General features: G+C 44.0%; 1 protein-coding gene and 2 long non-coding RNA genes across 4 annotated transcripts; 2 read left to right on the forward strand and 1 right to left on the reverse strand.

The window, feature by feature from the left end:
- Positions 1-2984: 2984 nt before the first annotated feature.
- PDZRN3 (PDZ domain containing ring finger 3) lies at positions 2985-242829 on the reverse strand. Of its 2 annotated transcripts, XM_032325117.1 has the most exons (10): positions 241979-242829; positions 227442-227528; positions 221183-221290; positions 24669-24916; positions 21012-21099; positions 10504-10602; positions 9113-9175; positions 7400-7501; positions 6099-6215; positions 2985-5510 (listed from the first exon to the last, which is right to left on the reverse strand). In XM_032325117.1, the coding sequence occupies exons 1-10, from the start codon at positions 242699-242701 to the stop codon at positions 3942-3944; spliced, it is 3204 nt and encodes a 1067-aa protein (XP_032181008.1). In that variant the 5' UTR covers positions 242702-242829; the 3' UTR covers positions 2985-3941. The 2 variants fall into 2 exon arrangements, with proteins under 2 accessions (XP_032181008.1, XP_032181016.1); XM_032325125.1 differs by lacking the exons at positions 221183-221290; positions 227442-227528; positions 241979-242829 and adding an exon at positions 52251-52615.
- Positions 74585-97352, forward strand: LOC116579619. Its single transcript, XR_004281349.1, has 4 exons — positions 74585-74735; positions 89572-89800; positions 95474-95646; positions 97041-97352. It is a non-coding gene; the product is annotated as an uncharacterized LOC116579619 (long non-coding RNA).
- LOC116579604 lies at positions 186708-190065 on the forward strand. Its single transcript, XR_004281335.1, has 3 exons — positions 186708-186796; positions 187314-187555; positions 188008-190065. It is a non-coding gene; the product is annotated as an uncharacterized LOC116579604 (long non-coding RNA).
- Positions 242830-288358: the final 45529 nt, after the last annotated feature.

The following is a 288358-nucleotide window of genomic DNA, read 5'->3' on the forward strand; positions in this document are numbered from 1 at the left end:
ATGGAGGCACAGTGGTGACAGGTGATGGGTTTGGCATCACGTGGGTGCAAATTCAAAGCCCCTCTCTACACTCATCTGGGCAGATTGCATCATTGGAGTTTAAAGCACGGCTGAGGCCACCACCGCGCTGAAGCACCCCACTGATGGGGTGAGATGGCGGGGTAGCTTTGCACACGCGTGGTTGAGAGTCTCTATCAGTGCTACAGGATAGAAATAGAATATGTGGCACATGCGTAACCAAATGTTTCTAGGAGCCACATTAAAGTGAAAAAAGATAAAATTAAAAGTATTTTCTTTAACCCAACATATGTGAAATATTATCATTTCAACATGCATGAAAATGGAAATATTTTACGTCCTTTTTTGGGGGGCATCTTTTTTTTTTTTTTAAATTTTTTTATTTTTTATTTTTATTTCCAGCATAACAGTATTCATTATTTTTGCACCACACCCCGTGCTCCATGCAATCCGTGCCCTCTATAATACCCACCACCTGGTACCCCAACCTCCCACCCCCCGTCCCTTGGGGGGCATCTTTTAAATTCATTTTCTCAGAACATTTCAGTGGAGGCTAGCCATATTTTAACAGCCCACTAGGGCTAGTGGAGCTCCTGTATTGGATGGTATGGGAGCATGGAATCATCCATGAATTCTCATTCCTTTCCCTGTGAATTTTGAAAGTATTGTTTAAACTTGAGTTATCCAGCCAGTGGAGTGGCTGCTAGGGAGAAGTGGGGATCTGACCATAACCCTGAGATTTATTTAGCGAAGAGAGGAATAGCCATCAGCATGATAACTGGGGAAGTATGGGTGCTAGTGGTTGGTTGGATTTCAATTGCCATCGGCAATACAGTTCTAAGGGGGCTGATGTTTATTCCTTGATATTAAAAATGGGTCCCGATCAAACAGTGCCGTCAGAGGCAACTAAAAGCAGCTTGTAAAATAAATCCGTATGATTGTCCAGTTCATTTGGTCTCAGGTTGAGGTTTTTGTAACTTCAGGGGAGGAACACGAATGGACTTCGTGGTCACAGAAGGCCTCCAAAATGATACACAACTTACTATGTTTTTTCATGAGGAGAATCCTTGGCTTCCATCAGATTCTTCTCTGGGCCAAGGAAATCAGAGTGTTAGTAGCTGAGGCAGGACGGCGGCCTGTCGGCTACAGTGGAAGTTCTGTTTACACAGGAGCCAGGGTTTCACACCAGTGAGAGCAAAAGTTGTAAATTGTCTCTTGTCACCATGACCCAGGAAAATCCCTCCATGCACCCACTGGCTCGGAAATGCCTACACCGCGAGGCACTTGGGAGCTCAGACTCACTGAAGAAATGGCAGATTCATGTCTCCTGGCTTATGCTCACTCCAGGGCATCCACTGATGAAATGTGTTTATTTTTTGGTTGAGGGCACATGGTCACGTGCAGCTGAGTGAACTGTGGATACGATAGCTACCTCTCCCCTGCGGCCGTGGCATTAAGAGCTGTGGGCACGGGAGGTGGGCTCTGAAGTCAGATCCCCGTTTGTTTATTGAATGAGCTATGTTTGTCTGCTTGAGCCTCTTGCTGGTGGATAAAGTGACGATTTCTGGGGTGTCTTCCAGAATTTCTTTTCGGAGTTGATTTGCCAAATTAGATTTGGAAACTTCTTCTCACATTGCAAATTATGACCAAATGTATTTATATGATAAAGTGATTTAAAATATAAGTTGTAACTGTAGGATCTAGAATTGGATTTAAACGTATGCAGCTTTCCATTTCCCTGCACTTCTTCATCAAGTGGCACTGGCTGACCCCTCATGTGGAGGTGGGGGAGTGGGGAGCTCTGGTGAGAAGCTCCTCAGCTTCACTCTCATGGCACATGACTGTTGAGGCTAGAGCTCTTTGTTCCTGTGGCTACCTACGTACCTCTGACTTCTCTGAGAATACACAAGGGGAGGAAAACTATTTCCCCACAGAAACCCACATATTTCCATGTGTCTCGCAGCCATGTTTGTTCTTTGTGAAACGTGAGTGAGAAAGGGTGTGAGGCAAGAGCGCTATAGATGAGCTTCTTCTGGGAACCGAGGACCACTTCTGCTGGTGGGTGAACTTGGAGAATATTGGAAAACCATGGCCCTGTTAGTCCACCTTTTGAGAAAACTTGTCTTTGGAGGGCTGATGAGAGTAATGTAGCAGATTTAATTGTCTTTGTACTGCCTGGTCTGGAAGAGGGAATGAACAGACATCTTATACACTTCAATGTCTTACCTTCACTAAATTATTGTAAGCGTGACTAAGAGTTAGCTTCAAGATTTTAGCCCCCAAGGAGGAATTTTGGTTGGAGGAGCATAGAGGGGCGTTATCTGTGAGATGTCTAACCAGCTGGTCACTTCAATCAAATTTTTAGTCAGATCAGTGTGTAAACTAGATGTCTGGCAACATGGCAAATGAAATGGACTCCCTTCCTAATCCTATCTTTATTTTGTGTTTTCAGGAAGTCTTACAGTTGCAATTGGTATCAACTATAACCAGGGAACCATGTGTAGCAAATTCATTATTTAAGATCATCATGGTTTTGTGGCTCAGTAGTTGGGATTCTAGAAGATACCAGTTTTAAAAACCTGCTCCCTTAAGTGACCTAGGTTATTCTGTGAAAATATGAGATAGTTTGCAGAAATGGGAAGTTGGGTCTAGCCACCCAGAGTTGTTTTATCGGCAGGCAGTAATGACTGCAATAAACCAGAGGGATTTCATTGTAAATGTGACCCTGATTGATAAACTTGCTCCTTCTCATTCTTGCTTACAGGGTAACTGGGCCAGGCTTGAGGCTTTCTGCAAGACAGCAGTCAGAATGCAGGATTCAGTGGTGAGTTTGATTCCCTCTTCTTAACTGACAGACATTTGTTTTAGATCTGTCTTTAGGTTTTGGGCAGAATGAAGGTACTGGATGATTTGAAAGAGTCAAATATTCCCAAGGTAATAGATAATATAATGGGAGAAAAAAAAGAAACACTGCGAAAGGCTTTTATTTTATAAGCACCACTGCAAAAAATGAGGAATCACTTCAAAACATATCAAATAGAAAATAATAATTTATTTTAACTTCATTTTACTTAGTGTTTGTAACTAATCATGATTTCATGAGCTTGCTTGTAAAACTCTGTCCCTCCAAATCTACAAAGCAAAGGTTTACTACAATGAGCACTTAAAATTCCACAAACCACCTCCATCCACAACTTTCCTGTACATGCAAATTCTTCCATCGGGCTGCAATATTTGCAAACATGCTTTAAACTTCCATAAAGCTGCATGATATTTTGCTTTCTGGTAAAACCTTTACGCTCTTGGGAACTTTCACCAGGAGAAAAAAAAAAAAATGTTTGTTTAAATGTGTATCCCAAACTCTAAACACTGCTGGTTTGGTTATGTGTATTAAATCCTAAACCACTCAGTTTGGGAGTTTTGAGTTGAAGCCTTGACCTAAATTATATATTAATGGTCACTCATATGAAACACATTTAACAAAGTAACATTATAAAATAGGGTTCTGTTAAAAATACACACTGGCGGTTGTATTCGTGTTTTCGGCAGGAAAAAGAAAAGCGTGTTTAGCTTTTTTTATATGAATATAGTTTAAACAAATTATTCTGTGAAAGTATGCTTAATAAAAGATCTTTTTGAAATTTAAACACTTTATGTAAAAGGTAGCAAGTAAAAAAGTACAACTGCTATTTGAAAAAAGCTCTGCTTGTGACCATTGCCTTCCAAGACAGTTAAGGGTGGTTTTTCTCCGCTTAAAATAGAGCTATCGACACCCAGAGTGAGTTGCAGCGTTGGCCTGTCGTGACTATAAACAGGATGACCGTATTTATCTTATATACAAAAACTTGCCGCATTGAACGAGGCAGGAATTTCTACCCCAACGGTAGCGTTCTCTCGTATGTACACCACGCGGGAGGGGACAATTATACAGTCGTCACGGACAAGAAGGAATTGTACACTCTCGTGCCATCCGGGGACTTTGTGCCGTGGGTTAGGAGTTCTTGGATTGTCATCCAATTGTCAAAGATCTTTTTGTTCCTCTTCTTCATCATCTTTTTGTGGCTCAGTTCCAGGATGTTCATCTCCTTCCTGTCGTCGGCCGCCTGCTGCTCCTTCAGGCAGTCGAGCCGGCTCTGCATCATGAACTCGCGCCGGCGCCGCTGCTCCTTGGCCTTCACCACGTGCTGCTTGCGCTCCTCCTTGCTCCAGTAGCGGCCCAGCTTCAGCTCGCTCACCGCGTCGTCGTCGGTGGTCATGCCGCTGCGCTCCTCGCGGATCTTGAGCGCGCGCTCCCGCAGCAGGCGGTCGCGCACCGGCCGCTTGGTGATGTAGCGCGTGCCGTCGCTGCGGACCTTGACCTTCCACTCCATGCGGGCCTCGGCGGCGCCGGCCGAGTGCAGGTCCTTGCACATGCTCACCAGGCTCATCTGGCTCTGCGCGTACTCCACGGCCGACTTCTGCTGGATCAGCTGCATGTAGCTCTGGTAGTGCTGCGCGTGCGCCGGGATGTGCGCGTGTTTGTAGGGCGAGTGCGGGAAAGGTGGCAGGTAGGAGCCACCCAGCTTGGGGCTTGGGCCGGGGCTGCCGCCGTCGTCGCTGGGCCTCCGCTCCCTGCTCTCCGGGGCCTGGCTGGGCTCCAGCTCTCGGGGCGGCGGCGGGCTGTAGCTGGCGCCGCCCGCCTCCGGATCTTCCGTGATGGAGAGCAGGTTCCTGGGGCATGGCCCGTAGGCCTCCGCGCTCCCCGCGGCCCCCTCGCTGCCCGTGCAGCCGCCGCCCTCCGCCACTCTCCTCAAGGAGTTGTCGGGGGACATTTCCAAGGTGAGCGGGGTGCTGCGGCAGCTCTCGCCCGTGTTGTAGGCGCTCGAGCTGTCCTTGTCGGATTTCTCGGGGAGCTCGGTGATGTCCGACAGCTCGTGGCGGCGCACATCCACGCTGGTGTTGTAGTTGCGGAAGCCGCTGTGGTGCAGCATCCACGACTCGCGGTACTGCTCGCGGAGCTGCTGCATCTTGTGCGCCCGCACGATGCTCAGGCACTCCAGCTCGATGCTGCGCAGCTCCTCGTTCAGCAGCTCCAGCTCCTTGTCCACGCTCTCGGGGTCGCTCTTGCTGGCGTCCAGGGGGCTGCTGGCGTAGTACAGGCTGTAGGGGCTGCTGCTCTTGGCCTGGCACTTGAGCTCCAGGAGCTCCCGGAAGCGCTCACACTCGTCCACCGGGATGCCCAGGTAGTCGGCGTCGGCGCAGTCGGCCGACAGGAAGGACTCATTGCTGAAGGGCAGGTCGCCGCTGCCCAGGGTGTCCTGGCTGCACGTGAGCTTCCTCTGTCCGGCCAGCGGGGTGGACGAGGCGGTGGCGTCGTCGCCGTTGTTCTCCTGCTCCGAGCTCTCGTCGTTGCGCGTGCTCTCGTCAGTGCGTCCCACGCCGCTGTCCTTCTCGTGCTGGTTGGACAGGATGGTGGCTGTATCGGTGGTCCCCCCGTCTTCTTCGTGCTTCTTCTGGAACAAGAACAAACGTCCACGGTGAGGGAGGTGTGGACCGCAGTGGCCACGTGCCCTGCAGGCCAAGGGCTGCGGGTGGGGGCAGGCTCTGCGTCTCTAAGGCTGAGAGGCCGCGGATGCTCTCCGTACCTGGCCATCAGGCAGACCCACCCAGGCTAAACACCTGCCCTGTTCCTCCTCCTCAGTTCTCCCACCTGTAAGACGAGGGTATTAGTTACCTTAGCTCAGTGAATGATCCTAGCCACGCTGGCACCCAGTGCATGGGGAGCAGGAGGCACAGAGGGCCTTACCACTCAGCAGTGCGTTTTCAGGACCCTGACCACGGAGGTGGCACAGAAGGGGGCTAGAGCTCTAAGAAGCTCAGGCGACACCGACGGAATTGCTCTCATTTTGAAAACATGACTTCCTGCTTCCTAATGTGTGTTAACGCTGGCCCAGGTGTTTTCCAAGCAGATAGCTCGTCAGCTGGACCTCAGCATGACTACTGCGCTTTCAGAGCCCAGCGCCACTCCCTGGGTGGGGAAGGATATGGGCTTGAGCTGTGCTGGTGCGCAGGGGGAAGGCACGGGGGGGGGGGGGTGTCACCTGCTGCAGCACGCCCGCGGTGAACTGCATGGCCTGATGGTGCTGCTCCTCCAGCATGTCCATGTGCAGCTGATCCAGGAAGTCGTTGCGGTCATCGTCCATCCAGCCCTCGTCCAGCTGCACAGAGAGAGCAGCCCACACAGGCCTCAGACAGGATTCCTTTTGCTTTCATTTACTTTTTAAAAGAAAGGACATTAACTTGGGGGAAAAGACTCCTTAGGCTGTCTCTGGGAGGCCTGAAAATGCAGTGTGCCCGTGGTTTGGCCTCCTTCATGGTCAAGAGCTCTTCCACCCTAGGAAAGTCCCTGTTGGCCATGGCTGTCTTTTCTCCAGGGGATGCTCCTGCATCCACGGGGGCTACTTTCAGGGAAGCAGGCCATCTGGGAGGGGTCCCGGACAGCTAGCCCTGCCCCTGCTGGCTGGCTCACACACGGGTTTAGCAGGCCCTGAAGACAAATGATTTGCAGTGCTGGAAGCGTTCCTTTCAATGTGGTTCTGCTAACTACCTGTCCGGGGCAAAACCCCTCCCTTTGATCACACCCAAGTCTTCCTAGAGCCGACTGACTACTCAGGGGTCAGATGTGCCCTGCTACCCGTGAACTGTCTGTGGCCACTTCTGTGCTACCGTAGTAGAGTCTAGCGATGGCACCAGAGGCTATATGGCCCCCAAAGCCAGACACTGAGAAAAGGTTTTCTGAGCAATGGTGCTTTCATGTTTTAAAATAAAAGTTGTATTTTATGTTTAAGAGGTACATGGTGATGATTGAATATACATCAACATAGGTAATTCCTAGAGTCAAGCTCATTAACATAGCATTTCCTCACAGAGGAAAATTTGTGTGTGTGTGTGATGAGATCACCTGAGATTTACTCTCTCATCAAAGATTTAGCAGCAATGCACTATTATTAGCCACAGCTACTGTGCTGTACCTTCCCTCCACTCTGCAGCTGGAGATGAGGTCCACAGTGACCCTGGCTGGAACACCTGTCAGGCTTTGGGAATGCTAACATCTAGATGGTTATGACCTTGGCTCTCCCTTGTTTTCTTCTTTATGACCATTCCTACGCTAATGAGCCTGCTGGGCCTACAGTGTGATGTCAGGCTGGAGGTCAGCGCCCTCCTTAAATGGTTAAAACATAAAATAGATTTTAGGTCATATCAAGTGAGATGACTTTTTCAGGGCATACAAAGTGCCTTCATATTCAGACCCAATACTTGGGCAGTGGTCTACAGTGCTGTGGACTTGGGCTTTTGGTTGTAGCAACACAGACCCACCTTCTCATGCAGGAAGCGGACCCACCTGGAGTTCAGGCCTTGCAATCAGCAAGGAAAAGTTCTTATTTTCTTCACTGGTTAGGAGAGCCACAGCCTCTTCACGGTTCTGTACCTCTATCCCATTAATCTTAAAAAAAAAAAAAATAAAAAAAAAATAGGGTGAGGAGGCAACGGAGGGGTGGACAATAGTATAATGAGATCATAACAAAATCATTCTGTACTGTTCCAGGCCTCCGTGTGTCATGCCGTCACAGCTGGAGCAGAGAACTTCCATGGAGCTTGCAACGAATGCTCATTTTCCGAAGGAAAGGCCTTGCTCAGACTGGTCTATCAGTCAGCCATGACAGGTGTACAAGGCAACTAATGTGGAAACTATGTGAACATAAGTGGCTGAGACTCCAGAAGGCAGACTGAGAAAAATCACCATGTTGTGAAGAGGGAACATCTGAGCAATTTAATCAGACATAATACTCAGGCAGGAACATAAAGGGAATATACTAAAGCATTATTATAGGCATTTTCAGATAATAGGGGAGAAAAAGCAGCAGCAGGTCTCATGTGACCATTATGGAAGTTGAGGGCAAACAAGGAAATGGCATTATACGTGGTGGTCTATGTGCCCAGTTTGACACTTGAACTTCGTGAGGTTGGACAAAAAGTCTAGCAGGACGGACTCTCACAAATTGCTCCAGGGCACAGAGGAATGGTCTCAAGAGCCCGGAGGGGACCCTTCCATCCAACACAGGCCAGTGAACCAAGAGGCAACAGAGCGGGTGACCCTACTGGTTGGGGTGAATGAACCCAGTGACCCGTGGAGGTAGGCAGGGCCATGTCTGGAACCCAGGACTTCCGTGCTCCGTAGTAAAAGCTAAAGGAAAAGGACAGCATCCCCAAGTGGCGGGACTGCTGAAGAGTCAGAGCATTTAGGAATGAAGGGATGGGTTACTTCACCAGCAAACGGTCGTTAAGCAGCTGAGGTTGGGGTTGAAATCTGGGGAAATGCAGACGAAGCAGTGGAAAAAGGGAAGATAAATGACTCACAGTGCAGTAAGTCATGGCAGATACGAACACAGTGGAACACAAATGGGAAGACAGGAATGAGGGGAGGTAGAAGCTAAGCCTTGTGGGACACAGTGGACCAAACGATCTCCATTTCTGGGAGATTAAAGAAGACTGTAGCTGGAACAAGCAATCTCATTTGGACTCCAAAGAGCAACAGGGCTTCAGGTAAAGAAGCTATCCTCAGAAGCCCTTCTCAATGTCAAGTCATGAAATTTAAAAGGCTTCTCCATCAATTTTACTAAATTTGCCAAAGATGTTCCTATTTTAAGGACAAGACCAAACTTGATATTCATGGTCCAGAATAACTCCTCAGAGAAATAAAAAATGAGAATTATTCTGGTTCCCAAGATGCAGACTGTTGGCCTGACTTGGGCCCTGGCAGTGCTGTGCTGGGCCCTGCAGAGAGAATGGAAGGCAATGAGGTGCGTCTTCTGTAAGGTGCTGGGGCAGCTCTGTCCAATTGTCCTAGGCCTGGCCACTCCCTGGTGCGTGTCACTTTGCAGGGTCTTTGCTTCGCTCATTAATTTAACTTCTGGCCTCCCTGTACATCTGACTTGGTGATCCTTGTTCTTTAACGTCTTCTGCATTTTCAACCCTAAAGCCATTATCATCAACCATAAAATGTGCTTGTCAGGGACAGGCAGGGGATGAGGCCTCTGGTAGAAGGCTGACCTACCTGGATAATGCGGTCTCCTTCTCGGATGCGCCCATCCTTGGCCGCAATGCTGTTAGGGTCGATCTGAAACACACATGGACAGGTCAGCATGGAGTGGATACTGAAGACATGTATGAGAATAAACAGCAGCACTTCTCAAAGGCTGTCTGACATGCAGTCCTGCTTATCCATGTTTTTGTTTTGCACAGAAATAAACAAGACTTGGTGTCAAGCAAGGAGAGGCAAACATGGATTGATCCGTTTCCAAGCCCTTTCCTAGGCAGGCACTTGTATCCCTGCATGGCCTCCCTGTGACAGGGTGGTGTGCGCAGATCCTGCTGACCTAAGGGATGGAGAGGCACAGCTCACGTTCATCGCAGGAAAACCAAAGTGTGATGTAGAACAAGGTAAACCGGACCCCACGCCTATGCTGAGGACCGACCATACCTTGATTATTTTCCTAAATGGTTCCATTTTGGAAAGTAACGTTAAAAATGAAATATAATTGAGACAAGTGGGAAGAAGTATGGGAAAAATCCCCCTGAATTCAGGAATGGTGGACCATCTTAAGCTTGGTGAATAAAATAAACCCAAAGGGAGAACTATTAAGCCTAGGAAACACATCCCTTGGCTCATCCCACGGAGAGAGGTTTCATGTCCTGACAAAACTGAGTGTCTGTGCTCATGTGGATGGGAGGCTTGAGTTAAGTATCTATGTTGTCTTCTCTAAGAAGATCACAATAGGGGCGCCTGGGTGGCTCGGTGGGTTAAAGCCTCTGCCTTCGGCTCAGGTCATAATCCCAGGGTCCTGGGATCGAGCCCCGCATTGGGCTCTCTGCTCAGCAGGGAGCCTGCTTCCCCCTCTCTCTCTGCCTGCCTCTCCACCTACTTGTGGTCTCTGTCAAATACATACATAAAATCTTAAAAAAAAAAAAAAAAAAGATCACAATAGCTTTCATCTCTGTCCTTTGCAGACATATTTAACTTACATGAATGCAGTGATATACACAGTCAACGAAAAGGAAAAAATAAAGAAATACTTTAAAAAGTGTAAATGATTCCATCCACCATCCCATTCAATGGACATGAGAAGGGAAATGTGAATTTGCCATCCCCTCAGGGTTGAACACACAAAACCATGTAAAAGGCTCCATTTTATGGCCGATTTGCAGGCTTCTCAAGTGTAATTTCGCCTTATGTGCTGACTGACATTTGAACTTAACCCCCATGTAAAGATGTAACTTCATGGACTGTGTGATCAAGGGGAGAAAGACATTTGGGTCTTTCCAAAGACTTGTCAATGAGCCAGAGTGAAGACTGGTTAACATGTAACAGGAAAAAACCCAATAAAGCAAAACCTAAACACCTCCTCTGGTCTTGGGATGATACTTCTAAATGCTCAGCCTTCATACCTCACTTATGTAAATCCCAAGGTCATCTTCATCATCTGTCCGGTAGCACACGGTGAGGCCCAGCTTGTCTTGGCTGTTCATTCTGTAGAGATCTACTTCCTAGACAAAGAAAAGGCCACTGCAGTGAGTCTCCAGCAGGCAGGGAGAGCTGGGAGGGGTCAAATGCTTTAGAAATACTTTGTTTCAATGATGAACTGGGTTTCTTTGTATTTGACTGTATAGAGTGGTTAACTTACTAAACAAAAAGTGATTATGGACACAGGATCAATGCCCACGGCATATCTGACCTTTCGGTCAATATAAAGTCATTTTGAAAATAGTTATTTTATTGATCCCCCAAAAGAAAAATAACCTATATTTCACTCAGTGTCAAGACTTCTAGGGTTGGGCTTTTAAAAAGCCTTCTTTCAACGTCTGCCACAAACGAGACTATTTCCATACGCCAAACCATCCAGCCATTTCAGTACAAATGTTTCCAATGTGTTCAGTTAGATTATTTCACGTTGCGTTCCCTTAATATTCACAGTAATAGAACTTGCAAACAGATTACACATAAATTGATCCAAGAAAGGAGGGTAACGTGATAGTGTGCAATTAATGCTTTCCACAACAGCTGTGATATTTACAGTCGAGAAATTAGTTTCAGCCGCTATTACTGCAAATTAAATAAGATAAAAGCAAAGTGAGCCCAAATGCGAGACACATGAGCACAGGGAACGCCACTGTATTTGCCAATTAGTCTGTGTGGCAGAATGAAGTCAGAACTCTGAAAATTGCTGGAGACTTGGGAGGAAGTTCTGGGTTTTCTGAAAGTATCAACCAGCCAAGTTGTTCTCTCTGCCACACTGTCAACTGCCCCTGTGAGATTCTGCAGCACTAAGCTGAGGCCTGTCTGAAGGGCTGCCTGAGAGGGTCTCCAGCAGGTCTCTTGGTCTGATTTTTACGTTGCCTGCTCACCAACTGGGAGGGGGGAGGTGCTGAGAAAATGGGCCTCTGAAACCACAGTCTCTGGGGACCACTTTCTCTCTCCACAGTATTCTTGATGGGTGGTAAGGATGCAGTTGTCCTTGTGGGGAAGCTCCAGGCAGATACTTTCTGAACCCTCCCCTGTGAAAGGCAAAGTCCCAACACCATGGACACTTTCAAGGTGGAGGAACAGCAGGTGCAAATGTCCTGGGCCAAATGCCAAAGCCCAGTGTGCAAAAGAGGAGAGAGGTGGGCTGAGTACGGCCAGGCATGAGGCCAGACCAGGTCAGGAGGACCCCTCCACAGGCCAGCATGAGAAGCCCAGATCTTACTTTGCCATTGGGGGAACCCATGAAAAAGATTTAAGTGAGGGCTGCCCTGATGGGACAGACTCCTTTTGGCAGTCTTTTTGGCAGATGTATGGAGAGTAATGGGATGGTGAAGGGTTGGGGCTGTGAAGACAGGAAGACCCGGGTTCAGATCCCAAAGCTATCGTTTCTGTGCCTCTATCATGGGCCTGTGGCTGTATCTAAGGCAATGCCTCCTCACTAGGCAATGCCATTCTGCTGCCTCAGGCTGGGGGAAGACTCAGTGAGGTAAGGCACGTGGACAGCTTCAGCACAGTGCTTGGCCCAGAGTTAACAGGGAACGGTAGTAAAATAATTACTGCAGGTATGTTTACCTGCCTCAAGTCCCAGCACTTGCGTGTAGCAGAGGGGTTATATCTCACGTGCCCCTTCCCCAGTAAAGTAACTTTGTTTTCTGAACATTGATATGTTAATTAACTCACTGACTCCCTAATTATAGCTTTAGCAATATGGCAAATTTTCATTAAACGAAATCCCATTAATTCCTGATACTTCAGTTGGATGGAAACGTCTTTCCTCGTGTTTTGAGAACGGGACTGAGCAGCACAGTAAGGGAGGAAGTGGGAGTTTGAAGGTCACGTGTAACTACAAGGGCCGATCCTTTCCAAATAGTTTGGAGTAACCCATTTGCATACGTCACGTAATATTATGAGTCACACATCCTCCTCTTACATTTCAAACACAAGCCCACATCTCTGTCTCAGGTTACATTTCCTTTGGGTCTGGGTAGAAGGAAAGACTTTCTCCGTTTTGGCCCTTCTCACAGTTAGTGTGAGTCAGTGGAATTTCATGATGGTTTGTTTGGGTCCAACCGCACAACTAGAGCCAAATACTGCCACCGAGCCCTGTGCTATCATGGCAGACGCCAGATGGTTCGGGAACAGGTCCACGGGCAACCAAAGCAGAGAGAGGGAGAGAACAGGAAAGGCTGGAGGAAGGAAAATGAGAAAGACAATAAATGCTGTGATCGTCCTTTTAACAGAAGTACAAATGGTGATATGAGTTACAGCTTTTTTCTGAGCAACTGGCCACCAAGGTGAGTTTCTCAGCATAAAGGATTTCAAAGTTCCACTGGACTTTATTCTAGAACCCAGAGTGAGCTCCCAAGTGTGGTTTTAAGGAATAAGTGCAGAAACTGAGGGAAGGGTTTAGAAACTACTAGAGCATTTGGATATTGTCATAATACCCAAGAACAAGAGAAAGCAAGCTTGGCTTCCTGACGGAAGTGTGTGTTGGTTCAGGTGCTCCTGGCTCAAGTGGCAAAGTTTATACAGGACGAGCTATATAGCGTGCCACATGGTAGAACCACGTTATCAGTGACACACTGAAACTGGTTGGTGGTCCTGGTTTTTTAGTATAGACCGTCTGAAAAGCACAGCTCTCCAACACACATATAGAAGTGAGGGCTCCATCTGAAAACCTAGGAAAGTGAAAAGTCTGGAAATCGCTGTTTTGGAAAAGAGCAGCATAATGTACTAGGATTATTCAAGACAGAAAAAGGAAGGCTCTTAAGGAATGGGATAGCTGAAGGTCTGCTACATAAAAAAGGATTACATTCATTTGGCTTGGTTTCCAAAATGTAGACAGTCTGCTGTCTCAAGTGTTGGGTAAATGATTTAAAAAAAACAAAAAACAAAAAAAACCCGAGCTTGAACAGCATTTCTACTCTATTTTTTGGTCAGGATTTTGACTGACAGATAGTTGGAGAACTATGAAGCTATAAATGTGGACATCGGTTCTTGCTGCTATTGGTGGGAGACTTCCCCCCCCCCCTGTACTTTACTCTTCTGAATCTGCCAGTTCCTTTCAACAAATCTTTTATAATCAGGGAGGAAACTTTCTTAGAACAAGATGTCAGGCTGGAAAGGAATACATCCTAAATTGTTGCTTTAAAATAGTTTCACCTGAATTTCTGATACCTGAATCATGGATAATCCCTTATGCTGTCCTTGAACACATTTTTATATGCTGCTATTAACCTCATAAGTGATTAGCAAATCAATAATAGATTTCCAACACACTGCTGGAAATGACACGCAGTACATGTTGGTCAACATTTCCACATTTGTGCATGGGAGACGAGAGGTTTTCCTTACCAGATCTATTCCCAGTTAGCAATACTCTGAGAGTGCAGGGCTCCCTACCTGCAGCATGGAGATTTAGCCAACACAGCATTCAGCCTTTAAATCCCATTGCAAATCCTCCCAGGACAGACTGTCATGGCTACAGTCACATTCTCACTTTGGTCAGATTTGAGTTAAAAACTGCAAAAGCTGAATTCCATCCTTGACATGGATGAGAAGCTGGCTCTGGCATCAAACGCACGTGTGTGCATGTGTACACACACACACACACACACCATGAGAGGGCAGAGCACAGGAGGAGCCCACTCTTACACTTGCCCTGAGTATGTTAAAAGCTTTCTTTTCCACCCACAATTCCAGTTGGCTGTGAAGCAAACGTTAGGACGTGACTTTTAGAACAGATTCAAGAATGGGAATGTAATTCTAGTTGAGGGAGTAGTCCTCTGGAAATAACTTTCTATCTTAGAAGTGGTCTGGTTTTAAAAATGATGAGTGGTATAGGATAGACTTGTGCTGGGATTACATTTCTAAGTGGTAGGGAAAGGAAAGGAAAGGTTTACTCCAGGTATGTTCTTGACATTGATATTAGAAAAGGTGGCTTGGCCTAGAACGTCTCCTTGTGTTTCCTGGATCTTCTGAGGAATACTAAACACTGGAAAAGTTTAACTTAGAAGGCATATGGTACAACTCAGCTCTGGTCACTCAATTTCCAAGGGATGGTTCAACACTGGAGAAAGAGCCTACATGCTCATAGTTAGGCAAAGAGTGAACCATTAAAGGTTTTCAGAAGCTCTTGGAAAACAATACTGTAAAAACTGCTACTGTCCTAGCTGTCTATAAATCTGAGTTTTACCTTGGTTGCTCATCAAGATTATATTAAGGCAATAGTTGAATCATGAGTTTTGAAGTAAAGAAAAGCCTAAAATAGTGTGCACAGTAGGTGCCTCAGAACTGAATGAAGGAGCTTGCAATTCCAAGGCAGAAAAAAGAAAAAAAAAAAAATCCACATGAACAACCATCCTGGCTGGGCCATGAGCAAGCCAGGCAGCCTTGGAAAAGTCACTTCACTTCTCTGAAACGTCTCAGCTATTCTACAGTTTCCCAACCAGATATGGTGTATTTGGGGGCCTGAGCAGACAATTCTCCAGACTCACTGGCTGGCTTGTAAATTCTCAACATTGCATTCTGCCTCGAAGGGAAAGGCAGAGTCTTACCCAACTGAGCACATCACTGAAAGCTTAGAGGTTATCAATACATATCTGTCTGTGATGATGGAGATAAGATTTCAAAGAAGACCATTAATCAAACTGGTATGAATAATGTATTAGCATTATCTGGATTACAGCTCCCCCACCACTGGTGTCCTGTTGCTTTACTGGTCTAGATGGACTCTTGGATAAAAATGAACTGCTAAGCCTGACATTTCAGATGAAATTGAAACGATAGCCCAATTAAGAGAATTAATGGGGCCATTCCACCTGGGTGATTCAGGCTTTCTGTTTCAACGTCAGCCACTTTAATCAGAGGGGATCCCAAAGACTAATTTCAGTGGCTTATCCCACCCTAGGAAGACGGGTCACTGCAGCATACCTCTACCTTATCGGTTCAGAACTGCTGTGCCAACATCTTTAAATCATCTCCATTGTCTATGGGTCTATGTGTGGGGCGGGTTACATGCAACACAGAGCTGTCTCTAGAGAGGCTGCACTTCCCTTCGAGAACCTTCACTGGAGATAAGGTAATAAGGCATTTATTCCTCCACTCTACAAATGTTTACGGTGCATCTGCCATGTGCAGAGTATCCTAGGCATGAGGAGTGGAGCCATGAATGAGCTGGACAAGAGCCCAGCTCTCATGGAACTTCTGTTCTAGGTGGGGAGGCCAGTCAGTAAGTAGGAAATGGCACTGTTGGGGTAGGGATGTCCGAGACAGAGTGGCTGGAAAACTTCTCTGGAGGTGACCTGTGGACAAAAGATGGAGCCCGGTGGGGCCACGCTAGGATCTGGGCAAGTGCTTTGTGGGCTGAGAGCAGAGCAGGCAGAAGGTCCTGGTGTGTAGACGGTAGCACAAAGAACGGTCAAGTGCCGATTGTATTGGGACTAGGTGAGGAGGCCGACTCCATAAGGGCAGGGCTGACCAGGGAAGGCTTCCTGGAGGAGTTATTGAGCTGTGCCTTAAAGGCTGAAGACAAATGGATAGATTGGCTGGGGTGTCCTGCATCGTCTCCAGCATAATCCCAATTCCCTGGTGATCTACTTCGGTTACTTGATGAAACCAGGTTTGGAGGTCATTTTAGTCTCCCTGTTGAAGCTGTAGCTTTTCTTCTCTTTTCTCACCCCCAAATGACATCATCAGAACACAACATAGGTGAGGGTAGTTTCACAGCTTGGAAGGGAGGGGGGGCTACCGATAAACCGACTGGGAAATTAACATGCTAGATTAAGGAAAAAGCCTTCTTCAAACATCTATTTTCCTTCTTAATTGCCTCCAGGAAGATCTAGAGCAGGTGTTCAGTACCTGAAAATTTATGGGTAATTATGTGGCTGCTCAACCCTTGGGCATACTTGGGTATAATCCTTTTAGCTTTACACAGTTTCACAATAACAGGGATTTGACACTTACCTAAATACGATCATTTTGTGTGCTTTAAAAGACAGAACATCTGTTTTTCTCTGTGCATTCGCTTCTATAATATCCCAACACACTCATATATTTTTCTCCTATATAATATCCACAGAACAAGTTATTTTTCAAAAGGTATGGATGTTGATCTCGTCCAACTCGGACGACGAGTGGTGCGTTGAGACTGACCTCCTAACTCAAAACACACTGCTCTTTTTGTAATCTAACCCCAGAGTCGGGGGCGGGGGACGGAAGAGGATGGAACATAGCAGAGACAGAGTGTGCACTGCTCTATGAAACCTGGTGAGAAGCATGGATGACAGGTACGTGCCAATCTCCCTAAAAACTCAGTCTGCTTCAGCAAACTCTGTTTTTGGCACTGAGGTTCGCTTGAGCCTCTGGGAGCTGACCAGACTACCGTCCAAGGACGTGCCTCTGCCACGGGGCAAAGTATTGGAGGTACACTGTTCTCTACAGGAGAGTGCCTCCCAGGAAGGGGCCACACTGAGCTTCCGGAAGACTCCACGCCCTCACCACAGGACTCAGGATCGGCCTCTTATCCCAAACTGCCAGGTTCACTTTGTGAGGTGTGCTTACTTAACAAAAATAACCTGGTGACATCTCAGCTAAGGACAAAAGTCCAGAAGTGAAAGCAACCTTCCCACCTGGCACGCACCCATGACCATATTTTAGCTTTCTTAGACGGCGAGCTCCTGTCTAATAATCCTAAGGGCTTACGAACTGTGAGGGACATGAGCTCCTTAAAGGCAAGTAAGGTGGTGACTTCCTGATTTTGCATTTCCAGCTCCAGTGTATTCTGTGTAACAGATGATCAATGAAAACGGGCAAGTGGAAATGAAAATAATCATGGACGTAAAGTCTCATGGTCTAATCAAAGGTCTAATGTAAAAGTCATCAAAGGTCTAATGTAAAACACTCAGCAAAAAAGAAAAGAAAAGAAAACTGGGGTTTCAGGGAAAATTGCAGAGACCTTTTCGGAACAGGCACTTTTTACTATCAAATTTTACTTTGTTTGCATTGCAAAAAAAAAAATTAAATAAAACACTCAACTGATTTTCCAAATACTTGGGTTGTTTGTCTCTGCTTTTTACTCATGAAAAGAAAGAAATCTATACAGAATGGAATGCACAACCAAAGCCTTGCTGCTTTGCCGCCCCCCACCCCCAGCAAATGGAAACTTGGGACTTTTTTTTTTTTTTTAAAGATTTTATTTATTTATCAAAGGGGGGGGGAGAGAGTGAGCACAGGCAGACAGAAAGGCAGACAGAATGGCAGGCAGAGGCAGAGGGAGAAGCAGGCTCCCTGCCGAGCAAGGAGCCCGATGTGGGACTCGATCCCAGGACGCTGGGATCATGACCTGAGCCGAAGGCAGCTGTTTAACCAACTGAGCCACCCAGGCGTGAAACTTGGGACTTTTTTACCTCTAGGTGGGGCCCCTCCAACTTGAGTGTGCACTGAGGCACCGGGGAATCTTGTTAAAAATGCAGATTCTGACTCAGCAGGTCTGAGGGCCAAGACTCTGCATTTCCTGCCATCTCCCAGGGGATGCTGTGCTGGTCCTGGCATCACAATTGGAGAAGCAAGATTCTAGGGAACTGTTTTAGAGTGGCTTCTACCAAAAGCAAGGCTGTTCATGCTGAGAAGGCTACCACCTTTAGGAAGATGGACTCCGCCGTCTGGGCAAGTCTGAACACTTCTTTAACACTAGCTGATCTCCTGAGTAAGAGACGTGCGCTGGGGCGAACCGGCCCCAGGCCCCCCAGGCCTCACCGGGCACCATCAATGATGCACACCAGGATTTGGTAACACAATCTGGGGTCCACTGTATATACTGTGTAGAACCTTTTATTTATGGCAGTTGATGCTGATTTTCTGTCTGAGGCAGTCATAGTGCATTGCCTTTAAAATAAATTCACCTTAGTTACAATGAGTTGAGTTGGGTTAAAGCAGAACAGAAAGCAAACAGTGATCTTGTGGTATTAAGATACAAGAAAAAAAAATGTAGGGCAGAATAGGTCAAATGGGGCAGAAACTGTGGGAATTCTGTGACCTTCCAGAAAGCATCTACAAGCTCTTTTAGACATAAGCATTTTTCCAGGAAGAAACCCTAGGTTCCGTCAGGTTCTCTGAGGCATTAGACACTAAAATAGATCACTAGTATGGAGTCGAGCTTAACAGTGTCCACGACTTACCAAGTCTACACCATATAGCCAATCTTTGAACAACATGGGTTTTAACCATGTGGGTCCACTTACATGTGGATTGTTTTTGATAAATACAATATAATACTGAAAATGTAATTTTTCTTATTTTCTTTTCTCTGGCTTACCTGACTATAAGGATACAGTGTGTGTTAACAGACTGACTATGTCATTGGTAAGGCTTCTGGTCAACGGTAGGCTACTAGTTAAATTTTTGGACAGTCTGAAGTTAGACGTGGATTTCTGACTGCATGGGGGTGTCAGCCCTCCTAACCCCTGTGTTATTCAGAGGTCAGTCAGACTCTGAAAATCTAGCTCCTGAGATATTTTATAGCTTTTTAAAGACTTCGACTTTATCACAGTTACATTGATCATTAAAATGTAGTGTTGTCCTATAACTATTATTAAATAACCTTCTTCTTGTAAAGCCCTATTCCAGAAAACTCTAGACCCAGGAAATGCTAAGAGATAGTTGGCCAAAGAGAAGTTATTCGATCAAAAAAAAAAAAAATGCTGGGGTAATTTTGTCTGTTGTATCTGTTCCCCTTCATAGGACATTTACCATGCCCTTGAACATATCCATGACTGAGAAGTCCTCTGGAACCCAAATCTGTTCACTGTGGTTCACTCAGACATTTCTCAAACACAGCTGATGTGGAACTCCATTTGCACACACTGTGTGTTAGTTAACATGTTAAGAACTAGTGTCCTGGGGGAGGCACTGGATGCTCCATGAACTAGCCCTGAAGTCGGGGAGATAAGAAATCGTAAATAGGCAGAATCGCTGGTTTTCGGAAAGGCACAAGGCTACATTTCACACAGCATCAATTAGTGGGCGGCCAATACAAAAGTCTACAGTGGACAGTGTGCAGGAACGGCCACAATCTTGAGTCACAATGACCACCGTTCCACAGTGACCATAGGCATTTAGCAGAAAATTCAAATTTTCCAAACAGTGAGTCCATCATGGCTTTAATGCAAAGTACACCGATCCGTCTGTGTCAGGCTGTAGGGAGCAGCCAACTGATCCCTGTCCTCTCTTCTGGCACAAAACCCCTCGGTAACTGTAAAGGACAGCTCCAGGATCACCATCACCTTCCACTCACCCCCTGCCTCCGTCACTGCCCCCCAACTTACTCCACTCACAGCAACCCGTCAGCCTCACACGTGTTGGTGGGATGGCCCGGACGGCACAGCGGGCAGCCACGGTTGAGTAAAATGTTACTGGATTTTTCCTGGCTGGCCTTCCAATGGAGCTGCAGGGCCTACCCTTGACATCAGGAATCTTTCCAAAAGGTCCCCAATTATCCTAGTCTGTAAAGTACAGTTCTGAAAAAACTCTCTTATATTTTTCCAAAACACAGTGGAATACAGGAACCAATGTTTGCCCAAAAGTATAAACACATCTTGAAAGGTGACTCTGCTCTATTTTCCATCTCTCTGATTAAAAGACAAATGAGAGCTGGAACTCTGTAAACGGAGGTCCACTAGAGGAGGTGGGCCGGGGACTGTGTGAAACAGGTGACGGGGACAAGGAGTGCACTTTTCAGAGGGGCCCTGAGTAACCCACAGACTGCTGAGTCACACTGTCGGACACCTGAAACTAATGCAACACCGCATCTTAGTTATACCTGAATAAGAATAAATTTAAAAGCCCTTAGAGGCCGGTGTGACCTCAGACATCACCTAGAATCATATCCAAGTCAGATATGGCCTCAACTTAAGCAGAGTTTTGGATTACCGAATTTTTTTCAAGCTCAGTGTTAGAAACCATCAGGTAAGGCCTTTTGTGTTGGTGTGGGCAAGCTCCCACTCTAATTATCCACCTATTCTCGCCTTTGAGTCAAAGTGGCCATGACTTCAAGCGGAGAAAAGGTCGGGCGCCCCCTGCAGTTACAAGAGTGGGTGGGATTTAGAGCCTGATGAGAGGAGAGAACCTGAGTTCACAGATCCACAGAAGGACTCGCTACCCTATCTTTCAAGAGATTTTAATTTAAAGAAAACCCCTACATTTCTGCTTTGGGGTCAGACTGTTACGTTCTGTTTTAAAAGGGGAACAGAAGGGGAAAAAGAGGCAGGGAAGAAAAGCCGAATTATGCCTTTAAAGGGCATGACTCAAAGTGGTTCTTCTGAAAGAAATCTACCCACAGTGGCTCTTTCGTTAGCATCCATGAACTACGTGTGTGCTCACAGAGACCTTGTTAGTCTCAGCAACGACTCCTAAATCCAGACAAGGACGTCCTTACCTCCAACTCCAGCTCCTCCCTGTCCATTTCCTGATGGATGCCGCCCATGCAGTCACTGGGGTCACAGTACTCGTGGGCCGAGGGATGCCTGAGAACAGAAGAGACACCTTTACGGCCTGCTTGTGGCTGAAAGTCGCTGCTTTCATTCTCGCCCAACCTCGCGGGCCTGCTGTCATGCCGCCTCTATTCTCAGGGCCGGGGCGCTGTCTTGCCCAAGTCCCCCTGTTCCGACCATGCTTCCCAGCAGCACAGGACCTCCCCTGTTGAACACTTCCACTCTCCTCAGAGAAGATGCAGGAGACAGCGGGATTGCCCCTGTTGCTCCCAGTGACCATCCTCTCGCCGACGAGTCCCATGAGTCAACAGGCCTCCTGTCTCACTCAGTGTCTAGGCAGCGGACACACTCCTCTCTCCTGCTTATTGCTTCACTGTTAGATTTTGTCTTTGGGGAGAAAAGGCTGGACTTCAGGCAACACTCCAAGATATGTGCTGGCCAATGAGTCCAGTCCAAAGGGCTGGGACCGAAACTATGAGGCTGTCATCTAGGACAGTGTCTTTCCAAACTTCTGTGATTGTCCCATGACAAGGTAGGTTTGACATGAAACCTGAATACGCATGTACGTGTACATAATGAATGAACAAATGCACCTACATGCACATGTGAAAAGCACCTGTATTGGAGGTGACATGCATACACACCACTGCTCAGAGAACGGAAGCTTGAGTCTCTCTAGGACAACATATGTGAAAACCTGTTTCCAGAAGCCACGGCCTCTTTGGGACCTCCAGGATCCGAGGCAGTGGGGATGGTACAGGCTCCGCGAGCAGCTCTGAGAGGGGCCAGACATGGTGGGAAGGCTTCAGCCTGACGGTTGCCTGGGGGCTCAGAGCATCTTGTCCTCAAAGGTCAACACAGCCATCAATGGGCTTTGGTCTTCCCTCCGGGGCACTTAGTTTTGAAATACCAGATCAGACACGAATGGCCAAACAAGGGCTGGCTTTCAGTTCTGTGGACCTATCTGGTAAATATCCTGCCAGCACTTTAGGGGCTTGTAGTACTGAGGACGCTGCCGGAAGGCCTGGGCTTTCAAGCATCACGTTAACGCTTCCCTTTCTGTCCCGATGCGTGCTCTTGCCCTGCTCTGACCTTCGGGCCAGAACCGGGAAAGTCCTGACCTCTGGACTCCACTGACATTTCTCAAGTTGCCCCTGGGGGGTAAGTCATGTCATGTTAACTAGACTGAAGAGGAAATTAAGGGTTTGGCTTCTAAAGGGCCCATCACGGTGACAGTTCAACATCTGAGAGGCAGGAGTGGCTACATAGCCCTCATCAATACCGAGAGGCAGTTTTGCTCTATGAAGTCAAAGGACTGGCTGAATGATTGTGTTCATCGAATAAGGCAATTCTTTCCCAGGAGCAACGGGGGGGGGGGGGGGGGGGGGGGGCACAGAAGAGTCATGTGGCTAAGCGCTGGGCGTTGAGGTTAGACAGACCGGCCTTTCAGGCACTGCCAACTTCAGCTGAGGAGAAGGGGTGCCTGTGCACTTCCCCACCACACGGGAGGGGCTGTCGTCTGTGCACACTCCTGTGCATGCTGAGCACGGATGCCAGAGAGGGGAACCCCTCATCCCCCGTCCCCACTGTCAGCTGCAGCTGAAATTACTCTGTCAGGCCTGGGGAATTAGCCCTGGGCTCCTGTGACAGTCAGCGGGAACACCATGGGATGAAAAGCAAGCCTCCATCCGGAATCTGGAGGAACCACAGGGAATGTGGGCTCATTCCAGCTACTGAGTTACTATCTGAAACCCAACATGTAGCACCCAGACGTTCGCCCTGGGAGGGATAAGATGCCCTTGGAATGGATAAGGAAGATGTGGTCCATATACGCTATGGAGTATTATGCCTCCATCAGAAAGGATAAATACCCAACTTTTGTAGCCACATGGACGGGACTGGAAGAGATGATGCTGAGTGAAATAAGTCAAGCAGGGCAAGTCAATTATCATATGGTTTCACTTATTGGTGGAGCATAACAAATAGCATGGAGGACATGGGGAGTTAGAGAGGAGAAGGGAGTTGAGGGAAATTGGAAGGGGAGGTGAACCATGAGAGACTATGGACTCTGAAAAACAACCTGAGGGGTTTGAAGGGGCGGGGGGTGGGAGGTCGGGGGAACCAGGTGGTGGGTATTGGAGAGGGCACGGTTGGCATGGAACACTGGGTGTGGTGCAAAAATAATGAATACTGTTACGTTGAAAAAATAAAAAATTAAAAACAAACAAACAAACAAACAAAGGGTTGGAATTTTCAATCCCCTCCACCCCAAACTCTGGGTAAGGGAGAGGGGCTCGAGATTGAGTTCAAGCTCCAGGGCCAGTGATTTAATCAGTCGTGGCTAAGTAATGCCTCCGTAAGAACAACCCAAGAGGAAGGGATTGGTGAACATGGAGATTCAGGGCCAGTAGTGTGTATGGAGAGAGCACAGAAGGTCCACACCCTGTCCCTAAACCCTGCCCTACGAAACCCCTCCATCTGGTTATTCCTGAGTTACATACATCCTTTTACAATAAACCAGTAAACTAGGTACTAAAAAAAGAAAAAAAAAAAAAGATGCCCTTGGAAATAAAGCATCACGTCAATGATCAGAAGCAGGAGCAAGACAGGGAGACCCAGGAGTGACTCTCCCATCACCTAGAGAGACTCAGGTGGGGAAGTGGACATGCTGTCCTCACACAGGCAAAATCACACATTATGAGCTCTACGATAAAGCAGATACCTTCTCAGAAGTGGTCTCTCTCAGAAAATTTCTCGCTCTTCATTTTTTCCCTAGATGTTTCATCTCACTAACTCAATGAACGATTCTGCTCCCTCCTGAGTGCTTACCATATGTCATGCTGAGAACTTCCCACACATTACTTCCTCTAGCCCAACTCCCACACACTGGGTGCTATCACTACTTTTCTTATATTAAAATGGGGATAAAGTAAATTGTCCCAGCTGCCTAGCTAGTTATCAGTTCAAACATCAGTTTCATCTGACTTGAAGGCTCCGAGCTCCTCCCTCTCTCTCTCTCTCTCTCTCTCTCTTTCTCTGGCAGGAAGTAAGGTAAGAGGAGAGTCATGTGTAAAGTAATTCATTCAGGATGCCGGATCGCAGCTGTTACCTAATCGGTAAATGTGGTATTTATATGAGGCACGTGTGGGCTTATTAACACGGATCCAGGTTTGAAACGAGACCCAAGAAAGCAGAACGCACACCCTTCAGGGCTCTCTTTACACTCCCGACTCACTTTGTTGTCTGTTTAAGAGAACCATCAGCATTCCCTCTAGTTAGAACACAAAACCTTCACATTGCCATTTGCGGTGATTAAATTTTAGTCTGAAATAACTTTTACGACATTTGTAAGTAATTTCGTTTTTAGAATATAATTTGAATAACTCCGCTCCAGGGCTATAATAAAGTAATTAATATGTCAGGGCGGTTTTGAGCAGGACTCAATTGATTGCCTCTATAAACAATAAAGTTAAACATGAGCAACTTGGAGGAAAATTGTAAGACCCGCTCATGTTTTCCACCCCATGGAAGGGAAGAAAACAACGTCACTGCACTTCTTTACCGAGCTTAACGGATTAGTGCCACAGGACCATGTGACTTACTCCTCTGGCAGGAGATAAGGATCCAGCACAGGTGGTGTGGGAGAGGACATCTTGGTGAGCGCCATGATGTGCTCGAAGGTGATGTCCGTCTGGGTTCCCGTGTCTACCAGCTGCGACTCTGACGGAGGCGTGAACATTTTGGTCCGAGGCGTTCTCCTCAACACCTGTACCACAATGGGCTCCTTGGCGGTCTTGAAAGCTTCCACAGCCTGGTCATGAGTCGCTCTGGATAAGTCTTTACCGTTGACCTGCGGAAAAACATATTTAGGGCGAGAGAGGATTATAGTCAAGCAGAAGCTGGAAAGACTGTGCCCCCGGGGAAGCAAGCTAAAATGAAGAATCTAATGGTGTCAGAGAATTCCAATTCTCCCTGTTTTAGGTTTCTTTCCTAAGGAATGCCTGGTAGGAAGGGAGTGAGTTTCGAGGGATACAGATCTGGCATCAAATGATAAACCTCACATTGGGGAAGTCTTGGCTTCCTACCGGGATGTCTTTCACACGGTATCATCACCTGCTAATCTTGCCTGTGAGAGAAAAGAGCAGCCTCCGGGCTCAGAGCCTTTATCAGCCAATAATAGCTAACTAGAAATTAATTACATTGTTATGCTTTAATGGGGTCTATTATGTCAGGTGACATTAGCTTTGCTTTTATGGAAGTGATGTGAAGTTTCCTTTTTAAATAAATTGCTTTGCTTTTTTTTTCTTTTTTTCAAAGTCAATCTAATATATTAAGTAAATGATAATCTGGGCGATAGATGGACATGGCAGGTGTCAACCTGGTGCACGGACAGCTGGCATTCTGGCCGACATGTGGGGAACCAACGCTAGCTTCATACGGTCCTGTTTCCCACTGTGTACAGCCTGAGCCACCACCGCATATCCCGTGCCTTTACTTACAGCGTGTCCACAGTCTACCGCAGGACTGACCCCAAGCTACCACTTAACACTTCCCTCAACACAGTCCGGGAAGCTGGCAGAGCCAACGTTATGCTCATCTCCCTCCCCTAACAGCTGCCGATTCACCACATGAGCCCACACAGCTCGTTAGCGGTGGGTCACAACTTTGTACCATTGGCAAGAATCCTGGATTCGGCATCCAATCCGCTAACTCAACGTGGCTATCTTTAGCACAGCTTACACAAGAGGAAACAGAAGCCAGAACCTTACTTCTAGAAAAGGAAGTCATTCCAAGCAACCTCTTAGTCCGACTCATGAATTTACCTCGTCCTCCTCCCGTCCCCCACAGAGAAGGACTAGGATGTTATGTTCCGGGAGTTTGGTAACGTCTAGCGACTACACTGCAGAAACCGTCCCCGGCTCATAGTTCAGTGTTATTCCCCAGGCGGTCGGCTTGCTTGATACAAAGTGATCATACAGAAACCATACTCTGTGGGCTGTACCTCTGCAAAACTTCCTGAGCTTCTCAAGTCTCCGGAGAGCAACACTCACAAGCTCGTGTCACTTCACATAGGGGTTCCTGAGCATAAATCTCTTAGACTGATGCTCCACTGTTTCAGTAGGCATGTTTTTAGTATTTATTTACAAATGTCAAAATGAACACTGAACCTTTCCTGTCCGGCATACGCTTCCTCCCCTTAACCCCGCAGTATCTTGTACTTCAAAGCACAATAACAATTAGGTCCCAACTCTGAGGCAGAGAGCATGTCAGTTTCTCTTTGTCTGAGCAAAACACAAGTATTGATCAGGCAGCCGTTTTTCTATTTTTGCTAAGCCCCTCTACTCCGGCCCTGCAGGGACAAGAACTCTCAGGACCGCGGATCTTGTAAACAACTGCTGGGTTGAAGAATAGATGTGAGACTCCTTCCTTATAATGAAGCCCAAGTGCATCACGCCGGCGGAGATTATTAATGATCTGGAGTCGATCTACTTAAGTAATTTACTTGCAACACGAGGGACTTGGGTAGAACAAGAACTCTGGGCTAGGAAATGACTCGAGTGTGCCAGGAAGTAGGAGAACAGCTGAAAACACCGAATTCTTCCATCTTCTGCCCAAGAGGCCTGGGGACGCCAGGGTTGAACCTCACAACTGTCTTCCCCCTTCTCCTTCGAGAAGAGGACAAACAGACACAAAGGAATTCTTTCTAGTTTCCAAACCAGCAGACTACCTTGGCCCCCTCCTTGCTCAGAGCCCAGAGTGCTGGGGGCCTGGGTTGGGAGGGAAGGGGAGGGGGCGTGGTTGAACAGCAACTTGGAGATCTGTGAGATTCATGCTGCGGCAGAACTCTCTGAGCCCTATTTTCCATTACTGCCTGATGCCAAGGGTCAAATACTACAGGAATGTGCAGTGCGAGAGTCAGACCGTCCCTGGGTTAAATTAACGCCACAGATAGCACGCGTAGGAGATGTGGGCGTGGCCACTGCCAGCTAGCCCAGCTGTCTCCTGCCCTTGGTAGTCACCAGGGATGGCTTGTACCGGAGGCAGTATTACTCCCAACCATCACGTGAAGACTTTTTTTTCCCCTAAGTTTTTATGTATTTGAGAAAGAAAGAGTGCGCATGGGCAGAGGAAGGCACTGAGGGCGAAGCAGACGCTCTGCTGAGCAGGGAGCCCCACTCGACTCAGGGCTCCACCCCAGCACCTGGAGATTATGACGTGAGCAGAAGACAGATGATTAACTGACTGGGTCACCCGGGCGCCCTCAGAAATGAAGACTTTTGAAAGCGTCCTGCAAGTTCTTGTAACCTGTGGTTTCTCTATTCATACATAAATACCAGGGCTTTTGCCAAAAGGGAGTGAACACGAGATTTTCTTTCAGGATCCTTCTAGTTGCATCTAAAGAAGAACCCATCCTAGGAGTCAACTTTTTACATGTACAATCAGGTCTTCTAGACGCAACACCAGACAGTGTTAGCTACCTGGTCGACAGACAGGTCTCCTTGCCTCACCTTCCTCTCAGCTCAGGAAGATGAAATTTTTTTCCTTCTATCAGATCAGAGAGCTTTCCCTCCCGGGGAGCCTGCGGTGTGGGTTTGATTAACTTTGGCTTATTACGGTGCTCTTGTTCCCTTACTGATGGAGTTAGGCATAGGCATGCAACATACTTCTGGCTGGTAGGAGACCATGAGGAATCTGCTAGGGAGCTTTTGAAGTTTCGTTTGTTTTTAAAACAGGTAGGGATGGCCCCCTGCTGCCTCTGGGCAAATCATCTGCATGTGGTGCCTGGACCCCTGGGAATATGTTGGGATCATGTTGAGAACCAGGTTCTGGGTCCAAATTAACAACATACTGAGGGATTCGGAACAGAAAAACTGGGCAGCTGGGGTCTCTGATGGTTGCACTCAGCAAACGAACTAACCAAGCTTAGAACCTCTGAACCCCAAATTTCTTCTCATATTTATCACTGAATTCCTCATACATCGACCATTTTAACTTCAATCTTCACTGCTTGCAGCCCAAAACATCCCAGTAGGTATGACTATCACAGAGATGTACTGTAAAATTAGGCAGGAATGTTACTACCTATTACTTAGGTAGATTTTATAAATCAGTACTACAAGACGGAGCAGATATTTAAATGGTACCTAGAAAAAGAAATGCAATGGACCCACCTGAATCAGTCTAAGCTAAGAGGATTCATGGGGGCAAAGAGCCGCCCTGTGTCTCTATGCACAGAATTCCAAAACACAAGAAGGCTTTTCTGAATCCGTCCTGTTGTTGGTATTATTCGAAGGTGTTGATGCAACGACACCCATCGCATCTCTATTGCCTGGAGTGAAGAAAGAGGGCAGCAAACCCAAAAAGGGCCTGGAATGTTGGGGTGACCACGAAATGGCCTCTGGTCCCACTCCAGGAGGTCACTGCCATGCTGGGTTCCCCAGAAAGGCATTTCTGACACCTGTGCCCATGAGAACAACTTCAGAAGCCCAGTGTCATGCGTGTATGTGAATCAAACACAGTTCTGTTGAAACCTGGGCACAATCTAGGTGAGCTCCTCCTTCCTTAAGTTACAGCTCAGGGATGGAAAGCACAGGTCTGTAAGGGTAATGGAGGGCAGGGCTGGAATCCTGCCTGTGGGCTTTGAACAGCTTGACTATTCCGAGTCTCACTTACCCCGTCCACAAAATAATGTAATTACAGTGGTGTGCTATTAAGGTTATTATGAAGTTTTAACAAGATAATCTACTTAGAGTGACTAACATGCAAATAATAAGAAATTTACTAAGATACCAGGGCTAATGGAGATCCTATACCAGAACAGTCACATTTTCCCAGGAGAAAATAATCTATAAATCAAAGAAGCAAAATGCAGCCTAATTAGGTAGTCTTAAGAAACATATGTGTACCCAGGAGCTCCCTGCCCATCTCCTGTTCCTGGACTACCAACATGCACGTTAATACTGTAGAGTCCTCAAGCTGGGATTCTCCAGCGAGGGTTTGAGGGGGTGGTAAGAGATAAATTTTGCAAGACTTGACCCACACAAGCTTCTTGACAGGGTATTTTAGGGATCATTACATTCTCTTAAAGGACAAGGAGACAATGTGGGAGTTTACCATCCTAGACGATCCATTTTTGCAGCCAAATTTGTTTTGAATTACCTTGTGCACATAACACTTATTACACTGTCATCTTGGAATCACATCCCTGAGAGCCTTCGCGAGGGGTTGACGCCGGTGCGCTGTCAGCCACCCGAGAATGACAGCTTTTATTCCCGGGATTAGCATTACAGCTACATTACACGGCGCGGCCGTGATGATGGCTGCAATTACAGAGGGAGTGCGCCGCAGTGCTCATCCGGTGACGTTTGGCCGGGGCACGTTAAATATCATTAACTCGCCCAATTGAGCAGATTGCTTTTAAAACAGTTTATGCAGCTCTAAAACCAAGTAAATGGAATGTTTTGGAACCAGAAATGCTGATTGCAAACTTTATCTTTATTATAAATTAAAGGCTTAAGTTATTCACCTAAGGCTCCGGCCGGCCCCTCGGGACTTAGGTGCAATTATGGTGAAAATCCAATCAGTCTGTCTCATGGCAAACATCGCGGCCACAAACATGACATGACACTAAGGAACCCTCGAGAGGTCCTTTAGCGTAAGGTCTCTTGAGACAAGACAATTACGCCGTGGGCATGGAATGATCCCTGCGTGGCCGGGCTAACGTGCTTGCTGCTCTCTGTATGAGGCACCTGTGACGGTCTTTTCCACAGCCCTGAGAGGTGATGCAAGACTGGGGTGGGGTGGGGCGGATTTTCTACTTGGGGGCAGATCTCACGGACAGTGGGCTTTGAACCCCTCGGTCCACCTTGTAGTCATTCGATCCCTGGGAAAGTATTTGCTGGGGTTATTTAGACAGGATGCTACTCAGGAGCATTAAAAATGAGGTCCCAGCATGTGTGAGCCACTCAAGAATCGGCCAGAAGGAATGTGTCGTGGACGGCATTTTCCCAAGACACCCGGTAAAGGATGTGACCTGCTGAGGTGGCCGATTTGCTCTCAAAGACTATACATGCTGGCACACAAACTGGGCCCATAGCCCAGAGAGAAGCCAGACCACTGCTGTGTACCTAGAAATGCCATCAGTGCAAGTCTTGTCCTGCACCTTTAGTGTCGCCTTCCAAAAGACGCTCCCAGAAAGCTTGAAGGGTGCCCTCCGACCCAATGGTGAGCAGTTCAGGATACCTGAATATGTAATATTTGGAAAAGACATACCATGCTGTCTCTAAGTTAGAAAATATGCATCTATTTTTAGGAAGACATCTGGTTTCTGAGGTTCGAGGTACCGCAGTCACCTCTCTTTCCACCGCGTGTGCCAGCGACCCCAGTGGAAAGCGCTAATGCAATTTTAAATCCAGCCTACTCTCAATTATGCCGCTGGCTAAAACACAACTTTTATAGGGTTCATTTAATTAAATACAGGGGCAGGGATTTCATTCTGTAAAATATCACACCTATGTTGTCGAACTAATTAAAACTTAGATCCCACTGGAACCAACAGACAATAACAAACTACAATACTAAAAAGTAAAAGGTTTTAAGCTCTGATTTGGGTTGAAGCAAAAAACATTTTTTTTTCATTGAGGAAACTTCTTGTGTGTTTTCATTTAGTTCAAATGTATAGTCTGCTCTGGGGCTGGATAAAGGGAAGGTTAACTTATCTAACATGTAGACATTATGTTTAATAAGAAGGAAGAGGAGTCTTCATAAATAAATGGTGTTTAAATTAATGTATTTCTGTGGGAAGTACTCACTTTCCTCTGTGAGGTCATGTATAAATAGATTACCCTTCTGGAGATCTGGAGATCTCAGTTCCTATGATGTAAAAACTTAAATCTGTAGGAGCATATTTGATTTCTAGCATGGACCACACTAGAGTTTGTCCACAGTAATTTCTAAATGCATCCTGATGTTAATTCCTCAGGTTTGGTATTTCTGTAACTGGAAGATTCCTCACCACCTCTGACTTACTACATTCTGAGTCACTTGAACAACTGAACTTACAGTCTAGGTAGTTTTCCTGTTATGTCTAACTTAAGTATCTCGCATTTTAAAATCCCTTACTTTTTTTTTTTTCTAAATGGAGAATATTCCTGGTGATAGCCTCTGAATAATAAAATGGATGACAAGTCCTAAAGAGAGGTAAAAAGTCACGTATGTTCTTAGTTTTTCTAAAGGTAGTATTAGTCCTAAAATTATAAAATGCTTTCTTCTCAGGTTAAAAAAAAAAAAAAAACTACCTTAATTGACAATGTTTTGTTCATTTCTTTTTGGGAGCCTTGATGTCATCACGCCGAAGTCCCATTTTAAGTGATCACATCCAAATGTCCATTAAACTATGGCGTATCTGAACCACTCAGCAACTTATTAACATGGACATTTTTACATCATCTTAAAGGTGATAATTTAAAGAGGCAATTCAACCTGTTATAGGAAAGTCCAGTGTCGAGTACTTGGAAAGAAGGTATTTCTATCGCTAAATCTCCCTCCTTTCGAGGACTCCTAAGTTCTTTGGAACGTGTCTTCTCTAGTCCTATCTTTCATGCCTCTGCAGCAAGGAATGGCTTCAGGTGTAAAGCCAGTTAAATATGGCCAATTATATTCCGCAGCCCATCACTATTCACTCCTGGGAGACATTCTTCCAAATACCTCCAACCATCCTTGCCCTTCTGTTATTCTTTATGCTCATCTGGAAGAACCCACACCAGCCCTTATGGTCCAACCATCGGCCTGTTGTTCACTTCCACACAGGAGTTTAGTGATGTTAATTCACACAACAACATGTCACCAAGTAGAATTCACAGCACTTTCTTGATGTGCAATCACATAGTTACTTTTCTTGCCTGTATTTTCTCACCAGGCTCTGAACTCCACGAGAGCATGAATGGTGCCTTTCGCTCCCTGCACACCCAGACCTCAGCACAGCAGCTGGAAGGCAGCAGACTTGCCAGCAGGCCACCGGAGTGACCTCTTCACTTCTTTGTAGACAGTTGCATCCCCTCACTGGGCACATCTGCTACCATCTCATGGTCCTTTCTACTCTTAAACCAAAATTCAACATTTTCTGCTCTGTGGTCTTCTATGCTTAGCTAAGCTAAATACAAATCTGGTTGAGTTTCCTTTAGAATTTCCACATGTCAAATGTAAATACAATATGCCTTTTGTGTTTTTCACATACATACGCACATATTTAGTGAAAAGCATTTTCAGTATAAAATGTACACGGCACCATTCTCGGTAGGACCGACATGATGTCAGGGGTAAAGTATCCTCTGTTGTTTTGGAGAATGTAAAACGTGAGGCCCAGAAAGGTCATGGAGTGTCTGCGAAGAACCAAGGTGGCTCTACCCAAGCTTTCCTGTCCTCTGTGGGTTCTGTATTTATTGTAGGAGACAAGGTGGGACCACTTCAAGTGAAAACACGGAACCTCCCATATAGGGGAAGGAGACAAGAAAGACCAAAGTTACGGACCTCACAGAAAATCAGAACATGTGAAAATGCAAAATTTCTTCCCCCCTCCCTATCCCCCTGCCCTCCTCCCTCATATCCTGTCCCTCTCCTGGATCCCTGCTTAGGGTTGTGCAGACTAAGCTGTGAACAAGGTGTCCAGACATGGAGGGGAGCGGGTGGGCGGGCTCAGAGGAAAGGGAGCTTTTTTCTAATCCCCACTGAAGTGCTGGAAAGACTGACCATGGTCCCACTTGGAGCTGTCACCGGGTCAGGAGTAGGAGGTGTCACGGACGCACGTGACGACCTGGCCTCTGGACACTCAGAGGGGACTGCATGGTGGCTCAGCTACCCCAGCCCTACCCGAAAAGGGCTGGAAAACGGTCTCTTCCCCTAGCACCACCGTGCTGCAGCATCCGGGAGAGCAGGCATGATCTTTCCGGGCTCCGTTGCTCACCTCGCCATCTGATGGGAGCCCAGAGGAGTGGAAGTAACGTGCAGGAGTTTGGGGCACTCTGGCCATGGTCATGTCAACAGTGGTCCTGCGCTCCCTCCAGGATGGCCACTATTCTAAGCACGGCGCGTCTACATACTCAGCTGATCTCCCGTGAGGGAGATGGTGTAAAATGACCTGTATCTGACGGATGAAATCAGGAGGCCAGCGAGCATCTGTGTATCTGCAGACCTTGGATTCAAGTGGCCAGTGGCTTCTAACTTGAATCGGCAGATGCAAGTTCAGAGCTAGCCGTGCTTCTTTTTACAGGTCCGTTTTATTGCATTTAACGATCCATATTGGCTTTACCCCCTACTATCAAAGCAATACAGCCGCCGCTCAAAGGAGAAAGGCGTGGTTCTGTTTTTGCAAGCATCACACCCAAGGCCTTGTGAAAACCACTTTACTATGTCATTTCCATCTCCCTGGTGTAAACTTCATATCGGTCTCATAAACAGACCTTGTAAATTTGTTAGCTGTTTTCCTCAAAGACGAGGGCAGTGATTAGGATAAAACTCTACCCTCCAGCGTCTCATCGTCAGAGAAAAGGACATGTAGGAAGACTCCTCCATGAGAACGATCACTGTCATGCTGAAATTAAAATATGATGTAAAAAGAAGTGTTTAATGATGTTTCATGTAACCACGGGCACCAAAGTTTCAAACAGGATCCTAACGGAGACAGCATGGAGGGGCGTAAGAACAGGCAAGAGTTCTACACAGGGTCTGACCGCCTCAGTTTAAATGTAAGCTGTGTCACTTCCCTGTTATATCGTCTTGAGCAAGTCAACCTCCTGGTGACTTAGGTTTCTTATCTGTAAAATGGGTCAACAGGAGGACCTAACTCATTGGTTTGTTATTCAAATTCATTAGGCCACACATAGAAAATCATTAGAGTTTGTGCCCCCACAGAGTGCGTGCTCAATAAATATCAGGTATCTTTTATCTTCATTCATTTGAAGATTTATTGGGGGAACCCATAAGTGCCAGGCTCTATGTCCCACTGAGAAAGTGGTGACCCCAAAGTTCAGTAACAGTGGGTAAGAGTGACCACTGTCTGGGCTCTGGAGTGAGACACACATGGGTCTGAATCTCTGTTCTACCATTTACCACATGTGAGACCGGGTAAATTACTCTACCTCTGTGTGCCTCAGTGTCGCCCACTGAAAATGGAGGATATTAAAGTAGTTACCTCCTAGGGTTTCTGTAACCACTTAGCAGTGCAAAGTAAAGCTCTCAGCACAGTGCTGCTTGCCAGCCATTGTAATAATGTCCTGCAAACTTGGACCCATTCTCCCTGTGCCTCATCTGTGAATGGAGTTGTGAAGATTCAATGTGAAGAAACTCTGGCTCAGGGTCAGCACTTTTCACAGGAGATACCAGCCCCCATGTGGTCCCGGAACATTCCAGCTGCCAAATTTCAGTAAAAAACTTTAGTGCAAATAAACTGTATAGGAACATCAATAAAGGGGTGCCTGGGTGGCTCAGTTGTTAAGCGTCTGCCTTCGGCTCAGGTCATGATCCCGGCGTCCTGGGATCGAGTCCCTCATCGGGCTCCCTGCTTGGCGGGAAGCCTGCTTCTCCCTCTCCCATTCCCTCTGCTTATGTTCCCTCTCTCACTGTGTCTCTCTCTGTCAAATAAATAAATAAAATCTTAAAAAAAAAAGATCAATAAAAAAGATTTTATGTTACACTCATGTCTATGGGAAAGACACAGATGGATTTGTAGAGGGATCCTAGTGTCCATCTCAAGGATCTGGTATTCGGAACGATTTGTAGTGCATGCTGCTCTGGGCCAGGCCCTGTGCTAAATGCTTTCTATGCGTGAGTCCATCCTATCCTCTCAATAGGGTCACTGGTGAGGTCAGAGGTGTTTTCCGTGTTTACTGATGAGAAAATAAAAGCCCAAGTTGCTAAAAGCAGCATCTGAAAAATAGTGCAGATCATAACCAGTATATATGGGACTTGAACCACATCTGCCCAAGTTCAAGCGTATGTGCTAACCCTCTTACCGCAGAGCTGCGTAGCTGGAGCACTGTTGTCTGACCCCAGCCCAGAGGTAAGATGAGGTGGAAACAGGATGGGAGAGCGGAGTCAAAAAGAGTCATCATCACACGGGGGGCAAGTGAGCCTCAGAGGCGAAACTTAAAGCTCTCATGAGGAAGTCAAGTTCCTCAAAGTTCCTCACCCAAGAAAGACATTCACTGTTGGTGTCTTGGGCAAATGGTTGAGCTGGGCCACACGGACCCAAGGCGGCTAAGCCAGCTGACCTTTCCCAGAAACTCCCCTTGGTCATGGGACATGTTTACCAAGCAGAGTGAGAAAACATAAGTTCTCACTCACCCACCCCTTCCTACTTATCTGCAGAGAAGACGAAGGCAGAGGAATCTATTTTCTTTTCTCATTTCTTTTCTTATGAAGCTGTCCCTTCAAATTTTAGCATGTTTGTCCTACACATGACCTGAGGCATTTTGTGAAGCCCCAGTGATGGGACACCATTTAAAATGGTCCAGCTAGGCGGAATGCAATGTGAGTCTTGTGTTAAAACAGAAAACTCTTGAGCGGTAATAAGAAAACCAGTAGCACAGGCATATTGAAGCCCATGAATCTTACAGAAGTCAGGCCAAGAGAACAAATTTTGCAAGAAGCTCTCTGACCTTAATGACCTCTGTCTTACTTATTCCTCTTGATAAGACAATGAAATTTCCTAACTATCTTTATATAACACCAATGTCAGTAAACAATCTGATGCATGCCCGGACAAATGAAAGCTAAAGTCATGCACTTGACAGAATTTCCTGGCTCTTGTGGATCTGTGTCTCAAGTTTTTATGTCACTTCAACAGTGGTTTGGAACTTTTTTTGTTTATTTTCTGTTTTCTTCCAAGAAATAAAATTATGACATATAGGGCTTAGATAAAAACTAATTTTTTGCTTCTGCCCTGCAAGCCAGTAGTAAAATTTCCATGAAAATGACTGAGATAGAATCCTTAAAGAAAATGCTGTAAATGATTGCCTTGTGGTCTTAGCAGTTAAAGCGAAGTCCATTGAGAAGGGCCTAGTACAAGCATGAAAATGAAACTGGCACCGGATGTTGAGAGAATGGGCTAGTTTTTCTTTTGTTTTCACAGAAAATAATCATTAGTTGGTTTGTCCGCAATTATCTTCCTCAATAAATTATTATATATCATCTCAAACACTTCTAATTTACTAAATAGAATTTTTAAAAGATCCACACCAGAGAAAAACCAGAAAGTATGGCTGGGATTTGAAATACAACTGAAAGACTAAAAGGCCCCTTGATGTTAGGGATCCTACTTTTTACCTCCTAGAAACATCAGACATCATCATTCATTCAGAATATTTTCTTTGTACCATACACTATGCTCAGTCATTTTATATTCAATCACTCATTCATGTGCTTATTGATCTAATAAATACTGGAGATGACCATGTGCCTGGTATCCTGCTTGGGGTTGCCAGTGCACTAGTGAGCAAAACCAGAAATGAGAGCCACCCATTAAGTTCACAGTCTGGTGAAGGAGACAGAGCTAATGATCCTGTAACAGAGAAGGAAAGAGAACCTGGCTGGGTTTGGAAATAAGGCCAGTACTGGGATGAGGGGGAATCCTCTGAGGAAGAGTTGTCAAGCATAAATCAGCAGAATAGACAGGATTTACATGGGTAAAAAGAGAGAAGAGCATAGTCCAGACAGAAGGAGCAGCATGTGCAAAGGTCCTGTGGCTGGAAGAAACCTGGCACAACTGCATGAGAACAGGTGGAATATAGACTGTTATGTGATAGGACTGGAAGGGTAGGCAGGTACAGACCACAATGACCACTGGAGGCCACAGAAAGGACTCTGACTCTGAGACAACTAAAAAGGGGTAGGTGGAGAACTAACCAAAGAGGATACATGTTCAGGTTTGCCTCTTAGAAACATGACCCTAGCACCTGGCTGCTCTGTGAAGACTGCAGTGGCAGAGACTATGTAACAGGTGTCTGTGGTGGCCCAAGGACAACAAAGAAAGATTTAGGAAGTGGGACACTTTCAACCACCCTTTGAGTTATTTCCATTTTCATAGGAAGCTGAGACTCAAAAGGGTAAGTGACTTGCCTAAGGGTCACAGAACTACTAAATGTAGTTTGGGGAGCCTGAACTTGATTTCTCAACTCCAAAAGAGCCTGCTTTGCTAAGATAAATCACTAGGGGTGTGAATATCATGGCAAAACATATCCAAGTAGCAAATTTCAAAAACATGAAATGAATAAGGATTCAAGCAGGTCCTAGGCTTCTCAAGAATTTTCCTTGTCCTACTACAGACTTCCAGTAATGTCCTGGGTTCCAAATCATGGTTCCTTCTTGGGGCTCCCTCCCAAGTGCATGGTGAGAACATTGTGTTCCCATCCAGTGGAAGCTACCATTTTGCTGGAGCCTCTGCTTCCTATGACTGTGGAATCCTACAAGTCTATTCTTTGGCTAGAAAACCATAATGAGGTTAGATTATAGGCCTAGGAATGGTTTATTATGCCAACGGGTTAGAAAAGCCACTCAATCTTATATTTCAACAACTCTTTTTGCAAAATGGGACGCATAGTCCTCAGCTTCAGCAGGGGAAGACCCTTGCTCTGCACATGAGCTTCCCATATGGTTGGTGTTCTAAAGCTGTTGTAAACCATATCTAATTATACAATTCCCAGATTTTTAGTTTTAAACTTTATTGGATGTCAACATTTCAAAATCATATTATGATCGGCAATTTTCAGCACTTTTAGTACAAAAATTTTTCCTGATCTTCTTTTCCTTCTTAATTATCCCCAGGAGGAAAATCGCAGAATTGAAGTCTGCAGTTAGCAGGATGGCCCTTGCTACTCAAGCATCCTCAGAGTGGGCGGAGAGGCTCTGGGTTTTATTTTCCTAACTCGTAGCAACAGACTCATTTTGGAGAGGGATAGTGTATGTGTGTGTGTGTGAGTGATATAAAGTCACTGGAACAAAACAAGAACAATTCATTGCTTATCTAATTGATGTGCTTAAAGCACAAAAACTAACCTCTTGTTTTGTCCCGAACTGTAACAAAATTCTCTATTTTTAATTGCAAACTGTTGCTCGATTTGTTCAGGAAAATTTTGGTTAGAGGAAAAAATATGTCTCTCTCTTGCTGGGTTGAGATAGATTTCTAAATTTAAATACAATTTCTAAAAGACAAAACACTTCATCCTACGAGCTCGTACTTCATCTGTCCTATGTATAAGAATATTCCGTTTAGGAGTGTTGAAATGCAGTAAAGAACCTAGATAGATCTCTAGTGAATTGCCAAAAGATTCACAGTTTGCAGATACCTTCCCCTGCGACCAGAGACAACTTTGTATCAAGGGATTATATACATTCTCGTCAAGTTCTCTCGGCTGGAGTATGGAGTTACCAATTGATCACTGTGAGACATTAATGCAGAACTCTGGAAATACTGGCTTTGAAAGCAGAACCAATGTAAGTGAACAGGAATGATGGCCTCTGGAGGTGTGGAAGGAACAGAAATCGGTAAGATTTAGAACCTTTATGAATCAAAAATAAACTTAAGGTGGTACTTCTTTCTCAAAGATTTATAAATGTGATTTATAAATGGCACCAAAAGAATAATGATGACATCCTGGTATATTTATCACCTCTAAAATAGGGACTAAAGTGACTCTTCCTCTCAACTTCACAGACACTGAGGGCTTTAAAATATGACCACATTATCATAATTGATCTTCGCTTTTTTGGTGATTAAATTCTGGGCCATGAGAATGGCAGAGTAATTACAAGAATGAGCTGCACAGGACTCCCAGGATGTAGAAGGCCCATGATAAGTCTGTTGATCCTAATGGAAATAACAAATAAGAGATGCTTATGGAAAGTATGAACTTAGCCTTTCTACACACAATTCCACAATCCACCTGCTCCCGATAGTCTGCCAAATGGTGAGAGGAAGAACTGTGCCCCTACATTTTTCACCTCATAAGAACGCTCGACTGTTAAAACTTCTTGACTTCCTTTTCTTGCTCTCAGTTTTGGTTACAGGGAAGCATCACGTCCGGGGAGTGGGTCCGTCAGACATCCGCTTGACTCTCGGCTCCAGCAGGGGACACAGAGGAGATGGACCCCTTGCCTGTGGCCGCTTGGAGAACTTTGTTTAGATGACAAAATAACCTTGAGTGTGTCTCAGTGAGGTGAGCTGTGGAATACTCCAGTGAGAGGTTTGGCCAAAGCCCAACTATGAAGTCTCTCTTCTACTGTCGAGTTGTTAGTGAGTTTTAAGGAAGAAGCTAACAGGGTTGTTTTGCTGAGAGGAAGGAGGATAAAACCGTTTGCAGGGCACAGGAATTCGCATGTGGACTCCCGTCCCTATGACAGAGAAGAACCTGCAGCATTTTCCAAGATGATTTATTAGACATGGGTAGAATTTGCTAGAAACCTACCAGGAGCAAATCATCTGGGAAGGAATTAATGATCCAAACACAACACTTGATAATGCAATTAGAATATGAGGAAATGTAGGGGTTTTCCAGAGAGAGGGAAAAGTAGGGAGGCAGGGAGGGGGACAGAGAGAGAGAGAGACAGACAGACAAAGAGAGGGAGGGAGGTGGGGACTTTGGGGAGGGGAGAGAGAGAGAGAGAGAGAGAGAGACAGGGAAGGAGGGAAGGAAGGGAGCAGAGAGACAGACGCAGAGGGAGAGAGAGAGAAATACGTATACATGATTTTGATTATGTCAAAAGTAAAGCCAGAAAAAGAATCTAACCACAAATTTCTGAAAGAGTGAAGTTGTCAGAGGGGAGAAGGAGAGGGCTGGGGTGCGCTCTCTGGCTCTTTCCCTCCAGTATAGCTAGCAAGTGTGCCCAGCTGAGTGGAAATGCACTTGCGGCTACGTTTCAGCAAAGTGGTGTGTGGGTCTGAGGAAAAAGAAAAAAATCAGACCCCCGGCAGCAAAAACAGGGACCCCATCATGGAATGGCAGAGCACAGCGATGGGACACAGTGTTTTTCTTTCGATGCTGGAGTCAATGGTAAGATTTCTCCCCCGTACTTTTGTTTGGGTCAGGGATTCTTTTCCTTTAAACCTTTTCTTAGCTGAGTTAGAAACTGAGAGTCTGACGCTCTGGAAGCTTTTTTTCTGACCTCATTTCATCTTGCCTCATAGATGCGCTCACCAAAATACGCATTTTCCAGTGGCAACATCCGCTGTATGTGTCTCCAGAGGACATTTCCGGCTGTCTACTCGTTCTAGCTGCCATCCTAGGCTTTGTGCACACACTCTATCTGGGTAGCACAGGCTCCCTTTATTTTTATGAATGTCTAACCCTATATGTTTTTAAAAATCTGTTATTGAACAACATATCTTCCCTGTCTCTTTCATTAGTTTGTTTAGTTTGGAGAGGCTATGATTAACGGTAGTGAAGCCTTTCCAAAGCATTTCTTTATTTAAATATTTGGCGTAGTCCTACCCCCATCTATACAGAACTTGTTTCATACTTTCAAAGCATTTCGTCTGCTTTCGCTCAGCAAGTAAGGGTCCAGCTTGGGACAGCAGCCCGGAAGCTGAACCCTCTTGGGATGCGCGAGAGCACAGGAAACATGTGCCTGGGGAAATACCGTCCATGAAATGCTCTTCCTAGAGCTCCAGGCGTCTTTCTGCCCTCGAGCTTCTGCCGGGCTCACGCTGACTGCTGTGGGCTCAGATAGTTAGGAAGCCCAGCCCGGCTACCAGGATTGGATCCTCACCCCTGAACAGGCGGCCCCTGGGGCTTGGCACTGGCCGCCTGCAGGGCTTCTTACTGGTGTGTGTTCACCTGTGTGATAACTTGGCAGTGTCCAACCCCCTCCACCTCCAGGGGGTAAGAACGGGAGGCTCGTGACTTAGTCCATGTTGTAACCCCTGCCTCACCGCCAGTGGCTCCTCTCCTTGGCATGGTAGAGGTGTTCAAGAAGTAACACGTGGAACAAATGACAGAATCTGAGCATTTCTTCCAAACATACTGTGTATTCACCTTTGCGTTAAAATCTTGGGGAGTCTTGGCCTTTCATACTTCTTTCAAAAGCCCTGTTTGCCACTGCTCCTTTCTGAGAAGTGACTTAGCAACAGTGGTGGCCAATGAGGTCCACACAAGTTGCCCTTTCTGGAGCCACTGCTGTCCCTTGACCTACCTCTCAGAGACCTTCTAGCATAATGATGACCCCTTTTACACCCAACTCTGGAGGCCTGGCTGCCGCCGCCTCCTCTAGGAATGCTGGCTTTCTCCCTTGGTCCCCAGAGCCATAACTGGCTTGTCGGACAACACATAACAGTTAACAGCACGGCGTTGGGGGCAAGGGTGTGAGTGCTGAGAGCACGGGCTGCCTCCGTCTTTCCCTTGGCACATGGCCCGGTGAACCAAGCCAGCACTCAGTAAATGCTGGCCTTCAGACCACAAGAGGGTGACTCACCACTGGAATAACTTGCGGATGGGACTCCTCTCCTGCTTTAGTAAGACAGTAAGATGAACCTCCCTGCAGGGAAGTGTCACACCAGTACATCATATAACCCCCATAGCTGTGGAACTCTTTTTTTTTTTTTTAATTTCCCTTTGATAAAGGAGAAAACAGAGCACAGTTTCCTGGTCCACACTTTTGACAATACTTCTGTGGTAGATCCACAGTCCTTCAAGCTTACCTTATAACACAGTCATATGCTCATTAATGTAAGATTTAATTTCTGACCTCCTGCCATCCCAGAACGTGAGCCTCCCAGGACAGGGACACTTGGCTATCATGGTGCCAGATATTTAGTACAATGCTGGGGACACTGTTCAGACATGTCCTGGAGACCAACAGTCCTGCTGTAGGACCCTGGCTCTGCCCTGTGGGAGCTGTGTGATCCCAGGCACATGAATCTGCTTCTGTAACTGACCCTCAGTTGTCCCGTCTGTAAAATGGACATAACAATAGGAACTGTGCTCCAAGGGGCTGTGTTAGAATCACATGAACTCTGTGTCTAACCTGTGTCTACGGACCATGAGCACTGCAGCTCACGGTGACTTATCATTGCTATTAGCACAGAAATCCAAATCACTGGAATGTGTCTATCTTGCCTTCCCTGGACAAAGAACACAATGCTAGAATGGCTTCTTCCTTTCTCTGGACGTTACTTAACTGTGGCTGGGTGTGGCAGAGAGCTGCTTCTAAACCTTGATGGCCAACTGAGAAAAAGATGTGCTAGCTCTTCACCGTGTCTTCTCCCTGAGGCTTGGCCCCTCCCTGCACTGTAAGGGGGAACAGTACTTGCTCTCAATTCCACTCCAGGGAAGAACCACACCAGAATCTTCCACTGGTTGGGGGAGCAATTAGACAGACATGCCTGACAACTCAAACATCAATGCCTGGCAAGTTTCTAGATACCTAAGCTTATACTCCAAATTTTAGGCTTAGAAAGTTGCTAGAGCGACAACGGAAAAGGAGAAAACCCTGGGCCCCTGGAAACAGAGGCAATGCAGGCTATGGTGCCATAACGCACCATAGTGCACGGATGCATGCTGGTCAGTGCAACAAGAGGTAGTTGGTATCCAACAGGGAGAGGGTAGGAGATACAAGTCATTCACGCTGGGGCATTTCCTAACTAGATAAAAAGAAGAGAATCCCAGGTGTGAAATACCATTGTGATTCGGTGGGGGAGGGGACACAGCTCTTCCTCTCCTAATGCCAAAGGAAATACTGTGATGAAAGAGGGCAGTTTCTCCCTAGGTTTTCCAGATCCCCCAAACAGTAAACAGCTGCTTGATAAAGGAACATCAGTTCCTATTACTTAGAGTTTCCTCTTATTAGAATGCATGTCACTTCTAATGCTATGTGCCCCACCACAGACACTTTTGGGCACAGGAGGGGAATAAAGAATGGTCATGTATGGTAAAGCAGGAACTCATCTGAGCTGTGGGACACTGCTTAACACACTGGGAGGAAACTTATTTTCCCAGATGTCAGACAAATTAACTCTGTTCTCATTGGTTTAATGCTGTGAAGAGTGTCTGTCTCCATTATATGGCTTATGCATTTTTTGTTCACAAAAACAGAAAACATTTTTGCTTAAGACTTCTTTATATACAGACATGCAAACATGCCAACTCTTGAGCAATGTGTTTGTAAAGATCCAAGTTGTAACTGTGGTCCTACAGCTGTCTTCTGCTACAACAAATGGTAGAGGGAGAGAGAATTCTTGTGCACATGAAGAATGTTTTTTCTTAAGGAAAAAATAAGGCAGTATTTTAATACCTTTTAAAGATCTTGAGAGCCAACCAACGTTTTCCTCCCCATCATTACTATTTCTGATTTACTTTCCTTCAGAATTTGGGGGAGGGGAGAAGCTTTTTATAATACATGGTATTTCTTCTTGGGGCTCTTCTTAATATTTTTATTTTATTAAGTACTGACTACATTAAAAGTTTTGCAAGAGGCATATAATTATAAAGAATGCTACGCTGCATACTTGTAAGCCCATCCCCCCATTGGAGAAAAGAGCACAACCAATATATCACTTGAAAAGCTAAACATCCATGTCCATGGATAGACAGAATGCCAAGAAGACCACAAGAAGGCAGCACCACAGAAGGACCTTCTCCCAGGGGCACAAGAGTTTCTAGGTAACTATAGCACAAGAAAACAGACACCCCTAGTGTGATTTTGGGACAGGGAGACTCTTGATGGACCAGAAAAGAAAGGCCAGAAACAGCCCCAAACACAAAGGAAAACTGGCACTGCCCTTTGATGGGGAAGAGATGGGCTTTTCTCCATTGGTACAAGGAGATCTATCTTAAAACAAAATGGGCTCCCGCCTTACAGCCTTCTGTGGAAGGCAAAAGTTATATAAAGCTTTTGGAAGAAAATACAGGATAGCAGCTTTAGAGCTTCAGAGTAGAAAATGTATTTCCTCACAGAGACTGAAAGCACAACCTGTAAGAAAAGACTGATATATTTGACTATGTTCAATGAAGGGATTTGGTTCACTGGAACACATCCTAAAGAGAAGGCAAAGACAAGCCACAAACTGGGAGCAAAGGTCTGGAAGTCATACCTGATACAGGACTGGTATCCAGACAATGCTTTAAAAAATCCTATAAACCAAAGGAAAAAGGATGAAAAATCCAATAGAGAACCGGGGCGAACACCTGAACAGGCACTGTATACACACACACACACACACACACACACACACACCCACACACACACACACATTCCAATATGGTCAATATATACAACAAAAATAAAACACTCTATTTCATTAGTAATCAAGAGCACAGCAAATTTAAACCATAGTGAGAAACCTCTTTGTATTCACAGCATTGTAAAAATTAAGGAGCCAGACGATACCAAGTACTGACAGGGAAGTGAAGCATTAAGAACCCTTCTACCATGACAGTCTGGCATTAGTAAAATCGAGAAGCATTCCCCTTAAAGCCCGCCTTCCTTCCCTCCCTCTTGTTCTTTTGTCCATCTTTTTGTCCGTCAGTTTGTCCATCCATCCAACCATCCATCCAACCAACCATCCACCCATCTACCCATCCATCTGTCCATCCATCCATCCACCCACCTGTCTACCTGCCCATCCGTCCATCTGTCCATCCATCCATATGTAACCACATATCTCTCACAGCAGTGGTTCCCAGACCAGCAGCATCTAAACCAGGGGAAGGGCAGGGGACTCAGTGCTTTCATACTGCCTCCAGGAGATGCTTCATGTTCCAGTTTGCGAACCAGTGCCCTAGAGGAACTTCGTGCCTTGAAACTGGTGTAGGAATGCAAGTTACAGTTGAGAGTGCAGTCCTCTCCCACCCCCTTTTCCTACCAAATAGGAAAAAAAAAGTGAGAATACCTGTAATGCCCAGTGAGTATGGGAAAGGGAGACAAGGTGAGACAGACACTTAGTTGCAGATGGTGTTACACAAAGAGGCTTATCTGGGGGATGATCAGGCAATACTCACTAAGACTGCTAAAAGTATTTCTCCTCTGGCATAAAACATCAGAATGTACACTCAGATAGTTCCTAAGGATTGGTCAGTGGTACTGTTTCCCTGACAGAGACAGCTGGACTGCGTCCTGCAACCTGAACATGCTCCAGAAGCAGGGAGACCCAGCAGCATGGTGATGGCCACCCAGCTCACCATCAGAAGGAGCTCCCTGCTCCATGGACTCACCCACGATTCTGCAAACGAGGATTCGTTTGGCTAATGAGGTCTTTCTAAACACACATTCTCTTCGGGCAGGAGGATTCTGTGTACCATCATTCGCGTTCTTGGGAATTACTTTAAATGAATTTCCCACTGACTACAGGAAAGGGAGCATTTATACAAGAAGGAGGGTGTATGACTTAAGAAGATGCTGGAAGATTCTGGAATCCGGGGTGATTCTGAAAGTGACACTGGTTGAAGAAAATTGAACGTTAATTGGCTGTGGACACACACACACATACATGTGTGTATGTGTGTGTTTATTTACATGTGCCTATACGTCTTTCCTAGGCAAAGCTTCACTAACCTTCATTTCCCCACTTGTAAACTAGATATCATAGAACAACTTACTTGAAAAAAGCCCTGATTCGCCAGAATAAAACGACTGCTATTTTGTATTCACCAACAGATGGTTACATTTTGATCTGAATGGAAGTGTCTGAGATAGAAGCGTGTCCTGCTGCCTCTTCCTTCCAAGGAAGAATGGAGAAAATCTGCCCCAAAGCTTAGGTTAACTGGAGAGTATTACCTCTTCTGGTATTTTGGGCTGAACCTGGAACAGGGGTGTTGAAACTTGAGTGAGCATCAGACTCACCTGGAGACCTGGTTCAACACAGATTGTTGGTGCCCAGCATAGGGACTGGGGCTCAGTAGGTCTGGACTATGGCTAGAGTGTCTGCATTTCTAACGAGTTCCTATGTGACAGTGATGCTGCTGCTCCAAGACCATACTCTGAGAATGAATGACTTAGTAGAAACTTCTGGAGACTCTTCAACTGTCAGGAAAGCACCCCTTGATCCTCACTGCCTCTCAAATTGAGATCCTTATACTCCCACACTGAACATTGATGCCAATAACTTCCTTCCACTTCTGCATAATTCCAGCATATTCTGTATTGTAGACTGATGGGTATAATAAAATGGTTTTGAAAAAAAAAAAAAAGTTATCCTGCCAGGCAGGTGGCCAGTAGACTGGAAAAGGGGCCCTCTCCCCAAAGTTAACCAACAAACACACACCGCTCAATATGCCCTTGATGAAGAAATAGGAAAGCAGGGCATCTGAAGTAGAAAAATTCATGCCTGACTTTCACCAGCGCAGTACTCGCCATTAGGTAGCAGAATCCGATGACATTTCACCAATGTTATGACACCTGCCATGCTACGGAGGGTAATGTTGCTAGCAGCCCGGTTTCGTGAGCTTTAGAGAGTGAAGGCTGTGTTCCTTGTTGCATCCCACACTGGGCAGACAAGGCAGGGGGGTTCTTTTGGCTCTGGCATGCCTCTGGACCTGTGGATGGCATTCTTTTGTGCCTGCTCTCCCCCGCCCCCAGTGTAGCCATGACCTCTCCCTGCATTATTAATGAGTGCAAGAGAAGTCATTTATTAAAGCTACATTTTTTCACTGTTCCATATGTTTCTTTCTGCCTGCCACGGCAGGCACGTCACAGGAGCAGAGAGAGAGGGGCGGTCGTCTCCCCTGTGGCTGCGTACCACCTGCCTCATGGCGATATGCAGCTGAATCTATGGAAGCCATTAGAATCCCAGGATGCAGACTCATTCGTCATTGCTAAAAGCCTGCCCGGACCAAAGTGGGACCTACTTAATACATTCCTCATTCAGAAGTTAATTTGGTAAACATGTCCTGAATAGTTTACTGGTTATATGTCAGGACCTGGGGTGTCACAGAGAATAAGACAAAGTCCCCACCTTCATGGAGCTGATGTTTTCCTGGGGACTGAGAGCTGGAAACAGTGGACAAGTTAGTAAGTACATGAATTATGATAAGCGCTATGATAAGAAAGAAACTGTGCACAAAGAGGTCAACATGGGTGGGGGGCAGGGGAACTTCTCAGATCGGGGAAGATCTCTGGGGAAGAGCGATATTTGAGCCGAGTCCTCAAGGATGAGCTGGTGAGCTATGTTTCAGGTGGAGAGGAATGGCTAGTCTAAGGTGTGAAGACAGAAGCAGTCATGTGGGGTCTGGGTGCTGCAAGAAACCGGTAAGGACCAGAGTGGATGTATGATGGGCTCGTGGCAGGTGGCTTGCTGGAGGGAGAGAAAGAGGCCAGACCACACAGGCCCCTGCAAGCCCCAGTGAAGGAAATTTTATCTCCAGGGCACTGGGGAGTCAGTGAGTAGGGAGTGGGAAATTCGGTACTCAGCATGGGGTTGGTTGGGTAAACACATTGGCCAAATGAATGGAAACGCAAGGTCTTGTATCCCGTGTTCTCCGTTGGCCCCTTTTTGGATGAATCACAGGCATCTCTTCCAAAAGCTTGTTCTGGGTTCCTAACTAGTAACCATGTTTCTTTTCTTGCTCCTTGTGCCCTACTGACACATACAAAATTCAGCGTGTTCAAGTGATCCCATGCGGAGGGTACAGATGGTGACGAGGCCACCCAGGATTTCACAGTGTAACCGAGGAGGCCGAATTAACAGATTAGTACCGAAACAAGGAAAAGAATGATGAGGAGACCTGAGCTGGGGTGGTAACCAACTGACTTCGGTCCTAAGAGGAGAGCAAGAGACCACCAATACGGTCACCAAACATATTGTACCTAAAGAAGAGATCTGTAGAAAGACAGGGGAGTCAGCTCTGCTCGACCCTAAGCCTTTCCTTTTCACTGCTTCATCGACATCAGAGTGTTTGACGGCCCACCATTGACTGAAGGAAAAAACAAGCCCAAGTGATGGATAAATGCCTCCCATCAAAAAAAAAGGGACCCTTTCAGCCACAGATGGTGCCATGCCATCAAGGCAGGAAGAGATGGGCTTTCTTTTTCCACACCTGCTTTACCTCAACTAATTCAGATTACAAAGCTGCTTCTAATAATAATGTTTGGGACCTGATAGGTTCCCACACTCTCACTTACAGGAAAACTAAACCATGTGCAACACTTCCATATGGAGGTCAAGTTTATGTTCGCCCAATTAATCACCATTAGCTCTGTCCATGCTTTACCATACCACGAGCTGGCCAATGCCCCAAATCAACAACTTTAGGGGGCATAAAAGGCACAGATTCCTTCTATTTGTTGTTACCGTGAGATGCAAAAGAACATGAACCACTCTCCAATGAACCACTCTTAGAACGGCCTGGGAAGTGGGTGGCAATGCTGCGTTCCTCCTGAACACTTTTCTCTCCGTCCACCATTCTCCCCTGGCATGAGGGACCCGAGACCCTGTCTCAAGTCCTCTCATCTGTAGGAGAACAGACCCAAGTGCTCTCAGGCTGACGGGGAGGCCAAGCAGCACATGGCCCTGTTGGAGAATACGGGGCCCTCCCTGTTCGCTCCACAAACTTGAGAATGATTTTTTTTTTTTCTTTTATCTAGGTGTCCCATAGAATAACAGGCATCTCCTCGCTGGTTTTGATAAAAAGTGATTTGTGTAAGAGAAGAATTCAGACTTTGGAATCCCAGCACAGGCATCGCTGCCACCCCCATTCCTAATTCCTTTGTGTCTCGATTTATCTCCCAAATTGGGTAACAGTGTGACCCACCTCTTGGCGCTGCTCTGAGGATCTGACGGAGAAATGTGCCGTCAGCACAGGTGCAAAGTAAGTGCCCAATAATGCTGTGGTTCCCACAATGGCCATCGCTGCGATTCCTATGTTCTCCTCGCCATCTTGAGAACGTGTGTACAGGGCAAGCGAATGTACTCATTATTAAAATTTCAGTTTGAAGCCCAAGTCCCAAACAGTATTACTTCCTTATGACCCAATCAAGTGAACCAAGGTCACTATTCTACAAAGAGCATCTGGTCGACCTTAGGAGAGGCGGAGGGAATGAGTGATACCGTCTGGTGTGTTATTCCTTTTCCCTTCCCCCAGCCTCTATCTGAAAACTCTCTTCAAAGCATCCACACACGGGCCTTCCCCTTGTCCTGAAAGGACGCAGCTGGGGGCATGGCTCATGTCTGGCTGGTGACGGGGTCCCGGGCACCAAGCCAGCGGAGCCACAGACTTCTCCAGCCCTGCCAACACTGCTCCCAAACCCCATCCCTATAGCTGGGGACCAGCCTCAGCTAGGTTCTGGCCATAGCTCCAAAGCTGTCAGGCTCCCCACCCCATCACCCCCAGCTCATGAGATCTTCTGGGCAGTTAATTTGTCCAAGCAGAAGACTGCACCCCTCAATAACCTTAGAGCATCTTTCTTTCTTGCTTCTTTCTGTCTTTACGCTTCAGCAGAGCTTCTGAGGGGTCTCCCGAGATGGGCTGGTTTTCCAAAGCAGGAAGCAGCTGCTAACTTAAATGTTAGATGTCCCACAGGCACAGGTCCTGTCTTGATGCTCCCCAGGATGCTACAGTTACTAGGAAAGCCCAAAGACTGCTATACCTGGGCTGATCTGACACCTCCGGGGTGGGCAGGAGGCTCGCCCCATACCGACCCCCCCTCCCTGCCGGGAAATATTCCAGAGATCCCCAGACACCTGGAGATACTGTGTGGTGGGAATCGCTGCTATGTGTGCACTCCTCGCAGCGCCGTCTGACAGCCAGGCAACTTCCTGTGTTGCTGGTGTTTTTCTAATGTGATTAAAGGTACAATAAGGTATGTGTGCAACAAGAGGCAAAGCCATTGTTCTGCATCATTAAGCTCACAGCAGCCCCAAAAAGAAATTGTAGGCAGCTTGCCAAAGGCCCTAATGAAGAGCATCTCTTTGAATTATCTCTGGATGAGGGAAGGATAAAGTCTGAGCCCCAGAATATTTGATCCTCTTTGTGCTGCTGTTATGAGGGCTTACGGAAGCCAGACACACTGGACCTTCTGGAACTGTAATTTATGGAAACCTTAATTTCTCTGCTTTTAATAAGGCTTTGCATAATAAGAAGGGGAATGCAGTTATTAATTCCTGCAAGTGTTTTGTGAATTCCTTTATGCTACGGTTCAGGACTCCCAAAGAATAGGAGAAAGGGGATTTTACTTAGTTGGCACAAGGGTAATGGGTCCGAAAAGTAGTTTGAGTTTCCTGAAAATAAATCTGCATGGCTTCCTAAATTGCTGACAAAGTGTATTCCAGATGGAAGTCATTTATCAGCAATTTACTGCATGATGCTTTGGCCAGAAATATTTCCACATAAATTCACCTAGTAAAAACAAACAAACAGAATCCAGGCTCTTTCTTTTGGGGGTGGGGGGGGCTAATGGGGAAGAGCCTACCTAATCCAGATGAATAAAGCCGGAGTTAACACAGATCTGTAGGAGACCAGGTAGGGTGACCACATTTTGGAGGGTACCAGTGTAATTAAACACATCTATGACAATGAATACTAAGTGATATTTCTGTGCACTGATAGTTAAAAGAAAAAAGCCCAGCAAGTTATTAAGACTCTATTTTATGCACTATATTATATACACAGTAGCGCATGTCTGCCACACAACCACCTTGGTGATGGTTCTGTTGTTCTGAATGCCTCACTCACGGAGGCATGTTCTGGTTCTGAATGCCTCACTCACGAAGCAGGGGGTGCTCAGTGCTCATTGCACATGATAACCTGGCACAACATAGATGACAACATCACCACGCGACCACACAAGGGATGGAGGCCAGCCCTCCACCGCCAGTGGCACTAAATTTAGCCCAGGCTTCCAATGTGCAACCCAAGGCTGCTTTCAAAGGACAGAAGTCCGGCAAACTGCGAAGCGTGAAGTCATAGGTCAGAAGTGTATGTCAAACACCGATTTAAGATGCTTGTTTTTTTAAGAGATGTGCGCTCTCTACAGGGGCGGCTGCCAGGGGCTGGGGAGGTGGGGAATGACCAAGCCCCAAAAGGTTTGTTCTGACATTCTCTGTGCTTCAGTGGAGAAAAGACACACATGCGTGCGCACACATCTTTTCTTTACCCAGGGTCCCTCTATCCTGAGACTGTCCACAGAGGCAGCCAACGCACAGAAGCAGCCTTGCTACACTGTGTCTTTTTAATGCTATGCGCCCTCTGGTGGCTTGTGCAAAAATGGTACCCAAGTGAGGGCTAATCAAATTCTTTTTTTAAGCTGTCTGGCTCTTTAGAGACTCTATTAATATACCCCCATTCACTGTGATAAATTAAGGAACAAATACCTTTGTTTCCTTACCATAAAGACCTTTTTCTGTCATTCTAACGGAAAAAAACCTTATTAATAGGATTCTAATTTTTTTAATTGCCGAAGAAAAACTGGAAGGAGTTAGAATGATTTAAGGAGGAAACGCTTAACTGTCAAGTTAGATTACCAACGACAGTCGAAAAACCTCATAGTTCAGGATAAAACTTGAATACTTAAAAATAAAACACTCAACACAAATGTTAGGTAAGTTCTCTGGGTTATGCCTTAACTGTCCCATCTCAACCCAACTGAATTTTCACATCGCTCATGGTGTGTAGAAGTTTCGAGAAGTCATCTGCCGTGGATGACAGCACCCAAGATCAAGCCACTTGCTCTTGAAGCTCTTAAAATTTTCACAGGGTGAGGTACAGAAATGGCAAGTGTGAAGCGTAAATCAGAACCACATGTCCCAGGACAAGACGCTGCTGAAAGAATCGAGTCTGCGGTAGACGCCTGTGCTCTACTGAAAGGCGCGCCTCAGAACTATTTGTAAACAGAGACAAAACCGCACAAGCATCAATCATCATCCCCGTCTTCTCCAACTTGTTCAAAGGGTGACCACGCTCTGACCCTTCCTAAGACAGCCGCTGACACTCCAGAGAGCGGTCAGTTGTAAAGGAGCTTTGTGGCATGACTGCTGGAAACGTACTTTGTGACTGTCAGCATCTATTTAAGTATTCAAATGCTGGCACCTAAGTGTCACTGGGAGGGAAAGCACGGAGGAGACTGAACGGAGGCTGTATGGACGAGTCAGAGAAGCCGTCTCGTTCAGAACACAGACACACGCCCCCAGCCCCAATTCCTTTCCGAGAAGTTACACTCTGCCAGGTTAGTGCCGGTCCACGCCCACAGAATAAAAGGCAACGCGTTACCTGACAAACTTCATAGAGCAATTTGTACTGCTCCTCTTGCTTCTGCAGGCTGCACAGACTGCATCCCATGTTTAGAGGAACGTCCGAGGAAGGCTTCAGGACTTGCCAGCACCCAGGAACAGCAGCGTCCTGCGTGCAGGCATGAAGGGATCCTCGGAGAGCCTCAGGTGCATCGGACGGCTGCTACACTTCACATTGGCGTTGCTCTCTAAGGCTGAAAACAACTCTCTCCCCGTCCACGCTTCCCCTCCTTGCCTCGCAGCATGCACACACGCGCACACACACAGACACGCGCACGCACACGCGCACACACACACACACACACACACACACACCCCGCTCCCTCCTCTGAGGGACTCTGGCAGCTGGATTGTGGTCCAATGCACACAGTATATATACTGCTGCTCATGCATATTAATCAGCTCTCATTGACTATTCATAACAGACAATGATACAGAAGCTATAATTGCCAACTATGACAGTTGAAATTTCTCTAATTAACAAGCAAGTGCTCCAGTGGTAGGGAATAATAAAAGACACTAACAATTTTGTAAGCCATTTTCTGGCAGTTACAAATAAACAGGGCTGCATTTTTAGCAAGGTCTCTTAGGATGATCCCTAATGCATTTAAGCTAAGTAGAAATTCATTTTTAAATATATCATAAAATTTTTGATGATATAAAATGTATTTAATGCTGCAGATAATGATGGCATATAAACAAGTTTTATGGAAGGCACATGTTTTGAATGATATTCATATAATATTTAGCGCTTTACCAAGTTGCAGGAAAAATGTGCCCCATATGAATAAAATATAAAAATCTAAATTGCAAGAACTATGTGTGTGTGTGCAAAGTCACCGGGGGGTTGTAAGGAGACAGGCTCCCCTAAAGGTGAGGAAGCAGATAATCACCGCTAAAGTGTATTCACAGTTCCCCGAACAGAAAGTTATTTCTTAAAGGGCTGCCCAGCTAACTGGAAAGAAGAGAAGCAACCTGCCTAATACCATTTCTGGAGCTAGGAGATGCTCCAGATCCCTCAGAACCCGTGCTGCTCAGCTAACTGTCACCGGCTACTGCGGGTCTGGATCTGATAATTCCATGGCCACCTAGACCGTCATAGCTCTGATCTATGCTGTGTGTCAAGAAAGCGGGGAGCTGCGATGACCCAGGGCATTTAAGAATTTTTTTTCTTGCTGCCTTGCCTCTTGTCTCCCTTTATTCAGCCTCTGACCCACTAAGTCTGACGGATGGCTTTCAAAACAAAAACCTGCTGTTTTCAAATCATCATCCCACTGCCTAAACGAAATGCACAGGTACTATTGTTTCAATGCAAATCACTGAGGTATAAAATTCTCACAACTGCTTCCAAACCTGCACACCCCCCTCGATTTTATGAAGGTTGAACTGTCTCTCAGGAGGACTCCCACGTCTTGCCAAAAGGCATAACAGGGCCTGAAGAATAATGCTCCCTTTCTCTGGGAGCCCAGACACACCTGTGATGTGAGTAAACCTGTAAATAAAATCCCAGTTGGGCTGGTGGCCAGCAGATACATCTGGTCCCATTTCACAGACCCAGAAGATGAGGCATGACAACTTGTCACAGATCAACTCATAGCTCTGGCTTGCTGGAGCGGGAGGAAGGGAACCTTCATCTCAGACCCACACCTGGTGTCCCTATCAGGGCTAGAGCAGGAATGCCACCAGGGAAAAGAAACCACAGATGGGGTTGGGCAGTGGCAGTGACCTCTGACTTGCCCTGATGCTGGGAAGGGCCCTATGGATCCATGAGCAGGTTACTGGGAGCTCGGTTTCCTGATCCCTAATTAGCTCTACAACTACCTACCTACCTTGCAGATTTTGTTGCAGCCTCATGAGAAGACACAAGCTGTCAAGCCAAAGCCGGACGTCATGCTTGTTCGTTGCCCCTGTCCCCAGAGCCTTCCCCGCTCTGTAAGTCTGCTCTCTTTGATTCCAAGTGAGATCTCAGTTCTGTCCACTTCTGTTTATCATCCCTGGTGTGCTGGATGACACTAAGAGCCTCCGATGCACTTGGTGCTTCCTCTCCTTCCCACCCATGGGCTCCCCACTCTACAAGGTTGCCAGGTCCACCTTCATAAAGCAGAGGCAGGATCACTTCTTCTGTTTGCCTGAAAACCCCGCAAAGACTTCTCATCACACTTGGATTAAAATCACATTCTTTGCTTGGCCTCCAGTGACCTAGGAAATCTGGTCCTTGCCCATCAGTTTCTCTATACCATCATCTCTTGGGGCTCTGGGGCTCACCTTATTCCCACCAAGCTGTGTCCCCCCTCAGGATTCCCTCCTCCGGACTGCATCCCCTCCACCTTCCTAGCCACCCAGCAGCCCCGTCTCAGCTCAAACCAAGTCCCGTTCGAAAGGCCTTTGCTGGCCACCTTGTGTGAATCTATTTCTCTATCCTCCAAATGACTGTGTGCTATCATTCCATTAATTTCCTCAGTCTTCCTGCTCATTTATGCTTCTCTGTTACTCAAGTCTCCTTAAACAGGGATACCAGCTTCCCGAGGGCAGGAACTGTGTCTGCATTGCCCTGCGGGCCAGCCCTGTGAAGGGGCTGGGGAAACACATGTCCTCTGGTTGAATGATGTCTCCCAAACTCCTACCCCAGGGGGTGGACTGGAAGTACCACACACAGAGGACAACGGTGTGCTTGGTTTTCCTCCTCCAAAGTTGTGGGCTTTCAAATGATTTTTTTGATAAGGTTTTGCATTTCACATTAGCTTATATATGTGTTTTTCCTGCATATCCACAGATAAATGTAGAAATGGGCTCCTGCCAAAGGGATAGGGAATTTAGGCAAATCCCTTTAGTCTTTGTTGGAAAACTTCAAAATCTCATTCGCAAACCAGGGAGAGTTTTACCACATACTGCCCTGCAATGTGGAAAAGTTTCTCCAACTTTTGGCTCTCAGGTGTCCTTCACATTCTTAAAAAACTACTGAGAAAGTTGAAGAGCTGGTCTTTATTTGGGCTATACCTATCGATGTTGATCATGTTAGAAACAGAAATATGAAAATATTTATTCCTTCGTTCATTTAAAATAGCAACAACAAACCCACTATGTATTAACATAAATAACATTTTTATGAAACATTACCGTATTTTCCAAAACAAAAAGAATTTTTTGGGAAGAATGGCATTGTTTTACATTTTCACAAAGACCTCTATGTCTAGCTTAATTGAAGACAGCTGGCCTTTTGCTTCTGCATTCAATCATTTCTGTTATGCGATAGGGGGCCTTCTAGAAAACTCTACTGCACTGTACGTTCATAAAAGAACAAGAGCAATAGAAAAAAATAAGATCTTGATGTTTTTAGGAACATAGTTTGACCTCATGGACTCCCTGAAACAGTACGGTGGACCGGCCCCAGGTGCCTGCGTGATACGTGAGAATCATCACTCTAAGAAGACATGGATGGCGGTGAGCTGGGTGTCTAAGATCCCCATGCTTGGGGGTGGGGAGAAAAGTGGAGAGAATACTAATTCAAATTCAACTTATGGCTGGTCTTCCATTCTTAGGATTAATTACGCATTATTTGGGCTCAAGAATGAGAAAACACTCGTACCCATTATGCCTAAAACAAGACTTAACCAAACTGATGACCTGCCTTAAAAATACACTTTCCTTTGCAAAATCATCTAGTACACCTAGAAAAGTTTCATTTTCAAAATGTTGCTCCCACAGAGTAAGAAACACAACTGTGTCAAAGGAGGTTCACCTGTCCTGTGCTTCACACCAAGGCCGATCCGAGGGGCATGGACCATAGTGACAGGAAGTTATTTACTACAGAACTGTTTTTGAGAAAACAGCTGTCCCAGGAAAAATGAAAAACTCCAGGCCGCACAAAGACACACATTGTTTGAGGAAGATGCTGAATGTCCTTTTCGAGTTCGTAATCACATCATCAGAAAGTGCCTAATGAGCTCGTGAGAGCCCAGAACAGGCCTCTCGGGGGTTCTGGGCCGTCAGACGCCTGCCTCTTCCTGCCTTCATGGTAATGAAAAATCCAGTGCCAAGAAGGGTCACCGAGGAACACACAGAGACAGATACAAGAGGCACATATAGTAAGGGCCGGAGGTGCCCGGGGAAGAGCCTCTATCATCATTCTTTGAACTCCCTTAAGACAACATGGATGCTGCAAGAGTAGCACATGGAGACAAGAACTTATGTTTGCTTAATTGTGGAAGCATCTGTCTGATTCAGGCATACTATTCTGGCACCCAGACTGGGGCGCCCGTTTTGTCTGATACCTGTCATCTGACCTTCCTGTTGTTCCCCATGTACGAGGGGCACAGGGGCCATCAAACTATAGAAGAACATCCTGGGAAGAGTGATGACAAAAAAAGAGGCGGGTGATGGAGCCAAGTTCATGTTGAGAACTGGAGTCTCGGCGGGGACCAGCACGAGAGAGCTGTGGAGTCAGTCCCACCTCCCTTCAATCTCTGAGAGCCCCGCCCACCGACTTGGTGTTTCCTTGAGCACTTTTCAGCTTTTTTCAGGATCCTGCGGGCTCATTAACGTGTTTCTTCCTGGTTTGACTCCCACTCTCATTTCAAGTCCTTCCTACTCTACCATACAGCTAGAATCATCCCCCCCACCCCACACACATGGCGGATAAACCACCAACCTCCAGCAGAGTCCAAGTGCCCAAGCTTGTGGACCTGACCCCTCCAGCTCTGCCCGGCCTCTTCTGTCCTCTATCATTCAGCAGCGCTTCCTGCATTAGGGTCCTTCACGCCTCATGTCCATCCACACGGCAGGCCGTCGGCTTGCACTGCCCAAACTCTGCAGCCTTAGGTGTGGCCCTCAAGTCTCCCCACCTCTTCTGCCGCCTTCTTTCTGGCAAGCTTCACACTGCGTGGTCCTTCTGTGTTTCCAACACTCCCTTCCTCCCTGGAGGGGGCCCCGGAGAAGACCAGGACAAATGCAGCTTTGGAGGCCCACCCCTGCCCCCCTACCCCAGGTACTCAATCAGTCTCTCATAAATAAAGTTGGTATCTGATATTCACTGAGTGTTCTCTCACCATGAGGCAGTTTCCTGAGTTCTGAGAACACAACGGTGACCCAAATGGACACAGAGTGCAACGCTCACAAGGAGATTAAGGACGTAAACCTGCGAAAAGCACTTTTTGAGCCGGCTCTGGTCTGGATGTTTGTGTCCCCTCCCCAATTAATACACTGACTTCACACAATGTCCAGTGTGATGGGTATTAGGAGGTCGGGCCCTTGGGAAGTGCTGAGGTGATGAGAGTGGAGCCCTCTTTTCTTAGAAAAGAGACCCCACAGAGCTTCTAGTCCTTTCTGCAGTGTGATAATACAGCCCAATCTGTGACTTGGAAGCCAGCCCTCCCCCGAGCACGCTGGCACCCTAACCAGGGACCTTTAGCCCTCAAGCCTGTGAACAACACGTTTCGGCAGTTTCCCAGCCACAAAGTTGATGCCACTTTGTTGAACAACCCAAAGAAACCAAGACACTACCTTGTGCAGGACAAAAGCTGCTCCTACAGGCCTTCCCTCCACGGCATGCCAGAGATTCAACTCATAATCCGTTGAGCAAGCGGGTTAGTAACTTCTAGTGAACTGTCTCCTTTGTCAGGGTGACACTCCCAAGGTCTGTCTGAATCGCACGTAGTGAGTTCTCGAACTAATCCCTGAACAAGGAGGAAGAACTCCTGGAAAGCCAGGTGTGGATGAGAAAAGCAGCTGCCGGGATGTCAAAACACACGAGCAACACAGCGAGGGGTGCAGGTGGGGGGTTGGAGAAACGTTTCCCAGCAGCCTTGGGTGCAGGTTTGGTTCTGAAAAGCTACATAAGTTCAGAATATCTGCTGAGGACTTCCACTCTTATTTCTACACACGAAAGGATGTTTCTCCTTTTGAGGTGCTGCTGTCCTGCGGGCATATCCTCTGGGCTCCAGGTGCCCAGTGGGCACCCTGGCTGCCTGAGCCCCACAGCCCGCTGCTTCCACTGCAAGCAATCGGGAGCGGAGGCACCACTGAGCCCTGAGGTGGGCGGCGACAGCGGGTCAGCTGCCCTTCAAATGCTACACAGTCAGCTGAGCACCAGGCCCCAAGATCTACCTCACGAACCATAAAACCACTGGGCAAGGATGCGGCCAGAGCCACGGGGATCTGTCATGGCGCGGCTGGAATACAAACATTTTGGGTGAAGGCAGCCAGTGGGGAAGAGCTCCAAGGGCCCTCAACTTCCAACAGAAAATTCAAGTTTTCTGATGGGCTTGCAGCCCTGGGGTGCCCCTGTAGATGCATTTCTTCCTCAAAGGCCCCAAAGCACATTGTGTTTGGGGTGGTGCCAGTGTGTCTTATTGCTGGGAGTGTGTGCCTCAGTTTCCCCAAGTATAATTGAGGTTCCTGCAGGGTGGACTCCTGACTAAGTCATCTCTAGGACCCCTGGAATGCCTAGAATAACATCCGAATCTTCTCCACGTGCATGTGAGTTCCTCCCAGAGAAGAGGGAGCACACCCACTGGCCCTGGCTCCGAGAGCCACGTGGGGAAGGAAGACTAATGGTCAACTCAGTCCAATCCAGAAGAACAACTCACGGGCTGTAGGAAGAAAACTCACAGTTTCCTGGGATCTTGGTTTCCCCACCTTCCAGTGTGGCACCCAGCCCCTCAAACCGGGACTCTGGAGAGAGGACTCACTAAAGAGAAGGCCTTTGAAGGTTCTCAGAACGCAGCCCACGGGTGTGCAACCAGACGAAAGGCAAGTGACACACCAGGGGCCCCAAAGCCCTTCAAGCATCTTCTAGTGCAGAGAATGGCAAACTTTTACCACAAAGGGCCAGACAGTAAATAGTTTACATTTTGTCGGCCAAGAGGCCAAACTGAGAATAGTATGTAGAAACTTACAGAACCATTTTATTATTTCAATAATTTTTTCAAGATTTATTTATTTTAGTGAGGGGGGCATAGAGGGGGAGACTCTTTCAAGCAGACTCCCTGCGGAGAGTGGAGCCCCAATGCAGGGCTCAATCTCATGACCTGTGCGATCACGACCTAAGCTGAAACCAGGAGTCAGATGCTTAACCGACTGCACCACCCGGGCGCCTCTAGAACCATTTTAAAATGTAGAAAACATTCTTCCAGTGCAGGCTGTATATAAATGGGCTGTGGGCTGGATTTGGCCTGGGAACCAAAATTTGCCAACCAGACGCTGACCAAGTGAACAAAGAGTTCTTTGACACAGACAGCACGAGGAGGCAGTGCTCGCTCTTCTCCCCAAGTTACGCAGGAGGAAATGGGCGGGTGGGCAGGCAGAGCCACTGACCAGTTAACAGAGCCCATGGCCAGTTAACAGCAGAGATGAAGATGAGATCCAGATTCAGACTGTATAACCCCAAACCCACAAGCTGCTGTGTTTCCAGTTCCCTTCCACCACCTTACAGGTTTATCAGGAATACTGTATGCAGAGAGGCTCTGAATGCCAGGTCCTTGTTGGGAAGTGGCAGGCACTGCTACGGAAAAAAAATCTGTAAGCCGCACAATGTACCCGTGATGATCCTGTTCAACACACGAAATCTGTAACTCACTGGCCTGCCCAAGAGGACAAGGCATGCTTGCTGCAGCTGTGATGTGTGCCCATCTCACACTGGATAGCTTTTTCCTTTTTGATATTTACAACCACCCAGCAGCCCCATCCCAGGTTTCCCGCCTGAGTCCAGGGGATGTGCAATGTGTCCAGTCCTCCCCAAGGCACTGTGCCCGCTTACATATGACAGAGCCCTCAAAGGCTATAATCTGAATGGCATGAGGGGAGGACGGATTCTGTAGCTCTGTGACCCTGGCCAGGCTTCCAGAAGTGCTGGGGGTTATCTCAGGCCGGCCGCGAACCACGTGGGACTGTTCCAACCATGGGATGTGGGATTCCTGACAGCAGGAAAGAAGATTCCAGGCCTGGAGTCTAGGCAGGGAGAGACGGAAGAGGAGGGGACGTGACAAAGACAGATGAGTGAACACAGAAGCTGAGGAGAAGGGAAGATAGCTGGAGAGGGCGTCAGGCTAGGATTTGGGGGAATTACTATGGGGGCAAGCACATCATTCAAAGTCCCGATGGCTTAAGCCGGGCTTAACTGTGTGAAGCCTGAACTCGGATGACAGAGAAAGAAAGCAACTGACAGGACCAAACAGCCAAGATGAAGGACATTCGGCAAGAGGAAAGGGGGAGAGACCTGGAGCTCAGGCTATGGGACACATGAAAAGGCACCAACTGTGTGACAGTGGATTCAGAGAAGTGACTAAAATAGCAGGGAAAAAAAATGCACATAAAGGGACAACTGAATGTGACAAAACCTTGGGCAAAGGAAGAGACAGGACTTTGTCTCATGACATCAGAGGTCCCAGACTGCGTGCTGGACCCATGCAGACTCTTCAGAATTTTGGATCGGGGCTAAGTAAAAACACAATCAGGAACTCTCACCTAAAATGTGTATTTTGTGGACATCTGTTGATCAATCCCCCCAATCTGACACATGTGTGGCAAACAGAAGCAGAGTAAAGACTGTCCCCTTGAGATGGGGCTGCGGGTTGTGGTCCCCACCTCCCTCCCAGGTGTCCTCACGGACCGGTTTACACTGGAGGACACCATGGTGCCCAGGGCCCTATGGCGCTGGTAATATACCGAGAAAGCATGAGAGACTCCGTGGGAGACCCCCGCTGGAGCCCACAGGCTGGCCGCTCCGTAGCCTGCCTCCCTCCTCCACCAACACGGGTCCCGCGAGCTCACTCAGGAGGGGGCGTGGGAACCAGGCTGCTCCCAGCTCCCCAGCTCCGGCCAGCCGCGGTGGGAGGAAAGCAGCAGCCCAAGTCCGCGCCACGGGTGGAAAGAAAAGCCTCGCTTCAGACCTACCACATGCTGACTCACACCTTCTCATTAATTGCCCACAATGAGCCAGACACTTTTGTGTAGTGATAAACAAGGAACATAAAATCCCAGCCCTCACAGAAGAGCTGCCCTGTGTCTGACTTCCGGCTCTCCTGGGACTATGGCGGCTCTTGCCAAATTGACCGATGGCTTCCCACCGGGTCAGGCTCCAACAATCCTGTGGTCCTGGGCCTAGCTAGCTTCTCTGCAGCAACTTTCCACCGGGGGAGGGGCTATCTTTCCATTTTGACATATGGCCCCAACACTACTTACTTTGTATTTTCCTCTAAATTTACTCACTTGGTTTTATTTGAGAAAAAAAAACCAAAAAACAAAAAACAAAAAACAAAAAACTTTTATGCCTCCTGGGAAACCATGATCACCTACAATGCATAAAAATTATTATTAAAAATAATCATGAATGTAAAATGATAAAAGAGGTCCATTCCCATCCCACACAAACGACTATATGCCGCCATGTTTAACATGTTTTTGGAATGAACGTCTACTTGGCACTGAATTTCAGCCCCAACATGACCTTTCCCATGCCTGTTTTGTCAGCCTTCCCTGCACTTTCATTGAGCCTGTTGGCTCTAAGTAGGATGCCCTCTGCCCTCTTGCAAGCTTTTAAATCCCATTTATATGAAAGCCAAGTCCAACGTCACCCCTCCAAATTCAGCTCTAGACCCTAGGTGCTCCTACTGCACCTGCTGCCATCCAGTGGGTGCTGGTTTCTTGGGGGCATGCCTTTCGATCTTCCAAACCATTTAAACTGGCAAATTGTTAAGCTAAGTGTTGGGGACAGAATGGTGACTGTGACCAGCTTCTTCCTCCTTTGGGAAAAGCTACAATTTCCTAAGACAGAAATGCCACAGTGTTTTATGACCAATAAATGGCTTTGTTACAGTGATTCATCAATAAGCAAGTATTCACCGAGCATCTGAACTGTACATCCTACCCACGGAGCGGACCCAGAAAAACTGTACAACCTTGTCTTTATACCCAGAGAGCAGATCACTCCCTGTGGAAGATGGGATTGAACTATAAAGGGGGCAGCAGGAAGTCTGAGTTGCAGAGAGCAGAGGCTGAAGACAATGGGGACCACTGGTCCTGATACCCGCCCCCCCCCCACAAAAGAGTTATCACAAAGCCCTCTGGAGCCATGCTTCTGGGTCTGTTGTAATTCAGACAGCCTCTGTGGAGGAGGCAGGGTCTGAGCTGGCTGTTGCAAGATAGGAGGAACTTGGACATGGGAATAACAACGCAGAGAGAACAATGCGTGCGAAACAGCATGACGGAGAACTTGCTGGTTGCAGTTGGAGCTGGGTCCCTGGACCATGGCAGGATGTCTAGGAGGATGGTGGTCTCGAAGGCAAAGAAATGGTGGGACAGAAGCCATGTCTGAGGAGGTGATCTGAGACTGTTGTCTTTGTTGGCGTGAAGGTGGGAGAGTATAAAATGGCGAGAGGGTGACGCAGGGTACAGGCAGCAAGTAGTAAGAAAGAGCCCAGATCTGTATTCAGAACTGGGTGTCCTGATGGGCAAATCTTGTGGTCCTTTCTTTTGGCAGATGCCAGGCTGAACTACTGCCGCCAAGAGTGGGTTCGAGAAACGCAGCTTCTGTGTTTCAGTCTCGGGCAGGCTCAAGGATCCAGGTCACACCCCTGCCATAGATTGTTTTTTCCCAACGACCTGTAATTGAGCCACAGGATCCTGGACTGCTCCTGTGTGAAGGAATCTGTGATACAGGAAAAGCACGAGCTGGATGGATGACTTGGGCACTAACAGGAAGCTACTTCGCTATTTTAAAATCACTCAGAAGATGAAAAAGTAGTGACGAAGAGACGTATTTGAAGAAGAACAACATCACGGCAAAGTGGGGCTTCGTGATTCACTTACGCCACTTAGGTTGTAGGCTACCAAGTCTGACATTACTTATCAAGCTTCTATCCTGGATTTACTTTCGAAATAAAACAGCACTTCAGAGAATAAGTAAGCAAACAGTATTATGACCAATGTCTTGTTTTAAGAGAAAAATGCTCTCACAAAGGGCTATACTAATTTTTCTTAACACTTCTCTGGGAAAATATAGCAACGATCTACTTGAGAACTGGGTAAAAACTACCTGACATTGTACTTCGTCTCTGAAACTGATCTATAGGCGTCCAAAAGCTAATGAAGTTGCCTGTAATACAAACGGGGGGGGGGGGGCGGGGGGAGTAATACACTAGATCACAGGCCACACTCATCCGCTTCGGATTCCGGTCTTATGGGCAGAGCCCAAGGGCAGAGAAAATTGAAGTGATTTAAAATAGTCTCTGATAGGATATATCTGATATTAGTGGGCTTACTGAAGCGAGACAGTAATATCCAGAGATACCAAGGTGTAGAACCCGTTAATGGGCATCCAAATGTTTGGAGGCCTGGGACCTCCACATCTTTTATCGTGGGGTACCTGCCTACCGTGGGGTAGGCAGAGCTACGCTGGGTAGATCAACAAGAAGACCAGGAAATGGGTATCCTGAAACCATGATTTATTTTATGGGATGAACCCAGGAACGCTAATGGCATCTTCTTTCAGTTTCCACCTTCTGCCCCGAAGGGCGCTCCCCCATCAACCCCCTCCGAGTTCTGCCCATCTTCTTCCTGAGTCCCTCTACCAAGACCTACCTTGGGGCAAGTCATTTTGTTACAGGAAGAACAGCAAACACATGGTCATAGAGACAGAGTGTGTCCCCTCACAGCTCTGCTTGAGCACACCATGCCACCAACCCCTTCACCGGCCACACACGCTGACTTATTAACTGTATCATGGACGCCAAGGACCACTAGTTCTCTGCCACTTGGTGGCTCATAGACCAGTCAAGTTATCAAGGGGAAAAGTGCGTGATGAACCGCGTGGTCAAATATACGCACTGTCTTGTAAGGACCTTTAATCTGTTAGTATCCTTTTTTTTTTTTGGTAAAGATTTTATTTATTTATTTGACAGAGAGAGATCACAAGTAGGCAGAGAGGCAGGCAGAGAAAGAGGGGGAAGCAGGCTCCTTCTGAACAGAAAGCCCGATGCAGGGCTGGATCCCAGGACGCTGAGATCATGGTCTGAGCCGAAGGCAGAGGCTTAACCCACTGAGCCACCCAGGCACCTCAATCTGTTAGTATCTTAACTGGGAAAAAAATCCCCTTAGAATGACGGGACACAATCTAAGAACTGACAAAACAGAGTGACTTGATACTGACCAAGTACTCGCTGCACGATCCCTTCGGGCTCTCTGTAGCCGCACCCCTACAGGGACGGCAGGCACAGGCACTAACATACACGCCATCCAGCCTGCTCCTGGTGACAGGGAAGCTCCCTGCCTGGAGGAAGAAACACTGACCAGGGTGCACGGAACAATGGACAATGAGGCACCATTTCTTCTTTTAAGTACCGAATCGTAAGGCAGCAAGCCAGTCTGTCTTATCTGCTCGCTGTCTTCACTGGCGTCCTCCGTGTCTCCCACGGGCATGATGCCGGTGGAGTAGACCCCCAGTTCCTGCCTCTCCCCTCTCCTTTATTCCCACCTTCACTCCCAGCTTTCTTGTGCCCTTCTGAACCCAGGACAGGAGGGCTCCTCATTGGTTCAGACTGACACAGGCTAAGCCATCACTGCTTCTAGGAACCTCATGAAAACATATGTGTCTATGCAATCCATGCATCTGTCTCCCTGTTCATTCCCTGGCCCCAAGTTATCCGTGTTGGTGGAGAAACAAACTCCGTGCACTTCCTGGCTCTATCCCACGGCCCTTGTTTGGCTCCTCCAGTGTCTACAGGGAATGGGGGCCTCTCTCCCTCTGAACTCAGTTTTTCTAGACTCACAGAGATGGTCTTGCTACAATCCTTCCCACTGTGCTCTCCAGCCCAGCCCCAGCTGTCTGGCCTTCCTCTGGAAACCACCAGGCCTACAGAGGTTTCCTCATCCTGAAGACTCTCAAATCTGTGGGGCCCCAACCTCCTCCTCCGCCTGCTGTTCACTGCCACAGTTCTTGACAGAGGCGTCTACGAGGAGGTACCCCCTCTTCTTTCTTACCTCGACACTATGCGATTTGGTTTGCCCTTATGATCTGTCCCTCCTACAGACAAACACATCTCACCTACGGTCACAAGGACCCCTCGAATGTCACAACCAAGAGCCTTCTGTAAGTCCTTGATTCAACCTATCTAAGCAGGAGGACACCGAGGCCCATGGTCCAAGCTTTACCTCTACCAACTTGGGAGAAAAAGGAATTGCAGCCCAGAAACACAGGGGCGGCCTTGTGGCCATGGCCACCCAGCCACTTACAGGCAGAGCTGGGATATGAGCCCAGCTTCTGACCACTATGCTGATGCTCCCCCCACCCCCGCCCCGAGGAAATTTGCCACCACTGGCCCTGCTTTCCCTTTCCACTCTGACCCTGGTAATCATCTGGTCCTTCTGAACTCCTCCTGATAGCACACATTCCTACTGCCCGTGGATCCCTCCAAGGTCTCATGCAAGTGTTTCTTCTTCCTCCTGGCTTCTAAATGAATGTGGACGCATCCCAAAGTCCCAGCCTTTCCAGGAGTCAGTAAAATCTGAGCAGATCTAAATTCTCTGCTCCCCACCTCTCTTCCATGTGTACTCCTGGCAATGGAGGTGTGGCATCTCAGAAATGCCCTCTGACATCTAAAAATATCCTTTCTTTTCATCACCTGTAAATAAGCACCCACTGCGCGAGGTTTTGCAGAGTGGGGAGAAGAGTCAGGGACTGGGGCTCAGACTGCCGAATTTGGAATGCTGCTCAGCCCCCAGGACGTGGCTTGTTTCTGCCCGAGTGTCCGTGTCCTCACCGAAGCACACAGCTGTTGCGAAGACCACTGAGAAAGCTTTTCTGAATTACTCCGTACCGGGGCTGGCTCACAGCGCTCCCAGGAAATGGAAGATTTCAGTCTGTTCTTATTTAAAGTCTCATCACTAATGTCTGTCAGGGAGGACACTAAGCCTCTCTTGCTTCTCCTGAGTGGCTCAGTGTCCTTAAGGCTCAAAGACACACAGACTGAACGGCACCGCTGACTTCGGGTGTGCTCTGATAGCTGCAGGAGGAGTGGTGTGGGGAGAACAGGGGAAAGAGTTAACTCCATGAGGAGCGTCAGAAAAAGCTTCACCGTGAAGAACGAGACATGGGTCTGGACCTCGTTCTCCCTCCTGGGAATGAGGCTCCTCTAGGAACCACATGCCAACTTTCCCTTCTGAAAAGAGCAGTATCATGTCAAGAAAAATGCCAAAACATTTAGAACAGAATCACTCAGACGTTAGGGTGCACTAGAAATCCCCCATTACTGGGTAGGCGAGGTGGTGGGTTGGTTAAATGCAGATTCCTAAGCCCCGCCCACAGGGGCGACGGTTCAGCAGACCTGGGCACCCACCCATTTTCCACGCAGGAGGTCCCCGAGCGCTAGCAGGAGTACGCCGACTGTGATGTGACATCAAAGTCCCAATGGGCATCTTCCTCTTTCAAGCTAATCACCTCCACCACCACTGCCGGCTTCCAGTACCTATTAAGCAGGTTCAATTTCTCTCGACGATGCCGTGTGCGGCATGGCTGGGGTCACGAGGCTGATGATGCTCCTGGGCTTTTGAACCTCTGCTTGTGTGTTTGAGTTTTACTGAAGCCTGGTCTTTAAGAGAGAGTGAGAGAGAGCAGGAAGAAATCACAGATAATTAAAGCTTAAAATATTCTTATTTCACGGTGGGGATAACAAGTGAAACTACAAGTAATGATGTAATCCAACTTGTCAAAAAGGAAAATGAAAAGAGGAGACAGAAGGCAGGACAGAGCCTTGGGACCTGGCGTGCCATGTCATCTTCTAATTAACTAACTGATCCTTTAAACTGTCAAACTCAGAGAGGGGCTCCGTGGCCTGGCGTCTGATTAATATTCATATTTGGGCACTGGATGCTCTGATTTAGGTCCCAGTGGTTGTAGTTAAACATCAGTCTTTTAAAAAGAGAGAGAGAGAAATAAAAACCAGCCTGGCCAGCCAAAATCTCCAGGTTTTACATTCATAGGGAAATGAGGGGAGGCCACCCTGAAGTCCATAATCCACGGCGAGAACAAACCCTCCACGGATGCATATTGATTTCTGAATCATGATGAGGACTTGTATATTGAAAAAATAATTATTTTGCCTCTTCCCACTGGCAGCCACATTGTTAATCACACTCTGTGCCTCATTGTTAAATAAGTGAACGGCGTGTATAAAATTACATAGCATTTGGTAATATAATCAAGCTTTTAATTTTAAACAAAAATAATTGAATATGTAATTTAATCAAAGCAAGCTAGAATCGATCATTTAAACTATAGTAAGTGGCAACCTGGACTTTTGTTCTTATGGCACAGGCTGTGAAAGAATCCATTATTCCCTTCCACATATTGGCTTTCCCTGGCTAAAAAAATAACCTCAGTCCGGGGTATAAGAAGCACCCGTTCTAACAAATGCTTTCCGTGGAGAAGGCAGTTGGCTCGAAAACCAAAACTGGCTCCCTCATGGTGAGTCCGGTTCACACTTCCAACCAGCAACAGCCGGGCAGGACAACCCGCGGGTTGCTCTTCCAGAAGGTGGTAACATGAGGAAGCTTGGCACTGGACCCATGAGGCCTTTTCCTTCACTCTCCATTCACATTTAAAAAATTTAAAAATCTTCCAAGGAAGGAAACAATGCAACCCAGTTCCACTGTGAGCTCCAACGGCCATGGCTTTCAGAAACTGCTTCCCAAATTCTAACCTGAGCCTGGCCTCTCACGCTGTGGAGATCCATCCCACAGTCCTCCGAGCTGGATTGAGATGCCCCCTATCCCATAAATGTTCTCCCCTGCAATTCCCCTTTACCCTAGAGAACTCAGAGGACATCCTCAAGCTCTTGTTTAACTTACTACTCAGCTATTTCAAGTTAGCTTTAAAAATGGGGGACACTGCCGGCTCAGACTGGGATCATATTTCACACGCTTTCTGAAAACAAGTGGTGTGGAACAGCTAGACTCAGGCTGATGAATTCAACCACCAGATACTGAGGCCCTACCATGTAATCAGACACATTAATAAGTCGCAGTTCATTTCCGTTTGGTGGGGAGAGAGGCCATACCACTCGTACGATCAATACATTTTTAATAAAGGAACAGCCCACTTCTAATAAATAAATAGATACATTACGAATGGCTTGTAGTGCTTTCTAGATTGAGAAGAAATTCATGGCCATTTTCTTTCAGGGCACAGGTTTACATTCCAGAAGGCATTCACATACTTCTACTAAGGAGACCAGAAGAAGGAGGAAAACCACCCAGCAGCATGAAGAGGATGTGCCCTGGGTCACAACCATCTGTGAAACATCACAACTAAAATCTCCCGAGGAAAGATGGGCTGATACCATCCATCAGGAGCCTTGGTTCATCGAACCCCCAAGTCGATGGTCAACAACGTCCTTCCCCCTGATAATTATTTCTAGGATGACTTGAAACCTTTCTCATGCTCTTAAAAACAAAACAAAACAAAACACACACACAGAAAAACCAAGAAGCTGACACAATGCCAAATCCACAAACGCCCACCTCCGCTTGGAGTCTTGGCTATCGGGGACATCTAACGTCACTGCCAGGCCTGACTGAGAGCTCCACATAGGGAGGAATCCAATACCGAGGCGGGGAACGTCTTGACATCTCACTTTAGAAGTCAACATACAACTTCCGTGCGCTGCCTGCCACACGACGTCCTGTGCCGTGTTCCCTGGAGCTGCAAATCCTTTTTTGGGTGGGGAGCAGACTCCGGGGACACCGAAACTGGCTCTAGTCCACAGGCAATAAGGTAATTAATGGTGTCTTTCAGGGCAAGCGCAGTAAAAAAATAATTGCTCTCAAATTTTTACTGCTAATGAATGATTGGTACAGTCAATATTTGTGTTGTTGGGAGTGGATGTGTGTGAATGCGTGTGTGTGTGTGTGTGTGTGTGTGTGTGTGTGTGTGAGAAAGAGAGAGAGAGAGGAGGAGTAAGAGTCTTTTGGATGCAAATGCCCAAACCAGTCTATCAGCTTGGCTAACAACTTTGAACCTCCAGACCACAAATGTTGAATATGTTGACTTTAAATGTCTATGGGGAACACATGCCATGGATCAAAGAACACAGTGATTAATCCAACAGAGACTAAAATCTGTCACTTTGGTCATGGTGCAAAGACGTGCCAAACAAGATCACGAAGGAGAGTAAACACATGGGGGAGAAATACCAAAGTTAAATTGGTTTCAAAGAGGGGCTGAGCTGCCAACTACCTGTCTAAAGGCGACTGGGTTAGGTGGGCACACTTCCTTCGCCAGCACATCGGCCCACTTGCGTGAAAACAGCACCTCCCCTTGCTGAAGACAACTACCAGCCTGCTGACGCCAGGTAACTCTCACTCTCGCCTTCGTCATTTACTACCACATTAGGTCATCGGCTTTCCCTCTGCTCAATCCCACAGACACTCCGGCTTCTCATCACACACGCATGGGCCTGCGGACAGATTTAAAGAGAATTCTGCTCATGTGGTTTAGTGGGAAGTTGGTTCTCGTAAGTAACAGAAAGGCCCTGCTCGTATGAACAGTGAACACAGGGAGAAAACCGTGAGAGCCAAACACAATCAGGTCTTGGCTATAGCGAATGGAAGACACATGCTGCCACGTTTTTTGGATTTTTTTTTTTTTTATTTAAATGGGCCAGTTTGCCCAATGGTTAGAACACAGCTGAGGCTGTAGCAGCAAGCCTGATTCCCATGTGAGGAGGACAAATGGCCTCATGGCTGCAGAATGAATTCTTCATCACCACATCACCCCACAAATATGCTCACCTGGGGTCGGGGCGGGACCCCTGACGAACACAAAGGCTGAGTCAATATGGTGTGTCTGCATTGGGGTCTCAGGCAGAGGTGCGGTCGGGGGAGGGAGAGGAGATGTGAGGAGTTAGACTGGGCCACAGACACATTTCTTTTCTCTGCCTCTGATGGGGTGACGGTCATTTGTTTATCTTCTGCCAAGAAGCCACAAACTATCGGCACACAAAGTCCCGCAGACTGATGGGGGAAGATACACTTGGATGTTCCTGTTAAATCTGCTTCTGCCTTACTGCCCAGAAGAGCGGGCTCCCAGCCAGAACCCCGTGCTCCTCCAGGGAACCGAACAGGAGGCCGAGTGGCTGTGGCTGGGCCGGGCTTCCCGCACAGTCCCACTGCCGCCCCCGCACTGCTGTGACTCATGCATTACTCCTGGGAGTGCCAAGGCGCACGCGTGTCCACTCGGCTCTCTTTCTGGCCACCATATTTCACTTGGTTTCAAGTTCTGAGTGACTTCAGGGCTGCTCCCCCCACGCCCCCTGCTCCCCCCGGGCAAACCAAGCCAACGCTTCAACTAAGAGGGTACGGTTGAATAATTTTATAAGTTATTCATGAAGTAACAACTGCTGTCGACAACACAAGCTTTCCAAAGGAAATTCTTTTCAACCAGCCACATAGCTGGTGGGTTGTTTTTTCCCCCCAGTCCTCTGCAGTTGTCCTTAACTTGTTCTTCTGTATAATTTATTGGGCAGCTGTCAAACACGCATGTTCTCTTGTCTCCTATCTGACATGCACAGTGAGAAATGACACCGGAAATGGGCGACAAACACACGGACACTCTCGAGACTGAATAAATGAAAGCCAAGGAGTACAGTGATGAGAGAAAACAGTTGGGACAAAGTATGCTACGTCCCCTGCCAGCAGGCAGGCCTGTGAATGGACTCACGGTGAATTCTTGAGCGGCCGGCAGAAATGGGACTGACTTCACAGAAACACTCATTTTAATATACATAAAGTTGTTTCCTTCTTGCCTCAACTATACACACACACATACATACTTACACACATATATGCATGTATATATATGTAAATTTATGTATCATTTTATATGATCTACAATGATTTTACAAAGTCAACAACGTTGATGCTGTAATCGAATACACAGTTTGAGAAACTCCTGAATTTCCCCGAAGAGAACGCCTAATCCCTGCAACGGGCCAAATAACGCAACTCTGCAAACCTCACATGCACAGACAATTGATCTCCACGCTAACCCACGGAGCACTGTTGCTAAGCGAACACAGTCCTTCCTTTTGATCTCTTTCCATCTCCTGCATTGTGTTCAGTGCCTCTTATCCTTGTCCAACATCAACAGGTCATTTGCAGAGTGGTCAGTGCTGGCCAACAAAAATAACCATTATAAAACCTCTAGCATGTTTAAAATCAACAACCCAAGTGGCCTACACTGTTTAAAGAATAAATTCCAAATATTTTGATGGCAGAGGGTAGCCAGGGACTGTGAAAAGTACAGGTACAAATTATAGTTAAGTAATCAGATCACAGCAAGCTCTTTTAGCACAACACTCTCTATTTTTAAACCAGCTTGAAAACAAATAGAGATACAGTGTCCCTTGGGCAGGATGGTAAGCCCGGCTTTGTGCCATAGGCAGGTATGTTTCAGACGAGGTTCACACACATGGCTGAAATTACCCGTATGGACACAGATGCAAGGGTTCACAGCCAAATCTTCAAGAGTTGGAGAGTCCGAGAGCCCAGACAACCTCCGAGCAGGCAGAGGCAGTGACTCTCTCAGTCTCCTGCTGCTTCCCTCTCTCACCCCCAAAGCCCATTAATAATGACCCCCTCCCTACGCTCACCTGAGCAGGGCACTGCATTGCGACATCAACGAGCCTCCAAACAAACTCCCCCTTGAAAGAACAGAAGTGGGCTGATGTGAGTAGTCTGAGAGTTGCTGATGTCTCCCTTTGAGGATGACATGGATCCTCACTCTGGATTTGCCTCTTCTGCTTGTGCTGCTCAGGTGGTTACTGGAATTAATCTGCATTATCTGAAAACACAGTCATTAAGCTGGGTGGAGTAGTATCTATAAATGCTAAGGACCTAGTGGGCCAAGAATAATATTGACCATGACCATGAGGAAGATCTACCTTTACTGCCATGGAGAGACGGCTAGAACACGGTGCTAATTGAGAAACAGGAGGTTCTAGAACAAGCATGCAAAGTGCTGCATTATTTTACACAGAACTACATAGGTGGATGAAACAATGCGTGAATAAATGAACACATTACGTCCAGAAAATATTTATTCAAATCTCTTCTCTGTGTACTGGGTTAGCAGCTGATCTGAAGTCTCTGCATTATTATTATTATCATAAAACATTACTTAAATATTGATGTTTTGGTCTGATTGGCTTATCATCCCTAGGAAATTTGTCTTGAATTTCTACACTCTACACTTTGGGCATCAGCTGATTCCTCCTAGAGGTCCATCCAATGTTGCAACTCCTATTTCAAGATGTTTGTCTAGAAGTGCACACACATTTCTGGCAAATTGAACCCTCACCATTTCAGAGTTCCCGTCCCCAAATTTATTTTCGTAATAAACTGAAGTTCTTACGATTGGGAAAAGCAGCTGTTTTCATGTTGAAGAAACAACCACCACGAGGAATGACCAAAGACTATTCTTAGATCATAACTACTGATAATTTTAAGCATTACTGCACCAGACATTACTTAGTTTAATCCATATGATAACTCCATGAGGTAAAACACTTGCCTAGGATTGTCTTTCCAGTTTGTAGACAAGAAAGGTGAGGATGAAAAGGTGAGGGAACCTACTCGGAATCACACAGGAACTGCTGGAACCAGAGTAAGTGAAACCTCAGTTGATCCAGATCTAGAGCCTGAGTTCTTAATGCCCCCAGGTGCCATGTTAACATTAAGAAACAGCAACACTACTATCTCCACACATGTAAAGAAAGACATTGCAGACCCAGGAAACTAAGACATTGGCCTCTCCATGCCATAGAAATCTACTTTCTTACCCCCAGAACAGCTCTCACTAGCAAGACATATATCATTTCTGAGCTTCTATTTTTCTCACCTGTAAAACATATTATAATAAATCTTGTTCCAATAATGAAGATGCCTTATTTATTTCCAAAGCCCGCTGAGAAGGTGGGATGTAATATCCCACTTTTACCAATGATGGGTCACTTTTCTCCAGCACTGAGCAACCAAAGCATAAAATTGCATTTACGTTTTTCAGACACAAATTCATACAAATCAAAATGTATGTTTTCTTTACTTTCTTCATGAGGCCAACTGTCTTCCTCTGGCCCCCTGCTAATTTTCCTGATGATGTTTGAACAGAACATGCTGATTTGGGTAATTCCATGTCCAGGCACAAAAGTAACTGATGACATCAGCACAGTTATGGGAATTAGACTTATTAGTTAATTACAGAACCAGCAGAGGGAGCACAAACCCTGCATAAATAATAACTATTTCTTTTAAGCTTCTTAAAAAAACAGTAGCAGTAGTCATAGGGAGAAATACATTTAAAACTAAATTACCAGTAGTCAGAAGATGGTCTCTGGTTCCTTGGAATGGTGTTAAGGTAGAAATCCAATATATGGTCCATACAATTTAGATTCAGATATATGTTGCCTTCTTGGGTATCTAAGAGGGAGAAAGTGTGTGTGTGTGTGTGTGTGTGTGTGTGTGTGTGTGAACACATGTACGCTTGTGTGCCTCTTGGTATCATGGTGATACCCTCTCCACTGGTGAATTAATTAAAATGAGATGATAAGACTTGCCTAGAGTTGACAAATATTTACTTGTTCAACCCTGATATCAGAGCAGCTTTCATTTTAGCTCTTCTCATCCTGATAAAGTACTGAATGAATAAACCAATTTTATCCTTTTAAGATGCAATTAAGGCTTACATTTAAAGTCCTTCATGGGAGAAGAAAGATAAAAAGTAAGAAAAAGTAAGAAAGATAAAAAGATAAAAAGGCTTACATTTAAAGTAGAAGAAAGATTTGACACAAAATAGCATAATGTCTACTGGTAAAAAAAAATCATATATTTAAGGAACTATCAGCCTTAAGTACTGCTAAGATTTTTAAATAAATGGCCATACTTTTGAGTTTGAAACAGATTTTGTTGACCTTTTTTCCTGCAACAATAAATTACTGATAGACAGTCAAGAGACTAGGTCCCCAACCAAAATAACACTTCCATATAGACATGGAAGAAAAAGCGCACCCTTTTATCGGGCCTTTGATAAGTTGTGTCAATTCCTTTAAAGATAGCTATGACCACCCACCCAACTACCCCCACCCAGCAAAATGTAAAATTCAGCCAAAGAGATAATATAATGAAAGACCTGATTTCTCTGTCATGGATTTCTTCTGTTGATTTTGAGAGGATGGTCTCCCCATCATTGACATGGGCAAATCAAGGAACACGTATATTAACATTGAAATTATACACATCCTGATATACTACAACAAAATGTTTATTTCAGAAAAGTCTTCTGCAGAAGTGGGGAGGGGAACACATTTCAGCTTTAGCGCACAGTCCGAGAGCTGCCGAGACTCAGCAACAGGGAAATGGTGTTGATGAGGAGACACTATGTGTTCGGTGAAGAAAGGCCCCAGTGCATGACTGTGTGACTCAGGTGAGAACCCAGTCGGGGTATGATGTGGGCCTGGGCTTCCACCAACCTCTCCCCAAGGCCCCGTCCTGTGGCCCTCATCTATTGGCTGCAGTTTACTTCGGGCGGGTTTACTTTCCTTATGGACACGATCAGAGGAACGGGAGGGAGCTGGGTGGTCCCAGTGGGCGGGCTCTACTAAGGTGCCTGCAGTGATGGTCCTTACTGACCACTCCCAGGTCTGATGTCAACACCTGTCTTTCAGAGACTGATGGCCTCTTAGTGGTGCTTTCTCCCACACTCAAATGTTGCTCTTACAGGGTCGGGTAACTCCCTAGGCCTGAATGCTGTGTCTCAGCACAGATATTCATGAATCCTTTTTTCCATTTAATTGTCCCGCAACATTCTGCATATTTGAGGTTTTAATGGCAGAGTAGAATTTACAGAACTCCTACCATACACCAACACGGTGTTAGACGCCTTGGCTGCATGATCTCAATTCTCAGAAAGAGCTTTAAGACTTACGCACTCTCTCTCTCCTTTTTTAAAAGATTATTTATTTATTTATTTATTTGACATACAGAGATCACAAGTGGGCAGAGAGGCAGGCAGAGAGAGAGGGAGGAGGAAGCAGACTCCCTGCCAAGCAGAGAGCCCGATGCGGGGCTCAATCCCAGGACCCTGGGATCATGACCCGAGCCAAAGGCAGAGGTTTTAGCCAACTGAGCCACCCAGGTGCCCCCGCACTCTCTTTTATTCCTAGTTCATAGAGGGGGAACCTGGAACTCGAGCAATTAAGCAAGCTGCCCAAGGTCACACGAATTGCATGTGGTAGTCAGGAATCACATCCGTGTGTCTGTCTCTGTGAGTCCAGGCATGGCCTTCCCATGAGAGCGCAGTGTGTTACCCATTTCAAGTGAAGAAGGAAGATGATAATGTGCAGGGAAGATGGTAGGATCCATCTGTTATTAGAACTCTCAAACAGACATTGTGGGGATTTTTTTGTTCGTGTTTTAGGCAACCAAAAGTTTGCTGGTTTGGGAAACTAACAGCAAACGAAAATGAGCAAAATAATCCCACTGAAAAAAATACCAATCAGTGAGAGAATAATGATTGGGAAAATAATGATCTAACATAATGCTAACATTCTCTCCAGTGATCCTTAGTGCCCGTGTCGTGAGTTGTGTCCTCCACGGGAAGGAGCTTTCTTTTCCATTGTGATGGCTAAAGGTCATTACAGACCCAATCAACAAGCTAACTAGCTCCTTATCTGTCGGAGTCATTAAGACCAAAATAAATGGGACCAACTGTCTGAGACCTCAAATCCTGATTAATCTTAACAATGCACTGTAAACCATAGGTTTTCTATGAATTAAGAAATTTAAAAATTCTCTTCAGGGAGCATATTTTGTACCCCAATCATTTTCTTTATGATCCCATGTTTTCTAAATGAAAAGTTTAACATTGAGTGTGATATAAACATACTCTTCCCGAGTTTTCTTAGCTGATCAAGAACAAAGAAAGAAATCAACAATGTTTATTTTCACTCAACAAATGAATTTAACACAGCTTATGTATGGATTACTCATGACTATAGGGATTCATGTTAAACATCCTAGCACTCATTATAACATGTATCAAAGTAGCCTCAGAATGAAGCCACTGAGAGAGACCAGTACAGCATCTTGTCTAATCATGTTAGGAAATAACTGAAAATCCTGACCCAATAATTTATTTCAGTAAAAACAGCCAAGCTTGAATAGAGCTACCCATTGGTCAGGCCTCTGCTCTGTGCACCCTTGTATCTGTAGCATGTCGCAGCCGTTCCTGGCCAATTCTACAGGTAACTCAGGAAGCTATATGAACTCAGGATAGGTAGTGTAAATGTGGAGAACCCAGAAATCTTTAGTGGAATCCTCTGGACACTCGCCCCACTTTGCTGTATAAACACCAGCGAGATCGTGTCAGTGAAACTCATCTCATCTACGTACAAAGCACTGATGCCCACAAATGTATTTACGTCAAAAAAGGAGGTAGTCTGCTTCACGCATCGGTTTAGAGACACTGTCTCTGCCTCTGTACCCCCAAACACAAGTTAAAGTTCTTGTGGTCATCTGGAAAAGAAATGCAAAATTTCCCCCCATGGATTACTGGTTTGCTTTCTCAAAAAAACCTGGAGATAATATTAACTCATTTAGATGGTTCTGGGGACAGCGGATGTCAGAGCACAGACATGTGCACATGTGTGAGAAAGTACATGTCACGGCAATGGCCACGTCATCTATGGCCTGAGCTTCCCTGAGGACGGGGGTTCAGCCATGGGGCGGCCAGAGAGAGGGCCATGATTCACTCTAGCAGGGCCAGAGCCTGGACAGACTCGTCTTTAATTGCCTGGTTGTCATCTCTGAGATACTCCTGGGTGACATTGTGGCTAGAGTAATGAAGAAAATAAATACACAGAATCCCATAGATTCCAGGATCCTGAAATGCTCTATTTATTTGCTCAATATTCATTAACGAGGAAAAAAATCAAGGTTTCATCTTTCACGTTACGCATCGATGCTGTATATCATTTTTGCTTGAGTGTAAATGGTGATGTGTATTCGTTTAATGATATGAAAACCAAGATGTCAAAGGCATTATGAATCTGCAGTGATGCTGTTCTACGTGCTCACAATTTTTTTTTTTTTTTTTTTGACAGTGGAAGTCTGTAGTTCCAACACAGGGGTAATCAGCTCAAACAGTCTGAATGGTAATTTTGCTCTGGAGGTGTCAAATCATAATTTCGTCACAGAAGTGTCACATAGCTTGTGAACCCTTAAAAAGGAACTTGATTCCATTTAAGGTCTAGAAGTTTTCATCCTATTGTATAATGTCACAAAAAGTCTCAAGCATTTTAGGTTGGGTATAATGGCACGTCGAGAGAAAACTGAGGCTCCACTTGGCCTCCTGATCCCTCTGCCTGTGGTGCTGGAAGTCCTGTCCCATTCTCTCAATTAACAAAAGCAGTGGCCATCACCAGATACCACCAGATACCAGGTACAGGCTAAGCACTTGGCCTCCATTATCACGTTTAACTTTTTCAATTTGCTTTTGCCACAAGATTTACTGGTCACACTTTTGCTAATGAAAACGAGAGGCTTCAAGGGAGGGCCTGAGTATTACACATCCTGCATGCACTGGTCTGTCCTGGTTTGGATCACCAACGATGGAAAGGAAATGGCGGAGAGAAAGGAAAGGATCAAGTCCTAGCCTGGCGAGACAGATGGGCACACCTGCAAAGAAAAAAGGCAAGCTTCAGGAAGAACTCGTTATCTTATTGGGGTAGCGGTGGCAGAATTCCTGTTTTCCTGGGGCTCACTGCATAGTGACCTCAAGCAGGGTCTACCTTACTCTGTCAGACTTGGGAAGGAAAGATCTAGCAACACTGAGAAGCAGACGGCTGAGACTACCATATGGAACAGTATTTGGGAGCTTACTGGTTACTCAGTGTCAAGAGGTTTTGTTCCAAGGACAACCCCACTAGTAGCTCGGGGAACCAATGTACCATTCATGCACAACTATTTACTGTACATATCGTATCTATATGGCATATAAAGACTTTTATCATAAGTGGATATAAAGCCTAAAAAATAGAAAAGGGGGTCTCTCTCTCTTTCATGTTTTTTTGGTTTCTGCATCTCGAAACTGCTCTTCCTACCCATATTTCTTCCTTCCCCTCAGATCCAGCATCCCCTATGGCAAAAAAAAAAAAAAAAAAAAAAATCCACTTCCTCAGGCGGCGGGGTGGAGGGTATGGTCTGAAAATCCACTAGGACAGGTGGTTCTGGGCTATGGAATCTGAGGGGATTTGGAAAACAAAACCCTAATTAAGCAAACAAAGTATCTCTTTCTAATTTGCTAAGAAATACCTCTGAAAGGACCAGAGTTGAAGAACAAAACCATGCCACTGGACTTCCCCAGGATGACGCCAGCCGGATCTGAGGGTCAGAGAGCAGCTAGTGGGAAGTCACAATTATTGTTGGGTATTATTTGTGTTTAGTGCCAGAGAAACGATTTTCTTTTTGCAATATCTCCGTCCCAATAAAATTAAGAACTTAGTGTAGGATCCAAATGCCCCCCAAAGGAGTCAGCTTAAAAAAATTTACTAGCTCTCCTGCCACCGGGATTTATGGTTTCTTCTTTAATAGTTACAGTCTGATACACTATAAGTTTCTTCGGTCACTACACAGATTCATTTATCTTTCTTTTGAAATACACAGCGAACATTTTAAACAAATTCTAGCTGTCCAATTTGGCTGAATTTTACATCGAGGAATGAATTGTAAAGTGGCTTTGGAATGGGTCTCCAAAACAAGACGACCTTAAAATAAAAACAGATACTGAAGACTGTATTTTCCTGATTGTCAGTCAAGCTAATTACGCTTCACTCTAAAGCTTTGTCTATCAGGCAAGAAAGCAAAAGGCAATTGGGGGCTCTCTCCTTGCACAGCCTGATGTCTGGGAATATAGCACCAGTTTTTTCACAGCAGGAGGCTGCTGTAATTGGCAGTTCCATTTTCCCCTACTAGAGGGTAATTCTCAAGCGAAGAAAACACAATGTTAACAAGATTTTACAAATCTGACATATGGTATTCTATCTAAAATGACCAACAAAAGTTCCTTCTCTCCCCAAGCAAACAGTTTTCACTGGATAGGACTATAAGAGAATGTGATAAAAGAGGGTAAAGGCACCTGGAGTTCTTTTAGGGCAACAGTGTATCTGCGATCATAAGCAAAAAAAGCAACAAGAAATAATAGCAATGAAAGGTAAGCCACTCAGGGTAGTTGTGTCCCAGAGAGGTGTTGATACAATGACAACAAAAACCTCACCTAGAACACCAGGCTTCATTAATGATATGTGGTCATGCCTAGGACACTCCAGGCGAGGATTCAGACCCAGGAGAGGATCCTTAGTGAGTCCATTAAAGTGGGGGTAGGGCTGGTTCACAGTCTGAGTGCACAGAACCTAGAGACGGGTCGTAACTTATCTTCATCCCTTCCCTAAACACACAGAAACTTTAGAATGATTTTTTAGGGAAGGCCCAATTGCCTTAATGTGAATCCAAAACCTTGTGATCTTAACAGAATTCTTGTTTAAAACCATATACCCCGGGCGCCCAGGTGGCTCAGGGAGTTAAATGTCTGCCTTTGGCTCAGGTGATGATCCCAGGGTCCTGGGAGCTAGCCCTGAGCTGGGAACCCCCGTGAAGCGGGGAGTCTGCTTCTCCCTCTGCCCCTCCCCCTGTTCATGGGTGCCAGTGCATGCACATGCTCTCTCTCCCTAAATAAATAAATCTTAAAAAAATTTTTTAAAAACCCTATATACCCCCAATGAAGTCTCTGGATTCTTTTAATATTTTTTAAAGATTTTATTTATTTATTTGATAGACAGAGATTACAAGTATTCAGAGAGGCAGGCAGAGAGAGAGGAGGAAGCAGGCTTCCTGCTGAGCAGAGAGCCTCATGCGGGGCTCGATCCCAGGACCCTGGGATCATGTCCTGAGCTGAAGGCAGAGGCTTCAACCCACTGAGCCACCCAGGTGCCCCTCTGGATTCTTTCTTAACTAACAAAGGAATGCAAGAAAGAATACTCTAGTACATAAAAAGCAGAACAGAAATGTACAACAGCTTTCCAGGAAAAGAGCAAGGATTTTTCTCCCCCTGTCTCCTGAGCATCATTTCATTCCCTCTTGGTAAGGCATTGGGTAGATTCCAAAGATGGGCAAAATGGATCCCGAGGAATTCACCCTGGATTTGCTGCTAAGTTAGACACTGCTCATTGTCTGTAGCTCTCATCTAGACACTGTTGCCAGACCTCGTCTGAGGTTACATCTGCCCCCAGCTGCAGAGATGGTGCATGGACTGGAGATTCGTTTTTAGGTTGGTGATCTCAAGGGGATTCCAGGAAGGGGTTTATGAGCATTCACAGCCACTAGGTACTAGAAGGAAAGTCATGGAGTCAAGGCGAGTCCTAATTTTCATGGGGAATTAAACTGCTTTTTGTTACCACCTGGTGACACATAATTGAAAATCAATGAGAACCTGCCCAGGTGAAGGAAAGAAGAACAGCAAGCCACTCTTTTGTTTCAGTGCACTCAATAGCACAGACGCTCCCCGTTCTCCAGCAACAACATTTGCTTCTCTGGGGAAACTATTTGTGCGTTCCTGTCCATTTCTTCTTTCCTTCTGGGATGTGCTACACTGGTGATTCCCAGTAGCACCTGAGCTATTTTCAAGTAGTATAAAGACAGGCTTTGAATTAACACTGAATCACGTAACAAAAGAGAGTTTTACTCTCTCCATTGTCTTGCTAGCCTGAGTCTCCGATATGAAAAAGTGGGAATCTCAGTTTGGTGCTGATACAGCTTTTGTACCTGGCTAGTATGTGCTAATCTAAAAGCAAGGCAGGAAGTCAGAGTGCCCAAAGGACACTAGAACCCAGCTAACATCTAATAATGGAATTTCACTGTAATTCATTTTTACAATTATTTCTTCTTCTATGACAAACATCACAGATTCTCCATTCCCAGAAATTAGAGAAAATTTTCACTTATAACAGTTACTCATGCTAGATGAAATCAGCAAGTCACAGAAAGACAAATATTCTATGATTCCACTTGTATGAAGTATCTAAAGTAGTCAAATTCATACACAAAAGAAGTAGTACTGGTTGCCAGGGGTGAGGGCAGAAGGGAACAGAGAGTTGTTTCCTGGGTACAGAGTTTCAGTTTTGCAAGATGAAAACTTCTGTAGATGGGTTGCACTACAATGTAAATATGTTTAGCACTACTGAACTGTTGCATGCCTAAAAAATGGTAAAAATGGCAAAATTTATGTGTATTTTACTGTAACCAAAAAAAAAAAAAAAAAAAAAAAGGAAGAGAGAAGCAGAGAATGATGTGACTATGGAGAAATGTAACGTTGTGGGCCTGTAAGACAGAGAAGCCACGAACCCAGGAATGCAGACAGCCAGCAAATGCTGGAAAAGGCCAGGAAATGGATTTTTCTCTTGAGCCTCCAGAAAGGAAGACAGCCCTGCTAACACCTTGAATCTAACCCAGCAGGACCCAGTGCAGACTTCTGTGAGATAATAAATTTGTGTTGTTTTAAGCACCTCTTATCTCCCTACTCCCTGAAAAACACAACCACTCAAACGTACCTTCCTCTGAGTCACTTCAAGCATATTTGGGAGTGAATGATAGAGATGAGATCCCCGTCTATAGGAAAACTCTTGAGTGCCTCTGAGAACACCTGCTGGTTGGTGAACACAAATCCTATCTGTGGGGCTACAGAAGGCAAAGTTTTCCAGAATTATACCCAAGAAGCATTGTGACCATGGGGAGAGATCAAATTAGTTGCCACATACTTTACGTTCAACTCGAACACAGGCAATGGTCTTCAATTATTCAAGGCACCTCCCTTCCAAACTTTCTCACCATGCTCAACGATGGAAATATGAACCAGGAGTTAAGCCGGGGGACGGGAGGCAGCCATGCTAGATTTACCCCTGGCTTTGCCACAAGCAGCTGCATACACCTGGGCTCGTCCCCTGCTCTCAGAGCCTCAGCGTCTCAACTCTGAAATGGGTTCATCAGTATTTCCCTCGAAAGAGCTGCTGTGAGACTCAATCAAGATGCACAGCAACTTTAGGCAGATGCCTGGGTCCTATGATTAATACGATTATTACCAGGCATTCGGATTCTATAAAACAGCTATCTTCTTTCAGGGAAACAAAACAAAACAAAACAAAACACACCCACCAGATTCAGCACTTCAACATATATTAAGTCTGAGCAACTCCAGCCACCAGTTCTTTGGTATTTTGCGGGGCACGTTATTTGGAGTTATCTAGGATGCCACCATGTCGGGGCAGCCTTGTTCTTGGGGACAGCTCTACCCTCTGGTCAGCTTTGAGTGAAAGTGCCCAGTGCTGTGTGCTGGTTCACTGGGCCACGGCTGTGACAGTGAGGGCACCTAAGAGTTTGAGCCATTTAATGCTGGAGCCTGGCCTGAGTGCTGGGTCTTTCCACAGCTGTCACTTATCAGCAACACAACACCCTAGAGCTATGTATTCATCAAATGCTTATTGACTTAAGCTGTTGGGCTTTTTTTTTTTTTTAACTTTTTCCTTTTTGTAACATTAGAAAATATTGCTTCTGATTTAAATAGTTCTCTTTGCAGGGTGGACTTAAAAAAAAACCAAAGATCCATTTTCTGATTGCATTCGATGAATGAAGGTGAGCAGTTGGGACCTTAAGGCAGGGTTCCCCAACCTTGGCACTACCGACCTCTTGGGCCAGATGGTTCTAGGTTTGTAGAGACTGTCCTGTGCTTTGTACAGTGTTTAGCAACCCCTGGCCTCCACCTGCCAGACGCCACCAGGACCCCCACCCCCAGCTGTGACAACCAGAAATGCTTCCATACACGGCCAAAATAGCCCCTGCTGGCAAAATTGCCTTCAGCTGAGACCGACTGCATTGGAGGACGGTATCAACTCTGAGATTACTAACAGTAGCTGTTTCCTTAAAAAAAATAATTAAAAAATATTTAACACAGAAACAGCCACAGTTATGGCCACCAGTTGTGAATAATTAAAAAGAAGCATTTATTATTTTTATAGAGTCCCTCAATCCAATAGACAGAAATGAAATGTAATAATAAATAAAACTGCTTTGTAAACTACGAAGTGCGGTGTTCATGATTATTACAATGATACTAGCATGCTCTCGCACTGCAGAAAGCAGGGGCCACTTTGAAGAACTGACTTTTTATTAAGCCCGTGCTATGGGCTAGGTACTTTGCTCACACCATCTCATTTGAACTTAAAACTCTGATTTGTATGAACAAGGGAACAAAGGCTCAGGAAATAAGAGTAATATGATCAAGGTCATTCAGCCAGTAAAAGGTAGTGGCAGGATCTTGAATCTCCAAAGCCCCATTCTTCTCTCCCACTCACTGCCTACCAGATGCTGTGGATGCCAGTCTGGAATGGGAGGGAGATATTCGTATGTTCTCTGACAAGCCCTTCTGGCAACAATGGCACATCTATCTAGAGAAGCCAGCCAGGGCTGGAAGAAATCTATAACCAGGAGCTGAAGCCATCTGAGCTGGTTAAGGCAGGCCTAAATTCAGAACCCAAGACCCTATGCGTCAGTTACTCAACCAACCAGTCAAAATCTGACATTTTTAGGGTCAACTCTTAGTACATGCTATTCTTTTCCTTTTTCTTTTGTATTCTTATTCTTTTTCTCACTCTGAGTATTCAGAAAATTAAGCTTTGATGCAAGCGGGAGAAACACACTGCAAATTGACCTAAGTCACAAGAAGGAATTTAGATGCTGTTTTTCCATTTTTGAACTTAGTATTTGTAATGGGTTGAAACGTCTCCCCCACAACACGTTATATGTCAAATTCCTAAGCCCCAGTCCCTCAGAAAGTGAGCTTATTTGGAAACAGGGTCTTTGCCGAGGTCATCAAGTTATAATGAGGTCATCAGGAGGGGGCCCTGATCCGATATGGCTGGTGTCCTTATAAGGAAGAATTTAGACACAGATGGGAAGAAATATTGGGAGAAGACCAGATGAAGACAGAACATCAAAGACTAAGGACCCCTCAGAAGCTAGAAAGAGGCAAGAAGGAATTTCCCGCTAACCTTCAGAGGGAGCATGGCATTGCCAACACCTTGTTTTTAGACTTCCAGCCTGTAAAACATTGAGATGATAAATTTCTCTAAGTCACTGAGTTTGTGACTTCATGGGTGAGGAAAACAAATGTTACAGCTGCCCTAGGAAACTAACACAGTTCCTATTTCATAACCTAATCCATAAGCAGACTTGGGAAAAGGCATATGGCATGTTTTCAGGGGGTTCTAGAATACTGTATCTGCATGAGTGGAAAGCAGGCTGAGCTGTCTAAGGTGGCTTGTCCACTGAGTTGTGCCCGCCATATGCACTTTTTGGCTTACTGCCATGTAATGACAGGGCCCTCACCCATGCTGACTGGCAGCTGGGCCCTCGTTGGCCTGTCTTCCGTCCACCTCCTCAAGACACGTCTTTTCTAGGTCCCAGGCAAAATGGCCTCCCGGCTTTAGGGCAAAGGTTTAGAATGTTTATTCACATGAATTCTAATGGATTTGTAGAAATAACATCTTCAAGTTTCTACTATATAGTTCCATTAACATTTGTATGATGTAAATACGTTCAGAGAAAAAAGGAGGGATATTTACTACACACAGAAACGCCAGTGGCATTACTATTCATGTCCATCTGAAATGTGGGCAAAGACAGGGATAAATGAGTGGGCCATAGGAAACTAAAGCAGCAACAAAAACTTTTCTTAATCTTTCTTGAACTGAAGTATAGCACCGATCTGTTGTCTTGAAGATGACCAGGACGGAGGAAAACCTGTTTGTGGAAAGTTAAAAAGTTCACATCTGGCATTAGTAAATCAAGGCAGAAAACACCACCGCTCATCTCCTCGGTGAGCCAGGCCTGGGCCGTTATCTAATTACGGCACTTCTGGCTTTGTTTGGGCTGTCCGTGCTGCATTTGTTTATAGGTGTTCTCTTCTGCAAATCCGCCTGTGGAGGCTCCCCCTTGTCATTTGTCAGGGGCTAAAGAGCCCCAGGCCAAGAGCAGACATTTACTTACAGAATCTTCAGATTCTTTTAAATAGGCCTTTGGGATTTTGCCACTGACTGTTCCGTGGCAAGAGGCTCTGGACATCTTGCACTGGGTGTTTCTTTTAATTGACTAAGCTCGATGTTGCTGCTCAGAACGACCATAACCCACACATGCCCTCAGTCTGAAGCTTCTAATGACCTTTCTCTGGCCCTCCACACATATGGCTGAGACAATGCAAACATCATTTGGAAGATGAGTAAATTCAATAACACAATTACAGCTACACCAAAGCACCATTTATCAAACTTGGACCACAGCACTTTGTCTCTCTTAGAACCTCTGTTTTTCCACGGCCAGGCATTTGGGGAAAGTCACTAATCAATTTAGGAATGATTAAATTGGAATTTGTAACACTTCCCATTATTAAACCTTCAATCTTCATTACGGCAACTTAATGATTACATCATGGCTGAGAAAAACAAATTATGGGTAGCTGGCATCATTCAGAGAGCTACAGTGGCGAGGAAATCGTCAAAACCACCGGAAGGCTAATATGTGTGGGAGTATGAACGATTGTTGGATGTGTACAAAGGAACACCAAATTGCCATTCCCATTAGGTTAAAATATGCATTAAAACTTGACACAGTGTGTTGGCCTTTACTGTATTCTTGTTCTTTTCCTATAGGTTCAGTTGATTAACCTGGGGTGAATGGATAGGAGCCGGGAAGCCTTCTAAAAATCGATGCAAACCTGGATGTGTGCACGTGAGCTTTATTACAAGAGAAAGTTCCGAAGATCATATCTGATTTCTAATGGGGTGTACAAATAGAGGTGGTCTCTATTTAGTAAGGGAAGCCATGTTCTACAGCTTTCCTCTCGTACATCCTTCATAGGCCCGTTTGTCCTCTTTTTACCAAACTCTGGTCAAAAACTCTTTTATAGGAAATGTTTATTTTCTCAACTCTTTTTAATGAGCTTCCAATGGCTACTACTTCATGCTGATTCTTTGCCGTTTCTACCACTCACCATATCCTCCATGTGCTGGTAGCAGAGAAAACTCAGTAGGGTTACCCATGTGACTTTAGGTACTGACATTCTGATGGATTCTCATTGGGCAGCCAAGAAAGAGGGTGAAATTCAAGGAAGTTGGGGGATCACTAATGGCATGGAGAAAAAGAAAACAGGAATTGGTGTTATACAGGCCCATTTAAACACTATAGAAAGGTAGAGGGTAGATACTGACAACTATGATTATGATGATAAAATAATACTGAGACTTTATCAGGACTCAGATAAGGTGTGTTGATTCAAATTCAGTCTTCACTTGAAGCCACTGAAGTATTGTTTCCTTATTTTACAGATGAAGAAATGGAGGCTCAGAGAAGTGAGGCAGCTTGCCTGGTTGTGGTAGACAGTCTCCAAGATGGCTCCCAATAGGCCCAGTCTAGAATTCACAGTCTTGTCCTCTCCTACAATATATTGAGGCTGGTCTGGGTGACTAATGGAACACAGCAGAAGTGACTGAATGCCACTTCTAAGATTAGCTATGAAAAGATACGAAGGCTTCCTTCATCTTGGGCATTTGCTCATTCGCTCTTGCTCTCAAGGAAGCCAGATATAGTGTCATGGGCAGACCTTCACCATGGTAGAGTCCCTGAGGCCAATAGCCATGAGAGTAAATTTGGAGGTGGGACCCCAGCCCTGACCTGAATCACAGGACTGCTGCCCCAGTTCACAACCCGAGTATACCCACAGGAGAAACCCTGAATCAGAGCTACTCAGCCCTGAGCCACTTCAGATTCCTGACATTCAGAAACCATACGGCAGAATTAACATTTGTTGTTTTAAACTACTAGGTTTGGAGGTAATCTGTTAAGTAACAATAACTAACATACTAATCACATACCTAGTAAGCAGGAGAGCCTTGATTTAAACCCAAACCTGCCTGGCTCTAGAGTTTATGTCCTTAGCCCTCCCTCAATGTCTCTCAATAGTTCCTTTTTGCACCTAGCACCTCTTTTATGGGAAAACATAAATTTATTTCTGCTCCCACAGCCACCTTAGTAGGCACTTGTCGAAGTAGCTGTAGTCTTCCCCAGCCTGCCAATCACCAAAGGAAAAGGTCAAAGGTAACACAGTTCATCATCCAGACAGATGGGAGAAATCCCAGTGCTTAGCAGGTGGGCCCTCTCCCTGGCTCTATCAGCTTTGGAAGTTAATTTTATACACATAGGGTTTCTAAAGCAGACTGCTGTCAATGACATTCAGTGGGGAAAATATACCCACATCTCATAATTACCTTATTTATTTAAAAAGGTAGAACAGATTAAACTCAACAAATACCATCTTCTTCCGCCACAGGGTTTACACATTAGAGTAAATCTGATGAACACTAAGGTCACTGTCTTGTGCTCCATCTTCATTTAAAAATGGATGTGGTAAGAAAAACACCTATATTAAGAACACTATAGATCCATAATTTCCTTGCAATCCAAGCTTCATTTATGGTGAGAGTGCAGAGCGAGTGCTACTATTACGGTGACAGTGTACACTTCGAAGCTCAGAGAATAGAGAGGCATTAAACAAAAGAGGACCAGTGGGATACCCATCCATTTCAGGCCCTGGGAAAGGTCCCTCTTGCCAAGTGAAGGGGGGAAAAATGAGCCGTAAGGCATTAAGAAAGGAGCAAGCTGTGAAATGAACCAAGGGGTAGATGGTGCAGTTCATGACCCTGTAGCCTCATAACACAGTCCTTCAGCCACGGGGTCGCTAATGAAGGGCGATGCCTGGAAATTAATGGAGTGGTATGGGGTGTTCGGGTGAAAATGGGAGCATGGTGATTTTTCTAGCCCTTTCTGCTCAAAGAGTTGGGGCAGAATGGTTATTAAAGCTTCTAGCACTTTGATAAGTTAATATTTCACCATTATATGATTAGAATGAGCGAGCCCAGGCATCAAGCACCCAAGCATCTTCTTTTTGAAAAACAGAAGGGATCACTAGTCCTAGGAAGAAGAAAGAGAATAAAGACATGCTCGTCTGATTCCAAGCTCTGATGAGGCAAGAGCCTTCATTTTCTTTTGTTTTAATTCAAAAGGCCCCTTTAGCCAAGTGGACCCTGCAAAAATCCTCTAGTGAGAGCTCCCATCCTAATCACGTCCTTCCAAAAGCCTCACAAATAGATATTTATGGCAAATACAAAACACCAAGCGTGCTGACTTATGAAAGGCGATTTGTTCCGTCTGTGAATTGAGACCTGAAACCTTTCTACTTTCATGTGAGCTGTCATTTTTCTCCCACAAATGAAATGAATAATTCCTCCTCATGGCAGTCAATTTCAAATTCACAGGGTTCCCCCACCCCTGAACCCATTATATTTTGTTGCATAAAACCCATCTCATAAAATAAACCTCTCAAAGTTGTAAATTAAAAAATAAACATTCTTGAGAAAATGTCAAATGCAGGCCTGAGAGAAAGGCCAAAAAATCCATTTAAGGGAATATTGCAGTGAATCCGTCCCCAGAAAATTGGGGGAAAACACTCAGACTGGTGATTGAATATAAATTCACTGCCTTCAGCCAGTTTGTAATGAAATGAACCTTTAGCTAGGGGTTGCTATATACTTTGAGAACGGACTATAAGATGAGCCATGCCTGCGGTGGAGGGAAATCAAAAAATATGTACCAGAATATTAAAATAAAAGCGAGGGTGAATGAATGGCAGAGGGCAAACGCAGTATTTGGCACCATCTCTGGGTGTGCAAATAAGAAGTCAAGAAAATACTCCTTCCCCCCCCACACCACGGTAGTTGCATTGACCCTACCAAGTAGACTCATACTAAGTGCTCAGGTTGGTGGGTTTTCAGTGGTACATCCTTAATTCTGGAGAAGTCTTCCTAGGGTCTCTGGTCAGCATCCCCCCTTCACGGCTTGGTACATACTTCACCTTACTCAGAAACAGAGCACAAATACCATTGTCGCACAAATATCAGCCTCCAAGATGGCGCCCTCATGCTGCCTTCCGGTATTCATACACTGTGTTCTCCCCTTCCACACTGTGCCAGGGTTGGTTTGTGTGACCAGCCTGGTAGGGCAGAAGCGAAGGTATGTCATTTCCAACATCAAGTTATAAAAGACCCTGCCCTTTCTGTCTTTTGCTCAGTCTCTTCCTTTCTCTTGCTGATCATTTGCCCTGGCAGGGGAAGCCTGTGGACATGGCCTGAGCAGCCCTTCGGAAAAGCCCACGTGCTGAGCAACTCGAGGCCTCACACCAACGGCCAGTGGAGACCCGAAGCAGCCTTGGCAACGGCCAGTCGTGGTGGGTGAACCGCTGTCAACACAGACCCTCAGTCGAGCCTTCAGAGCGCCACTGTCCAAGTGGACAGCTGATTCCAAGCTCACCAGAGACAACGAACCCGGACAACTCAGGTAAGTTTTCCCCAGATTCCTGACCTTCAGAAATGCTGAGACAGCAAATTTTAGTTTTTGTAGAAGCAGTACATTTGGGGATTATTTGTCACACAGCCACTGACAGGTACCGCAACCACTGCTGACTCCACATATCTGAGTTCTTGTAACGTACCAGACAGCGCGTGCGATGTTTCTCATGAACTATCTCACTTAATCCATCACACACACACTACTGAGCGGGTCCTAGGATTCCCAGCGCTCCTTCGCAGGGTTGTAGGAGGAAGAGATGACATATAAAGCACTTAGAAGGCACACAGTCAGGACTTTCAAAATGTTAGCTCTCAAGACTATCCATGCTCCCAGAAGAGGAGAAAATCAAGGTTTTGCAAGAGCAAGTACTCTGCTCCAGATCACACAGCAGGGAAGCAGCAAAGAGTTAGACTCCAAGTGTCTCTGGTTCCAAGGCTTGTGTTCTAAAATCAGGAAGCTTCAAAAAAAAGGAAGCTTCTTTGACAGAATTCAGTGAACAAAATGAAACACACATGATAAGCAAAAGTAAATAATTCCTGGACTATCTATGGTCTTGGATTAAAATCCTCTTTGCATGGGATACTAACAGAGCCAACACTATTTCCAAATGCTCAAAAAAAAAAAAAAAAAAAACCAAAAGAGCCTATAAGAAAATCAAGATTTTTATTTGGTGTAAGAATTTGTTGAATACTGAGGATATCTGAGCCTGAAACTGGCTAAATGCTGCCATGAGTCAGTAAATGTGCGCCCATCTTTAAGATGAAATCGAGTAAGAGAAAGGTGTGTGCGTTACTCGGGCTGAATCCTGAACCTGCAGGGTCACGAACGGAAGTTTCTGTTGGTCGCTTCCATCCTAGCTGTAGGATTAAAAACAGTCAAAGAGAGGTCCAGCCCTCTGATGTGTGTTGCTTTTTGCCTGGAGTATACCCCAGGTGGGCTTATCATCTCTGTAAGATACTCTATAAAATTAATGAGAAATAACAGAAACTACATGCTGATACTCTTTAAAAACAAATCTTGACCAAGTCTCATACAGTTGATTCATCAACATACAGCTTTCCTCTTTGGAGTAGAACCTTGGGTTCTACATAATTCAGGGCTGAATGAACATCTGTTCACGCCTGAGATGGACGTATCACGAGCACTTAAGGGGGGGGGGAACGAAGAAATGTGGCTTGAATCCTATTCTACCTTGAAGAATTCTCTCCTCCTCTGAGGTTAGGAAGCCTGAAAAAAGGCACTGGCTTTTTGTTAACTCATTTCTTTATGACACTGTCATTATTTATCAAAGTAACCCAGCAACTTCAAAGAAAACTGCCACTGAGAGCATCCATTCTCTTTCAGCCCATGAGGAGGAAAGTTCAATTCCATCTGTTTTATCAGTGTTTTCAAATTGTGAAGGCAGCAATTAGTAGAACCAAACCCCGAGGGCCTCTACTTCGAGGAGATGCTTTTTGCCCGTATACACTTGCCTACAGTTGACTGCCCAATTTCCTTTTCCACTGTCATTTGGCTGGCCACGTCCCTGTAACTCCCCGAGAACACCTACCAGAGTCAGCCACCAGCCAGCGGGAGCCCCGGGCAGGCCCCCGTTGGAACTGTTCCAATCCAACATCCACAGGGGAGCTCCGCCCGAGAAGCGGATGCCCCACGGCGTGGCCGCCGGGAAGGGCTTCAGAGCGGTCTTTGCAATTAAAGCATCTCTGAAAGGCCCCAGACTTTTCCTGTTCCCCCTCCTCAGACCGTCTGATCAGATGGATGAAGCAGGCCCAGCAACACTGCCCCCGCCCCCAGCCACATGCCCACGCTCCAGACTCATTCTATCTCCACCAATGTTGTGGACTCTCTTGTATCTGTTTCAAAACAACCAACCAACAAACCCCCAGCCACAGTCATATAGGGCTCCATGTCGTGTGATCTGGCAAAGTGAGACAGACGGACTGAGGAGGAGGGGTGGACGGCGGGAGGAAGAGAAGGAAATCAGGTTATGTGCAAGGGACCCGGCAGTGCACTGGAATACAGTTTCCAATACAGATGCTGGCACCAGGTGTTCCAATAAACCCTTGTGTTTGTAATGTAATTTTACTGGGGGCAATCCAATTACAGAGAAGTTCAAACCACCATCCTTAGGGTAAGACCTGCAGCCAAGGTCTAACTATTAATAACTCTATTAATACTCCTGCTCACGAGACAAACGGTGTCTGCCCTTGGCTTCTGTGACTGCCTATCGGAAAGCATCCTGATCCTGATACCACTGGGGCATGAAGGCCAGCCAGCCCGAGATCAGCCACCACTGAAGTCACTGTTGTCAAAACTGTGGCCCGTAGGATATAAAGTCCAGCAGAGTTCATGGCTCTCAGAGTGCAGCACACAGGGGAGCCCTTGGTGATGTGGTGTGTCCCGCTGCTGAGAACCCCACGGGACCCTCTACAGTCTTTCCCCGCTGAAATGGTGTCAGCTAAAGATGCAGGTGAGCAGGTCATCGAACCTCTTGTCCTCTGCACACCTGGGTCCCTCTGCTGGGGAAGGCTTCCTGAGGCTGGTCTGTTTAGCTCTCTGGTAAACCACGATGAAGGCAGGCTCTGCTTTGTTCTTTCCTGGACATGGTCTCTAGTCAGCTCTTCAAGTCTGACTTAGAAAGAGCTCCTGGGACCTCCTCCTTAACCTGCTCCCCACACAGTCCACACCTGCTTCTGCAAGAGCCCTTGGCTCCCTGACAAGAGGCACAGGTATTTCTACTGCTTACCCCACCACACCAAGGAGGGAGGACCTTCCCTTCCTCGATCGGCACCCTCAGCGGCAACCAGATGATGTTTCAGGCTCAGAAAGTGCTGTTGGACCCACACCTCTGCTCCCAATTCAGTATGTTTATAGCGGCTCCTGCTGCTGTCTATGTACGGCTTTCCAAACTACACGTCCTCCAACAGCTTCTGCCCCAGGACAGTAACAGGACAAGCAGCCTCCACACTTTGCTTTCATAAAGTTACTGACTATTTATATACATGAGTTCATGTACCTCTAACAATGTTGTACATTAGTATTTGCATTATTCTTAATTTACAGCCAGGAATTAGCATTTGGGTAAATGACTTGTCCAAGGCCATGAAAGTCTAATAAATGACAGAGGTGGGATCTGGCCCATTCTGTCCTGACCCTGGAATCTGTGCTCTTCACCTATACGTGCATACCTAACTTATCCTTCCAGGCTTCCAAGCCCTTCGCCACGAGGACTGTGTATGGTGATGAGATGTGTCAGAGGGTAAATGGGTCACAGTACCCATCTAGGAGTGTAGCACTTTGGAGAATAATATCTCCTCTTAACCTTAAAATAGTGAAAAATGGAGATAATACAATTTATTATACTTAATAAAAAGGTCTGATGATAGGCATCTATCTCCTAGAAGACCATGAGCTGGACATATGGAAACCCACTGAGTTCATTGGAAGCAAACAACTCCTTCTTACTTCTACCCCTGAAAAAAAAAACAACAAAATATTCAAATTTATGAACAGGTTGTTCACGGAATTTATAGTACAATTTTACAAATATAAGGGACATCAGAGATTCTTTACTCCACCTCCCTCACTTTATAGAGGAAGGACAGAAAGGTCCAAGAAGAGTGAAAAAGATGAGCAAAACCACAGAGCTGTGAGTAGAGGCATCTAGATTGAACACAGGTGTCCCAGCCCGACATCCTTCCCATTATCCAAGCATGGCAAATTGTTTCAACGCGAAGGGTGCCTCTGACTGATGGGCAGTGGCTGCCTGGAGTGACACTGTGAAGTCTCTAGAGCCACGGGGGTGGATGTGGTGGGGGAACGGGGTGGGGGAGGGGTGCTCCAAGGATAAGAAGGCAGTGAGTGATTAATCACATCTGATGCAAGGATGGGCCAAAAGATGAAAGAGTCAGCTGCTCCCTTCTGAAGTTCTCTATTCACAGAATTGTGTCTGTTTAATTGTAGTGAACTCATAATTTATCTCAAGAGCAATTACATTAATACCATCACAGGAGTCTAGTTCATTAGACTGTTACAAATCTATTTCAAAGGGAAAACACCATTTTGATTTGCAACATGGGATCTCAGAGTCCTGGACTCCTCTTCAGAGGAAAGCCCAAGGAAAGTCAAATGGAGATGAGCTCACTGGAGAGCAACCCAATGGAGAGTCACAAATGCTCACCGTCTTCAACAGTGGCCTTGAGACAGACACACCCTCTTCTATTTGGCTGCCATTCTACTAGGTTGTGTCAGAATGGCTACAAAAGCAGACATTTTTACCTGGTTCCTAAAAGTGACACTGACAGTCTTTGACTCTATTTTCTGAAACATCGTATACCCTAACATACCCATGCAATGTACTAAGAGAAAGCTCTGGTCTATTTTGGGATTGCCCTGAGCAAGTTTAACTGAGTACCTGAAGACAATTCAGGGAATGAGGTGTCCACAGGGCTGGTCTGGGATGCCCCTCAACTATGAAAGGACCTGGAGTTGTCAGACACCCCTAAACAGTAATACAGCCTTTGATGGATCTTGGACTTACATAGTTTCTGAGGATAGAACACTTCCAGTCTTTCTGCTGGGTAGATCCAGAAAACATCATACTTGCCCTGAGGAACTTCTAAGTATCCAACCTCTCCGACTTTCCTCACTACGGCCAGCATGATTGATCCCTGGACACCAGAGGGCTTAGGGAACTGCTAGGGCTAGGGAACTGCTGATGCTTTCCTATTTTGTTATAAGTAAAGTCAACTGTTCTTGTGCACTAGAGAACAACCATGCATACCTTGCCTTTGCTTTATAATCCAGAGTAGAAGATGAAATTTTCCCTCTACTTCAGAGAAGGTGATTAGAGAAGAAATGATTATTATGGTTGTTATAGATATATCAGACACCTGAGCAGCTGACCCAAGCACACAGAAGGGAGAAAGTCACCAAGAAATATCTAAGAGAAGAGCTTTATTCTGAAGCAGTCCGTATGAAGCCACAGAGACATGCCTTTTTTGAACTCACTCTCCCTGCCTGCAAAGTCAACAGAACGAGGATGCGAGAAACAGCAGTTAACATAAAGCATTTCGGCTGGGCACACTTTAGCGCCCAGGGTAGCTCTGTCAACGATGTCTTCACAGCGCTGTCAGTTGTCCCAGGGAAGAAATGTGTCCTGGGCTCACCAACACTGACGAGCTTCCAGAAGAGGAAAAATTTATTTTTTTAGCTCACCAGTTATTATGATGACGGCTATGATAAGGCTCTTTCTGGCTTCCTGTCACTATCTCTTGTCTGGGTACCATGGCTGCACTGTGCTTAGGCAAATATATGCCTATTCTTTAAAGGGCAAATGTGGAGGGGATGTAAGTTTACTGCATATGCTATAAAGGAGGTCACTTAGCTGGTTGATTGTGTTGTTCACAACACAGAACCTTATAGAAAAACGATGTGGAAGGATTTAGCAAGAAGCTAGGAATATAACTGTCTACTAAGCATTTGGTCCTGCTTTCTTAGAACCACAGCCTAATCAAGAATTTAGTGGGGGAAAAGAGTCCACTGATGGTATCAGTAAACTCTGCTTCAGAATTAGCAGTGAAACACTCTCTGCTTTTGCTTTTTCCCTGATTTGTCTTCAGAGGATGGACAGAAAGTCAATTTTCTTTGTCCCTTTTCTAGGAATGACAAGTACAACCCCATTAAAAGAGGAGTTGGGTTTCGCTGACAATGCCCGGAAGGGTGTCCCAGATGGAGAGGACAGTAGACACAGAGGCACAGGACCATGGCACTCCTGGATGGATCTGCACACAGGATGGCTGGTGTGGCAAGTTTGGTTGGAGGCAACTAGAGAGGTGAGTGGGCTGGGAGAGGCTGGATGAGGCTAAGTAATGGGAACCATATAGTGACCAGAAGAACTTGCCTCCATAAGGAAAAATGTACCACAGCACAGTTTTAGAAGAATTTTGACTCCTGGAGATAGTGTAACAAAAAGATTGCACGAAGGAGAAAATGGACTAAGGTAGGGACTAAGGAAAGAGGTGTAACAATCCTGGCAAAGGTGATGGGAAATCTGGGGTGGAAATGCAGATGGACAGGAGAGATAATAACCGGAAGTTAGAACTGGCAGGCACGGACAGGTGAGTGAAGAGGGAGAGTCCAGAACATTCCCAAAGTTTCTAGTTTGAGTGACTGTGGGGGGACAAGGATGACGTCAAGTAAGACTTGGAAGGTAAGAGGGAAGGCAGGAGTGTGGCTTATAAACCTTAGGCTTGAGGTACACTGACATTTGAGCAGAGATGTCCTAAAGACAGGGCACAGATCTGGGTTCTGGAGAACAATGGTTGACTTGGGAGTCGCCTAAGTCAGGACTGCCCAGAGTGTGCAGGAGAGAGTTGAGGTCAGAGGAGCTTGGGGGATGGTTGGTCAAATGCCCCAAGACCAGGGTAAGAACTGGTGGGTATGATGGTGGAAAAGTCCTACAGTGTCATCTGCTGTAAGAGCTTCAGGACAGAGCTGGGGAAAGAAGACAGGCTGTGACACAGAAAGTCAAAAAAGAAAGCAGGGACAGACTGGTCTTTCAAGATGACTTTCTTGAAAGATGACTCATCTTTCAAGATGATGTTCTTTTCAAGATGACAGTCAGAGAGAGAGAGAGAGAGAGAGAGAGAGATATGAGGCAGTGCCATCATGGGGAGGAAAAAGTGGCCTGGGAAAGGAGTGAAACCCAGAGCCTTGCTATGCCTGGTGGGGTCTCCAGGCCAGGTGCATTAGCATCACACATGGACTTGTTAAAAATGCAGAATCTCAGGCCTCTCTCTCCAGAGTAAACGAATCAGAATCTGCGCTTTAGCGAGTTCCTCCGTGATGGGTTTGCATATTCCAGTCTGAGAAGCTGGTTGTAAAGGAGGCTTGGACTTCTGTGGCATAGAATGGGGGGCACCTAGGAAGAGGGAGAGCAAACATTCTCCTGCAAAAAGTGCAATTAGATTACAACAGGAGGAGTGATTTTTAACCTTAAAATGAAGCCAGACAGGGCATACATCCTAATCTTTCTTCCTTTCCTCCAGTTTCCAACAAATATACCTGAGTGATGCAAGTAAGCATCACTTTCTCTGGTCTCAGTTCTCTGACTCGTAAAATGAGGATAACGAAGAATTATTGAATTCTGCAATTAATTTAATTTTTAACCTCATCAACATGATGGGATAGGAAATACATTCCTCAAATCCTCTTTCTATCTTTGTAGAATGAGGCCATTACAGATTTTGAACCAATGACAGAAGGACACTTCAGGAGTTCGGATCGAGCTCCTACCTCAGACTGTTCACAGTAGAAGGAGTTTTCCTACCACTGTTTGGTTACTACAAGTCTGGAAGCTTCGAAGTCAAATACAGTTTGCCTTACAAAGAATTAAGCCCTAGCTTCAGGATAGATGGTGTTATCTCATTCTTCCAACAACTTCCTGAATGAGATCTCTGTCAAGTCCAAACTTACTGGTAGCAGGAAATGCTCATTTTAAATGGTAAGACCATGAGGGGCACCTGGGTGGCTCAGTGGGTTAAACGGTAAGACTATGAAAAATGGTTAGTTTGGTGTTTTTATTTTTTTTGTTTTGTTTTGTTTTTTAATGCAGGCACTGCAAGAAATGTGGCTTGCATGCAAAGGATGACAATTAAATAAGTCAACTTTGGGAAAATTGGCAGGTAATCTGATGTGTGTTGATCTATCCATCTCCACCCCTAATGTTTAAAAAGAAATTTGGAAAAACTTACAGGTGACGCAAAGCTGATAAAAACCTATCATTACAACCACAAGGCAGCCCATGTAGCATCTTTATCAATTAACAACATGTCTGGCAATGATGGCACATGACTCCTTGTTTCTAATTTCTTTAAGTGAATTTTAAAGCTATTACCAGGGCCCTTGCCAACACACAGCAAGGGATGTGGCTGAGCAGCTTTCGTGCAAAAAAACCCTTCATCTTCATCAGAGGAAGTAAGTGGATCAAGCTGACAGGGAGCTGGGAAACAGCACAGGGCAAGGACGGACGGGCGTGGCCAGGGAACTGGAAAAATCATCAGCCCGCTACCAGACACTGGGGTCGGGGAGATGCTGGTGGCTGCAAATGGCTCACTTTTAGGTCAACAGCTTGAATCCGGCTCCAATGGGCAATAACTCCAAATTCTATGGCCTGTGTAAGAGCCCATGGATGGGAGGGGTGGGATTCCAATCCAGGCACAAGTACGCAGCTGGGAATTTCCATGGCTTTAGAGCTGGCAGGGCTGGAGAGGAATCTGGGAGAAAAATGATCATTCAGCCGACCAATGTGATTTTTCAAACCCTGAAAACAACCCCATTAAACCAACAGACAAAAAAAGCCACACACTGGCTTAGTGGTTACAGTTTCTGTTTGGGACAGTGAAAACGTTTCGGGTGCCGTCAGTGGGGACGGTTGTACAACCTTGTCAATGTCATTAGTGACACTAAATCGTACGTTTTAAAATAGATGAAATGGTAAATCTGAAGCTATTCAGATTCTGCCACAACAAAAAGAAACAACAGAAACAAAGAAGCAGCCAAACATTTAATTTATCCAGTCCACGAAAATTTCCTCAGTTGGCCAAGCTGGGAGGCAGAGCTGATAGATATTTTGTGTTGTGATTATTCGTGAAGCTGCCGGCAGCTGATTGGTAGAGATGACACTTAAACCTTATTACCAGACATGCCAGAGGTCAAACATTTAATTTCATATCAGAAAAACTGAGTATTTTTGGGGCGCCTGGGTGGCTCAGCGGGTTAAAGCCTCTGCCTTCGGCTCAGGTCATGATCCCAGAGTTCTGGGATCGAGCCCCGCATCGGGCTCTCTGCTCAGCGGGGAGCCTGCTTCCTGTTCTCTCTCTCTCTCTCTGCCTGTCTCTCTGCCTACTTGTGATTTCTGTCAAATAAATAAATAAAATCTTTAAAAAAAAAAAAAAGAAAAACTGAGTATTTTTGAAGTATCGGAAAGATATTAATAAATTAGCTTTAGAAAAACCCTTAAACCTATAGTCTATTCTAAGGTAAATCTACCCTGTGGAATGAAAATCTCTTTTCCTCCAAAGTTCATGTGCATTGTATTTTAGACTACCCCCTACCACCAATAAACTGGTTAAACATATAAATACTCAAAACGTCCTATTTACATGGAAATCAAATGGATTTCTATAGTGAATATGATAAAAAAAAAATTGACCGATACCGATTTCTAAACAGAAGCGATCTGAATGTCGACTTGCTGTACCGTTTTTTTATTGGCTTCTGTATCTGCAAACTTCGATGTTTCCTAAGAAACAGTTTTAGGTTTTGAAATTCAAGGCACTTGATGGCACTTAGTATTTAATTCTGTATCTTATAATCAGATGGCCAAGTTCTTCTTTAAAAATAAGATACAGAGCACCTGGGTGGCTCAGTCGGTTGAACAGTCAACTCTTGATTTCAGCTCAGGTCATGACCTCAGGGTCCGGGGATGAAGCCCCACATTGGGGTCTGCTCTTGGCAGGGAATCAGCTTGAGAATTCTCTCTCTCCCTCACCCTGGGCTCACTCTCTCTCTCAAAAATAAATAAACCTTTAAAAAAAAATGAAAAAAATACAAAGGAGACAAAAAAAGATTTTTTTTTTTACCCCTAGAAAAATAACACCAATACAGTAAATCCTTACATAATAAAATGGAGGAGAGGGACCAAAACTGTCTGCACAACTCCCAAGAGAAGGGTGTCCTCCGTTTCTGTGTTTTCTGGGAGGTAAACTCATCAGTTCATTATCCTACACAAGATGAAGACGTCACAATTACCTGACCCCACCTAATTACCACTGAGACCGTCTGGGACACATCAGAGCTCTTTCCTCTCCTGATACTCAAGCCTCCTTTGGCTGAAAAGAAACTTTTTTTTTTTTTTTCCCCAATTCAGAACACCACCATTAAGTAGTTAAAACATTTGCAATCTAGAATTTCTGTGAAGGTCTAAAAATGGTTCTTGCGTAAGCCAATAATTTCTGTGTTGCTATCTGACGTACGTGCAGAGAACTTTTGGAACCCATGTGACCTTCTCAGTGATTTTTCCCTCACTGCTGCACGTGAGGCCTTTCACTGCTCACTGTTTAAAGTGCTCAACTTTGAGGCTATTTCTCAACAGGACAAAGCCTCCCAGAAACATCACCTCATGAGAAGCCCAGAAACCATTTTCTTATCTCACAGCAGCGTGCAGGAAAAAACACATCATACACCTACTGCAGGCTGATTTCCTCCAATTTTAGATAAGTGCTTTTCAATAAGGTTGGGATCGAGGCATTGGGCTTTTATATTTCATGAGGGCAAATGCAAGGCACCGAGTGTTGTCTGATTTTTAGATTAATTGTCTAGTCATGTGCCAGCACAGGTCCACTAGCTACTACATCAAATCCCCCTTTGAGGGAAATGAACAGAAGTCTGAATTTTCTCCTACGAGCTTCCTTGGGGTGAAAAAGCCGAGCCTCTTGGGCTGAAATGAACCAAAGAGAATGAGGTGTACAAAGACACATGTATGATTTAAGGAAAAGGTGGCTATGAGGAACTAAACTTAGCCTGCCCCCAAATACCTCTATCAATTCTCTATCAATCTTTTCCACTTTCTCCCATGCTGCTCTCCTTGTCATTCCTCAGGCCACAGGCAGTTACTTTCAGTTCCTCCAATAAGCAAGGACCTTTATGGCCTCAGGGCCTTTGCATGTGCTATTTGTCCTGGCTAGAACAACCTTCTTCCCAACTCTTGCCTTAATTGCTACCTTCTCTTAGCTTGGTCTTTGTTTAAATCACCCATTATCTAAAAAGCCACCTGCCTACTATCTCTAGTGGTCTGTCACCTTTTTGGTTTTTCTTTGCCTTGGTCTTATTCTTTTTTACTTTAGTAGGAATTATATTCATTGGATGTGGGAGGGTGGATGGATATCATCCTATCTCTTTTTAACCTGTAGGACTAGCTTCATGTACTCATGAGGGTGCTTCCCCATACTTGGGGCTTAATGCTCTATCTTGAAAGTCTTAATAATTTTATTTTTTGAATTTGTGTTTCAAAAATGAAACTGGGTATGACAACACAGTATGTGCTAAAGGCTTGGCTCACAATGAGTTGCTCTGAGACCTGCTGGCCCCCTCCTCCCTGCCTCTGCTGCTGACCTCCAGCCTTGATGTGGGCTGGGCCTGGGGAGGGTTTGAGTCAGGTGTAGGTGACTGTGACACCTAGGGGTGGGACACGGTAGTGGCCTGCCTCCCTGGGCCTGCCATTCCCCAGTATGTCTGTTCCCCATTATGTCTGGCCTACCACATCTGGGCATACTGGTTGCAATTCCCTTGTGGATCACCTGTCAGTGGGGAATTAGGACTGCAGGCCCACGAGATGGGGAGATACCTTCCCTTGCCCAGTGGGGACACAGGGCTTTGGGGAGGTGAGTGGCAGGAGGAGGACCCAGTGGTGGTTGTGTGTGAGCCAGTGCGCAGGGAGGGCCCCCAGGAGCCTGTGAGGGTCTGCACTTGCACGTGTTCTGTGGGTAGCTCCATGCCTGAAGGAACACATCAAACAGCAAATAAAACACCAAGGCAGGTAGACAGCATGGGAGAAAAGCAAAAGGCATACAAAAAAAAAAAAAAAAAAAAAATATATATATATATATATATATATATATATGGCCATCATATATATATGATGGCAATGCAATATATATATATTTATTTTGTATGCCTTTTGCATATATATATATATGATGGCAATGCAATATACATATATATTTTTAATGATTTATTTATTTGAGAGAGAGAAAGAGTGCGAGCACATGGAAGCAGGGGAAGGTATTCATTTTAGAGAGAGCATATACACACACACTCACACGCGTGTGAGCTGGGGTAGGGGCAGAGGGAGAGAGGATCTCAGGCCAACTCCACACTGAGTGTGAAGCCCAACTCGGGACTGGATCCCAGGACCCTGAGGGTCATGACCTGAGCTGAAATCAAGAATGGCTGCTTAGGGGCGCCTGGGTGGCTCAGTGGGTTAAGCCGCTGCCTTCGGCTCAGGTCATGATCTCAGGGTCCTGGGATCGAGTCCTGCATCGGGCTCTCTGCTCAGCAGGGAGCCTGCTTCCTCCTCTCTCTCTCTGCCTCTCTGCCTACTTGTACTCTCTCTCTGTCAAATAAATAAATAATCTTAAAAAAAAAAAAAAAAAAAAAAGAATGGCTGCTTAACCCACTGAGCCACCCCGTGGCCCCCAAATGGCATATATCTTTGTGCCTTTAAATGACCCTCTCTTCAGTTTTCTCAAACCGTGGGGTCCTGTGTTTTGGCTCTGCACCGGCCCCTCCAAACCAGGAGGCTGAACCTGCTCACCACTGTAGCCCAGCCCCCAGCCAAGGAGATACTCAACCTCTGCTCAATCAAACCCTCTACCCCCTTCTGTCAGAAGTAGTTTCCAGGGGTGGGAGGAGGGCTCTCGGGGGCGGCATGGCTGAGGACTAACTGTGCCACCCGAGGCTGTCCTGGCTGGGCTGGCTGGCACCTCCCGGGGTTCCCGCAGGCACCCAGGGCGGCAACGGCGCAGAATGTTCCTGGGATATCTAAACCTCCAGATGTGATTACAAAGCGTGGATGGGATCTCATGAGTAGGTTGTGGAATCAAGCCACGTTACTCCTCATCCCATCTCTTCACCTGTGAACCTATGGACTGACGAAAAAACTGCTGATGAACTCATTTTAATTGCCACAACCTGCCCTGCAGAACCCTGAAGACATTATTTTTGTCTCAACGGCTAAGTCCATCTTCAGGCTCCTGTACCCCTGCAGCCCTGCTCAGGGGCATGCCTCTCCCTGCAGAAAGACAGGTCAGCGGCAAGGCCTGCTTTCCCCGCTCCATGGAAAGGGAAAGCCCGGCACAGCCTGGAGGGCTCAGCATGGTTGAAATAGCACCCACCATCCCATGTCAGGGACCGCCTCTCACCCCTGCACACAGAATCCCAAGTCCCCTCAAGGCCACCAAGGGGAGGGGAAATGCTGGGGCCTCGTCAGGATTCTTGTTCTTCAGGTATAACCAGTACCTCCTAAAGGTTTTCAGATCACATGTGGCCCGGCTGAGAAACACCCCGAGCCTCTCCTATCGTCCGTTGCCAAGAGTGATGCTCGCTTCTATGGCGTGGGTACTCATAACCCCCAGAGCGGCAAATTCAGGCAAAACCCTCATAGCCACGTGTGTACCTGTGGCCCAGCAAAGGTTGGAGTCTTCATCAGTTCTCCAAATATAAATTCAGATGCATGCAGGATAAAACTGAGGGGCATGGGGTTACTCTTTTCTCCTGCTGAATCAGCAGGAAATGCTATCTAAGGAGAAAAGGCTGACATGAGGGTACATTCAGATGAAAATGACCTTTTCTTGGGGAAGGCCTGCTTCTTGGGCAGGCCTCCTGCCACGGAACCCTTGCCTTAAAGAAAAAGCACAGGCAATGGCTACCAGTCCCCATACGTCTGAACTCCAAAGGAACTGAAGCAAGGGCGCCCAACGTGCTGCCAAAGAAAGCAGAGTCCGAGGGCTCCCTGGCCGGACGTGAGCGCAGGCACAGCTGTCCCCAGATGCATAGGGGCCGCTCTCTCTTTCCTGTCTCAGACTGAAACTAGGAGCCAATAAAACCCTGCCAGGCAAACCCTCCAAGGTCAGGGTCAGTTCAGCAACCTGCAGGAAGGCTCAGGCAGGCGGTTACGATTCCCAGCAGTCCCGTTTCCTAGATGTTCCCATGCCATGACCTCCTGGCCTGCCAGCAGGGCCTCCGCTCCACGCAGGGGGCTCCCGCGGTACAGGGACGCCTATTTTAGGTCACTGAAATTCTCTCTGGGGTGCTTAGGATGAATTCCTGCCACCGGTGTTACTCCTCCTTCAGGGACCGCATGAAGATTAGCCTATAAATGACTCCATGGGGCACCAGCGGCTCCTTTCCCAACCTCCCCCACAGAGAAAAAGTCAACGAGGGGAAGCTTGATGTCTGATGCTGTTCACCCCGCTCCTGGGCTCGGAGCTGGCCGCACCTGCTGCAGACTGGCCTCCTGCAGCCCACGTGTGAGGATGCAGACTGATGCTGCCGCCTGGCTCCACGCCAGTTGCTCAGACACATCTGGAACTGGGAGTGAGGTTGTAAGAGAAGGGGGTTGTTCATTCAGGTGAGGACACTCCCAGTGTCCTCCAGTTCCTGCCAGTGTCCTGACAGTTCCTCCAGTCACTGGGAGGAACAGAAGATGCTCGTGTAGAAAGGTCTCTATTAGACCTGAGGGCCAGCGTCCCGTCTCTCTGGGTGCTCTGTGGCTCATGGATGGATCTGGGAACCTCTGCTTCTACCATGTGCTTCTCCAGACCTCCTCTCTCCATGAGAAAGACCCATACACTGCTGTGATGAGCTGTCCTTGAGAGTCTGAGAGCCAGCAGTGAAGAAATCTTTGCATTCTCTAATCCTAGAATCCCCTTCCTGGGTGCTAGCAGGTCTGGACACCAATGAAAGGGGTCTCTGAAACTTGTAAATTGATTTCCAACCCAACGAATCAAATGATTCACAGAAAGTCTTGGCTTGCTGTCTTCTCTTGCAGAAATGTAGAGGCTCCAGCAGGAGCAGGCTTGCGTGTCTTCGTGGCCGTCACTGGCTGGCTCTGGGTCGTGGCTTCTGTCTGTCTGAAGCCAGGCTGTGTGCCCACAGGCCCCTCACGGTGTCCCACCTCACTCACTCTTGCCCTGCATCTCCCTGGCCCTTGGAGGTGCTTGCGTTTATGACCCTGGTCCTGAACCTGCTGTGGAAACCACAAGATTGACCACCTGTCCAAAGCCCGAGTGGAGGCATTCGCCGACTGCCTATGCGCGCTGTGCTGTTCTCAGCAGCAGGGGACTGCAGAGGTACATCTGGAAGGGATCCTACAGCAAGGCGGAAAGGCAAGGCATACTTACGAACAGAGGTGTGCTGGAGGAAGTGGGCTGGTACTCAGGCTCTAAGCCATCTGGTCTTTCTGGAAATCCACAAAAATGAGCACTGCCCTTTCTTTTTTTACTTAAAACTTGGCAAAGATTTCTCGTCTATGATTTTATGCAAACTGAAATCTGTAGGCAGGGAAAGAAAGAGGGTAGGTCGGGGGCTCCCATCTCTTTGGCTTTCCCTTCTTATTCTGTAGCTTCTTCCAGCACCCCAGAGGGACCTCTCCTGGAGCTGAAGGCTCCCAAAGGCCCTAGTGGAGCCTCAGCGACCCGCGTGATGCCCAAGGTCTCTCTGTGCTCTCCTGTTCTAGTGTCTTTCTGAGCGGCCCCATGGAAATGCGAGGGCAGGTGCGATGGCAGAGCTTCCTGCTATGTTACAGAAGAAAACAGCCGGAAGGAGAGACAATGACAATATGCATGACCTCATCCATGGGGCTCCTGTGACTGACTCAACTGTAAGGCGGGAGATCGTGTACCATCTCAGAAGCGTCTCTAAACCTGACAGAGCAGGACTCATGACCCAACATCCGCCCCTTGAAACAGCACCCTAGTAGATGAGTAGATGAGAAGGATGTCTCTGCAGATGCTTGTGCCCATGTTTGCACGTGTGCACACACATAACTGGAGCCCTTATCAAAATCCACACAGACTGCAGGCTCAAATACCTGGTCATTCTGCAACATATCACTCTTTCTGCCTATCCCCGATCCCTACTTGGCAAAGAGCTCCTTATTTCCCCTTGGGCAACCATCCCTCCCTCCTTCTTTCAACATGGTTCAGCTGAACTTGACCCCGTCACTAGTTCCAGAGATGAGCACGTGCCTCCAGCCTGGCCAATAAGATGGCTACACACTGCTGGCATAAGCCATTGGTTAAAGGATGGCACACACTTAAACTGGCACAGTGAGAGACTGCTGTTAGATTTTTACTGAGATGGTCAAGAAGAGACCTTGCTTTTACCCTGGGAGTGCTGGGCTGGTGGGATCAACCTTACAGATGCCATATTTACCACCTTGTGGGAAGAGTACAGCCCCAAACGAAACCAGCCAGAGTTAGGCACAACTAAGAATGCGAAGAGAGCTGTGCTGGATGAGAAGAGTTGAAGAGCTGGAGCTAGTTGAGTCTGTGTTTTTCCATTTCAGGAGCCAATAAACTGCCATGTGTCCTTTGTTTTGTTGTGTTTACTGCTGAGGCCAACTTGACTGAGGTTTTGACCCATGAATTCTCAAAAATCCTCACCAAGATCATCTTTCTTCACTGGGCACCACTGGACTTTTAGCTAAATACCTTAAATGCATACTAAGGTTTTCTTTCTGTAAACCAAAAGATCAAATCAGAGAATTAAAGAGTAAAAAGGCTATTTTCTTTATTTGTGTATTCCTAGCTTCTGACATGACTCATTAGACAACTGATTTTGACCACATGTCCAAATCTAACCATTCCCTAAAATAACTCACTTTCCCTTCATTAACTGTGAAGCTCAGAGCAGGACAGTCCTGACACATTTGCAGACAGCTACTCCCGGAAGAGGTGTGAACAAAATCTGTGTCTACCTTATGTTAAGTCACTTGCTCTCATCCAAAACAGCAATAAACTAATTCAAATACCTCATATAACACTTATAAAGGGAACTATTTTTAACCTATGAAATAGTATTTGCAAAAGTTTCATGGCAACTGCTTATGAATTGAATTCACTGAAATCAAATATTTAAGAGCTGTTGGTTTTGGACATAATCCTTTAGTTACTTTAAGAACCTTAATTTATAAAGTAATTTTTGCCCACCTATGGCCTTTCTCTTCTGCATTATTTTAAAGACACTTATGTGACCCCATGTATTTATTTAGTTCCTTCAAAGCCAAAAGACAAAATCTAAAGACTTTAACATCTTTTGTTCTTAATGAAGAATATGATTTTTGGTTCTTCAGCATGCCACAATATAAGCCAAAGCTTACTTCTCACAAACCAAAAAGAAAAGAAATCCAACATTGCAAAACTAATTAAATTGAAAAAAAAAAAAAAGTCACTTTACAAACTGAGAGCTCCTTTCGATAGCAAGATGTATGTAGCAGGTGTCTTACCTTTCTCTTCATTTTTAATTGCCCAAATAATACAAGGAAACATTTTGCTTGTGAAAAATTTAAACATGACTGACTTAGTCAAAATCCCTCCATTCGTCTCCATTTCCAAGAAGAAACCAGTGTCCCCTGACTGGGGTGTGCCTCCCAGATCTTCTGCCTTTTATGTCTATACTGCTTGGTAAGTACGTGTCTTTTCACAAATGCTGCCAAACAACTCTTTGTCTCATTATTTTAAATTCCATACTTTATTCTGCTGTTGTTCGATTGGGATGTTTCTGAGTCTTTTTTTTTTTCTTCCTAGAAACAACATTGTGATGAACATCCAGGTACAAACCCTCTTTTATACAAATAGTCAAGGACTTCTCTTGGGCTGATTCACACTCATTTTTTCAGGTCGGTAGTTGTCACACACACACACACACACACACACACACACACACACAGGGTGGACAACAAACAAAAGTATGGTTCCAAAGAAAACCTGTCATAAACCAAAGTTGTTTTCTTCTCTCTATTTTTAAAGAGTTTGATTATTATTATTATTATTATTTTACTTTCCAAAAACTGTTCTCTACTTAGGAAGGCTGCCCAATTAAGACAGAAACCATAGTTAGTACTCAACAGTTATGTTTTACACAACTAGAGACCCTGTTCTACCCCAACCCAAGAATTCCAGCATCGGGTATTATGCCTCTTCTTTGATGATGTGTAAATTATAAGGACTCTTGATGTCAGCATATAGTCCAAAGACACTAAGTCACAGTCGAGCTCTGTATTTGAAACAATGTAACTGTTCCACAAAGAGGAACTTCATTTTTAAAATGGAATGTATGATATATACAAAGTTATACACCCATATGCAGCGAATGTGCTACAAAGAATAGTGAATGAAATACCTACAGACCCACCACTCTTACCAACAATCTCCAGACTCGGGATGCCTCTTGAGCAATTATCCCATTTCATTTCTCCCCAGGGGTATATATTCCCATTTTTCCATATATCCTTTGATATGTTATTAACAGTTTATTGTGGAAATCTTGACACATACATAAACGCAGAGAGAATAACCTAATGAAGTCCCAGGTATCCAACACACAACTGGAACTATTAGCAACTTCTTTGTCCCTGTGAGTTTATCGACTCACTCTCATTCTTCCTATTTCCTGGACTTTTTAAGAAAGTCATAGGGGGATGGGGTGCATGGGTAGCTCAGTGGGTTAAAGCCTCTGCCTTTGGCTCAGGTCATGATCCCAGGGTCCTGGGATTGAGCCCCACGTCGGGCTCTCTGCTCTGCAGGGAGCCTGCTTCCTCCTCTCTCTCCCTACCTCTCTGCCTACCTGTGAGCTCTCTGTGTCAAATAAATAAATAAAATCTTTAAAAAAAATTAAAAAGAAAAAAAAAAAGTCATAGGGGTGCCTGGATGGCCGAGTTGGTTAACCATCTGACTCTTGATTTTGGCTCAGGTCATGATCTCTGGGTTGTGAGATCAAGCCCTTTGTTAGGCTCTGTGGCCTGCATCAAGCTGTGCACTTAGCACAGAGTCTGCTGGAGATGCTCTCTCCTCTCCCTCTGCCCCTCTACCTGCTCATACACACATGTGCTTTCCCTCTTTGAAAATAAATTCTTTAAAAAAAAAATCACATAGACCATGTCACGTTCTACTTAATGACTTCATAATGTACCTCAAAGAGGGGTTAAAAAAAAAAAAAAAAGAAAAAACCTACCATGCCATTACCACACACAACACAATAATGATTCCTCAATTTAATCTAACATCCATCCACATTCAGATTTTCTCGACCCTCAAAGATGTCTATTCAGCTATTTTAAAAGTTAATTGAAAAGTTAAATTAGGATACAGACTCAAAAACCCTACATGATTTTAAAAACATTTTACTTCACTCTGCCTGCCTCTCTGCCTACTTGTGATCTCTTTCTGTCAAATAAATAAATAAAATCTTTAAAAAAAAAAACAAAAAAACAAAAAAAACCATTTTACTTCAAACTTTAATAAACAGCCTATCTTTCCCCCAAATTAACATGCAGCAGGGAGGCTTTATTAAATAATCAACAACTTGGTGAGCATTACCAAATATACTTCCCCTCCCCCCATATTTGCCACAGTGCACAACAGAATCATTAAGCAATTGTAAGGTTTTTAGATTCACAAGTGTATGAACTAAATTATATGGTGACTACAGTGTTACGATGTGACTAATATACACTCTGGGCCTTATTTTCCAAGCTTCAAAATAATTGGGTAGATACCACTGAGTATTTGGGTGTAGAGCTTTTTATTCTGCTTTCTTTAAGGAAGCATATGATTAATTTAAATGTGGCCATTAAGGAATATTTACTTCCCTATTCTGGTTTGCTCTTTACACTTAGGAGGGGGAAAAGTATGTTTGGAAAAGCAAAAGCACACGTGTCTGACAGGGAAACTGTTAGGGTAATGTCGAGACTGCTTCGGTGGGGTTTCAGGCCTACTTTTCTTGGTGTTATTTATCAAGAGTGAGGAAATATATGAAATCATTCTGAAGATGAATGATCAAATTTTTGGTACAGTCAGCTGCTTTTCTAAAGCAAATGCCTCATTATCACTGCTGATATTATAGGCCTTTCCAGCTTTAAGAAAACCCCAAATCTAAAAGGCTCAAGTGTTAAAGGATGATCACTCATGATTTTTTGTTAAAATATTTTTAACTTATTTGTTAGAAAGAGAGAGAGGGAGAGAGAGCATGAGCATGGGGAATGACAGAGGGAGATGGAGGCTCCCTGCTGAGCAAGGAGTCTGATGTGGGGCTCGATCCCAGGACCCTGAGATCATGATCGGAGCTAAAGGCAGACACTTAATGGGCTGAGCCACTCGGGCATCCCTCACTAATGCTTTTTATTATGGAAAAACTCAACTATCTATACAAGTAGAGAGATAATATAATGAAATCCTATGTATCCCTCACCCAGCTTAAATAGTTGCGAAGTCACTTGTTTAAATCTTGTTTCAACTATCTCCTAGGTAGATTTACAAGGGTGGTGTCACCTGGGAATGGACTTGATCTTAGGAACAGGACAGAGAGAACACTCACATGCAGCGGGGCCACAGCACCTTGTAAGCCAGCACAGTGCTGGGCCCTCAGCAGGGGCTCACACTCGCAGGAGGCATCGGGAGCCCCCAGGAATCTCCCTCCTTCCCCGAGAGTGTGACAGGTTGATTCCAGAAGACAGACTGGAAAGGGCAGTAGGAGCAGGGGAAGATGCGGAGTGAGAGCATGGGCAGGAGTCTGCAGGGAGTCTGCATGGTTCCAACTCCTTCCTCCCCTCTAGGGTAGAAGCTGTTCTTTCTTTTTTTTTCTTTTTTCTTTTTTCTTTTTTTAAAGATGCAGGGAAGCAGGGAAGCAGGCTCCCTGCTGAGCAGAGAGCCCGATGCGGGGCTCGATCCCAGGACCCTGGGACCACGACCTGAGCCGAAAGCAGAGGCTTTAACCCACTGAGCCACCTAGGTACCCTGGAGCTGTTCTTTCTGAACTTCCCTGGGAGACCCTAAGGTCAGGCACCCGGTTCATACTCGCCTCTGCCCTACATGAACACAAAACCTCACCCTTTCCCCCTCATTTTCCAGATGTGGTAAATATCATCACGGCCTGTCATTCCACTTGAAAATACCTCCTAGACCCTCGCCTCCTGGCACCACTCTTCCCTTGTTTAGGCTCCAAGCACGGGTGACCCCACACTGCATCCTGACTAACTCGAAAAGGTCCTGGCCCTGGCAGCTGGGGAAGGTGTAGGGGTCAGTGGTTAGTCTCATAAGGGCGGCCTGGACACTGCACTGAAGCTACCGCTGGGATCTGGGTCTCCAAAACGGACAAAGAGTTTCAAAACCACTTTCATTCAAAAGGCTTTACAAAAACCTAGATACCTACGTGGAAAGTGGGAGAATAAGTGCTTGAGTAATTTTCCCACTTTTTTTTTTTAAGATTTTATTTATTTATTTGACAGAGAGAGATCACAAGTAGGCAGAGAGGCAGACAGAGAGAAGGGGAAGCGGCTCCCTGCTGAGCAGAGAGCCCAATGTGGGGCTCAATCCCAGGACCCTGGGACCATGACCTCAGCCAAAGGCAGAGGTTTTAACCCACTGAGCCACCCAGGTGCCCCGCACTTTGTTGTTTTAAATGTTCCCCCTGACACAATGAATAATGGCTCTTCGTCATAACCTATCTTTTCACAGCAGTGGTGCCGAAAGAGGAGGGTACAAGTTTCGGATCTCCAGCACTCCCAGGCAAGCTGCCCTGACCGCGCAGACAGGGTGAGGCCAGCTGCTGGCTGGGAGTCTCCCTGGTCAGACTTGCTGCTGTTTTCGGAGGGAAAAGCCGAGGTGGCTGCATCCTGGCACCCCGGGAGGCCAGCTCGGCTCCCGTGTGGGGAAGATGCGCTGAAGCTAGGCGAGTCCCAGCCGTACCACAGGAGAGGAACAAATGACAACGTGGTGTGTTCTCATGCTCAGTAAGAATCTGACTTTCCTAGACCTCTTTCAGTCACCCACCAAAAGCATGCTTCCTGACTTCATCCTTTCAACACAGACCAGGTTCCCGTCGCACTTCCAGGCACTGCTATAGCGCTGTGGGAAAGATGGAGTCCCCAGTCTCACAAAGTTTGCCTTCAGATTCTTGACAGGGTGATAGGGATCCCTTGTGAGCCTGGCACGAAGCCACAAAGCCTAGGCTGGGGCTGTGCACGAGCCCAGGCCAGACCTGACCTCCCACAGTCTCCCTGGTGAGTCCTCACACCAGCTCAGCACCTGAATCATGACGCTGTCCAGCCCATCTACTACGGTTAGTGCAAGGCTCTCGGGTCCACGCTCTGGATACGGATGACTACAAGACCTTGGATTTTCTGGAACTACCCTAAACTGAAGGACCCAGAGGTGGTTAAGAAACCATAGAAATATCAACATTGTGGCATCCTCCAAAATGCCAAAGGTCTGGGCTTGGAGGAGGAGTGGGAGAAGCAAGGGCACAGCGGTCTTCTGTTGAATTTCCAGAGGGAGTAGGGAATCTGAGGGTGCTAGGGGGCTCACACCGAGGTTTGCTACTGACTGCAGCGGCATCTTCTTGGGTGAGTTATAGAATCTCCCCACAATGCAAATTCCTTGCCTGTAAAATGAGGGTAATGATAGCACCTACCTCTACGTTGCTGTGATGATTACACGGCTCAATGCATGTTCAGTCCTAGACAGAGCCCACCATGGAGAAAACCTGATGGACACTGCCAAGTATCATTGCTCTCAATATTAACTGTCAGATTTCTTTTGTTTGGGAAAAAACCCTGCCTCCATAGGAATGGGGGTTTCAAAGAGTACCAGAGGAAGTCTTCGTTGCTTTTTTAGAAAAAAAATCTGTTCTTAAGATTGAACTTGAACTTGGCCTTTTACACTTCTTTTTGATCTCCGTCCTCCACCCTGTTTTCCAAGTGAGGTATGTCACATTTCACTTTGGGCCCTGAGTATCTCGGAGCTGAATTACCAGGCCTGCTGAATGCTAACAGCCATGGCCCCAGTTTATTCCAGGGTCATTGCCCAAGGAATCCTCCTAAAACACTGTCTCAACAAGCTTTGCCCTCACCCAACAATGGTTCTTGTTGTAAACTGGATTAAGGGCAAGTTCTTCATCCTTTTATTTTGGCAACTCAGTAACCCAGCTTCAAGCCCACCTGTCAGCTCCCATTTCCACCCAAGACTGTCCCCTTTAAGTCCCCTCCATGTATATACCAGGCCATATGTGCCTTTGTCCACCAGAGCCACACCTATTAAAGAAAGCTCCTCTCTTTCTCTCTCAATCTGTCCGTTTTAAAGCTCTGATTTCTCCATGATGCCTAACCTATACACGGCAGCCAGTGGGAGTCCCTCCATCAAGCCTTCTGCTCATTTGAGCCCTCTTTCTTCTTCTTTAGTACAGCTGTATTTTGCCTCCTTTGTGCAAGTCTGGTCTCCCAAGACAGATTCCAATTTTCTCCAGAGCAGGCCCAGTGCCACACACTCCTTATGAAATCCGCATACCCTTCTCCCTCCCTACCAAGTCCAGATAGGTGACTCAGAGATCGTGTAACCTTCGGAACTATTTGGACAGGTTATTATAAACTCTTGCTGAAATTCTGGTATGACTTCATGAACTTGATTCCAGTTGCAAAATCCAAACACAAAACCACAGCCGCCACGGTTTGCTCTGGGGTTCTTAACAAGCAAACCAATTTCTCCACTTGATTCCCATCTCTGATTATATTCATGCCAACTGCCCTCCTGAGCTAAGGGCATCTTTCCAAGTCCTTTCTACTCTCAATTGGGAAGTGGATGTCAGAGATGATGCCTTTTACTAAAGGCCCCAGTCACTGTTAATAAATACGCTCTTGTTGTTTATTCCTAGGTTCTGTGGAATCTGCCTCCCACGCAGGGCTTATCCAACCCATCTCCAACTTTCCTCCACTTTTCTGTATGGGTCACTGTCATTCACCTCAATGACTGCAGAAGACTCTTAACCATTCCTTCAACATTCAGTCTCTCCCACTTCTAACCTAGCAATGATTCACTTAAAACAAATCCACTGTGTGCCTATTATAGAAAAAGAACAAACAGTGTTGGGCAGAGAGGAGGCTATACGGTGTCAAAGGGAAGCCATGTTAAATTTGACCCTCTGCCTCCATCTTTGATGGAAACAAAGTGGCTGACACGGTCATCTAGACTCTAAAACAAGCTGTCAGAAAAATGAAGCTCCTTGAATTATCTTCAGCTTTTAGAGTAAATGAGACCCTTTTCTAAGAGTCATATTATTAAGGAAAGAGGAAAAACATAGTAGTAGGCAATAGGAGAGAAAAGCACGTGCTACCACACAAGCATCTTGGTTGAGTCATGACGCACAGAATCAAGTAAAACCTTTTGTCTGAAGGAAATATGTTTTCAGTCAAAATTATAACCTGGTTGCTGCCCAAATGATAGGTTTTTATAGAGAAGACTCCACTTCCATAATGGCGTTCTTCAGTGTCTAAATAAATGACTTCCCATAAGACAGGGGATTGTCAGCTACATCTGAGAAGGGAAAGGAAGAGACTTAGTTTTCTTTAAGTTTAGGCCGTCAAGTATAATTATTTTTTTTTCAACATTCATTCAAGGTTATATTTAATATCCACCTTTCTGAATGATCTTTTATGAGACTGGTTCTCCCTCCCCCACCACACACACTTAAGTAAGGCTGCTTGGTAGGAGTTCCTGTGGTATGTTATGTTCCAGAACTGGCATCATGAAGCCAGTCAACTGTAAGAAGTGACAACTTTCAACATACAGCTCGGTCAAGGATGTTAAATGGTCAGATGTAAGGCAAGTCCCTCGGGGGTCCAGGTATTTCTAAAGATGAGCTGTGTGATGTCTTAAGAAAATCTTCCGGTATGGCACAGGGGGGCTTGAGCCTCTCATCAGCCAGAAAGAATGACCAAGAGGTATGGTATCAGAGCGCCACCTTCTGGCATAGCTATGCCAACGTTCTACACACCACGGATCTTTGCAGAGGACGGTCTCTCAGAGGCTTTTAACATAAATAAGAAAAAGTGAAATTCTTCCTATGGACAAAAGAGATGCAAACACACTTGTGATGTTGCATTATTGGGGTTGGCTATATGGGTACTACTGGTCAGAGAACATTAAACTAACAGCTAGTTTTGCTTCAGATAAAGGCATTTTCATTTCAAAGAGTTCCTGATCTCAGTTTTATTATAAATAAAAACTGTCATATCTAAGAATTTTGGTATTTCAGTCTTTTAGAAAGAAACTAAGCAAGTTTTGGATAGGTGTGTTTTCTTTATAGGCTAATTCTAGATCTTAATGATTCCTTCAGAATTGTTTCTATTAGGTGCTACTTTTAAAAGCAAATGTCTAAGTTGTACATTATTTACCTAGAAGATTCTATTGAGGTCATAAATCTGATGGGAGTTCCATTTACAAGTGACAGGTGGGTTAAACATCTGGGAATGCATAACCAAGTTCTAACATTACACAAGGGTAACTCTTTATTTTTAAACCTCAAGGAAGTATGATTTCATAGTTTAAATACTGGGCTTCAAAAAAAAAGCAATTTACTCATTTTAAATCAAACTTTTATCCATAATGCTTCATTCCAAAGAGCATTCCCATTGTGGTCTCTTCAGCTTCGCCTAACGAATAATGAAAAGTCCTTCTCTTACTTAGTTTGGTACTTTTTGATTATAGAGGACGTCATCTAATGCTTTTCCCTAGGCACTCTGCAAAGTCTTAAATGACAGAATACAAGTACATTTCCAAATATATAACACAGCATTTACAGTATCTGAACTCAACTGTCTTGGTGCAACCGTAAGTCTGTCTCAAGAAACTTGGTAAAAGCTTTGAACTTCTTTGGGGCAGAAAGGCATCACAGATGGAAATAAAAAAACCTACAATTAAAGCTTTTACGTAAAATGTATACATAGATCAAGGTCTGCTCTCTGACACGCAGGCAGGAAAGCAAGGGGGGAAGGGAGAGAACTTGGACAGATGTGTTTCTGTGTTACGTATATGACCGCACGTCTGAAACGTAATTCAGTGAAACAGGAATCCCAGCGTATTACTCGTTTTTTGAACAGAAATTCAAATACGGCATCCCCCAAATCACACTGTATGTGCCAGACGCTCATTTATTCATACTTCTGCCCTTCTTTATTAAGCAGACCTTCATAGTACACTACTGGCTGCGTATGTGTGTCTGTCTTTTGTAGGTACATTCTTGTTTTCCCTGGATGACCAACCAGTGCACCTCATTCGCACCACTAATGAGAACACGTATATGGTTAAACACACAGGAATATGGGGTTAGTTAACCAGTGTTGTGTAACAAATGAATTCACATAAAATTTACATGTGATTTAATTAGCTGATAATGGGTCATTAATTGAGGGGCTGAAGAAAGGAAACATATTCTTTTGGACACATAAAGGCGCCATTCAGGAAGAATAGATTTGTTTTTCCTCAGCCTTGCTGGGCTAGGAAAACCACCTGTGCAAATACGCGGCTCAAGTCAGATGACAAGCGGGGTTTTATGGTACCAGGAAGATTTTCATCTCCATGACAACTTTCCTGGTTCCAAATAGAGAGTGTTATTTTTCTGGAATCAACATCTCAGCCGCACTAGTGGGCTCAGTCCGAGCCTGGCGTGCATCTGAACGCTCCTTCCCAGGCAGCCATTATTAATGGAGGCTGCATCTGCCAAATCATTATTAGTTGGTGATTACAGATCCGACGTATTTTATAATGACTCTGTCTTCTGAGCCCTTCATTTTCAAGGAATGAAGTAATGCTCTGACTCAACAACTCACTAGAACTACAAACCACTGCCCCCATCCCCAGAGTATGCTGTTTATTCCTAAGCGGGTCCATACCCATGTAAGTTATCAGATTTCATATATAAAGATAACCATTTGGGGGCCACTTATATGTATGCACATGGTAGTTTAAGAGTAATGACAATTTAATTTTTTAGATATGGATCCACAACGTGACTGATCGGTATATGGAGAAATATACAGAGAGACCTCTGGGAAGTCACTCAAAATAAGCATGGAAAAAAACAAAACGTTTCTATGCAGTGCTTGTGACACGGAGAGAATGGGTTTTGTAGCAACTCCAACAAGTGCTTTTGGCTCTTTGGAAATGACATTTCATCAAGTTTCGGATTACAGCCTAAACCCATTCCTATTGCATGATCTCTCCACACCCTACAGACGCAAATTTGGAATAGACAACTATGAGAACACAGAACTGAAAATAAAGAATTTGTTCTTTTGATTTAAGAACTAAGCCATACCTCTGGGGCGCCTGGGTGGCACTGTGGGTTGAGTGTCCGACTCTTGGTTTCACCTCAGGTCCTGGTCTCAGGGTTGTGAGATCAAGCCCTGAATGGGGCTATGTGTGGAGTCGGCTGGAGATTGTCTCTCTCTCCCTTTCCCTCCACGCCTTCCTCCCAAGTGAGCTTGCTCTCTCTCAAATAAATAAATAAATCCTTTAAAAAAAAGGTCAAAGAACGTCATTCATGCAACTTTCTTCACTGTGTCAGGTTTGCGACTATTGGTTTTAAGGGAACTGAGCCACAATGAACTAGGTAGATACAATATTGCACAAAAAACTCCCGAACAAAAATTGCAGACCACTGATTAACGGTATCAGCCAAAACATATTCTACCAGACAAACCAACAGACATAAGACTTTTCAAACAGTCCATTTTGTGGAAGATATTCTATATAATTGTTCACATCTTTGAAGCTTGAAGCTCACTGCATTTATACTAAATAGTATATTTATTAAACAAGCAATGTTTATTAAAGATGGTTTATTTGTACTGCTTGAATCTCAAGAAAAGGCAAAACACATGGGAGTCAATGTTTATAAGAAAAGATGAAAATGTTAGTATCGCTAATATAAACGAAGCTCTTCTGTATGTGTAAGAAAGAAGATGAACCTATCAACCAAAGCATGAGGAAGGTTACAAGCCTTGCACCAAAGAGGAAATACAACTGGCTAATGAGTAAGTGAAAGAAGGTCCAACTCTATATGTAATCAAGTACTAATTTAAATAACAAGGTGCCTTTTTTTACCCCACTTATCATCAGAGTAAAGGTTAAAAATACCCCAGAACTAGTAAGGGGCAGGGAGAAGATCCACAGGCCTGATAGGGGAAAGCAATGGCCCCCACCTTCCGAGGGTCACAATACAGTGACAAATGTTCCAATTCTAGAAACTTAGGAAAAATGCATAAATGGACTGAAGATTTACAGATAAGGACCTTCAACATAGCATCGTTTATAATGCAAAAATGGCAGTAACAAGAGCCAGGTAAATTACAACAGCCCCAAGTCAACTACAGAGCCATCAAAACGCCCTGAGGCCTGAACTATCCAATGACAAAAGGTATGGTTTACGGTACCCTAAGTAGGAACAGGCTACAAGACATCAAGAAAAAGATGATCTCTTTTAAAACTCTGTGTGTGTAGGGGCACCTGGGTGGCTCAGTCAGTGGAATGTCTGACTCTTAGTTTCAGCTCAGGTCATGATCTTAGGGTCGTGAGATTGAGCCCTGCATGGGGCTTCATGCTGGGCACGAAGCCTGGTTGATATTCTCTCTCCCTTTCCCTCTGCCCCTAGCGGCCCCCACCCCCAGTGCTCTCTCAAGAAAATTTAAACTGTGTCTGTGTTTTCATTTTCTCTAATGCAATTAGGTGTACACATATCTACACAGATACCCACCAGAAGGTACAAATAAGGTATAAAGTAGTAATGGGTTTCTTCCTCCACAATGCTGGGTGACAAGTGACTTCTCTGTCTCAGTGCTTTGAGAAACGAGACCGTATCAGTCCAGTAACTTGGGGAAGTTATGGAGTTCGGTGATGTCAGCTCTAATGAGAAACAGCCAAATGAGAAATGACTGTTGGCCAAGAAAAGATGGACTGGAACGAGGCAATCACCAATCTCTAGGACTGTACACAGGAAGGGGTGCTCAGGCATTAGTGCTCCTAAGTCGGACTTAAATTTTGTAATTAAGACACAGCTCCTACCACCCTGTTCTCCATTCTTCACAACACCCATGGCTATCAACTAGAAACTTCCTTGAAGACACCTCTCTGCCTCACGGGCGTACAGCCCAGCTGACCTGCACGTAGCCCCCTGCACACAACCCTTCTCACCGTGCAGCCTCGAATAAGGAAGGCCTGGGGCAGAGCCGTTGCCCAGGAAGGCTGCCCTCTCTTCGGCTATCAAGGCCTTGTGCATAAAATCAGTCTGGAGTCATATCTAGAACACTGGGGACAGCAGCGGAGAAGGAGAAGAAAACCATGTGAACCAGAGAAGAAAGACCAACCGAAGTTTCTCCATACAGAGTTCGGCCACCATGGTTCACATCTGAGCCACAGGTCGGGCGGACAGGTGGATGGTGGTGCCTGCCTCAGCAGGACCAGTTCCGCAGCTCCTCTTCCTGGACCGTCGGTGACCCCTGGGACCACCAGGGGGCGACAGAGGAGCGAACAGTTTTCCATCCTGAAGCCAAGAAGCCTCTAACGTGCACCCTTTAAGTCACGGTAGAGAGCTAGCTCCCAGGTATGACTTGTTTTAAATTTTAATGGCTAACGTAAGCAGGATCTTTCTAAGGTCTTTGGAAATGTACGGATAAAAGGCTTTCTGCTACACATGTGAGGAAGGGAGGGGAATGGCAGACAAAGCTGAGAAGTTGGAGAAGTATTTTTCTCTCTGCTGTCCACTTCCCTAGCCATAACCAAGGCTTCCTCCTCCAAAAGAAAACAAATAAACGAACCTCGGACAACAGAGCCCGTTGCGTCCCTCTGAGGGTCTATTTATATATCACGACCGCGGTTCAGACTGACGGACCCGAGAACGTTCTGCAGCAGCCAAGACGACTACACCCACTCCTGCCCTCACCGTCTGTTACCCATACCCCTTGCGTGGCTGGCGATCGCTCTCTCACTGCCTCGTGAGGGCTCGGCTATGGGGCCTTAATGCTCATAAGATGCCTTAAATCCTTTGTGGAAGGAAGCAAGATATAAATAATAATTTTAAAAACACACAGGCTTACTCTGCTATTTACATTTTTCACATGTTTGACTTTTCCTTTCTTACTTTCTGAGACCCCCATGAGGAAGTGCCTTTGCCTTCATGTTCAGTCTGGAAAGCCGCCACCCTGGGATGGGAGGATCCCGGGCTGACACGGTCCCCGAACACCTACCAAGTGACGGTGCTAGGTAGGCTCGGAGGGTGGCTTCAACGGGACACCGAGCCACGCAGGGGTCCCTGCCCTTGGGAGGAGAAAGGGCTGGCTGTCTACCTTCTGCTTTGTCTCCTCTTTCCTCTACCATCTGCAGACTAGGCTGTTCATTTACGTCCTCCTGCCTCAGCTTCCTCGTCTCTAAAAGCCAAGGAGTTGAAGGAGATGGTGACCAGTCATCCTGCTGGATCTCACACTGCTATGGCTCAACGGGGTGTTCTGTCAATATTTATTAACTTACTGACAGACAAGTCTTTGAGCCCTGGATGGCAGAAGTGTCTACTGGGAATAGGCACACCAAAATGTCATTTTAAATTAGGGTCTCGGGCTTTCAGGCCTTGGGAGGAAAAACATCCTCTTTCCTAACCTCCTCAGTAATCGCAGGCAGCAACTTCAGCTCCAACTGAGTCATCAATTCTTGCCAGAAGACGCCTGAGTAAATACCAAACAGACAACTTCCTGCCTTCGGTCCTGGCACGGGGAGCTCTTCCCTAGCATGTCTCTGAGAAGGGCTACAAATGTTTCCACCTGGGGACCCCAGGGGCCTCCTGCCACCTTTCCTTGAAAGCAATAGTTGCAAATGTTTTGAAAACAACAGACGATCTTTAAAGAAGAAGCAACAACAAAAAGCCATTTGTCTCTTCTGCCCTGACTGATTCATTTGTTGTACACCCGGGGTTGGGGGCGGAGAGGAAAGGCCCTCAAACAAATGTTTCCTATCTGAGGCAAGGATGGTGACAATCAGGAAAGCACCGACTCAGTGTGCCGCCTGCTCAGAAACCGTCTTCACAGCATGAGGATTCAACAGGATTCCTACTGCATTCTTTCTGCCTCCTGTCTCTTCCGTCTATTTCCCTGTGGATTAATCAGTTTGGCCAGAAATCAAGCACAACCATAGGAAATACAGTTGGGGGCGATGGATGTGAAGTTAGTGCTCTTGCATACAACGTCGTGCCCAAGAACCAGCAACTACCAGAACCGGGTAGCGCCAAAGCACAAAGGGGAATGTGCAAGGAAACTTAACAGCAGCATCGCTTGGAAAAGCAAAATGTGTGCAAACAACTTAGAAATCCAATAACGGGGAGAGGAAGAAAGTGGGTGTTCTATGAAGGAGCCTGAACCAGAGGGACAATTAAGAGGACCGTAAGCAGAAAATACAGACAGACAGACACATTATCAAGTTCACAGTAAGGGCTGGGTGGAGAGGGGTCTGGCACAGGAGTGAAAAGGGTTATGATCCAAGGAGGGCTTTACTTCTTTAAGTAACATTTTACAGTTCTAACGTTAAACTCTGAAGAGAAGGATAGTCAGCTGTTACCTTTAATATATAAACAGAAAGAAAAAAAGCCACGGAAAGCAAATGTGGCAACATGGTCACAGTGGCTACTTTTAAGAGGGCAGGGATATGGACAACTTCATTTCTCCTTTTCTGTACTTTTTCTCCCATCCCTTACTTCCAGAAAGAACATGAATAAGCAAGCCCTTGTCTTTGCATGGTCTCCTGCAGGCTCACCATCAGGGAGAATGAAGCCTACGGAGAAGGCTCCAGCCACGGAGAAAAGAAGGGCCAAAGCAGGAAGCAGGTACCAACTATTCCCTCAGGACTTCCTGTCTAAGCTAGAGAAACGATCCTCCTTTCCAAGCCACCGCCTCCCCAACCCTAGGGATCCCCGGATCCCCTTCCAATCCTGGTTGCATTCCACACTTGGGCTTGTCCTGGGACATCCTGCGCGGGGCAAGCTTTTCCCTTCTCCCTTTCCCTCTGCCCCTTAAGGAAAGGACACGGCTGTAGGTCTCATGCTGAAATCAGGTCTTCGGGGTGTCTAGCCTGGGGCGGGACCAGGAGATGGAAGGAGGAAAGGGCAGCCTTTCTCACCGCCCCAGCTACCCCCCACAGCACCCGCGGACAAAGCGCGGCCTGCTGTCCAGAGCCGTTCTGCTGGCAAAGGGAAAACAAATCCGTGCTTTTGGACTGAGGCTCGGCAGCCGCATCTCAAACAGACATCTCATTGTGCTCAGTTTTAAAAGAAGCCCTTCCAAAGCAGAGGCCTTTCGGGCTGACAGTTAAATCACAACGGCCGGTATTTATACGAACGGCTTCCAACTGTCTGGGCGAATACATAATATTTCTATTTCACAGAAACCAGGGACTGTAGCAACACAGAAGCTGGCAAGGCCAGAAGGCAAACCTCTGATTAGTACGCATGTGTTGAAGAAGCAGAAGCTGAGAAGTTTGCAGGAGTTAACACACTCCTTCTGTAAACAAGTTTGTTTTTTCTTTAATTAAGTGACAAATGTAATAGATCGGAATACACCCATACATAGGTTTCTCAAGACGGCTTTGTGCTCATTAAATCACGTATGTTGCTGGGAGCGCTTTCCGCCATTCAGGCATTAGTGGGGAAGCTGCGTGATTCTTAGTTTCTTATTAAAGCTGGGGCAGCCCAGAGCAGCCGCTGAACATTCCAAATGCAGACAGGAAACACCTGGAACTCTGGGCTCCACTCGGACCACACTTTACATTTCAAAACAGGGGATTCTGAATTGTTCGTAAATATTTGTCTTGTTTCAATAAAACACTCTTCAACCAGTTTCATCAACCCTTGGTTCAGAAGGCTAAAACATACACGCTACCAGTCAGCCACATTCTTTGAACGCTGCATTTATTTATGTGGACAATATCCTAGAAACATAAAACCCAAGGAAGGCCTTTAATAGCATCATAAGGGAATTTCAGTGTTGTGGTTTTTTTTTTTTTTTTTTTTTTTTTGAGGGGGACAGCTCTCTGCCCCATAAATAAAGCCCAAATCATGCTTGTTTTCTAAAAAGATTTTTTTAAATGCTGAATTGAAGTATAAATTAAACCTAAGTTTCCCTAACTTGCCTATTAGAATAAATAAGACCCAGACAAACCCTTCTGGAGGCTTAGAAAAGCTTTAATAAATTTATTATTCAACCTTCAGCTATAGGGGAAATGCAAACTTCAGGCTTCATAGCCAGACTTTCACCCTTACACATAGCTTGAACATGCTGAGCCCTTTAAAACATTTTAAAAAGCTGTTTTTAGACACTGAAATGAAAACTGGCTCAGCTTGCATGTTGAAAATCAGATTTTTAAAAGCTATTTTCTTCCTAGTTTCTAACTCTTCCAGATTTTCCACTATGTGGAGGACATGTATTGCTTTCATTTATTTGGTGTGTACTTTGATGATGAGAAAAATGAGAAAGTCATACACACACACACACACATACACACCCTTACAAGGAGGAAAAGAAGGGCCTTCTTCAGAGCAGTTTATAAGGCAGTGTGTCAACCCAGGAGAGAGTGCAGTGCTGGAAAACATCTAGGGAAATGACTAAGGGCAGGTTCCGGGTTCCAGGGCAGACTCTGCAGGGAGTGGTGGCCTGGCTGGGAGCAGAGCTAACACAAGGGGCACTGAAATGGAACTCCTAAGAGGCAGTGGAGGCAGCCTCAAGCCCAGGGTGCCCTGACTATACCCCACCAACCCTGAGTCCTCCAAAGTCAAAAAGAAAACACAGAGACCCAGGGTTACCAAGAGTTAAGTGGGAAAGTAGGTCACAAGTATATAAACTTGTGAGCATGGTCCAGAGACGGCAATGAGTGAGCTGCTGGTCCTTCCTATTTTTCTGGAAGCAGCTGTGATTAAAAATTCCTCAGTTGACCATAAACCGCTTACCCTGGTCCCGCTAAGAATCATCAGTGTGCCGGCCCCTGGTTAATGAAGGTTAGGCTGGGCGGTGATAAGAGATTTCATAGAAGCTCTTCAGAGCCATAAAAGGCAGTAGTTAGAGGTAATGATAAACTAATTCTGAATACACCAGGCAGCAGACGCTCAGCCTCAGGTTAATGATTAATGTGCTGGACCCTGGCCAGTTAAGAAGTTGTTTAACCAGTGCCCCTGAAAAGCAAACCTGTTCACATTCACATGTCCACAGAGAAACAGCCACTGTTTCCTTCCTCAGCCTGCACAGAGCTGAAACTCAAGGAAAGGTGTCACCTTGCCCTGCCTCAAACTAGGACATTTCACATCCAGGAACTGAACTCCGTGAACTAAGACACAAGAGTGAAGCTCCTGCAATTTTCTCAGATCCCTGAACCCTTACTGCAAAAATCCATCAAATCAATATTGCTTTTCCACTAAACAAAAATATTTTGACCCACAGTTGAATGGTAATTGGTAATAGTGGAGTTTCTTATTCCTGAATGAACTAATTTTTGTCACTCTTGAAAATAGACACCCCATAAAACTTAGGCTCGCTGATGAGATTATGTCTAAAGTAAAGGACTGACTAGAAGAATCTCATTTGTTTCTGTATACAAAACTTTCTGCGACCTTCTGGTTAGCACTTGCACAGACCGGTGTCCCATATTTAAAGGGTCAGGCTGCCTTTGGCAAACACAAGGGAATCATTTAGGAGTACTTGATCTAATTTTAGGAACAATACATTGAAGAGGGTGATTAGTGATGCAAATGAATAATCACCTTTGGTTGGGATAAGCAAGACAATCAAAGGGAACTCGTGGGGGGAGGGGATGCTGCTTTGATCATGCTGAAAGGCAGATTATAAAAAAGACTGAAAAGCTGAGTCTCCAGGATATGAGGTCTGGGGTCTGTTTATCTTACTTAGTTCAAGTTGGAAGTAATGCATTGAAAAGTCTAAGATGACCCCAAACTACTCTTTCATTGGGGCAGTCCTGAGGGCAAAAGGCAGATATAGGCAAAAGGATTACACAGAGTACTGTGCATGTGTGTAACAATGAAGTATCCTTCTATCAAGATTTTCTTTGGAAAAAAACATAGCAGAAGGGTAATATGGAAGACTGGTATGGTTGAGGAAATGAGGCGGTTGTCCTTAGTTTTACCTACGACTTTCTATCTGAGCAAATTTCTCTGGTCTGGATTTGAGCCACGAGGATCACGAATACATAACTATAATCACATTCTAACAATTTCTGTCAATATCTGACCTGAGAAACTTCAACCAACACATCCGGATCCTTTGTATTTTGCACTCTAAGTCAGGTAACTAGCCAACAGTCCTGAGTTCTGGTCCTTTTGCCTGCTTTCCTGTTCATCAGCAAAGAGGGGTCTGGTAACCCACCTAACTGTCAGAACCGCAACCAATCAACCACCTGAGCTGCCTCGTTTTTATCCAGAGAGAACTGCACATGCTCTTGGGATAAATGTGTGCATTTATAGTCCAACAGAAATGACAGGTACCAGCAAAGGCTTGACGGGTGCTAGGTGGGAAGATAAGCATTTCACCAGCATTCTCTCATTTAACCTTTAACACCTCTATAAGCAAGAGGTTATTCATAAACCCATTTTACAGACAGCAAACAAACTATGGTAGACTGCAAGTAAGAAAGGGATAAAAGACATATGTAAGGGGCGCCTGGGTGGCTCAGGGGGTTAAAGCCTCTGCCTTTGGCTCAGGTCATGGTCCCAGGGTCCTGGGATCAAGCCCTGTGTGGAGTGTGTGGGGGGAGTGTCTCTGCTCAGTGGGGGGCCTGCTTCCTCCTCTCTCTGCCTGCCTCTCTGCCTACTTGTGATCTCTGTCAAATAAATAAAATCTTTAAAAAAAAAAGATTTATATTTAGTTGATCTGTGAAGCAATGCCCCCCCCACCAAATACTGTATCCCTGCATGAAAAAAACCCAGCCACCCAGAAAAGAGTTTACCTTTTAAATACTCATTAGCTGAGTGACACAGAAGGGCTCTAAAGATGACAGACGCCTAGGTGTTCTTTACTGACGGGGCGGATGTACTTTATTCAACAGGGCAGCCCATGGAAGATGTATTGTCACTTAATCAGCAGCTATGTTTCTAATTCAGGAGGAAGGGACATCTTGTGTGGTTCGTTTTCCATTGCATAATGTTCTAAGTAGCATCCTCACCTGCCCACGCGTGTGTGTATGCACGTGCACGTATCTGGCCATCCTCTTGTGATTTTATCCTAGCCTAATAATATAAATTTATGAGCCGAATGCACATTTTAATTTAAATAGATATTACGAAAAGCTGCACAAATTTAAACTCCTAACAACAGTTTATGAGGATGTCTATGTCAACACACTGATCAATGCTGCCTATGATCAGACTGGCCTAGCTTTGCCAACATCATCGCAATTATGAGCAAAGTCAACCACCTTTTCATGCATTTACTGATGGTATTCTTGGCTAAATTTTCTATTGGGTGGTTTGTCTTTTCCCTGTTGACAGGAAGGAGCATATTAGGAAAGCAGGAAAGCAGCCCCTTGTCTGCTTCTGCTGGTTCAACTTTTATTATAGTTTTGCCTCTATATGTGACTTCTGAATTTTGTCGAGTCCAATTATCAATCTTTTTCCTTATGACTTCTGGGTATATAAAAATTCAGATTCAGACCTATCCATAGGTGTCAATGAAAAATGGAAAGTCAACCCTGGGCAAACTTATCCTTGAAGTCTGATGTTTAAAACAAACACTCCAGAAAGAGGTCTACACTTGCTGCTGTACAAAAACTTCTGGACCCCTGCCCAAACCTTCTGGAGCAGAACTTGGGAAAGCCATTTATGGTCCTGCTGTGCTGTTTGCTGGGATCATCTGCCTACAGACTAGAGCACTGAGAGTTCTTCCAAGTCCAGGAAACACTGCAAACAATAGCATACTGAGTTCAAGTTGCTGAGCTGAGCAGTAATCACAGCCATGCTGGCGTTCAAGCAGAACTCCCATCCACCCTGGTTCCTCAAATTCCACTACCATGGAGAAAACCAAAATACTTATTTTATTTAATATCTGAGGGGAGTGTTCATTGGCCACCATGAAGTGGGGGTTGAAGCAGTCCAAGTGTCTAAGGGGAGGGGGTGTGTATGTATGTGTGTCTGTATCTAAGTACCCGTGTGTGTGTCTGTATAAGTGTCTGTGTGTGTGTGTGTTTACCCTATTGCACACAGCTATCGGTGGAAGAACAGAAAGTGTGATGAGGTGGAAACACCCAGGCTTCCATTATGTGTCCTCCATTTACCCCCTCCATGACGTTGAGTCACTGCATTAACCTCTCGGAATATCAATTTCCTTGTCTGGTAAATAAAAGTGATGATGATTTTATTATCTTTCAGTGTTATTAAAGTAATAAGATCAGGCATTGAAATCCAAGAGCTAAGTGCCTGGGCTACAGTGAGTACTTATTAATGTTACCTGTTATTATGTAAAATAATTCACATGTGACTAACTTTGGGGAAAGTTATAATACAATCCCAAGAAAATTACAGCTCTTTAAAATCTTATAACCCTGGTATACCAAGGATTTTCCACACAGGTCTTCTTTCTAGATGAAAAGAATTCTCATCTTGACCACTGCATAACATGCTTTTACTTTTGTCACCTAACACTTAGTGACAGAAGAATAAGGTGTTAGATAGGCCACCAAACGCCCCCACACTTAACAGCACAGTTAGGGTTAGGCCCAAAAGGATGCTGCAAGCTCTTTAAAACCTGGACAGACTGGGCAACTGAGGTATAGTCAAGAGAACACTCCCAAAATGACACAGAAGAACCTTAAGAAAGTATTCGTAGAATGTGTAGCCATGGCAATCAAAATATTCGGTATGCCATATAATTGAATCCATATCTGTAATTTACACATCTGCTTTGAAAACTGGCTTCATATTTCACAGGCGGGATGATGCAGAGTTTCTGCAATGCATTTTGTTAATATACTCTGTGGACCAAAACATTTACCAGCTCGAAATTACAAATGGGTATAAACAAAAGCAGGTGACCTCATAGACATGACTAAAATAAGTTTCTTAGATGTGGGATACCATGCAGATATAGCAACTCCAAGAGTTTTAGTCTTTTGGGTCAAAGTAAACAATATAAATAATGAGATGAAAACAACATGATGTATTCTCGAAAAATTAAAAATAGAATGCTGTATGATCTATTAATTCCACTCCTGGCTGTACACCCAAAAGTATAAAAAGCAGGGTCTTGGAGAAATATTTGGAGACCCACGGTCACAGCAGCAGCATTATTCACAACAGAGAAAAGCTCAAAGAACCTCAGCATTCATGGGCAGGTGAATAAACAAAAGGAGGCAGAGATGTAAAAGGAGTATTACTCAGTCTTAAAAAAGGACGACATTCCGACATACACCACAACACAGATAACCTTGAGGACATTATGCTAACTGAAATAATGCCGTCAGAAAAGGACAAACATTGTATGATTCCACTTCTAAAAAGTGCCAGAGCAGTTACACTCAGAGAGACACAAAGGGGAACAGCGGCTGCAGGGGCTGCAGGGAAGGAAGAAAAGGGAACTGTTTAGTGAGCAGAGTTTCAGTTTGGAACAATGAGAAAGTTCTGGAGATGGATAGTGGTGGTGGTGGCATAACAATGTGAATGTACTTAATACCACTGCATTGCACCTTAAAAATCATTAACACCAGGGGAGAGGGCTTGGGATGATGGCATAGGAAGGTCCTCAGGCTCACCTCTTCCCAAGGACACACCAATGTTACAGCTCCATATAGAACAATCTTATCCAAGACTACACAACAGCTCTTCCACAAAACACACACACACACAGAGGAAAAAAAAAAAAAAAAAAAAAAAGCCACATCCAGACCCATAAGAGGAGCAGAAAAGCAGTCTGGCCAGGACCCCACCCCTATCCCTGGTACCCTGCCCCACAAGAGGGAGGGATATCACAAATGCACAGCTCCTTTGAGGAGGGGGTCTGTGCCCTGCCTGCATCAGGCACTCCAGCCCACGGACACCTGCACCAGAAGAGGGAGCCTCCACAGCTATTGGCTTTGAAAACTGGATGGATTAATATACAGGAAAGCCAGAGGGCTGCACGAAACTGAGACTCCATTCCTCCGGCTGTGTGTGAGGGAGATAGGTTGATTAGTCTTAGGAAGTGCACTAAAGGGGCAGGGGTCAGAGTGAGCTTTGTCCCAGGACAGAGGTGCTAGTGATCACCATTTTTTTTTTTTTTTTAAATCCTCTTCTTCCTTGTTACCACAGTGTGGGCAGATGCTATTTTTGAAGTTTTCCATCTATCTCCCTAGTGCCACCTGCTTCAACCCCACAGTGCCCTATAATCGACCAGACCTGGCCCAGGGCTCAGCCCCCTGTCTCCCACTCTGCCACAACGAGCAGTGCTCACCCTGCTGCCTCTGTTTCCCCAGGCTACCGTGGCCTCCACCCTGCTAGACCCCATGAGCAGGAATGCCCCAGCCCCTGAGACCCAGGAGGTTCCTGCAGCTCACAGAGGACAACCTTGAGTACCTGGCCTTGTTGGCCACAGGGGCTTGCTTTTCTGGGCCTACAGGACTGAAACCATTGCAGAGACAATGCTTGGAAGGCTACTACTCCCCCTAACGCACTGCAAAGAGAACAGAATGAAACACACCTTCAAGCCTGGGAGAACCGGCTTCTTCACTTAATAGAAAGAAACAAACACATCAAGTCAGGAAAAATGAAGAGACAAAGGAAGACCAAAAAAAATTAATGAATTGAAGATAAGCAATTTATCTGATCAACAGTTCAAGGAAACAGTCATAAAGATGCTCACCAAACTTGGCAGAACAATGGGAAAACACAGTGAGGTCTTCAACGAAGAGACAGAAAAAAAGAAAAAAAGCAAAAGAAGTTACAAAGCTGAAGAATACAGTAACTGGATGGAAAAATATGCTAGCGGGGCTCAAGAGCAGCCTGGATGAAGCAGGAGAATATATCAGCAAACAGGGAAATGGAGTGGTGGACGTTACCCAAGCAGAGTACCAAGCGGAAAAAAACATTCTGAAAGGTGAAGTTTCCTTAAGGGACCACCAGGGCAATACCAAATAAAACAATATTCACATAATAGACGTCCCAGAAGGAGAAGAGAAAGAAAAAGAGCCAGAAAACTTATTTAAAATATAAAAGCTGAAAACTTCCCTAACTTAAAAGGTAACAGACACCTGGTGCAGGAAGCAGAGAGTCTCAAATACAATGAACCCAAGGTATCTATATCAATACACATCAGAATTAAAATGGCTAAAGTTCAAGATAAGAGACAATCTTAAAAGCAGAAGAAAAAAAAAAAAAAAAAACCAAACCTGACTAAGTCTTATGTATAAGGGAAACTCCAAAAGGCCGTCAGCATATTGCTTAGCAGAAACCTTACAAACCAGAAGGGGGTGGCAGAACATACTCAGAGAGCTGAGGGACAAAACTTCTAACCCAGAATTCTCTACCTGGCAAGGTTATCATTTGGAATTGAAAGGGGAGATCAAGAGTTTTCCAGATAAGCAAAAGCTTGAGGAGTTCATCTTCACTAAACCAGGCTTAAATAAATGTTAAAGGGACTTCTATGAGCTTCTATGAGCTGAAAAGAAATAACATTAACCACAACAATGAAACCATAAAAAAGTAAAAATATCACTGAAAAAGGTAAATATATAGTAAAGGTAGAATGAGTCAATCATTTATAAAGAAAGTATGAAGGTTAAAAAAGACAGAACTAATAATAAAATTAACTAAAACTACAATAATTAAAGTAGGCATAAAATAAAAATATGTAATACGTGATATTAAAAATACAAAATGTGGGTGCTGGGGGGGAAGTAAAAATATAAGATTCTGGAATGTGCTCAAATTTATGTTGCTGTTAGCTGAAAACAGACTGGCAGCTATCTACATGGGAGGCTGTATGTGGATGTAATAGTAACCACAAAGCAAAAACTCATAGCAAGTACCCAAAAGATAATGAAAAAGGAATCTAAACATAACACTAAAAAAAAAGCCAATGAAGTACAAGGGAAGAGAGAAAAAGAAGAAAGGAACAGAGAGAAACTCAGAAACAGCCAGAAAACAATTAACAAAATGGAAATAAATACATACCTATCAATAATCACTTTAAATATAAATGAACTAAACACTACATTCAAAAGACACAATGTGGCTGAGTGGGTAAAAAACAAGATCTATCTACACACTGCCTACAAAAAACTTACTTCAGGAGTAAGTAAATAGACTGACAGTGAAGGGATGGACGAAATATTCCATGCAAATGGAAATTCAAAGAAAGCTGGTGTGGCTATATTCATAGCAGTCAAAACAGACTTTAAACAAAGACTGCAATGAAACACAAAGACAATACATAATGACAAAGGGATCAATCCAGCAAGTATATATAACATTTATAAATATATACTACCCAACACAAGAGCACCAGGATATAGAAAAGAAGTATTAATGGACATAAAGGGAGAAAGTGACAGCAACATAGTAACAGCAAGGGACTTTAACACCCCATTTACACCAGTAGACAGATCATCCAGACAGAACATCAGTAAAAGAACATGGACTTCAAACAACATATTAGACCATATGGACTTAATTGATGCACGCAAAACATTCCATCAAAAAGCAGCAGAATACGCATTTTTCTCAAGTACACATGGAACATTCTCCAGGACAGATCAAAGGTTGGCCACAGAAAAATTCTCATTAAATTCAAGACTGAACTCATAACCAGCATCTTCTCAGACCACAATGGTATGAAATTAGAAATCAATTACAAAAATAAAACTGGAAAAACCATCAAAATGAGGAGATTAAGCAACATGTTACTGAACAACCAGTGCGTCACTGAAGAAATCTAGGAAAAAATTTTGAAAATACATTAAGACAAATGGAAACAGAAATACAACATGCCAAACTTAATGGGTTGTAACAAGTCGTTCAAAAAGGAAAGTTCGTAGCTATACAGGAATATCTCAAGAAACAAGAAAGATCTCAAACAGTTTAACTCTGCCCTTAAGGAATTAGAGAAAGAAGAATACAGCCCAAAGTTAGAAGGAAGGAAATGATAAAGATGAGAGTGTAAATAAATGACACAGAAACTAAACAAACAAACAAACAAACAAAAACCTCCCAAAAGCCCTACAAAAAACAAACAAAAAAATCAATGAAATTGATTCAGCAGAAAAGATAAAAAAATTGACAAACCTTAGCAGGACTAACCAAGAAGTAAGAGAGCTCAAATAAAATAAAAAAACAAAAAAAGAAAGATTACAATTGATACTACAGTAGTAAAAAGGATCATCGAGACTATTATAAACAATTACATGCCAATAAATGAGACAACTAGAAGAAATGGATAAACTCCTAAAAGTACATAATCTTCAGGACTAAATCATGAAGAAACAGAAAATCTCAACAGACACTTATTAGTAAGGACACTGAATCAGTAATTGACAATTTCCCAACAAAAAAAAGTCTAGGACCAGACGGCTTCACTAGTGAATTCTGCCAAACATTCAATATCCATCCTTCTCAAAAAATGCCGAAGAACTGAAGAAGAGGGAATGCTTCCAAACTCATTTTATGAGGCCATCATTATCCTGATACAAACCAGGCAAGGACACTACAAAACAAGAAAATTACAGGCTAATATACTTAATGAATAAAGATGCAAAAATATACAACAAAATAATAGCAAACTTTATTCAACAATATATTAAAAGCATTATATAATGTGGTGCCCAGGTGGCTCAGTCATTAAGTGTCTGACTTTGGCTCAGGTCATGATCTCAGGGTCCTGGGGTGGAGCTCTGACTCTGGCTTCCTGCTCAGCAGAAGTGTGCTTCTCCCTGTGCCTCTCCCCTAGCCCAACTCATGCGGGCTCTCTCGGTCTCTGATTAATTAATTAATTAATTAAACAATATGCTCAAATAGGATTTATTCTAGGGATGCAAGAATGGTTAAACATCTGCAAATCAACCAACATGATACACCACATTAACAAAATGAAGGATCAAAATCATATGATTATCTTAACAGATGGAGAAGAATCATTTGACAAAACCCAACATCCATTTATGATAAAAACTTTCAACAAAGCAGACAGATAGGGAAAATACCTGAAGATAATAAAGGCTGTATATAAGCAATTCACAGCTAACATCATATGCAAGAGTAAAAAGCTAAAAACTTTTCTTCTTAGATCAGGAACAAGTTAAGAATGCCAATTCTTGTTGCTTTTATTCAACATAATGTTGGAAGTCCACAGCAATCAGGCAAGAAAGAGAAATAAAAGGCATACAAAGTGGAAAGGAAGAAGTAAAACTTGCTATTTGCAGATGACACTTTATACAGAAAATGCTAAAGATTCCATCAAAAACCTGTTAAAATGCACAAATTCAGTATGGCTGCAGGACACAAATCAATCTACAGAATTCAGTGGTGTTTCTATAACAACAAACTATCAGAAGAGAAATGAAGAAAACAAGCCCATTTACAACTGGATTAAAAAGAAAAGAATGACTTGGAATAAATTTAACCAAATAGGTGAAAGACCTATATATACTAAAAACTATCAGACACTGATGAAGGAAACTAAAGACACAAATCAGTGGAAAGATACTTGATGTTCATAGATCAGAAGAATCAATAGTGTTAAAATGTTCACACTACACAAAGCAATCTACAGATTCAATGTAATCTGCATCAAAATTCCAATGGCATTCTGACAGAACTGGAATAATTCTAAAATTTGTGTGAAACCACAAAAAGATCCTGAATAACCAAAGTGATCTTAAAGAAAGAAAAAAGCTGGAGGTATCATGTACCTTGACTTAAAACTATATTACAAAGCTATAGTAGTCAAAACAGTACATACAGTACTGGCATTAAAAACAGACATGCAGATCAATAGGGTAGAATCAAGAGCCTAGAAATAAAGTTGCACATATACAATTAATTTACAACAAAAGAACCAAAAGAAAAAGGATAGCCTCCTCAATGAATGGTGCTGGGAAAACTGGACAACCACATGCTAAAGAAAGAAACCAGACAACTACCTTAGACCATACTTAAAAATTAAGTAAAAATGGATTAAAGACTTGAATATAAGACCTGAAACCATAAAATTCCTAAAAGAAAAACATAAGCAGTAGGCTATCTGATATAAGTCTTAGTGATGTTTTTGTGGATCTGACTCCAAAGGCAAGGGAAACAAAAGAAAATATGACAAATGGGACTACAGCTAAAAAGCTTTAGCATGGGAAGAAAGTCATCATCAAAATGAAAAGTAACCTACTGAGAGAAGGTATTTGCCTATTATGTACCCAAGAGGGGTTAACATCCAAGATGTGTAACAAATTCATACTTAAGGCCCAAGATAACCTAATTCAAAAATGGGCAGAAGATCTCAATAGACTTTTTCCTAAACAAGACTTATCGATGGCAAATAGGCACATGAAATGCTATTCAAAATCACTCATTATCAAGGAAATGCAATTCAAAACCACAGTGAAGTATCAGTTCATACTGGCTGGACTGACTACCATCAAAAAGAAGTAACAAGCACTGGTGAGGACGTGGAGAAAAGGGAACCTTTGTGCTCTGCTGGTGGGAATGGAAATTGGAACAGCCACTCTAGAAAACAGTTCACGGAGATTGCTCAAAATATTAAGAATAAAAAACTACCATATGATCCAGCTACTCCACTCCTGGATATTTACCTGAAAAATACAGAAATACTAATTCAAAAAGATATCTGTTCCCCAACGTTTATAGCAGCTTTGCTTACAGTAGCTAAGATACGGCAACGCCCTGAATGCCATGGCTAGAGAAACATGGCCACAAGAATGAAAGCTTGCCATTTGTGAAAACATGGACAGAACTAGATGATATAATGTTAAGTGAAATTAGAAGAGAAAGATATAAACAGTAGGATTTCACCTGTAAGTGAACAAAAACAAAAACAAAAAACAAACTCACAGACTCAAAGAACAGATAAGCGGTTACCAGAGAGGAAGGGGGTTGGAAGTTCAGGTGAAATGGGCCAAGGGGGCCAAGTGTATGGTGATGAATGGAAACAAGAATTTTGGAGGTAATCACATTATCATGAATACCGATCTCAAATTATAATTTTGTATACCTAAAACACATATTGTGTTAGATACTCATACTCACAATCAAAAAGAAAACATGAAAAAAAATGGTTAAGATGGTAACTTTCATATTCTATGTATATCTCACTATACACATGTGTGCCAACTTAAAGTGAGGTATACTTCTGTAGTAAGGAAACAGATGATATACTTAACATAAACAGGGCTGACTTACATAACAGGTATGGGAGGAGGACCACAGGACCAAGAGGAGTGGGCTGTTACCATGTCTGGGCCCACTTCCTCCAGAGTATGCCTTGAGAAGTGAGCTTCCCTCTACAGCCATAGCCAACCTGAGATAACCTCTCAGAGAGAAGGTGAGACATGATCCCCCAACTTCTATTTTCCCTCCTCTCACCCTGATACCCTGCATAGCATTCCCATGGCCAAACCCACTTAGAAGCTCAAGAGCATTGGACTGTTGTTTGGGTCCCTGGCAGAGAGCGGGGTGGAAAAGAAGGCAATAGAAGTGAGAGGCAATCAAGAGTCAGCAAAATCCCCGTGCACCAGACGGAGAGAATGTCCAGCACTGCCAAAAGAAAAACAGCAAGTTGCAGGCCAGAAGACCCACTATTATTTGATTCATGGTAAGTGGAGGGGGACCACCCCAGTATGTTATATTCTACTAGTAAATGCAGAATGGAGTCTAATGGAGTCTTACCAACTGGTAAGAGATTTCTGGGGCAGGGATGAGGGGAAATCAAAAGGGACTTTGGACAGATCTGTAATTTTTCAAAGATTTTCAAGAAAAATGTGCTCATGTGCACTTGTACAGTTCGATGTTGATAAGGAATGGGTAAATGTAATCATTTGATCATTTGTTTTTATAAAACACAGATACCTCTAGCTCTTATAAAATTGGATTAGGTAGCTTACATGTAGACGTGTCCTAAAGTCTTTAAGTGAGTAAAATGTTGTAAGAGAAAAAGTTCTGTGATCTCAAGCTATGTCTATATCAGAGGTTCTCAAAGTGTGGCCCCTGTGTCAGCAGCATCACATCACCTGGGAACTTGACAGAAACATGCATGTTCACACCCAACTCTAGACCTACTGAGACAGAAACTCTGGGACTGGCATTTGGGGAGAAAGTTGTATCGGCTATCGTGGTGGGTCAAAATTTCAAGCGTAGCTGTTGCTGAACCCTGTGAGCCTGAGCTTCCACGTACAGTAGAACATGCTATGCACTGAACAACTGAAGGAGGCACGTTTCATACAGATTATGATGAGAATGATGCCTCCCAGGGTTGTGCAGTGCAAAACCTGCATTCTATACCTGGCAGTTTTTAAAGCAGAGGGAACCCATGGAAAGTTTTTAGCAAAAGGAATATATGATTTGTATTTGAGAAGCTTATCACTGGCACCAGGTAGGAGAGAGGCAGTGGGGAGCTACCTGTAGCCACTCTATTGTATGTATATCCTTGGGGCCATTTACAAGCTGCATCATGAGTGAATTAAAGTAAAAGACACCTTGAATGGAATTCAAGTTGTCCTTACAGCCAACCTTCAAATTCAGGCTACCAGATACTTGGGTCTATATTAGCGGAAGAATGTGACAAAGGAAAAGAAAGACTATCAGAGACTTGCAAGTTAAGTACAGAGAGACTGAGAGAGAGAGAGAGAAGGAAATGGAGGCAGAGTAGAGGCAAACAGGTCTTGCAGAAGAAGAGATGAGCTTCATGGCAAGATAGCTGGAAGACGACACACAAAGCCAGGGGACAGGTCTGGCTGGGCATATTGATCTGAAAGCCATCAGCACCCAGATGGTAGTGAAACCACAAGTGAGGATAAGATCAGTTGAGAGGAATGCATAAACACTGGAGAAGGGTTTTAGGGACTGGGCCTGCAGAAGCTCTACATTTAAGAAGCACAGAGTCTGGTGGAAAAGTGGGTTGCACCTGGTTTGAAAGTTGGAGACTGGAAAAAACCAGCAGACACACAACCAAAGAACTACTGGCATGGGAGAGTCAAGAGTTTAATTCAAGAAAGACCTGTCAGCAAGAAAAAAAAAGAAAAGGGTGGGGGGGACAAGCACAGGGAAGCTTTGCCCAAGTGCTCTGTCCCTAGGGAGTGTTCTGCTGCTGGTAGGCTCTTTATTTTTTTTTTAAAGATTTTATTATTTATTTGACAGAGAGATCACAAGTAGGCAGAGAGGCAGGCAGAGAGAGAGAGAGAGGAGGAAGCAGGCTCCCTGCTGAGCAGAGAGCCGGATGCGGGACTCGATCCCAGGACCCTGAGATCATGACCCGAGCTGAAGGCAGCGGCTTAACCCACTGAGCCACCCAGACGCCCCTGGTAGGCTCTTTAAACTGGTCAGTGTGCCTGCAGTGCCACTGGCCCCATCCCTGCCACATAACCTGATGTAAGACTTCATGCTTCTGGACACCTTTCCGGCGCACAACCCCCACCCCACATTCATTCTCATTTTTGAGGAGCAAGATCAGCTGAGCAAAGCTTCACCAAGTTTCAGAGGGACTAAAAATGTGCATGTGGGAGGAGTGGGCGGCGGGCAGATGGCGCTGGATTAAAAAGATGCTGGTTTTCTCACTGTTCTGAGGTGTCTGAGTCATCTCCAGCACAGCAGCGTGGGCTCAGGAATTCCATCAGATGACCTAAATAAAAACTTGTGAATCTCTCCAAAAAGACTTTATCCCCTGCAAGACACCGAGGGGGAAGGAAGGTAGTTCTAGAGGGTCTGAGATTACAGAGAACCCGGGATTCACCAGGAGCTCCTCTGCTCTATGTTTCACATTGTGTCGCAATTGTTTATGTTTTACCACTTCTACCCTGCTACCCCTCTCTCCAAGGAGGCTGTCAACCCTTGGAAAACAAAGGTTATCTTAATCATCTTCTGTATCCTTACTGCCCAAGCTGGGGCTGCCATGCAGTTGTCAGCTCCCGAAATACCTGTTCAATCAGTGCCACGGGAAGGATGATTTATAGACGTGCCGGTCAACGGGCGGGCACACCTTTCCGTTGGCTAAAGTTCTAAGACTTGAGTGTGCTAATAAGCAGGTAGCCTCCTGAGTAAATTTTGGCTGTGTGGCTATTGTGGGAAGGCTTATGAGGTTTGAAATGACCAGAAAAAAAAATTTTTTTGGTGACATGTGAAATTACATGAAATGTTTGTGTCCAAGGGTGCCTGGGTGGCTCAGTGGGTTAAAGCCTCTCTGCCTTTGGCTTGGGTCATGATCTCTGGGTCCTGGGATCGAGCCCCACGTCAGGCTCTCTGCTCAGCAGGGAGCCTGCTTCCCCCCATCTCTCTGCCTGAACTCTGTCTACCAAATGAATAAATAAAACCTTAAAAAAAAAAAAACTTCCATCAATAAAGTTTTATAGGAACACAACGACACCCATTCAGTTCTGTATTATTGACAGTTACTTTAGGGCTCTGTCAGTACTTTTTTATATATTTATTTGACAGAGAGAGAGCGAACAAGCAGGGGGAGTGGCAGGCAGAGGGAGAAGCAGGCTCCCCCCTGAGCAAGGATGTGGGGCTTGATCCCAGAATCCTGGGGTCATGACCTAAGCTGAAGGCAGAAGCTTAACTGACTGAACCACCCAGGTGCTCCAGGGCTCTATTAATACTGTTGAGTAGATGTGACAGAAATAGCATGGCCCAAAATGCCTACAATTTTTTTTTTTTTTTTTTACCCTTTATGGAAAAGGTCTGCTGATCCCTACTATCAAGGAACACAAAATGAGACAGACATGAGATATTTATCAGAATATAATCTTCCTCACGAGTAAAGTTCTTTAAGACTTTCTAATCACTGACATGAAAACAAAAGACATTTTTGCCCACCATGGGGCACAAACATCAATACATCCTAGTGGAGTAAAGCAGCAGACTCTGGGCCCATGAGAGCTTGCACTTCTCACCATGCTAGAAGAAGGTCTGACAGGTTACCTACTTCCTAAGCTTCAGTCTCCCTGGCAGTATAATGGGCACCATAAGACTTTTTTCTTAGAAGGTTGTTCTAAGAATCAAATAGTACAAAGCATTTTTACCTCTTAAGCTTACTTACACCTGACATTTAGTAAGCATCTGCTTAAAGAAACTACTCTAATTTTCTTCATTGTCTTTGGAGGACTATTCCACTTTGATACAAGCTTGTTGATATTCCCCTCTAAAATGAATTACTTATGGGTTGCCTAGGTGGTTTAGTCAGTTAAGTCTGACTCTTGGTTTTGGCTCAGGTCATGATCTTGGGGTCCTGTGATCAAGCCAGTGTCAGGCTCCCCATTCTTGAGGATTTGCTCCCTATCCCTCTGCTCCTCCCCCTGCTCACTGTCTCCCTCTAAAATAAACAGGTAGGTCTTTAAAAAATAATAAAATGAATTACTTGTATCAGACTACAGCTTTTTTATGTCTAAAGATGAAAGTTGAATTATTGCTCTAGGACATAACTGACTATGAATTCACTTGAACCTTAAGGATGAGTGTCTAAATAAAACATTGGAGTCTTATGATAAAGATATTCCAGCCAATGAAATATGACAAGAAAAAAAAATGGTAAGAGATATTTGAAAGAGAAACTGTTCTCATGATCTAGAAATAACATGATAGACTTCCTCAGAAAACCTTACAATGAACTATAAAACTATTTAAATAGTCACCCAGTACAATAGCTATAGACATGTGCATACATACACATATGTACACATATACACATGTGGTGGTACATGTACACACAGACACATATGTAAACATAAAACACCAAACAGCAACAGAATGTGTAATAATTCTCTGCAGAAAAATACAGTGTGTTACGGAGGGGCATAAAGGAATGTCATGAAAAAATATGGATCATAACACTTCAAGTAAGTGAAAAACAGGACCACAAAAGCGGAACAGTTGGTTAATGGTCGAAGAGAAATCTGACAGCGTAACTAGAGGGATGGAAGAGCTTCAAACAAACCTCCACCTCAGTATCACACAGCAGAATAACACACAGCCCTCCCATTGCTCAGACGTTGGCCAGTGCTTTCTGGAAGCTGCTTTCATTTAGGCTTGAGCAGATGCAACTGGCAGAAAGGAAGCAGGCGTCTTTGGAGAAGCAGCAGGAAATGAACAGGCAGGGAGCACATTCATGGAGACCCTGGCAGAAGAGCCAACATGTTCTATAAAAGGAGCGACAAAGACTAGGAGTCAATTCTTTGGATTTACAAATCAGGAAGGAATAGGTTCAGGACTGTGAAATATTTCTTACACGCTGATAGATACCAGAGGCCACACTTAGCCTTCCCAGGAACCTTTCTGTTTACAGCAAACTTGCATTCTGGTGTTGGGGAAACATTTTAGATTAGAAGGGCTCCCTTTTCATTTAATTTATAATCCTGCAGAAGGGAGAAAAGGCAACTGAAGACTACCAGCCTTTTTACAGTTAAGGTTGCAAACGTATCCAAGGTTTTTGGAGACTAGGAGACAGTCTACCTTGCAGATTTGGGGTTTAAAAAAAAAAACACAGAAATTTAAGTAAAAAATAGAAGCCATGTACATATTTTCCCTTCCTGTAACACAAAAATCCTTTCTCCCAAAGATATTCAAAATCATGCTTTAAAAAATCCTTAGCAACTGCACTGATGGATATTAGTGCTAGCAGCCTAAAGGAAATCACAGGGAGATGTGAAGTTCCACCTGATTCACAAATTAGCCGCACAAGACACAGCAGGTCCAGAAAAAGCAGTGACCTTTCCAAGTAGGTTGTGACCTCCATAGGCCACTCATCACAGCTGCTGGGGCTGGCTGCAGTATGGTCAGGTGTGCCCTGGGAGATCAGAAAGCCCCTTTATTAAAAATGAAAGAGAACTTGATCTTCTCATACTGCTTTGATGTGAGATCAGCAATTTCTAATAAAAGGGAATTTTTTTTTTTTCTGGACAGGACCACAGAGCCCAAATCTATATTTAGAAGGGTATGTTGTCACTGGCAAGCTCTAGTTTAATTAATTGCGATTTATAAAGAAATATCAAGGGTTACTACCATGGTTAACCAGTCATGGAAATTAAAAGTGAACATAATTCTACTTTACATTTGGGGAAACTAGCTGGTATAGCTCAGGAGGTAAAATGTACCCCAAGAGGGACAAGAGACATGTGATTTTCAATAATTTGTTTAAAAAAGAAATGTTGCCTCTTGCGGCAGAATCAAAAGGCGCGGGTAGGTACTCACAGAAAGATTTTTCAGGAAACATTTTTGGTGGTCTGCCTGATGCTGCTCTGTGAAAAACAGAGCAAATAAATTAGCATTCATTAATTTTATGCTTTGTGTGTTTCGGCATTTACAATTACTACGCTCTTTTGAGGACTTTCTTGCTCAGAATCAGGGCTCCGTTAAATCTTTTTTTTTTTTAAAGAATGTATATAAAGGCAAAAGAACATCATTTTTTATGAATACATGTCAGATTTCTAAGGAAACAAGCCCCATAAAAGACCACTAAGGAAATATGTGGAGGCAGAACTTCAAAACTTGTCCTTCTCCTTCTGTTCTCTTGCATCTGGAAGAGGGGAGGGGACGGTGACATGTGGCCAGTTAAAGGCGTTCATAAAAAGTCGAAATCTCTTTCATGCTTATACCATTTGAACATATGTAATAAAAGAGAGAAAACACGACAACCCCAGGGGCAGCTGCAGAATCTTTCTTCTACTGATTGTGAGTAGTTTTTAAGATCTAAGTATTCCTTCTCGGTAACCATGTTCTGTCATTTTGAGCAGCTACTTTATGGGACCCCCTGGCAACAGAGACTCTTCCTGGCTCTGGGCTTATATACCACATCCTGTCCCCTCTGCTGAAGTCCTCTGGTCCCAGCTGATCCCCTGTTCAAATGTAATTCTGCCAGATCTTAGCTCAAATGTCACCGACCCTGAGAAGCCTGGCCAGATTCACCAACCTCACTGAGCTCGCCGTGCCTGGCCCTTTCATCTCTCCGGCTCCTCAGTTCCTAGCACTGAGCGCAGTGTGCCGCTCTGTTCCTAGCACTCAGCACAGTGTGCCACTCTTGTGTTCTTCGTGTTTGCCTATGTTCTGTCCTTTCCCCACCCGATTCTGAGCTTCCTTGGGAGGTAGGGGGTACAGGGACCCTCCGTGCCAGACACTACAACGTCACAATTAGAATGCAGGTTTTAGAGGTGGACTGCTGGGTTCCTACCTAGCTCCACTATGCACAGACTGTGTGAGCTCAGCTGGGCAGTGGTTTCAACATCTTAGGTGGAGACAGGGCTAATAACACCTACACTCCTGTCTTCTATGGATAAATTCAAATGTGATGATAGATGTAAAGCACTTAAAATGACTCCTGGCACACAGGAAGCACTTCGTAAAGGAACACTATTATTATTCACCACTGTATACCTAGTACCAGGCACAGGTGTCATACTAAAACTTGCTCAAATACTTACCAAAGCAATACATTCTAATATATCTGAGTATTCTTGCAACAACTCATGAAGTGTTTCTACATCCACGTCAGAGACGGAATTAGAGAGATTATCAGTGCCTTCTCTGATATCTCACAACACTCTAGAAACTACCAGTTTTGGAGTCCCAGCCCCACCAGCCTCAACTCAGGGCAGTATTTCCAGTACATCTCCTGAGAGTTTTCACACCAATCTGTTGAGGGTAGGAACAATAAAAAACAAAGCAAACAAGAACAAATCTCTAGACATAAAACAATATTTGATTATGAATATGGTACGATGTGGATGTTCTCCTGCCCTGTTCCATAAACCCTTTGAACCTTGGTTTTTCCCATCTGTGAAATGGGGATAATAGAGATGAAAGGAGGGAATATATGGAAAAATTGTCTCCCACAGGGACTGGCATTAACGGGGTCCTCAAAAAAGCGTAACTTCTGTTACCTATTTCTTCATCCTCTCCAGGGGATATAAACCAGTAAATGATTTTTAAGACCATAAGCTGTACTGATCCTGGATCTCATCAACTAAGAGTCCATTAGGAGAAAAGAATAAAATCCATTAGAAACAACTATTTTGCTTTCAAATTATAGGGTAGTTAGAATGCTGAGATCCTTGGATTTACAACAGGTACTGTATTAGGCCATTCTCCCTATGCCTTTCTACATTGTCTTATGATACAATATGAAAAATCAAAAATCAAGAATCTTCCAACCTGGCCACTTCCAATTCTTTTTTTTTTTTTTTTTTTTTAAGATTTTATTTATTTATTTGACAGACAGAGATCACAAGTAGGCAGAGAAGCAGGCAGAGAGAGAGGAGGAAGCAGACTCCCTGCCCAGCAGAGAGCCCGATGTGGGGCTCGATCCCAAGACCCTGGGATCATGACCTGAGCCGAAGGCAGAGGCTTTAACCCACTGAGCCACCCAGGCGCCCCCAATTCTTAAACCTATAGCATGGAGGAAAAAAAAAAAAAAATCATACATTCTGACCTGTTCTTAGAATTCTCAAACTGATGGGGTGGTTCAGTCAGTTAAGCATCTGACTCTTGGTTGCAGCTCAGGTCATGATCTCAGGCTTGTGAGATCCAGCCCTGCCTCAGGCCCCATGCTGGGTGTGGAGCCTCCTTGGGATTCTTTTTCTTCCTCTCCCTCTGTCCTCCCCTGCCACCTTTCTCCCCCTCCCCCTCCTAAAAAAAAAAAAAAAAAAAGAATTCTCAAACTCATGAATAAAGTTGTTCAGGGGAAGTGGCTATTTTTCTTGGAGCTATTTGAAGTAGTCCAACTAATTATTAACAGAATTTGCCCACTCCCAATATTAGAAAGATTCATTTACCAGAACGCTGGTCAATGCGGGCTAGCACTGTTCCAAGAATACAAGGGGAATCCTAAAACCATCATACTTCATGCCTTGTTCTGGACTACCCAGAAAGACCACATGACCTAAAAACCAAATAATGGAAATAAACCCTTATTTACTTGGATTGGGAAAAATGTAAAAAACACTTCCCCATGATAAGCTGATAAGTAAGGCTCCATACATGAGCACAGATTCCCGGCACTGCCCGAAGTCCCCTGGCTTATGTCCAGACACAAGAAACCTGGACAAATCACTCAGTGCTATGAAGGTCAAGGTCAATGGGCAGAGGGGCTGTGAGGTCAAGGGCTGCCCACCACAGGCTGGAAAGGCTGCAGGCAAGATTGCTCCTTATTATTGACATGGTCAGTCACCTTGGATTTCTCCTGGCCTAGACCGCCTGCCTGAGAAACGAGCATGTTCGAGCAGCTGGTTTAAAACTCTGCTGGTTAATCCTTCAAAGGCCCAGTGCTGTTTTATTCAGTGTGCCAAAAAATTAAACCAAACGGCTTCCCTTCCAAAGGGCAGGAAAGCTTGCTAAGGAGTTTGAAGACTACTATTGTAGAGGGGGGGAAAAAAAAAAGTTTCAATGGCCAAGAGGGCAATGGGCAAGGAATGATCGCTAAGGATTGGACAAGTCATGAAATACACAGTACGGCTCTGCCGAAATCAGACTGATGCCACAAGAAGAGAATGTGGCCCCATTCCAGCCCAAGGAAGATCAGAAATTCGAGGAAACTGTTGGAAATAAACAGAGGACTCCAAAAGCTGAAGATCTTTTATATGCAATCATGAAGTTACATAGATAATTCCAACTTCTGCTGATTTACACCCTAAACATCATTCTTTGCTATTTTTGGCTGCATTACTAATGATGTTGGTATTCCAACACTGCCATGTAATGGCGATTAAAACAAAACAGAGTAACAAAATGAAGCATTTTTACAGGCTAGTGAAATGGAATCAGGAATGTTTCCCACCCGACTGGGTTCTTTAACTGGATTTTGTATCTGACACAGAGGTCTGTGTATCACTGCCTTTTGCAGTGGGAGAAAGGTAGACGGACACAAGGAAAAGTGGGTATTTTTAGTGTCAAGAACTTTTTTTGAAACAAACAGCTAATAGGGAATGTTTAAAAACCCTGCTAGAAACATCTTACCCAAAGAGGGATAAAACTTGCTGAGCAACTGTATGGTCACCAAATGTACTCTGGCAAGAGCAATATACAAGTAATACACATTTAAGAGGCTTTTGTTTTATGTCCCCATGGCTAGGGCTGGGGAGCAAAGATTTGGGACTGAGGTCCATGAGTGCAAATAAAAATTAAGCACCTCTGCTGGAAAGAAATTTATACACAGTCTTCCCTACATCACTTGGGCTTTATTCATTATTCCATTAAACCTGAACTTGGCAACCTCAAAAATGTGACCTCGAGGGGTTGCTTGGAGTTCTACTCCTTGTTCAAGACCTATAAAGGCAGAGACTGTAGAAGTTATCCGACCTGTACCCCCACCCCTCGCTGTGTGTATGTCAATCTGCTCTTCCAAAGAATTAACAGGGAAGCAAGCCCAGGGCACCCGGACACCGGGTGCAGATGGCAGGTCTGTGGTCTGTGCTACATGCTCTTCTGGACCCTCAAAAACCCTACCCTGCCTGTTACTTTATACCCCTGGTCATTTGCATTTGCTGCCTCTGGTGTCCTGGTGCTCTTCCTGCCTCACTGCTCCCAGACAGAGCCCAGATCACCCATCTCCAAGTCAAGCCAGCAAATACTGACTCCATCAGCAACACACTCTGTTACGCGAGGGGGCTCCAGGGAACAGCAAAGATACAGGAACAGTAGGACAGTGCTTGTCTTCAAGGGGATGACAAGGAAATTAAGAACTCCTTTTTTTGAAATATGGGGAGTAGAACTAGATCGTCTTGATGGACTTACGAGTTCTCCAAAAAGAAGAGAATTTTCGCCAGCTCCTCTTATAAAGCCAGACTGGATGGTCTAAATTCTCCGCCATTTCACTAACTGCCCTAATTGGGGGAAGTCATTTCATCAGCCTGTGCCTCAAGCTCCTCACCTGTCAACAGGGGAGAAGAATCCCTTCCTTGTAAAGTGGTGGTGGGAATTCAACGAATCAATGCCCAGAAAGCCCTCTGAACAGTGCATGTGACACGTGAGCACTCTGTACAAGACTGCCATCAACATCATCAGCATTATTAGCATGACTTTACTCCCTACCAGTTTACTTCATTCCTTCGGCTGATAACCGCTACAAAAGCCCATGGCAAAGCCACAGAACACATAACCCCTTCCCACTCTGGCAGGCACATTTTGGCACCACCACGGTGGTTCTGTTCCATTGTGCTCCCCACCAGCCTGAAGTCGACAGTGGTATGCTGGAACAGGGGGGACAAAGATGTCAAGAGAGGTCTGGTTTTTTTACTGAGCACGGTGTAGACACATTTTATGACTTCATACTTATGCAATAAAAATTAAGTGGTTACCTAAGACGACTACCAAAGGACAAAACCATGATTATGTATCGGTTCCCTAGAAAATCTTGCACAGAAATGGATGCTAGTCGAGAACTACTTTTTAATACCCTCAAGGTCCATGCCAATGTATTTACATTTATGAAAACCAAGGTGATTCTTGGTTTCTTGAGAGTAAAAAAAAAAAAAAAAAGTCAAAGTAATCAAAATGATCTTGTTAAAAAGTCCCAGCGTATCAGGCTATACTAAATCTAGGTCAAGTAGAAGACCCAAATGGCCTACAGAATTGTAGATGTCATTCGAAGTAGAACATGCCTCCTAAATAACAGAGATCAAATTTTTTTACAAAAATTTACAAATATTACAAATACAAATTTACAAAAATAAGTCTTGAATTTCTTTCTTAGGGAGAGAATCCGAGGTATCTTCAGTTTATATTTCTGATGTACTTCAAAACATAATCAAAATTCTGAAATTCTTTTTTTTAAAGATTTTATTTATTTATTTGTGAGAGAGTGAGAAAGTGAGAGAGAGTGAGGAAGGACGAGCAGCAGGAGGGGCTGCGAGAGAGGGACAAGCGGACTCCCCACTGAGCAGGGAGCCCGCTGCGTCAAAGTCAGAAGCTTAAACATCTGAGCCACTCAGGTACCCCCAAACTTTGGAATTCTAAGGAAGAGACATCACAAATTCACTGAATGGACCAGACGGTTAATGGACAACTCTCTTGTCACTTAACTGTGATAAGTCTAGCAGGTTGTGAGGAAGACCAGAAAAGTATAAAGCTTCGAAGAAAAGAAAGCTGGGGAAATCTTAAAAGATTATTATGAGACTGATTTTTTTAATAAAGGTACAGCTGACACACACTGTTACATTAGTTCCAGGTATACAGCACAGCAATGCCACAAGTCTCTATGTTATGCTGGGCTCACCACAAGCGGAGCTACCCTCTTACCCCATACAACACTATCACAACACCATTGGCTGTATTCCCAATGATGTACCTTCTGTCCCTGTGATGTATTCATCCCATAAATGGAAACCTGCACCGCCCACTTCCCTTCTGCGATTTGTCCATCCCTCCACTTTCCTCCTCTCTGGTTCACCTGCGAATCTGTCTGGCCCTATATAATTCTTCTTCTTCTTCTTTTTCTTTAAAGATTTTATTTGTTTATTAGAGATCACAGGTAGGCAGAGAGGCAGGCAGAGAGAGAGGAGGAAGCAGGCTCCCTGCTGAGCAGAGAACCCAATGCGGGGCTCGATCCCAGGACCCTGAGATCATGACCTGAGCTGAAAACAGAGGCTTTAACTCACTGAGCTACCCAGGCGCCCCGGCCCTACATAATTCTTAAATATCTGACTCGAATCAAGCGGGCTGATCTGTTCCAGACCATGTTTGATAGTGAATTATCCTGTTCGTTTTGAATCAACTGAATCCTGCCTTCTCCATCCTAAGCCATATTCCCTATTCGGCTGGTGGCATCACAGTAATTCTCCCCACTCATGACCTCTACCACTACCAAGTTTGCCTGTGTGATGATGCTTGACTGACTTGGGTGTGTACTGTCACCCCACTCAAAGGCTGATTGTAGGAGCTGATCCTCTTTCCCAATGCCAGCCCCAAACCCTTTCCCAGACACTACTACTGATGAGTTGCTGCCCAAACTACATTTTTACTCAAGCGGACAGCCTCCCTGGAAGGAGGCACCTGTTCTTCAGCCACAAGAAGGTGCACAAGGCATTTCCTTCTTTCCTCAGAGCCAAACACATCTCAAAGCCCATCTGTAGCCTCCAAACGTGTCAGTGCCACACAGCACAGACACATCTGCTCATGGAGTCCAGTCAGCCAAACGTCTGGACTGGGTACTGTTAACCCTTTAGGTGCCCTCAGGGAGCAGGCAGAAACATGATGGAGGGAGGGGTGGTCCGCATATCTCATCTCCTCCTAAGCTAAGCCACCATCTCTCAGCTCCCACTCACTGCTGGTTATGCAGGGAGGAGTACAGCAAGGGTCGTATGGCCAGACAGTCTCAATTTTCTAATAAAGCCAGAAACCTAGACTTCTCTGTAAGAATCTCCTCTCAATTTGATGTTGGTATCAAATTCCAAACATTTTTAGATACAGTGATAAGTGGACCAAACATCTCTCTTAGCCACACGCAGCCTGTGGGATGCCAGTTGTGGAAATGACCCCCCCCCCCAAAAAAAGCAAGGAAACCTGGGTCACAACTCCCATCTCCCTAGTGTTTGTAAAGAACCAATAATAAATACCATCACGGGCTAGGTACCAGGCTAAGTGCTTTCCATGCACCATCTCCTTTTGATTCTTATTACAAATTGTAATATTACCACTCTAGCTGGAAAGATGAAAAAGAAGAAAGACACTTAGGAGAGGGAAGCCCTTGTCTATAAATTTTCCCAGTCAGGCAGCATAAGGATTTGAACTGGAGTCTCAACTTTAAACTCTACCAGCTTTCCCACAAACCACAGGACCTGCACCTAGAAACAGTAACAGCACAAAGCTGACCTGGCAGGAGGGTCCTCTTAGGTCCTGGGGAAGGTAGTCTTAATGGATCTCTGTGTGACTTGCTAGGGTATGCGCTGCCAAGTCTGTTGTTCTGAGCTCAATGGTCCAATGAGGTCATTTCGGAAGTGAGAAACGAGAGTGTCTTCGACCACATTTCCAATGTACCATTCAGTCCTCCGGTGTGATGTGCCACCTGCCGGGAGATGCCACCAATCTGGCCACTAACTGTATTTACAAGCAGAATGGCTCTTAAAAATAATAAGAATAATTTTTAGAGAGTAAGACAAACACTTTCAGGAGCTTTCACTCACTGATTCTTTCTTGTATCTATAGGTTTTACCTAGTTGACAGGTTGATTTGGGGGCACCCACTCGCTCAGTGAATAGGGCACGCGACTCTTGATCTTGGGATTGTGAGTTTGAGCCCACGATGGGTGTAGAGATTACTTTAAAAAAAAAGTTGATTTTAATCTTATTATTTCAACATCAAAGCAAGAAAAAAGGTTCAACATCAAATGCAGTATTTTCACAAAAGAAGTCCAATAACTTCATCCAGCACTCTTTCTTAATTAACTTAAGCAACTTTCCATATTTTCTTAATGCTTGCTTTTGGCAGAAATTAAAGCAAAAGCAACCGAATCCAAAATTAGTGCACAGGCCATTGTGATTTTTATTCGGCTTAATTTCACCTGACAACAGAGCCATTGTGAAGGACACACTTGCTCACAGAACTTCCAGATCTTCCCTCTCACACTAACCCATTCAAGAACAAGCTTCAAATTATTTACAGCGCTGCACAACCACAGGAGTTTTTAACTGCCTATCAACCCCCCTATTTCCAACTACAAACGCAAAGAAAAAAAATTGAAAAAACTTCTATCCAGTGTATTATGATCTCCAAGGACAATTTTTTATTAAAAAAAAAAAAAAAAAAAGCCTGGCATCCTGTGGGGCTGCAGTCCAGTGTACTTTAAGGAGCAGAAATAGCCCACCAGCGTCATCTCAGCGGTGTACGCTACAGACACAATATCCACCAGACATCCACACCCCCCCGCCACCGCTGTCCGTGTGAAAGTCACCAGATACCTCTGCATTAGAAGCGGGAGGGTCTTATAAAGGTGTAAGAGACCAGGTGAGCAGCCCAGGACAGAGGTAAGCAAAGACATCAGCGAGGGATGGTACCGGCACGGCTTCCACTTTGTACTCTCTGTCCCCTCACTCTGGAATACCTTTCACGAATATGACAGCCATTGCCTCTCAGTCTCTGCTCCCTTGCGACCCCTTCAGGGAGATCTCACTTGAACACTCCATACCAAGCAGCACACGCAGTCCCTTGCCCTTACTCCCCACTGACCAAACGCCCTTCCTTCCTTCCCTTTACTTTTTATCCTAGCGGCCAGCATCACTGCACATCTTGCGTACTGACCCATTAATTTATATTCTACCTCTCCACCGCTAGAATGGCAGGTTCATGAGAGCTGGACTGCTGCCCGTTCCCTTAATTGCCAAGTCCTCAGGATCTAATAATTAATCAATGCATTATCTTTTGTATGTAACTAATGAATATACAAGTGAACAGATGCTAGATCATTAATGACCACACCCACCAGAATGTCAGTGCCTGAAAGCAGGGCTCCTGGGTGTCCCAGTGTCCCTGTAGCCTCCCGTGCCGTTACCTACCAACAGCGTCTGCCATGCAGTAGTGAATGGCTGGATCAGTGAGTGAATGAATCACACACTCGGGTTCATTCTGCAGCCAAGCTAATTCCACCGGCGGGGCAACGATATTTTCCTATGTGCAGTCAAGACTCCGGTGGAGGTTCAGATTCTACTTCTTCTGTGTTCCGCTCGGACACCTCCATGACTTCGGAGGTGAATGCTGCAGCTACTCAACTGCATCTTCCATGTGTTAACATACTGACTCTTAAAAGAGTGCTGTTGAAAGGAACAGACTCATTCCATTCACCTCATGGGATGGCACGTTCTTGGTAAGGAAGATGTGTAGGGGAAGCAAGAAAAGACCAAAGTGATCAGATCTCAGTAGGTTCAGAAAATCGTGGGTCAAGACTTACAAGGAGTTGGTGAATCTAATCGCAGAAGGCCCCCCGCCTTGGCCAGGTAGCCCTACCTCCCCTGTGGGCTTGCATTTTGCCACACTTGTCCCACATAGCCTAGTCTTTTCCTTACATCTTGTAGGTAACACCTTTGGACACTGAAGACTCTTGGTCATCTTTATGGTAATGAGGATCAGAAAAGAGTGGGGATTCCCTTTCTGTGTTTCTAATGGTGTATCATTCAATCAACCCCAACTACTACAAAACACTTCTCATTCACCAAGGACAGCACTGAGAAAATCAATGTCACCATGCCAAGTACAGTGGGCTAAACTACCGCTCAAAATATTTGCTGCCCTTCCCTGTGGGGGGATTATCCTTCCCTGTGCTGGTCATGTCAGACTTGATCAAATCCCTTAGCAGTGAAACGTGGCTGGGAGGGAGCATGCTCCTTCTGAGCAGAAGATCTGAGACCATTACCTGGTTCCGCCATGTTGTCTTCTCTTTCTGCCTACAGAGAGAAATGTCCCAGCTAGAGGGTCACTCCTTCAGCCTAGGTTCTAGAAGGCTGAGCACATGGAACAGGGCTGCTGCTGACCCAGGATGGACACAAAGCAAGAGCAAGAAACAAACTGTTGCTGCAAGCAGCTGAGCTTTTCAGAAGATGTTAGAGCTGTAGGACTTAGCCTAAGCAGGATGATACTCTGATGGTCAATTTGCAATGATTGTTCATTTCCTCACACTCTATGCTGTCATTAAACAAGTAAACAAAGAACTGGTAGTGCCCTAACTGTAAGCACTCTCTACACTTGAATGGAGACTAACTGGCCTGCTAATGGCAAGGGCCAAATCATGGACCCCCTCTCCCTACTCCTAACATCTGAAGAGAAAGCAAAGGTGCCGGGCAAGATAAAAGCAGACACACATCCCTAGAACTGGCTTTTTGGGGATAGAGTATCTTGTGAAAGTTTCACTTGACAATTCACATGGGCAGACGGCAGAGTAAAAACAAATCAAGGTCCATATAGGCCCATAATTAGAGTTACCGCACACTTCATAACGTGCATTTCCTAAACTGTCCTCCATGTCATCTGTTGCTACGTGTGGTGTGGACCTGGCACGTACTGTGTACCTTGAAGCCATCTCCAGAGTGGGGTTTCTGAGGCCCCCACATGTGTGGGACACTGTACAAACAGGTAACGCCAACTCCAGGTATGCCCCGAAGTAACCTCAGCTGAGGATTTAACTGCAGGTAAGGGAAGAATTTACAAGGATATGAATCTGGGATTTTCCATAATTATATATACTGTAACATCAGTGTAAAAAGAAAATGTGATACGATCTAGACAGGCTCTCTTAAACGCACACACACGATTTAAGAAACGTGACTGATACAAAAGCCAGAATCTTTTTGTGATGCTGACTTGACTCAAGAAAAACCCCAAAGAAATGCTACTGTAATTTCTTTGTTTGGGCTACAACTTTTCATCACAGTAATCAATACAAATGTCTGCGTCCCCGTAGGGCACACCAGCCATTTTTGACAGATCGTGGCATCTGTTCTATTTAATGACTCACAGGTACCAAATGTATATCCAAGAGATGGTGAAGGTTTCATTAAGTTGACTGATTAATACAATCTAAAGATTCAGTGTTCCTTGTCAAATTCTACGAGAGTCCTTTCAATGGTCAGGGCTGACCAGATGGAAGATTCCTGCAGCTGGCTCTCCAGCAGAAAACTGGCGGTGGTCCAGAGCCCGCCCCAACTGCCCAGCCATCCCTTCTCCTGGGGCTGACACTGAGGATGTGGCTTTGCTGGCATGACAGGTATGTGTGTCATTCTGGAGCATGTGTGGTACCCAGTGAAGAAATACTCAGACACACATCTGAAACCTCTGCCCCTTTGCGAAGATTTCCAGCTGCTTCAAATCCTCAGCACTGAGAACTTATTTTAAGAGACAAAGGTTTCTTTAAGCCAATATCCATAATTTAGAGACTGGAAGGAGGGTCCCGTGTCTAGAATGCCACACGTGGTCTTCAGATGTCCCTGTCCTTAAGTCCCCCACGGTGGCAAGTTCTCCAGAGGGACATGTTTCCCACGCTCAAGAACCACTGCATCAGAGACCAGAGAGGAAAAGGACCTGGAGGGAAATATGACCAAGGGGTACTATTTTACCGGGTGTAGAAGTACACAGTGGTCTTGTCCACTCTAAGAGACATGCTACACTTGCAGAGAATTTCTTCCACGTTCCAAGTCTTTTTATTGGACCTAGTCATTCTAGGTCCACTGGCAAGGCCCCCTATTGTAACCACCTGTGAGAGGGTGAATCCCCTCTCCTCTGGTCCTCCACTGAAAGGTGAGGACCCACATCCCCAAGTGTTCATAGACATGGCACTGTTCCATGCAGCCTTTCCAAACAGGTTGCTGAGGTCATGGCACAAGAGTTCTGGCCAACAGAACAGGAGCAGAAGTGATCTGCATCACTTCCAAGCTCGGCCTAAAGAAACTTCTCCTGCAGATCTTCACTGGCTTTCCAAGTGTAGAGATTCAGAAGACCCAGAGAAGGTGGGCTCCTGGTGAAGGACAGACCACAAGCCCTTACTGAACCATGTCTGGCCCTCAACTGGAGCAAGTGATGAATACTTATTGTGTGGGACCTCTGAATTTGGGGGATTATTATGGCACTTAGTCTACTCCAATGCAGTGATAAATTTGCCTTAACTGACCAGATGGCTTTAATCTACAATGCAGAACTGCTGTATACTTGGGAGTAGGTTGATACTTGGCCATCAACAAGCCCCCGGCAACAGTCTTGACTTTCAGTCTTTTAGGGAGCACTACCAAATCTGGACAATACTAGTTAAAGAATGGCCAACAGGATCCAACTATTACCTTCTCTAAGAGACATAGGAGGCCTTTCTTTCATGTTCTCCTTATATAGAACCTGCCACCATGGGGGATTTAAGGACAGGGACATCTGAAGACCACATGTGGCACTCTACACACAGGACCCTCCTTCCAGTCACTAAATTACAGTTAGGTGATTAAGGAAACTGTGTCTCCTAAGTCATGTTCAATAGCACCATTCACTTCACCACTGGGGCTTCGGGACCAAAGTGACTCTCTAATGCTCTATCAAATCTCGAGTGGGTTGGCCACGTGGAATCCACAAAGCACCGTTTACAACTAGAGGTGCAAAAAGTGCGTTCACTTGTCCCAGGACTGGGCTGTCACATTAAGATCTAGGAAATGCAGCGATGTATTCTACAGTAATTTTCCACCTTCATTTTACACTTTAGACTTCCAGCAGTCTTCCATCTGTTTTCCAGCAGCCACAAAGACATCCTTTAATTGCTTCTGAATGAAAGCAGAGACTTCATTTCCTGGCCCAGAACATGTACACATCACACATACTTCAAGCACAATGAGCGGTCTCCCTTTCTCTCAGTTCTGCGCACTGTCTCACCAGCAGAGAAGAGCCTTTTTCAAATCAAAATAATACTCCTCAAAAAAGGCAATCTAGTTTTTTGAGGTTCTTTAAAATGAGCTTAGCCAGAACACCAGGGACTCCAATTACACATATCTACCTGATGTACTTTTACGGGAAGCATAATTCAAAAACTGCAGACTGACTTTAACACGGTGTCCTGTGCATTTTAAAAATGCACTTATGACGTCGAGCCCTTTCTTTTGTGGTTTCCTGATGCTACCACTCATTCCAAGTAGTTTCCTGGTCTCTCCTTATGTGAGGCAACACAGTTAACCCTCGGCAACAGAAAGCACTTAAGGGTTATGCAAGCCTTGTTTCGCATCCACTTTTCTCTTACAAAGAACACCAGATCTTTCATCTGGTTTTAATCTTTCACGATGATGTAGGTAAAGGCGAGCTCTGAGACCTGGTCATTAAGACCGCACGGCTGCCCAGCAGAGGCACAGGAGAGGTTCACTAATCACAGGGATATGGTGGATCTCCTCATCCAGAGGGCTGTGTTTCTTAAGGTGTCTCACAAGTTCCTTACATTAATGGCTTATGCAAAGACACACACTGGACAAAAGCCTTTCTTGACTTAAAAAAAAAAAAAAAGCATATTCCTAAATAAATGTTATTTTTACGACAGCCCCATGGGCTTTGACCAGAGCAGTATACAGCTCTGTCCTACTCCCAACCTCTAAGGGAGCATCACCACTTCCCCAAATCTGCCCTTGTCCTTCAAGGCTGGCCAGGAACTTGTATTTCTTCAAGGGCAGGGAAGACTTCACTGACTTAACCATATTTAGTAAAATAGAACGTCAGGTAATTATTTCTCAAACGAGGCAGTCCACTCCTGTTTGAGCCTTTAAAAAGGTTTTCACATTACAGGTCACTCTCCTAATGACTTAGTTTTGAACCACAACATATTTATGGAAGGGACATTTAGGGAAGATGGGGTAGCTTGAATACATTTTAACCAAGGGATGTTTGGAATGCTTACAGATCTCACTATAGACAATCAGTTAAAAAAAGAGGTTGTGGGCCAAGAAAGGCCACAGATTCTCTGTTGCTCCTCTCATCAAGAGGTAGAATCGAGTTCCTCAGTGCAAATATGGGCTGGTCTTATGATTAAATTTGGCCGAGAGAATGTCAGAGAAGTGAAAGCAGGTGACTTCTGAATGAGGTCTTAAGACCTTGCACGTTTTACTCTTCCCTCTTGATGCTCTGAGACTGCCCATCAAAAAGCCTGCATTACCTCCTTGAACAGGAAAAACTACATAGAAAGAGGGATACATCAACACCCCGCACCAGCTGCTAGGCTTGTAAGTGTGGCCATCAGGACAATTTAAGTGAGGTTAGTAGAAGAACAGCCCACACGATCTAAGGAGCCATTATACATCACTGTTGTTTTAAGCAACAGATACGGACATGGTTTTGTACATGGCAAGAGGTAACTGAAACCAAAGGGGAAAAAAAAATGACAAGAGACTTACTATTTACTCCTGGTGGGTGTCTCTGCATGTAATTCTAAGTCAGATTCACTGGGAATCAGTCTTTCAAAGAATAATTTTGAAAGCAATCAATAAATGGTTAATTGTGGAAAGCACAAATGCACTTTCATAGGGTGAATGGGAAAGTATGTTGAAAGGTTGCCTGGATAAGGATTTATGGTTTGCAATGAAAGGTCCTGTGATCAAGATGATTCAAGAAGTACTGTGCCTCCAACCACTTAGACAAAAATGCAGACAGTACTATCTGGAAAATTGCAGGATGAAAAAAGCAGCTCTCGGGAGAGGACAAAGATACTGGCATTAAACATGCAAGGGAAGTTTTAATGAAGCAGTTTTATAAAATATGATAGTAAAAGTCAGTATTTCTAATTTAAGATGTTACTCTGGGGGTGCCCGGGTGCCCCAGTCGGTCCAGCAGCCAACTCTTGGTTTCAGCTCGGGTCACGATCTCAGAGTCCTGGGACAGGCTCTGAGGTCAGGCTCCCCGCCTCAGCGGAGAGTCTGCATGTCTCCCTCTCTCTTTGCCCAACCCCCACTCGCCCTCCCTCTTCTTAAATAAATAAATCTTTAAATAAAGAGAGAGACATTACTTTATGTGTGACTTATCTGAGATCCTAAATATGGAGAGTTAAAACACTGTACATTATGAATTAACACTTGACTGTTTCACCTGTCTTTATAAAAGTTTATATAATGAGGTGGGCCCCTCCTAAAACAACACAGAAGAAAAGCTGTTCTTTATTTTTCTCTTTGGGGAGATGCTGGAATTGGTCTACATTCGGGTACATATGGTATCTTACAAAGTGATAGAGCTAAAAGGTATATAAATGATTGGATGCTACAATTTGGTGATAGTTACTCTAAGACGGTTCAAAAACTATTATTTTTTGGAAACAATTGCAGTTAATTAAATTACCTGCCAAGACACCTATTTACCCAAATCTTGAAAGGCACTTTGCCATTACTAACGTATGGGTCATGGACCAGTCTATCCTGATGCTAACTCATCCTGAGGAGCAAAGAGGTTCTGGGAACTTGTAATAAACTTTATAAATTCCATTTATGGAGGCTAATAAGGCATTTGAGTTGAACGTCATCAAAAATGTTGCTTCACCTCATGAAAATATACTCTAAATGGCTTTTCAGTCACCTGAGTGTGACTCACCTGTGGGGTATACATTTTTAAAAACCTACTAAAAGATCCTTTTAAAAAAAATACTTTTTAAAAAAAAATACTTTTCTTCTGATTTAAAGAAAAAAAATACTTTTCTTCTGATTATCAAGGGCCCACGTTTACTGTCGAAAATATTAAGAAATTTAAGACTATGAAGAACAAACTGTAATTTCCCATAATTTCACCACTCAAATATGCCCAATTTAGCTAATACTTACTGAGTACTGACTGTAAGCCAGAAGACAGTGGTCTAAATTCTTTACATAGATGAATTCATTTAATCCACCTAAGCCTATGAGTTATGTACCAAAATGATTTTTTTTTAACAAATAAGGAAACCAAGGCAGAAAGAGAGATATCGCAACTTTTAGTTACACGATCCATGATCCAACGGCCAGTAAAAGGAAAAGCTGGGTGTTCTGGCTCAGGACTCAGGCTCTAGATCAATTCAGCATTGCCACTGGGCTGGCATTCTTTTACTTTCCTTCCAGTCTTTCTTCTGTTATCTGATGTACACACTCTGCTTAAGGACTTAAGCTGAGGTTTTTTGTTTTTTGGGTTTTTTTTTTTGAGAGCCCTAATAACCATCTGTTCAAGTTCCACCTTTGCCACAAAGTCTTACCAGGTGTCTCCAAACCCACACTGATTTCCCCTAAGTGGCTAATGTAGCCATTTCAAACACTGAGTATTTACACTGTGGAGTTCAGTTCAATACATTTCATAGGTCATTAAGCCCAGGGTGTAGCGGCCACATCTGATTTTATTTTCCTCTCCCACCATTCTGAAACCATCTAAAATTCTGTAAATTCTAGAAACATCTGAGTGCTTGACATATTTTCAACAGAGTAGGATATTAAAAGAGTAGTACCCGAGTGACTAATTTTTGAAAACTCTTTGGAAATATTCTAGGGCTCTGATGAAAGAGATGTCATGAGAAACTAAACTTGTGGGGGGAAAACAAACAAAAGATAAGAGTAATCTGCAGTTTCTCTGGAGAGGGAACTATGAACAATGGGGTCAATGTTGAGGCAGGTCTTCAAAGTTCTATAAATGAGATGGGAGGAAAGTACACAAGAAAATTCCCACTTTGATGGCATGATTAAATAATTATGGACAGAGAAATGTAGAGCACAAGAAGAATCAGCCGACATATTTTACTGGTCTCTCTGGATGACCAGAAAGCAGCAGGTCAGCAGTGCCTGGGTATGTTTGTGTTGCTAAGAACAAAGGCCCTCCCCCACTACCACATCACCCCAGCCCAATCACTCTGTATCAGTGAATCGTTAGCAATGGATTTTTCTAGAAGATTTGTAAGCTAAACCTAAACAAATCATTCACAGGGACCAAGGTGCAATAAAAAATCATTCTAAGACCCACTTGTTGACAATCACAATATGCGTGTACGAAAAAACACACATATTAACTTCACACAGTTACAGGGGATGTCGTCAAAATTGGTACTTCATGAACCCAAAACACGTCACCTTCAAGAGTGGAGTCGGTCATGACAAATGATGCTCTTCTGCTATGGGCACTACAAGCATCTGGCACTTCAGGTCCTTCAAGTTTTACTCCTGAATTCATATTTTACCTGTTTTATTGCAAATACACAAAGCTTATATCCACAGACAGCTTTAAAATGGTCAACATGACATCTACAGAAGAATGTCAAGGTCTCCATCCTTTCATTGTTTCAAATACAAGGAAGCAGCCACTTGCTGAGACAGCATCCAGAGCCAAGAGGGGTCCCAGGATCCAAGTTCATCAGGCAGGATAACCCAGAGCCCCCCAGCTGAGAAGTCAGTACTGTGAGGTGGGCACCTAGGAGATGGCATCTTCCAACGGCCCTCAACAGAACTCCCTTATCCACCTTGACTGGCCCACCCGCTCCTCAGAACCCCAAGTGCAGCTCCTGCAGTGAGACAGGGCGGTGTCTGAGAGATGAGGGGTTCCCTTTTGTACAAACTAGGCAAAATGGAATCGTGCTGAAAATGCCATGGGCAGCTCATTCATTAAATCTACTCTCGCATGCTTGCAAATGTGATTTGGCCATATGGGTTTGTTTGTTTCCTTCCTTCCTTCCTCCCACCCTCCCTCGCTTCCCTTTTTTTTTTTTTTTTCTTTTTTTCAGTCTTAACTAAAACCTAAAAATAGAGGTATTCCTAATAGATAAAGGATTCAGTCTTCCTTCGGGCTCCTGCCTCTTCCACAGTTACTCCCAGGGATAGCTCTCCATGCAGCTGGCAATGACACACACCACAGGCATGCTTTCACAAAACCGGCCCAACGATTTCACTTCAAAATGAAGTTCACTGGAGGGAGTGAGCTCAGCACAGTCCGTCCCTGGGGCTGAAACACAGGCTATCTCCTGCTTTAACATCTCGAACAGACTATTAAAACTGTACGTTAACAAGCACACTGGAAAGAAAACATCACTTGCCTCACTCGGATTCAGCACTTTAAGTTGTTACTATCCAAATAAATACATGCTCATTATCCAAAAAGACTGGAAGAATAAAACATGTACCATCAACAAGTTCAAGTTTCCTGCGCTTACCCAGCGCCTTCCTCCACTGCAATTACCTGTGGGTTTCTTCAAATTGTTCTGGGCACAACTTACCCCCAGGGGGGTTGTTATTTACACAGATGAGACCACAGGACACCTATGCTTTAAACCTTGCTTTTTATTTAACAATGCATCTTAAACTGTTACATATATTTGTTGCCTTTACTTACTGATTGATGTTAAGCAGGCTCTTTGCCTGAAGGTGGGCTTGAACTCAGGACACGCAGATCAAGTCACATGCTCTAGTGACTGAAGCAGTCAGCCACCCCTTAAACTGTTACGTCGATCTGAACAGTAAATACTGAAGGTTACTGCAGAGAAAGACAGACGTGCAAAGGTACCACCACGCCATGGTGCCAACACACCCAGTTTCACTGTACTTTTTCCACGGACTACCTGCAATCTCCAGTACCTGGATTTTCTCCTGGAAAGAATGAGTCAGTAGGATGGCTTCTGAAAGAGTCTAAGAAAAATCTCATAAAATCAGGTACTTTATTTTATTTTGAGAAGGAAGGAAATATATGCTGGAGTTACTGTTAAACACATTTTCTAGGTTTATTACATGCCAGCCACCAACCCGTGGCATGCTTTTTTACAGATTGCATAATGGGCATGACATTTGATATGAACAGAGCCCAAGACTGTACATTTTCATCGAAATCTCCACATGTATTCCCCACCTCCGAATACCTACACATATGTATACAAATAACCACAAAAACCATTTTCAAGGGGAAATTTTTTTAATCCGCTTAGATATCCTGTTCATTTCACAGCATGACTACCTATACTGACATTTGTTTTTTTAAATTCTGAGTACAGATGATACACAGTGTTAGATTAGTTTCGAGTGTACAACATAGTGATTCCACAAGTTTATACATTATGCTCTGCTCACCACCAGTGTAGCTCCCATCAGACACCATACAATGCTATTGCAATCATCACTGACTACACTGACATTTAATAGTAGTAATAAAAATAACAACTTACATCCACTGAACCCCTCTGGGCTCATTAGCCAAACACCTGGTATCTCAGGACAGGTCCCAGGGAGCAGGTAAGCTGAAGTCCCCCAGGGCTAATAGGGCTGAACATGCACCTGCTTTATCCCCTGTGCCTTCAGGACTCCTCTCATTAACACCTTAACTGGTGATAAGAGGTGATACCAGTAACATCCTTCTTGGTAAGATCATAATCAGAGGATCAGAGAGTTTAAGAAATCCTTTGGAGAAAAGAGGATTGCACTGGGAAAAATCCTATTAGCTACTGCTTTGAAGGTGATGAATAATAAGTTCTAATAAAAATGTTCTACAACTTAGCTACACATAAAAAGTGCAAAATGGACAAAGAGCAAATAGTTTAGATTGCTCAGAAATGCCTCAGTGCCTGGGACATGTAAAGCAATTTTGCTTACGTTAATTAAGTCTTTATTATGTATGAGGTACTAAGAGGAAGAAAATCTATCAGACAAAACCATAAGGAATTGCCAATATTTGATCATTGTGACCTATAACAAAGAGATTCCAAGGGCGCCTGGGTGGCTCAGTGGGTTAAAGCCTCTGCCTTTGGCTCAGGTCAAGGTCCCAGGGTCCTGGGATCGAGCCTGGTATTGGGCTCTCTGCTCAGCGGGAAGCCTGCTTCCTCCTCTCTCTCTGCCTGCCTCTCTGCCTACTTGTGATCTCTGTCAAATAAATGAATAAAATCTTAAAAGAGAGAGAGAGAGAGAGAGAGAGATTCCATATGGCTCACCCCTGAAGTTCTAGTCCTTGAGATATCCTCAACTAGAAATTACTCATAACATGTTGGAAAACCTTTAAAGATCTTGGATCTTTAAACTTCTTGGCTATACCAAAATTCTGATAAAAATGCTTTTTCCCTCAAAGTCTTCAATTTCAGCATGGGGGTTTTGCTGAGTGCTATGGCATTTTTTTCCACATGGTGGTGGAAGGGCCCTTCTGAGGGAAGTCAGCCATGGTGTGAGTACAGAGGAAAATCATCACCTCCTTCTCAACCAAGTCCAAGGCCCAAGTTCAGCACCTGGCTCTGTGATGCCCCATGTGAGCACAAAATGTGAGCTACACATATCCACAGGAACAGAAGCTGTGTGAAGGGAAAAACTGTCTCTGTCCTAGACACATTTCCCAGCCCCTAGCATAAGACTGGGCACAGGGAAAGCACTCGGTATCTGCTGAAGGAATAAATCAATCATGAATCACATTGACCAGAATTCAATGAATGTAGCTCAACTTCTATTTCTCCACTAGAAATTAAAGCTACTCCAGACTGAGGGGGGAATTAAATAGACAATAGAGTGCTTGATCATCTGTTAACCTGAGGAGGCCTGTATCACCGGACAGGAAGGACCAGCAGGAGGCAGTGCACAATGAAGGAAATCTCACACACCATTCATGGAGCCAACGGTCCTCGCTGTCTATCAGGCAAACTTCAAGCCCTGTGAGATCATTTTTGCAACTGACTCACAGCCATTGCATTGGGTCAAATAAGAGCTTCTCACTAACCATATGAACCAAGCACCCCACTGCCATGCCCTCTGGCCAGTGATGGCACAGCTTTGATGCGTGTCTGTCTGGTCATGGATATCTCCCTGCTGTGGGATTCTTGGTTGGTGTGCTCAGACTTCAAGGTTGCCTAAGACCTAATTCAGACTTCTCTAACTTGCCTAAAGCATTTTACAGTTGCTGGGAAGTATTTTAAAATTTCCACTGTGAATGGCCCCCTCTTACACACCCCCCCCCACACACACACAATGTATATACAATACGTAATGGCATCATCTTCATGTTGAAGCTAACCGAGGACTTCATCAAATTCTAAGTACAGGAAGACCAAGCACATTTCTCCAGACCCATCCTTAGCATCAACGTCACATCTGAACGAGTGGATGACTTTACATTGTACATGTCCGCATGAGGAAATAAACACACTTGGGAAAGGGTCTGAGCTCAGCAGCTGGAATGCAAAGTGAGAACTTTCAGGTCAGACTTTGCTTCCCACTCCCTACCTTTACATTATGGTACACCCAGCCTGTGGCCCCTAAAAGGCCCAATGGGATCTCAAGTCAGGGAAACAAGACAGAAGTGCAAAGATGACGGTGAGAGTTCCTTCTATCCCACTCACCAGAACCCAGGGAGGAACCCTAAACTCTTGAGTGGCTCTATAAAATTTACCTCCTCTAGGAGCAAAGAGAAAATCCTAACTGCTCACTAACCGAAGCTCTGAAAATAGGTGGACTCGTTTCATTGCTGTGCTTGTACAGAGCAGAAGTTCTAGAGTCTTAATGGCAGTAGTTTATTTCGCAAAGTTTGTAAGCCTTTCTTGATGAAGAAAAGCACTCAAAAAGGTCATTAAATGACAGCAGTGCTGCCCTAAAGCCTGGTTTATAGCCGTGGGTGCCTCGGTCTCCCTTCCAGCGAAACAGAAGTCACAGGTGCAAAGGAGAGCCCTGGCTAGGAATCCAGGGCTGGCAAAGGCATCAAGATTTAAATCAGTGACCCTCTTAGAGGTGGGAAACAGTGCAAGGAACCACTCCTCTGAGCTTCTGCAGCAGGCATCTGCTCCCCAGTGGGCCAGAGGGAAGAGGCTGAGCTGTGTGGAGTCAGTCGGCTGACTCCAAGAAAAACTAAGGACCAGACCAAATTCATGGTCATGCAGGGTTTAAGTAGGATTAGTGCCACTTCTGTGCCACCTTAAAAAGGGTAAAGAGAGTCTTTTCTGTTCTTGCTGAAGCTGTGCGTCTGCTCAAGTTTGGTGGGTCAGACTAGAGACAGAGTCAACCCTGAAGCTTGATTTTATTTACTCTTGGCAAGTCCCAACTTCCTGGTTCTAAGGGGAAAGGGAGGGAGGTGTTTAAAAGTCTCATAAAAAGGCTCCAAATGCTTCTTGGACACCAAAGAGCTCTTACAAAACTACATTTTGATGAGCTACATGTAAATGAATCAGAAACATATGGATTTCATTTCCTTTATAATACACAGGGGTTTAGGAATGAAGAGGTGGGGGGAATGCTCCACAAGATGAGTCTGGGCTCTGGCGAAAATGTGAAGGGCGGGGGGAGCTTCAGACATTTGCTAAACCTAAATTGAGATGAGGATAATAACCACCCCACCCCATCCTCTATGGGCCTTCGGTAGCCACCAGCCAACCCAGGATGCCAGTGAGAGGAAGTATGAGACCTGGGGTCTGGGGCTTTCTTTGATGATGTTTGAGGACCTGGAAATTCTCTGTAACAGGCCAAAAAATACTGGATATTTTGGGGCTGTAGGGAACCATGAAGTAACACATATAAAAACTTTAATGTCCCTAGGATTCCACTAAAGGGAAGGCGGGTGGTGTTTCCGTAATAGGGGCATACCCAATGTGCCAAAGCAAAGAAGGACTCCTTCTCCGGGGCATGCCCTAATTTGAGGTTCTTCGGAGCATCACCTTCTGGAGGCTGGACCTTCTCACTGTAAAGCTCAACCCTCCCAAATCCCCAGGGTGGGGGCGGGGGAGGGAGCAGGCTGACATCCACACACCACAGAGCTGCGGTTTCTACCCCTGCCCTTTCACACATGCGTTTTATTAAGCTAATGAATTATGAGGAGGTAATAAAGAAGCTCAGAGTAAACGAGGTTTCTGGAGTGAGCCACTTGATAGGGTCAACCACTCAACACCTGTTTTGGCTAAAAATTAGATCGACTGTTTTAATTTCGCAGGTCAGAAAGCCAGCGTGTCTAAGTCAAGAAAAAGTGATTCTCACCAAAGCAGAAAGACAAAATATAACACAAAAAGCAGGAAAGCAGATGCTGGAAGTCATACAAAGAAATGGCAAACAAGCCAGCGTGAGAAAGCTCCAAGAACGGACGAGCAAGAGCTTGGAGTGGCAGAAGAGAGGGAGAAGGGTATGGAGAAAGGCACCTGCCCCCCATCCAAACACAAAGCTAGCCGGCTGTTGGGGGGACCATCCCCTCTCAAGCCCCATTTCTTTTGAGAAGTCACATGCTTGGTGGCCTATCTCTTCTTGCCCCTGAACAAAGGCACAATCACTTTCTGTTGATCATAATGTTGAGCTTAATCAACCAGCGGTTCCACTGGAACATTTCCTTCCTTAAGGCTGAAGCGATGTCATTATTTTTCATTTAATTGCAGAATAAGGGGTGCTCTGTTTGTCAAGTGCAGGAAGGGCTAAGACAACAATGGTGAATGCCGCGCCAGTGCATGACTTCAGTGTTCATGATTACTATTAATTAAGGGTCTGTCAGATGGACAGAATGAGCTCTTTTCTTCTCTATCAGCTAGCGCTGGGCACTTGACTCAAGAGAAGCCGCATGGCAAGGAGGAAGAGTGAGTCAAGCTGCGCCACGGCTTGGGTTCAAAGCCCAATCCTGGAAGGCCACGAGGATGGGACACAGAACGGCTGCTTTTACAAGCTCTCTCTTGCATAAAGGTCAGGTGAAGACAGACGGGCGGCAGGGCAGCGAGAGGACTCCGGGACAGGGCAGAGGGCAGAGATGGCATCCCAGAACTTTTGACACTTTGTAAGGGGTTTTTCACTAAACGACCAAGGAAAATGTGGAGAATGAAAGGAGACTAGGAGACGTTCCGAGGGTCGGATAAAAAGAAATTCAGGGTGTCCATTTAAATAAGAAATACATATGCTTAGTCATAGCCTATACGTTCTGCAGTTAAACTGTCCTCTTTTGGGGGCTAAATCCCATGTTTGTTTGTTTTTTTAAATTCATCTTTGCATTACTGTGCCAGATTTCATGCTGCCCAGGGCACTGTTAAGTGTTGCCACTCATCTGTTTCCAAGCTAGGTGTCTCAGTAAAGCTCCCGCATCCACAGCTCATTTGCTAGCCTAAAAATTCCGTAGACCCTGGCAACATTTTCTTCTCTTTTTAACTCTAAGCAGCCTTCCATCCAGTTCTTTTGGGTTCTGAGTCTCTAGCTCTCTGCCAGTTAGGATTTAACCGATTTAAAGAAAAAAGCTTATGACCCAACTTGTCTAGGAATGGGGAGGTGTAATATTTTAACACTTGTGCCTAAAGCACTTGTTCTACTAAAAGCAACACTAGGTATTTGTGTTGGCATTCCTTTTTTTTTTTTTTTTTCTCCTCTCACGTACAGTCATGTAAAGCTATTGGAAAGATCCTTCTAGGCCTGTGGTCCTTAAAGTGAGTTCCCAGGACTACTGCATCAGCATTACTTGGGAACTTGCTAGAAATGCAGAACCTCAGGCCCAACTCCCACTGACTGAACCTGAAGTTCTGAGAGGGAGGGCCGGTGCCTGTATTCCAATAAGCCCTGTGGGAGATTCTGCTGCACACTCACACTTGACATTCACAGCTCAATGGCACTGGTTCTCAGTCCCGACTGCACCTTGTAAACACCTGGGGAGCCTTTCAGCCTCTCAGTACCTGGTCCCACCAGGGACCGACTGAACCAGAATTCTCTGAAAGCGAGGCCTGGGCTTCAGCCTTTCCTTACACATTGCTGAGCTGATTGAGTGTGCCGTCACAACTGGAAACCACTGCTGGTGGTGAGGACTGCCGCCCTGCTCCACTTCCAGCTAAATCTCACCGCCGCAGACATCGCCAACACTGCAACTGGAGACCCCAAAGCAACATCGCGATTTTGGAGGAAGTCCTACATTCTAAGCATAAAGGCCGACCTACAGACTGCAGCTTCCACCCCAAAGGCCCTTCTCTACTATCCAATCTGCGATCTGTGCAGTAGAAAGAAATGCCCAAGAAATCCAGTGATCAGGACTAGGAGGGGGATGCCTTAGTTAGTGTTCCAGTAAAAACAGGCAGCCTCTGGGCCAACCTCGGAAACCAGCTCTGGTCAGCACAAGGGTCATGTGGACACGGACGCTCCAAAGTGTCCCTGCCCTGCAGAAGCAGAATGTTGCAAAACCCTCTCTGTTTAATGCTTATTTTGAGAATATCTGAAAGCAAGTTCTAACTGAACAGTCCAGAAGAGCCATGGCTGCTCTTGAGAATGGCGGTGTGCTCCTCTGCATCCATCAGCATCGCAGTTTGTGTCTTGGGGGGGGATAACGAGTGTCATGGCATTCACGTCGGTTCTAGGGCAACCGGAGCCCAGGCCCAGCCAGGGAAGCCAGCTTGACCTCCCTGCCCCGCCGCTCTATGCGGGGCAGGTCTGGCTCTCAGGGTCTCAGGCAACAGAGTGCAGGGGTGGCCGCGCACACTCACCTTCCCACAGGCCAGGTATGATGGGATGCACCGCTCCCAGCGGCCTGCCTCACAGCCCTCGAAGAAGGCTGGGCACAGCCGAGGCAAGGAGCCCCTTGTTCGGACTCTGCGTCCCCATCTGTGAACTGGGATGTCTACCTCACTTCAAACTCATGTCAGATAAGATCATGCTTGGGAAGCCCTGCTCTCAACAGTCACATTTCTGTCTTCAGGTTTTTTACTCACAGGCTCAGAGACACACTTCTGCTCTGTCAGTGCTCTAAATTCCACATTGAGCATCTTGTCCCACTAAACCCTCTGCCTGCGGACTGCGGACTGTCACCTCTAGATTCCTATAGCTATATATCCCTATAGCTATAGGCTGTTCGCTCTAGATTCCACTGTAGCTTATGTTCACCTGACCTCCACAGCCCACAAGGAAGAGAAACAGCCACAACACAGTGCTTAGAGCCGACTCTGAAGGCAAACCAGCTGCTTCCTCCCCTGGCTGCTCCCCTTAGGAGTTCTGTAACCTTAGTGAGATCATTCTGACTTTCTGAAGCTTCGGTCTCAGCATCTGCAAAATGGGGGTATTTATGTTACTTACTTGAGGATTACTGTAGGGAAGGAAGGAATCTGTCTTTCATTTTAATCTAAGAAAATTTTAATTTTAATTTTAATTTTAATCTAAGAAAACATCTTTATTTTAATTATCATAGAATGTATTATTTGTTTCAAGTTTGTGAATCATCAGTCTTAAACAATTCACAGCACCCACCACAGCACATCCCCTCTCCAATGTCCATCAGCCAGATACCCCATCCCTCTAACCCGCCCCCTAAGAAAACATCTGTCTTAATTCTGAAAATAGTCTTTAAAAAATGCACAGAGATAGCAAAGTCATACACCAAAATCACAACCTTCTTTTAATATCTCGGGAGGGAAGGAATGGGATCAACCAGAGCTGGGAAAAGGGTAGGATCTCTCCTCCACAGTATTTACCCCCTTAAAAAAGTTTCAAGCCATTATGGCAGAACATCAACACTTGTTAGAATAGGCCCACATCTGTGTTTTAGTCACTATTCACGGAACTTGAGTTTATTTAAATCCTGAGTATATTACCTGATGAAAAATAAACTGAAGAAAAGGGAGCACAACAAAACTCATACACAAAATGGACCACTCTTGCAAAAAAAAAAAAAAATATATATATATATATATATATATATATAGTCTACAAAAATATAGTCTACAAAAATAGTCTACAAAAAATATAGTCTATAGTGTACAAACTATAAAGAAATTGTTTTTAAATTATTTTCCAAAATTATGGTATCACCAAGTTTCAGTTGTTTCACTTTGTCCCTTCCACTGTGCCTCAGTAAGTCAATGTTTCTATTTCTCTAGAGATGGTTACTGAAGCAAACTTCAATTCAGCAAGAGGAAAAGGAGAAAGAGGAGGCAAAGAAAAGCCAAAGCAGCAAAAATCATGAGCTGTATGTTGAGTGTAAGTAATGGTTCCAATTGTTCCAGGTTTCCTTGGCTAAATTTGAAACTTACGTGATTATTTTCCTCCTTGCAATATTAGAAGCCCACAGAGATGGTCCAGAAAGTGGTAAGGGACATATTTCTGAAAGCTATCCCCTTGAAGCAGTCAACTACTAAACCTTTTGTTACAGGCTGTTGTATTTATTTTTCATAGCAACACAATGGCAATTACCTTTCCCTTAACTTACCAGTGAAGAACCTGAGGCCCAGAGAAGGTTAGTACCTCCCTTACAGCCACATTTCTAAGAGGGGGCTGGGCCGAAAGACCCACCCATGTCCAAGCAATTGACGCCTACGGTCTTCCAGTCCCTCTTACTGTCTCTCTCTCCTTCTCTGTGGACAGTCTTCTCTCCTTGAGCTCAGGGTCAGTTTTATAAAGGCAAAGACTCCAGTCATCTGGGGCACATTTATTTTCTGACATTTTTCTCTAGCACCTTCTTCCGGCCCCTAAGTTACTCATCTTCTCTGGAGCTCAGCTTCCTCACCTGAACACTGCTTCGTGGATTTCTTATGAGAATGAAAGAAATGAACAGGTGCATGTCTCACTCCATACCTTAGAACAGTCCCTGAACACAGTGCTATACAACTGGAGTAGCTATACAACTCTACATAGCTATATAACTAGAGTAATTCTTCCCTCTATTAACAATTAGGAAATAGTTACCCTGGTACCTTTTTACCACTCAAAACTTGCTCCTTCCCCATGAAGTGTCCTAATGACTAGTTTTAATAGGATAATAACTAGATCTAGGCAGTAGGTTCATGAGGAATTCACACAATTATCTCACTTAATTCCTCATGACCCTATAAAATTAAGTTATTTTCTCCCCTGGGAGGAATATGAACTACAAGGAGCAGATATTTACAGGGTATGTACACAGGCTCTCTGTCTATGTGTATGTGTGTGTGTCTAAAATAGCCTTCGAAAGGACAGTTTATTTTTTATCAAGTCGATTCTGCCAAAACCAAGCAAGATTATATAAAACATACCACTAAGACACATCGCTGTTTGTGTTACTCAGCGAATTCTAATTGGACTGAGTGAGATGTCTGCCTACAGAGTACCTGCCCAGGGAAAATCGGTGCCACTGACTGGAAGAAGTGTGATTAATAAACTGTTTGGAATCTGAAGATACTGAAATATGGTGTTTGGAAGACAGCTCTCCAGAATGTAGGTGAATGTTTTCGTTCGTGGATAAACCGAGCACAGCTGCTCAGCCTCATGATGCTCTCATACTTGGCAATGCTCTGCTCGGGAATGCAGAGCACCTACGATCTGCTCCCACCCTGGCTGGATTCTCTGGCTGACAGACCAGTACCAGGTGACCCTCGCCACCATAATTTAAAGAGGCAAAATGAGCACCTGAATTAGAATAAGCAAAGGCTAGGGTATGACCTTAAAGAGGGAGAAGGGTTTTGAGACTGTAAGATAATAATGAAAAAGTAACATTTTTTATAAAATCACCCTGTTTATTTTTCATAGCTATATGATCTAAGAACTATTATTCCCATTTTATAGATGAAAAAGCTAAAGGTCAGCGAAGCTAAACAGCCCAGACTCAGTACTTCCATCCAGACACTGTGACACCACAACTCACATCCTTAAGCATCAGAAATGTCAACATAGGTGGGGATGGTTAACCGGTAAAGGTAACAGGGAGGAGATGATCTTGAGCTCTGCCAAAGGACAGGTAGGATTTGGTCAGTGAAAAGGGCACAGGCAAGGTGGGGAGGGATACTGAAATCTGCATGGCAGAATGACGAGAGAGTTCATCCTGACCAGGGTGGTGGGGGGGGGCGGTCCTAGGGGAGACAAGAATGACAGAGAATGGAGGTTGAGGAATAAGAAACCTACAAATGTTAGCCAGTGTCTCACTGGCAGCTGGAGAAGCAAAGCAGAGGCAAAGGGATCTGGAAGTCTGGCCATCATCAGCACAGCACTGCTAGCTGAAGACACAGGCAGCTCTGAGATGGAAGAAGGCAGTGCCCAGGTCCGGGTGTGACTAATGGCTACCACCTGGGCAGGAGGCCGACCCAAGAAAGGGGAACTCATATTTTAACAGTTTTATATACACCTACAAAGTGCTGCCTGAATTCATACAGCAGCTCTGAAACCTAGTAGCTCTGTTGCAGCTGTCAAGTTCGAACACATCTCTGGACCTCTTTCACTCCAATATAAAATACGAGTAATGAGAATATCTATCTCACAGGATTGTGATGAGGAGTAAAACCAACACACCAACGATGATAACAATGCCAGGCGCATAAGGAAGCACTTCGTAAGTGTCTGTTCATCGTTGCTGCTGTTGTTACCGCCATCATGGTGGCTCCCGTGAGCACGGTCGGCAGCATATTTTGTAACAGAGAAAAATTAGAAACAGTCTCAGTGGACATCCACAGATATATGGCTATTCCATGGAAAACCAGGCAACAGTTTCAAAAACTGGAGTAGCGTTCTACACATCCCAACCTGAAAGATCTTCAAGACGTAAAGGTTAGGAGAAAGAAGTTAAGACAAATTCTAGAATTCCCATCCACAGTCACTAATGGGGATAAGGCAGTGACCATACTGTCATTCACACAAACATCACCAGTTTCTTAGTGATTTCTCCGTAGAATGAATCTTTGCAGACTCCTACATGGTAGGGAGAGCAGTTTTCTCTACTGATGCATTTAACAGGGCCAAGCACGTTGTGAGGGCCAGCCAAAGCCCTCAGAGGCAGGGAAAGGACCAGATTCCAACAGGCCTGACTGGCTGTCGCCTGCTTTAATCACTAGACAAAGCAGGTAAGTTGCAGAGGGGATAGAAAAATTAAACATGTCTGTTTTTGCTTTTTAGAAGCAATTAGGGATTTATAGCCAGAGTGGTGTTATTTTTTGAATCAGAGCCAGTAATTATTTTTTTTTCTTTTGGGGAAGATAATTATACCATAATCAATGACATTTTAAAGGAACACTTTAGAGCCACTACTTTATTCCCCCAGAACAAGCACTGGTTCCTAAAATTCTAGCCATGTCCCTTGGGACCACAAAGCAATGAGGACTATGAGGCCATGGAGAAGTTTCAGAAGGAGCACCTTTGTTTCCAGAGTAAAACAACAAAACTGAACAGCTGCAGTGGTTATCGAAACTCAGAGCCAAGTCTGAATTCACAAACCCACAGGGAGAACCTTCACTTGCAGAGTTTCCTACAGTCCAGGATGTTCCGAATAGTTCTATTCTCTTAAGTAATTAAAATTTTCCCGCTGACATTTTGTAACAACTATCGTTCTCCTTGGCATACCCTTTCCTTATGAGAAACAAGGATCATCTTCAGACTTGGTCCAGCAGGACGGCCTACAACTTCCACATTACTGGAGTCTGAGTCAATGCCACACCTCAGAGTCCACAGCTTCGGAAAGATAAAGCCGACAGAAAACATACACTGCATTCACATGGCAGGCAAAGGGGAAACTATGGAAAGCACAAGCTTCGGGATATGGAAAGATGGCAGGGAGGCACCAAGGGTAACCTTGGTCCTCTACTCCTGAATTTAAAGCCGCTATTGTGTGAAACACAAGACTGTTCATAGCTGGATTTAGGTCCTCCTTCCGTGTTCTTATTCACGACTAAACACATACATCGATTCAAACCTATGTCCAACACCTAATACCTGGAGGGTCCTGTGCTAATCACAGGAGAGGGCAAAGCCGCTGTCTTTGGCTCGGGTCATGATCTCAGGGTCCTGGGATCGAGTCCCGCATCAGGCTCTCTGCTCAGCAGGAAGCCTGCTTCCTCCTCTCTCTCTGCCTGCCTCTCTGCCTACTTGTGATCTCTGCCGGCCAAATAAATAAATAAAATCTTTAAAAAAAAAAAAAAAAAGAAGGGACAATAATTACAAAATATGCTTAAGAAGTCTCAAGAGAAAATTCTGAAAATGTCCCCTGTCCCCATTTTTCTTTCCCAAATCTGCCACACTAAGAAATCCTCTCAACTTTCAATATCTTCACCTTTACAATGAGCACAATACAAATGCACCCTTTCCTTTTTGAAATTTTTAGAATCGCTCATAAACACCAAGGAAATGGCAAATAAAATAGGCAATAATCATCCGTAACTATGAATGTTTTTCATTTAAGAAAAAAAAACTTTAAAAGCTAAGACTCTATAAAAAATGGTTTCAGACAACAGAAAACACAAACATGTCATTTTTAATAATGCAAAATATAATATCTAGTACAAAGAATACTATAATTTTATCCTTTTCCTGGTGACAAATATAATGCTAGGCCCCCAAAGGAGAGCTATCAACACTGCACAATATTTTCAAGATATTTCAGGTACCTAAATAAAGCAAAGAGAGGTAAATTACTTGTCAAAAAAGCCTCTTTTTTTCCTTCACTATTTCCTGAGAGCTTCCTGTGGGCCAGACACAGTGCCTGGTGTTGAGGATACAATGATGAGTAAAACAGGAGAAAGAAGACATTTATTAAATCCAATACTACTATTAACTATAAACCATGTCAGGAAAACTACCGAGTGTTGGGGAGATGAGTTCATGCCAGAAATTGAAGGCAACTCTGAAGAAAGGACACCCAAGCTTCTCTTCTATGGACAGAGGACTCCTGGAAGTTTCTAGAAGCAGTCCAGGAAGGGAGGTAGCTTCCAGCCCCAAGGGTCTTCCCTATTTGTCCATCTGGAGGATGTTGGGGAAAGTGACTCCAAGCGCTCAGTGCAGAATGCCACTGCTAACCCTGAGTTATATGTACCTGACCAGGGAACAACCTCCCCCTCCCTCTGCTGCCCCCAGAACGCCACCACTTTCTTGCCTTCCCCCCAAAAAGGCCTGAGAGATTGCTGTACTAGCTTGCTCCTCACGTTACTGAGGCCCTGTGGGCAGGGTTGGGACAGAGGGCCGCACAGCACAGGCCTGCTGTTGAAGGAAATATGGAAAAGGCAGAGGAAGGAGGGGTCTGTCCTTCGTTCCTGTTTCCCCCACACGGCTGTGGTTGGACCCTGCACAGGATGGACAGAACCACCTCTCCCCTCCCTCCTAGCTCCTTTACAAGAAAAACATCCAGAGCCTGGGCTTTCTCAATTCAAAAACAGCTCAACGATGGGAAGTCAGCTGCTTTCAAAAAGAAACAACACAAGTATTCTTTATTTTATAAGACCTTTTCCATTTCCAGAAAAAAAAAAAAAAGTACTGCATTAAAGGCAACAGCTGCTTCAAGTTAATAAAATCTGAATTATCTCTGCCTGGAAACTGATCACTGGTTTTAAGTCAGAAAGTTGGATTTCTAGGACAATTTCTCATCTTATGATTTGAATCCTTCCTTTCTGTGGTGGAAATAAAATTCAATGTGTGGTTATTCTTTATTCCTAATTTAGATTAATAATGACACACTTTAAATCCAAGGCCTCATATTTAAAAAACTATGTAATCAAACTAGTGGTTGAAAATAAATGCCAATTTCAAGTCTGGGATGTATCTCAACATTCTTAATCCAGCTGTCTGGCTATTTTCTTCCATTTAATATTTAAATATTTAAATGTCATATCTTGTGTCTTTTGATTAACATATTTCTGAAAAAATGTTTAAAGATACAGGAGACTGTTGTAATGATTCACAAAGGCAGGCAATGTATTAATATTTTCAGACGTCACCATTTCAAATCATTCTGCTAACTCTAATCAGTGAGTTTTGTTCAACTTACAGACAAAAAATGGAAATATGAAATTTCACAAACTTAAATGGTTTAATGCAATATGTTTCTCCAATGTATAAAAGTAAGAGTAGAAGAAACACCAAAACATTAACACTGGTTATCTCTAGTTGGTTTCACATAATTTTCTGTATGTTCTATGAAATAAAAATGCATTATTTTCACAAAATCGAAAAAATGCTTTTATCTTTACTATGTTTTTTAATGAGTAATCATATATAGAAACTCTGCTTCTAAAAATAAACCTCTGTAATATAACCAGTTATTTTTATATAACGAAACTAAAACTCTTGGCTAGCACTATACTGGGAGGGAAAACTGTTTTGTTTTGTTTTGTTTTGTTTTGTAAGGGGGAATATGTAGGGGGGAAATGTACGTAGGAGCGAAATACGTAGGAGGGGAAACCTCCAGGAGTGTATCCACAAAGCTAGCAGACAGATAATTTTTTAAAAAGGACTAAATATTAGCATAAATATTCCATTTTTTGCACAGTATTTTATTTTTTTGCACAGTACACTGGAGGTCTTTGTAAGACAGAAGTATCATTATAATGGTTCAAAAATATCATTATTTTAAAATTTGGTAAGTTCTAAAGTATCTGCTCAATCAAAACAGAAAAGTAGATAAAAATGATGATTCATTCTTCACTGGTTTTTGCCCCATCCCAGGCACACCTAACACCAAGGGCTAGAAGTGTGAACTTGCAAACTGTCCTTCCTATTCATTTTCCTGTCCAGGCTCCCTCCATCGGTCAGGGGCTGGGTCCCCAGGACGGATAATAAGGTCAGAGGAGAAGCAGGTGACTTCAAGCCTATAGTGAATCCAGTCCAAGGCAAACACCGTTAGCTTCTTAGACCCTTCCAAATGCAAATTCAAGTGGGGAGGAGGCTAAAAACCTTACTTAAAATATGCTATGGAAGCTTTACAAGTAGCCTTTTAAATCATGTACTCTCAGAAACCTGTGAATTTCATCACTGACCCCAGAAACCAGGAACTCCTGAGGTCCCCATTATTTGATAGCCTATGCAAGACAACAAAAAATGCTCCCAAGGACATGGGACTGCTTTCCCTGGGAAGACCCCAGATGGCCCAGTAAGTGATGACAGTGTCCACTAGCTGCACATCATTAGGGGGACACTGCAAGAAAAATGTTCCAGGATTATCTAAGACAGGGCTGCTATCTTCAAGACGCCCATAGGTACACCAAGCAGTCAGGACAAACAAGTAGCCACAAGAAACCAGATGCTGTGAATGGCCATTCTTTGGTTCATTTCTTTCAGTGGGTTTGGATTTAATAGATTCCATGGGAATGCAAGCTGGTACAACCATTCTGGAAAACAGATGGAGATGCCTTAAGATGTTAAATATAGAGCTACCCTACAACCCAGCAGTTGCACTACTAGGTATTTACCCCAAAGATACAGATATAGTGTTCATATGCACCCCAGTGTTCACAGCAGCAATGTCCACAAGAGCCCAACCATGGAAGGTTTGAGATGTCCTTCAACAGATGAATGGAAAAAGAAGATGTGGTTCATATGTAAATGGAATATTACTCAGCCATCAGAAAGGATGAATACCTACCATTTGCATTGACATGGATGGGACTGGAAGGGATTATACTAACTGAAATAAGTCAAGCAGAGAAAGAGAATTATGACATGGTTTCACTCATATGTGGAACATAAGGAATAGCACAGAGGACCGTAGGGGAAAGGAGGGATAACTGAAAGGGATGAAATCAGAGAGGAAGACAAACCATGAGAAACTATGGACTCTGGGAAATGAAGGTTACAGAAGGGAGGGTGGTGGGGGAATGGGGTAACAGGGCATTAAGGAGGGCACATGTTGTGATGACCACTCGGTGTTATATGCAACTAATGAACTGCTGAATACTACATAAAAACGAATGCTGGCTAGCTGAACATAAAAAATAACCCTTCAGAATTTGTCTACGTAGTTTATACTAAGTAGAACCTCTCTGATGGGTGTGAATCCCTCTTAAACATCTTGCTCTCACGTGTCATTCTTCTCCCTTCTGCACAAGGGCTGTAGGCTTTAGACTTGGAGCCATCAGCTAATCTGAAGACTATCTCCTCTGCACATTAAAGCTACCTTCCAGTTACTGCATGCAATAATTTCCCACTTAAACAAGGCAAGGGTTATTTTTTATTTGATTTGCTTATTTGTTGATGGAGGATTATTTCTTTTTAAAATTAGTTTACATGTAGAAAGAATGGATGTAAGTAAAGCTATTTTGTTTAGATTTTTTAAAGGTTTTCTTTATTTACTTTTCAGAGAGAGAGAAGGCACAAGCAGGCAGAGAGGCAGGCAGAGGCAGAGAGAGAAGCAGGCTCTCTGCTGAGCAAGGAGCCCGATGTGGGACTCAATCCTGGGACCCTGGGATCATGACCTCAGCCGAAGACAGACGCTTAATGGACTGAGCCACTCAGGTGTCCCAGTAAAGCTGTTTTTTTAAAAAAAATACCAATATGGATAGAAGAGCTGACGCAGGTATCTGAATGAAGTCTGGCCAAGGCTGGGATACAGTTTCCATATGCGTGCCATTAAAATAAAACAAAACTCCCACTAGGAGATGTCCCCCACCACAGCATTATCTTAGTTCTTCCTCAGAATCAATATTTACACTCACAGAGCACATATGAGCAGGCAGTTCACTTGTAAATCACCTCGAGTACGTTCTGCCAACGGTGGAAGCAGTGGACCCGTGCACCATCCCTGACTCGATCTGATCAGCATGGTGAACCTTCAGACTTCCGTCTCTGCAGGGGACAGAGTCTGCACCAGACATTGCCTGCTCTCCAGGCACCCGGCGATCTGTGAGTAGTAACATGCCTCTAATGCAGAAGGCTTGAACACCTGTCCCACAAAATATTAAGACTTTTTCTCTTACAATCTCAAAGACAAGAAAAATACGTTTGTAGAGTCCTTTTTAGGCATCAACGACTACACTGGGCAATTTACACATATTCTGTGAACTTCATTTTCGCAGGAGTCCTATTTCTTCCTATTGAGAAATAGGACATGCCGTAAGAAAACCTGCATCACGGTACACATGGCAGGCGAAGTGGGAAATCACTTCACCATACCTGCCTAATGGCATGTCAAATACATTTTGCTCCGTACCTGGAAATACCCAACCTACCCATTCGAACCAGTTTTATATATAGTTTTGTAAACTCTGCTCCTCTTCCCATCTTCTTAGGATGGAACATGGTCTGTGGCAGATAGGTCCCTTGGCGTCAGCATCAGATTAAGTGGACAGAGACAAAAGCTTTAGAACAGGGGTGTGTCTGTGTTAGTACAGCCAGGGCTGACCATCACTCATGGTGGGGAACACTGCATTATTAAGATTTAACGATCCTTGGTCCAGAAATCCCCCTCACTCCAAACGAAGGTAAACCAGAGTCATGGCTCACGTGCATGGAGTGGGTCTGGCCCATCTGCACTACTTGAGTCTATCAGCGAGATCTAAATGATGTTTGTCAGAGAGCAACAGGGAGAGGAAGAGCACAAACAATTATGTAAACAGCTCCACTGGGGAAACCATTTGAAAAGTCATTGAATTCATCCAGTAGCCTATAAAAGTCCTCTACAGGGATACAGATAATAAGCTTCATACGATAACTTTCTTATCTTACCTGCCCTTAGGAACTCTTTACACTTCGCACTGGTTAACTGGATCCTTGAATAAAATACGTGTTTTGGATGAGATTCAGTTGATCCATGAGCTGGATAATGTTTTGTTTTCACATCCACTAAATTGGTTTTGTGGAGTTCTTTTCAAGTGAAGTAGCAAATATTCTGAAAGTTTTCTACCTTTCATGCAATAGGGCTTCCCCTCACTTAGACAAACACCACAGCTTCTTCCTTTTTACCACTGCTGTGACCAGAGCAAGTGCTCTTTTTGTCCAGTGGTTCTGATGGAACGAGCCTTCTCGCTCGGATTACTCAGAATTTCTAGAGGAGGAGAGGCTGCGGCACCCAGCAGTGGCCGCTGGGCTGCAGAGGGCAAGGGCGTTCCGGACAGTGGATGCTGTCTGTGCTCTTCACCAATGGAAACCTCACAATGATACCCAACATGGAGGCGCCTGAGTGGTGGAGCTTCGTTTCTTAGCATCTCGCATTACTAGTCCATTCACCTGTCAGGATACTGGTAATATCTGAGAAAAGAGTGAACTACTTCTGAGAAATAACATGTTTCACCTGATGGGATACAGGAAAGGATGCTGTAATCAGTCTTTGAATTGGCACGTGTCTAGATTTTGAGAGGCCCATGTTTGCAAAATTTCAACCTGAACACATAAGGTCCTAAGTCTCCATTCCTGGACAAGATTTAAAAAACAAACAAACAAACAAACAAAAAATTCTAGGGGCGCCTGGGTGGCTCAGTTGATAAACATCTGCCTTTGACTCAGGTCATGATCTCAGAGTCCTGGGATCGATCCACACATTGGGAAGGAACCTTGCTTCTCCCTCTCCCCCTGCTTATGTTCCCTCTCTTGCTATGTCTCTGTCAAATAAATAAAATCTTTTTAAAAAGTTACTTATTTCCGAGAGCAATTTTATTGTATTTTTAAAAGATTTTATTTGCTTATTTGAGAGAGAGAGAGACAGTGAGAGAGAGCATGAGAGGGGAGAAGGTCAGAGGGTGAAGCAGACTCCCCGTGAAGCTGGGAGTCTGATACGGGGCTCGATCCTGGGACTCTGGGATCATGACCTGAGCTGAAGGCAGTTGCTTAACCAACTGAGCCACCCAGGAGCCCTCTCTTAGTGTAATTTTAAACAAATCATTACAACTTGGTACCATTAATAGGACAGAAAAACCCAAATCATCTTTTATGCTGGAAAAGCTGTCTTGTTTTCTCGAGGTAGCCATGTGAGCTTAATCACTTTCAGTAAGACCCACTCTGCACGCCAAACCTCACTGCCAGCATCATAAATAAATCTTCTGATCTGAGCTGGTTTCTAATATCTAAACCAGCACAGGAAAGTGGGAGTCTTCACAGCATTCACATTCAGAGGAGAATGGACTGCAGTAATACGAACTAATGGATGCTTGGTGAAATAACACCAGACGGATAAATCACGAGAACTTCCTCGTAATAATCAGAGTCAAAACTAATGAAAGAAACCTATGGATGTCTGCTATGCAGAGGGCATATGAACGCTCTGTTACAAGACGGCCATGGGATGCGACTCCTCTAAAACACTGACCCCACCAACCCCTGATGTTAGGAGGTGTTCCATTAGATTGAAATTAGACATGCTTTCCAGAGTCCCTTTGAAAAATTAAACAAAAAAGGCCCCATTCCTTGAAAACTACAAAGTATGTCATTACTCAGACCTCACTTTGCTTTTACAGAACACGATTACAAAACTATCGGCCAACCCCAAACCTGTATTCGCCGAGGTCGGTGCCCCTTTTAGGCAGGGCATTTACTTTCCTGGCTTTCATTTCATTTAACAGCATCTGAAATTTACAGAATGAGGGGCATGATGAATATATACGGGCATTTCTTATCACAAATCAGAGCCTGAATGGACAGCATCATAATACGGCTTTTTGCACTTTCTTTTCCTTTTTAATCTGAGGAGAGGGGAACTGAATTCTTTACCAAAAAAGGTTCCAGGACATATTTCTCAGTTGTTTCTCACCTTAAAAATGAAGTGTATCTCCTCTAAGTGTTACTGGCAATATACAACATCTCTAAGCCAGCTTAAACCTTTTCCTTGTAAATGAGAAACACATTTGCAGACTTTCTGGTGGTACTCATTTAACGATGGGTTGCAACTTGCCAAGTTATATTTTCTATGCAAAAAAAAAAAGGGTAGATGAGCTAGAGAAATCAAAAGCAGTATTTAGGAGGAAGCCTGGCAGATGTGCAGAAAGAACATGCCTTGTATTATCACATTTACCCAGCCTAAAACCCTGTATTTAAAAAAAAAAAAGTTAGCCATTCTTTGCATTTGACTGTGTTGACAATGGGGAGTCCAAAGTCTAACATAAATGTATGGCTACCATTTTATGCAATTTCATTTATAAAGCCAAGGGCCACTTGCCTAACTGCGGACTTTTCTGCAAATTTTCTATGACAAATAATAGATCTTCAAATGCCTGAATTTTCCACCAACTTACAGCAGCATGGGAGAATCTCAACAAAGACCCTAAGACCATATGGCCCCCAAGGCCAAAGATATTCACCATTTGTTCCTTTGTAGAAAAGATTTACTGACTCCTGCTGTAAATCTATGAAGTATTATTATTATCCCAAATTTACCTAAGAAGCAAAGGCGGCCCAGAGAGAGAAAGGAATGTAGTAGAAGGTAACACAGCAAGAAGATGCAGGCGCTGGTTATCGAGGCAGTCAGCCTCCAGGGCGTGGGCTCCCAACTTTGGTGTGACCTGTCATTGGTATTGCTGTCATTAGGATCACCGACATGCACTCTCAGGAACACGCACATTGTTCCTTGAGCTTTGGGCTGCCCTGAGAGTGGTTACTGGTTCAGAGGTCAAACCTCTGCAGTGTTGGATGTTCTGCCCTCTTCTGGCTCTGGGTCTTGCTTCCTGAGCCATGCCTTCTCGAGCCAAACCTGTGTAACGCTACATCCCAAATCTCCAGTCCTAGGCCTGGCAGTGCCTGCTGAGTGATTTAGAGCTAAACGACTCTAAGAGGCTGTCATTGCACGTCTCTTAAATTCTCTTTTCCCATCTGAGTTGAGTTTGCGGTCATCCTGAGACTTTGCCTGCCTGCCTTGTGGGGCTTTGGCTATTGTCTTTCCCATCTGTCCATGTGGCCTAGCCCCACCTGTTATCTAAGCCGGCATCTGGGTCTCTTCTCAGCAGTAGCCATATGGCCTCAATCTGGGGTGTGTGTCATGGGGAGTGGGGATCACAGCCCCAGCGCCATCTGCGTTCCATCAGGTCCCTTCCAGCACCTGTACCAACTTCTCTTTTCAAAGCCCAATACTCTGAGGCTTCTTTTGCCCCTTGCTCTTCCTCTGTCGGGTTGAAGAGGGAGTTCCAGCCGTCACCTGTTCCATGCAGAAGCCCATTCCCTGGATGAACCAGTCCTTCCTAGGTCCTCTCCCAGGTCACTCCTGATGCCAAGTGGGAACCTTCCTTCTCAGGGTCACAACCACCACCCGTCCCCTGCTGGGATCAGTGGCAAGCCTCATCGTTAAGATCCTAGGGTCTGCAGTCAGCCAAACATGGGCTAGAATCCTGGCCCTCCTCCTGACCTGCTGTGTGCAACCAGGCAAGTCTAACAACTCCACTTCCCTTTCGTCATCTTTAAAATGTGGACTACTATACAGTTATCGTGAAGATAACTGTCGAGAAAGGCATCGTGAAGATGCCGCTGAGGTCTAAGCATGCTGCCTGGCACACATTAAGTGCTCAGTAAACATGAGGGAGTGCCAGCCTATGACTTTTATTATTCTCATCATCACTATTAACTGCAACTATCAATTGTGACTTTTACAACGTCAAAGTTATCTAAATATAGAATTGTCACAGTAACTATATGCACAGTGCCATACAATTCTGTACGTGCTGTGCATTCTCTGGGGCTAAAGGAAATGAATCCACCAATAATCTCTCTAGGCCCACGTTTTCTCATATGAAAAGAGGAAAATCTGGATGAACTGGGAGTTCATGTTTCCAAATACTGTCTAAGAATAAAGCTGACACATAGACCAATGGAACAGAATAAAGAACCCATGGACCCTCAGCACTATGGTCAACTCATCTTCAACAGAGCAGGAAAGAACAGCCAATAGTTACTCTTCAACCGACGTTCTTAAAAAGACAGTCTCTTCAACAAATGGTGTTGGGAAAATTGAACAGCCACATGCAGAAGAATGAAAGTGGACCATTCCTTATACCGTACACAGAAATAGACTCAAAATGGATGTAAGATCTAAATGTGAGACAGGAATCCATCAAAATCCTAGAGAAGAGGGGCACCTGGGTGGCTCAGTCACTAAGCATCAACCTTTGGCTCAGGTTATGATCTCAGGGTCATCGGATTGAGCCCTACATCAGGCTCTCTGCTTGGCGGGGAGACTGCTTCTCCCTTTCCAGCTCCCCTGTGCTTGTGTTCTGCTCTTGCTATCTCTATTTGTCATAAATAAATAAAAATCCTAGAGGATCTCAGCTGCAGCAACTTCTTGCTAGACATGTCTCTAAAGACAAGGTAAACAAAGGCAAAATGAACTATTGGGACTTCCTCAAGATAAAAAAGCTTTTGCACAGCAAAGGAAACAGTTGACAAAACCAAAAGACAACCATCAGAATGTGAGAAGATATTTGCAAATGTCTTATCAGATAAAGGGCTAGTATCCAAGGTCTATAAAGAACTTATCAAGCTCAACATCCAAAGAATAAATAATTCAGTCAAGCAATGGGCAGAAGACATGAACAGACATTGCTCCAAAGAAAACATCCAAATGGTCAACACACAACATGAAAAAATATTTCACATCACTTGGCATCAGAGAAATACAAATCAAGACCACAATGAGATACCACCTCACGCTAGTCAGAATGGCTAAAATTAACAAGTCAGGAAACGACAGACGTTGGCGAGAACAGGGAACCCTCCTACACTGCTGGTGGGAATGCAAGCTGGTGCAGACACTCTGGAAAACAGCATGGAGGTTCCTCAAAAAGTTGAAAATAGGGGCGCCTTGGTGGCTCAGTGAGTTAAAGCCTCTGCCTTTGGCTCAGGTCAAGATCCCAGGGTTCTGGGATCGAGCCCCACATCGGGCTCTCTGCTCAGCAGGAAGCCTGCTTCCTCCTCTCTCTGACTGCCTCTCTGCCTACTTGTAATCTCTGTCAAATAAATAAATAAAATCTTAAAAAAAAAAAAAGTTGAAAATAGAGCTACCCTATGACCCAGCAATTGCACTACTGGGTTCTGACAAAGATACAGATGTAGTGATCCAAGGGGGCACCTGCACACCAATGTTGATAGCAACAATGTCCACAACGGCCAAACTATGGAAAGAGCCCACAGGTCCACTGACAGAAGAATGGATAAAGAATATATGGTAGATATACCCAACGGAATATTACTCAGCCATTAAAAAATGAAATCTTGCCATTTGCAACAACATGGATAGAACCAGAGGGTATTATGCTAAGTGAAAAAAGTCAATCAGGGAAGATGATTATCCTAAGATTCTCACTCATATGTGGAATTTAAGAAACAAGACAGAGGATCACAGGGGAAGAGAGGAAAAAAATAAAACAAGATGAAAACAGAGACGGAGACAAACTCTTACATAAGAGTCTCTTAAGCACAGGAAACAAACTGAGGGTTGCTGGAGGGGAGGGGCATAGGGGATAGGGGATGGGGTATCTGGGTGATGGACATTAAGGAGGGCACAGGATGTAATAAGCACTGGGTGTTTTAGAAGACTGATGAATCACTGACCTCTACCTCTGAAACCAGTAATATATTATACATTAATTTTTTTTAAAGAATTTGATTTGTGGTTAATAAAAGGAATAAAAAATGATATATTAAAAAAATAAAGCTGATAAACCTGTATGCTGATTTCAGCTTCTGTAATACCCTAGGAAGACAGGACAAATCCTACAAGTTTCCAAACAACGCTGCTTGTTACAAACTAAACTTTGTTTCCAGTGACAAACATCCCTGTTATAAAAGCCAGGTTTGTCTTCATCCCTCAAACCATTTTCTGTAGCTTATCCTTTAAGGCAAGAATTTTCATGTCAAAGAAATACATGACATCTGAGCAAAGTAAAAATAAACCCAATACGTGTCTCGCTTTATGAAGGTCAAACAATGGACAGCCAAAATGTTCAAAGTATTAGCCTAATTAGGGAAAAGGGGAAAATACTCCAAGCTTGAAATTTCCAGATGCCACATGATGGCGGCTTGACAATTTTAACTGACATTTCATATTCTGGTCATGAGAGAAAGGAGGAGGGATGGTTTGGTTTTCAACTTTGTAGCTAAACTTTCTCAAATCAATTTCCTTTCCTGGTATACACAAAACGACATCTCTTCTTTAACACGAGGAATGCAGAAATTCTCAACTGGTAAGCAGTCATGCTCACTTACCACACTGAGACTAAAATGTGATTTGATAATCTTATCAGAAGATTCCCATGACCTGTGGGCATAGCCTTCATTTCATAAAATACTGAACAAATGGCTTTATCACAAAATTCCCAGAAGGAAAATCTGAATCTATGTGGGAATTCCCCACCAAAGAACTGTCCCTTTGTTCCAATTTCATAAAATGCTCCTTATCTGAGGGCAAAGAAGAGACATTTATGAAGCGGGAATCCCAGGAGGAGAAGCCTGGAAGGGTAGTGACCACTTACTGCCTACCTGACTCTTTCTGACCTTTCCTTTGACAGCACAATCCACATCTGAGCCACCCTCAGGGATGGTGAATGAATCCTAATGGGGCCACACCAATCATAGTAAATTCTGTCTCATAACTGAGTTGGGGTGTGACCCATTCTGTCTAACAAGCCCAAAGGAAGGTTCAGTCTGTCCTAGGACTTCTAGGAAAGCATCTCTCACACTCACAGAAAGGGACAAAGAAATAATGTCTTGTTGCTGTCTCTGGAGGCTGTCTTAACTAGATGTGATGCAAGGACCTGTGGCAGCCCTCTTGTGACCATAAGGAAAACTAAGCTGGCATGGTAAGGATGACCAAGAAGAGCCTGGGTCTTTGACAAAGTCACTGACCTGCTCAGCTCGCTGATCTGGGAATCACCCAGTCCTTATCCCTATGAACATGTTTTCAAAGTTCCATTACATATGGCTAAAAAGACCTAAAGTAATAGAACTAGACCCATGGAAAATCATTAGAGAAAAATCTAGCTGTTCATTAGATGTCCCCTCCAAATAGCACACAGAAACGGGCTGATCTGCCTTACCACAAATGGCAAGATGTTGAACAATTTTTCGCTTGAAGAGCATGGACACTGACTGCTGAGGACACAGCTGCCACAGTTCACCTGTGATGTGCGCAGACACTTGCTTATCAGGTGAACAATTCTTCAACATCCCCATGTGCTAGACTCTGCAACCTGTGAAATGAGGTTTTAGGAACAAACCTTCTAAACTGCATATGGATATGAGATAAAAAGATTTTTTAAAAAAGTGACTACAACATCCATCAGCAAATGCCAGGTATGACTGTTATTAGAAATCACAGTCCAAAAATTATGGCCTGGGTTTCCAAGTTTTTAAAGAATTCCCCAGGGGTTAAAATTTCCTCAGGGGATAAAAAACAATTTTTTTTTTTTATCAATTTTACACGAACACTGAAACTGTTTCTTACTCAGAGTCCATTTAATTAAAAACAAAAACAAAAAGCCAAGGGGCACCTGGGTCGCTCAGATTGGTTAAGCATTGACTCTTGATTTCAGCTCAGGTCATGATCTCAGGGTTCTAAGAGAAAGCCCTGTATCAGGCTTCACACTCAGTGTGGAGGTCGCTTGGGATTCTCTACTTCTCCCTCTGCCCTTCCCTCTCCCCAACTTGTGCACATGCTCTGATAAATTGATAAGATTAATATAATACATACATAACATACATAAACAAACAAACCAAACTAGTCTTATTTATCTGGCAGACAAAATTCAGAGAACTCTACACATATTAAAAGTATAAATGTGGGGCGCCTGGGTGGCTCAGTGGGTTAAGCCGCTGCCTTTGGCTCAGGTCATGATCTCAGGGTCCTGGGATGGAGTCCCGCATTGGGCTCTCTGCTCGGCAGGGAGCCTGCTTCCCTCTCTCTCTCTCTCTCTGCCTGCCTCTCCATCTACTTGTGATTTCTCTCTGTCAAATGGATAAATAAATAATCTTTTAAAAAAAAAAAAAGTATAAATCTGGTTCACTGATGAAAATGTTTTGATAACCATGCTTATACCTCACATCAATCTTCCACCAGACTGCTGTCTGCCTTTTAAACTTTCAATGAACGGCTTAGACTTTTCAAACTTCAGCTACTACTTTCATTGCTTAAATAGCAACAAAGGGGCCCCAAATGCACTGCGCACCAGAGTAGGACAGCAGGTACAAAGACAGGGGCCTGTGCTCTTGGAGTGTATGTTTTAAGGGGGGAGATAATATTAAATAACAAATGCTGTATAAAACCCCTAAAATTGCATTTTAGGAAATAAAATTAAAGCTTGAGGCTAATGCTAATCAGGGAATAAGGAAGGGGCTAAAGGAAACTGGGGGTGGGGTGGGGGTGGAGAAGGCAGTTTTACCTCCAATGGGAGAATTAATCAAGGTCTCTTTGACAGGTGACATACCAGCTGTGATCTCAGAGAGAAAGAGGAGCCAACCCAGGGAACAGTCATGTGACGCTAGGAGCTGAAAAGAAACAGCCTCTGGCACCCAAGCCACAAACCACCCCAGCGGTCTTACTTGTAAAAGGCGCAGATCATCACTAACCTGCCTTTCTACCTGCAGCTGACTGTGACCACAGAGCCCTCCTCTTTTTACATTCAAGGTTAAAAGTCCTACCAATAGTCAAGTGCCCTTATGATTCACCTTCCCCTGGAAAACACAAGGCTTCAGCTGCTCTAAAAATAAACCCTCGCTGCTGTCTCCTGTTTCATACTGCATCTCTGAAAGCAGGAAATTAAAACGAGTTTTGACTTGAGAAGCTTTGGATCCTGAGATACCCGAAGGTCCACAGAACTCCTTCCATCTCACAGCAGAGAACAGCTTTCTTGCAGCATTTTGGCCAAAGCATGTCAGTGCCATAACAACTGACACAATTACTCTGCAAAACTGCCTTCGAAATAGTGACCCACGTGAGAAAGGCCAAGGAAGAGTGCAGGGAGGATTCCTGGGCCACTCAGCTGATGCAGGAGCACGTGGCAGCAAAGGCGGCTTGGAATTTGCTGGCAGAAAACCAAGCCCTTTTCGTGGCATACTCTTTTTATAGCCCCAGCTCCTAATACGTGATATTTGCCACATGATTACATAAAAATTAAACAGTCACCAAGAGGCAACTACAGTCCCGTCATGGAAACAAATGACAAGCATGTCCCTAAGTACCAAACCCTAAGCCCTGTGTGCTGGAAACGGTTTCTCTTGGACAAAGGTAAGCCAGACCTGCAGTTTTTAACAGATCTGCAGAGCAGCAAGGGAAAGGCAGTGGAAAGCAGGGAGCACGGATGCATTTCCTCCTTAGCTCCTAAACCCTCAGGATGTAGGTCTCGTTATTCCATTTCCAGAGGAAGGAATTGAGCCCATAAGAAGTCAGTGAACTTGCCCAACGAAGGCATGTGGCTGAAATGGGAATCAGATTCATGGGGCTCCAAACCACAGGCCCTTTGTCATCACGCTGCCTCACCTGGTCAGTTAGGTTTGCATCTCCAGCTCTCCTTACATCATAGGGAGTAACAAGATTTCTGAAGGTCCTTCATAAAAATCTTTGTCCCTAGAGATGAGTAAGAGGACGCTGACGCATACTGCAGGAAATGAAGACTGAGTTTCACACGGGACCACCTCAGGTGAGCATCAGGACAAGCAGGATAGGGACCTTCTGTGAGGAGGAGTGGAGGGCAGGGCCACACGTAGGACCCCTGTGTGAGAGCACAGAGTCCTTCCTCTTGGAGGTCACATTCTTCCAAGATGCTGGTTTCTACTCGGACGGTTCCCACTGCACCAAATGCCTTGCTCGTTGTTCCCCGGTAGCGGTTCAGCACCTCCTCAGCGAGTTCTCTGAGAAGTCCAGCACCACTGCCGCCGCCAACATCATCCCGGCCCTGGGACAGACGCTGCCCCAGCACCACGTCCCAAGGCCCACCATACTCAGGGCTCCCGGGACATTCCCAGCACAGTGGCACAGTGTTCCCAAGTACCCTCTTCACTTCTCGGGGACTTCTCCAATCAGTACCTGAGTTCAAGTTTCTTTCCTTCTTAGTACTTAGCACCGCACCTTTGTGTCACAAATTCAAAGAGATACCCACTGACGCTTTGCCTGGTCGCATGGGCCAAGGGCTGGGCTGGGCTGGGGGCAGCAGCTTTCGAGATGAGGGATCTCAAGGGGTTGGGGGCAGGGGCTGTGGGTAATAGGACATCCACCCCCTATGTCATCTTGGTTTTCTCTTAAACATTGTGCCTTGGTCTCCTCATCTATAAATGGGGGGTGAGGCTCTTGCTCGGCCCCTCAGAGAGCTGTTGTCAGGGTAACAGGCAGACAAGGTTGGGAGACACTGACACCTGAGAGTTGCAGAGAATATAATGAGTGCTCTGTTAGCTTTCCATCACTTCCGGTCCCCCCCCCCACCCTGCTTCATTTCCTTCCAGGCACTCACTGACCAGCTGACACAGTGTATCTTTGGTTTGGCTTACTGCCGGCTCTGCCCTACTAGGATAAGAAGCCCATCGGGAGAGGGCTCCTGTCTCCGCTGCTTCGTACTGGCATTGAAGGCAATAACTGGGATGCACGAGGCCTTAAGTATTTCTTGAATGAATGAACGCACACACAAACACATGAATGACTGAACAAGCGAATAATGACTGACCAACGCATACAGCATACAATCTTCAAAACACCTGAGATGTTAACAAACTGAAGACCATGAAATGGTAGGTATGTCAATAATTTTGGGGATATTTCATTTGTTGTGTTCATCACAAAGGAAAAGTGGCACATGAATAAGATGCTTGGACATGAATTCATGGTTGATCTCACACTGGGTGGCAATGGAGTCCTCTCATCCTACCGTATCTGTCCCGAGATGCCCCATTATATAACTAAAGCTGTGAAGCCACACCTCACCTACTCATGGCCTGTGCTTTAGCAGAGCCCTCTAGAAGAGCATAAATCCTCTAAGAAAATTTACCACTCCAGTTGGCCAGCTGTCTAGCTTCGGGTTTCCTCAAAGGCGAGTCTTTGACGAATCAAGGGGCAGAGCCTTCCTCTCCACAAGGAAGCACTGGAGGAGGCCAGGAGGAGCCCCCCAGCCCCCTGCCCAAGTGGCAATGGGACCATTTCCCAGGCACTGAGAATAGAGGAGGAGGATGGGGAGGGGTGAACATACTCAGGGTAGATGACCCCAAGCTCAACTCACCTCTGGGACTCATGTTCCTCCAAAGTCTCTCAAGGTACTTCCTTTGTTCTCACCCTTAACATCCTATAAATGAATCTGTGCTATTTCTGCTGATCTCCCTGGCTGTGGGCACTGCTAAGGAAATCTGTGCAGGAAGTCAAGAGAAGATAAAGGTCCTGGGTTCTACGATGTCCACGGCTATGTGTTCAAGGTGCAAGAAAACCCTCCATTAAAAAACCTCATTTGACTCTGTCCGAAGGATGGACTGAGTTTTTCAAGATTCTGTATCAGAAAAGTTGCATGTTTATAAAAGCTGTCCTCATAATGAAGTGAAAACATTTTATTCAACACCACACACGCCCACAATTTCAGGTCTACTGCATCCGTTCTATCGCATCTGTAAACTACATGCTCTGGCATACTTCTGTTTTTCCTATTTTTAAAAAAGGTCTCTGTATTCCTTTCTTCTCAATAACCAGTGGTGAGAAAAAGTGATTTATCACCTGCCACAGGACTGCTACTCAGTATTCCCACCATAAATCTTGCCCTTCTGACAAAACCCTTATCTTACAAAACAGATAGCATCAACCATTGCTGCTTTCTACAAGGATGTCCTTTTATTCAGGAACGACTCTGTTTTCATTATAAATCCTTGGGCATATGAGTGGAAGATGCATTCAAAGCACATGCCTTCACTGAGAGGCAATCTAGCTCAAGCGACGTGCTCGCTTCCGAGCAGGGTCCAAATCCCTAAGTAAACACGTTCCACGGGGGCTGTGCTGAAGGACATTTTTCAAAGACCAATGCCATGTGGTTGAAGTCAGCTCCGGAGGGCCGCATACCTTTTCAATCAAAGCCACAGCTGCTGGACGGAGAGCCCTACCCCGGGAGAAGAGCCTGGAGAACTCGATCCATCTCCATGGAGCAGGTGGGGCCCAGCTCATCTGCAGACCCTGCTCCCGGGGTTCACTTCTAAGATGGCTGCTCAGAACCCCAAGAGCAGAAGCTGTGCCCTGAAAGCTGATATGGTCCGAGATGCTTTCCCAGTTCTGCTTGGTAAAGATGGCAACGCAGCTTCCTCTCTCGCAGGGTTTTGGGCAACCCCTGGACTGACAGGCTAGGACAAAGAGGGGAAGACAGGCTTGGGTTTGGTGAAAGCGTCATGGGCAATGTTGTAAATCAGCACAAGGGACACACCATGACTGTCCTCAGAAAACTAATTTGGGGGCGCCTAGGCAGCTCAATGGGTTAAAGCTTCTGCCTTCGGCTCAGGTCATGATCTCAGGGTCCTGGGATCGAGCCCCGCATTGGGCTCTCTGCTCAGTGGGAAGCCTGCTTCCTCCCTCTCTCTCTGCCTGCCTCTCTGCCTACCTGTGATCTCTCTCTCTGTGTGTTAAATAAATAAATAAAATCTTAAAAGAAAATTAATTTGGTGTCAACAGAATTTTGACGAGACATCTTAAAAATCACTTCATTTAACGTCTTCCTCTCACAGGTAAGCTAGGTAGAGTGAAGAAGCTGGGGTTCAAGTCTCTCCAGTCATACTCTCTTTTCAAGCTTGGTAATAAAAAAATATAAATAATAAAAAAATATAAATAAAACATCAGATCTGTTGGCTCCCAGCTATATGTTTCCTAAGTGTTGACCTATTTAATGTGTGGTCACGTGAACTAATTCTCTTCCTCTCTTAGGTCTCTTTCAAAAATTTTAGCTCTTCCAATGTATCAAACTACTAGTTACTAACTCAATTGTGTGGAAATCCAATGCTGTGTTTTGTTCCATGAGAGAAAAAAGAAAGTAAGTCCTGGACTGATTCATCACAATGCTTAAAATATCATGGTTTCCCTCTGCTCCTGTCCAGTGTGTACTTCTCTGCCGCAGGCCTCCAGACCTCATGTGGATGTCAGGCCTCAAGCTATCTGGTGATCTCCGTGTGAACCACCCCCATAAATCACACTGTGCATTCCGGCTGTCACGGAGCATCTCGTTCGACCACAGCTGGTTGCTTCCAGGTCCGGGCACACCTGAGTCCGTCGAGCAGGGAGACAGCAGTGCTGAAAAGGAACACAGCTGTCCCAAGACAGCAAATAATCAGACCAACCCAAGAGCGGTCAGCCAAAGCAGCAGCAGCTTGATTTTGCAAGAGTACCCTCCCCCAAACTTTCTAATAAAAATGCAGATTCTGATGAACCATGAGAGACTGTGGACTCCAAGAAATAAACTGAGGGTTTTAGAGTGGATGGGGGGGGGGTGAGTCTGGTGGTGGGTATTAAGGAGGGCATAGAGTGCATGCAGCACTGGGTGTGGTACATAAACAATGAATCTGGGAACACTGCATCAAAAAATAATGATGTATTTTATGGTGACTAAAATAACACAATTAAAAAATAAACATTTTTTAAAAATCCAGATTCCTTCCCATATTTAGGAAAACTAAATACACACACACACACACACACGTATGTATATATGTATGTATGTAAAAAACACTTGGAGATAAAGATCAGTAGTTTAACAGGTAACTTGGGAAAACTTCTGGAGTTTTGAGAAGATAGTTTCTAGAGCTTTCAGGCTGGAGATTTCAAATAAACTGAGAAAATGCCACAAGCTCATTAGCAAAAGGGGGGTTTTTGGCTCTTGTTTTGTATCTTACAATGTGCTACAGAAACTATGGCTTATCTCAAATCCTAGAGCAAGATACAGAGCTTGTTGATAGTTGGCTGGAAACCAGGGTTGGCTTGTATAAATGCTGATCAGTTTTGCTGTCCCCAAAGGCCTCTCTGAGGTCCTGAGGTGACCAACACTGGTAGTAGAAGCCCCCAGAGCTGATAGGGCCTTCTGTTGCCTGGGAACAACAGAGCATCTACAATGCACCCCAGGATGAACTGTTTTTAAGATGAGGTGTAGCAAGTGACAATGGAATGTAGGTGACTGGGACGACCACGGGGAAATGGAGGGGCGATGGCCTCGAAGATGAAATCTAGCCACAAAGCCAGACCTATGTATCAGAAGGAGTATTTTCTAGCAGAGATTAGCAAACCAGAGCCAGCAAACTACATTTGGTTCACTCCCATTTTTTTTAAAAATAGTTTTACCTAATAACAGTTTATCTGTTTACATGTGGTCTATGGCTATTTTTACACTCAGATGTCGATGCTGAATTGTTGCAATAGAGACTATATGGCCCCAAAGCCAAAAGCACTCACTATAGGACCCTTTACAGAGAGTAAACCCCTGTCCAACAGTTAAATGCAAACGTTATGGGCCATGTTCATTCTTCCAAATCTATACAAGTCCTCCAACAATACCTTATAAAGCCCTGTAAATAGGCAAAATAATGTAAAATCAACCTCCCATACAAATGAGTCATTACCACACTGGGTCCTAAGAGGAACTCAGGCTGTAACACTTTAAAAAAAGGCAGTAAAGGGGCGCCTGGGTGGCTCAGTGGGTTAAGCCACTGCCTTCGGCTCAGGTCATGATCTCAGGGTCCTGGGATCGAGTCCCAAGTCGGGCTTTCTGCTCAGCAGGGGGCCTGCTTCCCTTCTTCTCTCTCTGCCTGCCTCTCTGCCTACTTGTGATCTCTGTCTGTCAAATAAATAAATAAAATCTCAAAAAAAAAAAAAAAAGGCAGTAAATACCGAAGGGCGTTTCCACAGAAGGCCTTGTCACAAACACAAACTTTCGGCTGCCAGGAACAGTATGTAGCTAGATTCTTAGTACACCCTCTAGACATGAGTAGAAGGGGAGAGGCAAGAAGGCTTAACATTAAACGGGCAAATACTCTGTATTCTAGCATCAGAGAGAAGTAACAGTTGCCAGGATTAACACGCCGGTGAGAGCCCTGTCCGATATTTGACACTTAGCCTATAAAGAGAACAAAATGTCCAACGTTAATTACCTTCTGGGGCTAAAGGCTGCCCTCCAAGTACATTCTAACTCCCTCTCTTTGAGCCTCTTCACTGCTAATCTCAGCATCAAGAAAACCTGCCCCAAGACAGAAGTGGCTTCTTGGCTAAAGCTCCATAAAGCTTAGAAAACTGAACGGAGTACTTGACCATGCTAATTAGGCAGCGTGAGCCTGGACAGCTAAGAAGGCCTTCTCAGCTCACTCTCCTTCCCCAGCACTTCTTTAAAAACAGAAATGAAATCAATGAGTGCAGTCAGACAAGCACATTCCATGACTGCAAAACAGCCAAAAGGCAGCAGCGAATCCCAACTCTGCCTAAAAGACAAGAAGGCGATTTTTTAAACCAGTTCAAGTTTTTCCCTTCCTCTAGCCCATTTCTCTCTGTGGCTGTTCAGTCCTGTGCTGAACAATTGCTTTATTTACAACACACGTTGTACTAGAGCATGCCGTCAGGTGTAACTGAGTTTTATGCCTCTCCGTTCACTAAAGGACTGCGGTAAGAGGTCTCTCCTTTGAAGTGTGGTACGAGAGAGCAACGTCGTGGTTTAAAAAAGAAAAGCTAAGAAGTTAATATACAAAAAATCTCCCAGCTCTGAAGGATTTCACCTTTCTTGAGAATATGAGTGCTTCTGTAAGTCAACATGATTGCCTATAAAAACAATGAACACAAACGGCATTATACTGTACTTAAAAGGAAAAAACAGGGGTTTATAATTACACAGCTAAGTCTTAAGAAAGCTCACTAACACTACAGAACAAGGACAGTATGTGTACTGTTCACAGATTACAAAGGTGCCCACAACATTCTGGAAAAGCAACCCCAGCATGAGCCACTCTAGGGTAACACATTACACCTTCAAGAGTGCTTGTGGATCCCACTTCCTAGGCAAGTTTTCTTTGGACATCTGTGTCCAGTACAGCGAAGCTCTAGAAAAAGTCGCTCCTAGTACGTGCATCTCATCTTTTGCTCCCAGAAATCTAACACGGTGATATTCTCAAGAACAAACTTGAGAAAGGGCAGTCAAGGCAAACAGAAAACTCATCATCAAACTCGATAATGTTTACAGCTGGGCCAAAATGGGATGTGTGTTTAAAAAACAAAGGGCTTACAGAAGCTTAACACTTTTTAAGAAAAAGTTTAGAATGAAGAAACAGAAAAGCATTTGACAAGACCACGCACTGCACTGTGTGAAGTACACCATGGCAAATAAGCCTCCTTTCTGGCCCAGCTCTGCCACCTGATGATGGGTGGGAACACGTCCTTCAGTGCTATGTGTTTCTGTCTTCTCATTCTACAAGCAGGAGACTGAACGGACTAATCTCCCAGGATCATCAGAATGCTTCCATAGCTCTCCAATTATGTCACTCAAAATCAATTTCTGTATATAACTGAGCGGTAACCCTCTCAACAAAAGTATGTCTGACTGCCAAAAACCCTTAAAGGGTCATGTTATCTCAAAGACAGGATGAAATATTACAGAAAGAAAGGAAAGGAGCAGTAGGATGAAGAAGGGAGGTAAGAGAAGGGGAGGAAACCCCAATGAAATCACTGTTATGTTGCTGTCATTTTGCAAGGAAGAATATGTCCTTCAGAAGAAACAATACTCGCATGCACTCAAGTACACACCCTGGGCTAGAGAATGGCCCCTCTTCTGCCAGAATCTTTCCTTTACCCTTCCTCCCCGAGAACTGGGGAGGTGAGCTCTTCTAGGGTTAAGGACTAGAAAACCGAGTCTAAGTTGACCCTCATTAAAATAATGCGATTGACAAACCTCAGGAGCAGCAAGACCCATTTTTTCAAAACTAAAGCTGAGGGGTGCCTGGGTGGCTCAGAGGGTTAAAGCCTCTGCCTTCAGCCCAGGTCATGGTCCTGGGGTCCTGGGATCAAGCCCCGCATCGGGCTCTCTGCTCAGTGCAGAGCCTGCTTCTCTCTCTCTCTCTCTCTCTCTCTCTGCCTGCTTGTGTTCTCTGTCAAATAAATAAACAAAATCTTTAAAAAAAAAAAAAAAAAAAAAAAAAAACTAAAGCTGATGTGAAGGACCGTCACCCACCACAGTAAGGGATATTGGCTGAGCCAGACATTCTCAAGCCCTGAGCTATGTGTTGCCCCCACTGCCAGTCCCCCAGTGAAGACAACTGGGGACCTCTCCGGGTGGCATAGTGTCAAACCACAGTGCCACAGATGTAATGTTTTAGCAGCGCCTTTTCATGTACCTGTTTTGGAATGTGAAAATAAGTACGTGATCCAAACTACAAAAATGTAGAGAAAAAAGTTTTTGGGGTGATGCAAGTAAAATTCTAGGACCCCGCCCGATGCCATGAAATTTATCTTTTCAAGTCCATTTGCTTGTCAGAATACAAGCTACAGCACCAAACACTAAGTCCCCTGAAGTGCCTGCTGAAATCACTGACATTCTGCCTTTTAAAATTCTGCTTGATTCAACTCCCTAACTACGTTTGTCAACAGAAACCAATAACTATCCTGTGTCCTGCAGAAGTGAGACATTACGGACTCACTCTCTTGTTGGTGTGGGTTAGTATGCATTGAGTGATAGCTATGAGAGCTATAAAGAAGTCAAAGTCCTCAAGACAAGCAGAATTTCTAGACAAAGAATCAAGAAACTGAATTATAAAGAATAAAAAACAGTAGGGATAAACAAAGCACAACACGGACTCTAAAGATACTTATTTTTTAAGACCTCTATTAGTATAGATTGCAAACTTATCAAAGACATTTGCTTTCCCTGACCCTACTTTGATCCACAGTGTGATGCTATGTTTTGGGACAGGATTAAATTAGTACTTTCCTCAAATGGAGTCATTCTCTTATGCGTGGTTGATGACTCATTCTATTAAAGGTCAATATTCATCCATTCATTCGTTCATTCAAGCAAATAGGGCTTCCCCTACTTTCAACCCCCAGCTGATAGCTTAGTATAATGACTTCCAAAAGTAACCTTACAGAAAGAACAATGTGGAAAGAGAGCCTGACTGACCCAAGGGATGTCAGTCTATTATATGTCTAACTTCTGCACCAAAGGGATCTCTGTAGAAGGTTCTGTTCCTACTGCCTTGATTCCTGTACTCTTCAGACTGTAAACTGAAAGAATGCACATAAACCCTCCATGTAATCAAACATCTAGATGTTTATGATGACTAGGATTAATAAGCAACAACAGGAAAAACATGTTTACAGAGCCCCCGTTGGAAGTGGGGAAATCCAGGCTCATTAGCGTTTCAGGTCAGACAGCTTCCTTTTTTCCCACCCTACTCTTTGATCTCTGGGAGGACACTCTACAGAACTGGTCGACATGTTCCCTCTGCTCTGCTGGCTTAGGTCAATGGGGCACACCAGAAGGGAAGCAAGAAAGAGAGGACAAATGAGGCCTGGGTATTTGCCTCTCCTTGTGGGGTGGTCTCTTGATAGCAGTGTCCTTCCAGGGAAACAGCTCCAATCTGGGAAGCCCTCTCCACAGGGCCCCCACTTTCCAGGTTCTGCTAACCCCTTCCTGCTCTGCACTGCAGGCCAAACTAGGTCACAGCAGTGCTCCTCGCACAGGATACTGCCCCACCTGTATGCTCCCCGTATACCAGGGGTCCAGGAGCCGGATCCTGCACAAAACCTATTCTGTTTGATAAAGTTTTATCCGAAGCCATACTTGTTCATTATGTTGATGTCTGTGTCTGCTTTCTGCACTTGAACAGCGAAGTAACTGAAACAGGGGCCATATGGCCCCCAAACCTGAAAATATTTACAACTTGGCTCTTTACAGAGAAATCTGCCAACTCCTGTCCAACATTCCTCTCATACCCTTGAAAATAATCCTTGAACTTACCTCTTCTGATTTACCCTCTGTTAGGGGTGCCATCTGTTTATTCCTGGGATCTTGCAGGATACAGTCCTCCATTGCTACGATGTAGCGTTAGTTACTGTCAGTATTCCCATTTCATACAGGATAAAGAAATTTAAGACTCCTTTTGGAGGAAAATATTTAGGTAATAGGAAGAGAGAACAAGTTACAAAAAAATAATAATAATAAAAAGCCACAAAGCAGCTGAGAAAGAGAGAAAGACTGATGTGTGAAGTGTTTAAACTCTGTCAGGTCAGTAAGGATCCAGAGGATTTCCCCCCTTATTTGAAAGATAAATTAATAGCAGCCAAGAATCTAAGTTTGCTTTGGCGACTGATGAGGAACCTGCCATCCCCTTGTCACTTCCTCCTCCTTCTGGCTGGATATGAGGCACATGAATACTTCGGTGAATGACCTGGAGATTCTACGACAGAATCCTTCTTCATTCAGGAGTGGTGTCCAACGATTTCATGGGCTCTTTGTTGGTGAACAAAGAAAGCTACATGGTTAAACCCAGTTCTTCTCAGCCAGCCCCTGCCCCTGCCCCTGGATTTTGAATATTACCTCTGTAACACCTGAAGCCTATCCAAAGACAGCAATCTTCCAAGGCACACTGAATGTGGAAGGCCCACTCTGCGGGGTCAGAGACCAATAAACGGCTACTGCTGGATAATAATAAATGGTCAATTCACACTTCCAGGTACTCAGCACATTGGACGCACGTGCTAAGGCCTATGCAAGCACTTCTTCTCTGTTTACTGACGGCTCGCAAGCTTATTTTTAACTGTACTACCATTACCTTCATTTTTCAGAGGAGAAAATGAAGGTAACTAGGTATGGAGAACTCGCCCAAATCTGTAAATGACTGACTCTCAAGTGCAGAGCCTGCCTTTCTGAAGGAGCCATGCTGAAAATTTCCCCTGCCTCAGAGTGGCAGACACTCCAAGAGGAGAAGCCTGCCATTGGCGATCTGACTATAATGAGAACAACGCAGAGGTTATTTCATAAATCGTCACTGCCATTGCTGCTCTTGGACCTCCTGGTAGTTTTAAACTATTCCTGTGGTCTCAACAACCCTGAATGTCAGGTAGAGTATTTGCTCCATGGGGTCTACACTATTAGTAGGGAATAAGTTTGCGGTGGGGGTGGGGGTTGGGGGGAGGGATTTGCACTCACACTAAGCTTCCTGAGACCTATACAGAAAAAGTCATGAGTTTCAAACCCCCCCCCCCCAGAGAAGCAAGGACTCCAGATGAATTTATTCCAAGAAAGGAATGTCCCACCTGTCTCCCCAAATGAGCGTCTATTGGTTTCCCATGTTATTTGGTACCTTATACCCTCAAAGTCTATAGTCCATGAAGTGTTCCCATGGATGCTCATTTATCCAGTTGGAAAATGGGAAGCCCATGTTAGGACTGAGCGGGTCGTGACAGAGGGGAAAATAATGATTTTCAGAGCTTTGTCTAGGACCCTGCAAACTTAAAAATTCTTAACAGGTTCATGGATGGGTTCCAAGGAGGCTGAGTCCTGGGAAATTGTGTGAGCGCACGCATGGGAGAGCGAAAGAAGGAGAGAATAAGAGAATCTGCATATTTTTGGCAAGGAGATCCAAAACTCTCATCAGAGCCTTTATTGCAGGATCTGTTTCCTCCAAACCACAAAGAGTCACTGAGATGAGAGCTCACACAGTCCTCTTTCTTGGTGCAATCGGCCCACAAAGCTCGCTGGCTGAAGTAGACCAACACGTCAGCATTTGGCTCCTCTTCCTCCTCCTGAGCCGAGAGCACCCGCCATTCCTTTTGCCCCATGTCCTGCTCACCAATGACTCACAATGAGCCTGTGATGTCACTATTCCCCACAGATGGGAACTCCACACAACGAGGAGAAGGCCTCCCTGGACTCCAGCCAAAAGGTTTAGTTACTCAAGTAACACCAGGGCCTTTCCTGTGGCCGTTTCACCTGTGAGGCAATATGCTGACCTCCAGGCTACGGTCTCAAAATAGGACTTTTACTGGGGCGCCTGGGTGGCTCAGTGGGTTGGGCCGCTGCCTTCGGCTTGGGTCATGATCTCAGGGTCCTGGGATCGAGTCCCGCATCGGGCTCTCTGCTCAGCGGGGAGCCTGCTTCCCTTCCTCTCTCTCTGCCTGCCTCTCCATCTACTTGTGATTTCTCTCTGTCAAATAAATAAATAAAATCTTTAAAAAAAAAATAGGACTGGGGCGCCTGGGTGGCTCAGTGGGTTGAGCCGCTGCCTTCGGCTCAGGTCATGATCTCAGGGTCCTGGGATCGAGTCCCGCGTCGGGCTCTCTGCTGGGCAGGGAGCCTGCTTCCCTCTCTCTTTCTCTCTCTCTGCCTGCCTCTCCATCTACTTGTGATTTCTCTCTGTCAAATAAATAAATAAAAAATCTTCAAAAAAAAAAATAGGACTTTTACTTCATCCCGACTACAAAAATGCATATGGACCTCCTCATATAATGTACTAGTGGTTTGGTAATTCCCCCTATGTGACTATGTCCTATAATTGTTATTTTTTCCAGAGAGTGGTTTGAATTAAATCTTTCTGCATAACAGTAAAGTTTACCTCAAACTAATTCTGAAATACAATACAGCCGCCTTTACAGGATCCGGTCAACAGTTTCCACGTAACAGCCCAGAAGCAACCAGCAACTGTTTTTATTTCAGTAAAATGCCCTTTTCTGGGGGAAAGGGAGGATAAATTCTGGAATATGAGGTTTAACTAAGTATAAATTTTCAAGGTGCAAACATACTCCCATGTATAAAACAGCCATTGCAAAAGCAGAAGCAATGTAACTTGGGGATTCTTTTTCATACAAAGAATGTGTGTGTGTGTGTGTGTGTGTGTGTGTAGCTTTCTTAGAGTAGCTGAGTAGCCAAAGAGAACTGATGGTTTGCTCAGTATGTTTGCCAATTTCCCCCAAATTTTAAAACAAAAACACTCTCTGTGCCATGACCATATGTCCTGACGTGTTTTCTTTTACCACAGAAACCCAATGATGAACACCCAACAATGTGACATTAGTCTTGGAATAAATGTGACTCTGCTTTTGGAAGAGAAGTCTTTCACACTGGCTCTGGAGTCAGCGCAGTATGTCTGTGTGGGGGTGTGAATGTGTGAAAATCTAGTTCTATTTATTTTCCTTGAAATTTTATTTCTGATTATAAAGAAGTATCTGCTCAGTGTAGAAAGTAAAATTGCAAAAATTATATGAATGTATACTGTATATAGTTGTTGGGATTCCAAGTTCTAGGACCAAAGGAAACTATATAGGGACATTATTACAGGACAGTTGGCAGAGGCAAAAACTGCAAAATAATTGAAGGATATATCAATACATGTGTCGTAAAATCAGCTGGGGTTACATTAGTATTTTGAAATTGCATGCATTTATTAAAACCGATGGCTTAAATCTGTATCTCTTGGTGGTATGTGCATGATGCACTGTTAAAGAAAGGTTTAACAAAATGGAGTACAGTAGGATTCCACTGGTGTAAGGATAATCTAAAAAAGAAAAACCTAGCATCCCCTATGTGTGTGTACATTTCTATTTTCACATAATTATGCAGAAGGTTGTGGAAGGATGTGTGCCAGGCAGAAACACTGCTTACCTCAAGGAAAAGGAAAGGAGGGTAGGCAGGAAACTGTCTTTTTCATTTTAAAACTTCATTGTTTCAGTGATTTGGGCACCTGCATATAACTTTACAGTTTGGGTGATGGTGTACTCAGTAAGAGGTTTTTTAAGATTTTATTTAAAAATTGAGAGAGAGTGAACGAGAGAGAGATCACAAGCTGTGAGAGCGGCAGAGGGAGGAGCAGACTCCTTGCTGAGCAGGGAGGCCAAAGTGGGGCTCCATCCCAGGACCCCGGGATCATGGCCTGAGCTGAAGGCAAACGCTTAACTGACTAAGCCATCCAGGTGCCCAATAAGAGGGGTTTTTTTAAAGAAAGAAAGAAAGAAAGGAAGGAAGGAAGGAAGGAAGGAAGGAAGGAAGGAAGAAAGAAAGAAAGAAAGAAAGAAAGAAAGAAAGAAAGAAAACAAACTAAATATTAAAATAAAAAAATTTCAGAATCCACCCCCTTCCACCCTCTATGGTAGGCCACTACTGACAACTTGTATGCAAATTTCCATTATCCTCCATACCTACACTAAAATATATTTTAAACAAAATACAAATATTTTATATATAATATCCATATAGAATATCCATTATATATGTGTGTATATATACATATATGTGTGTATATACACACACACACACACACATATATATATATATGCACCATATATATTGTTTTTTAATATGCTTTCCACTTAATGGGGCTTCAACATGTTTCCACTGGCATGGGGTCTGATTAGACGGAAATGTGACAGAGGCAGATGGGAACTTGGATCCTGTCATCTTCAACTGTCAGCTGTGAGACCTCAGGTAAGGCACTTAGCTGAGTCTCAATGGTGTCTGCTGTAAAGTGGGAACAAGGCCGTCTGCCAACACAGGGCTGTGTGAATGACACAAAATTCATCAGGATAACCAAGGTTACTCGCAGACACACAACAGGTGCTCAACAAATGGAAACTCTCAGTAAGAATGATGTAATAGTGATATCCCTGAGTACTCGCCTCACATTCAGAATGCTTCTAAGAGCTTCTAAAACCTTGAGATATATTCATTCATTTAACTCACACACAGAACTTTTGAGATAAAGACCACCATCCTCATTTTTCAAACAAGAATATGAAGGTCCAGAGAAGTTAAGGAACTTGCCCAAGGCTACAGAGCTAATAGTATCAGAGCTGGTATCCAAACCCACGCAGCTAGTTACTCCTATCCACTATGGACACTGTTGCTCAATGCTGTGGTTACGGATGGGTTTCAGGGAAGTAGTTCTTCTGCAGGAACATCTGTGTAGACCATGTAATAACTGATCCACCACACAGCTACAACAGCCTCGAGCCAGTAGTCAATTTTCTCAGTGCCGGTTCCCAGGCCTTTTCATGTGGCCACATATGTATGCATTCACCTGGACATCGCAAACCAGTCCCCTGGGGACATTCAGCACTCTCCGCCCACCTCTTCCCATGTAGCCAGCCAGTTATGCTCTGCAAGGACACCAGTCAGTCAGGAGCTCTTCCTTTCCCATAAGCACTTCCAGCACTGGAAACAAAGTTTCAGCCACGGCAGGGAGATAATGCCACAAGTGAAATAGGACAGGGTGGCCTCAAGGGCCGGACTCACCTGAACCACAGTCCGTCACTGGGTCACCAATGGCACCTGCCAGCACCTGCCTCCCAGGTGGGTGACTCAGACAGTGAGTATCTCATTACCTTATAATGGAATGAATGGCCCCACGTCAGGCTCTGATCATGAGAACTCCAAGATCAAATTATTAAACATACAGGTGACCCTAATATCATGAAACAAATAACTTCTTTCCAGTCTCCAGAAGCCAGGAACTTTGAACAAGGTGTCTCCCACCAATTTTAGGACTGACTGCAATTAAACCAAAATGGCATTTCTGTTTCCCTCAAGATCTAACAGACCTCAAGTGCTGGCCCTGTCTTGTGGGTGCTCAGTAACACTAACCCATCAACCATGAGCTTTATGTTCTCACTTCCAGTGATGAGGCAGCTCTTTCCTCTCGCTAACAAGGCTACGACATTTCCTCTGTCTGGTGCAGTGTTGTAGCTTTCTTTTCTGGGAAAAGAAAAGAAGAAAAAGAAGGAAAAAAAAAAAATAGAAACCAGGCATTGACAACCAGAGAGTTTGTTTCATTGCTTGTAAGAAGTGGGATCTGGCCTCCCTGTTAGAGGAGTGTTTTCCGTGATCACCAGTGAACTTTGGGCACTACGGGGTTTGAAGGAAGTAAGAGAGAACTAAGAGAAAACAGAGCCACTTCCTCCCGGGAAAGAGGGTACTGTTTTCTCACACCCCCTCTCACTCTGGAGCTGAACTTGAGTGCTACACAGGCTTTGCTCAATTAAGGCAATGACTGCATTCCTAGCAAAAGTCAGCAAGTTTTATTTCTTAATTGGATGTTCCATTTAATGGTGTGTGCGTACATAAGAAAATAAATGAAAAGGATTTAGAAGAAAAAGAAAAAAAATTATTACTAATAAAACCAGTTGGTTTTTGTTTTCTTGAAGTACCTTGAAACACTTCTTTCGATCCCGCTACAGTCAAGTTATTCCAGGTTAGATCCTAGTGTTACTTAAGGGACGTCCTTAAACCACAACGTTTCACAGCAGTTTCTCCAAAGGAAATGCAAACAGTATACTGCATCTCATCTGGGTAATGAAGTTAAGCAAAATATTACGTGAAATGCATTCAAAATCACCAAATGTTAACAGAAGTGCTCGTTATGCACAAAGCTTACTACCGCTCTCAACTTCTGTAACAGACATCACTTCCTTTTAAAAATGTCCATTTGGGTGAATTCTGCCATCCCTCATCCCGAAAGAAAAGAGAAACTGCTTTGTCCCTGTTTGCTCTCCCCTTTTTGAAATCTTTAACACAAAGTGTTTTTTTTTTTTTTTCAAAGTAAACTCTGAATGTGAGAGAGGTAACATTTAAGGGTGAAGCGGCTGGCGCAGAAACGTACAAGCAACGCTCAGCTCTACACAAATTAGCTTCTTTTCTTGGCTCCAGCTTTTAAAGGAAAACTCAAGGTAGCTGCTCTATTTCATTAGACTTAGCATTCTGAAATGCAGGAATTCACGTTTTTAAGTTTCCCTTACCAAACGTTATTAGGAAACACAGTGGGAAATGTCTATTAAGAAACTTCGGAGGTCTTCATTTATAGTAGCATTTACATTGTTTTTAGCTTGTTATTCATTCTATGAGGACATTCATCTGTTTTCAGCCTGTCACCCATTCCTTGCTACTTCAGTGCAAGAACATAAATCTCCAGTGTTCCAGAAGAAAGGTAATGGTGGAAAGGTTAGAGAGATCTGTTTACTTCGACAGGTTTCCAACAACCCTTCCCTCATCACATCCCTCCTGGGGTGTGGACTGGGGGTGAGGAGCAGTGAAGACCCTTTCCCAAGGCCCTTCCTTAATGTTGCAGTTATATTCCCCTCCAGAGAAGTCCTCAGAAAGTTCTACTGGGGTTTCCTGCTTCACTGACAAGCTGGCTTAATCAAGCACTTGTGGCAAAGGAATAATTTCCTGGAACATGTATGAAAATTCCATGGCAACAATAGTGGCTAAACTTTCATCTAAGAAAACGGCATACTTGAAAGACAAGGCATCTGGAGGCATCTTCCAGAACTCACTGGAAGTTACTATCGATTCTGTGTTGCTAAAACAGGATCCTATAGGAAGACAAGATCAAGGTCAAACAGACAGAAGACAGAGGCGACCAGTGTCACGTAATTTCTGAACAGCAAGTCCTGTGGTTTCATAAGCAAAAAGCACAACTGCTTAAAAAAAAATCTTACTGCTAAACATGACTAAGGAAAATGCTTACTTAAAATATAAACATTAGAATTCATAAATACCACAGAGATTTTTCTTAAGATTATAAAACCCAACATGGCTTATCAAAAATTGAACTCTTGATTCTCTTATGGAACCATTATATTTATCTTTTTTTTTTTTTAAAGAAAGAGCAAGAATAGGACTTCCTCATGACTTTTCTCCAGCAGGCCAATTTACTCCCTCGCTTCCATTTAAAGGAACTCCCTACTCCTAAATCTGCCCCTGGCACTGGGAGTGAGTTCTATTTTAAGCCACTGCTATTCCTGGACGGACAGCTGGCAGATTCCACCTGTCTGCAGGAGGCGGTGTGGAAGTATCGAATGTCCCCAAGACCTCGTGACACACTGTCACCTGCCTCTAATGCTTCTAATGTTAGACCTCCCATTGCAGTTTCACGCTCAGAAAGTGATCACGTGACTTGAAAATCTATTTCCAAGCCCAGCAACAGATAGTTACAGACCAAATCCTCTCCAGCAGCACAGTGCGAGGACCCAGGAGCATGGCAAATACACAGCCCAAGCAATGTGTCCCTGCCCCTCAGGAGCTTGTACTCACACAGGACCCTCCTTGGTCCCTTTCTAATGAACCGCAAGTCTCACAGGGACACCTCACCAGTACAAACAGATGCTGGATTCAGGAGTCCGCCTTGGTACACCTTACAGACTTCCCCACAGATCCTGGGAGGCAAAGACAACACATGCCGTGCAGAACGGCCACATCAAACATGAGGCAGTGACAAACGCCCTCAACGAGAGAAGAAATGACCCTGCACACGGAAGCCCCACTCTTAGACACAAGTTAGGCTTCCGAAGGCTTAGCTGAGGTCCCTTTGTGGCAAGCCCGTGATGACCCAAGCGGGCACTAACTAATACCATCCATCTGCTGGTAACATGCGGAGCCCGTGAACTTGGCCTCAGGCAAGAAGTTCCTAAGTGGAAAACTGACAGGGAATGAGACTTATTTTTGCATAGACAAGTCATATTCTAGTATCATATTTGACCCCATTCTTTCAGCAAGAGGCTGGGGCTTAGGCCCTCAGCAAATCTGACAGACTCCAGAGTATAGTGTCAGAGAAAGACACCTGCTGTCAACACGGAAGGCTCAGCTCTGTCCTCCCATGCAGAATGCTTTGGAACCACTGGCCACTGCCTTTTAGTGAGTCATGAAATCAACTAAGGGGGCAGCAGTGAGCCTTCGAAAAGAATGAAATAGAAATACCAGACTGCTGCATGCAGCGAGGGTAAGTCTCTCTCCTCAACACTTGTTCAATTTTTGTACGTAGGAACCAGGACACAGTCCCATTTGTGAGAGCTTTCCTGACTTGTATGTAAAGCCTATTTCAGATCGTAGGTCTCTGGAAAAGCAGTCTAGCACAAGGAGCTGTTCCGGCAGGTTTGGTTTTTGCTTGTTTGTTTGTTTGTTTGTTTTTAAATGAAGTGTAGGTGACACACAATATTACATTAGTTGCAGGTTTACAGGATAGTGATTCTCTGAGGAGTCTGTACATGATGCTGCCACCACACAACCCTGTGTCAAGACCATGGCCTGTACTTCCTATGCGCTACCTTTTTTTCCTAAAGATTTATTTTGGAGAGAGAGAGAGAGAGTGAGCAGAAGGGCAGGGCAGAGGGAGAAAGAGAGAGAGAACCCCTGGCAGTGGGACCAGAACCCCAGGTCTCTCCCAGGGTTTGCTCCCCGTCATCATCCTGAGGAATCCCATAGAATAATTTCATTGTTTTGTTTTTTTTTTTTTAAGATTTTATTTATTTATTTGACAGAGAGAGATCACAAGTAGGCATAGAGGCAGGCAGATAGAGAGGAGGAAGCAGGCTCCCTGCTGAGCAGAGAGCCTGATGCGGAACTCGATCCCAGGACCCTGAGATCATGACCTGAGCCGAAGGCAGAGGCTTAACCCACTGAGCCACCCAGGTGCCCGAATAATTTCATTCTTAAAGAGAAAGCAAGGCTCACGAACGGTGATCAGCCAGCAAAAGTACAAGCTGAAATTCACCAACTCTACCCTTCTATTGTTTTTATTTTTACTGCTATCTTTACAGCACCTGAAGATGACTTTCCACAATCACGGCTCAGTTTCCTTTCAGAGTAAATTTAAGTTACACAAAAGTCTGTTGCTTTCAGAAAAATGTTAAGTATTTAACAAAAACAGGTGGTGCAGAGAGGGCAAAAACTGAGCAGGTGGTAGATGACTACGGTTTGAGAAACTCTTGCTTCGGCTGCTGATCAGCATGAAATGCGGAGCAGGCTCAACGGACCATCCACCGCTCTGATTTTCTGCGGATGAGCGGAGACTCTCTCCCCCGCTCCACGGTACATCACAAGGACTAACTTCCTCGCTTGCACATTTGTATGAAAGTTTAATGGCTGGTGCTTCAGGGAAGTCAGAGGACATTGTTTTTATACCCTCTGGCTTGTATCTCTCTCATGCATCACGCTTAATCGCAACTGGAATAAACGGATTTAGAAGGAAAGGAAGCTTACCAGATTTTTCTCTCCTTAAATCTCTGTTTCAAGTTTTATAAGTTCACTTCGAACTGGGATCAGCTCTAACGAAAGGCTACCAACAGCTCCCACTGAATGTCTTTAATGTTCTAATTATGGCAAAAAAAAGAATGGACATGTCTATGTACTTAACTGTCAAAAAAACTAAAGAGGAAAGGGAAAGATTTCAAAAGAAGTAAACACTTCTTTCTTGTCCTCTTCTCTCTGCATTAGTATAATTCCCTGTATGTACTATTAAATCTAAGGAGTTCAGCAGATGAGACTTGTCACATTTCACTTATAAGACGGAGTGTATCAGGAAGAGTAATCTACATTTACCTATGAGTAGAGTTCATAGGTAATTAAGACACTCTGGCAAAACAAAGATTTTTTTGCCTCTACTTAATACCATCTGCCCACCAGATTCCCCATTCATTTCTTACAAAGTATAAACAAAGGTTACTAAATAGGAATTGTATTTAAAAAAAAAAAAACAGCTTAGAACTCCATTCAATTGGTCTTGGGTCTCCAAGGAGTGATTCAAACAAAAGAAAAGCAAAATCTCACAAATAACCCATGTGAAATTAAGGAAGTGCTTACGCATTCAGGCACACACACACCTACACACACCTTCACCCACAGATTCCTACTCTCATCCATGCAGTCCTATACATACATACAGGTGAAACCTATTATTGTTTAAGTCCTTTAAGCAATCTAAAAAATCGTATTTGTCAAAATGCAGTTAAGTTAAAGGACTTTGGCTAATAATGTAAGTTAAAGCATCGTTTAGGACTTCATTTTTTTTTTTTTTAAGATTTTATTTATTTATTTGACAGACAGAGATCACAAGTAGGCAGAGAGGCAGGCAGAGAGGAGGAAGCAGGCTCCAAATAGAGCAGAGACCTGAGCCAAAGGCAGGGGCTTTAACTCACTGAGCCACCTAGGCGCCCCCATTTAGGGCTTCATTAAAACCCCAACACCAAGGTTGAGGCAACAGAGCTCTGAAAATGATTCCACCAAACTCAGCATTTAATGTCCTCCCTCTATGGATCACTTTCCCTCTGCTGGTTCAGACACCAAAGGGAATTAGCTCTCAGCATACCAAGATGCTGATCAGGGCAGCCAAACAGGGACATTTAACACAGCCCCAGCTTTGTAACCATTATCACTAGTCCTTTAGAAAGAAGGAATAAAGTGGTTCTTTCCAGCTTTCAAACTCACCTTTTAATCACTGAAGAAAATTAAGATGTTGCTCCCTGGATAGTAGTAAAGGCTTTCAAGAAAAATATGATGTAATACTTTTTTCTTGCTTGACTCCTGCTCCTCTACAATTCCTTTATCACCAGTAATTCTGTTCCAAGTCAGTATCACACATGGATACTCACCCCAGGTTCTTACAAGCATGCTCTCTTAGATAGTTCCAAGAATGATACCACGTATTAGAAATCCATTCACAACGCCATAACAAAATCATACTTAATCCTATTTTATTTGAGTTCCTCCCATTTCATTTTAGAGTTTAGAACGAGTCATAAATATGTGCCTTATATGCAATGCGATTAATTTCCATGCCCCATCGGATTCCAGCTCTCAGGCAGTTGTATCTGTTCCTCTGTTTTGATCAGGATCATGCTTGCCTTCAGTAAGAGTTTCTAGTTTCATTTCTACCCCTGACTGCATTTTCCAATTTTTTTTTTACATTGGTGCATTGCATTAGTATCAAGACATAAAAAGCAATTAAACATAACTTGCAATCTTAAAGGAAGATGTAATCAAAGAGACTCTTCACGATTTTAAGAAAATCCCAATATTCTTCGTGAGTCCATATAAAAATGGAAATCTTATTCTCTTGTGGCATTTTAAAAATAGCTGATCTTAACCATGCAATTGTGTTACGGTATTTTTAGAACACTGAAGTCAGCACATATGCAATGAATTACCATGTTGTTCACACTATGATGTAAATTAAGAATTATTTTTGATTGATCAATTATTGTGATTTCTATAGCTTTAGGAAGTGACAGCTCTTTCTCAGTCCAGATTCAAAGGGTCACTAATTTAAAAAAGAACTCTAAAACAAATTAAAATGATCTACGCACAACTGTAATTTCAGGGTCACAAAACTATGCCATAGAACCATCATCATCAAAGCACGCGCTCACTGATAGGTCCCTCTAGGCCAGCCTCTACAGAGCTACGGGAAAGAACCCGGCAAAGCGAACCACCTGGCGAGTGTTTATTCTCGGGCCAAATTTACAGTATTCAGACACATACATTATTTTCTTTATTACAGCAACCTTATAATATCTGTAACTGTGTCCACATCTAACAGAAAAAAGCAGTGCCAGGAATGAGCTTGTGGGTAGTGTGAAAATTCATATAGGGAAACCTCACCAGAGTGGACTTGAGATGCTAGAAGGAGAGGCTGGGAGAGGTAGGGAGAGCTGTACTACCCAATATCGGTTACTATAAGAACTGTCAGTTACAGGGACACCTGGGTGGCTCAGTTGGTTGGACGACTGCCTTCGGCTCAGGTCATGATCCTGGAGTCCCGGGATCGAGTCCCGCATCGGACTCCCAGCTCCATGGGGAGTCTGCTTCTCTCTCTGACCTTCTCCTCGTTCATGCTCTCTCTCACTGTCTCTCTCTCAAGTAAATAAATAAAATCTTTAAAAAAAAAAAAAAAGAAATGTCAGTTACAGAACTCTATATGAAGAATCCCAACAGGGAAATATGCATATCTCCCATAAGAAATCAACTGCCCCCGCGACTCAGCCAATAAGACACCATCACCACCAAGAATTCCTGCTTTCCTCTAAAAGAGACTTAAGCTCAAAAACAACACTTACCAAGTTCCTCCTTCTATTCCATAAAATGAATTCCTCTCTTTTGTTTTTTGATCTTGCCTATGGTTTTTCCAGAGCTTGCCTGCCCCAGATTAGAATTCTCTACTATTCCCAGATATACCCATCTTTGGCTGGAAAAATGGCAGTTTTACTTTCAAGGCTAACAGTGGGTAATGGTGGAACTGATTCCAGAGTCTGTGACTCTTAGCCATTCTAGACACTCCCCAGCTATCTTAAAACCCTAGTGTCAGACATCTTGCTCCAAACACTGGTCTCATGAGTAAACACCCTAGAGCCAGCGACCACATTTTAGCTTCTAAAGGAGAGGGTACTGACCTCTCTCGCAGGCTACGAAGAACTCAGTGCACATCCACAAAGCGAACATGCTGGCTAGTGGTTTCTCTTCCATTGTTATGCCCAAAACTCATAGGACATGAAGATTTTTAGTAAGTCACAACCCATAGATCACTCTATATAATCACTTTCCTCCCAAATGTTTAAATAAACACTTAGTAACTTTTTAGATAGAAGTTTTAAGAGTCTAGATAATGATTTCTCAAATCAGTGTGTCCAGAGACATAGTATTTCTCAGCAACAATCATTCCATGAAGAGTATTTGCCTTCTTTGATTAGAGTATCTGCCTTCTTTGATTAGAGACTGCCAAAATTGATTCTGTTCCCAGAGTTTTTCCAAATGTTGAACAGCTATATATGTGTGTGTGTGTGTGTGTGTGTGTGTGTGTGTGTGTGTGTGTATTGTGTGTGTGTGTGTGTATATATATATGGCATATTTTAAAATGGACTGGAATGTCTCTTTTGGGAAGTGGAAGAGCAGATGTAAAACCAGCACTCTGAGGTTTTCAGTTCTCCTGACCCCAGACAGCTGTCAAATGACTCACTAGGACCAGGAGGAAAGAGGAAGTGATGAAAGATGGAAATTAAGAGAATCAGAAGAGCCAAAAAGGCGGCAGGGAGTGCCACCCTCAGGAGAAAGGGGGTGGGACACACTCTCTGGAGTTCAAATGGGTATCCAAACAGACAAAGACAGGGTAAGAGGCAAAGGTCTCCTTGGAGCCCCATGGCACTCTGTGTGGCAAGGGCAGACAGATGAGCTCCATACCAGCTGGTCTCCCCTGTGAGCCTCCTGGGGACCATTAATCATCATTAGGGGAAGCTGGGCTGTTGCTGCTTCCCACCCTGGGGCATTCAGAATCCCCAGTGAAAGTGGCAGATCAGTGCTCACAGTCACCAAACTGCCCCAAGTCTTCTCATTTGCGATTTGCACTGACAATTTCTAACTCAACACTCCCTCCTCCTGTTCACAGCACCCTAATCTACAGGGACTGTGCTTACTTTTTGTCTCCAAAATCATATCAGACTGTTTCTTTGAAGAGTCCCCCAGTGCCTCTCAGGAAGCAAATGCCCCACATTTCAGCTTACCACTTCTGTCCGACTGTCCCAATATACATTTCAAATTCACTAACAGTACAACCATGCTCATTCTGCCTTTCTTATGAAGACAGAAAAACAAAAATTTTTAATAAAATTGTCCTCAAAACCCCCATACTTAAAGGTAAGCATCTAGATACCATGTGTAAAGAAGACGAGTGACTATAAAATGCATCTTTTACAAAAAGATTTGAGAGAGAGAGAGAGAGCACGTGTGGTGGGGAGGGGCAGAGAGAGAGGGAAAGGAGAATCTCAAGCAGCCTCCCCACTAAGCACAGAGACTGACCTAGGGGGCTCCACTCCAGCACCCTGAGATCATGACCTGAGCTGAAATCAAGAGTAAGACACTCAACTGACTGAGCCACCTGAGCACCTCCAAAATGCATCTTATCTGTAATGTTTTTTAAGATTTTATTTATTTGACAGAGAGAAAGAGATCACACGTAGGAAGAGAGGCAGGTAGAGAGAGAAGGGGGTAGCAGGCTCCCCGCTGAGAGGCTGGATCCCAGGACCCTGAGATCATGATCTGAGCCAAAGGCAGAGGCTTAACCCACTGAGCCACCCAGGCGCCCCTTATCCATACTGTTTGTCATGGGTTTGTGGTTTTGCTTTGTCGTCCTTGGGAAATGATAAAAAATTTACCTTTTTAACCTAATCTGTATTCAAAAAATTTAATGGGGACACTAGTCCCTTCTAATTTATTCTTGATTTTAAAATGCTTTGTAAATGACCCAATTAAGTCTTTTTATTAAGAAATGGCCATGAGGGATAGACTGAAACCTTCTGTGGAGCCGAACACGGTGTCAAAGGAAGTGAACTTTGATTCATCTGAGCTGGGACAGGGCGGGGGTGGGGGGTGCTCGCCTGTGGGGGGGTGGCAGCCAATGCCCTGTTCCCAGAGTTTCAGCCTAAAGCTAGCTGCTCACCCATCTCCAGGCCTGAGGCAGATGCTATGAGCTTTCAGAAATGAGAATGTCACATCATGTTTTGTTTTTATTTATTTGAAGATTTACTCAGAGCGAGCGAGCGAGAGCACTGGAACGAGGTCGGGGGGTCAGGGAGAGAGAGAATCTCAAGCAGACTCCCCACTGAACAAGGAGCCCAAGTGAGGCTCCATCTCAGGACCCTGAGATCACAACCTGAGTCAAGAGTTAGACACTCAACCCACTGAGCCACCCGGGTGCCCTGAGAATGTCAACTAACATTTTAAAGGAAACATACAAGCAGCAGTTAGCTTTGTGACACTTAAAACCCAGAAGAAACTTCTAACTCATCCCACTTTTCACCTTCGCTTTTTTCTGGATTATAAAAATAATACTCACTTTGGAGAATTCCAACATTACAGAAATGTGACTTCAGAAATTCAAACTTACTGCCCATAATCCCACCCCACAAAATTACTGTAATAACTATAAAATGTTTATTAGCTCAGAGTATTTTTCCTATGAAAAGACTAATATATATAAATGCCTTTAAAATACACGAATTGCGTCACGCCATATGTCCCATTCTTGATCTGGATGTTTATCTGGCTGGTGTACAGCCATGTCTGTTACAAAGATGTTCACTGAAACCTGCTTTTTTTTTTTTTTTTTTTGAAAAGCTAATTTTAATAGCAAAATAATGAGACAATAACAACACCACTAATAAACATAACAAAGTCAATACTTCAGTATAGTCTCTAGAAACAATGAATACAGAATTTTTTTAAAGGCAGGGATTTAAGGTGGTATATGTGGCTTTAATTGGTCAGTGTTAATTCTGGAGAGGATGACTTCCTGAAATAGATCAGAGTTTTCTAAATAGTCCTACAGCAGCAACACTACATTCTTGTTAAAACACAGAACAAGAGGAAAACGGATCTCGAAAATTATTATTATTATTTTTAAGATTATTTATTTATTTGATAGAGATCACAAGTAGGCAGAGAGGCAGGCAGAGAGAGAAGAGGAAGAAGGCTCCCCACTGAGCAGAGAGCCCGATGTGGGGCCCAATCCCAAGACCCTGGGACAATGATCTGAGCCGAAGGCAGAGGCTTTCACCCACTGAGCCACCCAGGCGTCCCCAAAATTATTATTTTTTAAAGATTTTATTTATTTATTGACAGAAAGAGACACAGTGAGAGAGGGAACACAAGCAGGGTGAGTGGAGAGGGGGAAAGTAGACTCCCTGCTGAGCAGAGAGCCCGATGAGGGGCTCGATCCCAGGACCCTGGGATCATGACCTGAGCCGAAGGCAGAGGCTTTAACCCACTGAGCCACCCAGGTGCCCCTCAAAATTATTTTTGCTGACATCTATACTTAGATTTGGTATTAAGTTCTTGTGTCAGATGCTAAAATTTTAATTAAAAAAAAAGCCAATTCTTCACATTTATACTTAACAGCAAAATCCCTGATCTATATTATCTCCTTGATCCACCTGCAGAGTGTGACAGGTAAGGGAGACAGTAATGCTCTTCCACTTTAGAAATGAAGAAGTCAAGGCTCAACACTGAGGATACGGAGACCACAGAGTCGGTACCTGGGTGGAGACTTGAACCTGGGTGTCTTGATCTAAAGCTTGGGGCTTTTTCCACCTCAATATGTACCTTCTAGTACTAAAAGAACCAGCTGGATTATAGAGGAACATTAAATCATTTTGCCAGGATCTTCCATTGCTGTAATATAGGCCATTAAGTAAGATGAAAATTAAACACAGAGGCAGGAGGAGAAAATTAAACACAAAGGCAGGAGGAGAAAAAAATATATATATATACACATATATATGTGTATATATACAAATATATATATATATGTGTGTGTGTGTGTGTGTGTTTGCTTTATTTTACATGTGAACACCAAAAAGACTGACTGATACATGATAACTGACTATATTCAATGCCAATGAAATCAGAGTCATGACTTGCAAATGATAATACAGTCACTCTAAAAACGTCCCTTAAGGAGGTCCATTCTAGCAAATACCCAGCCAGGATGCAATCCCTCTCCTCTGTGTGCTCATGCAACTATCATTAAATGACCACCACACTCAGGGCTCCTATCTGGCTCAGTTGTTAGCATGTGCAACTCTTGGTTTTGGGGTTGTAAGTTTGAGCCTCATATTGGGTGTAGAGATTACTTAAAAATAAAATCTTTAAAAAAAAAAAATGACCACCACACTCATACCCATCCCATCCAGACTTGACATCAAAACCTTTCCACATGACAATCCAGGGTTTAACATTGTGTATCCATCAAAATTGGTATGTAAAATAAAACTCTCATCTCTGTCTCTGAAAATGGAGAGTTGGAATCCACACTATTAAGCTGTCTCTAAAACCAGGTTATTTTTGCAGGTAACAAAGAGTCTTTGCAATATGGGTTAGATGATACCAAGTCTCCTTCATCAAAACATTATTTAGGTAAAAGAGGCAATAGTTAGAAATTTCAAATTGACATGAATAGGTTTTAGTTCTAAGAAAATAACTGCCCCAGGATTCCCTCCTCTCCTCTGTTGAACATGGGCAGTGGGTATCAGTCACTGCAGAAGACACCAGGAAAAGCTCATGTGTTTATTTCTAACACTGCCCAGAAAGGGCTTGTGTCTATCGGTGCCTGTTTAGTAGTAGTAATTTCCTGTATACAATTGCACAAGAAATACTCAACTTTTCTTACACTTAAAAAAATACATTACCCAATCATCTAGTTTATAGCACATTTTTTTCTCCAAAATCACACCAAAATAATAAAGATTTTAAACAATTTTCATCAACAATTTTTTTTAAATGAATCATCAACAATTTTTAATTCACTGACAACATCGAAGCAAAGGTCAGAGATTTGATTCAAAAGAAAAGAGTGCATTCATCACTACTTCCAAAGGGACACTCTTAAGAGTTACAAATATTTAAAGAAGAAAAAATAGAATTAGCCATGCTGATTTGGAATGGAACTAGAGATACTGATAAAGGCATAGTTTTCAAATATATAAAGAAGAATGAATAAAGAAATAAACGCAGAGGAATTAATGTTGATGATGATGATACTATGTGTGTGTGTTGATATGTGCATATTTACATTTTCTAGCTCTGTCTTCTGAGAGTGCATAGAACTAATGAAAGCCAGGGGGCCGGGGTAACTCAGTTGGTTAAGTGTCTGACTCTTGGTTTCAGCTCTGGTCATGCTCTCCAGGTCACGAGACTGAGCCTTGCAGTGGGCTCTCCACTCTGCAGGGGGTCTCCTTGAGATTCTCTCTCTCCTTCTCCCCGCCCCACCATCTCAGTTTACATGCTTGTGCATGTGCACTCTCTCAAAAAATCAATTAATTAAAATAGCAATGAAATCACAATCATAATGATCAGCCTGCCTATCACCCCTATTATGGTTTCAAACACTATACCTCACCAAATGCAGCCTGAGCTGCTTGGAAAAGTAGCTGATGCCTCAACTGGGGCAAGCCAAGTACAGAATGAACCAGAAACATCCTGTAGTAACAGAAAGTACGTACTCAAAAAATGATGGGAACACATCAAAAGGATATAGGTACCATCTTTTAAAGGACTCCGTCTGGCCAAAACTGGCCCACGGGACAACCAAATTATAACAATCTATGCGTCCATACTGAGATGGACAGATGAAATGATCAATGCAGATAAACAGATAGATAAAAATAGGGGGGAAAGAATACCCTTTCTTATAGTGGAAAGCCAACTAATAAACACAGAGGAATGCAGTTAGAAAATCACCATTTGTCCACCATCTTAATAATAATCAATTCAAGTAAAAACCATAAATGGATGCTAAAACCAGTGTTTTCAAGTTTGAGGAACAGCAGGATATTCACATGGCCTCAAAATATCCCCGTAAGATACAAGGTAAAGGAGAAAAAATTAACTTGATAGTGAGTGGAGAAGTCTGGCAGATAGGACTTGGACCAAGCAGTCCAAATTAATGTCATCAATGAAGGGAAAAATTGACATCACATGACTCCCAACAGGGCATGCTGAGAAGGCCACATGATCACTTCCATGGTACCCTTGCTCAAAATGTGCCACCTAAATCCACACTCCTGAGCAACAGACAAATCCAAATTGAGAGACACACTACAACAGTCCTGGTTTGTACTCTTCCAAATACAAGTAGCATGCAGGACAGAAACTAAGTGCTAACAAGTAAGAGATACTAAAGTAAGTAAGTAAGAGATACTAAAGTAAGTAAGAGATACTAAAGTAAGAGATATTAAAGAAACACGACAAGTAAATAAAATCTGTGATCTGGGATTTCCTCTCATTTGTAACTAACATCATAGGGATTATTAGTGAAATCTGAATAATTTTGGTAGATAACAGGGCTCCACAAATGGTCATTTCCTGGTTTAGATAAATGTGCTGCGGTTATATAAGAGAATGTCTTATTGCTAAAAAACACACACTCTGATGTATTTAAGAATTAAGAGTGAAGGGAATTCAAGTCAATGTAATAGATGTAAGTATCTGGGGAATCCGGATACAGATGATACAGGAATTCATTTATACAAGTCTGAAATCATGTCAAAAAAGTTAATAGGATAAAAAAGAGAATCTTAATAAACGTAAGTTTTCCTTTTTTAAATAAACGCTTCATCAGATGAATTCATAGCCCATTTTGCAGTTTTCGTCAGTCTCAGAACAGTACCTTCTAACAGTGACAAATGGTGAAACCTCATCTTGTTCTATCAGAGTCTGGCTCTGGAAGGGAAGGTACTGTTAAACCTTTCTTGCCAATCCCGTAACCCAGCCTTATCAGCAATGACAGGCTAACTAAACCCACAGCAAACACAACAGAGTAACTGGTTTACACCAAAGCCACTGAGGTTTCACAGCTCCGTGACCACAACGTTGGGCCTTCAAATCCCGACGCTTCCACCAAGAACACTTGTCACAGAAGACCGTATAAAATAATGGTTCTCGGCAGCCCCTCACCCCTTCACTGCACCCCATCACATCTGCTCTCTCAGAGAACAACAGGACATTCCATTTAACCCAGCAACTGTTACAGAAGCACACTTACTACCAAATGGGAGCCTTGTAGAATGCAGCCATGAGCTCAGTTCTCCAACTTCAGAAACCTGAAAACTGGCAAAAAAAAAAAAAAAAAAAAAAAAAGCACATCCTGCAGATGGCCTCTACGGAGGTTTAAGAGTTTCAGTGAGTTACATCATAAGGTCACGTACCTGCTAGGTCAGCCGTGTGGCTAAAAAAAAAACAGTGAGGAAAGAAATGAACCTATCGATCACACATGCCTCCAAGTGAATTCGCTAGTTTCTTACTTAGTAGGCTTTGGTTTTTCTCTGCTTTTCTTGGCATGAGCATTTCACCCAAATGCGGTATTTGCGTAAGAATTCAAATGCCTCACATGGTAGTCACCCGAGGAGACAGACTGATGGATGCTCCAGTGCTAGGGAAACCAGCTGGATGGACTTAGGGAGAGATGTATGCTGCCCACATGGGACATCACGAAGAGATTTTTGAAAATAATGTCAACTATATGTGATTTTTTCACCTTTTGGTTTCTCGAAATCACTTATAGCAGAATTGGGGAAAATGTGATTGGTCCAGAGTAGACTCTAAAGGTTATAGAAACAAGCATTATATTTGTGATGAAACCTGTTTATGTTGGTTAATGCACACTCAGGGGGCACGGGGAAGATTTTTTCCAAAGGTTTCAAGCTATTACAAAGAAGAAAAGCACAGTTCCTCTGAGAAATCTGGTGGTACTGAGGTATACGACCATTGCCTTGCCTTCAAAAGGGAATTCAGAAAGCTGGTGAGGCTCTGAGACAGAAAAACTAGAACCACTGGGGCATTTAACGAGTACAAAAAGTACAATGGAGAAATTAAATTAAGTTTTCTAAATAAGGTTTGAGTATATGTAACTAAAGGTGAGGTCAGAAGTTATGAAAAGGGTCTGAGGCAGCTCATTAGCACATACAGGGAGAAGATACATATGCAAAAAAAAAAAAAATCAGAAACAAATGCTAAGTTAGAAGTTGCTATATCTCAGTGTCGGATGTGAGGAAGGGTGGGCACAACCGTTTGTCTGTCCCTATCCAGGGCAGATGGGGACAGGAGGTGTCAACAGAAACCATCAGCCATACTCCAAAGTTGCAACTATGTGGGCTGACACTCTGAGGGGCCCAAGATTTCTAGCCCAGGCCAGCTCAGCCTTTCCTATCAGGCCTTTAGAGCCCCCAGAGATGGAATCCAAGCAGTCAGGCCGAAACAGGGGAATGTTGACAACTCTACTCTGAGTAGCCCACCTTACACCCTAAGTGTTGGACTAAGATCTAATCCAGTGATGCTCCCTGGTACCCTCTTCACGTCCTGAGAGCGTGCTGGAAATCTGTGGGGGTGCTCATGGGCATAATAATCAGGGTGGGGACCAGAGATGCTGGAAGTCCCACAATGCACAGAGTCCCAGGCACTACACAATTCTTATGTTTCTACTGCGACTTCCACATATCCTGCCAGTCAGTTGGGAAGGTAAAATAACAAATGCTTTAGAATTATCTGAGTGGAGAATCCAACTCTCTGTTACATTTAAACACTAAGGGTTAAAGATTAAGTAAGATTAAAAATGGTTAAATTTTATGTTATGTCTATTTTAGCACAATTTTTTTTTATTTTAACACAATTTTAAAAATACACACACACACACACACACACAGAGGTGGGCAAATCACAAGAGGACTGTACTTCGCAGTGCCAAAACTTAACCACAGCCTGCTCACCAGTGCAGGAAACCAAATCACATGACCCCAGGGCTCCGAGCGCTGGAGTCCCCAGCACCACCTGCCCGCGCTGGCAGCCCTGACAGCCGGGACCGCGTGTTGAGTCTACAAGGAGGCACAAGCACCCGCAGCATCATGGGGTCTTCCAATGTCGCTGTGCCCATCTGTTTACATCCTGATGACGTATTTTATTATCAATTACCTTCCTTTTATTTTTCTATTATGGCCGATAGAGAGCTTACAATTAGGTGTGTGTGTATGTAAATATTACCTACAAATTTCATTTCCTTGCAGAATGGGTGGCCCTGAGAAAATAACTCACTAAAAAACATGAAGGGAGTGGGCCTGTCTCTGAGATGGGGGTGGAGGGGACCACCACTCCCGTCTCAGGGCACAGAGAGGAGGAGCAGAGGAACTGCTAAAGATGCTGCCCTAAGGGCCAGACTCAGTGAGTCTCCGTCAGTTTAAGATAAAAGCACCCTCCTGCAAAAATAAAGGTTCTTACGGTGGAGATCTGGCGGTCGTCTGCCCACTCCCCTGAAAAGGAAGAAATATGGTGGAAAACTAGAAAGTGCCTGACTTTCCTCTGTGATGAAACACAGGCACACTTAAAATAATCAAATTCATGCCTGGTAATGAGCTCCAAGAGAGACGAGGTGAACCAGGGTATATATTTTTCAGTCATGGGAATCACTGTATCCTGTCAAAAGAGATCAGGATTTAACCGAGAAGGGCACGGTGTGTCAATTGCAGTGACACATATATTGTTGCTCTATTGTGCTCACCCTTCTTTTCCATCTCAACACGGGGCTGTGATTAATATTTTACATACTATCCAAAAGAGGAATGTGACTTACCAGAAACCGTCCTCCACATTTCAAATACAGATTCCCCCCCTTTGCCAAGAGAAAATCCTGCCCAGCTGTAGATTTCTCATTTGCAAAACATAAGAGCAATGAAATTCCATTACTTAGAGAAACTGGCTGTTCCCCCAAACCCTTGGCAACGGAAGCTGTACTTATCTTTCTGAACAATAGCCTCAGAAAATGTATTCTCTCTTTAAAAAAAAAAAAAGAAAGAAAGAAAGAGAGAAAGAAAAAAGTAAGTATGCCTTTGAGCTCTTAAGAAAGTGCTCTTGCACAAGCAAATTCCTGTTATGGAAAATCCACTCCCCTGACCTGGGAAGTACAAAGAGGGACCCTAAAACAGGCAGTAGAAAGAGCTCCAAGTTTCAGAATGCTTTGAAAAGTCAATGGGGATGTAACAATATTAATAATGTCCTTCAAACAAAATCAAGTATCCTTTTCATATGTCCGTTACCACAACATACCTGCTCCTTCAGAAGAATGAGTCTTAGACCCTAACATGTTCAGTTTGCATTCCCTGTGAGGTTGAACTGTATGCTTTCCCAAGGATATAAATGCTCCTCAAGTGTACTGCTTTGCACATCGTGGAATTCATCCAAACAAGACTGGGAAGGCGAGACTTTGTTCTCTGTCTTCCAGGCTCCCTTCCCCGGGAGAAGCATGTGGCCAACCTCCAGTGGCTTATGTGAACTTCGCATATAGCTTATCTCACAGTCCGAGTTCCCACTCGGTCCTAGGTTTGGAAACAGACCACGAAAACACTCAAGAAATACAAACGCCTCGCTGATGTGTTTCAACCAGCGTCAGCGGCGTCGGGGCGGTTTTTCCGGTTCCCCGTCTAATGTGCCATGTTGTGGCTATGGCCCGGGGGGCCTTTCTTGTGGGATTCAACGTACCATCCTGTGCTCTCCTATCTTATTTCTTCCTCACAGGAGACCTGACAACGAATCCATGTACTAACCCATCAAAAGAGCTGTCAAAATGGTCGGCAAAACGTAGCCCATTGTGTCCAACTTTGCACCAAGAGCCCATACCAGGAGGCAACAAATAATTCTTGCCCTTTGGGCAACCTGGGGCATCTGAGGATGCTGTGTGACCCTATCCCAGTGCGCTGGGTGGTGAGGCGAGAGGGCTTCCTCCCCCAGAGCAAATCCATGAACCTGCTCTATAAGGGCTTAAAATGCTCCACGAAGACCTGCAAAGGAAGAATTCGGGACAATGGGAGTGACGATCCTGACCGTCGACCTCTGCCTCCACATCCCCAGACAGTCACCTTGTCCACCACATGCCAGACGAACCCAGCAGAGAGAACAGTGCATCCATCTGTAGCAACAACTGCGTGCCACGAGCCCGGAGGACGCGAGCAGACCTCCAGAGCGGCCCCGGTTTTCGCCTGGTGAACGACGCGAACGCCGACACAATGTGCCCGACAGAGGTTTGCTCATCTGGTTCTAACTAACACACAACCCTCCGACGGCTTTCGCACAGAGCTCTAACTGAAGCATACAAAACAGATGCGAGGCCGCGGGAAGACAGCCAAATTGTGAACATGCCACTCATAATCTGGCTGCTCTATATTGAACATAAACAAAAACTTAACACCGAGGCAATCAGCGCTCTCCATCGTCCCACACAACGGGAGAGTTCTCCTGACCAGCCATCTACCAGCATAGGCCTCCCTCCCCGACCAAACATCTTGCACCCAACGAGACGAAGACGCGACGGCATTCGGCCTATTAAAAGACACTAGACGGCGTTCGCATACCTCAATAATCCTGTCATGAATTTGCAGGCCTCCGTCCTTGGCTGCCGGCCCGCTGTCAACTATTTTGGATACAAAGATGCCTTCAGTGGATGATCCATCTTGGTTGTCCTGTGGGTTAAAAAAACACACATGAATGCTAGGCATTAACTTGGTCATGAAAATAAAGCTTACACTCTTACACTGCAATGGACTCCTGGTCATGTCAAAAGAGGCAGTGGGGTGAAGGCCCATCTGTTACCCCTAATTTCTGTTTCAATCTAAAATGAACATATACGGGCGCCTGGGTGGCTCAGTGGGTTAAGCCGCTGCCTTCAGCTCAGGTCATGATCTCAGGGTCCTGGGATCGAGTCCCGCATCGGGCTCTCTGCTCAGCAGGGAGCCTGCTTCCCTATCTCTCTCTCTCTCTGACTGCCTCTCCGTCTACTTGTGATCTCTCTGTCAAATTAATAAATAAAATCTTTAAAAAAAAAAAAAAAAAAAAAAAAAAAAAAAAGAACATATACACATGGTAAAATACCTCAAACCATACCAAAAGGTATTTAAAAGAAGTCACTGCCATCCCCTACCCAGGGTCCTTTTCCCCATGTAGCTCCTATCTGCAGTTTACTTATCCTTTGCCAAACATTCTTCATAGATCACTTTCCTAAACATGTCTCTATTCCTTTCTCATGCACACAGATGGTATGTGTGTGCACAGAGTACGCTTTCCCCACCCTATGCATCTTATCTTGCCTCTTTCACTGAAGTCTACAAATCCAGAGACAATGCGGTCTCCAATACCTTCCTACCTGTACTACGAAATATCCTTTGCAGTATGTATCTGGAGCAAACCCCTAGTAATGGAAACATCAGGTTCAAGGATATGTAGATTGGATGTATGTTGCCAAATTATGCACTGATAGCTCATTAGAGTGTCTTCCCATATCCTCCCCAGCTCAGAGTACTATTAAAACTTTTAAATAGCCAATAATCTGACTGTGAAAATAGGTGTTTTATATGTATTCAGATTTACACCAGAAAAGCTCACCACCATTGCCCCCAGCCTAATAAATTCTCATCTCCAATCTCAAATGGCTTTAGATCTTTCAAAGTCTGTACCGAAACTTTCTGGGAAAGGCAACGGCTCACTGCTCAAACTCCTTCCTTTATTTAAAATCAAAAGGTCCAACAAACCCATAAAAAAACCCTCACAGCTTGTTCATGAACTTCTTTCCAAACAGCACTGGGATGAATTCTCTCCAAGTGTGTGGATTAAGTTTCTAGTGATGAACAGATGGATTTGTAAGTTAAATGGCACAAGCATGTATTGTTGCCAAACAAAAGCATTTGAAAAGTAATTTCAGGATCTTCCACAAAAACTCCAAATCCTACGATCATAGTAAATTCTTCGCCATTAATGCCATTAGAAGATCTATTTTAACAGTAATTTCTGTCCATAGAAATACATCTAAATTCCATTTGTTAAGAAATAACTATGAAAATATAAAATTTCTCTCTTTATTTTATTTTTTTTTTTTTGGACAGAGATCACAAGGAGGCAGAGAGGCAGAGAAAGAAAGAGAGAGAGAGGAGGAAGCAGGCCCCCCGCTGAGCAGAGAGCCTGATGCGGGGCTCGATCCCAGGACCCTGGGATCATGACCTGAGCTGAAGGCAGAGGCTTTAACCCACTGAGCCCAACTTTTCTCTTTAAACAGAAAAAAAAAAAAAAAAACCCTATATTCTAAAGAGAAAAGGGAGGACTTTAAATGTGGTTTGATCGACCCCTTCCAATGCAAGAGAGACGGCGAAGGGTGAGAAAATGCACATTCTGTACCTCTTCTCTCTCTCTCCCTCGCCCCTCACCCCTTTCCCTCAAAGACACACACACACACACACTCTATAATGTTATAAATAGGATTCAAAAGAAACCAAAATCACAACCTAAAATGAGCATTAACTGTTCTTCCCAACATTAATCCCCCCATGACAATGATAGGTCTCTAAACTGCCATCTGGATTCTATCAACACTCTCCCCAGAGAGAAGGGTCAGGGAGGATGTGGGTGCTGTACTAGATCAACTATCCTCAAGGCAGCCCTGCCCAGCATCACAGCACCCTGAACCAGCCCACCGCACACTAACCCTTCACTGTCTGAATTTCTCCCTGCCTCCTTTGTCTCTCACAGCAGCCTTACTAATGCACTCATCCCAGGGCCTTCGAGGATCGCCCTACATGCATTTCTCAAACAGAAGTACACAGCTGTGCAACAGCTTCTATTTACTGAGTGTATACTAGGTAGGTAGTGGGCACTCTGTGTCCCGTTTCATTCTCACAATATCCGCAAACCTTAATACTTTGTTTTTACCCATTTTGTAGATGAAAAACCCGAGACAGAGAGGTTAAGTAACTTGTGTGAGGGCACATAGCTAAAAAGTAGCATAGGTCAGTTTCAAACGGAGGACAGTTCAACTCCCTTACATAAGCTCTAAGCGCCATCTAAAAAATACACATGAATTCAAAAGTTCCACATTCCAGGCTATGGAATATTCCTCCGGACAAACCCAAAGAGCCTCAATAGACCACAGAGGATTTACGGACAATCTTGAGTTCCCTAAGAGGGGATGTCAAAATACCCAAAGAAAAGAGATCCGTGCACTTACTCTGAATTAATTGCTTTGCATTTCTCGGCTGGAGAGGAAGCGGGAGAAGGGGGAGGGGATTTTTGGCTTGGTTTGTTTTTGCAGAATACTACATCATGAGCAAGTAAGTTCAAGCAAAACAAGAAAAAACAGAGGAACAGGCAAAAACAAAGAGCAAAATTCAGGTTAAATGAAGACAGTGGCAGGAGGTAGAAACAGAATGCAAACAAAATACAGAGAGCACAAAATCAAAGAGCCAAATCAGTTCCATCCTGGATAACTAGACGTGTCTCTTAAGAGACGTCTCCCTGTTCCTTAGTTTGTTTGGCTCCCCTTCTAATACATTTTAAGTCAGAGCTATTTATCAAGGTGAACTAACAAGGCTTGGGATTTGTTTTGTTTTGCTGGCTTGAGAAAAGGAAAAATCAAAGGGATTGTTTTCATCCCAGGGGTACCTGACAATGAAATGTATGTGCCAAAGGCTGAAGTGTAAGGTCTGATACGCCAGACTCATGCCGTCTCTTTAGAAACTTAAGAATGAATGAATGAATGATGTGGTTTTACTAAGAGCAGTGTATCAAGCAATGAAAAGCCTTATGTCAGCGCCCCCCAGGGCTGGGCCTATGTCACAACCCAACCAAGCTCCTAACACAAAAACTCGTTGGGAAACACACACGTCATGTGTACCGCATTCTACTTCCAGTACTAACAATGAGTGTGCATTGTTGCTCATCTTGGCTTTTTAGCATGTTCTCAGTGACCTGCCAGATTTCCAGGCAACAGTTCAGAATACATTTAGGGTTCATTATGCGACTTCTGCTAATCAGGACAAGTTTAAAAAAACAAAAAAACAACACTATTGCAACCACATGCATATGGAATTAGACTTTCCTCCAGGGGACATGCATGTAGTTCTTGCAAAAAGACCACATGAACTGAGAACACTTATGAAAGCTACAAAATTCACTCTGGCTTGCACTTCAATCAGCCTTTTAAAGGAGAAAAAAAATAACCTAAAACACATACTTTGATAAGCACAAGAAAGCACCATATTCCAATGAGACTGGGAGTGTCTTTTCATTCCCCGTGAAGGACAGAAAACAAACACGTAGTAAGTTCTCCAACCATCACCAAAGACACAAGGCATGCCTCTCCATTTCAAGCATTTTTTAAAAAAAATTTTATTTGTTACAGAAAGAGAGAGAGAAAACAAGAACACACAAGCAAGAGGAGTAGTCAGAGGGAGAAGCAGGCTCCCCGCTGGGCAGGAAGCCTGACATGGGACTTGATCCCAGGAGCCTGGGATCATGACCTGAGCCACTCAGGAGTCCCATTTTAAGCATTTTTCAAACATTGGGCTCCTTTTTCCTATACACACTCTGGTGAGGCAGAGAAGGGACCTTCCTGGTTTGGGCCCTTTCAGCCTCAGAAGTTTCTGCGACAACTAACAGTAATGTGCATCTGGGTTTGCTGAAGTCACTTCCTAAAATGGGTAACGGTGGGGAGAGGAGGTTAAATAATTATGAAGCCAAATGAAGGAAAGCCTCTGTTACTCACGCTCAGTAGTAAAGCGAAGCACGTGCTATAACACGTTCTGGAGGGTAAGCTGGGGAACACGGACCGGTGCCAGTCCTATGGTTTCCTGGGACCATCTACTCAGACATCCGCGTCCCAGTCTGCTCCCTCATCCCTTCTCTTTGCTGGAGCACGTGCCCCTACCCACCCCAGCCAGGATACTAGCAGACCAGCACCATCACATGCTGCCTGGTTGCTCAGCCAACTGGTAAATGAGGAAAAAGAAAAGGAACCAACAGGACATACATTCTACAGTGTCTTAAGAATTTCAGTGAGACAATGCAACAAACCACCATGTGTGCCCATCCCTGGGGCTCGGCAAACTGGGGGTACCCCCGCCCCACCCCTTCCTTCTCACAGTTTAATCTCACTGTCTGAAAGGTTCCCTCCTGTAGCTAAGTTTTATAGGGCAGATAATACATCAGTCCATCACTTACTGATGACTGTGCATTGCCTATCCCTAAGCTGTCATTTCTTACAATAAAATGTGTGTTTTCAAAACTCTGCCTCTGGCTACTCCTCTCGTGCTCACTCCCCCATTTCTCCAGCCCACCTGACCTCCTCCTGCCCACCCCGCGACTCCCACGGTGCTGTACTCTTTGCAGCTCCCCCAGCTGCCAACTCCAGGGCTATTCCAGGCTTCGCGCAGGCTGCCCTGGGCCCGTTTCACTTTCTTCTAGCTCAGCGCTCTCCCCAGGTGGGCCTGTGCAATGCAGGGCACTGGCACGATGAAAGGACATAAGAAAAACTGTATTCACATTCATGTTTTAATTTCATCATTTAAAATGCTCCGTTTTGCATGAAACTTTTATAAGTCACGTAGAATTAGTTCAGCAGCAAATACATAATCTAGAACTAACTAACTAAGCTCTTTTTTTTTTTTTTTTTTTTTTTTTTACAGTTAAGAGCGCTTAAAGAAACATCATATATGGGCCTCTGATCTAGCAAACTCCTTCTCATCCTTCAGAATACAGCTCAAATGGCCCTGCCTCAGGATACCTCCTTACCCAAGGGTGAGCCAGACCCAGACCCAGAGTTTAACCACATCTGGATGCCTGGCATCTTCTTATCCTGTAAGACTCAGCTTAGTATCTCCTCCTCATTTTCCTGATCCCCCTAGCCAGTGATGCCCCTTGCTCCTTGGCACCTACTATCTGCCATCCTACCATTTTTCTGCTGCATCACGTTTCCCAATCTGTAACTGTGACATTTACTTGTTTCTTGCCTAATGTCTCCACCAGGACATAAACTCAATGACCACAGAGACCCAGTGTCCGTGGGCTCCTAAGTGTCTTCCAGCTCCTACCAAACAGCCCCTACTCAATACTTATTTGTTGCATGAAGGAATCCAATTTTCCTTGGACTATTATTGTCCTTTGAAGGTAACAAAGAAGGAAATGATCTGCCAGAGACAGAAGCAAGAGATGATGCCCATTCAGATAAGCTGGCGTGAAAGGTGTGATCCTGCAACATGCCCCTTGCTGTGTCCCATCCCTAGGGTTCTTTCCACAGACATGTTTCCTCCCCGTTCAACTGACTGGTCTGAATCTGGCCTCTCCTTCCCAGGGGAGGAGCTAATGATGAATGGGGTGGACAAAAGAGCTGCAGTGGGAGAAAAAGCAAAGGGATGCGACAGCCCACGAATGAGGGAGTAGTCTGTGACTAACGAAGAGCTGACAGAGCGGAGTTCCGGCTCAGACTTCCGGTCCCAGGGCCCACGCTCCAGCTCTGCTGCTCAGTTCTAAGTGCACGCATCGCCCAAAGCTTCCTGCAGCTCCACTGCTCCACCACCAGACATGCCCCCCGCAAAAAACCTAAACAGTTCAGATAAGCTGTTGTATTTCTAGGACAATGCTATTTTAGGAGACCACAGCTAAATAAAAATCCCTGAGGATGAAGATGTTAGATAAACAATGAACTCTCTAATTACAGAAAGCAGAATGAGGTAAGCAAGGTTTCCTACCCCTCACTACCCCTCACTACTCCGCCCTCCCACCCCGCCCAACCTTGACCCCTCTTCCCACTGCAGCAGGGCAAGGAAAAGCACATTTTAGTAATTAACATACCACACACGGCCGGCCACCGATAATATTGAATCCCAGGGAGCCAGAGTCCCGATGTAGGACAAGAGTCAGACTTTTGGTTTCTTCACCCTGCAGGGAACAAAGGAGTTCAAAATTTTATTTACCAACAGGGAACCGATGGTGGCAACTTTCTTTCTACCTAAGTGGACTCAAGGACTCTTAGGTCATCCTTCAAACACCTCTGTCTCTTGGGAAGTTTAAGCAAGGAAACTTCTAGGGCCCCAGCTGCAACAGTGTCCTGTGAGGAGGAGGTTACGGACATTCGTAGACGCCGCCTCTCCTTGCGGTGCCCACGTGAGAATGTCTGGTGGCGTCCACACATGTCTGATGAACATTGCCTATCAGTGACTCCGTGGTCTGCACACACATCCCTCCTCCAACCGGCCCATCGCACACCGGCTGTCTAGACAGCGACTTTCTGTTTGCTCCTCAACCGTTCTCAACAGCAGCATTCATGTTCTGTCACGGAAGGTTCAAGGAGCAGCGCTCTTGGAAGTCTGGGCACATGAAGCCTTGTCAATAGTCTTCTGTGTCTGGGAGGCTTGAGGGGAGAGCAGGCCGTGGCAAGGCCGACGCAAACGTGGAGGGGAAATGGAGCCTGCATCTTTCTGAGAGTGGGAGAGGGGCCCTTTCACAAAGTCATTACTGTCCAGGCCATTGGAGATGCCGGGCTGTTTAACAGAAAACACTCTGTTCAAAGGGGGCTGGTCAGCGTGAGCCCCTTGAAGTCACGCAAGCAGAGGTCACCCAGGCAGCTCGTACAGGCCACGCTCAACAGCCGCAAGGGACACAGATGCCTCGGCACCTTGGCTAACACTCAAGGAACAGACACATAAGTAAAAGTAGATTTCCCTTTCTGTGTATGCAGTCCCTAACCAAGCTCTGACAGGCACCGTCAGCTCCCGGAACACCTCAAAAGGGTTTCCAAAGACTGGAAGGATGCAGGTGCAGACTGCAGACACTCACAAAAGCTTTGCTCACAGTTTTGTGTAAACACGGTATTACTTAAATGCTGCATTTTTAGAAAATGTGAAATACTCCATTAAGCAACCCTAACAGCTCATCCGAGAATAGATTTTATTCTGATGTTTTACTCCCTCCTGATCAAACCTTTGCCTCCTACTTTTCCTGTGGAAAGAAACGACCCCCTGTGAAGGGCACGGATTCGAGGATCTGCCCCAGCCACACTAGCAAGGGAAACCAGGCTTTCTGACAGAAAGCGCCAGCAGCTTTCCTGCAGCATCGCGCCATGGACTGCGGGAGGGCTCACTGCCAAACGTTGGCAGCGGACCGATGCCCAGCAGAACCAAAAGAAAAAAAAAATAATACATATAGATGACCAACAGGCCTCAATATGTAAAATTACCTCCATGCTTAAAGTTCTTAGTAACCACAACTGTGTCTCATAACTAGTGAACAGCAGAAATAAAAATATTAGAAATTTGTTAAAATTTCAAAAATGTTACATAACCCTAAGCATCCATTGTTAAAGGCTTATAAAAACAACAATGACAATTTTTCATTAGAAAAAGACAGTCTTGGGGTGCCTGGGTGGCCCAGTTGGTTAAGCGTCTGCTTTCAGTTCAGGTCGTGATCTTGGGGTCCTGGGAACGAGTCCCACATGGGGCTCCCTGCTCAGCGGAGAGTCTGCTTCTCCCTCTCCCTCTGCCTGCCCCTCCCCCTGCTTGTGTGTTCTCACTCTGTCAAATAAAAAAAATCTTAAAAAAACTAAAAAAGAAAAAGAAAAAAAGTTTTTAATGAAAGAACTAGGTGTCTTCTAAGAACGATGGAACAGAACATTCATTTCCACAAGCTCAATTATTTGATACATAGAGTATTTTAATATAAAGAGAACATGTCTCTTTCAAGCTACTACACCTCACCAAAAGCAGCAAGGCCTCTATAATAACGTACTGGTTTTTCAAAAAATATTTCCAATCCACAGCATCACCATCCAGAGCATCTGTGCGTCAATGGTATTGATCTGATTAATTTGACCTGCACCAGTTAACAGGCAGCAACTGTCAAGCTGCTCGAACAGAATAAACACTCAGGATCAACCTGATAGCTTTGAAATGTAAACATTAGCATTCACAAACTGAAAGAGTTCATATCTCTTTGCCTTGGAAAAGGATAATCTTGGTAAGTCCCTTTCTTGGCCTGCTATGTTAGAGGGGTGAAAAAGTTAGAAATACACTGGAATTTGAGTGAGTTATCACAGATGGCTACATTTCTGGCTTTCATAATTAATGATAGAAATTGCAAAGTTACTCCGTAATCCAAGGCAGATGCCTCCAGTTTGACAATCTGCAATGATGCATGGACTAGAACACGCAGACAAATTTTCTAGGGCTAGTTTTAAATCTACTGTGTGATAACCACTTACTCTTTCTAAAAACGAAAGAGAAACAAAGAAATTGTATACTGCATTAACAGTGATAACAGCTAACATTTATTGGCAGCTTATTATGTACCAGAAATGACATTAAACGTGTAACTGTTTTATTTTCTTTAATAAATCCCACCATTTTCATCAGCTGGCACGAACAGCACCCTCACGATATAGGCAGGAAGAGCTAGTAAGAGGTCACACCGGGACATAGACCCATGCTCTCTGATTCTAGACCCCACCACTCCCTTTTCCACACCACTTCCTTTTCATGTGGAATGTAGAAAAGAATGCCACGGAGCCTAGCAGTATCTTAGGTCCTTCTCAAGATGGTTCAACTGCTGGAGTTCCAAAAAGTTCCTTAAAGGAACTCATGATAGGAAGTCTTACCCAGGAAACCAATGTCAGAACAAACTACTCACTGAACAACTACTCACTGAGCTATTTCTCTCCCGAAGACCCAACCTGAGATGCCCGGACACCTAAGTCTGTACCCAGTCTCAGAGATCTCTCTCCGGGGAGAAGTGAGACAATGCCCGAGACACACCATTCCTTAGGCCAACAGCTATTTGCAAATAACGTTCAGAAACAATCAGGTTGACCATCTACACCTCCTTGCCAGAGACAATCACTGGAAAGAAAGGAGTGCTCTCATTTCTGCAAGCATCTTGACAAAGTCTGCTGTCCAGGAGGGTTACAACAGGCTTTAGGTGCCCTTGCCTCTTTGAGGACTGATTTGCAGTAGTGAACTACCACATCGAAGATTCAACACACGAAGCTGGGAGCAGTAACAGGAGAAAAGAAAAGCTCTGCCAAGGCTGAATTTCTTTCATTTCTCCATCTAACTTTTCCTCGGACACCATGAACTTGATTCTGGCTTTCCCTTTCCGTGCTCCTCCCCTGAAAGCAATCCTAACTACTCTAATTTCTAATTCTTCAGAAAAAACACATGAGTAGAGAATTTAAACACTGGACTTTTGCACAGCATATTTAACATGTGAACATTAATTCCCGTTTAATCATGTAACCTATTCCTGAGCTGAAAATGCATCAGGATAAAGGGCATTTAAATAATTCTCATTAAATTATACTCTACCAATTAAAAAGACATAAATATGGCACAAGGGCAAAGGCTCGCATCCATGCTCCTTTGCTCACTTTTGACCGAGAAGATGTTAATGAGTGGCTCTTTCATCTAAAGGAGATTTAACCAATATTGATCTGTTTTGGTAGTTTATCATAACCCATGCTTTGAAATTTTCCCAATGGCCTGATGAAGTAAAACAAAGAAGGCAAAGAGCTCAAACTCATATCAATAAAGGATTATCTCAAACATCCGCTTTTTTGGTGCAGGCATCGTATCCAGGCTCTACACCTGAGAAACTGAGGTTCCAAGACCTTTGCTTAAGATCACACAGCTGCAAGGAGGGAGAGCCAGGAATGAAGGTCCACGGGACTCCAGCGTCCACGCTCTTTGTACTCTGTGGGTACATTCTGGCCCCATATCCTAAAATCCCTTTGCCTCACAAGACTGAGCCTTCACATTAAAATGTCATGAAGGATTAGACATCTAATTAGTTTTGTAATTAGAGTTTTAAGCAAGGTTTCTCTGGACTGTGTAATAATAGTGGCAGGGATTAAGAGTGTCTATTATGCCGTGAAGGGTATCATAAGAGTATTACGCCCACCCCTACACAGGAACGAGGTGATGGTTAAGATCTTGGGACTCCAGGGTCAGAACCCTAGTTGAGTTTCCTCAGCCACAGAATGGGGATAATAATGGTTTCTCCTCACATCACGGGATTATGAAGAAGCCTGTGCCTGGCCAACAGAAGTGCTTAGCACAGTGCCTGGCCAACAGAAGTGCTCAAAATACAAACAGAGCACCGTGTGAGGTGGACCTTCCTGCAGCTCAGCTGAGGCCGTGACACTCTTTCAGCACAAAAATTACCCTGCCACAAAATCCAAGCCATAAAAAATGTCTAATCCCAAATTAACTTAGTCTATCTCAAGCAAGTCTGGGAGAGCAGGGGCCTGAAGTTAAGCAAAATAGGATTATTATATATCCATTGCACCATCTGGCCATCTGATGGGAGCTCCTTCTATGTAGGTGTCTTTTTTTTTTTTTTTTCCTCCCTCAAAGTCTGGAGAAAGAGTGGTACCTTCTAAGATGGATGATTAAGTGCCAAGAGACAGTTCTTTTGCTAGAGATGGCAGCAGGAGAAGAGACCACAGTGGGAGCAGCTCAGCCCAGACCTTCAGCGGAGCAGAGCTAGGACGGGTAAAGGATACTGTCCTGCTGAGAAATAGGGATGAGGAGGGGAAGTCAGACCCAGGCCTGAGGTAGGGGGCCGTGGGAACAAAGAGGATGGGGGAGCAGATGTTGGCTCCCAACAGCATAGGAGCAACAGTAAGCCCAAGGATCTGTCGACTTGGATCGGGAGAGCAAAGCCAGAAGCAGCTGGGAGATGGGGAGCTAAGGGTGCTTGGGGACTGCCAAGGCACCGGACCGCTCCGCATCCCACCACATCCGCGCTCTGCTGGGCTGGGAAGAAAAGGTGAAGAGTAGAGGTGTACCCAGTCTCAGAGATCTCTCTCCGGGGAGAAGTGACAACCGAAAGGGACAAGAACCGAAAGGGAGAGGAGACGGCACCCCCTTGGCGGCTCTCCTTCGTGCTCTCCCGATTCTCCTGCTCTTCCCTGATGGCACGTGTCTCTTCCCTTCAGGAGACAGAGACCTCTCACCAAACGCTGGGTGGCAGATGGAAAAGGAAAATTCTGGAGTCCAGTGACAGCCCAGTCTCCTCGGGGTGAGGCTGGAAGCTCCCCAGCCTCCACCCCAGAAGCAAGTTCATAGCTGGGCCCTTGCTGCAGTGCAGGGTCTTCTTGGGAAGTGTTGAGGTCTTTGGAATTGAGAAAAAACAGAGATGTCTCGGCCTTGGAGAAGGAGACTTGGGCCACCACGCCCTAAATAACAGCATGAACAGGGTGCAGTGCGTATCCCAGTAAGTCACCAGCAGAAATGGAAGCTCGACACACGGGAACACAATAGTTGACGGCTCTGAAAATAAGCTTTGCTATCATATTCAAACAAGTACATATGAGATCAAAACTTATTTTCAACTCAAGGGCTAAGTGGACAAGAATTTGGGGGGGAAATGAAAGTCATGGTGGAAAAGGCAAAAATCAAATGTACTTTGTCAAAGTCATCTTACACAGTGGCTGGGTTTTGTTGTTGTTTCTGTTGTATTTGTTTTTTAAATGTCCAAGAACACGAACTGTCCTCTACAGGCAAGGTCCTTTTTCCTCTTAGTATGGCTCTGTCACCGTCCTCCTCCCAACTCTCTGGCCTCGGAAGCCTGGATGTGTGCCATCTCTTAATCTGTGCGGTGGCCCCCAGAGCCTATCCAATGCACTGTCAATGTGAATTCTTTCTAAACACTCCTTTCCGCCCCATGTTGGGTGTTCCCCAATTACTGCTGTTGTGGGACTCACAGCAGAGAACTGGCTGGACTGGAAAGCTGCCCAGCGGGTTCTGAGAACTGTAATTGACTGACCGCTAGTCTGTGTATCTGGGGTGACAGGACACCTCTCAGCCTCAGATTATGCAAAGCTCTCCGAGAGTCACGCAGCTGGGAAACAGCTCTGTCTGTGGGCTAGCGACAAGACAGCACAAAAATGTGCAGCAGCGGAGGGGGCTGGGAGACCAGGAGGCAGAGCCGGCTGCGGGAACTTCGGGAACCTCCATACAGAAGAGAGGAGGGTGTCTTCACTCCCTACACTAAAATGTTTTTTTTCCTCTTTGTTATTCAATTCATGTTTCTAGTGGTGAGGTGGCTTGGGTCCACCTCCTCCCCTCCAGAGAATTCAAACTCCACTTCTGAAGAAGGGATATTCTTGGAGGAAGAACAGCAGAAGAAACTCTTCAAGCCTCAAACCGAAGGCAGTCACGGGGTTGACACAAATGAGCTGAAAATGGTTGGGAGAGCCAGGGGAAGTGTTAGTGGTATGTATCAGTCCCAAGATAGGTGGTGCAAGAGGAAGAGGCAAAGGGCATGAAGAAACAGAAAGGAACAAAGGAACAGCTTTTCCAGAGCCATTCTACCTCCAGAATATAATATTCAGTATATAAATAAACTCATCCATAAGCCAAACAAGTTATTTTTGAAAACCAGTGGAACAGAAGTATTCCCTAGACCAAAAAAATATGTATGCATTTTTCAGTCTGTGGCTGTTTAAATAATTTGAGAAATTTCCTCTATTCCCAGGAGTTTGATTTCAAGTTTATTTCCCTAATTTTTATCATCAACTCATCTCTTTCCTGATGACCTTCCACAAGCAAGGCTTCACCAAAAAACAAGCAAGAACAAGCTTCCTTAAAGTACTACCACATTTGCACATTTCCATTTGATGAAATATGGGGTAGTTCAGGCTTTGAAATGCCAACATTCAATCCATGACCCACCCTGAAGCATTTTCCTTCCCAAATGTGAATGCACCCAAGGCTTCCCAGGTATAACACTAAGTTCTTGCTTACAGGAAGGCAGGTGATCTGCCTGGCCCCCCTCTCTTGAGCCTTGTCAGTGTTAGGGGGAGACAGATACAAATACACCCAACAATCCCTTAGTCTTCATGTTGTTCACAAGCTTTGACCTGCTCCTTCCCATCGCAGTCCAGGGCTGCTACCCAGACAGTGCCACTGACCTGCACCTTCCTCGTTCACCCAGTCCCTATCACTAGAACTGGTCATTCAGGGCAGCATGAGGCTCACAACGAAACTGTGACCCTGTGAGCAAGAGCCCCTTCCATCTTGTCCGTTACACCACTTCAGATTTCTAACGTTTCCTTAGCACCTTAATTAAAGAAAATCTATAAAACCTACAGGTGCCAGGCACTTAACAGATGTTCAATAAATGCTTGTTGAGTCTTACTGTGCACTTGACATACATCATCTGGTTTAACCCAAAACCAGCTCTATCAGCCTACATATTATCCCGTTTAAGAGATGAGAGAAGACAATTATGGCTTACAGGAGGTCACAAGAGGCCCTCAACAAGGAGACAGAGGAAACACATGAACCCTATTATCACCGACTCCAGGGTCTGGATAGTAACCACATACCAAGCACCAACTCAATTGAGGGTACTTGGAAGCCTGCCTGTTTACACAAGGCCTACAACCAACCATGACCCACAACTGGAAAGGACTGTATCTGATCTGTGTACAGCACAGACACAGAACACCTGACAATAGCTTCTAGAAAAAGCCTAAGGGTGACCTCTCTGCCTAAGACTCATTTCTGCATACCCACTGCTTACAAAACAGTTCATCCCTCCCCATTCCTGGGGAAGAAGCTGCTGCTGGGCTCAGTCACACACAGCCTGCTTGGTGTCTCTGTCCCCCAGGTTCCCTTCGAATATATATATGGAATGGGTGAGAAAGATGGATGCCTGTGTCCATCTGTTAGTTATTTTCTTTGCAAAACTAATCATTATGTTATACCACTTCCCTTCTTTATTGGAACAGGCTTATTAGGACCCCATTAGTTCAGGGGGGACAGAAGCTAATCCACATCTAGAAAGCTTCAGTGAACAAAGAACAGTAAGACTTGTGTTGTGTTTGCAAAGACTCAAGTGCATGTCTGATTGATCCCATGGTTTAAAGCTGTTCAAGTTGACCTTTGTATCCACAAGTGCCTATCATGGTGTCCGGCACGTTGTGCATTAGAATGTGAGAGGCTGAATTGCAAGAATACATAAAGAAGGACTGCACTTTCTTCCTGCCATCAACCACTCTCTAAATCATGAGCATGAAAATTAGAGAAATGAGTCACTATTCCACCCAGGATACTACGTCTTTAATTCTCTGTTTTTGTTGAAATCTCTTTCATAGGATCTATTATATTTTGTATGTTCTACACCAGAACCATGAGAACGGGAGTTAGGGCATGAGAAGAACATACTTCATCAGCACGGACCAGAAGCCATCAGACCAACTAAATGGAGCCAAAGGAAAGTGCTGGGGGATCACTTTTCCAAACCTCTGCTTCTCCATCTGTAATATGGAAGGTAATGCTTTGTGGGTACCTAACCCCCACAGGGTCTTTCTAAGGATGAAATAAAATGATGTGCCTTGACCTCCAATTAACACAGGGTTTGCATATATAATAACAGTCCTCTAGATACATGTATGAGACCTCACAGGAAACACAGCCTCAGGAGAAAATGCTTTTCTTATAATGGTAATGGTGTATAACCCTGGAATCAGTCGCTGGGTTCAAATCCCAGGCTTATATTAGAATCTGTGGAACTTTTGGCTTTAAATTAGCTTTTATCTAATCTGTCTTATCTGTGCCTTTTACCAAAACAAAACAAAACAAAACAAAACAAAAAAAAAAAAAAAAAAGGAGCTCTACCTGATGAAAACGATGGAGAAGCTCATATATGTGCACACACAAAGCATCCTAAGTAATTAATATTTCTTGGTCTACAGTCTAACACATAACTGCCTTACAGATTCTTATGCATCTAACATTTTTAGAGAAGCAAGCAACACTTACAAGTGCAGAAAGAACCACTTAAAAATACCTATCACTAGAATTCTCAACTCAAAAGGTTGTTATAATCATTTAATCCAGTGTAATCCAAATCCATTTAATCCAGCAAACACACTGTAAACCAAATCTTAATTTTCTTTATAACACTTAAATGAAATGGATTGACAGCCCACAATTCCCTTTAGCTGAACTTGGCTTTTTTTGTTAGAGGCACTATGAAATGGTTATTTGCTGAAGCTTTCCAGAAACAGAAAATATACTGAAAGGTTAACACTCTGATAGATACATTTCAAAGTGTTTGGACATCTGGAACGCCTTTTGATACAATTGTCTATTAGATTCACTTACCTCCAGGAGTCCTGAAATGGACAAAATCGTTTCTGGGATTTGGTGCTTGATACAATTTGATCTGGGTGGATCTAGTAGAACAAAAAGAATGCCTCCCAAAAACCTGGGAACAATTTTGTTAACTGGGGGGGGGGGGGTCACCAAAAAACACATTCTTTTTCAATACAAGCTCACTGTTGGTTAGCAATCTTAAAAGTTGTGATGGCTGACAAGACAGTCATTCCAATTTTGAGTTCACCCACTGAACAAACACATACTGAGAGTTTACAGTGTACATCAGTCTGATGCCCAGAGCACAGCCCTGAAGAAGATGGACATGCTCCCTCCTGGGGAGACACAATAAAGAGCCCTTCCAATTACTCAGTTACAGCTGTGATGAATGACATGCAGGAGGAGTACCAAAGCGAACATCTCAGGGCACCAGACCTGATCTGGGAGATCACAGAGGGCTTCGTGGAGGTGGTGATGCTTGAGCTCTGATGGGAAGGATGGAAAGGTTATCTAGTGATGAACCAACTCTAAGTGCTGACATATAAGCAGGGTTTAGGAGGGAAGAGTTGGAAAACTTGCACATTACCTAGTGATTATCTGGGAAGACTATAGAGAAAAGAGTGAGAGCAAAGGTGGGTGCAGAAGTGGGTAGCAGGCAAAAAGGAGCTTTGGGGCATATTCATGGAACTGCCAGAACCCACTGAAGCTGGGAAGAGACAAGGAATACAAGCAGACAGGGGGAGGCTAGCAGGATCCAGAGCACACTGGACGTTAGCGCCATGCAACAGAAACTGAAAGGCAAATGCAGGGTTTAAGAAGTTAAAGTGCTATCAAGGGGCACCTTGATGGCTCAGTCATTAAGTGTCTGCCTTTGGCTCAGGTCATGATCCCAGGGTCTGGGGATCCAGCCCTGCATCAGGCTCCCTGCTCAGCAGGAATCCTGCTTCTCCCTCTCTTACTGCCCTTGTTTCTGTTCCCCCTCTTACTGTCTCTCTGTCAAATAAACAAGTAAAATCTTTTACAAAAATAAAGTACAATCAGATTGACATTCTGAAGAGATGATTCCTGGTGCTAGGTCATTTTAGGGGATCGAAAAGGTGCGTCGTGGAAGCAGTTGTGATCCAGGCAAAAGATGCTGGTGGCTAAGACCAAGGCTGATTTTGTTCCCCGGGTGACAGCCGGCAGTGTCTGGAGACCTCCGTGACGATCACGACTTGGGAAGTACTACTGGCATCTAGCAGGCAGGGGCCAGGGATGCTGCTAAACATCTCATGAAACCAGGACGACCATCCCCCCAACACAACACACACACACAAGAACTATCTAGCCCAAAACGTTAATAGGCGGAGTTGGGAAACCTTGGTTTGCACCATGGTGACCATTTGATGGGGGTGGAGAGGAGGGCATAGGTACAAAAAGTGTTTTGGGGGTAAAATCACCAAGACTTATTGATGGGCTGGATGTAGAAGTAAAACAGCAGAAGGGATCAAGGACAAGGCTCCTCTGGTTTTTCAACATCTCCAAGAAATGTTCGCAAGTGTCCCTTCCTCAGAAAGCCAGAGAAGTCCGCTGTGAAATGCTTTTGCTCTCAGAATCAGCGGGGCAGGTCAGGGTGGGAAAACAGGCAAGCAACAAAGCTCTTCAACTTACTCAAGCATCCCATCACCACGTCTGCCAGAGCCGCCTGTCAGGCTGTGGTTACCTACTGTATAACTGCGAGGCCATCTGGGTTTTAGGACTTTACCCTGGTCTTTCCTAAAAGGAGGAAACCAATACCAGTTTGTCTCCGTCCATACCTGAATCCAACTAAGTAACTACTCCGGGTGATAGGCAGACCAACATCACCTGGGAGCTTTGGAAATGCCAACTCCAGACCAGCTGTGATGGATCGACAGCTGTAGGAGCAAGCCTCGGGAATCCTGGATTTTAACAAGTTCTCTGGGTGATTCCGATCACAGGGAGGTAGGTTTGAGAAGCATGGCCCTGGAGACACAAGGTGTATGGAGGTACAGTACAGACAAACCCTTCGTACTCAACTAGTGTCAAAAACCTGAAAGTTAAGGTAATTTAAATAATGCCAGATCAAAATAAATAAATAAATGAAGCATGCCAGATCATTTTCTGAAACAAGGTCTAGGCCTTTAAGGGATGGTATTGAAAAATCTTCTGAGTATTTCTTATCTTACTTCAGCTTCTAACAGAGAGATAAACATTAGGACTTATTACCAAAAAAAAAAAAAAGTGTTGTGCATGAGAGTTTCCAAGCAATATAAATCCTTCTGCCTTTTGGAAGAGAATAAATAGTACCCAGCAGGAGCAGAAAGTCAGCCCAATGAAATAAACAAGTTCTTAAACAGCTCTCAGTGGGAGAGGGTTTTCTGGCTGATACAGGAACAGCAAAAGCCTTCAGCAAGGGCCACGGAGGGTTAACTTCAGGGCTAGAGCCACAAGCTTCCCTAAGGCCTCAGCTGAGGCCAGCCAGAGTCTGAAGCCAGAGAAAGGAACTCTCACAGACTGCAGGCCAGACCATTCCTGGTTGTCCTTGAGGCTAGCGCTGAGGTGCACAGAATTCCAAGGAGGGCTCCAACTCCAGAAGGGAACTCTCTCTCTGTAAGCTCAAAAAGCAACATCTTGTCCCTACACTTAATACCCTTGATTATCCCACCGCTCACCCAACACAGCTTCAAAAACATCCACAGTTCAGATTCAAGTATCATATTTTGGGTTCTGAGAGAGGGTTTACCCAAACACTCCAGAAAGAAAACAGAGAGGCAAGAAGAAATAATAAACTAGCTTAACAATGAATGATGTATAAACTCTGGGGTAGTGAATGGCTTATTTATAAATAAGCGTCACTTAAAACTACGCAGGAAGCCCGCGTGACAGCATAAACAAGAGAAACTCAGAACTCCTTTGCCCCAAACCCGGCGCCTGCTAGAAAACCAAGCTTTGCCCTCTGTTTTGGTGACTCGCAGGCTCACACCAGTCTTTTGTATGCCTGTGCGGTCCTGGGTGAGCCTCCAAGTTGTAAATATTTGCCCTTCGCCCAGAGCTGGCCAGCTGCTGAGACTGCAGCTGACAGGCCAGGGGGCCAGAATGAGGGGGGTGGGGAGTGGGGAGATGGGAAACTCACAGGCCTGGTGTGCACGTATGGAAGGGGGGTTGGGAGAGCACAGCAGAGAGGCAAAGCAGATACAGGCCCCCAGGGGCCCCTGGGGCAAATATGCTCTACTCCAAGGCAGCCACAGGGGATAGTCAACCACAGAGAAGCACTGTGCTCCTCCGCATTTGTCTCAAGTGTGGACTTTGCAAGCAGGGGTTCCCCCTGGTTTGCAACAGGCAGTTTTACACATACACACCCCAGCCTCAGAGAACACTTGGTAATGTTTGAAGACATTTTTAGTTGTCACATCTTGGAGGTGAGATGGGAGTCCTACTGGTATCTACTGGGTAGAGGCTAGAGATGCTGCTAAACATGGTACAGTCCAGAAGAGAGCCTCCTACAACAAAGACTAATGGGGCAGTGTCCATACATCCCAAGATGGATAACTCTTGATGTGAACCTGAATCTCCGCTCTGTCTCCTGAGTCACAGTACGACTCTGGACCAGTTCTATGACCGCGCTAAGCCTGCCTCCTCCTCCTCAAAGGATTAAATAGATAATGCCTATAAAGTGGTTCCCACATTTGCTGGCACATAATAAATACTCAAAAAAAAAAAAATGGGACTTGCGGTTACACTGAGACACAACACAATAGTGCTTAAGACCTGGGGCTGGTGAGGCGCCTGGGTGGCTCAGTCGGTTAAGCATCGGTTAAGCATCAGCCTCCGGCTCAAAGGACCATCTGGGGGTCCTGGAATGGAGCCCCATGTCAGCTCCCCACTCAGCAGGGCGTCCGCTTCTCCCTCTCTGCCCCTCCCTACTTGTGTTCTCTCTTCTCTCACTTGCTCACTCTCTCTCAAATAAATACAATCTTAAAAAAGAAAAAAAGAAAGAAAGAAAGAAAAAAAAAAAAAGCTGGGGCTGGAGAGACCACGGCAGGAGGGTTCAGAATACAATTCTGGCACGGAAAAGCTAGGACCCAGGCACCACTGAACGTCAACTGGAGCTTGTTTTCTTCATCTACAAAATGAAAAGCATCACACCTGCCCCACTTGATGAAGAAGGAAACAACTGAAAGTACTTAGCATAAGGCCTAGAGCAAAATAAGCCTTCCAGAGTAGTGGCCATTATAATTACACCAAGGACCAGCACCAGATGGCCCAGGGGGAGATGTTAAAGATGACTGCAGGCAACATTTGTGGAGCATTCACTCTCTCACAGTGCCAGGTCTTTTTAACATACTCTCTCCCTGAACGCTGACAACTACCTATTCTACATTTAGGGAAACTGAGGCACATGGAGCATAAGCCACACAGTCACTCACTCACCCGCTGGCTAACAAAAAAAGCCTAAATTCTAAAACAGTTCCGATTCCAGAGGACTTACTCTCAATTCTTAGTTTATGTTTGGCGGAGCTTCCTTTTTTTCTGGAATCCCCGGATGAACGCCACAGGCAGTGCATGGCTGTGTTCCCCACACCCGCCTCCCCCCAGCCTATGTCACATCTCTAGGGACCAGTTTCTAACTTTAGAGAGGCTAAGCTGCTTGTTCAAGGTCAGCCAGCTAGCTGGCAGCAAAGCCCGCGTCTAAAGCCAGCTTTGACTCCAGGGGCCTGCCTTCTGGCAGCCTTCTGAACTTATTCAGAACTGTGTATTTCATTTACTCTTTCTGGAATTCCTAGGGATGCATGGATATAGTTCACCCTGTGTGTCAGTATCTCATCCTGTCTGCCATGTGTATAAAGGAACTTTTCAACCTTAACAGAGGTCAAGCAACTACCACAAGATCACCTAGCTTATTTGAGCATTAAAGCCTTTGGGCACCATTCTGACTTCAGAGCGGTGCTCACTCGTACTCTACGCTGACTGTGGGTTCTTTTTAGTCCTTCCAGAACCCTGGAAGTTCTGCTGTAGCTACTTTACATCCTGCGTACCTAAACCTTAGGGACCATAGTTTCCGAGCTTAAACTGCTTCAAGGATCTGCTCATGGTGACACCGCTGGTAAGCAGTGGGAAAAGGAGGTAGGGATGCTGCTGGGAAGTTCCAGGCATCCCGGGGCCCAAAGGGAGCGGGAGGCGCCCGGGGTACCCAGGGGCCCCCGCTGGAGGTCGGGGCTGGCGGCGGGCGCCTACCTTGCCGCCGGGCGGCGCGGCCACGCAGCGGCTGAGCGAGTCAAGACGCGCGCTGTATTCGGTGAACTTCTTCTGGTAGCGCAGGGCGGTCATCTGCAGCTCCAGCTGCGCCGCGGCCAGCTGTGCCACCAGCGACTTCTCGCGCTTACCCGCGCGCAGCGCCTCCTTCTTGAGCGCCTTGTGCAGCGCGCCCAGGCGGGCCTGCAGCGCCGCGTTGTGCGCCCGCAGGGCCCGCGCGCAGCAGTGGCCGCCCGCGCGCTGCTCGCCGTGCGTCAGGGGCAGCCCGCAGCCCTCTTGGCAGCGGCCCACCGGCCGCGCGTCGCACGCGTCGCGCATGTGCGCCTCCACGTCTCGCCGCAGGAGCACCTGGCCGCAGCCCGCGTGGCGGCAGCGCGCGGGCGCGAAGTCGCACCGCTCGAGGTGCTCGGGCAGCTGCTGCAGCTTGACCACCCGGTTGCAGCCGCGCGCCGCGTGCGCGCACTTGATGTCCAGCTTGAGGATGAGGCGCTTGAGCGGCAGGACGTGGTTGAGCTCCTTGGCCGACAGGCGACCGCGGCAGCGCGCCGGGCAGCTGCCCTCCTGCACCACCCAGGGCAACACGCAGCCGGCGCAGAAGACGTGGCCGCACGGCGTGGTCAGCGGGTCCTCCAAGACCTTATGGCACAGCGCACACTTCAGGTCCGGGTCCACGTCGCCGTCGAAGCGGTCCAGCTCGAAGCCCATGGCGGCGGCCGGGGCCCGGGGTCGCCGCCGGGCGGCCGGCCGCCCCCTCCCTCCCTGCGAGGCAGCCCAGACACGCCGGCTGCGCCGCCCGCACGCTCGCTCGCTCTCCCCGGACTGAGCCTAATTGCTCCAGACTTCCTCGGAAAATGCCCGAGGAACAGGACTCCTCCAGCCGTATATGCGCGAGCGCGTGCGCACGCCCATCCTGACTTGGCTGCCTCCAGCCCGCCCCCTGCAACAAGGAGGAGGCCGGGAGGCAGAGGAGGATGGGGAGACCCATAGGCTCGCCGAGCTGACTGGCCCGCCCAGGACGCCAGCCTGAGCCCTTCTACCCGGCGACTGCTCTCTTGAAGTTTTCGCTATAAGATACCCACACAAGCCGAGAAAAGCTCACTAAGTCTGGAACCGAGGCTGCTGCAGTGGTCCAGACGAGTTGTCCCGGAGCCCTTTCCCGGACAGATTGCGACATTTTATTCTCCTCCTCCGCCCCCTCTTTTCTTGAATGATTGCAAAGAACGAAAAATATTTTGAGGCCCGCTATCTCGGGCACTTACGGTGTTTATTTATTTCATTCCAGGGAAAGTTACAGAGCCTGTGGAACGCTCCAGCAACTACAGTTCCGATCAGAGGTTCGGCAGACCCCAGCGTTTGGTCAACCCAAGGTTGCCGGGACCGGAGGGTAAATCTACAGGAGCGATTTGAGGGGACTAGGGCTACTCTTACGCTGTCGGGTTGGGAGAGGCTGGAGTGCTGGCTCCTCCACTTCACTAACACTTGTGAAGTGCCCGCGCTTCTAAATCGGTTCCTTTAAAAATCATCAGCACAATGCTGTGATAGTATTAGCGCCATTTAAAAATTATTTTTACTGCATTACAAAAGAATATACGCTGGCCCTACAATGTGAAAAATCTCACAAATAGAGTTCTTAAAAAAGTTCCCCATTACCCACCCACCGCCCCCCGCCCAATCGTGTGAACTGTGTTCCTTTAGTTTAGTTTAGGTTTCTGTTTGGTTTGGTTTGGTTTTCCCCTTTGTGTATATTCCATTTTCCAACTGGGGAAACTAAGGTTGGGAGAAGGAAAAAAAAAACAGTCCTGTAAGATCTCCTACAGCAGTGTTTCTCAAATTTTAATGTGATGTGGATTCTGATCCAGTAGGTCTGGGGCGGGGCCTGAGAATCCACATGTTAAAAGAGCTCCCAAAAGAGGCTGATGCCCCTGATCCGTGTACCTCCTCCACTTGATTGGAAAGTGGCCATCCAAGAATCTGCACATTTTTCTTCCACTCTAAGGCAACTTTTCAAGCAGCAAAGTGAGTCTTGTAATTTTCAGCAATATTTTAAGGAATACTTAGGGATCTCAATTTAGATGATAAATACACAGCATCATCCATGGATTTGGTGATTTTTTTTTTTCTCCCAAGGCTGTAGACATTCCTTGAAAAAACAAAAAACAAAAAAATGTAGTTAGCACCAGTAAGAAAGAAACCAAGCTATGGAATTCTCATGTGGACTCTGCCGCCAGTTTCTGGATCTCTGTGTTTAGTGTGGCTCTGAGGTCTAGAAAGTGGGATTACAGCATCCATTTTGTCTAATTGCTTTTACTTCTCTCCTTTATCTGGCTGCTAAAGCCCCGTTGACCTTCACTATTTAACTGCTTCACCAGAGTGAAAGGATTGCCTTGATGTCCACAGGATTACTTGTTTTGAACTGACCTTTAAAAAGCTGTCACTGACTAGATTTTTCAGTGCATTATTGAGGTCACTGGACAGTGTTCTTAAATCAGTGTTGGTGGCATTTGTTGTCTATTTGTGGTAGAGGCTTTCTTTTCATTGCTTTAATCAATTAATGCATTTCTTTGATAGTACATGGGGTGGAATATAATTGGCCTTTGTTCAGATAAGCATGTGCCAGGAATCCTCCATCAGTATATTTATTAAGCGGCTCACGGGTTCTCAGATAATGAGTAAGAAATGCATTCTTTCAACAAAGGTGTGTGGGCTTGTCAGTTTCACAGGGTGGGCTAGTGTCAACAGGGGGATAATCTTCAAACCAAACTGGTTTTGAGAAACAGGGAAAGCTCATCATGCACCATAAATGGGAAATGAGTACTTGCTCAGGATGTCAGCTTCTTTTAGGAGCCACCCCCCCCCCCCCCCCAGGAGCACACAGAGAGGTGGTTGATGAAATGCTACAGAGCGGAGGCAACAGAGAAGCTATAGCATAATGTGGCTCGGTCTCTTTAGGCAAAAGCAAAGTCTGTCTGAGCCACTCCTCATTGGTTAATTTTAGAATAAAAAATAATGAAGGTCAGGAAAAAAAAAAAGACAACCAACCCTCCTAGAATGTCAGAGTTGTCGGATCGTATATATTATTTAGTGGCTAAATTTAACAAGAGAACTGAGAACCAGAAAGGTTAAAAAAGAAAAAAAAAGTACAGTGAATGGCAATGCTTCTCCACCTTGGCCTTACTGATAGTCAAATAATTCCTTGTGGTGGGGGCTTGTTCTGGGCATGGTACTGTATTCAGCGGCATCTCTGGTTACTCTCCAGTAGATGCCAGTGGCAGCTTCATCCCCCACCCCCCAGATATGACAACCAAATATCGCCAATGTCCCCTGGGGGCAAAATTGCCCTAGATTGAGAACCACTGGTTTGCAGTGGCCTTTCATTAATTGCTGAAGTCAGGCAAGAACTAGCATCCCATGTCCTCCGCTAGCTGTAGAATGACCTAGTGAGTGCAACACAGTGAGAGAGGGCTGTTAAATTGGAAAGTTGAGGCAGCACACCCCTAAACATGCATTTACACAGGGTCGGAAGGTGAATGTTTGCAACTGGTCTGTCAGGCCCTCTAAGAAAAGTAGCTAGTTTTTCTGATGTGGATTAGGGTCTTATTCAACGATCACAGAAGCAGCTAAGTGTTTATAAGCAGATGATTCCTTGGGGACGGGTGGTTTGGTCACCTTGCAAAGGTTTCCTATTGGCATCTACCATCTCTGCCATCACCCCTTCCTTCTACAGTCTGATTCAGCAGTTTCTAAGTGAAACTGAAAGGCTAATGGAAATGCTATGTTCGCCATCACTCTGGCTTTAAATTTTGTTCTAATTGTCTTTTCTATTGTATTTCATCAGAAGATGATAATATCTGCCCTTTCTTGAGCTGGTCCTCCATGCCAAGCTTTGTGTTCACCACTGGACCTTTGTCTTTCTCATTAAACCTCACAGCACACCACCGACTACATGTGTCCTTAGCTGCAGTTTACAGATGAGAAACCGAGGTTTACAGAGATTATGTAAGTTATCAAAGCAGCGGTTAAGAATATAGACAGAAGGATTCCAGAATCCTCATATTAACCTCCTGTGAACATTATGCGGCCTCCTGCAGAACCCCTAACTCCTCAGCAGTCATTACACTTACAAATGATGTAGAAAATCCCTCCATGCCCCTGACATTTCTTACCTCTTTCTTCCCCTATCAACCCTTAGCTTTCCCTAGGCTTTAAATAATGTGTGGGTTCAGTACTAGAGAAAGTAAAATGTCAAGTGTTTTTGCTTTTTTTTTTTTTTTTTTTGGCAGCTTCTCAAGGCTTAAATACTTATACTCTACCAGCTGAAATAGTACCATCCAATTAATAAACCAAATACCAAGTAGCAATACCACCGGAGAGTAGGAAGACACATTCGTCACAGGCAAATGTGTGTGACACACCTCAAGCAGAAAATTGCTTGCCTCGTCACACAGGCGATGTCAGCCATCCTGGGGCCCTCGGTGTTTCCTTTGGCCTTTAGTAAGTAGAAGACTAGGTAATTTTTTATCCTGGTGGCTTGGAAATTTGGGTAAGTCAGGGTGAGCTACCACAGTGGGGGCAATGGCCAGAGAATAGGAGGAGCTGCAAAGAGGCTTCTTACAAATTTGTGCAAGAGTCTGGTTCTGCACAGTGATGAGACCTCCTGCCCTGTCCGTCCTGGTGGGATCGGCTTCTACAGCACCAGGTACTTTGACTTGTGTAACATTCATCACACTTGGAATGTCTTAATTTACCTAATAGTTAGCTAGTAGCTACTGTATGCGAGGAGGCTGCTTTCATGCCACTGGAATGGGGTGAACCAGACGGGCAATGCTGCCTTACTGAGCCCTCATTCCAGCGTGCAGAGAGGCAAGTGTCAATACACAGACTCCATACTGACATAATAACGGGGCGACGGAAGTTCCCTACAGCAGTGCTGATCAAAGTGTTGTTCAGAAGCATGGACATCACCCGGAAGCTTGCTGGGACTACACCATCTCAGGCTTCACCCTGGATATGTGCTGCCTGAGAATCTGCATTTTAAGGGTATCCGCACATGGTATGTATACACTCAACATGTGTGAAGCACTGGTATAAAGACTATACAAAAACAAAAACAAATAAAACAAAACAACAACAAAGACGATACAAGAAGCTAATGTGCTGCAGAGAAATTAGAGGTGCCCCTTGTAAATAGGGAACCCTGAGGAGAGGAACAGTGAGTTGTTGCTTCAAGGGAAAGAATGAGCTGGTAATAGGCAGCAGAACATTCCAGGCAGAAGCAACAGAGAGCTCAGAGGTCCAGAGGGAGTCAAGCAGGTGGTTTATTCAAGGTAGATGAAGCTTGCCTAGAACTTAAAATGGGTGATAAAGGGGGAAAAAATCAAGTAAGGGCAAAGAAGTGGGTAGGATCCAAACATTCAGATCTGGCAGGGTACACAGACTAAAGGGTTTGAAAGGATGTTGAGAGTGGTGGGTGGCACGGAGAGGGCAGCACAGGGGCACAGCCTGATCGATGTTCCACCTCTCCCTCCCCTGTTCTATTCTAGAGAAGGCCACCATGTGCACATTCTCTCCCATGCATTTCACACTTAGTGGAGACTTAAATGTTGAACAAACTGCTCCCTTTTGCCACTCCATGTAAGTTTCTGCTTCTAAAACCGTAAGCACAGACTGATGCTGCTATATGAGGTATCTGTATCACAGTGGGGGTTAAATAGGCTTCTGGGGTCTATCATCATTTAGAAATTGTTCCCACAACAAAATCTATTCTGAATCTTTAAAAACCAGCTCTGACAGGAAGAGCTGGATCACTGTCTGGTTGTGAACTGAGCAGCTTTGATACAGACAAGGTGTGTGTGTGTATGTGTGACAAGTGTGATCCCAGACTTGTGACATCGTTGACATTTGGAGCTAGACAGGAGCTCCTCTTTTATCCCACAGATACTGATCCACTATCACGTAGAGAACACAGATGACAAGACATATCATAAAGGACACAGGCCCTAGCTCTTACCTTAGAGAGTTCCTAGGGTCCCCAAATTTGCCAGCTGAATGAAATCACCAGCAGTTCTCATACTAAAACAAATGTATCAAGTATCTTATCCAGTCCAAAGTACTCATTAGAAAGTGGGGAAATGAAAGCTCAAAGAAATTAGATGACTTTCTAAATACATGACATGTGATGAAACATACTATAGTCATAGATGCCCGGTTACCTTTGCAACCCAGTACAGCAGAGAAAGGACTGGACTACAAGTCAGGAGATGAGTGTTAGGCTGGATCACTTAGTAACCTTAGGTAAAGTCTGGGATTTTATGTCAATGTGGATGTGTATGCAATTCAATTGGGGTAAGCAAGCTCCAAATTTTCTAAGACCTAACACTAAAGAATGTTTTTCTTACTCTTGCCCTCGTATAGATATCCATGTGGTCATTCAGGGTCCAGGTTCCTTCCATCTACTGGCTTTGCCCTGCTTTAAGCCCCCTCCTCAGACCTGCCCCATTCAGCAGATGGGAAGAAAAGATCTCCCACCCACGTTTTATCCACTGTAATTCAGTCACGGGGCCACACTAACAGGGATTCTGGAAAATGTGGTCTAGGTGTGTTCTCAGGTGGAAGAAGAAATAGGTTTTGTGTGCATCTAGCCAATCGATACATGTGTGTGTATGTGTGTGCATAAATACACATGTGTATACACATACATAAAGGAGAGAAAAAGATTAAGTTTAGCTGAAGAAGATAGAACATCAATATAACCATGAAGTCTAAGAGCAAGAAATTTCTCTGTCCCTCAGATAAAAAAGTATGAACCGTAGTTAGTAGCATAAGGCTGATACCATGGCTTCCAAGTCATCAAGGACTTAGGATTCTTTAATATTCCTGGTCTACCATCAGTAGGGGCAGTCCTTTCTGCTCACTTCATGGACCAGGATGTTCACTGTAGAACCCAACCAGTCCAGGAGGAAAAATGAAGGAAAGAAGGGTGGACCAAAAATTACCCCTCCTAATTTAGCCTTCTTTACAACCTTTCTGGGAAGCCTGTCCAAGTATGTTCTCTTACATTTCAGCAACAATCCCAATGTGTAAAGAAGACTTATGAAATAAATTCTTTCATGAAGGCACATTGCTTCCTGGTATATATCACAGGGTCTTAACACGAGATATCATTTAACATCGACTAGGATGGCTACTGTCAAAAAGACAGACAATAACAAGTGTAGACAAAGATATGTAGAAAACCCTCATACATTGCTGTGGGTTTGTAAACTGGGACAGCTGCTTTGGAAAATAATTTGGCAGTTACTCAAAATATTAAACATTGGGTGACCAGATGACCCAGAGTTTCCACTCCTAGGTATATAACCAAGAGAACTGGAAACATAAACTTGCATGTGAATGTTCGTGGCAGCATTATTTGTGAGAGTCATAAAGTTTAAACAAACCAAATATCCATCAGTTGATGAATATGTAAGCAAAATTGGTATATCCACGTAGAATATCAGTCACCATAAAAAGGAACAAATTACTGATTCATGCTATAACATGGGTTGACATTGAAAACATTATTCTGAATGAGAGGAGCCTAACAAAAGGCTACATATTGTGTGATATTTATAGAGAACTTGTAGAGAGACAAATTAGATGAGTGCTTGTCAGAAGCTGCGAGGTGGAGACATGGGATGGGTATGGGGTTTCTCTTTGAGGTGATGAAAGTGTTCTAAAATTAATCACACAGATGGTTACATAACTTTGTGCAAGTACTAAAAGCCACTGAATTATACACTTTAAAAGGGTGAATTTTCTGGTTTGTGAAGTGCATCTCATATACTGAGTATTCAATAAAGGTGTCTTAAAAATACAGCAATAAGATTGAATACTGTTATGCTGGAAATAAAAAAAATAAAATAAAATAAAAATACAGCAATAAGAATAGAGATCTGTTGATAAGGAAGAAGGGCATGATGGATATTAGATATACAGAGAGCATTCTGCATGTGTCTCTCTCTATATATGCATAAATTTTTTTCAAATTTAGATCTATTAAAGTATTATCTATATCTTGGTAAAATCTACTTTCTATTTTCTCATCCATGCCAAAAGCTGTATTTAAAAAAATCATTGATTTGAATTGCATTAGAACTCTTTTTACCTTCAAGTTCCTAAAACTCAATTCAAAGTGACTCAGGGATTTTAAAAGAAAAGAAAAGTAAAAAATAAAAATAAAAATAAAAGCCAAGGCCACATCAATGGAAATTTTAGGAGGTAAAAATGGCCTCAGGTGTAGCTGAATCCAGGTGCTCACACGAATGTATAAAGAATCTACTCTGCTTTCCCCTGGACTGGACTTCTCTTTAGGCAGGCTCTCCTCACATGATTAGACAAAGAACCCCTGCAGCCCAGGTTTGCATAGCAACCCCAGCAGAGAGAGCATTCTTTTCTCTGTAGTTCCAATACATTTCCAAGGCATGACACTTGGCCTGCCTTAGGTCCTCTGTCCATTCCTGAACCAGGGAGTGGGGACAACTTTACCCAGGCCACAAGAAAAGAAGGCAGGGGATATAGTGATGTTGGAATGGCAAAAAATTTATGCCTACTATAGCTTTATTACAGGAGTCATCATTCATCTTGGGTGGGGGAAGGGGTGACAAAGCATTGCCTATATATCCATTGTCTTGGAATGAATTGCAAAAACACCAGTCAGCCTCCCTCGTGTTTATCAGCTATACCTTGCCTTGCAGCAAGGTATAGCTCTCTTCTTATGAAGAGAAACCAAATACACATAAGGCCATGTAATATTTTTAATACATTCAGAATGACTTCATAAAACAATGGACCCTCTCCCTTCAGTGATTCACATGAAGGTACAGTTCCTAAAGTCAAATTTAAACTTTTAAAGTTGAAAAGATGCCTGTCATGTTGGTGAGGGCTGGATATCCCCAAGACCTAGGACAGTGTTTGGCTCACCCTGGACACTCATAAAACATGGAGATTGGCTATGTAACTTACCCAAATATTTACTGGTCCAAAAACACTTTTCAGGTCTCTGAAACCTCAGAGACCCTTAATTATTGCTAAGGAGAAAAGAAAAGAAAGTGATCTGAACAGTGAGTCCTTTTGAGCACGTGGAATCCCCATTATTTTTAATGGGGATCTTATTTTTAAGATGGATCAGTTGTCACAGGTGTATGGGAAGGTGAAAAAAATCATAAAAGGAAATATTCATAAATAAGAGCCAGAGCCCCAGCACTGGTTTTACTAATAAATAGGACATTTTTAACTCAGAAAATCTGCTTTTCCAGTATTTTTCTCTTTACAGTGTGTTCTTTTAAAATAAGCAAGCTCTTTAACCTCCTTGCAGGTTAGGCCTATGATCTAGGAACTCATTAATTGTAATTTTTCTCCTGGCACCTTCTCCATCACTCTCATTTACCCTGTCTGTAAAATTATGATAATAATAATCTGTGCTCACCTAACATACGGTAATAATTGCTAATTAACTAATTTTTATATGTAGAAACCTCTGAAGACTTTACACAGGTGCTAAGTTATTATTTTAGGCGGGGGGGGGAAGTATTAGGACTTTCTGTTTGCAAGCATGACGGCTCATACTCTATTACAGCCCACTCCATGGGGATGCTTTCATGTACCATCCACTGCTGGTAGATTTGACAAGCAAACCCCGAAGTATGCTATCACTTTCTTTTGTCACCTTGTGCCTCAAATAGCCAGAGTCGTGCTCATTGTTTTATCTATGGGGGCCTTTTTAATAGCAAGATATAACCACTTTAGCACTGGCATCAACTAAGCTCAAAAGATGTAGAGTTGTAATTCTCAAGCTAATGATTTCCAGAATGCACCACCCGCGCTCCCCCCCCCCCATCTAATGTAGAACACACATTTGCTTTTCAGGTAAATTCTATTTGATTATATTTAAAAAGAGAGTCGTTCCCCTCAGCAGCCCCCCCCCCAAAAGAGAGAGTTGCCCATTGTTTAGGATTTTTTTCCTTGCTTTTCCTTTTTATCATTTTTATAACAAAAGAATAATCTTTTCATCTGGGAGGGCTTCAGGCAGAACATTTTTGAGATGTCAGCCAACCAAGAGAAATGTGACATTACCATTCTTTGAAATCTTGTCCTGAAACTGTGGTTTTGGTACCCAGATCAACCAGGCACTTGGCAATGAAAAAGCTAAAACAAAACATTACTGAAAATAGTCCTACAATGGTATGGTGTTTCTAGGATAATCGTTTGTTATATTTTAACAAACAAAAGTCACTTCAACCTTTCATTCTATTTTCATGGCTGCACAGGAACAGACATGAAACATTTCACAAAGCTGGCCATGAGCTGCTTGCTACAGGGGCAAAAAGCAATCATGGAAAAAACTTCAGCAATGGGAACATTTTTCTATACAGGTAAAATGGAAAATGTGTCCGCACGCTGGCGTACTCTCTGTAATTTTGGCAAATAGCACACTCCATCTTGACAGAATACATAGAGCCTTAGAAGTTGAATCCAAAAAGATGAAAGAACTCAGAGGACAGTGAGTCAGTTTGTCATTGGTGGGAATCTCCACAGTAACTTATAATTTATCCATGGATTGTGTAAGCTTAAAGATGAAGATAAAGCTGCCGTTGGAGAGCTTGGAGAGAGCTGGCTTGGACGGGTGTTCTTCCTATTCCAGAACTACAAAGTTTCTGATGATTCTTTCAACTGTAGGAGATAAGTGAAAGTGTGTTTCCAACTTCTGTAATACATGCTTTGTGTCTGTTATTTCCAGAAGGGCAGTACTTGACTAGCAAAGACAGGAACTACCCAGTTTGTGAATGGAATTGTGGGTGATGGTCTAAGAATTGCACACAACTCCAGATAGAGTAGGCCCCCCCTTCTCTGAGGGGGGTGCATTCCAAGACCCACCCCAGGATGCCTGAAACCAAGACTGGTCCTAAACCCTATAAAAACTATGTTTTTTTCCTATACACACAGACCTATGATAAAGTCTAATTTACAGATTAGGCACAGTTAGACATTAACACTATCTAATAAAACAGAACAATGATAACCATATATTGTAGTAGAAGTTACAGGTATGTGGTCTCTGTCTCCCTCGAGATACCGTCTTCTACTCTCCCCTCTTGTGAACATATGAGAGGATGAAATGCCTACGTGATGACGTGCCACGAGGTGAGTGACCTAGGTGTTGTGACGTAGCGTCCGGCTCCTACGGCATCAGAAGGAGGATTCTTGGCTTCCATGAGCACCGCTGACCATGGGTAACAGAAACCACACAGACAAAAACTGAGGACAAGGGAGGAGGACTACTGTCACAAAAATTTTAAAGCGCCTTTTGGGAAAAAAGTCGCAAGAAGATCCACACTGCACACTTTCACTGAGAAAGGTACCTTTTATTTTTCATGCCCAAATCTCCCGCAGACAGGCTTCTGACCTTTTTGTTTTGCAGCAGTTGATAAAAATGTATTGAATTAAATAATATATACATACAAATTTAACGGTCACACTGAGCCTAAGTCAGTGAATAACACCATTCTACTCAGTAGAGAGAATTTCATCGAAGGAACAATACATGTGATTGTGCTCCACGTTGGGGCTTGGCAAGTTTTTTTCTGTAAAGAACCAGGGAGTAAATACCTGTGGCGCTGTTGGCCATGTCATCTCTGTCACAACTCTTCAGCTGTAATGGTGTGGCACAAAAGCAGCTGGATAAAATATGTAAATGGTTGGCTGTGGTTCTATTCCAATAAAACTCTATTTTCAAAAGGGCTGGCTTAGTGTGCCTACTGCTCTCCTTTATGAATGCACTGCCATTTGGGCAAGACAAAAATCAGCTCAACTTGAACCCATTAAGTCCATCAGGGCAAGACAGACTGATATGGGTTTTATTAATAAATAGATGTTCAATTAATCTTGATACTTGGTACAAAGGGGACAGTAAAGTATCATAAACTTGGGAGTCAGAAAAACCTATGTTCAGATTTTGGGTCTTCCACTTACTGACTATAAAACCTTTGTGAGTCACTCACTTCAGTCCTTCTCTGTGAAAGGGAGATGTTATGAGTGCCTGTTTCACAGCGTTGATATAGATATAGTGGCACACCATTTAAATCAGGAAGCCTATGGAAAGGACTTGGCACAGTGCCAGGCATCCATCGTGCTAAATAACGGTAGGACTGACTTAATGACTATAAGGAGGGAAACATTCTGGTAAACCAGCATTGCCCATGCTTCCTACAGTTATCACCTACAAACTGGGTCCAGATTCTCTGGCCTAGATCCCTGGAATGCAAGGATCCTAATGCACTTGTACATAAACTAGGGATATGGGGTGATGGAGGGAGTAATACATTAAAAGCAGTCTGCTGACAAGCTTCACCAGAAAGGAATTAGAATTAAAAAGACGCCATATTGGAACTACGTATGAACGCTCTCTGTCTTAAAGTTATTTATTATTCTGTGAATCAGCCAGTTGGTCCCCATAACAATTTTAACAACCAAGAAAACAAATGAACATCAGAAGAACGTGAGGTCCTCTTGCTTTAGAAAAAAAGATGGTGTCAACAGTCATTAAGGCAATTCCTTAAAAGGGAATTACTGGAGGACATTGTCTTTCACAGATAAATGTGTCCATCGTGTTAAGTGCAAAAGCCAAAGGATCTTTGCCAGAACCTCTAACTGAGATCGCCAGTGAAGTTGCCCTCATTACCGGGAACCCATTTCAAACAAACCAGTGAGATATTTGTTCATCTTCTGTTTACAGGGATTTAGGCAGAAACTAGAGAGCTATTTAACTGAAGAAACCATAAGGTCAGACATGTCTTATTCTCACTTCTATATGCCCACGGTGGAACACAGTCCCTGGCATACAGTAGATGCTCAATAAATGCCCATGACACTGTTGACTGACAGACGAGAAGGTGCCATGGCTTTCTCAGACTTCCAATGGCACAGACACACAGCTCTGGAGTATTGTACTATTCTAAGCCCTGTGCTGCACTGTGGGGCATATTGGAGACAGTAACCGATTGCATCATATTATATGCTTGGCATAATTATACTGTAGGCTTTTGTCTCCTTTGGTGCCAGTCAGTCTCAAAACACATGCCGCTGCCTCGCTTTGCTTATGTAAAGCACTAGGGTTGCCCACTCATTACAACTGGGATTTGTGAACTCTGTGTCCACATTCTGAGTCACTGCAGCCCAGAGGCTCATCTTGGGAGACCCGGGATGGCTTTTCCCCAGAGAAGAAGTTTAACAATGGGCATTTGAGCCCTGGAAGATAAAGAGGAAAGTAGTAGACACGGGCTGGCTGGGGTTAGTTGCGAACGAAAATGGTGATCAAGTTTGCTTTTCATGGTTAAAAAAGGAACCATCGAACTGCTTTTTTTTTTTTTTTTTTTTCCTATTTTTAAAAGGGAGTGTGAGTTATAGGGAGCTATAGATTCTCCCCTGTAAATCTCTTTCCCACCCATTTACTTCGTCTTTGCCACCATCCTCATCTCAGTCCCCATCTCCCTTACCTGGGTGACGGCAATATTTTCCTAAGTTGTGTCTCTGCATCCCACCATGCCCCTTTCCATTTCCGTATCGCTGCCAGAGTGCTCTTTTTAAAATGGAAAAATGGTTCTGAACCACTGCTGCTTATAACCATTCAACAGTTTCCTGTGTCTTTTAAGAGAAGAATTGTAACCCTACACTTCACTTCTCAGGCTGGGCATGATCTCACCCTGCCTCTCTTGCCAGCCTCATTTTGTGCTTCTCTCTTAGTTCTGTTCTTCAGCAATTGAAGACATTGCCAATTGTCCCCTGGTATCCATTCCCCCTTGTGCTTAAAAACAAACAAACAAACAAAAAAAGGCTGAATTTCCCCAGGGCCCATGGCTACCCAACCAAGAACTACATTTCTAGTCTTTCTTAGTTCTAGACAATAGAACATGAGAAGAAGTGATGTTGCCCCTCAGAAGAAAATAAGCTTGCCCCCCATATTTCCTCCTCTTACTGGTTGGCATGCAGGTTAAGCAGGTAGGACCAGGGGAAGGTCCAAAGTGTATCCCACAGGCCAAACCCAGCCTGTCACGATTCTGTCAATAAAGTTAGATTGGAACATAGTCACATCAGTTGACTTAGGCGTTGTCTGTGGCTGCTTTCATACTGCAGTGTCAGAGTTGGGAAGTTGTGACAGAGACCATATGACCTACAAAGACAAAATATTGCCGCTCCAGTCCTTTATAGAGAACTTTGCAAACCTGGCCCTATGAGGAAATAGAACAAGATAGAAGGGGCCTAGCTTTATGGCATTATAGAGCTGGTCACATCAGTTGAATCAGTGTGTCTGGGTTAATAAGTACAAAAAAATAAAATAAAATTTTTTGTTTAAACTTTTGTATTAGGATCTTCTATTGAAGAGTCCTTCAACCTGAGCATTACTGACGTTTGGATAGGACAGTTCCTTGTTTTAGGATGCTGGGTTGGCCATCGTAGGATGCTAAGCAGAATCCCCAGCATCTGCCCATTAGATGCCAATAGCATTTGCTCCCCAAGTGTGATGACTGTAACTATCTTCCACATCACCAGATATCTGCTGAGGGATAGAATTACTCCTGGTTGAGAAGCAGTGTATTAGAGCAACTTCACCAGCTATGTCAAGCATCTCTCTCTCCTTAAACCTTCCAGAACCTCTCCCCCACTGCTCAGGACTCACTCTTAGTGTTCTCTCCAGTAGAAATGTTCTGACCCACTCCTCACACAGTTATCTCCTACTTTGCTTTCATGTGTCAGCTTCAACGTCATTTCCTCAGGACCCCCCACTTATCCTCCCACTAAAGAGTGCTCTGATAGCCCCCTGCAGTTTTCCTAGACAGCAATATTGTACTTACTGATACACTGTTTACCCTTCATAGACACACATCATAAATAAAGACATGGTTGCTAACTGGCTTCCTCATGGGACGTTGTAATTTTGCAGAGAAAACCAGGGACTAGAATTGGTAGAGGAGGCAAACCAGAGTCTGGCCATGGTCCTGACTGGGGGAACTGAGTCCACATTGCTGGTTATAAGACAAGCAAGAAGTAGCCAGGGAGAAATAGGGTCTGCTTACTTCCCAGCCCCAGAATTCTCATAAACCAGGGGACCTGCCTTCCTTCCATAGCGGCCAAAACATCTGCTAAAGTTAGTCCGTTTCTGCATTTCAGAGCAGCATATGGATTTGTACTTTGCCTTTGGTTTTGCAATCGCTTGCATGTTAACCCTGTACTTTTTGGCCTACGAAGTTGTGTGTGATATGATTTATTAACCCTGCACTATACTCTTTTAAGTAAAGTTAAAGATAATCCCTACAATCACATCCTAAATTCACATCCAGAGAAGTAGGTGCCCCCTACACTCTCCAGCCCCTCCAACTGTCCAAGCGAAGAGGCTGAACATTCAGCTAGATCTAGGTGCTCCCCGAGCACAAGCCATTAAGAGAGATGTGTGTAGTCTACTTAATTCCCTTATATTTTTCTCTCTATTCAGAGTTTGTCTTCTCTCTCAATCCCACTCTTTAGACTTCTGCAGCTTCAAAGGACCTTCCCATCTTTTTCTCAAGATCCTTAGCATTCTGTAAGTGAACCTAAATACTGTTTGAAATAAAGGTACCTTCCTTGTCCTCTCTTACTAGAACACCCACTAGTTGTGTGCATATGTGTATAATGGTTGCCAGAGATACTTGACCACTAGACCAAAAGAAATGTCTTTTGCAACAAATCTGGTCATAAGACTTAGTTCCACCAGTTTTTAAGAGGCTAGGATGTCTGAGAACAGTCGTATAATCCCTGAGCCTTGGTTTCCTCAGCTTTTAAATGGGTCTAGTACTGCTTATCTAAAAGTGTGCTGGACTGAGGAGCATGGTGCCTTGCACCTGGCAGGTGTTCGATGAGTATTCACTATTTCTTTCTTTCTTTCTTTCTTTTTTAAATATTCACTATTTCTCTGACCCATTCAGTCAGTCTTTCTTAGAATCCCTAAGACAGGTCACAGATCCCCTTGAGATGACAGGCTGGTGCATGGGACACACAGTGACTATGCTGTGCTAACCAGGCCACAGGGGACTTCACCCCTTTACCTTGATCTAAACATGTGAGGGAGCCCCAGGCAGACATTGTAAGGGACAGTGTATCTTTCTAGGAGCACATGGGGTGAGCAGTCCCCTCACACCTTGACCCTTGCACTTCTCTCATGCTTCACTGTGTGCATGCATGTACCCACAGACGTATGTGTGCAAACTCATGCCCATGCTTATACGGACTGCAAAATACCACCTGCACACCACTCCACCCCTGCACCATTCCAGAACCTTTGTATCTTACTCAAGAAATCTTTAGGCTTCCTCCTCTCTCTCTCTTCTCTTCTTCTCTGAAAGTTGTGTAGGGTCATGGATATATGGATGGAAGGTAGACAAAATGGCTAAGAAAAATCTTGGAATAGGAGAAGACAGGACGATTTGTGAATCACATCGGAGTGAGGATGGGCTGGGAAGACAAGAATAAGCACAACACATCACGGCATCACAAGATGTAAGTTAACACACTAAGCAGAACTATGCATCCAGGCATTTTATCCTTAGTTGGGTCGTGATAATGATAGCTGCCATTTACTTTGTACTTACTCTGTGACAAAAGTTTAGTAAAGAATGTGTGAATTACTTTATTTAGTCCTGATAACAACCCTGATGGGGTAGATACTATTACCCCCATTTGACAGATGAGAAAATGGAGACCCTGATTTACCCAAGACTTCCTGTGGACCTGTGAGTGACCAAGCAGAATTTCAGACTCCTGGGTGCTTGATGCCAGACCCTAAACTCACCATGCTGTAGGGTGAGATCCCAAGGATCCCACATAGTAGGAACACTGGAGAATCTTGAGGTAGCCAACGCTGGCATCCACCCCAAATTCATTTTCCCCATCCACGCCACAATGATACAGCTTGGACATGGGTGTGCAGCCAGCTGTCACACTTGGAACAGTGCTTACATTGAGATGTCCCGTGTCACTCACATTCATTCACTAATGGAGTGTGAGCGGAACTGGCCATGTCACTTCAGAGCCAACATTTTTAAGAGGCAGGCATGCCTCCTACATGTCCTTTTTTCCCCTCCCTCTAGCTGGACTCACAAGGGAACCAACTCTGAGGAGGACTGAACTTGGAGATGGAAGGAATCTAGGTCTCTCCATCACCATTTAGAAGTGGGAAGCTGACGGTCAGCACTCCCACAGGACACTTCTGTAAGTAGGAAATAAACTTGTATTGTGATTATGCCCTCATAATTTTTAGGTCTTCTTCCTTATAGTCATCATATTATCTGAACTCATATAACTTCTTTCTTTGCCTTAAACAACAAAAATTGCCCCTTGCTGCTCTGATGAGATTTTAAAAAAAGACCCCCCCAATAGCATAAGTCAATGGAAAATGAACCACAGCTCCAAAAAATAACATCTCCATAATTTGCAGACAAAATTAATTCAAACGTGACTCATTAGACGTAACTATTATTTAAATCCGTTTGTCCCCTATCCTCTTCCCTTCAAATGAAGCAAACAAAGATCAAAATGTGAATGCACAGCAGATGACATTCATAATATTTCAAACTCTGAAAGGTGTTCTGATGATTAAATTATTTCAAATTAATAACAGGAGAAGAGAAAAGACGTATTTACTGTAAAAAAAAAAATCATTAACTTCTTTTTCCTTTGGCCTGGAATTGTTTCTCTCATTTTCTTCACTCACACTTTATTCAGTTGAGTGTCTGGCTTTCTGAGCCAGCTTGTCTTTTATGAATTTTCCAGGTGGTTTGAAACCCAGAGTAATTAAGTGACTTCTGCAAGGTCACATACAAAGAGCCGCAGCCTCTGATCTGAAGCCTCCTTTCCCTGCTTCTAGGCTTCCTTCCTCTGCATATTCCCTCCAACCTCTGCGCAGAAAACCAAGCAGAGATGAGGTCTTCTTCTTGGGAAACAAGCATAAAAACCTCTTTTAAACTTTTAACTAACTTTCTTACCTTTCCTAAGCTCTTGCGTTTTCAAAGTTTGGGAATCCACCTTGGGTATGCCAATTCCTGAAACCATAAAGACGAAGAAGTCTCTTTGCTGAAGTTAGTGTCTATGAAATGTTCCCAGACACGTGGAAACAAACTCTCGGCTTTTCTCTCTGCTCTGTTCTTTGTGCTTTAGTGGAGAAAGGGAAAGTGCATGGAATTAAAACACAGACGTGGTGCCCAGTTACAGCCCCCTGTGGTTCTGGCTTTATGTTTTCATAGGACAGGCTCAGAAGAGAGACAATAGCGAGTACACAAGCCTAATTACTCTGTGTGCGCCACTTGCAAGCTGCAGTCTGGACCTGGGTTTGATTTAGCATTTTTGAATAGGACTTAGAGAGGCTGGTTAAGACTTATTACCACAATTGTGGTTTCCAGGCTGTCGCACCCACACAGAAGCTGGGTCAGGCTCCATTTTTTTTGAGCTACAAATATTTCACCTATCTCCACACCCTTTCCTGCGAAGCTTAGAAAGGGGTCTGTAAGACCCATGTAAGAAATGGTTTGTCTTAAACTTATCCTTTGTGATACTTACATTTAAAGCTTGTTTGTTTGTTTGTTTGTTTGTTTGTTTTTTATCAGGGCCCAGGTCCCCAACCCTGATAGAATTCTCACCCACTGGCCTTGGGGGCAAGGGAAAGCTGTAAAGGTGACCTTATACACGTCACGTCATCCCATTCCTTTTAAAATCCCGAGACTGACCATTTCTGTAACTGTTACCTTCATATCTGACTTCCCCTGCATCTACCTGCTTATATCCTTACTTTGGAGGTTAGGAATTTGACCTTTTAATTTTGACCTCTTAATTTTGGGGTCATCCTTCAATAGTCCACCCTCATCCCTACCCATGATTACCTCTAGGGTTTGGCACATGTGGCCACCTACTAAAGGTAAGTCAACTTTTAGGTTGATTGTCTGATGGGACAAATGGACATATCAGATGTCTATATGTAGTCAGTGTATTTTGGAGACAGAAGTGATCTCTAAGCATGGCTGTTGCTTTTCCTGATCCAGCACTGACATCCTCTTCTGAAAGTAGCCTTCTGATTTTTCCTCTGAGCTACTGTACACCCCATGTTTTCAGGGCAACGTATAATGCACATCTCTTGGATTTAGGGATGGGCATGGAACCCAACATGGCCAGTCAGCATATCCTGGGTGGAGTGACTGGCACAAGGTAGACACATGAAACAAGTACCACAGACTGAATGTTTGTGTACCCTCCCCCCAGAAATTCATATATGTGATAGTATTAGGAAATAGGGTATTTGGGAGGTATTTAGGTTATAAGGGCAAAGCTCTCATGGGTGGGATTAGTGCCATCATAGAAGAGGCCCCACAAAGCTCCCTTGCCCCTTCCACCATATGAGGGGGTAGCAAAATAATGGCTTCCAGGAAGTGGGCCCTGCTTAGACACCAAATCTACTCACATCATGATCTTGGACTTCCCAGGCTCCAGAAATGTGAAAAATCAATGTTGTTTATGGGTCACCCAGTCTGTGGTATTTGTTGAAGTAGCCCAAATAGACTAGGACATTGAGGTAATACAATCAGAGGAAATCCATTAATTTTTCTAGGACTATTGCAATGAATACACTCTCTTTAGCCTGGAATGAAGCCAACACAGAGAAAAAGAGGGATAAGAAATATGTGTGACAGCATCCTGGTGATGCATACAACCTTCTGGATCCATCTGGGCCTGAAAACATACTGATTCTTGGCCTTAAGCATGTTTGAGCCAATAATTTCTTTTTTGCTTAATATAAGTTGAGCAGGATTTCTGTCGTGGGTGACCAGGAGAGTCGAAAGTAAGTTCAAACAAGGCCAATGTGACAATATCTAATGATTTGCAACATGTGCGCTATGGAGTTTTAACTAATAAAATGGCTAAGATGTACTGGGCTCCTTTCTTTAGTCTTTCTCTGCTGACTCCTTTGCTCATAGGACTCGAAATAGCTTTTGCACGGCCCTGTCCAGTTTCTCCTGGGTGCCCAGCACGACCCATGTTATTTCCTTACCACGACACTCAGAAACATCTCAAATGTTCATTTCCAAAATCTAATTCTTGATTGCTTCTCCTAATCAAGGATCTTTTCTTGATGGCCCTCACATCGGTAAAGACCATCATCTTTGTCAAATGTTTGCACATGCTACTGTGTGTACCCGAACATGAGTACATTTATAGTGTTAGTGAATTCAGATAGGCTTTTTTGGTCTTCAGGTATTTTCTTAATCCATGGATTCTTTGTGTGAAAATTTCTTCAGTTCTACCTCCAGACCACCAGGTCCTGGCAATTCGTACAGGCCTAGTCCCTAGCATTCCCCCCGACTTTTTTTTTTTTTTTTTAATGTTAAAAATTGACTCTCATTAGGGCTTTCATGGTGCAAAATTCTAATTTGGGGGCTGCTGAAAATGAGGAGATGTGTTCTCAGGAAATAAAAAAAATGATCGATTTGGCGAGAAAGTATCATAGACCATAAACTTGAATGGAAGCTACACATTGTTTCAATGCTAATTCACTTATACCACTCCCCACTGCCTTCAGCAGGTTATGTGACTCATTCAAAGATGAGTCATGAGAAAAAGATCCACATGGAGCTTACACATAAAAACTGGAAAAATGAAAAAGTAATACAAACAAGAAAAACTATATTATGTACATAGGTATCCCCATATAAAAAGAAGAGGAAATATACAGAAGATGGCAGAAACAACCTCTGAGGACTTATATACAAGATAATCTAAGAAAATATTTCAAATAAGAGATACGAAGATTCGAAGAAGAGGTGTTAAGATGATCAAGACAATAGAAGGTGGGGCCCCTGGGTGACTCAGTCGGTTAAGCATTTGCCTTCAGCTCAGGGCTCAAGGGTTTAGGTTGTGATCCCAGGGTCCTGAGATTGAGCCTCCCCCCACAACCTCCCAGGACTCCCTGCTCAACAGGGAGTCTGTTTCTCTCTCTCCTTCTGCCCCTCCCTCCCGCATGGGCACTCTCCTTGCTTCATCATCTTCAGGATTGTCTCTTAACTCATAATGTTTCTTTTTTCCTCTTACTCTTCATTCCTCCCTTCTTCCTTCTTTTCATTACCTCCATTTACCCCACTTCCTGCTGTCCTGTCTTCCTTTTTTTTTATACACATAGAGAAATATTGAATGTAAATATCACCAAATGTTAAAATGACTATTTTTGGGAATTTTGAGTGATGTGGGGATATAATTTTTAAAATTTGTGTAACTCAATTTATGTACATCAAAAAAAAAATTTTTAATGTGGTTTGGGTCTCCATCGTTAAAAATACTGTGAACCATTGGCTTAGTCCTACATCCACATATCACAGGTAAGGAAATTGATGCCCCACAGCATAGCATGAGGTATAGCATTGAGGGGAGGGGACTGATGACCCGTCCTGGTGCTACTTTGCGTGGGCCAGAGCCATGAATAATGCCCATGGTGTTAAGGCTGGCTTGTTAAGAGTCAGTCTAATGGCTGGCCCCTGCTAATAAATGCATTTCCTCTCCCGGTTAACCGTGGACGTGGAGCCAAAGCAAACCCCTTGAGCTTCTCCAGAGGACCCTTTAAAACTTCGGCAAATGCTGACTATTTCAGACAAAGGGACAGGCCAGAGAAATGGTAGTTATTTTTATTAAGCACCTATTGGCAGACGTGAGTTTGACCTCAAATTTCACCATCTTCTCTGTTTGCCAAGACAATCACCCCAATTTCTCAATTCTACGTTTTCAAACCAAGGGTGGCTCTCAGGATCCTGGAGCACATTTTCTCAGCTTTTTGCTTCTCTCCTCTCTATTCACCTTTAGTTCTCGATTTAAAAGTTCCCTCCTCAGCAGGCTTTCTCTGACCTGGAGAGACTCAGTTCTAAGGTTCCCTTTCGCATGTCCTTGTTTATTTTATTCAGAGCGATTATAACCATTATAATGAGTTTCTCTTTACTTGCTCATCCCCCTGCTAGAAGTTAAGTTTTATGAAAGCTCACGGGGTATCTGTAGCCTTTATCCCAGCACTTGAAATACATCGGGTTTCAAACATAGCTCTTTACCCTTGTTCCCCAAAAGAGACTATACTCTCACCTGAGAAAATATCTTATTAACATTTAATTTGAAATAATGGTCATGACTCCATCAACAGTAAGCTGGTGACAGGTGACTTGTGTGTTACTACCACAGATGCAGAGTCTCTGTCATGTCCTATCAGTGAGACCTGGGGCATGTTGCTAACTTCTCTGAGTCTCAGTTTCCTCGCCTGTATGATGGGGCCATATTACTTGGGGGGATCATATAGAACATGCTCCAGAAGCATTTGGAAAACTCTGTAGAGCAAGGCAAAGTCAGGGATTCAGTATCAAAGTTTATTGGAAGGCAGAACTTTAAGGAAACTGCTGTTTCCCCATGGCTCAGGCTCCCCCAGAAATGGAGCTTTGGATGAGCATTTGTGTGAAAGTGATTCACTAGGGAGTGCTTCCAGAGGAGAGGAAGGAAAGGAAAGAAAGGATGCACTGTGAAACAGGGAAGAGAAGAAAGTCAAACAAGCCGTGTCACGCACTGTCTCACTGGTGGTGACCCAGGCCCCTGGGGGAGTTCTGGACACATCAAGTCTCATGTCAGAGGTGAAGCCCCATACCCATCAGTCATTGGTTGGGAGCTGCCCCACCAGGGGTTGGGGTGCAGGAATTCCCAGGTACTTCTAATTCAGGAAGGCAAAGGAGGCTCTTGTAGCCGGAGGGCGGACAAAGCCTTCCAAGAACTTGTGAACGCATAAATGGTAAAAGGATTAAAGGAAGAGTCAACATGAACAGAGCATTCACTAGGAAATTCCTGTCTCAATCATAGACTATTGTCCTTGGCAGTAGGGTTCAGTTATGAGTTGAGATTAGATTTGAGCACACCGCTACTTTGTCTAATGCAGCCTTTCTCGTTTCTCTTTGAAGTGCTTCTCCACATAACTCATGTGAAAGGATAGCTGAGAGCGGGCTGAGTTGGATCACGTGCGAACCATAAAAAAGTACATTTTCAAGGGCAGTAGGTTAAATAAAGGAAAGAGGTTCACTGGTTTTACAACCATGAGTGGTTTCTATTTTTCAATAAGTCAAACCCTTTAGAAGACATGGCTGAATGGGCAAAGAGCCCTCTCGGGGAAAGTCATGCCTTTACAGTTTTATTTTCTTTGGGGTAAAGGGGAAAATGCAAGCCATAGTTTAAAACTATTCATTTCATCGAGATCCTGAAACAAAGCAAAACAAAACAGCTGCAGAATTTTTGGGACAGAGGATGTTTTATAAAATATGCTGTAAAAGCATTACTTTTGGACTCTTATCTAGCCGGGAACATTCAAGTTTCTTTGCAGAACTGGTATGGTTTTTCTCGTTTTCCATCCACCACAATGTTCCAGCTTTGCTGACTGTCAACGGCTGACCCGCAGGGATGCCACAGGCCAGGAGACAGCTGTCACCGGAGTAGTCTTGGGCTTGTCCCTTCTCTCCGAGTGGAAGCTTGGACACAGACACAATTCAGCCTAGGCTAGCAAACTAGGGTATGTAGAAATCCCGTGTGCTTTCTGCTTTGGGATTACCCGTGAACTAAGAATAGATTTTACACATTTAAATGGCTGAAAAACAGAAGAATTCGGATCCCGTCATAGGAAAGTTATATGAAATTCTGATTTCAGTGTCCGTACCTAAGGTTTTATGGAACCACGGCCACACCCACTTGTTTAGGCTTTGACTGCTTCTGCCCTACAAGAACATAATACTCAGTCATGGCAGAGACTCAGGCCTATAAAGCCAAAAGCACATACTCTCCGGTCCTTTCAAGGAAAAGCTGGCTAACTCCTGAACCAGGACAAGTCCCTTCTCTGAGCCACACCTTTTTCATCTCTAACATGGTTACTAGTGGTACCTGTGTCTCAGACAGCAACGTAGGGAGGCAATGTAGGAAGTAGTTAAGGGCACAGATAGGATTCTGACCCTAGCTCTGCCTCTTACTAAGGCAGGGAAAGGAATTTAATTTCTTAATGCCTCAGTTTCTGTGGCTGTGAAACGGGGATAATGAAAGCCTTTGATTCCTCGTTATGAGTTTATTACAGACACATCCCTCGGAAAGGTACCTGACATGCATCACACACTGTGGAATGTTAGCCATTGTTACTCTCTCCAGGTTGCTGGGAGCAGAAACATACATGCTCATTAGAAAGAAGAAAGGTGAAATTAGGGTCCTCGTTTAAAAAGGCTCCAGTAGTTGTATAAAAGGGCAAGGACTCTGGAGCCCGATGGTCCAAGTATAAATCCTCCCTCCCCTACTAGCCTCACGACCCTAAACATGTTACTTTATCTCATGGGACTTCCCTTTTATCATCTGTAAAATATAGGTAGTAATGATAATGGTCACCTTCTTGGATTTGGGGGAGGATTAAATGAACTTGAACTGTGTAAAGGACTTCCGCTGGAGGCTGGCACAGAGTAAATGAATGTTGCCTTCTCATCCACGAATGCACTTAAAATAAATGCATAATCATGAAAAAAGTTTACTCAACAACCACCTAAAAATCACCTCTCATGCACTAGTGGTACATGGACCATGATTTGGGAAACACTGACTAGCTGACAGATGGATGGTGGGCATTTGGGGAGAACAAAGGGGAACGGGCAATAGCTTGTTTCTGCCCTTTTAACCATCGGGATCTACTTCTCCCAATATCTATGAGCAGCAGAAGCACTGTGCATGAGCACTGCTTACTTGTCTCCAGACTTCGGCCTCACAGTACATTCCTATTCAAGGTTGCGACCCACTGGTCCCTGATTGCATCTTTCCTGATTGTTTATTTAGCCCCAATGGCAAGCCACTTCTCCCCATTTCTCAGCGATTGTCCGTGCAGCTTCAACCTCCATCTTGAGGAAGCATCTCTGGCTGAACTTCTGCCCTCTCTCAGACACAATCCCAGCCCTGGCCGCTGCCTGCTGGCCTAGAGGGAGTGCCCTCCTGCCATTCTGGATGCATGATATCTGAATATTCTATTATGGGGGGATTCCCAAGATAGGAGCAAAGCAAGGCCCACTTCTCACTACAAAAGCCAAGAAGGTAGGGTGTGTATTTCCTCTCCTGTTCCCTGGCAGCACTGACCATCCAGTGCTGAAGCCCAGGACTCTGAATCTTGGTAGAATGACACAAAGGCTTGGGGTCAGGTAGCAAATATTTGCTGCAGCACTCAGACCCCAGGGCCATGGAGGGAGCCATGAGTGGCAATGGCTTCAGGGGTAGAGACATTGGCCTTGGTGGAACACTAACTAACTGCATCATTCCTGTGGCTAGACTTGGCCTTCTTCTGGTTCTTGCCTGAGCTGGATCTCTGTCTTCTTTGATTCATGAGCTACCCGATATCCTTCCAATAAATTTCTTCTCTAACTAGGCTAACCAGAGATGTTAACATTGTTTGTAACCAAAATCTTGACTTGTGTACAGGGTTGGGGAACTGGACCATAATGTATATTTACACTCAAGTCCTACTGCATCTCCCATCACTGGACCTGAATCTCTCCTGGGAGTTTCCCTAGGGATCATAGACAATGACCTACATTTCTGCTCTGCTTATTTTTATCCAGAATCATTGTGGCTACCTTAATATATTTTTTTTGCCATGTGCCATGTTTTTTCTTGCATCCAGCATTCCTTTCTGACCATACAGTGTTCATCTGGTTTAAAACATTTGAAAGTGTTGGAAGCCTAGAATTAAACCAGCAAGAGGGGGAAAAAAAAGTTTTATTAAAAATATAAGTCAAACTTTTTCAGATGAAGCCAAGTAACAGTATTAAGAAAGAATTCTGTCCAATTTTCTTTATTGAATTTTCAGTGATTTGATAGCATTGTGTCATCTATTCTATGCATGGTTTTTAACTTTTAATTTTCATTGTTGTCTTGGATTCTTTAAATTGCATGTGGAAAGCACATTTTTTCGAGCTCTTGGGGGTAATAGCTGGAGATGAAATGAGGATGAGCTCTTGTCTCATGAAATATTGAAGCAATATCAAGAAAGTATAAAACATACACAGACCGACCTTCTTACACAAAGTAGTCTCTACTACCCACATAATTCCAAAGAATAGAAGCAAGTGCATTCATTTCATGTCATCCAGTAACTTAGATAGATTTCTTTCTTTCCAGTGATTTCTTCTCTTGGGTGTTTTGATAGCCTAATTTATGTCCCTTGCCAACATAGATATTTGTTAAATATTTGTTGTGAGCCTGGCTTCTTCAAAGGCACACAGAGACATGAAGGGAAAACATATCTCTCTTATTCCCTTGGTTTTTCCATATCCAGAATTCAACAAAAATAAATCCATAGTTCATGTCTTTTTTTTATCTTTGTATGACCAGAGGCTCTCCCCGTGCCTAGTATGCAATAAGTGTTTAATAAAGTTTGCTGAATAAATGAAAAATTGCACTTTCAGAGAACTCATGACATAGTAGCATAGGGAAATGTATACAGGTATAAATGCTGCACAAAGACATAGGAGTTATTAATAGAAGTAGAAAATGAAGTAGGGTAGGTATGCAAGAGAAGGAGGATACTAATCTCTCAGAGGAGTTGGGACAAATATCTTACTATTTTTTGCATTCCCAGGTAATGCAACTTTCCGTCCACTTTCAAATCAATTCAAATAGAAAGGAGGGATTTCACTGATGCCCACAAGAGCTGCTGGGTTAGTCCCCACTAGCCTTTCTCTGCTTTGTATTTGCGTGGCCCCTGATCTTGTCTTTTAGGAGTGTCATTCTCTCTCACACCTCTTTTCCGGACTGAATTATTTTTCCTTTCTTCCCCCAAGGCACTGTGAACAGAAATGTTATGAAAAACAGTACACATCGGATGACTTTTGAAATAATCATAGGCAATAGCCAGATATGATTCCAGATTCAGCATTAGACCTCTCTACAATCTTACTGACCACTCTTCACTCCAGGGAATTTTCTTGATGATCATAATGCCCTCCCCAGCAGTCAGAGCTGCTCACAAATTCTGGTGAATTTTCCATGACAAACAGGTGAGCTCTTCCTCTCTTACTCTTAACTCAGGTCTAGACTCTCCTCTGCATTTCCAAAATGTCTCAGTGGTGCTCTGCTACACAAAGGGCCATTGACACTGGGTGTCCAGCCTTAACACTACAAAGAACTGGAAAGAGCTTCACACTTAGAGATCACCCATTGAAGCAGGAATCCCTTCTCCACTGATCAGAACAAAGAGTGCTCAGTGGGAGTGGAGAGCTGTCTTTCCGGTTACACACCTCAGCCCAGTGATAGGCATAAGGGTTCAAAGGTGTTCAATAGTAGCTAAACAGAATGGGAAGGAGACAGAAAGAGCAGGAGATTAGAGAAGCAAGTTCCTACTGGAGTCAAGCCCAGATAAATACAAGCTGTCTGGTTGGTCTTGGTGAGGAAAAGGGAACCATCTTCCTGGAAGCCAGCAAGGGAAGATAGGGACAGCCAAGATAAAAATCCAATGAATCCCAGCGTATGTTTCCCCCTTGATTTCCTCTACACCTTGATATAAATGGGATAGGACTGAGGACATTTTCTACCTTGGGATTTGTCCCAGGCCTCCTCTGCTGGGAGTGGCACATGGAGCATGTCTAGAGAGCTGTGGACTTGGGAACATGATCAGATCTGGGGGAAACAAAGAGTTTGGAATCTTCATGCCACCTGGAAATGTGGAATCAGTTCTAAATGTGCCTCACAGAACCTAGGTGGCCTTCCCTTGAATTTATAGGAATTATTTCTCTTACAAAAAATAAAAAGTCAGCAAGCTTGGCTTTTATTTCTTCCCGTTGGTGTGTCTGGAACTCCTTTTAAAATCTCTTTTAGTTCCAAGGATGGCCAACACAAGGAACAAAATGTAACTGGATCCCAGCCATCACTTTTACGGTCTGCTACCTTACCAGACTACAGAGATGCACAGCATTTTCCAGCTTTGCCCTTAGCAAAGAAAAGGACAGAGAAATAATAACAAACTACACTTTGCTTTCTTTCCAGGATGTTCTAACTTCGAAAAGGGATTGCCTTAGGCTGAAGTAATAAACAGCATGTCATGGGATGGATACATCAACATTTGCTCTCCCCAATGTGCCCAAGTTTGAAAGAAATCAAGTACAAATTTGTATTTTTATCCCCTTCTACAGATGTGAACAATAATAGGTAATGAGTTACTTATCGATTCTCTAAACCACATAGTTAACATAATTTCACGATTGGAAGTATCCTTTCAGATCATGTAGTTTTACCCCTTTACTAGCATTCAAATCCCCTATAAAACCCCCATGAAATGGTCATGTGGCTTACCTGTGGCAGCCTCCTCTGTGGCTAACTCATCATCTGTAAAGATATTTCATTCCTTCCTTTGCCAAATACAACTAACGGAAAGTCCTCATTTACCTAGCATCCTGATCCATCTACTATCAGTCCTACTTCAGCCCTACCATGGCCATAGAGGAAGTGGCATCCTCACTCACCCAGTTGCTGAGGCCAAAAATCTGAGAGTCATCCTTTACTCTTGTCTTTCTCTTATGCTCACTCTCCAAAATATCAGTGAACACCATCAGCTCTAACATTAAATTTATGCTGAGTGTTATGACTTTCATCTTATGCCACCCAATGAGCCACCAATATTCCCTAGCAGAGACTACTGCAATCATTTCCTAACTGATTCCCATGCTTTCATGTTTGCCTGCCTTTATCTGTTGCCTACATGGCACCCAAGGGGGATGCCCTTTCAAAATATTCTACCATGTTCCTCCCTTGGTCAAAACTTGCTGACAGCTTCCCAACTGACCCATACTATAGTCACACAAGGTTCAACATGACCCGGTCTCTTCCTTTCTCTCATATTCTCCTGCTTCTTTCTCCTTCAGTCACTGTTCTCTACCTACTTCTGGACATCCCTTAAAGAACCAAAGCCTTTGCATCTGTTATTGCCCCTGCCTGAAATGCTCTTTCTTTAGGTATCCCGTGGTTGGCTCCTTTGCTTCATGCTGATCTCTGCTCAAGTGTTGCCACTTCAGAGAGGACTTCTCTGACCACTTAGTCTCAAATATCACCACCACTCTTCACCCCCAGCTTTGACTATCTTCATAGTGTTTATTATCTCCTGACATTTGATATCATTATTTTCAAAATGTTTTATTGTCCATAATCCCTAACTAGCTTTCAAGCCCCAGAAGAGCACGGGTTTTGCATTTATTCCCTTCTGTAACCTCACATGTTTCAATAGAATGATGCTATGAAAGGAGTGAATGAGTAAAGGACTAATACCATCTTTAATCTTTCTTCCAAACAACTATCCTCCAGTCATTTGAAGATACTTAATTATCTCTACACAAATAATCCTCCAGAATAAACAATCTCATTCCATCAGTGATCTACACATGGTTTCCAATCCCCATTCCTTCTGGTTCCCCCTTTCTTTCCTCCATTTGGTGTGTCAGCTCTCCCCTCACTGGGACTGGAGCTGGACCAGTGTAGCAGGTAACTGTGTGGTTCTGGAGTCAGTCTGAAAGTTTTCAGTGACTTTTTTAACCTTGATTTGTTGACCTGACCACTAATGACTTGTTCACATTGACAAGGCACTTAATGTTCTTTGGTAATAAGCAATAGCAACTGGCTAGCTTAAACAATAAAAACACAAACTTATTAGAATTATATGAATTGGCTGAGAGATCAGATGAAAAATAATCAGGCCCTGGAAAAATCAGAAATAGAAAGAGCCTGAGGACCAAAGTGGTAGGGCCACTTCTTCAGAGTACTGATGTTGTGTTTTACCAGCGTCACCATTTTCTTTCCTGTTCTACTGCATTCACAAGTCAAGTACTTGGAACTGGTAATGCTATGGGTTTGTTTAGATTCACATTTCCACCCTTTGGCCTGGAATTGGGCTGATGTTTGACAAGACTGTACATAATGGTGGAGAGACAGTTATCAAAGAAAGAAAGAAGGTGGAATGGATAATGGGCAGGCACATGGATGGATGCCCATTTTACTCTCTAACCTGTTTCCTAAGGTGTGAAAGGGGTGTCATAACAGTGATCCCTCATGGGTTGTTTGAAGTTTAAATAGGGTGATATACAGAAAGGGTTTAGCACAGTGCCTGGCACAGAGAAAGCCTACAAGTAAGGTACCCACAATGAAATTCAATACTCTAAGTGTAGTAGAGTGGGATGCCATTTTCCTCATTTCAGACCCTAGTAACAAAGGCAGGGGTGGAATGTACATTTTCTCCTGCCACGGTCATGAATGATTCTAACTCAGCTTCTTGTCAGCCAAGACCCTTGAGTTGTCTCCATCAGTGCTTCCGTCAGCTCTTAAATCTCCCTCCTCACCCTGACACAGCTGACTGTTTGGTCTTTACACTTACTTCATGACACTTAATCTTGTTAGATAATAACCCATCACTGTGTCTCCTCCATAGCCTGGAATCTGGATTCTGTCTTCTAACAAAAACTCTTAACTTCGTGTCACTCGCACGTTTGTTACCAGATTAACTGAGATTACAAGAGAAAAATGCATATGAAATCCTTTGCAAATATGAAGCACAACACAAATTAAAGGTATTATTTTCGTAGCCCTTTTGGTCTTCCCAAGTGCCAATGGATGCCTGCTTGTTAGCTTGGTGTCTGTTTTCCTGGCACACGTCAGATACCTTATTTCCCCATTTCAGTTCCACCAGGTGAAATAATGCCACACACCTCCTGGAGCAAGTACATCTAAGTACTTTACAAGCAAGGGTATGTGGGGTTTTCCCATTACCATCAGTCTTCTGGATAACTTCAAGGAATTCAGGTTGTAAGCAGACAGCAATCTAGTTCCAAAGCCACAGGGGCATATGTTCTCCATCTTTCAAATTTGACCTTGGCTGGCTTCAAAAGCAACAACCAGTGCTATTTCAGAGCAAATGTAATTTACATTATCTGATCGTCAACAATGCAATATCTCTACTCTACATGGTCATGGTCATGGAGATAGCTACAATAAAGACATTATATGAATAGCTCTGGTGAGGGATTTAGAGTAATGTTATTTACATAACTTCAGCTTCTTCTGTGGAAACCATGCAGAGCAGTGATATTCTGGGAAGAATGTATTAATGATCTATGCCTGCTGGGTGCATGTCCTTCACCTTTTTACAGATTTACTTAGATGCCAAACAAAACTTCTTAGCACTACTGTTCTTTTGACTGGAATTAAATTCACCACCATATTAAAAGAAAATAAAGACATTTTACCATACAAAGATAGTATGTATCTTTGCACTCTAGGCCATGGTCGGTTCACCGAGGTACCTGGCATGTTGTCTGATGCCGGTAGCGTTATTTTGGATTCCTACATCCTATGCCATGATAAGTGTTCATGCCTTTCCCATTAATCTTTCATATTGACATTTATTGTGTTTATATATTTGAGGAAAGCAAATGCCTTTCATCTTCTGTTCAAAAACATTTTCAACAGATACCAAACTCATTGAACTACAATTTTTCGGTCTTCCAAATCCAGGTCTCTTTAAGGCATGTGAAGAGGCCTTTGAGAAGTGATTAAAGGTCTCTGTTTCCCAAACCAGTCCTTGATCCTCAAAGGAAAGTGACTGTAGCCGTAATTAATCTCTAATGGAATAAGGCAGGAGTGAACAGCTGAACTCGAGAGTGAGTGCTTAGGGGACACACAGTGACTGTGAGCAGATACTTTTCTTCTCTCTTTGACAATTTCCCACTCCAGAGGTCTGATCAAGCTAAATTTCTGGTATTCTTGAACAGTCTCCGAGCCATTGGAGGGTACTCTGGCTTCAATCCTCCTCGAGATAAGAAAAGCTCAGCTGTGACAGGAGGCATTTTCCGGCTGGAGCATGTATGTTACAGCACAGCGCCTGGGAGGGAGAGAGATTTGCTGAATTGTGGCAAAGAGGATTCTAAACAAAGGCCTTGGAAAGTGAGAGTGTCCCCTGCAGAGAGACATGATGATTTCATCTCAGTCCTCAGCTCTGCTCCATAAGCGTGCAAGGGATTTCGCATCTCCTCACAGCTTTGATGCTCTGAATGCTAATTGAAAAATATAAACTTGATAATGCTTCTCTCCTGCCTATGTATTATTTGTACTTGGATGAATTCTGGCCTCACAAGGCGAGCTCATGATCTTTGCTGTAAGATGCTTTATGGGGCAGTGTTTTTATTTATCTTCCATACTACTTTTTAAACATCCTGGGGCCAGATTCCATTATTTCCTCTTTCTTTGCTGACCTCAAAAAGCAGATGATTATTCCCATAAACTGGCCTTCTCCCTCCTTTTCATCTTTTGCTATTAAGAGTGGAGATAAAACCTGTATATATTACCCTAGAAGATAAGACCCCAGTGAAACTACAAGGTGAATGTTTACGTGAAATGATATAATTAATTAAATCAAAACGCAGTTTCAATAATGTGACATCATGACCTGGTGTTTGGGAAGTACATATGAGCTGGGACTCCACAGCAAAGTATGCATGAGGGGAAAGAGAACATAGGTGGAGGGGTTGCCTAGTAAGACTTTGTAATCTCTAGTGGCAGGATCTCAAAATGCAGTTAAGCTCAGGATAACCTATGGAATTTGGTGCTGATCATGCCATCTTGTGAATGACCCTCAGGTCAGAGATGACTCTTATCTCAGAGCCTGTTTTGTGTTTTCCTCTCTGGTCCAGTCTTCTGTGTGGCTGACGATTGTCAGAGCTCTCTGCTGCACGGGGAAATGTCACATGTGTTCTATAACAAATGCCCTTCTATGCATGGAGGTACCTGCAAAGGGGATATTGTAGCATTAAGGACCCTGCCTTGAAAATCTTGTTTTAAATCATGTGCGGGAAAATGATATGCTTTGGGTTTTGTCGTATGAGATTGTTTAACTTTATTTTCTGTGTATTGCATTGAATTGCAGAGTCCTACTGGTGTACACTATACCTCGCTAAGTTCTATCACATTGTTTAGCTAAGGTAGAAGAAGTACTAGGGCACTCCGAGGCCAACAGATGAGGGGGAAGATTCTTCCAGAAAACCAATGAAGAAGGAAAATGCTTGGAGCAGCAATTCTCAAATTACTATGCATAACATTCACCTTGGACTTGCTAACACACACACACACACACACACGCACACACACACACACACACACACAGAGTCCTATGACCCAACCATGGGGAATCCAATTCTCTAAGTGTTAGCTGAGGCTCTCTATATTTTAAACAAGTGTCTAGGTGATTTGGAGGCAGGTAGTACATTGGCCATACTTTTAGAAAGGTTTAACTTGGAAAGTACTACATGGTATATAAAAGAACTCAGACCTGGGAACCCAGCTGGCCTGGGTTTGGCTGCAGCACTGTTTCTTGGTCAAGTTTCTTAACTTCTTTAAGCTTTATTTTTTTCATCTATAAAGTCAGTATAATGGTGCTCCCCTGAAAGTGTATTTGCGATGGTACAACACTTAATACATTGCTGGGTACATGAGAAGAGGTTGATATAAATCACAATTCTTCTTCTTATTATTTTTATTTAAAAAAATCATGTTCAAGGAAGTGTTAAAGTGACCTCAACATTAGACAAGCTCCTGTAAAGCAGGAAGTGGGGCCAAGCCAAGAAAAGGGCTTTAGATGCTGGTAGATATGCTATTATCAGTAACTTGGGTTGGCCAGTCCAACCTCTGTATATGTAGCTTCCTTCTTTTTCTTCTCTGGGCCATTTTGCTCTTTTCTTATTTAAAGATAAACACCACAGAACTTGTTTTGATACTATAAATTATATTCCCTTGGGGATACACAAGAAAAGTATGGAGTGAGATACTCCTATTTTTCTTTGTTTTCCCATGCCGGTTGATGGTGTTATCTCCGAGGCTCTTCTAGCATTCCAAAGTGCTTAAAGACCATGACTACAGGAAGGGAGAAATGCCAGGAAGGTGTGTTCAGAAACTCAACTATCTGCAGTGATGGAAGCTATCTGTGCAGCTCTGTTTTCAAAGCAGGATTCAGCACTCCAATGTACTGGTTGCCAAAAGGATGTGATAGGTCAGGAAGTTGGTAATGGTGGTGGTGGAGACGTAGCCTGTTTTACAGTCATGTCACCATGCAGTTGCTCAAGATCCCATGCTTAGAAAAGGCCCCACACTGCTTTTACTACTCTTCTGCTGCCCTCTTGAAATTTTTAAAATTCTGAACAATGGCACTACATTTTCATTTTGCATTGGGTCTCATGTTTTGTAGCTGGTTCGATGGATATTAAGGGGGCTACTGTAGATATTGTTAAGGACACCATCAAGGTGGAGGGGGGGTGGCTAAAACATTGATGAACTCTGGTTTATATTCTGAAGAGATTTTTCTTCTGCTGAGCAAGAAAAGATCACAGGTAAAGGGGAGGAAGAATGGAAGCAAAAAGAGTAGTAAGAAAGGATATCATTCTAATATCTAGGTGAGAGATGATCATGGAATGGGATAGATTATATAAATGGAATATCCCAGGTCCCAGAAAGAATTCGAATTGAGATCCATTTATGGTGGCAGAGCCAGCAAGACTAAAGTTTAAGAAAAAAAATATGTTGTTGTTACATACTTCTGCCATCAGCAAGATGGCCTCTTGTGAAGTGAGGAAAATGCTCAGGAACCATGCTGGTGGGAGGAATATGTTGTACACAAGATTTTTGGCACTGACCCTGACAGATTTTGGGCCTGGAGTCTAAGGACCCAGCTGAATGAGAGCTCTGCAGAGCAGGTTTCAGGCTAGGTTTCAGGCTGACCCAGGTCGCTGAGCAGCAAATCTAGTGTGTGGGGCAGAGGAAGAGCCTAACTTGCAACTGTGGTCCCAAGCTGCTGTTGACAGCAATTATTGATGGCGGTCCTTTGTCTTGACTTGGTGGCAGTCAATGAATGAAGAGGCTAATGTTGGACTGGATACCTCAGTACAAGCTTCTTAAGCAGAAACAGCAGAAGGAAACCACCCAAACACCAGTTAAATGGTCTTTTTAGAGCTCCAATATTGTCTAGACTAGAGAGGACAGCCTTTAAATATTTATGGTGGTTTCTTGTTTACTATGTTTTATTTTCTTTGGCCTTTGGAAAATATTACAAAGATGAATTTCATGGTTGTTACTGATGATTAAATTCCATAATTAATTTTAAACTCAACATGACCTACTGCTATTTCTTTAATCTAACTAATGAGACTCCTTGGAATTTACATTAACCAATTAATCAACATGACTTTGGGAAGATATTAGGGCTACAAGTCCTCATAGCCGCAAAGTCAACAGTCATTTCAAATTTAGAAACCTCAGAGACCCAAGCTTATTTTATACCCACCTACATCGACTTTAATCATGTTTATGAAGTGCATGGAGCTACCATTATTTTTTTTTAATTTCTTTAGCTTAGTCTGGTTATGGAGCTGAGGATGTCACATGGTCTTGAGATAATGAGCTTTTTTCGTAGTGGCTCCATGAGAGGCTTTTGTGTTTCCTCCATTAAAATGGAAAAAGAAAGCTAGGTTGGCTATTCTTAAATGAAAAATGATTCTCCAAGTCTGTGCCGACATTATGGGTTAACAAATCTACCATACCATGTGGAACTGAAACTAAGACCCTAAAAATGCTCGCTGTCCACCTCCCTGTTTTCCTTCAGAAATAACTGAAACACAACTTTAAGGTTTTCCAATTACTTCTACCTCTTGCATTCTGCTTGGTTGTGCTGGGTTTTTGCTAAGACAGCATCTCCATTTGATGAAGTGAACGAAAAAGAAATGGTAGAGCATAAAGTCCTTCAAAAACAAGATAACACCAATGAATGAATTGGTCTTTCATCAGACTGAAACCTTTTAGCCTGTTTTCATGTGTAAAGCAATACTGGGGCCTCAGAGAGGCATTGGCCAACAGACCAATATATTTGTTTGTTTTAATTTGTGTATTCAATTGGTCTTAGAATCCACTTTAAAGATACACAAATATTTTCTTTGGAAATGCAGATACTTCCTGCATTTATGAAGGGAAAAATAAATGAAAGCTCTGTTTGTTTTGCAGGACCAGATGTGGGCTGGATACAATGTGGGATGGACAAAAAAGACTAGGACTGGCTTGGGGCCCCACTCTAGCACCAGCTATGACCCTGGGCAAGTCACAGACACCCTCCCCCAGCCTTACTGTCAACTGAAAAATATCAGTAAAATACTAATGTTCTTCTTGTTCCCTAATTTGTCAATACCAAGAGCCACTTCCCTTTTTTTTTTCTTCATTTCTACATTTTCAATAATTTAATGGGATTTTTTTGGTACTAATTTGCAACTCAGTTCAGTATATTTCCCTATCATTTCACCTTCACCCCCATTTAAAAAAAAAAAAAAAAGAATTCTTTTACCCTCTGGTGAACCTCCAAGGCAAAGCAAGATGTCTTTCCAGAGGGATTTAATTAGAGGCTTATTGATTTTCCTCACATTGGTCCATTGTCCCTTCATTTTTCAGTTGTTTATAAACACATAAACTCGCATTTAAGTGTTTACAGGCACAGATTATGTAAACAATTATTGGAGAGTCAAGAAAACATATAATCACAGAAGGAGTTGGTTGTTGATACATTTTAAAATATTTAACTTTACTCCTGGGGGAAAAAAAGGGTGAAAAAATGTGAACAGCCCACGGCTTACATTATATTTTATGTAAACTAAGATCTGATCTAATCCATTCAGCCATCCATCCGTCATTCTTCGTAGCAGGAAACACTGATGTCTGTAGTATGATGGCAACACATGTTCATCCTGGGAATGATTTGAACTTCAGTACTCTAAATGTTAGAGTTGCCATAGAATTTCACTTTTTGACTAATCTCTTCTATCAAGCAAGCAAATATATTTCAAGCATTAAAACACAATTATGAAAGGCCAAGTGAGCTACATATTGTACAGAGTTATCACAGGTCTCATGAATGGTTTCCTTCAGTCCTTTATAGATTATTCTAATATCACCTTCATTTCCCTGCAGAGCTGCAAGCATTTACCTGATTTAAATGTAGTTTTCCCTTAGGCAAAAGAAGTTTCATGGAAACTGACCACCTCAAGACGTTTACAGAGGAAAATTTTTTCGTCCTTTCTTCTGCATAGTTAATGTTCCCCTGGGAATGGGATTTGGGATCAACTCTGAAATATATTACTGGAAGATTCAACTAAAACTTTCAGGGACACAAAAAGACAAAGACTCTGCGAGTTCACTCATAGGAGTTATCTAGAGTAGTTATATCCATGGGGATGGAAAGTAGAATGATGATGATTGCCAGAAGCTGATGGCAGAGCAGGGAGAGGTGGGAATGAAGAGTTAGTATTTCAAGGATCCAGAGTTTCAGTTTCGGAAGATGAAAAGCTCTGGAGATGGATGGTGGTGATAGTTACATCACATTCACAGTGTGAATGTATTTAATGCCACAGAACTATATACTTAAAAATGGTTAAAATGAAAATTTTTATGTTACGTATATTTTGCCACAATTAAAAAAAACGGAAAACCTTTCAAAATATTCTGTATCTCTCATTTAGTTTTCAGCTATAGGACAGTCTAAAATGCTGATTTACTTAGTCAGGTAAAATAAATGAAATATTCCAAAATAATGAATATTGAATCAAAATAATCAAAGTAATTTCAAATCAAATTGATTTCAAAAATAAATTCAAATCAAAATAGAATATTCCAGATGTTCAAGCTGAAATTTGGTGAAATTCCTCGGGGGGGGAAAAAAAGAAATTATAATTTAAATTTTGAGTACCTTAATGCTTTCTTAATAACTGAAAAAATAAGACAGTAAATGCATCAAATGTTGATATAAAGGTGTCATATCTCTAGAGTAACCCTGTTTCACAGAAATAGGGTCTCCCACTCTAAAGACTCTGGGAGCCATGCTTGAAAAAGTAAAAGCAAATAGGTGAAGTTAACTTTAATAGTTCATTTTATTTAATCAGATATAGCTACATTACTATCATATCAATGTATAACTGATATAAAAATGATTAATTAGATGCTTCATATTTTTTTCATTCCAAGAGTTTGAATTTGGTATATACCTTAAAGCACATCTCAATTTAGGTATTATATTTTTATTGGAAATTCTTGATCTATATTCAGATTTCATCAAATTTGCTGTTGAAAAGTAGATTCTTCTAAATTGTTCCAAACATATCTAAACATTTTCTAATAACTGAAATGAATATCAAGAAAATGATTTTCCTTAATATTTGCATCCAGATGGACAAAAGGGGTTCATTTCTTTTAGAATTGATTTGACTTTGAAATAAAAGTGTATCAAATTCAGACTTACGTGCATTCAAATTAAATAAATTTGCCATTCTTTGTCAAATCCAAAAAGTTATAACATAAGTTGAAAGCAATACTCACTTTTTAATATCAACAAATATCTTCAATTTTTTTATAGTTTTTATAGTCCATTTATATAAAGCTACCAATTTTAATAATATTTTCTGCAGATTGATTCATGTTAGAAAATATATAAAATCATTATTGGTGCATATAATGAGAAGTTTACATTTTAACATAAATTCTCATAATTGTTTAGCTTTGTCATAAGCTTTTTTGTATATAAAGACTTTTTTAAAGGATTTATTTATTTCCTTAAGAGAGACAGAGAGCAGGGGGAGGGGTAGAGCATCTTCAAGCAGACTTCCTGCTGAGTGCAGAGCCTGATGCAGGGCTTGATCTCATGACCTTGAGATCATGACCTGAGCCAAAATCAGGAGGTGATGCTTACCTGAATGAGCCACCCAGGCACTCCTGTATATAAAGTCTTTTTTAAAAGTAGTTTTAGGTTTACAACAAAACTGAGATGAAGGTACTGAAATTTCCTATAGACCATCTGTCCCAACACATGCATAGCCTCCACCATTTTGAGCACTCAACAGAATGGTACATTTTTTATCAAGGATATTAACATGGTCATTGTGCAGAGTCCATAGTTTACCTGAGCATTCACTCTTTGCTTTGTATATTCAATGGGTTTGGACAATATAACCATCATTATATCCTACAGAGTATTTTCACTGCCCTTAAAAATCCTCCGTGCTCTGCCTATTCATCTCTCCCTCACCCCACACTTGGTAACTCCTAATCTTTTCACTGTTTCCACCATTTTGTCTTGTCTTTTATTTCTTTATGACTTTATTTATTTGAGAATGGGAGAGAGAGAGAGAGAGAGACACTAAGCATGAACTGAGGGAGGGGGAGAGGAAGAGAAGGAAGCAGAGGGAGAATTAGGATCGCCACTGAGCAGGGAGTCTGATATAGGGCTCGATCCTAGGACTCCGGCATCATGAGTTGAGCTGAAGGCTGACACTTAACCCATTGAGCCACTCAGGTGCCCCCCATTTTACCTTTTTCAGAATGTCATATAGTTGCAATTAGACAGTACATACTGCATGTGAAATAAGCCTTCTCAATTTGGTTTATTTCACATAGTAATATGTACTTAAGTTTCCTCCATGTCTTTTCATGGCTGGATAGCTTATTTCTTTTTAGCAGTAAATAATGTGTTATCATCTGGCTATACCACAGTTTATTTATCCATTCACCCACTGAAGACCATTTTGGTTACTTCTAAGTTTTGGCAATTATGAATAAATCTGCTGTTAACATCTGTGTGCAGGGTTTTGTGTTGACATAGCTTTTCAACTCCTCTGGGTAAATATTAAGAACTGTAATTGCTGGATTGTATGGTAAAAGCATGTTTAGTTTTGGAAGAAAGTGCCAAACTTCCACTGTGGCTATACCATTTTGCATTTCCACCAGCAATGCATGAGAATTCCTGTTGCTCCACATCCATATGAGCATTTGATCTTATCAGTGTTCCAGAATTTGACCATTTAAATAGACATGTGGGGATATCTTCTTCTTCTTCTTCTTTTTTTTTTTTTTTTAAAGATTTTTATTTATTTATTTGACAGACAGAGATCACAAGTAGGCAGAGAGGCAGGCAGAGAGAGATAGTGGAGGAAGCAGGCTCCCCGCTGAGCAGAGAGCCCGATGCAGGGTTCTGGGATCATGACCTGAGCCGAAGGCAGAGTCTTTAGCCCACTGAGCCACCCAGGCGCCCCGAATATCTTCTTATTGTTTTAATTTCCCTGATTATATACGGATGTGGAACATCTTTTTAGATTTGCCATTTGGTCTATTTATCCTTTGTATATTTTTGATGAGGTGTTAGTGAAGGTCTTTGGCATATTTTAAAAGTCAGGTTGTTTGCTGGGGCAACTGGGGGAAAGGGGTGGGGCCTCAGTCAGTTAAGCCCCTGACTCTTGCTTTCAGCTCAGGTCATGATCTCAAGTCATGAGGCCCCCATCAGGCTCCATCAGGGGAGTCTGCTTGAGATTCTCTCTCCTTCACCCTTTGCCCTTTCCCACTGCTCTCTCTCTCATAATGAACTAACTAAATACAACTTATTTTTTTAAAAAATCAGATTGTTTGTTGTTTTATTGTTGAATTTTGTTAGTTCTGTGCATATTTTGGATAACAGATATGTCTTTTGCAAATATATTTTCCTAGACTGTGTCTTATCTTCTAATTCTCTTAAGATTGTTTTTGACAGAGTAAAAGTTTTCAAATTTAATGCAGTCTAGTTTATCAATTATTTCTTTTATGGATCATGTCTTTGGTGTTGTATCTAAAAAGGTACCATCATACCCAAGATCATCTAGATTTTCTCCTATATTATCTTCTGGGAGTTTTATAGTTTTGCTTTTTATGTTTAAATCTCTTAGACATTTTGAGTAATTTTTTTGAAGGGTGTAAGGAATGTGTTTAGATTCATTCTTTTTGCATGTGGATGTCCAGCTGTTCTAGTAGCATTGGTTGAGGAGATCATCTTTGCTCTATTATATTGCCTTTGCTCCTTTATCAAAGCTCAGTTGACTATATTTATGTGGGTCTATTTATGATCTCTATATTTTATATATAGAGATTCCATCAATACCACACTGTGTTAAGCCAGAGCAATTAGGCAAGAAAAATAAATAAAAGGCATCCAAATTGGATAGGAAGAAATAGAACTGCCACTATTTGCAGATGATATGATATTATATATAGAAAACTCTAGAGACTCCATCTTAAAAAAAAAAAAACCCAGACCCCCAAATTTTTAAAGCTAATAAAGAAATTCAGTAAAGTTTCAGGATATAGAATCAATGCACAAAAATCAGTTGTGTTTCTACACACTAACAACAAAATATTAGAAAAAAATAAAGAAGCAATACCCTTTATAAATTCATCAAAGGAATATAATATCCAGGAATAAATTTAACCAAGGAGGTGAGAGACCTGTACACTGAAAACTCTAAGACAATGATGAGAAAACCAAAGAATATGCAAATACATGGAAAGGTATTCCATGCCTATGTATTGAAAGAATATTGTTAAAATGTCAATATTACACAAAGCAATCTACAGATTTAGTGCAATCCCTATCAAAATTCCAGTGGCATTTTAACAGAAAGTGAACACATAATCTTAAAATTTCAATGAGACCACAAAGACCACAAATAGTTAAAGCAATCCAGCTAAAGTAATCAAAACAGTGTGGTATTGGCACAAAACAGACATATAAATCAATGGAACAGAACAAAGAGCCCCCAAATAAACTCACACATATATGTAAAATAATTTTTGATAAAGGAGGCAAGAATATATAATAGGGGAAGGACAGTCTATTCAATAAATGCTGTTGGGAAAACTGGACAGCCACATGCAAAACCAAAAAAATCATAAAAGAAAACAAAGATGGTAAGCTCCTTGATACCAGTCTTGGTGATGATTTTTTTTTATCTGATTAAAAGCAAATGCAACTAAAGCAAAAATAAACAATTGGGACTACATCAAACTAAACATCTTTTCATAGCAAAGGAAAGCATCAACAAAATCAAAGGCAATCTATGGACTGGAAGAAAATATTTGTAAATCCTATATCTGATAGAGGGTTAATATATAAAGAACTAATACAACTGAATAACAACAACAAAAAAACCTCTCGAACAATATGATTTAATATTAAGCAGTGGATCTGAATAGACATTTTTTCCAAAGAAGATATATAGATGGATAACAGGCACATGAAAAGATGGTCAATATTGCTAATTATCAGGGAAATGAAAATAAAAACCATAATGAGATATTATAATCATGCCTGTCACAATAGCTATTGTATATGCAGAAAAGAAATAAACATTTGTGAGGATGTGGAGAAAAAGGAACTCTTGCGTACTATTGGTGGAAATGGAAATTGGTATAGTCACTATAGAAAACAGTATGAAATTTACCCAATAAACAGTAGAACTGCTGTATGATCCAGCATATGAAATTTACCCAATAAACAGTAGAACTGCTGTATGATCCAGCAATCTTATTTCTGGGATTTATCTGAAGAAAACAAAAGCAGTAATTTGAAAAGATATATGCATTTCCATGTTCACTCTATTACGTACAATAGCCAAGATCTGGAAACAACCTAAGTGTCCGTAAGTGGATGAATAAAGATGCGCGCGCGCACACACACACACACACACACACACACACACAATTGAATACTATTCAGCCATAAAAAAGAATAAAATCTTGCCAATTGTGACAATATGGAACTTGATGGCATTATCCTAAATGAAATAAATCAGACAAAGACAAGTACATATGAGCTCACTAATATATAGAATCTAAAAAATAAAACAAACAACAAAAACAAGCTCATTGATTCAAAGGATAGATTTGTGGCTGCTGGGGGATTAGGGTGGGTGGGAGTAAAATGGGTGAAGAGGGTCAAAGGATACAAACGACCAGCTAAAAATTAAATAAGTCATGGGGATATAATGTGAAGCATGGTGACTAAAGTTAAAAACACTGTATTGCATATTTAAAAGTTGCTGAAAGTAAATCTTAAAAGTCCTCATCAGAAGAAAAAAATTCTTTAGGTATGGTACTGGATGTTAACTAGACTCATTATGGTGATTGTTTCACAAAATACACAGATACTGAATCACTATGTTTTACACCTGAAACTAATATAAAGTTATGTGTCAATTTATCTCAATAAAAAAAAAATACCACCTGTCATGACTAGTGTAGCTTTATAGTAAGTCTTGAAGTCAGGTAACATCAGACCTCCAACATTGCTCTTTTTCAATATTGTGTCGGTTATTCTGGGTCTTTTGTCTCTCCGTATAAATTTTAGAATATGTTTGTTAATATCCATAAATTAACATGTTGGGACTTTAATTGTGATTGAATCTGCAGATGAGGGTGAGAACTGGCATCTTCACAATACTGAGTTTTCCTATCCATGAACATGGAATATCTCTTAATTAATTTAGTTCTTCTTTGATCTTGTTGATCAGAGTTTTGTAACTTTCCTCATTGAGCTCCTGTATATATATATGTTACATTTACATCTAAGTATTTAATTTTGGGATACTAATGTAAATGGTATTGTGTTTTTATTTTCAAGTTTCACTTGTTTATTATTGGTGCCTAGGAAACAATGGACTTTTATATATTACCCCTTGTATGCTGCAAACTTGTTATAATCACTCATTAGTTCCAGGAAGTTTTTTTGTTAATTCTTTCAGATTTTCTACATAGATTATACCATCCGCAAGCAAAGTTTTATGTTTTCCTTCTCAATCTGTATACATTTTATTTCTTTTACTTACCTTACTGCATTAGCAAGGGTTTTACAGTATAATGCTGAAGAGAAGCAGTGAAGGGGGACTTTCTTTCCCTGTTCCTGATTTTAGAGGGAAAGCTTCAACTTTCTCACCACCAAGTATGCTACTAACTATAAGCTTATACAGTGTCTTTATCCAGTTGAGAATATTCCCCTCTATTTCTAGTTTATTGAGAGTTATTATCATGAATGTGTGATGGATTTTGTCAAATGCTTTTTCTGTGTCTCTTGATATAACCATGTGATTTTTCTTTTTTAGACCATTAATAAGATGATTATATTCACTGACTAACTGTCTTGGGATAAATCCCACTTGATCATGATGTATAATTTTTTAATACTTTTTTGGATTCTATTTGGTGATATTTTTGTTGAGAATTTTTGCATTATGTTTATGAGTCTCTAGTTTTCTTGTAGTGTCTTTGTCTTGTTTTGACATTAAGGTGATGCTGACCTATTAGAATAAATTAGGGAGTATTCCCACTGCTTCTCTCCTCTGAAAGAAATCATAGAGAACTGGTATAATTCATTCCTTAAATGTTTGATAGAATTCACCAGGGAGGGGCACCTGGGTAACTCAGTCTGTTAAGTGGCTGCCTTTGCCTCAGATCATGATCTCGGTGTCCTGGGATGGAGCCCCCCATCAGGCGATCTGCTAAGCAGTGAGTCTGCTGCTCCCTCTGCTTCTGTGATCCCTCTCCCTCTGTGATTGCTTTTGATTGCTCTAAAATAAATAAAATCTTTAAAAAAAAAAAAAAGGAATTCACCAGGGAACCCTTCTGGGCCTGGTTTGAGAGGTTATTAGTTATTGATTTAATTTCTTTAGTAAATATAGGCATATTTATGTAATCAATTTCTTCTTGTTTGAATTTTGGAAGATTGTGTCTTTCAAGGAGTAGGTTCATTTCATCTAGGTTATCACATTTATGGGCATTGAGCTGCTCATAGTATTCCACTATTATTCTTTTAATTTCCATGGGATCAGTAGTAATGCCTCTTTTTTCTGATATCAGTAATTTCCTTTTGTTAGTCTTTCCTTTGTTAGTCTTGATAGGGATTTCATTGATTTTATTGAACTTTACAAAGAACTAGCTTTTGGTTTTGTTGATTCTATTTCTTTTTTTCAATCTCATTGGTTTCTGTTCTAATTTTTACTACGTTTTTTATTCTACTTAATTTAGATTTAATTTGCTCTTCTTTTTTCTAGTTTCCTAAGGGAGAAACTTAGATTATTGATTTTAGAACTTTCTTTCTTTATAATATATGCATTAAGTGCTATGAATTTTTTCTTTAAGCACTGCTTTTGCTGTATCCCACCCATTTTGTTAAGTTGTAATGTTACTTTCATTAGTTTAAAACATTTAAAACTTCTCTTGAGATTTTTTCTTTGACCCATGTGTTATTTAGAAGTAATTTGTTTAATAGCCACATATATTGGGATTTTCAAGTTATCTTTCTGTTATTTATTTCTAGTTTAATTCCACTGTGGTCTGAGAATGAATGATGTCTATTCTTTTAAATGTGTTAAAGTGTTATTTATGGCCCAGAACATGATTTATGTCAGTGGATGTTCAATGTGGACCTGAAAAAAATTTCTATCAACTGGATGTGATTGACATCCATAAACGATCTTATCCACCAGCAGCAGTTGATACAAATAAGCCTTTTAAAATTTCAAATTTATTTGTTCATATGTAGAGCAATAGTGATGAAAAATAATCATTTTTTGCCATTTTTTGGTTTTGATTACTGAATATGTGGGAAGGATTCATTTTGTTTCAAGAAAATCTTGAATTGGAGTTAAATCTTTTAAAACTGTTCCATGACTCAACCAACACGTGTTGGCAAAGCACACAACATAATTAAAATCATTGTCTTCTATTCTTATCAACAGTTCTATAAGTGTGATGATTCCTAGAATTTGCACAGACATTAATTTTTTTTTTTAAGTAGACTTCATGCACAGCAGGGAGCCAATGTGGAGCCTGAACTTAAAACCCTGAGATCAAGACCTGAGGTGAGGTCTAGAGTCAGACATCTAAATGACTGAGCCACCTAGGTGACCCATATTGAATAACTTTTAACAATTACAACCATGAGGTGTGCCTGGCTGACTCAGTCAGTAGAGCCTGTGACTCTTGATCTTGGGGTTGTGAGTTCAAGCCCCCTGTTGGAGGTAGAATTTATTTCAAAATAATCAATGTACAGCTTAAGAACATACACTGTGCAATTACACCCATGATATTTTCCATAAAGCCTGCTTTAGGAAACTGAGCACAAATAGCTTCAATATGAATCCTAGAGTGGAGCAAAGCAATAAAGGAATCATCTGTTTTTTGTTTAAAGTTCCATTAACTTCAGATTTTTAACCCAATATACCTGGAACACTGCCCATCATGGTAGAAACTAATTTAATGTCTAGGTGAAGTTATTCTTTGGTAGATATAAACAGTTGAGCAATATTTGCACAAGTTTTATTTGCTTTTTTTTTTTTGGTTTGATTTGGTATTTATTAGTAAGTTTGGAAATTCTTT

The sequence above is a fragment of the Mustela erminea genome, chromosome 1, assembly GCF_009829155.1.
Source record: "Mustela erminea isolate mMusErm1 chromosome 1, mMusErm1.Pri, whole genome shotgun sequence".
Classification (NCBI taxonomy): Eukaryota; Metazoa; Chordata; class Mammalia; order Carnivora; family Mustelidae; genus Mustela; species Mustela erminea.

Bases quoted from the DNA above. Each gene is read 5' to 3' on its own strand.
- PDZRN3 (XM_032325117.1), bottom strand. From the start codon at position 242,701: ATGGGCTTCGAGCTGGACCGCTTCGACGGCGACGTGGACCCGGACCTG. The intron at 9,176-10,503 runs GTATGAAGGCTG...TGTGTGTTTCAG, and splicing joins TTGGGATTTACATAAGTGAG to ATCGACCCTAACAGCATTGC. The intron at 7,502-9,112 runs GTAGGTCAGCCT...TTTTTTTTTAAG, and splicing joins AAGGAGACCGCATTATCCAG to ATTAATGGGATAGAGGTACA.